The 257,170-nt window shown below is 48.5% G+C and overlaps 2 protein-coding genes and 1 pseudogene across 2 annotated transcripts; 1 reads left to right on the top strand and 2 right to left on the bottom strand.

The window, feature by feature from the left end:
• Positions 1–38,718: 38,718 nt before the first annotated feature.
• LOC138671508 (serine-aspartate repeat-containing protein I-like) lies at positions 38,719–41,320 on the bottom strand. The gene is made up of 2 exons (XM_069759684.1): positions 41,293–41,320; positions 38,719–40,970 (listed from the first exon to the last, which is right to left on the bottom strand). The coding sequence occupies exons 1-2, from the start codon at positions 41,318–41,320 to the stop codon at positions 38,719–38,721; spliced, it is 2,280 nt and encodes a 759-aa protein (XP_069615785.1).
• Positions 41,321–90,709: 49,389 nt separating this feature from the next.
• On the bottom strand, positions 90,710–225,972 carry CD2 (CD2 molecule). The gene is made up of 5 exons (XM_069760014.1): positions 225,898–225,972; positions 152,995–153,303; positions 149,811–150,044; positions 134,275–134,391; positions 90,710–91,413 (listed from the first exon to the last, which is right to left on the bottom strand). Exons 1-5 carry the CDS (start codon positions 225,962–225,964, stop codon positions 91,049–91,051), a joined length of 1,092 nt encoding a protein of 363 aa, XP_069616115.1. The 5' UTR covers positions 225,965–225,972; the 3' UTR covers positions 90,710–91,048.
• LOC138671385 (serine/arginine-rich splicing factor 9 pseudogene) lies at positions 163,506–166,323 on the top strand (annotated as a pseudogene).
• Positions 225,973–257,170: the final 31,198 nt, after the last annotated feature.

Below are 257,170 nucleotides of genomic sequence, written 5' to 3'. Positions count from 1 at the left end.
ATCTAATCCTATCCTGTGTGATACTGACTGCTGAGTCATGTATCTAATCCTCTCCTGTGTGATACTGTCTGCTGAGCCGTGTATCTAATCCTATCCTGTGTGATACTGACTGCTGAGTCATGTATCTAATCCTCTCCTGTGTGATACTGACTGCTGAGCCGTGTATCTAATCCTCTCCTGTGTGATGTGATACTAACTGCTGAGCTGTGTATCTAATCCTCTCCTGTGTGATACTGACTGCTGAGCCGTGTATCTAATCCTATCCTGTGTGATACTGACTGCTGAGCCGTGTATCTAATCCTATCCTGTGTGATACTGACTGCTGAGCTGTGTATCTAATCCTCTCCTGTGTGATACTGACTGCTGAGCTGTGTATCTAATCCTCTCCTGTGTGATACTGACTGCTGAGCTGTGTATCTAATCCTCTCCTGTGTGATACTGACTGCTGAGCCGTGTATCTAATCCTATCCTGTGTGATACTGACTGCTGAGCCGTGTATCTAATCCTCTCCTGTGTGATACTGACTGCTGAACCGTGTATCTAATCCTATCCTGTGTGATACTGACTGCTGAGCTGTGTATCTAATCCTCTCCTGTGTGATACTGACTGCTGAGCTGTGTATCTAATCCTCTCCTGTGTGATACTGACTGCTGAGCTGTGTATCTAATCCTCTCCTGTGTGATACTGTCTGCTGAGCCGTGTATCTAATCCTCTCCTGTGTGATTCTGTCTGCTGAGCCGTGTATCTAATCCTCTCCTGTGTGATACTGACTGCTGAGCCGTGTATCTAATCCTCTCCTGTGTGATACTGACTGCTGAGCCGTGTATCTAATCCTCTCCTGTGTGATACTGACTGCTGAGCCGTGTATCTAATCCTCTCCTGTGTGATACTGTCTGCTGAGCCGTGTATCTAATCCTCTCCTGTGTGATACTGTCTGCTGAGCCGTGTATCTAATCCTCTCCTGTGTGATACTGACTGCTGAGCTGTGTATCTAATCCTCTCCTGTGTGATACTGTCTGCTGAGCCGTGTATCTAATCCTCTCCTGTGTGATACTGACTGCTGAGCCGTGTATCTAATCCTCTCCTGTGTGATACTGACTGCTGAGCTGTGTATCTAATCCTCTCCTGTGTGATACTGTCTGCTGAGCCGTGTATCTAATCCTCTCCTGTGTGATACTGTCTGCTGAGCCGTGTATCTAATCCTCTCCTGTGTGATACTGTCTGCTGAGCCGTGTATCTAATCCTCTCCTGTGTGATACTGTCTGCTGAGCCGTGTATCTAATCCTATCCTGTGTGATACTGTCTGCTGAGCCGTGTATCTAATCCTCTCCTTTGTGATACTGACTGCTGAGCCGTGTATCTAATCCTCTCCTGTGTGATACTGTCTGCTGAGCCGTGTATCTAATCCTCTCCTGTGTGATACTGTCTGCTGAGCCGTGTATCTAATCCTATCCTGTGTGATACTGACTGCTGAGTCATGTATCTAATCCTCTCCTGTGTGATACTGACTGCTGGGCCGTGTATCTAATCCTCTCCTGTGTGATACTGACTGCTGAGTCATGTATCTAATCCTCTCCTGTGTGATACTGTCTGCTGAGCCGTGTATCTAATCCTATCCTGTGTGATACTGACTGCTGAGTCATGTATCTAATCCTCTCCTGTGTGATACTGTCTGCTGAGCCGTGTATCTAATCCTATCCTGTGTGATACTGACTGCTGAGCCGTGTATCTAATCCTCTCCTGTGTGATGTGATACTAACTGCTGAGCTGTGTATCTAATCCTCTCCTGTGTGATACTGACTGCTGAGCTGTGTATCTAATCCTCTCCTGTGTGATACTGTCTGCTGAGCCGTGTATCTAATCCTCTCCTGTGTGATTCTGTCTGCTGAGCCGTGTATCTAATCCTCTCCTGTGTGATACTGACTGCTGAGCCGTGTATCTAATCCTCTCCTGTGTGATACTGACTGCTGAGCCGTGTATCTAATCCTCTCCTGTGTGATACTGACTGCTGAGCCGTGTATCTAATCCTCTCCTGTGTGATACTGTCTGCTGAGCCGTGTATCTAATCCTCTCCTGTGTGATACTGTCTGCTGAGCCGTGTATCTAATCCTCTCCTGTGTGATACTGACTGCTGAGCTGTGTATCTAATCCTCTCCTGTGTGATACTGTCTGCTGAGCCGTGTATCTAATCCTCTCCTGTGTGATACTGACTGCTGAGCCGTGTATCTAATCCTCTCCTGTGTGATACTGACTGCTGAGCTGTGTATCTAATCCTCTCCTGTGTGATACTGTCTGCTGAGCCGTGTATCTAATCCTCTCCTGTGTGATACTGTCTGCTGAGCCGTGTATCTAATCCTCTCCTGTGTGATACTGTCTGCTGAGCCGTGTATCTAATCCTCTCCTGTGTGATACTGACTGCTGAGCTGTGTATCTAATCCTCTCCTGTGTGATACTGTCTGCTGAGCCGTGTATCTAATCCTCTCCTGTGTGATACTGACTGCTGAGCCGTGTATCTAATCCTCTCCTGTGTGATACTGACTGCTGAGCCGTGTATCTAATCCTATCCTGTGTGATACTGACTGCTGAGCCGTGTATCTAATCCTCTCCTGTGTGATACTGACTGCTGAGCCGTGTATCTAATCCTCTCCTGTGTGATACTGACTGCTGAGCCGTGTATCTAATCCTATCCTGTGTGATACTGACTGCTGAGCTGTGTATCTAATCCTCTCCTGTGTGATACTGTCTGCTGAGCCGTGTATCTAATCCTATCCTGTGTGATACTGACTGCTGAGCCGTGTATCTAATCCTATCCTGTGTGATACTGTCTGCTGAGCCGTGTATCTAATCCTATCCTGTGTGATACTGTCTGCTGAGCTGTGTATCTAATCCTATCCTGTGTGATACTGTCTGCTGAGCCGTGTATCTAATCCTATCCTGTGTGATACTGACTGCTGAGCCGTGTATCTAATCCTATCCTGTGTGATACTGTCTGCTGAGCTGTGTATCTAATCCTCTCCTGTGTGATACTGTCTGCTGAGCTGTGTATCTAATCCTATCCTGTGTGATACTGTCTGCTGAGGCTGAGCCGTGTATCTAATCCCATCCTGTGTGATACTGACTGCTGAGCCGTGTATCTAATCCTATCCTGTGTGATACTGTCTGCTGAGCTGTGTATCTAATCCTCTCCTGTGTGATACTGACTGCTGAGCCGTGTATCTAATCCTCTCCTGTGTGATACTGTCTGCTGAGCTGTGTATCTAATCCCATCCTGTGTGATACTGACTGCTGAGCCGTGTATCTAATCCTATCCTGTGTGATACTGTCTGCTGAGCCGTGTATCTAATCCTCTCCTGTGTGATACTGTCTGCTGAGCCGTGTATCTAATCCTGTCCTGTGTGATACTGACTGCTGAGCTGTATCTAATCCTCTCCTGTGTGATACTGACTGCTGAGCCGTGTATCTAATCCTATCCTGTGTGATACTGTCTGCTGAGCTGTGTATCTAATCCTCTCCTGTGTGATACTGACTGCTGAGCCGTGTATCTAATCCTCTCCTGTGTGATACTGTCTGCTGAGCTGTGTATCTAATCCTCTCCTGTGTGATACTGTCTGCTGAGCTGTGTATCTAATCCTCTCCTGTGTGATACTGACTGCTGAGCTGTGTATCTAATCCTCTCCTGTGTGATACTGTCTGCTGAGCCGTGTATCTAATCCTATCCTGTGTGATACTGACTGCTGAGCCGTGTATCTAATCCCCTCCTGTGTGATACTGACTGCTGAGCAGTGTATCTAATCCTACCCTGTGTAATACTGACTGCTGAGCAGTGTATCTAATCCTACCCTGTGTAATACTGACTGCTGAGCCGTGTATCTAATCCTATCCTGTGTGATACTGTCTGCTGAGCTGTGTATCTAATCCTCTCCTGTGTGATACTGACTGCTGAGCCGTGTATCTAATCCTCTCCTGTGTGATACTGTCTGCTGAGCTGTGTATCTAATCCTCTCCTGTGTGATACTGTCTGCTGAGCTGTGTATCTAATCCTCTCCTGTGTGATACTGACTGCTGAGCTGTGTATCTAATCCTCTCCTGTGTGATACTGTCTGCTGAGCCGTGTATCTAATCCTACCCTGTGTAATACTGACTGCTGAGCCGTGTATCTAATCCTCTCCTGTGTGATACTGTCTGCTGAGCTGTGTATCTAATCCTCTCCTGTGTGATACTGTCTGCTGAGCTGTGTATCTAATCCTATCCTGTGTAATACTGTCTGCTGAGCCGTGTATCTAATCCTCTCCTGTGTGATACTGTCTGCTGAGCTGTGTATCTAATCCTATCCTGTGTAATACTGTCTGCTGAGCCGTGTATCTAATCCTCTCCTGTGTGATACTGTCTGCTGAGCCGCGTATCTAATCCTATCCTGTGTGATACTGTCTGCTGAGCCGCGTATCTAATCCTATCCTGTGTGATACTGTCTGCTGAGCTGTGTATCTAATCCTCTCCTGTGTGATACTGTCTGCTGAGCTGTGTATCTAATCCTCTCCTGTGTGATACTGACTGCTGAGCTGTGTATCTAATCCTCTCCTGTGTGATACTGTCTGCTGAGCCATGTATCTAATCCTATCCTGTGTGATACTGTCTGCTGAGCTGTGTATCTAATCCTCTCCTGTGTGATACTGACTGCTGAGCTGTGTATCTAATCCTATCCTGTGTGATACTGACTGCTGAGCCGTGTATCTAATCCTCTCCTGTGTGATACTGACTGCTGAGCCGTGTATCTAATCCTCTCCTGTGTGATACTGTCTGCTGAGCCGTGTATCTAATCCTATCCTGTGTGATACTGACTGCTGAGCTGTGTATCTAATCCTATCCTGTGTGATACTGACTGCTGAGCCGTGTATCTAATCCTATCCTGTGTGATACTGACTGCTGAGCTGTGTATCTAATCCTCTCCTGTGTGATACTGTCTGCTGAGCTGTGTATCTAATCCTCTCCTGTGTGATACTGACTGCTGAGCTGTGTATCTAATCCTATCCTGTGTAATACTGACTGCTGAGCTGTGTATCTAATCCTCTCCTGTGTGATACCGTCTGCTGAGCCGTGTATCTAATCCTCTCCTGTGTGATACTGTCTGCTGAGCCGTGTATCTAATCCTATCCTGTGTGATACTGACTGCTGAGCTGTGTATCTAATCCTATCCTGTGTGATACTGACTGCTGAGCTGTGTATCTAATCCTCTCCTGTGTGATACCGTCTGCTGAGCCGTGTATCTAATCCTCTCCTGTGTGATACTGACTGCTGAGCCGTGTATCTAATCCTCTCCTGTGTGATACTGTCTGCTGAGCTGTGTATCTAATCCTATCCTGTGTGATACTGACTGCTGAGCTGTGTATCTAATCCTCTCCTGTGTGATACTGACTGCTGAGCTGTGTATCTAATCCTATCCTGTGTGATACTGTCTGCTGAACCGTGTATCTAATCCTCTCCTGTGTGATACTGTCTGCTGAGCCATGTATCTAATCCTATCCTGTGTGATACTGTCTGCTGAGCTGTGTATCTAATCCTCTCCTGTGTGATACTGACTGCTGAGCTGTGTATCTAATCCTATCCTGTGTGATACTGACTGCTGAGCCGTGTATCTAATCCTCTCCTGTGTGATACTGACTGCTGAGCCGTGTATCTAATCCTCTCCTGTGTGATACTGTCTGCTGAGCCGTGTATCTAATCCTATCCTGTGTGATACTGACTGCTGAGCTGTGTATCTAATCCTATCCTGTGTGATACTGACTGCTGAGCCGTGTATCTAATCCTATCCTGTGTGATACTGACTGCTGAGCTGTGTATCTAATCCTCTCCTGTGTGATACTGTCTGCTGAGCTGTGTATCTAATCCTCTCCTGTGTGATACTGACTGCTGAGCTGTGTATCTAATCCTATCCTGTGTAATACTGACTGCTGAGCTGTGTATCTAATCCTCTCCTGTGTGATACCGTCTGCTGAGCCGTGTATCTAATCCTCTCCTGTGTGATACTGTCTGCTGAGCCGTGTATCTAATCCTATCCTGTGTGATACTGACTGCTGAGCTGTGTATCTAATCCTATCCTGTGTGATACTGACTGCTGAGCTGTGTATCTAATCCTCTCCTGTGTGATACCGTCTGCTGAGCCGTGTATCTAATCCTCTCCTGTGTGATACTGACTGCTGAGCCGTGTATCTAATCCTCTCCTGTGTGATACTGTCTGCTGAGCTGTGTATCTAATCCTCTCCTGTGTGATACTGACTGCTGAGCCGTGTATCTAATCCTCTCCTGTGTGATACTGTCTGCTGAGCCGTGTATCTAATCCTATCCTGTGTGATACTGACTGCTGAGCTGTGTATCTAATCCTCTCCTGTGTGATACTGACTGCTGAGCCGTGTATCTAATCCTCTCCTGTGTGATACTGACTGCTGAGCTGTGTATCTAATCCTCTCCTGTGTGATACTGACTGCTGAGCCGTGTATCTAATCCTCTCCTGTGTGATACTGACTGCTGAGCCGTGTATCTAATCCTCTCCTGTGTGATACTGACTGCTGAGCCGTGTATCTAATCCTCTCCTGTGTGATACTGACTGCTGAGCTGTGTATCTAATCCTCTCCTGTGTGATACTGACTGCTGAGCCGTGTATCTAATCCTATCCTGTGTGATACTGACTGCTGAGCCGTGTATCTAATCCTATCCTGTGTGATACTGACTGCTGAGCTGTGTATCTAATCCTATCCTGTGTGATACTGACTGCTGAGCCGTGTATCTAATCCTCTCCTGTGTGATACTGACTGCTGAGCTGTGTATCTAATCCTCTCCTGTGTGATACTGACTGCTGAGCCGTGTATCTAATCCTCTCCTGTGTGATACTGACTGCTGAGCCGTGTATCTAATCCTCTCCTGTGTGATACTGTCTGCTGAGCTGTGTATCTAATCCTCTCCTGTGTGATACTGACTGCTGAGCCGTGTATCTAATCCTCTCCTGTGTGATACTGTCTGCTGAGCCGTGTATCTAATCCTATCCTGTGTGATACTGACTGCTGAGCTGTGTATCTAATCCTCTCCTGTGTGATACTGACTGCTGAGCCGTGTATCTAATCCTCTCCTGTGTGATACTGACTGCTGAGCTGTGTATCTAATCCTATCCTGTGTGATACTGACTGCTGAGCCGTGTATCTAATCCTATCCTGTGTGATACTGACTGCTGAGCTGTGTATCTAATCCTATCCTGTGTGATACTGTCTGCTGAGCCGTGTATCTAATCCTCTCCTGTGTGATACCGTCTGCTGAGCCGTGTATCTAATCCTCTCCTGTGTGATACTGTCTGCTGAGCTGTGTATCTAATCTTCTCCTGTGTGATACTGACTGCTGAGCCGTGTATCTAATCCTCTCCTGTGTGATACTGTCTGCTGAGCCATGTATCTAATCCTATCCTGTGTGATACTGTCTGCTGAACCGTGTATCTAATCCTCTCCTGTGTGATACTGTCTGCTGAGCCATGTATCTAATCCTATCCTGTGTGATACTGACTGCTGAGCCGTGTATCTAATCCTCTCCTGTGTGATACTGACTGCTGAGCTGTGTATCTAATCCTATCCTGTGTAATACTGTCTGCTGAGCCGTGTATCTAATCCTCTCCTGTGTGATACTGTCTGCTGAGCCGTGTATCTAATCCTCTCCTGTGTGATACTGACTGCTGAGCCGTGTATCTAATCCTCTCCTGTGTGATACTGACTGCTGAGCCGTGTATCTAATCCTATCCTGTGTGATACTGTCTGCTGAGCTGTGTATCTAATCCTCTCCTGTATGATACTGTCTGCTGAGCCGTGTATCTAATCCTATCCTGTGTGATACTGACTGCTGAGCCGTGTATCTAATCCTATCCTGTGTGATACTGTCTGCTGAGCCGTGTATCTAATCCTCTCCTGTGTGATACTGACTGCTGAGCCGTGTATCTAATCCTCTCCTGTGTGATACTGACTGCTGAGCTGTGTATCTAATCCTATCCTGTGTGATACTGTCTGCTGAGCCGTGTATCTAATCCTCTCCTGTGTGATACTGTCTGCTGAGCCGTGTATCTAATCCTATCCTGTGTGATACTGTCTGCTGAGCTGTGTATCTAATCCTCTCCTGTGTGATACTGACTGCTGAGCCGTGTATCTAATCCTCTCCTGTGTGATACTGTCTGCTGAGCCGTGTATCTAATCCTATCCTGTGTGATACTGACTGCTGAGCCGTGTATCTAATCCTATCCTGTGTGATACTGTCTGCTGAGCCGTGTATCTAATCCTCTCCTGTGTGATACTGTCTGCTGAGCCGTGTATCTAATCCTATCCTGTGTGATACTGTCTGCTGAGCTGTGTATCTAATCCTCTCCTGTGTGATACTGACTGCTGAGCCGTGTATCTAATCCTCTCCTGTGTGATACTGTCTGCTGAGCTGTGTATCTAATCCTATCCTGTGTGATACTGTCTGCTGAGCCGTGTATCTAATCCTCTCCTGTGTGATACTGTCTGCTGAGCCGTGTATCTAATCCTATCCTGTGTGATACTGTCTGCTGAGCCATGTATCTAATCCTATCCTGTGTGATACTGTCTGCTGAACCGTGTATCTAATCCTCTCCTGTGTGATACTGTCTGCTGAGCCATGTATCTAATCCTATCCTGTGTGATACTGACTGCTGAGCCGTGTATCTAATCCTCTCCTGTGTGATACTGACTGCTGAGCTGTGTATCTAATCCTATCCTGTGTAATACTGTCTGCTGAGCCGTGTATCTAATCCTCTCCTGTGTGATACTGTCTGCTGAGCCGTGTATCTAATCCTCTCCTGTGTGATACTGACTGCTGAGCCGTGTATCTAATCCTCTCCTGTGTGATACTGACTGCTGAGCCGTGTATCTAATCCTATCCTGTGTAATACTGTCTGCTGAGCTGTGTATCTAATCCTCTCCTGTATGATACTGTCTGCTGAGCCGTGTATCTAATCCTATCCTGTGTGATACTGACTGCTGAGCCGTGTATCTAATCCTATCCTGTGTGATACTGTCTGCTGAGCCGTGTATCTAATCCTCTCCTGTGTGATACTGACTGCTGAGCCGTGTATCTAATCCTCTCCTGTGTGATACTGACTGCTGAGCTGTGTATCTAATCCTATCCTGTGTGATACTGTCTGCTGAGCCGTGTATCTAATCCTCTCCTGTGTGATACTGTCTGCTGAGCCGTGTATCTAATCCTATCCTGTGTGATACTGTTTGCTGAGCTGTGTATCTAATCCTCTCCTGTGTGATACTGACTGCTGAGCCGTGTATCTAATCCTCTCCTGTGTGATACTGTCTGCTGAGCCGTGTATCTAATCCTATCCTGTGTGATACTGACTGCTGAGCCGTGTATCTAATCCTCTCCTGTGTGATACTGTCTGCTGAGCCGTGTATCTAATCCTCTCCTGTGTGATACTGTCTGCTGAGCCGTGTATCTAATCCTATCCTGTGTGATACTGTCTGCTGAGCTGTGTATCTAATCCTCTCCTGTGTGATACTGACTGCTGAGCCGTGTATCTAATCCTCTCCTGTGTGATACTGTCTGCTGAGCTGTGTATCTAATCCTATCCTGTGTGATACTGTCTGCTGAGCCGTGTATCTAATCCTCTCCTGTGTGATACTGTCTGCTGAGCCGTGTATCTAATCCTATCCTGTGTGATACTGTCTGCTGAGCCGTGTATCTAATCCTCTCCTGTGTGATACTGACTGCTGAGCCGTGTATCTAATCCTCTCCTGTGTGATACTGTCTGCTGAGCCGTGTATCTAATCCTCTCCTGTGTGATACTGACTGCTGAGCTGTGTATCTAATCCTCTCCTGTGTGATACTGTCTGCTGAGCCGTGTATCTAATCCTCTCCTGTGTGATACTGTCTGCTGAGCCGTGTATCTAATCCTCTCCTGTGTGATACTGTCTGCTGAGCCGTGTATCTAATCCTATCCTGTGTGATACTGACTGCTGAGCCGTGTATCTAATCCTCTCCTGTGTGATACTGTCTGCTGAGCCGTGTATCTAATCCTCTCCTGTGTGATACTGTCTGCTGAGCCGTGTATCTAATCCTATCCTGTGTGATACTGACTGCTGAGCCGTGTATCTAATCCTCTCCTGTGTGATACTGACTGCTGAGCCGTGTATCTAATCCTATCCTGTGTGATACTGACTGCTGAGCCGTGTATCTAATCCTATCCTGTGTGATACTGTCTGCTGAGCTGTGTATCTAATCCTATCCTGTGTGATACTGTCTGCTGAGCCGTGTATCTAATCCTATCCTGTGTGACACTGTCTGCTGAGCCGTGTATCTAATCCTCTCCTGTGTGATACTGACTGCTGAGCCGTGTATCTAATCCTATCCTGTGTGATACTGACTGCTGAGCCGTGTATCTAATCCTATCCTGTGTGATACTGTCTGCTGAGCTGTGTATCTAATCCTATCCTGTGTGATACTGACTGCTGAGCCGTGTATCTAATCCTATCCTGTGTGATACTGACTGCTGAGCCGTGTATCTAATCCTATCCTGTGTGATACTGACTGCTGAGCCGTGTATCTAATCCTATCCTGTGTGATACTGACTGCTGAGCCGTGTATCTAATCCTCTCCTGTGTGATACTGACTGCTGAGCCGTGTATCTAATCCTCTCCTGTGTGATACTGACTGCTGAGCCGTGTATCTAATCCTCTCCTGTGTGATACTGTCTGCTGAGCCGTGTATCTAATCCTCTCCTGTGTGATACTGTCTGCTGAGCCGTGTATCTAATCCTATCCTGTGTGATACTGTCTGCTGAGCCGTGTATCTAATCCTATCCTGTGTGATACTGACTGCTGAGCCGTGTATCTAATCCTATCCTGTGTGATACTGACTGCTGAGCCGTGTATCTAATCCTCTCCTGTGTGATACTGACTGCTGAGCCGTGTATCTAATCCTCTCCTGTGTGATACTGACTGCTGAGCCGTGTATCTAATCCTATCCTGTGTGATACTGTCTGCTGAGCCGTGTATCTAATCCTATCCTGTGTGATACTGACTGCTGAGCCGTGTATCTTATCCTCTCCTGTGTGATACTGACTGCTGAGCCGTGTATCTAATCCTATCCTGTGTGATACTGACTGCTGAGCCGTGTATCTAATCCTATCCTGTGTGATACTGACTGCTGAGCCGTGTATCTAATCCTATCCTGTGTGATACTGACTGCTGAGCCGTGTATCTAATCCTATCCTGTGTGATACTGTCTGCTGAGCCGTGTATCTAATCCTATCCTGTGTGATACTGACTGCTGAGCCGTGTATCTAATCCTCTCCTGTGTGATACTGACTGCTGAGCCGTGTATCTAATCCTATCCTGTGTGATACTGACTGCTGAGCCGTGTATCTAATCCTATCCTGTGTGATACTGACTGCTGAGCCGTGTATCTAATCCTCTCCTGTGTGATACTGACTGCTGAGCCGTGTATCTAATCCTCTCCTGTGTGATACTGACTGCTGAGCCGTGTGTCTAATCCTATCCTGTGTGATACTGACTGCTGAGCCGTGTATCTAAGCCTATCCTGTGTGATACTGATTGCTGAGCCGTGTATCTAATTGTCAGGAATCCCCTGACCGCTGCCACCAATTTGTCACAATTCACACCGTGACCGTCACCCCTACGTCACGGATCAGGGTGACTTTAGGCCAACAGACGGCTATCACATGTGCAGGGGGGCTTATCTTAGTTATCCCTCCACTGCTACAATGTGATGAAACAACACACACAAGGCTATTGACCTCTTAGTTTACAGCAGGGGCTTATTCTAGGTATCCCACTGCTTTTCTATGTACCACGAACTGCAGGGATTTATGTATATCCCACTTACAGTTCCACTTAACACTTGCAGCTCTCTGGCGCCCCCCTTACTCTCAGGTCAGATTAGGTACTGCACCCTGGGTAAGTAGTCGCCAGAAAGGCTGCCTGCTATGTACTGGCTATTGGGCACGCTGCAGCGACGCGATAACTACTCCCACTCAGGCAGGAACAATAATTAGCAACGCCGCAGTCGCTACAGCATCCCTCAACAGTCTGCACACTCTCGCTGCCACCAGCTTCGATTAAACGGGTCCGAAGCTAACCCAACACAACAGTAGCGTATTTCCCTTCAGAAGACTTAGGGTACGGTTTAGAACAGGAGAACGAACTAATATTAAATATTATATTCCATAAAAATTAGGCAGTGCTTTATCAAAAATATTTTATAAAGATGTTACAAATGAGACAATTGCAAATATGTACACGGGTAATTATAACATAAAGGGAATAAAGAAGAAAAGATAACACTCACATGTTCAAAGCATGGCAGGCACCCAGGCTAGGGCAGTTTTCCATACGTCCCAGCTCATGGGATGTACTCAGCTCTTCCAGGGTAAAAAAGGACAAGGACAAGGCTGGGGATGTGTGCAGACAGTTATAGCCAAGCCTGTAACATCCTAGAAAGGGGTTGGATCACCTCGTCCCTCCTACCTCTTCAGTTAACTCATTTTATTCTAATCTATATCTAATTTCGATAACTCCGCTACAAAACATGTTATAGTCCTAACAAACCCATCATTCATCTCGGATTAACGTGAGCATTCTAATGAGATCAAATATGTCCTATCTGGGATACATATTTACAGAGAAAACCCTACTTCTTTACCAGACGGAGTTAGAAGCCCGAGTTTCAAGGGATGGGTAGATACACCGAGTGGGAATACGAATATATATTTTCGTGTTCGTAACGTAAACATTGTGCATAATATTGTACAAAAACCAAACAAAGAATCTTTCATGAATTTTGGAGCCATTTTTCCAGTTCCAGCTGGAGGAAGATTCTAACCTGGTCGTAAATACCTTTCGGCCATAAAACTCCCCCCAGTACATTGGCAAAGCAGCTCTTGGCTGAGTGAAAGGGAAGGAATTTGAAGCTACAAACTGTTGCAGCATCACTCCAAGAAGGGGGGCTTAGCCCACGCAGGCTAGCAAGAGAACTACTTATGATATTTCATACCATATCGTGACACTAATCCTCTCCTGTGTGATACTGTCTGCTGAGCCGTGTATCTAATCCTCTCCTGGGTGATACTGACTGCTGAGCCGTGTATCTAATCCTCTCCTGTGTGATACTGACTGCTGAGCCGTGTATCTAATCCTCCCCTGTATGATATTGTTTGCTGAGCCGTGTATCTAATCCTCTCCTGGGTGATACTGTCTGCTGAGCCGTGTATCTAATCCTCTCCTGTGTGATACTGACTGCTGAGCCGTGTATCTAATCCTATCCTGTGTGATACTGTCTGCTGAGCCGTGTATCTAATCCTCTCCTGTGTGATACTGACTGCTGAGCCGTGTATCTAATCCTCCCCTGTATGATACTGTTTGCTGAGCCGTGTATCTAATCCTCTCCTGTGTAATACTGTCTGCTGAGCCGTGTATCTAATCCTCTCCTGTGTGATACTGACTGCTGAGCTGTGTATCTAATCCTCTCCTGTGTGATACTGACTACTGAGCCGTGTATCTAATCCTATCCTGTGTGATACTGACTGCTGAGCTGTGTATCTAATCCTATCCTGTGTGATACTGAGGACTGAGCCACTATCTGTATATGTTCATGTATGATCTGATCATCAGCCAGTATCTGTATATGTCCACAGTGGCGTATCCAGAGGAGGGAGGCGGGGCATGTGCTGCTCAGAGCCGGCTCAGAGAAAGTGCTGCGCGTTGAGTCCCAAGTGTCAGCGGCGTAACTACCGCGGTCGCAGCTGCAACCGGGCCCGGAGTGCCTAGGAGCCCGCCCAGTCCAGCAGAGACTGGGCGGACCCGTAAGCACTCTGAGGTACAAAATGGGCCGACGGCTCTTTAAATCTTGTGTACAGGCCCTGGTGCACGTGCACTCTCTCAGTGCGTGCGCGATCACGGGTGGGACTGCACTTGTCCCGCAGCAGAGCCCCTCCACCGCAGAGAGCCGCACACCACAACTATGGCTGCCGCTGCTCTGTGCGCACAGGACCTCTGATGAGGTCACAGAATGGGAGGAGTCAGAAGTCACGTGATCAAGGGCCTCCTTGTAGTGCAGGACTCTGCTGGTTGTCATGGTGCTGGACAAGGGTAAGCTTTTGTGTGGATGTAGCAGAACCGTGTATGTATGAGGTGTACAGAGACAGAGCGGAGCCGTGTGTGTACGAGGTGTACAGAGCGGAGCCGTGTGTGTGTATGAGGTGTACAGAGCAGAGCCATGTATGTATGAGGTGTACGGAGCGGAGTCGTGTGTGTGTATGAACCGGAGCCGCCTGTGTACGAGGTGTATGGAGCAGAGCCACGTGTGTACAAGCTGTACGGAGCAGAGCCGCGTGTGAACGAGGTGTACGGAGCAGAGCCGCGTGTGTACGGTGTGTTCGGAGCGGAGCCATGTGTGCAGGAGTAACTAGGTGTGGCCATTATACTGTACGCAAAATATGTGTGTGTGTGTTTGTGCGTGCATGAGTAGCGCTGCGGGTGAATATGCAGAGACGTAAATAGTTTTGTTTGTGTGTACGGGGAGGAGAGGCGAGGGCAATGATGGGGCTGACTGGGAGAGGGCAATAATTGGGATGAGGGGGAGGAGGAAATGATGGATGTGGTGGAATAGGCAATGATGGGGGTGGGGGAGGAAATGATGGGGTAGGGGGAGGCAATGATGGAGGTGGAAATTGGAATGGGCAATGATGGTGGTGGGGGGAGAATGCAATGATGGTGGGGAGGAGGAAATCATGGAGGTGGTGGAAAGGGCAATCATGAGGGGGGAAGAAATGATGGAGGTGGTAGAATGGACAAGGATGGTGGTGGTGGAAAGCACACTGATGATATTGGAGGGGGAGAAAATGATGGAGGTGGTGGAATGGCCAAGTATGGTGATGGCGGCAGAAAGATGATGATGGTGGGGGAAGAGAAAATGATGGATGTGGTGGAAAAGGCAAAGGAGGAAATGATTGAGGTGGTGGAATGGGAAATTATGGGGTGGGGGGGAGAAAGCAATGATAGTGGTGGTGGAGAAGGCAAAGATGGAGGTGGTGAAGCGAGCAATGATGGGGTGGGTTAGAGGAAAATAATGGGCATGTATGAGGAAACAGTACAGGAGAATGGGGGGCATATCTCAGGAAACAGTATGGGGGATGGGTGCAGACAGTATGAGGAGCGAACGGGGGAATGTGTGTGGACACAGTATGAGTAGCGATGTGAAAAATGTATGTGTATAGAGTACGGGGAGTGAGGGTGATGGGATATGTGCAATGGGGAGTCAGGTAAGCAGGCAGTATAGAAAGTGAGGGGGTAAATATATGAGGAGACAGTATGGTGAACAGGAGGGATGTGAGAGGAGACAGTATGAGGAGGGAGGGGAATAGTGTGAGGAGACAGTATGGGGGGAGAAAAGTGAGTGGGCATAGAATAGAAACTGATTAGTGGGTTCGTAGCATGGGGGACAGTATAAGGGCACAGACAGGAGGGGACAGTATACCAAGGAGGGGGACTGTGATGAGAGAGTACAGTATAAATACTGGGCCCTATAGGGGGCACACAGTATGAGAGGACAGTGTGAAGAGGGGCCGGTATGGAAAGGAGAGGTCAGTGTGAAGAGCATGTACCATAAGAGGGACAGTGTGAGGGTCATATTTTGTGCAGACAATATAGTGAGGGGCAATTTTTTATTCAGGAGCATTATAAGGACACTTATATCTTTAAAGGGAACCTGTCACCCCGTTTTTTTCAATATGAGCTAAAAATAGCGTTAAATAGGGCCTGAGCTGTGCGTTACAATAGTGCCTTTATTGTCCCCTGAATCCCCACCTTTGCTGCCAAAATACCTTAGTAAAGTCGCCGTTTTCGCCTGTCAATCACGCTGGTCGGGCGTTGTAAAATCACTGTGTCTCCCCCCACTCCACGGCGTGTCTGACGTAACTCCATCTGTGAATCGCACAGATCTCGCTCTTTTTTTGCTGCTGCGCAGTGCATTCGGCTCTTGCGCCTGCGCAGTATGCTTTGCCCAACTGCGGGCAAAGCCGAAAACCATTAGTGAGCATGCGCCGGCACACTATGTCCTGGAACACAGCAAAATACTTCCGGGACATAGTTTGCCGGCGCAAGCGCACTAATGGTTTTCGGCTTTACCCGCAGTTGGGCAAAGCATACTGCGCATGCGCAAGAGCCGAATGCACTTCGCCGCAGCAAAAAAAGAGCGCGATCTGTGCGATTCACAGATGGAGTTACGTCAGACACGCCGAGGAGTGGGGGGAGAAACAGTGATTTCACAACGCCCATTTGACCAGACCAGCGTGATTGACAGGCGAAAACGGAGACTTTACTAAGGTATTTTGGCAGCAAAGGTGGGGATTCAGGGGACAATAAAGGCACTATTGTAACGCACAGCTCAGGCCCTATTTAATGCTATTTTTAGCTCATATTGAAAAAACGGGGTGACAGGTTCCCTTTAAGGGCATCATGTGGAGATTTTCTGCAAAAGAGCGGAGAAGATGGAAGTCTGCAGAGACGAGCTGTGGATAAAAAAACTTATCATGGGATCTGGACAAGATGAAGAAAAGAAGGAGAACGGCTCCAGAGGCGACGTCATCTATAAGGCCGCCGTCACACATGCGAGTTTTACGGACGTAAGAGCGCAGAATCTACGTCCGTAAAACTCACAAAAAATACGGCACAATAAAGTCGCCAGAGACGGACTACACCTCAACAAACCTGGGAAACACACATTCGCCAGAAGACTCGCTATACTCACCAGGAGGGCGTTAAACTAGAAGAAGAGGGGACGGGAAGAAAAACATTAGACTCGTACAAAGACGACCCAGGAAAACATACTCAGAAGGGAGGTAAGAACATTTCTAAAACAATCCACAGTGAGGAGATTGGAACAAAACAAAATCCTCTAAACTGCATGCTCGCAAACGCCAGAAGCCTGACAAACAAGATGGAAGAACTAGAAGCAGAAATATCTACAGGTAACTTTGACATAGTGGGAATAACCGAGACATGGTTAGATGAAAGCTATGACTGGGCAGTTAACTTACAGGGTTACAGTCTGTTTAGAAAGGATCGTAAAAATCGGAGAGGAGGAGGGGTTTGTCTCTATGTAAAGTCTTGTCTAAAGTCCACTTTAAGGGAGGATATTAGCGAAGGGAATGAGGATGTCGAGTCCATATGGGTTGAAATTCATGGAGGGAAAAATGGTAACAAAATTCTCATTGGGGTCTGTTACAAACCCCCAAATATAACAGAAAGCATGGAAAGTCTACTTCTAAAGCAGATAGATGAAGCTGCAACCCATAATGAGGTCCTGGTTATGGGGGACTTTAACTACCCGGATATTAACTGGGAAACAGAAACCTGTGAAACCCATAAAGGCAACAGGTTTCTGCTAATAACCAAGAAAAATTATCTTTCACAATTGGTGCAGAATCCAACCAGAGGAGCAGCACTTTTAGACCTAATACTATCTAATAGACCTGACAGAATAACAAATCTGCAGGTGGTCGGGCATCTAGGAAATAGCGACCACAATATTGTACAGTTTCACCTGTCTTTCACTAGGGGGACTTGTCAGGGAGTCACAAAAACACTGAACTTTAGGAAGGCAAAGTTTGACCAGCTTAGAGATGCCCTTAATCTGGTAGACTGGGACAATATCCTCAGAAATGAGAATACAGATAATAAATGGGAAATGTTTAAGAACATCCTAAATAGGCAGTGTAAGCGGTTTATACCTTGTGGGAATAAAAGGACTAGAAATAGGAAAAACCCAATGTGGCTAAACAAAGAAGTAAGACAGGCAATTAACAGTAAAAAGAAAGCATTTGCACTACTAAAGCAGGATGGCACCATTGAAGCTCTAAAAAACTATAGGGAGAAAAATACTTTATCTAAAAAACTAATTAAAGCTGCCAAAAAGGAAACAGAGAAGCACATTGCTAAGGAGAGTAAAACTAATCCCAAACTGTTCTTCAACTATATCAATAGTAAAAGAATAAAAACTGAAAATGTAGGCCCCTTAAAAAATAGTGAGGAAAGAATGGTTGTAGATGACGAGGAAAAAGCTAACATATTAAACACCTTCTTCTCCACGGTATTCACGGTGGAAAATGAAATGCTAGGTGAAATCCCAAGAAACAATGAAAACCCTATATTAAGGGTCACCAATCTAACCCAAGAAGAGGTGCGAAACCGGCTAAATAAGATTAAAATAGATAAATCTCCGGGTCCGGATGGCATACACCCACGAGTACTAAGAGAACTAAGTAATGTAATAGATAAACCATTATTTCTTATTTTTAGGGACTCTATAGCGACAGGGTCTGTTCCGCAGGACTGGCGCATAGCAAATGTGGTGCCAATATTCAAAAAGGGCTCTAAAAGTGAACCTGGAAATTATAGGCCAGTAAGTCTAACCTCTATTGTTGGTAAAATATTTGAAGGGTTTCTGAGGGATGTTATTCTGGATTATCTCAATGAGAATAACTGTTTAACTCCATATCAGCATGGGTTTATGAGAAATCGCTCCTGTCAAACCAATCTAATCAGTTTTTATGAAGAGGTAAGCTATAGGCTGGACCACGGTGAGTCATTGGACGTGGTATATCTCGATTTTTCCAAAGCGTTTGATACCGTGCCGCACAAGAGGTTGGTACACAAAATGAGAATGCTTGGTCTGGGGGAAAATGTGTGTAAATGGGTTAGTAACTGGCTTAGTGATAGAAAGCAGAGGGTGGTTATAAATGGTATAGTCTCTAACTGGGTCGCTGTGACCAGTGGGGTACCGCAGGGGTCAGTATTGGGACCTGTTCTCTTCAACATATTCATTAATGATCTGGTAGAAGGTTTACACAGTAAAATATCGATATTTGCAGATGATACAAAACTATGTAAAGCAGTTAATACAAGAGAAGATAGTATTCTGCTACAGATGGATCTGGATAAGTTGGAAACTTGGGCTGAAAGGTGGCAGATGAGGTTTAACAATGATAAATGTAAGGTTATACACATGGGAAGAGGGAATCAATATCACCATTACACACTGAACGGGAAACCACTGGGTAAATCTGACAGGGAGAAGGACTTGGGGATCCTAGTTAATGATAAACTTACCTGGAGCAGCCAGTGCCAGGCAGCAGCTGCCAAGGCAAACAGGCTCATGGGGTGCATTAAAAGAGGTCTGGATACACATGATGAGAGCATTATACTGCCTCTGTACAAATCCCTAGTTAGACCGCACATGGAGTACTGTGTCCAGTTTTGGGCACCGGTGCTCAGGAAGGATATAATGGAACTAGAGAGAGTACAAAGGAGGGCAACAAAATTAATAAAGGGGATGGGAGAACTACAATACCCAGATAGATTAGCGAAATTAGGATTATTTAGTCTAGAAAAAAGACGACTGAGGGGCGATCTAATAACCATGTATAAGTATATAAGGGGACAATACAAATATCTCGCTGAGGATCTGTTTATACCAAGGAAGGTGACGGGCACAAGGGGGCATTCTTTGCGTCTGGAGGAGAGAAGGTTTTTCCACCAACATAGAAGAGGATTCTTTACTGTTAGGGCAGTGAGAATCTGGAATTGCTTGCCTGAGGAGGTGGTGATGGCGAACTCAGTCGAGGGGTTCAAGAGAGGCCTGGATGTCTTCCTGGAGCAGAACAATATTGTATCATACAATTATTAGGTTCTGTAAAAGGACGTAGATCTGGGGATTTATTATGACGGAATATAGGCTGAACTGGATGGACAAATGTCTTTTTTCGGCCTTACTAACTATGTTACTATGTTACTAATTATTCTCTATGCCCCTGCTCCTATTTGCCGTATTTTACTGATCAGTATTATACGGCTTTCTACGGCCGTACAAAATCGCAGCATGCTGCGTTTGTCACCGTACTGCGCAAGAAATACGCCAATGAAAGTCTATGGAAGCGTGAAAAATACGGATTACACACGGACAAGCAGTGCGACTTGCGAGAAATACGCAGCCGGTAATTCAGTGCGGTGTACAGTAAAATCACACTGACAGCTTACAGTAGAATAGGTAGAATAAATGTGTACACATAGAATAGGTATATATATATATATATATATGTCATTAGACACATATATGTATATATATTAATATTTATTCCAGCGCTAGACAGCTTGAAAGCCGGTAATTCAATTACCGGCTTTTTCCTTCTCCTTCCTAAAACCCGACATGATTTGAGACATGGTTTACATACAGTAAACCATGTGTTCTCTCCATTTTTTTTGCAGATTCCACACTACTAATGTCAGTAGTGTGTATCTGCAAAATTTGGCCGTTCTAGCTCTTAAAATAAAGGGTTAAATGGCGGAAAAAATTGGCGTGGGCTCCCGCGCAATTTTCTCCGCCAGAGTAGTAAAGCCAGTGACTGAGGGCAGATATTAATAGCCTGGAGAGGGTCCACGGTTATTGGCCCCCCCCCCCGGCTAAAAATACCTGCCCCCAGCCACCCCAGAAAAGGCGCATCTGGAAGATGCGCCTATTCTGGCATTTGGCCACTCTCTTCCCATTCCCGTGTAGCGGTGGGATATGGGGTAATGAAGGGTTAATGCCACCTTGCTATTGTAAGGTGACATTAAGCCTAATTAATAATGGAGAGGCGTCAATTATGACACCTATCCATTATTAATCCAATACTAGTAAAGGGTTAAATAAAACACAAACACATTTTTTAAAATTATTTTAATGAAATAAAAACAATGGTTGTTGCAGTATTTTATTCAACGCCCAATCCAGTCACTGAAGACCCTCGTTCTGTGAGTAAAAAAACATAATAAACCAACAATATACTTACCCTCCGCAGATCTGTAACGTCCAACGATGTAAATCCTTCTGAAGGGGTTAAAACATTTTGCAGCAAGGAGCTGTGCTAATGCACGCTGCTCCTCGCTGCAAAACCCCAGGGAATGAGGCTAAAAATAGATCAATGATCTATATTTAGCTTCATTTGCGGTGAGGCGCCCTCTGCTGGCTGTTCATAGATCGTGGGAAATTACCTAGAAAGCTCCCTGGCTTTATATCGAGCTCCCTGGCTTTCTAGGTAATTTCCCACGATCTATGAACAGCCAGCAGAGGGCGCCTCACCGCAAATGAAGCTAAATATAGATCATTGATCTATTTTTAGCCTCATTCCCTGGGGTTTTGCAGCGAGGAGCAGCCTGCATTAGCAAAGCTCCTTGCTGCAAAATGTTTTAACCCCTTCAGAAGGATTTACATCGTTGGACGTTACAGATCTGCGGAGGGTAAGTATATTGTTGGTTTATTATGTTTTTTTACTCACAGAACGAGGGTCTTCAGTGACTGGATTGGGCGTTGAATAAAATACTGCAACAACCATTGTTTTTATTTCATTAAAATAATTTTAAAAAATGTGTTTGTGTTTTATTTAACCCTTTACTAGTATTGGATTAATAATGGATAGGTGTCATAATTGACGCCTCTCCATTATTAATTAGGCTTAATGTCACCTTACAATAGCAAGGTGGCATTAACCCTTCATTACCCCATATCCCACCGCTACACGGGAATGGGAAGAGAGTGGCCAAGTGCCAGAATAGGCGCATCTTCCAGATGTGCCTTTTCTGGGGTGGCTGGGGGCAGATATTTTTAGCCAGGGGGGGGGGCCAATAACCATGGACCCTCTCCAGGCTATTAATATCTGCCCTCAGTCACTGGCTTTACTACTCTGGCGGAGAAAATTGCGCGGGAGCCCACGCCAATTTTTTCCGCCATTTAACCCTTTATTTTAAGAGCTAGAACGGCCAAATTTTGCAGATACACACTACTGACATTAGTAGTGTGGAATCTGCAAAAAAAATGGAGAGAAGACATGGTTTACTGTATGTAAACCATGTCTCAAATCATGTCGGGTTTTAGGAAGGAGAAGGAAAAAGCCGGTAATTGAATTACCGGCTTTCAAGCTGTCTAGCGCTGGAATAAATATTAATATATATACATATATGTGTCTAATGACATATATATATATATATATATATATATATATATATATACCTATTCTATGTGTACACATTTATTCTACCTATTCTACTGTAAGCTGTCAGTGTGATTTTACTGTACACCGCACTGAATTACCGACTTTTCTCTCTAATATATGTGTCTACTGACACATATATATATATATATATATATATATATATATATATATATATATAGACAGTATATATATATTTTCTTTTCTTTTTGGGACACATGGATCACTTCTATAGCGGTATGTTGGTTTTGCTAGCCTGCGAGAAAACCACGCAGTACGGATGCCATACGGATTACATACGGAGGATGCCATGCGCAAAAAACGCTGACACACCCTGCCTACGGAGGAGCTACGGACCACTTTTTTCGGGACTTTTCAGCGTATTACGGCCGTAATATACGGACCGTATTGTTTTACGCTGTGTGTGACGCAGGCCTAAGGTACCTGGATGTAAATGTTATTTGTGATACTGACTAACTCTCATGTTTTCATTTATGCTAGGAGCATTAAAGGGAATGTCCAGGTTTGTGATGAGTCTGCAGTCATTCTTTGTTACTGCAGACTTCTGAGTTCTCGCAGTGCGCCCTGCACGCTGTCAGGATTCTCTCGTGCCGGCGATTTACATACATGTGGTCACGTGCTGACTAGACATGTGTGGCCTCACTCAATGAAAATGATCTGAGCGAGGCCGGGCACGTCTAGGCGGAATATGGTCAGAAGTATACAAATCGCATACTTGTGCTGACATTACCGTCCAGCGGCAAGGGACAATCCTAAAAGTGTGCAGTGCATGCGTTGTGAGAATTCAGAAGCTGCGATGTCAGGATTCAGCTCTGCAGGTTCCAGTAGTCGTCACATGGACACGTCACTCATATGTGACTTTCATACGTATGGTCCTGTGACATCGAGCTTCTCTTCTGCTTCTTTACTGAATATTGAGAGCGTTAGGGAGAGCGGCTCGTGGGTACATGACTAAGTGTGAAAGTCCCATATGTCCTGGGGGGGGGGAAAGGGCGGGGGGCTTCGCCAAAATGAATTCTTGGCCCGGGTGCCAGAAACCCTAGATGCACCTCTGGTTGTATCTCATGGACGGAAATATGAGGGCCACAAACAAGCGACGTGGTCAGGTCGGGTGCACAGATGGTGAGTGTCAGTTTTTTATTTTATCGGGGTCCATCATTTACTTCCAGAAGGGGTTGTCCTAGTAGTGGAAACCCCTTTTAAAGTTTATGGCTTCTTAAGTTTGATTCTTGTATGCTCTTATCACAAATGTTAAGCCCGGTCAGGATAAACAGGGCAACCAGCCTCCCCACCGAGAGAGGAAGTGCCACCACACTCCATCACCAGTATCAACATGTATCTCCGCACTGTGCCATTAAAGTGTTCAACTTTCTACAAGCAAACCCTGGACAGAGAGATTTCCACCTAACCAACCACGATCCAGGCTCCTTAATTACCATGTTTCCAAACGTCTGTCCTTTGAAATGCTTCCTTTCTGGCTGATGGAGACGGACAGTTTCCAAAATCTAATGGCAGCTGCAATCCCGCAGTGTGTGGTTCACAGCCACTATTACATCTCCAGGAAGGCCATCTCTGCCCTGCACACACATGTGAAGAACCAAATCAGGAGTGGACAGCGCAACCTCATCAGTGGCAAGGTCCACATAACCACCGATACATGGACCAGTAAGCAAGGCCAGGGGAGGAACATCTCCCTAACTGCCCACTGGTTCAATGTAATGGTGGCTGTACCAGAGGCAGCAGGCCTTCCAGCAGATGTGCTACCACCTCCAAGGATTGCTGGACATTCATTTGACCATGTAGATGCTTCCTCCAGCACCCCATCATCTGCTCTTAGAGGCAACTGCTCCACAAACTTGTCCTCAGCTCTCGGGAAACAAGCAGTTCTGAAGTCAATCTGCCTGGGGGACAGACCCCACACTGCACAGGAGCTTTGGACTGGGATATAGGAGCAGACAGATGATTGGTTGTTGGGGCTGCACCTTAAGATCGGCATGGTGGTGTGTGATAACAGCCGACATCTGGTAGCAACTCTAGGCCTAGGCGGGCTCGCACACACTATTTCTGGCCTATGTTCTGAATTTAGTTGTGCAGAGTTTCCTGAAACATTTTCTTGATATGTCCGATCTGCTGCTCAAAGTACGTGCAGTGTATGCCGACTATCAGCGTTCCCATCCAGCTGCTGCTCGCCTGTCTGTGTTGCAGCATCAGTACTCTCTTTCCGCTCACCGCCTCATGCAACTTACCAACAAGGTGGAACCCCACCCTGCATGTGCTGGAGAGGGTGTGCGGGCAGCAGCAGGCAATGGTCAACTTTCAGATGCAGCACGCATAGTCGCTCGGCACAGCATCCCCACTTCACCACCAATGACTGGACTTTGCTGCGGGACGTGTATGCGTGTTATGCTGCGTTGCTGTCATGGGTTACCGCGACAGTGTGGAGCCAGAAGACCGCAGCTTCTGATTGCTCCGGCGCTGAGAAGAAGCACTTCTCCTTGATTTTAAATGTGTTTAACCCCTGTTCTGCCATAAGAAATAATAGGCCATGTTGGAAATCCCTGTGCTCACAGCTGTGTTCAGTTAGCCACTCCTTTCCCCTTTATAATCTGGGCTCTTTTACAAATCCTTGTCAGAGCTAGCATTTGCTGCATGGCAAGCATAGGGAGAGGAGTACATATGAGAAGGAGAGTTGAAGGAGTTGTCTGTGACTGTTTGGTTTGTACGTGTGGTATTTACTTATCGTTTTCTATTTTGGTTTAATCCCCTACCTCCACGCCCCGGTGCATTCCTCTGTTATATGTGAGTGAATATTTTGTATGCTTGGAGTTTGCTGTTAATCCTTATCTGTGTTGCCTTGTTTGTCGTGTTGGTGTACTGCGGTGAACAGCAGCGCCCCTCTTCCCTGGGTGGGGGAAGACATCAGACGGAGGGCTGACTCAGGAGATAAGGCAAGGGTGGAGGCCCCGGCATTTTTACCTTCAGAAGTAGGGCGAGTGAGGGCGTTCACTAGTGTTAGGGACAAGGAAGGAGCCCCTGGTCCCCGGTCAGCAGACAGCTGTGTCGTGACATTTGCTCTGACCGTAACCATTTTTTCTGATCCATTATAGATCCAATCTCAACTCTGACAGGACAGTTGCAGCAGCTCAGTCTGGAAGTGGTGGATTTATGCACGGTGGTTTTGCAGCACCCTGTTACATCTGGTGTGGGACTCTCATCTCCCTAGGAAACCATAGTAGAGCCCAAGGTTGCATTGCCTGATAGGTTCTCTGGGGGGCATGACAAGTTTGCTTTGTTCCGGTAGGCCTGTAAACTACTTCAGATTATGTAAAGTTTCTTCAGGTACAGAGGAGAAACGTGTGGGGAGGTAGTAATCTCGCTCCTTCAGGAGGACTCCCAAGCATGGGCATTTTCTCTCCCGTCTGACTCTGTCACTTCAGATTTTTTCTGGCACTGGGCCTTATATATGATGACCCCGATCACGTCTCCTTAGCTGAGTTCACACTGCGCCAACTTCAGCAAGGAGACCGGCCGGCGGAGGAATATTGCTCTGAGTTCCGGACGTGGGCCATGGACACCAAGTGGAATGACCCCACACTCCATAGTCTGTACTGTGAGGGGCTTACAGTAAGGGTGAAGGATGCTTTAGTGACTCCCTTGAGTCAGCCATGTCTCTGGTGATCCGGGTTGATCACCGTTTTCACGATTCACTCCGTGACCGTCACCCCTACGTCACGGATCGGGGTGACTTTAGGCCAACAGACGGCTATCACATGTGCAGGGGGGCTTATCTTAGTTATCCCTCCACTGCTAACAATGTGATGAAAAAACACAAGGCTATTGACCTCTTAGTTTACAGCAGGGGCTTATTCCAGGTATCTCACTGCTCTTCAATATACGACGAACTGCAGGGATTTATCATTTATGTATATCCCGCTTACAGTTCCACTTAACACTTGCAGCTCTCTGGCGCCCCCCTTACTCTCAGGTCAGATGAGGTACTGCACCCTGGGTAATTAGTCGCCAGACAGGCTGCCTGCTATGTACTGGCTATTGGGCACGCTGCAGCGACGCGATAAACTACTCCCACTCAGGCAGGAACAATAATTATCAACGCCGCAGTCGCTACAACATCACCCAAAAGTCTGCACACGGTATCGCTGCCACCAGCTTTGATTAAACGGGTCCGAAGCTAACCCAACACAACAGTAGCGTAATTCCCTTCAGGAGACTTAGGGTACGGTTTAGAGCATGGAAAAAGAATCTAGTATATTAATTATTATACTCCATAAAGTTTAGGCAGTGTTTTATCAAAATGTTTTACAAGGATGTTACAAATGAGACAATTGCAAATATGTACAAGGTAATTATAACATAAAGGGATTACAGGAGAAAAGATAACACTCACATGTTCTCTGAGCATTGCAGTCACCCAGGCTAGTGGAGTTTCCGTACGTCCCAGTTCATGGGACGTGCTCAGGGCTCTCCAGGAAAAAGACAAGAAGACCTGCCAGAGATTTAAAAACCTGCAGCCTGTGACATCACAGAAAAGCTGGCTTATCCAGACCCTCCTCTCTCTACATTCTGAGTATTTTAACCTTACATCTGTCTACTTCCTATAACTTCGCTACAAAACATGTAATAGTCATAACAAACCCAGCATTCATCTCGGATTAACGTGGGCATTCTACATAGTAACATAGTAACATAGTTAGTAAGGCCGAAAAAAGACATTTGTCCATCCAGTTCAGCCTATATTCCATCATAATAAATCCCCAGATCTACGTCCTTCTACAGAACCTAATAATTGTATGATACAATATTGTTCTGCTCCAGGAAGACATCCAGGCCTCTCTTGAACCCCTCGACTGAGTTCGCCATCACCACCTCCTCAGGCAAGCAATTCCAGATTCTCACTGCCCTAACAGTAAAGAATCCTCTTCTATGTTGGTGGAAAAACCTTCTCTCCTCCAGACGCAAAGAATGCCCCCTTGTGCCCGTCACCTTCCTTGGTATAAACAGATCCTCAGCGAGATATTTGTATTGTCCCCTTATATACTTATACATGGTTATTAGATCGCCCCTCAGTCGTCTTTTTTCTAGACTAAATAATCCTAATTTCGCTAATCTATCTGGGTATTGTAGTTCTCCCATCCCCTTTATTAATTTTGTTGCCCTCCTTTGTACTCTCTCTAGTTCCATTATATCCTTCCTGAGCACCGGTGCCCAAAACTGGACACAGTACTCCATGTGCGGTCTAACTAGGGATTTGTACAGAGGCAGTATAATGCTCTCATCATGTGTATCCAGACCTCTTTTAATGCACCCCATGATCCTGTTTGCCTTGGCAGCTGCTGCCTGGCACTGGCTGCTCCAGGTAAGTTTATCATTAACTAGGATCCCCAAGTCCTTCTCCCTGTCAGATTTACCCAGTGGTTTCCCGTTCAGTGTGTAATGGTGATATTGATTCCCTCTTCCCATGTGTATAACCTTACATTTATCATTGTTAAACCTCATCTGCCACCTTTCAGCCCAAGTTTCCAACTTATCCAGATCCATCTGTAGCAGAATACTATCTTCTCTTGTATTAACTGCTTTACATAGTTTTGTATCATCTGCAAATATCGATATTTTACTGTGTAAACCTTCTACCAGATCATTAATGAATATGTTGAAGAGAACAGGTCCCAATACTGACCCCTGCGGTACCCCACTGGTCACAGCGACCCAGTTAGAGACTATACCATTTATAACCACCCTCTGCTTTCTATCACTAAGCCAGTTACTAACCCATTTACACACATTTTCCCCCAGACCAAGCATTCTCATTTTGTGTACCAACCTCTTGTGCGGCACGGTATCAAACGCTTTGGAAAAATCGAGATATACCACGTCCAATGACTCACCGTGGTCCAGTCTATAGCTTACCTCTTCATAAAAACTGATTAGATTGGTTTGACAGGAGCGATTTCTCATAAACCCATGCTGATATGGAGTTAAACAGTTATTCTCATTGAGATAATCCAGAATAACATCCCTCAGAAACCCTTCAAATATTTTACCAACAATAGAGGTTAGACTTACTGGCCTATAATTTCCAGGTTCACTATTAGAGCCCTTTTTGAATATTGGCACCACATTTGCTATGCGCCAGTCCTGCGGAACAGACCCTGTCGCTATAGAATCACTAAAAATAAGAAATAATGGTTTATCTATTACATTACTTAGTTCTCTTAGTACTCGTGGGTGTATGCCATCCGGACCCGGAGATTTATCTATTTTAATCTTATTTAGCCGGTTTCGCACCTCTTCTTGGGTTAGATTGGTGACCCTTAATATAGGGTTTTCATTGTTTCTTGGGATTTCACCTAGCATTTCATTTTCCACCGTGAATACCGTGGAGAAGAAGGTGTTTAATATGTTAGCTTTTTCCTCGTCATCTACAACCATTCTTTCCTCACTATTTTTTAAGGGGCCTACATTTTCAGTTTTTATTCTTTTACTATTGATATAGTTGAAGAACAGTTTGGGATTAGTTTTACTCTCCTTAGCAATGTGCTTCTCTGTTTCCTTTTTGGCAGCTTTAATTAGTTTTTTAGATAAAGTATTTTTCTCCCTATAGTTTTTTAGAGCTTCAATGGTGCCATCCTGCTTTAGTAGTGCAAATGCTTTCTTTTTACTGTTAATTGCCTGTCTTACTTCTTTGTTTAGCCACATTGGGTTTTTCCTATTTCTAGTCCTTTTATTCCCACAAGGTATAAACCGCTTACACTGCCTATTTAGGATGTTCTTAAACATTTCCCATTTATTATCTGTATTCTCATTTCTGAGGATATTGTCCCAGTCTACCAGATTAAGGGCATCTCTAAGCTGTTCAAACTTTGCCTTCCTAAAGTTCAATGTTTTTGTGACTCCCTGACAAGTCCCCCTAGTGAAAGACAGGTGAAACTGTACAATATTGTGGTCGCTATTTCCTAAATGCCCAACCACCTGCAGATTTGTTATTCTGTCAGGTCTATTAGATAGTATTAGGTCTAAAAGTGCTGCTCCTCTGGTTGGATTCTGCACCAATTGTGAAAGATAATTTTTCTTGGTTATTAGCAGAAACCTGTTGCCTTTATGGGTTTCACAGGTTTCTGTTTCCCAGTTAATATCCGGGTAGTTAAAGTCCCCCATAACCAGGACCTCATTATGGGTTGCAGCTTCATCTATCTGCTTTAGAAGTAGACTTTCCATGCTTTCTGTTATATTTGGGGGTTTGTAACAGACCCCAATGAGAATTTTGTTACCATTTTTCCCTCCATGAATTTCAACCCATATGGACTCGACATCCTCATTCCCTTCGCTAATATCCTCCCTTAAAGTGGACTTTAGACAAGACTTTACATAGAGACAAACCCCTCCTCCTCTCCGATTTTTACGATCCTTTCTAAACAGACTGTAACCCTTTAAGTTAACTGCCCAGTCATAGCTTTCATCTAACCATGTCTCGGTTATTCCCACTATGTCAAAGTTACCTGTAGATATTTCTGCTTCTAGTTCTTCCATCTTGTTTGTCAGGCTTCTGGCGTTTGCGAGCATGCAGTTCAGAGGATTTTGTTTTGTTCCAATCTCCTCACTGTGGATTGTTTTAGAAATGTTCTTACCTCCCTTCTGAGTATGTTTTCCTGGGTCGTCTTTGTTCGAGTCTAATGTTTTTCTTCCCGTCCCCTCTTCTTCTAGTTTAACGCCCTCCTGATGAGTGTAGCGAGTCTTCTGGCGAATGTGTGTTTCCCAGGTTTGTTGAGGTGTAGTCCGTCTCTGGCGAGGAGTCCATCATAACAGTAATTCACACCGTGGTCCAGGAATCCAAATCCTTGTTGTCTGCACCATCGTCTTAGCCAGTTGTTTGCATCAAGGATCCTGTTCCATCTCTTGGTGCCATGCCCGTCTACTGGAAGGATAGAAGAAAAAACTACCTGTGCATCCAGTTCCTTTACTTTCTTCCCCAACTCTTCAAAGTCCTTGCAGATTGTCGGTAGGTCCTTCCTTGCCGTGTCATTGGTGCCAACATGTATCAGAAGAAATGGGTGGACGTCCTTGGAGCTGAAGAGCTTTGGTATCCTATCGGTCACATCCTTGATCATCGCACCTGGAAGGCAGCATACTTCTCTTGCAGTTATGTCCGGTCTGCAGATGGCTGCTTCTGTGCCTCTCAGTAGTGAGTCTCCCACCACCACCACTCTTCGTTGCTTCTTGGCTGTACTTTTTGCTGTCACTTGTTGCTGTGTGCCCTTTTCTTTTTTGCTTGCTGGTATTGCTTCATTCTTAGGTGTGCCATCTTCATCCTCTACAAAGATTTGATATCGGTTCTTCAGTTGTGTGGTTGGTGATTTCTCCATGGTCTTCTTGCTTCTTTTGGTCACATGCTTCCACTCATCTGCTTTTGGAGGTTCTCTGACACTTTTTGCACCTTCTGTGACCAGTAGAGATGCTTCTGTTCTGTCTAGAAAGTCTTCATTCTCTTTGATGAGTTTCAAAGTTGCTATTCTTTCTTCCAGACCCCGCACCTTTTCTTCTAAAAGGGCCACTAGTCTACACTTCTGACAGGTGAAATTGGATTCTTCTTCTGTTCGATCTGTGAACATGTAGCACATGCTGCAGCTCACCATGTAGGTTGTCACATCTGCCATGTTGCTCCTAGATCCTGCTGACTTGCTGTGTGTTTTCCTTCTTGTGTAATCTACTCAGCCAAGCTCTCTTGCAATAATGTCCTACAGGCAAAAATTTGCGCGCCTTACGGCGCGCGGTTTGGTGATGCTTTCGAAGCAGCTGGTCCCGGCTGTACCCAACGATCTTCTAGCTTAGGGAGACTTCGCTTCTCCCAGAAGGCACCTGGAATATGCAAATTAGCCTCCTGAAGCTTGAATCCCTGGTTTGGTGATGCTTTCGAAGCAGCTGGTCCCGGCTGTACCCAACGATCTTCTAGCTTAGGGAGACTTCGCTTCTCCCAGAAGGCACCTGGAATATGCAAATTAGCCTCCTGAAGCTTGAATCCCTGGTTTGGTGATGCTTTCGAAGCAGCTGGTCCCGGCTGTACCCAACGATCTTCTAGCTTAGGGAGACTTCGCTTCTCCCAGAAGGCACCTGGAATATGCAAATTAGCCTCCTGAAGCTTGAATCCCTGGTTTGGTGATGCTTTCGAAGCAGCTGGTCCCGGCTGTACCCAACGATCTTCTAGCTTAGGGAGACTTCGCTTCTCCCAGAAGGCACCTGGAATATGCAAATTAGCCTCCTGAAGCTTGAATCCCTGGTTTGGTGATGCTTTCGAAGCAGCTGGTCCCGGCTGTACCCAACGATCTTCTAGCTTAGGGAGACTTCGCTTCTCCCAGAAGGCACCTGGAATATGCAAATTAGCCTCCTGAAGCTTGAATCCCTGGTTTGGTGATGCTTTCGAAGCAGCTGGTCCCGGCTGTACCCAACGATCTTCTAGCTTAGGGAGACTTCGCTTCTCCCAGAAGGCACCTGGAATATGCAAATTAGCCTCCTGAAGCTTGAATCCCTGGTTTGGTGATGCTTTCGAAGCAGCTGGTCCCGGCTGTACCCAACGATCTTCTAGCTTAGGGAGACTTCGCTTCTCCCAGAAGGCACCTGGAATATGCAAATTAGCCTCCTGAAGCTTGAATCCCTGGTTTGGTGATGCTTTCGAAGCAGCTGGTCCCGGCTGTACCCAACGATCTTCTAGCTTAGGGAGACTTCGCTTCTCCCAGAAGTGAATGAGATCAATGAGATCAAATATGTCCTATCTGTGATACATATTTACAGAGAAATCCCTACTTCTTTACCAGATGGAGTTAGAAGCCCGTGTTTAGAGTGATGTGTAGATCCACCGAAGGAGATTAAGAATATATATTTTCATATTTCTAGCTTAAATCGTTTGCCTAATACCTTACAATAACAGAACAAAGATTCTCATGGATTTCTGGAAACTTCTAGACACTTCTAAACAGTTCTCTGCTAGAGGAAGATTTGAGCCTAGTCGTAAATACCTTTCGGCAATAAAACTCCCCCCAGTACATTGGCAAGGCAGCTCTTGGCTGAGTGAAAGGGAAGGGGGGGCTTTTTAGCCCACAGCCTGCTAGCAAGAGAAACTACTTATATGATATTTCATACCATATCGTGACACCTCCCCCTTTTGGTGTGCGCTAGGGAGGTAGAACCCCACGGTATGCCTCCATGCGCACCATCTGCATTCCCATGCTCTTTGCCCGTTTTGTGTTCAATGGTGAAGTCAAACTGCTGAAGGGCAAGGCTCCAGCGTAGCAACCTGCCGTTGGTTCCACCCATGGCATTTAGCCAGCGCAGAGGGTCGTGGTCGGTCACCACAGTGAAGGGGCGACCGTACAAGTAGGGCTGCAAGCGCTGCGGGGCCCAGACTATGGCCAGGCACTCTTTCTCGATGGTGGAGTAGGCCACTTCCCTCGGCAAAAGTTTCCAGCTCAGGTATAACACGGGGTGCTCTTGGTTCTCCGAGTCAACCTGGCTGAGCACAGCACCAAGGCCAAACTCGCTGGCGTCGGTCTGCACCAAGAACGGTCAACTGCTGTCGACTGCTTTCAACACAGGGGCGTTGCACAGTGCGGTTTTCAACGCCTGGAAGGCCCCCTCACAGCCATCTGTCCAGTTGACAATGTGGGGTAGCTTCTTCCTGGTGAGGTCCGTCAAAGGTTTTGCCAGGCTACTATAGTGCTGTACGAAGCGCCTATAGTACCCTGCAGTGCCCAGGAAGGACATCATCTGTTTCTTGGTCACGGGAGTGGGCCAGTTCACGATCGCGCCCACTTTCTCCGGCTCCGGCTTCAGGGTGTTCCCGCCTACCCGGTGCCCCAGGTAGTGAACCTCCCTCATGCCCATCTGGCACTTTCCCGGCTTGATAGTCAGTCCTGCTTGGTGAATTCGCCTGAGCACCTCCTCGAGATGCTGCAGGTGTTTCTCCCAGGAGGAACTGAAGATGGCAATGTCATCCAAGTACGCCACGGCGTACTTCTCCAGTCCCTGAAGTAGGAGGTTGACCATCCGCTGGAAAGTGGCAGGGGCATTCTTCATGCCAAAGGGCATGACCGTGGACTCGTACAGTCCGAAGGGCGTGATAAAGACGGACTTCTCCTGTGCCTCGGGGCTCAGGGGAATCTGCCAGTATCCTCTACTCAGATCCATTATTGTTAGGTAATCTGCGCCAGCTAACTTATCCAGCAGCTCCTCGATGCGTGGCATTGGGTGCGCGTGAGAGGCTGTGATGGCATTGAGCCCCCTGTAGTCCACACAGAACCGGGTGGTCCGGTCCTTCTTTGGCACGAGAACTACAGGTGATGCCCACGCGCCCTTTGACCGTCGAATCACCCCCAGCTGTAACATCTCATCGATCTCTTGGTGCATAATCTGCTGCACCTGGTCAGAGATTCGATAGGGTGTTCGGCCTAGTGGGGCGTGATTCCCGGTGTCCACCTCGTGGACTGCTAACTCAGTCCTCCCAGGTAGGTTGGAGAACACGACCCGGAAGGGTTCCAGTGTGGTTTGCAACTGCAACCGCTGGGGTTCAGTTAACAAGGCGCTTACCTCCACGACCTCGATGGACCCATTGGCCTTGGCTTGGGCCAGCATGTCCAGGAGGGTGTCTTCCTCCCCGTCTTCGGGCAAGCTGCAGACCGGTAGGACGAAAGGTTCACGTTCGTGATGAGCCTTCATCATGTTGACGTGAAAGGCCTTTCGCCTACCCCGAGCGTGGTCAAGTGTAACCACGTAGGTGACTGGGTTGAGCTGTTGGTGGACGACATACGGGCCCTCCCAGGCTGCCTGAAGCTTATCCTTTGGTACGGGGACCAGCACCTACACCTTTTGACCCACGTGGTAGGTCCGCTCTCGGGCGTTCTGGTCGTACCAGTGCTTCTGGTCAGCCTGAGCCTGCGTCATGTTGTCATGCACCAACTGCTTCAAGGTCTGCATCTTGTCACGGAAGCGTATGACATACTCCACTATGGACACTTCAGAAGGGTTCGGCTCCTCTTCCCAGGATTCTCTTACCAACCCAAGGGGTCCCCAGACTCGCCTGCCATACAGGAGCTCGAAGGGGGAGAACCCCGTCGGGGCCTGTGGAACCTCTTGGTAAGCGAACAGCAGGTGTGGGAGGTATCGCTCCCAGTCGCGCCCTTGAGTCTCAACCAGCATGTGTAGCATCTGTTTGAGGGTACCATTGAAGCGTTCACACAAGTCATTGGTCTGTGGGTGATACGCACTCGATACCAGGTGCTTCACCTGCATTCTCTTACAGAGAGCCTCCATTAGGCGAGACATAAATTGGGTCCCTTGATCAGTAAGCATTTCCCTGGGAAATCCTACACGTGAAAAGATGGCCAACAAGGCATCCGCCACCTTATCTGACCAAGTTGACGACAGAGCTACTGCCTCGGGGTACCGGGTAGCGTAGTCTACCACAGTAAGGATATATCGCTTTCCAGAGCTGTTGGGGACGGCCAGCGGGCCCACAATGTCCACCGCAATCCTCTGGAAAGGCTCCTCTATCACTGGCAACGGGATCAGGGGAACCTTAAGAGCAGGCCCCGCCTTCCCCACTCTTTGACAGGTGACACAGGAACGGCAGTAGTTTGACACATCTGTCCCCATCTTAGGCCAATAGAAGTGTTGAGACAGCCGGGCCTTAGTTTTGCTGATACCCAAGTGTCCAGCTAGCGGGATCTCATGGGCAATCCGCAACAACTCACCCCGGAATTGCTGCGGGACGACCAGCTGTCTTTCCCTCAACCACTCCTTTTGTGATTCTCCGGGTACTGCCTCCCGGTACAACCTTCCTCGTTCCCAGAACACCTTCTCCTTATCAGTCTCGGAGAAGAGCGTCCCGGCAAGTTGTCTCAAACTCTCTAGCCTCGCATCTGTGTGCAGAGCGGCCTGAAACTCCTGGCTAGGGGAAGCCAAAAGCAACGTCAGGGTCCCTTCCCCATGGGAACCCTCTTGATGACTGAGGAGGGTCCGGAAGGCCGACAGCTATCCGCGTTCCGGGCACTCTGACTGCGGGTGACAGCAGCTACGTAGGCTGTCTCCCCGGGGGTTTCTACAGACCCATCAGCCGGCGCTGCTATGGGCTCTACCTCCCCATCAACCACGCGATAAACTACTCCCACTCAGGCAGGAACAATAATTATCAACGCCGCAGTCGCTACAACATCTCCCAAAAGTCTGCACACAGTATCTCTGCCACCAGCTTTGATTAAACGGGTCCGAAGCTATCCCAACACAACAGTAGCGTAATTCCCTTCAGGAGACTTAGGGTACGGTTTAGAGCATGGAGAAAGAATCTAGTATATTAATTATTATACACCATAAAGTTTAGGCAGTGTTTTATCAAAATATTTTACAAGGATGTTACAAATGAGACAATTGCAAATATGTACAAGGTAATTATAACATAAAGGGATTACAGGAGAAAAGATAACACTCACATGTTCTCAGAGCATTGCAGGCACCCAGGCTAGTGGAGTTTCCATATGTCCCAGTTCATGGGACGTGCTCATGGCTCTCCAGGAAAAAGACAAGAAGACCTGCTGGGAGCCTGCCAGAGATTTAAAAACCTGCAGCCTGTGACATCACAGAAAGGCTGGCTTATCCAGACCCTCCTCTCTCTACAAATGTAAGGTTAAAATGGGTAGTACACATTCTGAGTATTTTAACCTTACATTTGTCTACTTCCTATAACTTCGCTACAAAACATGTCATAGTCATAACAAACCCAGCATTCATCTCGGATTAACGTGGGCATTCTAATGAGATCAAATATGTCCTATCTGTGATAGGGTGCGTCTCCTGGTTAATGGCGTCCATGTGGAGCGCCCTGTCAGGGCAAGGGATTACTCGGTACCGGGTCCTGTGGTTCACAGGGGGATGTCACGGTGGCTGACCAGGTCCGTGGCCCTGGGACGTCCGTATAAAAAGGAAAGGTATTTAAAGGGATAGAGTTTATGTTCGTGACGCCACCTGTGGTATTCGGTCAGGGTGACCGATGCTGCTTTAAGGGGTCCACTGGGGTGATTTTATCGTAGCTAGATGGTATACCTTCCCACAGGTGAAGTAAGTCCCGAGGGCTCCTGGTGTGTAGATGGAAGATGGTGAGAGGCGCAGTGAAGAACGAGGACAGGGTTGCAGGCTCTTTACCTTTACTGAAGACTTCAGCATCCACAGTCCAGAGCACCAGACTACAGAGTAGGCAGAGTAGTCCGGGCAGTCCAGAGACAAGCAAGTTCCACTGGGGAACTCTTAGCAAATGAACTTTTGAGGAGTGGCATCATTTTTTGGAGGGAGCGGTTCACCCAATTATGGTAATCACGGATCATAAGAATCTGGTATATTTGGAATCGGTGAAACGTATAACACCTCAACAGGCAAGGTGGGCTTTGTTCTTTACCAGGTTTAACTTTTTTGTCACTTATAGGCCGGCGAGCAACAACATTAAGGCGGATGCCTTATCCCGTTGCTTTCCTGGGGGAGGAGATAAGTGTGAACCGGTATCTATTCTTCAAAAAGGGGTGGTTATAGCGTCTATATGCTCTGATCTGGAAAGAGATTGTTGACACTCAGGGGGCCACTTGGTAAACTATTTCTTCCTGTTAATCTCTGTCTTATAGTCCTTAGCGAACATCACGATTCAGTGTTGGCAGGACACCCTTGTAATAAAGCCACCGCTGGTCTACTTACTCTGCGTTTTTGGTTGCCAAGTGCTCATCGGGATGTCCAGGAGTATGTAGCCGTGTGCAATGTCTGTGCACGTTCTAAAGGTACCGTCACACTAACGACGATGCAGCGATACCGATAACGATGCCGATCGCTGCAGCGTCCAGGGACACTGATGGTATCTGTATCATGTGAAGGCTCCTGGTTCCTTGACACAGTCTACCTTAACTCCTGTTCATTGGGAATTTCCTTGCAGCAAGCTGTGGTGGATCGCTATCAGATTTCCATCCGACACCTCCAGAGTCTTTTGATGGTGTCCTCCCTCAAGGAAAAGGCCCTATCTGAAGTTTTCAAGATGTTTCTGAGCAGGTGGAACTTCGGGTAGGAATGCTGTACATGAAGATCGCTTTTTATGTGATGTCTGGTCTATTGCATTCACTTTTCTTGTGTCTTTCATGGCTACACACTCATAAGCCCATCCTAGACTGGAGATCCGGTGAGGTGTCTAGTTGGGGACAAGTCTTGTCACAATAAGTGTCTGGCCTCTGTATCCCCAGTCTGGCCACTAGTGATGTCATTTTCTCCCTCGGGTCTGTCATTCACTTGTTTGTTGTGTGCAGGTGTTTTCGATGAGAAGGAAGCTGACACATTTCTTCCACATGAATCGTACGAAGGATCCATTGACCTCCATCTGGGTTCCTCACCACTTCGAGGATGTGTCTTCGGTGACACCAGTTTGAAGACTGACCTTGAGAGGTTATCTTCAATTCTCAGGTGGATGTCTGATGAGAACATCAATGCGGTTGTGCTTTCAAGGACTTTCCAATGCACCGACTAGGAGGAAAAACCCCAACTTTGTTTTAAATTCTTCTAAGATAGGGCCTTAGGGAAACACTTCAGTCTGCTTTCAGTATGTCTTGGTGGTTAGAAGCATCCTTGCCTGCAAGAAGGTGAGAGGTGAAACAGTTTTTCCAGTGAACTGGAGAGATTGTGGGAGTGCAAGGAAAATAGTCATGCCTGACTTCTTCTGCAGAGATTCCTTATGGGCTTGAAGAAGAGGGAGCATTAGAGGGTGTACTGTAATCCAAATGACAGCGTCCCTGCGTGGTCTCTCTCCCTCTTCACGGCATAAACCCAGACATATTCACCACCCCGGCCATGCGGCAGTGTCCACATTCCCTCAGCATTGCACACTGTGCAGGTCTCCCAGCAACAAGCCTAGTATGCGCGAGTAGACTCCCTAATTCTTAAAGGGGCATTGCACAATTTGGAAATGCCCTCAGCCAATAGCTGGAAAGCATCAAGTATATAAGGCACGCTCCCCAGCAGGGAGGTGCTTGAGCTACGCTTCCCCTTTGGTTAGTTAGTGCAACTCGACAGTTGCCAGGTCCCTGTCCATGTTCTTGTTAACATATTGTTTAATACAGAACCTGTTTTTCATGATAATGTCATAAATGTCATATTGTGAGTTTAGTTTCAGAAGGTTACATGGCTTTGCCAGGCACGCTGCAGGCCATTCCGACCCCCATCTTCTCATTCTGCCTGCTGCTATGTGTGTAATTCAAAACCCTCACTAGAATCACTGACGTTTTATGGCTTTAGCTGCAGATACCAGACTCTGAAAAATACTCATTCCCTCCTCCCATCCAATACCAGCCAAAACTGGTATAGGAACCATGCGCTTCTTTGTTCTATTAACAAGATATAGAGGGGCAACAATCGGGGCAAGAGTTATAAGAATTATATATTCCAGATGTCCATCAATAGATCTATCACTCACTGAAAGCGCTAGCAGCTAAACACAAAGAGGGCAAAGTGCAGATTTCTCAGTAAGCGGTTCACATAATTACTCCGTGTTCACACTTAAAAGAACACCCCTGACGTGGGGAACATCATGAGCATGGTGTCGTACTTATGCGAGGTTCACACAGCAAGTTATGCATAAAAATAGTTGACATAGCTTTAAGTAAGGGGGAGGTGTCTCCTACATTGGTGTCCTCCACGTCTCCTACATTGGTGTCCTCCACGTCTCCTACATTGGTGTCCTCCGTGTCTCTTAAATCGGTATCCTCCGCATCTCCCGCATCAGTGTCGTCCGCATTTTCCGCATCGGTGTCCTCCACCACGTCTCCTACATCGGTGTCCTCCACCACATCTCCTACATCGGTGTCCTCCATGTCTCCTACATCGGTGTTTTCCGTGTCTCCTACATCGGTGTCCTCCGCGTCTCCCGCATCGGTGTCCTCCACCACATCTCCTACATCGGTGTCCTTCATGTCTCCTACATTGGTGTCCTCCGTGTCTCTTGCATCGGTGTCCTCCGCGTCTCCTACATCGGTGTCCTCCATGTCTCCTACATCGGTGTCCTCCACGTCTCCTCCATCGGTGTCCTCCACGTCTCCTACATCGGTGTCCTCCACGTCTCCTACATCGGTGTCCTCCACGTCTCCTGCATCGGTGTCCTCCACGTCTCCTGCATCGGTGTCCTCCACGTCTCCTGCATCGGTGTCCTCCGTGTCTCTTAAATCGGTATCCTCCGCATCTCCCGCATCAGTGTCGTCCGCATCTTCCGCATCGGTGTCCTCCACCACGTCTCCTACATTGGTGTCCTCCGTGTCTCCTGCATCGGTGTTCTCCATGTCTCCTACATCGGTGTCCTCCGTGTCTCCTACATCGGTGTCCTCCGCGTCTCCCGCATCGGTGTCTTCCACCACATCTCCTACATCGGTGTCCTCCATGTCTCCTACATCAGTGTCCTCCGTGTCTCCTACATCGGTGTCCTCCACCACATCTCCTACATCGGTGTCCTCCATGTCTCCTACATCGGTGTCCTCCGTGTCTCCTACATCGGTGTCCTCCGCATCTCCCGCATCGGTGTCCTCCACCACATCTCCTACATCGGTGTCCTCCATGTCTCCTACATCAGTGTCCTCCGTGTCTCCTACATCGGTGTCCTCCACCACATCTCCTACATCGGTGTCCTTCATGTCTCCTACATCGGTGTCCTCCGTGTCTTTTGCATCGGTGTCCTCCGCGTCTCCTACATCGGTGTCCTCCATGTCTCCTACATCGGTGTCCTCCACGTCTCCTACATCGGTGTCCTCCACGTCTCCTGCATCGGTGTCCTCCACGTCTTCTGCATCGGTGTCCTCCACGTCTCCTGCATCGGTGTATTCCACGTCTCCTGCATCGGTGTCCTCCACGTCTCCTACATCGGTGTCCTCCGTGTCTCCTGCATTGGTATCCTCCACGTCTCCTACATCGGTGTCCTCCGCGTCTCCCACATCGGTGTCCTCCACGTCTCCCACATCGGTGTCCTCCACGTCTCCTGCATCGGTGTCCTCCACGTCTCCTGCATCGGTGTCCTCCGCGTCTCCTACATCGGTGTCCTCCGCGTCTCCCACATCGGTGTCCTCCGCGTTTTCCGCATCGGTGTCCTCCACCACGTCTCCTACATTGGTGTCCTCTACATCTCCTACATCGGTGTCCTCCGCGTTTCCCGCATCGGTATCCTCCACGTCTCCTACATCGGTGTCCTCCGCGTCTCCCGCATCGGTGTCCTCCGTGTCTCCCGCATCGGTGTCCTCCGCGTCTCCCGCATCGGTGTCCTCCACGTCTCCTACATCGGTGTCCTCCGCGTCTCCCGCATCAGTGTCCTCCATGTCTCCTGCATCGGTGTCCTCCGTGTCTCCTGCATCGGTGTCCTCCACGTCTCCTACATCGGTGTCCTCCGCGTCTCCTGCATCGGTGTCCTCCGTGTCTCCTGCATCAGTGTCCTTCGCGTCTCCTACATCGGTGTCCTCGGCGTCTTGTGCATCGGTGTCCTCCACGTCTCCTGCATCGGTGTTGTCCACATCTTGTGCATCGGTGTCCTCCACGTCTCCTACATCGGTGTCCTCCGCGTCTCCCACATCAGTGTCCTTCGCGTCTCCTACATCGGTGTCCTCGGCGTCTTGTGCATCGGTGTCCTCCACGTCTCCCACATCGGTGTTGTCCACATCTTGTGCATCGGTGTCCTCCGTGTCTCCTACATCGGTGTCCTCCACGTCTCCTACATCGGTGTCCTCCGTGTCTCCTACATCGGTGTCCCCCGCATCGGTGTCCTCCACGTGTCCCTCATAGGTGCAGATCACGGCCGTTCCCCCTCCATGGACCCCACGGAGGTGATGCACATTCTCTACTTTTGTGCAGTCGTGTTTAGTGGATGTACGATGAGTTCGCTGTCAGCCCTCATGGATCCATATGGCGGTGACGGCTGGTGAAGTAGGACTACTACCCCCCTCCTCCGCTGCTGTGACATTATACACCTCCCCAGTGTGCTCCTGTATAAATCCCATTATCTCCCTGTATGGTATCTGTGAGTAATGGTGGTCCAGGGACTCGTAATCCCCCCATTACCAGATAATTGTGTCTGCTAATAGCAGCGAGATCTCAGCACCGACACCGCCTCCTAATACCGCCATTACCAGCGCCCACCGTGCACTGCGCCGTCATCACCAACCATCACCCCAACATCACTAGCATCAGCACTCCCATCATCTCCCGAAGGATGAGATCCAGCACACACTGCAGATGCAGGGGCCACAGCAGGATGAGATACGTCACATGGGACAGGATTAGATACGTCACACGGGAGGGGATTAGATACATCACACAGGACGAGATGAGATACATCACAAAGGAGGGGATGAGCTACATCACAAAGGATGAGATGAGATACGACACACAGGAGTGGATGAGATACATCAGACAGGAGGGGATGAGATACATCACACAGGAGGGGATTAGATACATCACACAGGACGAGATGAGATACATCACAAAGGAGGGGATGAGATACATCACAAAGGAGGGGGATGAGCTACAGCACACAGGAGGGGGATGAGATACATCACACAGGAGGGGATGAGCTACATCACACAGGAGGGGGATGAGCTACATCACAAAGGAGGGGATGAGATACATCACACAGGAGGGGATGAGCTACATCACACAGGATGAGATGAGATACGACACACAGGAGTGGATGAGATACATCAGACAGGAGGGGATGAGATACATCACACAGGAGGGGATTAGATACATCACACAGGATGAGATGAGATACATCACAAAGGAGGGGATTAGATACATCACACAGGACGAGATGAGATACATCACAAAGGAGGGGATTAGATACATCACACAGGACGAGATGAGATACATCACAAAGGAGGGGATGAGATACATCACACAGGAGGGGGATGAGATATATCACATGGGACGGGATGAGATAAGACACACAGGACGGGATGAGATAAGACACACAGGAGGGGATGAGATACATCACAGGAGGGGATGAGATATATCACATGGGACGGGATGAGATACGACACACAGGAGTGGATTAGATACATCAGATGGGATGGGATGAGATGCATCACACGAGATGGGATGTGATACATCACACAGGACGAGATGAGAAACATCACATACTGTAGGTGGTTGAGATCCATCAGATGGGAGGGGATGAGATGCATCACATGGGACGGGATGCGATACATCACAAAGGAGGGAATGAGAAACATCACACAGGTGGGGATGAGATGCATCACATGGGACAGGATGAGATACATCACATACAGTAGGAGGGGATGAGATACATCTCACAGTATCACACAGGACAGGATGAGATACATCACACAGGATTGAATGAGATACATCACACGGTGGGATGAGATACGTCACACAGGACGGGATGAGATACATCACAGTATCACAGGACAGGACGAGATACATCATACAGAGTGGGATGAGATACATCACACAGGACGGGATGGGATACATGACACAGGATGGGATGAGATACATCACACAGGACAAGATAAGATGCATCACACAGGAGGGGATGTGATACGTCACACTGGACAGGATGAAATACGTCAGGCCGTATCACACAGGATAGGATGATGAGATACGTCAGACAGTATCACATAGGACAGGATTAGATGCATCAGATATGCTTGTGTCACGTCTGTCACGTGTGAACATGTCCCTCGTTATTTGCAGATCTTGTGTCTGGTAATTAGTAAATATTCTTGTGTCTGTAAACGTTCAGTGTTTTCTATCACTTGATGTTTCTGGTGTTTTCCGGCTGGCCGGCGTTGGTTTATCTCACATAGTGGATCACCTGCTCTGGTCTTGTTAGTTAATTTTTAACGAGGTAAATTGGGCCACAATGTGAGCAGGGGCTTCCTATATAGTCAGATCTGACGTAGGGAGATCACATTTGCAATATCATCGCAGTGTATGCAGCTAAACATGGCCGCTGTGCAGGGCAGGAGACAGGTGATGGTGGAAGATACTCGCACACACGCTTCTTGTTCAGTTGTGCTGCATTATTTATTTTCTATATCTGTTTGCCTCCTCTATGTCCTCACTGCTTTCTTCCTCCTTTTACACCTTGTGCGCACTCTCTCCACATCAGTCCCTCTCTCTTCCCATTTCCTATGATCAGAGCTCAGTCTCTACTAACTACCATCTCTGCTCTCTGACCACAACTTTCTTTCCTTCTCTGTAAGTAACTGACTCCTCAGTCAGGACATCTTCACTTACAGGACACACAGAGATCTACATACCATCTACAGTACATCCAGCAGCTTATGGACAATCTACAGCCATCCTCGGCCCTAATCTCCCGCATCTCCCATCTAGGCTCTGCATTGTCACATATAGTACATTACAGAGTGCCCTGGATGAAGCGCACATACTACACGTAGACAGACCCAATAGAGACGATCGATAGCGACCCTGACTAACACTGCAGAGACGCGTTCTCCAAGGGTGCTCTAAGTGTTGAGTGTTCGTGGAGAAAATCACTTTCAGCAGAAGACTTCATCAACTATAATTTAATGCTCAAAACCTATAATGCTACTTTACCACCCTCATTACATCACTAGCCAACAATCCAAAATCATTGACACTTGTCACTCCCTCCTCAGTCCTAAAGTGCCAGCCAAATCAGCAACCTCAGTGCTGACAATCTGCCACTTATTTCCAAGAAAAAAATCACCCACATCTATGCGGACATTGTCGCCCAATCCCCTCAGAGCCTGGATCCCTTTCCTTCCGGCACCTCAAGGTCACTTTCCACATTCAATCCTGTCACAGAAGAAGAAGTAACCAGGCTCATTGCTTCTTCTCCTACAATCTACACCAATGACCCTATTCCCTCACATCTCCTGCAGTCTCTCTCCCCATCTGTCACCACCTATCTAGCTGGGTTGTGGTAAAGATAGAAGACAAGTGAGTAATGTGGAAGGAATCTGTGTGTGGAAATGCTCTGTGTGTTGAAAGAAACATTCATAAAGTTGTGTACTGCTGTAATGGTAATGCCGGCGTTCCAGCATGGTTGCTTTCCTTCCTTGCAGCAGGGACACAAATGTACTGCCCTGGCCGCATGGCGGTGTCCCCGTTCCCTGATGTAGCTTCCTTGTTCCCTGGGCAGTGAACACCACGCAGGTCTCCAGCTTAAATGGACAGTGTGTGCAATTTGGAAATGCCCTCAGCCAATAGCTGGGAGGCATCAGGTATATAAGGCATGCTCCCCAGTAGGGAGGTGCCTGAGCTATGCTTCCCCCTAGTCAATTGCCAGGTCCCTGTCCGTGCTCTTGTTAACCATATTGTTTAATAAAGAACCTGTTCATGTTACACGTGTTACCAGAAATCACATTGGCAGTACCTGAAGCTGATGACACTCTGGCAGTACCTGAGCCTAAAGCCGCTCCGGCAGTACCGGAGCCTGAAGCCGCTCCGGCGTGACCTGACCTTAAAGCCACTCTGACATTAATTGAGCCTGAAGCAGCTCTGGTGGGACCTGAGCATGAAGCCTGTTGTGAATTCTGCTTTTGAGCTCCCTCTGGTGGTGGTAGTAGATGGTAATACAGTTGTTCCTGGGCTGCAGTCTTGGACAGGTGTATCTGCTAATTGCAGTTCTGACTGGGGTATTTAGGCTTGCTGGACTCATTAGTCCTTGCCAGTTGTCAATGTGTTTTGGGATATGATGGATCTCTGTCTGGCTTCTCCTACTTGGCTGCCATTTCAGCAAAGATAAGTGTATGTTTCTTTTTCTGTGGCACACAGGCTGTGTGCTTGTTTTTGATTGTATTCCTGCTCTGAATGTAGGATTCGCTGGAGTTGCAGATTTACGCTCCTACGTCTTTAGTTAGATGTAGGAAGTTTTTGTATTTTCTGCTGTGGATGTTTTTGAAGGGTTTTAATACTGACCGCACAGAACTCTGTCCTATCCTGTCCTATTTAGCTAGAGTGGCCTCTTGTGCTAAATCCTGTTTTTCTGCCTGTGTGTGTTTTTCCTCTCCTACTCACAGCCAATATTTGTGGGGGGCTGTCTATCCTTTGGGGTTCTGCTCTGATGCAAGATAGTATTCCTATTTCCATCTTTAGGGGTATTTAGTCCTCCGGCTGTGACGAGGTGTCTAGGATTGGTTAGGTACACTCCACGGCTACTTCTAGTTGCGGTATTAGATCAGGATTTGCGGTCAGTATAGTGACCACCTACTCCAGTGAAAGTTTTCATGCTGCTCCAAGTTCACCAGATCATAACAGTACAACTGGCCCATAAGGAGTTAAATGCCTCTCAGAAGAAGGGAGGAAAGGTGTTGAGCCATTTTTTTTCTTCAGTCTGCTTTCTGTTGTCTTCCCTCTTAATCTCTGGGTGACTGAGGAGCGTTGTGCTAGCATGAATGTTCAGGAATTAGCTTCTCATGTAGACCAGCTTGCTGCTAGGGTACAGGGTATTTCTGATTATATTGTTCAGACTCCTGTTTTAGAACCGAAGATTCCTACTCCTGATTTGTTTTTTGGTGACAGGTCCAAATTTTTGAGTTTTAAAAACAACTGTAAACTGTTTTTTCCTCTGAGACCTCGATCCTCCGGTGATTCCATTCAGCAGGTAAAAATAGTAATCTCCCTGCTGTGTGGCGACCCGCAGGATTGGGCGTTTTCCCTGTAATCTGGGAATCCGGCTTTACTCCTTTTTTCAGGCTTTGGGATTATTATATGATGAGCCTAATTCTGTGGATCAAGCTGAGAAGACCTTGTTGGCTCTGTCTCAGGGTCAAGAGGCGGCAGAATTGTATTGTCAGAAATTCAGATAATGGTCTGTGTTGACTAAATGGAATAATGATGCTTTGGCGGCAATTTTCAGAAGGGGTCTTTCTGAATCCGTTAAAGATGTTATGGTGGGGTTTCCCACGCCTTCTGGTCTGAGTGATTCTATGTCTCTGGCCATTCAGATTGACCGGCGCTTGCGGGAGCGCAGAGCTGTGCGCGCTGTGGCGTTGTCCTCAGAGCAGATTCCTGAGCCGATGCAGTGTGATAGAATTCTGTCTAGAACGGAACGACAAGGATACAGACGTCAGAATAGGTTGTGTTATTATTGTGGTGATGCTTCTCATGTAATTTCAGTCTGCTCTAAGCGGACAAAGAGGATCGCCAGTTAATTTACCATCAGTACTGTACAACCTAAATTTCTGTTATCTGTGTCCTTGATCTGCTCATTGTCATTATTTTCTGTCATGGCGTTTGTGGATTCAGGCGCCGCCTTGAACTTAATGGACTTTGAGTTTGCCAGGCGTTGTGGTTTTCCCTTGCAGGCTTTGCAGAACCCTATTCCTTTAAGGGGCATTGATGCTACACCCTTGGCTAAAAATAAGCCCCAGTTTTGGACACAGGTGACCATGCGCATGGCGCCAGCCCATCAGGAAGATTGTCGATTTCTGGTGTTGCATAATTTGCATGATGCTATCGTGCTGGGTTTTCCGTGGTTGCAGGTACATAATCCTGTGTTGGATTGGAAGTCCATGTCTGTGACTAGTTGGGGTTGTCAGGGGGTTCATAATGATGTTCCTTTGATGTCAATCTCCTCTTCTTCCTCTTCTGAAATTCCAGAGTTTTTGTCTGATTTTCAGGATGTATTCGATGAGCCCAAGTCCAGTTCCCTTCCACCGCACAGGGACTGTGATTGTGCGATTGACTTGATTCCAGGCTGTAAGTTTCCTAAGGGTCGACTTTTCAACCTGTCTGTGCCTAAACATACCGCCATGCGGACTTATGTTAAGGAGTCTTTGGAGAAAGGGCATATTCGGCCATCTTCTTCACCGTTGGGAGCGGGATTCTTTTTTGTTGCTAAAAAAGATGGTTCCTTGAGACCCTGTATTGATCATCGTCTCTTGAATAAAATCACGGTCAAGTTTCAATACCCTTTGCCTTTGCTTACCGATTTGTTTGCTAGGGAGCTAGTTGGTTACGAAGATTGACCTTCGAGGGGCATATAATCTTGTTTGTATTAAACAGGGTGATGAATGGAAAACTGCGTTTAATACGCCCGAAGGCCATTTTTAATACCTTTTGATGCCATTCGGGCTCACTAATTGTGCTGCTCAGTTTATTATGATAGACTTTCAGCCATACATGGACATTATGTAGTGCTAATAAGCCTGGTTCTATCATTTGTTATACTTTGCTGCCATCTACTGGCCGTTTGCTATATCACTGTAATATTTGTTATGGAATTTTCCCACAACACCTTTCTGTCTTTAGCTCCTCCTATCTTTTTCCTTCTCTTCCTGTTTTGTACTCCGTGCCATCTTGGATCCCACATGTGCTGCAGAGCTGGAGAAAGGATTCTCTTGTTACCTCTAACCTGAAGCTTCTATTATCTCTGTCTGGTGATTCTGTAACAGCTCTAACCTACAGCCCTCACTCTCACCAAGGTACTGTAAATAAACCTGTTGAATGTATCACTGCATCATCCTTCCGGATCACCACGCGCGGCTGATAGAGACTGGTGGCACAGTTAGTGAGTAACGCTACCTGCCATTGTTTATATAGCGATTTGTGATCACATCCCTCAGACACATCTCATCCACGTATATCGGTGGCAGAATAGTAACGAGACCTAAGTCTACAGTGTCTGTGTGCATATGCATTGTCTGCTAGCAAGTCTTAACCGTCCGCCATCTTATCTAAAACATGTCCACAAAGGGCACCGTGGACCCATCTGCAAGTGAAGCACATCAGGTTCCCGACACCATAGATGCTGCAGGAGCAGAGTCCACACTTACTGCAGAGCAGGACGTACGACCCAAACGTGTAACCAAGCCGACACAAAAGGCCAGAGAGAACTTTGAGACTACTAGAGACGAGTTCCATGATAACCTAGAACATTTATGGGGCAGAGTTGATCACTATTTAGCAGCTCTTCCACGCTATCACAGTGACGCTGCAGGTTTAACCGCCACATTGAAGAGTTTATCTGCCGCCTATGATCGCTACCAGAGACTGTCTGCAAAGTACATCACATTCCTGAGTAACTGTGACATAGAAGATGCCCCAGCAGAAGTAACTGAAAGGGAAACTCTTCTCCAAGAAAAGACCTCATTAGTGCGAGATGCCCAGGATAAAGCAGAACTCCGCATTGCTCACCTCCAAGAGGTTAGGTCACATCGCACAACATCGACCAAAATCACAGCTCGGTCTTCCAGATCATCTCACTCCAGGAAGTCAACATTGTCCGACAAGCTACTGGAGATCCGTGCAGCTGCAGAGGAAGCTAGGGTAAAAAGCTCCTTTGCTAAAAGGGAGGCTGAAGTGGAAATGGAAGCTCAAAGAAACAAAGTGGAAGCTCAAAGAAATGAGATGGAAGCTCAAAGGAAATTAAAAATACTCCAAGCAGAAAGGGAAGAAGCAACAGCCCTTGCTAAACTGAAGGTCCTTGAACAAGCACTGGGACAAGATGATAATCCGGACTGTCTTATTCCAGAAGAAATGGAAGACGCAGCTGATCGAACTTCAGACTACGTGCTAAGACATGTAACATCTGCACCAGCACCACCTCCAGTTTCTAACACGGATGCGCCCGCAAGTCAAGAAATGTCGCCACCTACTGCCGACAAGGTAACTTCCAGCACTGACTCACAATTTAGGCCACAGCCAGCAGAACCTATAGAGACTAAACCACAGTTTAACCCTTATGCCGCATCATTTCGTCCTGATTTGTCGCAGTCATATAAGCCAGAGAACTTACATTCCCTACGGATACCACAAGTTCATCCTGCAACAATGACCGGGAGATCGGACATGTCTGACTTCGCCAGATACATGATTCGCCGGGAGTTAATAAACATTAGTCTCTCAAAGTTTGATGATCGTGCTGAGAATTATAGAGCCTGGAAATCCACCTTTCAAGCAGTGATCCAAGACCTTAATCTCACCGGCAAGGAACAACTGGATTTGCTTGTTAACTGGTTAGGCCCTGAATCAGCAGAGCGCATAAAGACAATAAGGGCAGTTCATGTGGACTATTCAGATGCAGGTCTTATTGCAGCCTGGGAGAGACTGGAACAAACCTACGGCAGCTCAGAAGCCATAGAATGTGCCTTATTTAAAAGACTGCAAACCTTCCCAAAGATAACTAACAAGGACAATAGAAAACTTCAAGATCTGAGCGACCTGCTAAAGGAAATAGAATTGGCAAAATTAGACCCACGTCTTTCAGGACTGAGCTACCTAGATACTGCTCATTGCGTTAATCCAATAGTGTCCAAGTTGCCACACGGCATGCAGGATAAATGGGCAGACCACGGCTCACGGTATAAAAGGCAGTATAATGTGTCCTTTCCCCCCTTTTCATATTTTTCCAGGTTCATCAGTGACCAAGCTCGGAAGAAGAATGATCCCAGCTTTGACTTCACTGAGCCTACTCCACCAGCATCATCATCATCTACAAGGTATGATAACATTGCCAAACGTAGAGATTCAAGGAACAAAGTATCTGTGAGAAAGACTGACGTTCCACTTACTACACCTGCCTTCACTAAGACAAATAATGTTGCTCCTAAAGTCATGGACAGTAACCGTATGTGCCCTATCCACAAAAGGCCTCACCCACTTAAAGAATGCCGTGGATTCAGAGCAAGGACTTTGCAGGAGCGTAAAGATACCCTCAAGGAGCTTGGGATATGTTATAAGTGTTGCACCTCCTCAGACCACCTCGCTAAGGAGTGTAAGGCCGCCATTAAGTGCACTGAATGCAGCAGTGATAAACACGTCACAGCCATGCATCCCACGCCAGCTCCATACAACTCACAACCTTCTGCAGCATCTAACCCTGCTCAAAAGCATGGCGGGGAGCCACAGGTCCCTGACACAACTGCAACCGCTGTTTCCTCCTCATGTACTGAGGTATGTGGAGAAGGGACTGATCCTAAATGCTGTGCCAAGGTATGTCTGATTAAGGTCTATCCAGAAGGACAACCCGACAAGGCCTCCAAAATGTATGCCATAATAGATGAGCAAAGTAACCGATCTCTAGCAAGGCCCAAATTCTTTGAGATCTTCAACATAAAGGGACAAATGACTCCATACACCCTCAACACCTGCTCTGGTCGTATTGAGACTTCTGGCAGGAGAGCCTCTGGGTACATAGTCTCTTCAATCAAGGGAAACGTGCATATACCTTTGCCAACCCTAATTGAATGTGACCAGATACCTGATAACAGGGAGGAGATTCCCACTCCGGAAGCCGCACTTTATCATCGCCACTTGAGGCACCTGACTAATGAAATTCCTCCTCTGGACATGAATGCTGATATTCTAATCCTACTCGGAAGGGACATTCTGAAGGTCCACAAGGTACACCAACAATGCAACGGCCCAGATGATGCTCCATACGCCCAAAGACTCGACCTAGGCTGGGTAATCGTGGGCGATGTATGTCTGGATAGGAGTCACAAGGCATCCGAAGTCAACGCCTGTAAAACGTATGTGCTCCAAAATGGTCGCGCAAATCACTTTAAGCCATGCCTTCATCACTACGAAGTGAAAGAGAGGTTCTCTGATTCCGTCCAGGAGCCTGACATCATTCCCACTCCCTACGGTGATGACTTGGGGAGAACAGTGTTTCACACAACAAAAGATGACAACAAAGTTGCCTTATCCATAGAAGACAAGGAGTTTCTTAAAATCATGGACAGTGGATTCTTCAAAAATGAATCTGACCGCTGGGTTGCTCCCTTACCCTTCAAGGCTTCAAGGACCAGGCTTCCTAACAACAGAGAACAGGCCTTATCTAGATTCATCTCACTGCAGAGAACATTAAGGAACAAGCCTGAAATGAAGGAACATTTCATAGCTTTTATGGACAAGATATTTCGCAATGATCACGCAGAGCCAGCTCCACCATTGCAAGCTGATGAAGAATGCTGGTATCTACCTTCCTTTGGAGTGTATCATCCAAGAAAGCCGAAACAAATCAGGGTGGTGTTCGATTCAAGCGCCAAACATGACGGCGTATCTCTGAATGACGTTCTCCTCACTGGTCCGAACCTGACTAATAACCAGGTGGGAGTGCTCATGAGATTCAGAAAGGAACCGGTCGCCATTACCGCCGACATCGAACAAATGTTCCATTGTTTCATCGTGCAACAAGATCACAGAAATTATCTCCGTTTTCTATGGCACCGAGACAACGACACCAACAAGGAAATGATCGAATACCGCATGAAGGTGCACGTTTTCGGAAACAGTCCTTCTCCTGCAGTCGCCACCTACGGCCTACGTAGGACCGCCTCTGATGGTGCAGCAGAGTTCGGGAAGGATGCTCAACAGTTCGTTGAAAAGGACTTCTACGTGGACGACGGTCTTAAATCCCTTCCTACAGTGGAGGAAGCCATAGATCTGCTCCAACGGACACAAGGTATGCTTTCTAAAGCTCATTTAAGATTGCATAAAATTGCCTCCAATAGTGCTGTTGTCATGAAGGCCTTTCACCCTAATGATCATGCCGCAGAATTTAGGGACTTGAACCTAGGCTCAGACAATCCACCAGTACAGAGAAGTCTAGGCCTGAGGTGGAACTTGCTAAATGACTCCTTCAGCTTTCAGGTTAGTGGTGCAGAAAAACCATTTACTAAGCGTGGGGTTCTGTCAGTGGTGAACAGTCTATATGATCCACTTGGGTTTGTCGCACCCCTGACTATACAAAGCAAGCTCCTGCTGAGACAACTCTCAGAGTACATTAAGGACTGGGATATACCACTCCCTGCAGACAAACAACTAAAGTGGAAGTCATGGAGAGAATCTCTTTGCGCCTTGGATAAGATCCACATACCACGTTGTTACACTCCAGCATCCCTAACTACAAGTCAAAGGAAGGAGATTCATGTATTCGCTGATGCCTCCACTGAAGCTATTGCCGCTGTCGCTTACTTGAAGGTTGTAGACTCTAACAATGAAGCCCATGTTGGATTTCTGTTTGGAAAGGCTAAACTGGCTCCTAAACCCGAGCACACCATACCCAGACTCGAGCTCTGTGGGGCTGTACTAGCCATAGAGATTGCAGACTTCATACAGAGCGAACTAGCTATTCACGTGGATGACATAAGATTCTACACAGACAGTAAGGTAGTTCTGGGCTACATATACAACCAGACGAAACGCTTCTACGTCTATGTCAGTAACGGAGTGGAAAGGATCAGGAAATCCTCCAAACCCCAGCAATGGCAGCACGTCCCATCCCATCTTAACCCTGCAGACCTTGCTACTAGACCAGTGTCTATTGGTGCCTTCGCAAGCTCTTCTTGGTTGACAGGACCGGAGTTCCTTCATGAACAGTGCAAAGAGACTGCCGCTGAAGACAGCTTCAGCCTTGAGGATCCAGATGTCGACCCAGAGATCCGTCCTGATGTCAGCACCTTCATCACCAAACTCAAGGAGGAGGTTGGCTTGGACTGTCGGCGTTTTGATCGCTTCTCAAGATGGACAAGGCTGGTTCGTGCCATTGCAAGATTAGTACACATTGTACAATGCTATCGCAATAAGGACAGTAACACTGATTGTCACGGTTGGCATATCTGCCATAAGCCTCTCTCTGCAGAAGACATTGCTCTGAGTGAACTCATTGTGATACGCAATGTGCAGCAGAATGTTTTTCACAAGGAACTGGAATGTATACGTAAAAAACAAGACGTTCCTAAAAACAGCCCCATTGTCAACTTAAACCCAGTAATAGACGAAAGGTGTTTATTGAGAGTTGGTGGTCGTGTAAACAAAGCTAAATTGGATGAGGCAGAAAAGAATCCTCTAATTATTCCTGGTCATCACCATATCACCACTCTACTTATACAACATTACCATGAAAAAATCAAACATCAAGGCAGACACTTCACTGAAGGTGCCTTAAGAGCTGCAGGCCTCTGGATTGTGGGAGCAAAGAGACCGATTTCCCATTTAATTCATCATTGTGTTCAGTGTCGTAAGACAAGAGGAAAACTGCAACAACAACAGATGTCTGATTTGCCTGCTGATAGGACAAGCACAGAGCCCCCATTTACCTATGTTGGCTTGGACGTTTTTGGCCTATGGGAAGTCGCTGCACGTCGGACCAGAGGCGGGCATGCGGAAAGTAAACGTTGGGCAGTGTTGTTCACGTGCATGAGTGTACGAGCAATAGACATAGAAGTGATAGAGTCCATGGACTCCTCCAGTTTCATTAATGCCTTAAGACGATTCTTCTCCATCAGAGGACCAGTAAAACAACTAAGATCTGATTGTGGAACAAACTTTGTAGGTGCCTGTCGAGAACTACAACTGAATTCAACACCAGTCCAGAACTTCTTGACAACCAATGGCTGTTCCTGGGTCTTCAATCCTCCTCATGCTTCCCATATGGGCGGATCATGGGAAAGAATGATAGGCATTACTCGTCGGATACTGGAATCTATGCTGATGGACTCAAATCTTTCAAGACTCACTCACGAGACCTTGACCACTTTCTTAGCAGAAGTCTCTGCTATAGTAAACTCAAGACCTCTTGTACCCATATCTACGGATCTAGAATCTCCTACAATTCTCACTCCGGCAACTCTCCTCACCCAGAAACTTGGAACTGTTCCTAACCCGCCTGAAGACTCTGTGTCCGGTAACAAATATCAGAGACGGTGGAAATATGTGCAACATCTGGCTAATTGTTTCTGGAATAGATGGAAGAAGGAGTACCTGACACTTCTCCAAAAACGAAGAAAATGGCAACACGTAAAGCCAAATTTACAAGTAGGAGATATTATCCTCATGAAAGACCAGAAGGAGGAAAGAAGCACATGACCTATGGGACTTATCTCTAAAACCTTTCCAAGTGACGATGGCAAGGTACGCAAGGTAGAAGTGACAGTTACTAAGCAAGGTGACCCCAAAACTTTCATTAGGGCTATATCAGAGATTATCTTACTCATACCGGTTGAGGATTGATTATCCATCCAATCAGTAGGAACTCTTTCAAGGAACTTCAACCTTTGGATTACAAATGGGTTGGAGACAGTTTGGCCTAGCGCGGCTTCTCCAATCCGAAGATGGGTTATCCTTTGGATTACTTCAAGAAATCGTTCTAGACTTGTTATTCAATATGTTATTGTTGCATTGCATGCGTTGTTTTTATCTTACAGGTTGAGGTATCCCTCCATGCACTTCTGGTGAACACTCCCAATTCGAGACTTATGGTATAGTGAAATCCAAGGATTTCAGACGGGGAGTGTGCTGCTCAGTTTATTATGATAGACTTTCAGCCATACATGGACATTATGTAGTGCTAATAAGCCTGGTTCTATCATTTGTTATACTTTGCTGCCATCTACTGGCCGTTTGCTATATCACTGTAATATTTGTTATGGAATTTTCCCACAACACCTTTCTGTCTTTAGCTCCTCCTATCTTTTTCCTTCTCTTCCTGTTTTTGTACTCCGTGCCATCTTGGATCCCACATGTGCTGCAGAGCTGGAGAAAGGATTCTCTTGTTACCTCTAACCTGAAGCTTCTATTATCTCTATCTGGTGATTCTGTAACAGCTCTAACCTACAGTCCTCACTCTCACCAAGGTACTGTAAATAAACCTGTTGAATGTATCACTGCATCATCCTTCCGGATCACCACGCGCGGCTGATAGAGACTGGTGGCACAGTTAGTGAGTAACGCTACCTGCCATTGTTTATATAGCGATTTGTGATCACATCCCTCAGACACATCTCATCCACGTATATCGGTGGCAGAATACTAATGCTTCATCTGTTTTTCAGTCCTTCATGCATGATATCTTCCGGACTTATATTGATAAGTTCTTGATTGTATATTTGGACGATATTTTGATTTTTTCCGATGATTGGGAGTCTCATGTGGAACAGGTCAGGATGGTATTTCAGATCCTTCGTGACAATGCCCTGTTTGTGAAAGGGTCTAAGTGTCTCTTTGGAGTGCAGAAGGTCTCTTTTTTGGGCTTTATTTTTTCTCCCTCATCTATAGAGATGGATCCGGTTAAGGTTCAGGCTATTCATGATTGGATTCAGCCCACATCTGTGAAGAGCCTTCAGAAATTTTGGGGTTTTGCAAATTTTTATCGCCGTTTCATTGCTAATTTTTCCAGCGTGGTTAAACCCTTGACCGATTTGACGAAGAAAGGCGCGGATGTGGCAAATTGGTCCCCTGCGGCTGTCTCTGCCTTTCAGGAGCTTAAACGTCGATTTACTTCTGCTCCGGTGTTGCGCCAACCGGATGTTTCTCTTCCGTTTCAGGTTGAGGTTGACGCTTCTGAGATTGGGGCAGGGGTCTTTTTGTTTCAGAGGGATCCTGTTGGTTCCTTAATGAAACCGTGTGCCTTCTTTTCCCATAAGTTTTCGCCTGCTGAACGCAATTATGATGTCGGCAATCGGGAGTTGTTGGCTATGAAGTGGGCGTTTGAGGAGTGGCGACATTGGCTTGAGGGAGCTAAGCACCGTATTGTGGTCTTGACCGATCATAAGAATTTGATTTACCTCGAGTCTGCCAAACGGCTGAATCCTAGACAGGCTCGATGGTCTTTGTTTTTTTCCCGTTTTGATTTTGTAGTCTCGTACCTTCCGGGTTCTAAGAACATTAAGGCTGATGCCCTCTCTAGGAGTTTTTTGCCTGATTCTCCTGAGGTCTTGGAACCGGTCGGTATTTTGAAAGAAGGGGTGGTCCTTTCTGCCATTTCCCCTGATTTGCGATGGGTTCTTCAGGAATTTCAAGCTGATAAACCTGACCGCTGTCCTGTGGGGAAACTGTTTGTTCCTGACAGATGGACCAGCAGAGTGATTTCTGAGGTTCACTGTTCTGTGTTGGCTGGTCATCCTGGCATTTTTGGTACCAGAGATTTGGTTGGTAGGTCCTTTTGGTGGCCTTCTTTGTCGCGTGATGTGCATTCTTTTGTGCAGTTCTGTGGGACTTGTGCGCGGGCCAAGCCTTGTTGTTCCCGTGCTAGTGGGTTGCTTTTGCCATTGCCGGTCCCTGAGAGGCCCTGGACGCATATTTCTATGGATTTTATTTCCGATCTTCCGGTTTCCCAGAGGATGTCGGTTATCTGGGTTGTTTGTGACCGGTTCTCTAAGATGGTTCATTTGGTGCCTTTGCCTAAATTGCCTTCCTCTTCAGATTTGGTTCCGTTGTTTTTTCAGAATGTGGTCCGTTTGCATGGTATTCCGGAGAATATTGTGTCCGACAGAGGTACCCAATTTGTTTCTAGGTTTTGGCGGGCCTTTTGTGCTAGGCTGGGCATTGATTTGTGGGGGGCTGTCTATTCTTTGGGGTTCTGCTCTGAGGCAAGATAGTATTCCTATTTCCATCTATAGGGGTATTTAGTCCTCCGGCTGTGACGAGGTGTCTAGGTGTGTTAGGTACACTCCACGGCTACTTCTAGTTGCGGTATTAAGATCAGTATAGTGACCACCTACTCCAGCGAAAGTTTTCATGCTGCTCCTAGGTCACCGGATCTTAACAGAAGTCGCTCTGACGGTATCTAGCCTGGAGCCGCTCCGGCGTGACCTGACCCTAAAGCCACTCTGATGTTACCTGAACCTGAAGTCACATTGGCGGTACCTGAGCCTGAAGCAGCTCTGGTGGGACCTGAGCATGAAGCCGCTTTGACGGTATCTAGCCTGAAGCCGCTCCGGCAGGACCTGAGCCTAAAGCCACTCCAATGTTACCTAAACCTGAAGCCACATTGGCGATACCTGAGCCTGAAGCCACTCCGGCGGTATCTGAGCATGAAGCCGAATTGGCGGTACCTGAGTCTGAAGTTGCGATAGTGGTACCTGAGCCTGAAGCTGCTCCGGCGGTACATGAGCCTTAAGCCGTGTTGGCGGTATCTGAGCGCCACATTGGCAGTACCTGAGCCTGAAACCGCATTAGCAGTACCTGAGCCTGAAGTTGTGTTAGTGGTACCTGAGCCTGAAGCTGCTCCTTCGGTACCTGAGCCTGAAACAGTACTGGCGGTACCTGAGCCTGAACCTGCTCCGGCAGTGCCTGAGTCTGAGGCCACTGTGGCAGTAGCTGAGCCTGAAGCAGTGTTGGTGGTACGTGAACCTAAAACCGCACCGGTGGTATCTGAACCTGCGACAGTGTCTCTTCTGTTAAGTGACTCAGAATCTGTGCAGTCTGAACAGGTGTCCTTTCATTGACTCCAAGTCCATGACTACTATCCTGGCTATCGCCCCTCACCAAATTACACACTGTCACACAGAGTCTGTATATCGCCGCCATATCTCCAGATAACAGTACTCCATAAAGCCTGTACCGTACTGTCACACCACCATTATATAATGCTGTCCACAAAACATTATCCATGTCCATACAATGGGATAAAATCTCATCTATGTCTCATGCATCCGTGTCATCCGCATCCCCTGCATTGGTGTCATCTGAGTCTTTTGCATTGGTGTCGTTCGCATCTCCTGCATCGGTGTCATCCGCATCTTGTGCATCGGTGTTGTCCGCGTCTCCCGCATTGATGTCGTGGGATGGAGATCCCGCCATTCCCCCTACATGGACCCCGCGGAGGTGACGCACTTTCTGCACTTTTGTGCAGTCATGTTTAGTGGATGTACGATGAGTTCGCTGTTCAGCTCTCATGGATCCACACGGCGGCAGTGGCAGCTGGTGAAGTCGGACTACTACCCCCCTCCTCTACTGCTCTGACATTATACACCTCCCCAGGTGGCTCCTGTATAAATCCCATTATCTCCCTGTATGGTGTCTGTGAGTAATGGTGGTCCGGGGACTCATAATCCCCCCATTACCAGGTAATTGTGTCTGCTAATAGCAATGCCACTGCCTCCTAATACTGCCATTACCAGTATCACACAGGACGGGATGAGATACATCAGACAGTATCACACAGGACGGGATGAGATACATCAGACAGTATCACACAGGATGGATTAGATACGTCAGGCAGTATCACACAGGATGGGATTAGATGCATCAGATATGCTTGTGTCACGTCTGTCACGTGTGATCATGTCCCTCGTTATTTGCAGATCTTGTGTCTGGTAATTAGTAAATCTTCTTGTGTCTGTAAACGTTCAGTGTTTTCTATCACTTGATGTTTCTGGTGTTTTCCGGCTGGCCGGCGTTGGTTTATCTCACATAGTGGATCACCTGCTCTGGTCTCGTTAGTTAATTAATTGTTTAACAAGGTAAATTGGGCCACAATGTGAGCAGAGTTTTCCTATATATTCAGATCTGACGTAGGGAGATCACATGTGCAATATCATCGCAGTGTATGCAGCTAAACATGGCAGCCGTGCAGGGCAGGAGACAGGTGATGATGGAAGATACTCGCACACACGCTTCTTGTTCAGTTGTGCTGCATTTTTTATTTTCTATATCTGTTTGCCTCCTCTATGTCCTCACTGCTTTCTTCCTCCTTTTACACCTTGTGCGCACTCTCTCCACCTCAGTCCCTCTCTCTTCCCATTTCCTATGATCAGAGCTCAATCTCTACTAACTACCATCTCTGCTCTCTGACCACAACTTTCTTTCCTTCTCTGTAAGTAACTGACTCCCCGGTCAGGACACCTTCACTTACAGGACACACAGAGATCTACATACCATCTACAGTACATCCAGCAGCTTATGGACAACCTACAGCCATCCTCGGCCCTAATCTCCCGCATCTCCCATCTAGGCTCTGCATTGTCACATATAGTACATTACAGAGTGCCCTGGATGAAGCGCACATACTACACGTAGACAGACCCAATAGAGACGATCGATAGCGACCCTGACTAACACTGCAGAGACGCGTTCTCCAAGGGTGCTCTAAGTGTTGAGTGTTCGTGGAGAAAATCACTTTCAGCAGAAGACTTCATCCACTATAATTTAATGCTCAAAACCTATAACGCTACTTTACCACCCTCATTACATCACTAGCCAACAATCCAAAATCATTGACACTTGTCACTCACTCCTCAGTCCTAATGTGTCCTCCCATTTCCCATGTTCAGCTCTCAGTCTCTACTCACATTTCTGAAACAATCCAAACCATCCCCTATCACCACACAGCTCGCAAAGTGATTCCATAAATCATTGAACCATCTTGTCACGATCCATTTTTTGCATCAGCTGACTGTTGATGATAGAGCAATCTTTAGTTACCAAGCCTGAGGAAGGAGCTCTCTGGGTGCAATGGTGCTTCTGCTGGTTTCATTATCCTGGTACCTTTATTCTGCTGTGTGGTGCTTAGCAGCAGAGAAAGCTAAGTGTTTATTTCCTCGTCCCTTTCATGTTTGTCACTGTCACGATAATGTGAATATGCCATGTTTGAGTACCTACCTAACTTTACAAGACACATGCAAGGAGGGCAACAAAATTAATAAAGGGGATGGGAGATCTACAATACCCAGATAGATTAGCGAAATTAGGATTATTTAGTCTAGAAAAAAGACGACTGAGGGGCGATCTAATAACCATGTATAAGTATATAAGGGGACAATACAAATATCTCGCTGAGGATCTGTTTATACCAAGGAAGGTGACGGGCACAAGGGGGCATTCTTTGCGTCTGGAGGAGAGAAGGTTTTTCCACCAACATAGAAGAGGATTCTTTACTGTTAGGGCAGTGAGAATTTGGAATTGCTTGCCTGAGGAGGTGGTGATGGCGAACTCAGTCGAGGGGTTCAAGAGAGGCCTGGATGTCTTCCTGGAGCAGAACAATATTGTATCATACAATTATTAGGTTCTGTAGAAGGACGTAGATCTGGGGATTTATTATGATGGAATATAGGCTGAACTGGATGGACAAATGTCTTTTTTCAGCCTTACTAACTATGTTACTATGTATATGTTACTATGCTGCAGGCCATTCTGACCCCCTCTCTTCTTTCTCTGCCTGCGGCTTGTGTGTGTGTGCATCCAAAAACCCTCATTTTCCCCTCCCAAAATAATTTTTATGGTCCTTGTAGCTGCAGCAGACTATTCTCCCATCTAGTACCAGCTGAAACTGGTACAGTCCCTCTCAAAAAGGCATGGATTTCTATTGTTCGATTAAAGTTATATATTGTGGCACCGCTTTGGGCTAGAAATATATGAATTACATATTCCGGATGTCCATCGGTAGACCGATCACCTACTGTAAGCGCGAGCAGCTAGGTGCAACGAGAGCAAAGTGCAGATTTCTCCTTAATCAGTTCATGTAATCGCTTTGTATTTACACTGAAAAGAATGCCCCTGACGTGGGGAACATCATGAGCATCGTGTCGTACTTATGTGAGGTTCACTGCTGTGAATTCTGCTTTTGGGCTCCCTCAGGTGGTTGTAGGTGGTAATGCAGTTGTCCCTGGGCGGCAGTCCTGGACAGGTGTATCTGCTGATTGCAGTTCTGACTGGGGTATTTAGGTTTGCAGGGCTCATTAGTCCTTGCCAGTTGTCAATGTTTCTTGGGAAGTGTTCGATCTCTGTCTGGCTTCTCCTACTTGGCTGCCAATTCAGCAAAGATAAGTGTTTGTTTCTTTTTCCATGGCACTCAGGCTGTGTGCTTGTTTTTTGATTGTATTCCTGCTCTGAGTGTATTAGTCTCTGGAGTTGCAGATATACGTTCCACGTCTTTAGTTAGATGGAGGAATTTTTTGTATAATCTGCTGTGGATATTTTTGGAAGGGTTTTAATACTGACCGCACAGAACTCTGTCCTATCCTTTCCTATTTTAGCTAGAGTGGCCTCTTGTGCTAAATCCTGTTTTTCTGCCTGTGTGTGTCTTTCCTCTCCTACTCACAGCCAATATTTGTGGGGGCTGCCTATCCTTTGGGGTTCTGCTCTGATGCAAGATAGTATTCCTATTTCCATCTTTAGGGGTATTTAGTCCTCCGGCTGTGAACGAGGTGTCTAGGTTGTTAGGTACATCCCACGGCTACTTCTAGTTGCGGTGTTAAGATCAGGATTTGCGGTCAGTATAGTTACCACTTACTCCAGTGAAAGTTTTCATGCTGCTCCAAGGTCACCGGATCATACCAGTACAACTGGCCAATAATGAGTTAAATGCATCTCAGAAGAAGGGAGGAAAGGTGTTGAGCCACTTTTTTTTCTTCAGTCTGCTTTATATTCTCTTCCGTCTTTATCTCTGGGTGACTGAGGAGCCTTGTGCTAGCATGAATGTTCAGGAAATAGCTTCTCGTGTAGACCAGCTTGCTGCTAGGGTACAGGGTATTTCTGATTATATTATTCAGACTCCTGTTTTAGAACCGAAGATTCCTACTCCTGATTTGTTTTTTTGTGACAGGTCCAAATTTTTGAGTTTTAAAAACAGCTGTAAACTGTTTTTTGCTTTGAGACCTCAATCCTCCGGTGATTCCATTCAGTGGGTTAAAATCGTCATCTCCCTGCTGCGTGGCGATCCGCAGGATTGGGCGTTTTCCCTGGAATCTGGGAATCCGGCATTGCTTAATGTAGACTCCTTTTTTCAGGCTTTAGGATTATTATATGATGAACCTAATTCTGTGGATCAAGCTGAGAAGACCTTGTTGGCCCTGTCTCAGGGTCAAGAGGCGGCAGAATTGTATTGTCAGAAATTCAGAAAATGGTCTGTGTTGACTAAATGGAATAATGATGCTTTAGCGGCTATTTTCAGAAGGGGTCTTTCTGAATCCGTTAAAGATGTTATGGTGGGGTTTCCCACGCCTTCCGGTCTGAGTGATTCTATGTCTCTGGCCATTCAGATTGACCGATGCTTGCGGGAACGCAGAACTGTGCGCGCTGTGGCGTTGTCCTCAGAGCAGATTCCTGAGCCGATGCAGTGTGATAGAATTCTGTCTAGAACGGAACGACAAGGATTCAGACATCAGAATGGGTTGTGTTATTATTGTGGCGACGCTTCTCATGTCATTTCAGTCTGCCCTAAGCGGACAAAGAGGATCGCTAGTTCATTTACCATCAGTATTGTACAACCTAAATTTCTGTTATCTGTGTCCTTGATCTGCTCATTGTCATCATTTTCTGTCATGGCGTTTGTGGATTGAGGCGCCGCCTTGAACTTAATGGACTTTGAGTTTGCCAGGCGTTGTGTTATGATGCGGTGGTTTAGGAGCAACATGGAACGAGCTCTGAAGGAAGTGGTATCTGTACTGACCGCAGTCCCTAAGCTCAACACAACACTAGAAGTAGCCGTGGGATGCTCCTAACTCTTCCTAGGCACCTCGTCACAGCCTAAGAGCTAACTACCCCTAAAGATAGAAGCAGGAAAACTATCTTGCCTCAGAGAAAATCTCAAAAGGATAGATTAGCCCCCCACAAATAATGACTGTGAGTGGAGAGGGAAAAGACATACACAGAATGAAACCAGGATGAGCACAGGAGGCCAGTCTAGCTAGATAGATAGGACAGGATGGAATACTGTGCGGTCAGTATAAAACACTACAAAAATCCACGCAGAGTTTACAAAAATCTCCACACCTGACTAAAAGTGTGGAGGGTAAATCTGCTTCCCAGAGCTTCCAGCAAGACAGAATTAATTCATACTGATAAGCTGGACAAACATAGAAAGCACAGAACGGATAAGTCCACAATCTGTGGACAGAAAATAGCAAGCAAGAACTTAGCTTTGCTGAACTGGTCAGGATAACAGGGAAATCCAAAGAGATGTGAATCCAACCAGGAACCATTTACAAGTGGCACTGGCTGAAGGAAAAGCCAGGCATAACTAGCCGAGCAGAAAAGACGATCAGTGGAAGCAGCTGCTGACTGCTAAATCCAAGGAGCAGCCATACCACTTGAAACCACCAGAGGGAGTCCAAGAGCAGAACTCACAAAAGTGTCACTTACAACCACCGGAGGGAGCCCAAGAGCGGAATTCACAACAGCGTTGTGGTTTTCCCTTGCAGGCTTTGCAGAACCCTATTCCTTTAAGGGGCATTGATGCTACACCCTTGGCTAAAAATAAGCCCCAGTTTTGGACACAGGTGACCATGCGCATGGCACCAGCCCATCAGGAAGATTGTCGATTTCTGGTGTTGCATAATTTGCATGATGCTATCGTGCTGGGTTTTCCGTGGTTGCAGGTACATAATCCTGTGTTGGATTGGAAGTCCATGTCTGTGACTAGTTGGGGTTGTCAGGGGGTTCATAATGATGTTCCTTTGATGTCAATCTCCTCTTCTTCCTCTTCTGAATTTCAGAGTTTTTGTCTGATTTTCAGGATGTATTCGATGAGCCCAAGTCCAGTTTCCTTCCACCGCACAGGGACTGCGATTGTGCTATTGACTTGATTCCAGGCTGTAAGTTTCCTAAGGGTCAACTTTTCAACCTTTCTGTGCCTGAACATACTGCCATGCGGAGCTATATTAAGGAGTCTTTGGAGAAAGAGCATATTCGGCCATCTTCTTCACCGTTGGGAGCGGGGTTCTTTTTTGTTGCTAAAAAAGATGTTTTTTTGAGACCCTGTATTGATTATCGCCTCTTGAATAAAATCACGGTCAAGTTTCAATACCCTTTGCCTTTGCTTACCGATTTGTTTGCGAGGATTAAGGGAGCTAGTTGGTTTACCAAGATTGACATTCGGGGGGCATATAATCTTGTTCGTATTAAGCAGGGTGATGAATGGAAAACTGCGTTTAACACGCCTGAAGGCCATTTTGAATACCTTGTGATGCCATTCGGGCTCACTAATGCTCCATCTGTTTTTCAGTCCTTCATGCATGATATCTTCCGGACTTATCTTGATAAATTCTTGATTGTATATTTGGACGATATTTTGATTTTTTCCGATGATTGGGAGTCTCATGTGGAACAGGTCAGGATGGTATTTCAGATCCTTCGTGACAATGCCCTGTTTGTGAAAGGGTCTAAGTGTCTCTTTGGGGTGCAGAAGGTTTCTGTTTTGGGCTTTATTTTTTCTCCCTCGTCTATAGAGATGGATCTGGTTAAGGTTCAGGCCATCATGATTGGATTCAGCCCACATCCGTGAAGAGCCTTCAGAAATTTTTGGGTTTTGCAAATTTTTATCGCCGTTTCATTGCTAATTTTTCCAGCGTGGTTAAACCCTTGACCGATTTGACGAAGAAATGCGCTGATGTGGCGAATTGGTCCTCTGCGGCTGTCTCTGCCTTTCAGGAGCTTAAATGTCGATTTACTTCTGCTCCGGTGTTGCGCCAACCGGATGTTTCTCTTCCGTTTCAGGTTGAGGTTGACGCTTCTGAGATTGGAGCAGGGGCTGTTTTGTCTCAGAGGGATCCTGTTGGTTCCTAATGAAACCGTGTGCCTTATTTTCCCGTAAGTTTTCGCCTGCTGAACGCAATTATGATGTCGGCAATTGGGAGTTGTTGGCTATGAAGTGGGCATTTGAGGAGTGGCGACATTGGCTTGAGGGAGCTAAGCACCGTATTGTGGTCTTGACCGATCATAAGAATTTGATTTACCTCGAGTCTGCCAAATGGCTGAATCCTAGACAGGCTCGATGGTCCTTGTTTTTTTCCCGTTTTGATTTCGTGGTCTCGTACCTTCCGGGTTCTAAGAACATTAAGGCTGATGCCCTCTCTAGGAGTTTTTTGCCTGATTCTCCTGAGGTCTTAGAACCGGTCGGTATTCTGAAAGAAGGGGTGGTCCTTTCTGCCATTTTCCCTGATTTACGACGGGTTCTTCAGGAATTTCAGGCTGACAAACCTGACCGCTGTCCTGTGGGGAAACTGTTTGTTCCTGACAGATGGACTAGTAGATTGATTTCTGAGGTTCATTGTTCCGTGGTGGCTGGTCATTTGGGCATTTTTGGTACCAGAGACTTGGTTGGTAGGTCCTTTTGGTGGCCTTCTTTGTCACGTGATGTGTGTTCTTTTGTGCAGTCTTGTGGGACTTGTGCGTGGGCCAAGCCTTGTTGTTCCCATGCTAGTGGGTTGCTTTTGCCATTGCCGGTCCCTGAGAGGCCCTGGACGCATATTTCTATGGATTTTATTTCCGATCTTCCTGTTTCCCAGAGGATGTCGGTTATTTGGGTTGTTTGTGACCTGTTCTCTAATATGGTTCATTTGGTGCCTTTGCCTAAATTGCCTTCCTCTTCGGATTTGGTTCCGTTGTTTTTTCAGCATGTGGTCCGCTTGCATGGTATTCTGGAGAATATTGTGTCCGATAGAGGTTCCCAGTTTGTTTCTAGGTTTTGGCGGGCCTTTTGTGCTAGGCTGGGCATTGATTTGTCTTTTTCTTCTGCGTTTCATCCTCAGACAAATGGTCAGACCGAGCGAACTAATCAGACTTTGGAGACTTATTTGAGATGCTTTGTGTCTGCTGATCAGGATGATTGGGTGGCTTTCTTGCCATTGGCCGAGTTTGCCCTTAATAATCGGGCTAGTTCGGCTACTTTGGTTTCGCGTTTCTTTTGTAATTTTGGTTTTCATCCTCGTTTTTCTTCTGGGCAGGTTGAGCCTTCTGACTGTCCTGGTGTGGATTCTGTGGTTGACAGGTTGCAGCAGATTTGGGCTCATGTGGTGGACAATTTGGTGTTGTCTCAGGAGGAGGCTCAACGTTTTGCTAACCGTCGTCAGTGTGTTGGTTGCCGGCTTCGGGTTGGGGATCTGGTCTGGTTGTCTTCCCGTCATGTTCCTATGAAGGTTTCTTCTCCTAAGTTTAAGCCTCGGTTTATGGGTCCTTATAGGATTTATGAGATTATTAATCCGGTGTCTTTTCGACTGGCGCTTCCGGCCTCTTTTGCGATCCATAATGTCTTCCATAGATCTTTATTGTGGAAATATGTGGAGCCCGTTGTTCCCTCTGTTGATCCTCCGGCCCCTGTGTTGGTTGATGGGGAGTTGGAATATGTTGTTGAGAAGATTTTGGATTCCCGTTTTTCGAGGCGGAAGCTTCAGTACCTTGTCAAATGGAAGGGTTATGGCCAGGACGATAATTCTTGGGTTTTTGCCTCTGATGTCCATGCCGCTGATTTGGTTCGTGCCTTTCATCTGGCTCATCCTGATCAGCCTGGGAGCTCTGGTGAGGGTTCGGTGACCCCTCCTCAAGGGGGGGTACTGTTGTGAATTCTGCTTTTGGGCTCCCTCCGGTGGTTGTAGGTGGTAATGCAGTTTTCCCTGGGCGGCAGTCCTGGACAGGTGTATCTGCTGATTGCAGTTCTGACTGGGGTATTTAGGTCTGCAGGACTCATTAGTCCTTTCCAGTTGTCAATGTTTCTTGGGAAGTGTTGGATCTCTGTCTGGCTTCTCCTGCTTAGCTGCCAATTCAGCAAAGATAAGTGTTTGTTTCTTTTTCCATGGCACACAAGCTATGTGCTTGTTTTTTGATTGTATTCCTGCTCTGAGTGTATTAGTCTCTGGAGTTGCAGATATACGTTCCACGTCTTTAGTTAGATGGAGGAATTTTTTGTGTAATCTGCTGTGGATATTTTTGGAAGGGTTTTAATACTGACTGCACAGAACTCTGTCCTATCCTTTCCTATTTTAGCTAGAGTGGCCTCTTGTGCTAAATCCTGTTTTTCTGCCTGTGTGTGTCTTTCCTCTCCTACTCACAGCCAATATTTGTGGGGGGCTGCCTATCCTTTGGGGTTCTGCTCTGAGGCAAGATAGTCTTCCTATTTCCATCTTTAGGGGTATTTAGTCCTCCGGCTGTGACGAGGTGTCTAGGTTGTTAGGTACATCCCACGGCTACTTCTAGTTGCGGTGTTAAGATCAGGATTTGCGGTCAGTATAGTTACCACTTACTCCAGTGAAAGTTTTCATGCTGCTCCAAGGTCACTGGATCATAACAGTTCACACAGCAATTTATGTGTAAAAAATAGTTTTCATATTGTAAGAAAAGGGGAGGTTTCAGCCCCTAAGTGATGTCACCACAGGGGGAGTGCCTGGGCTTTAGGCAGGGAATATCTGTTTAAAGCAGGATTCTTGCAGTGTCATGTTCTGGGGGATTCAGCTAGGACAGGCTGTGCCATCTGACCTGAAACTAAGTGGGGAAGGTCCCCTCCCCCAGCCAGCACACAGCATGCCATTGAATGATATGAAAGAATCATAAGTCAATTTTGACCATTAATCCCTTTTTATTTGTAATCGTAATATACACATAATTCGTCTTCTTTAGAATATCTTTTAATATTTTTGTATATACTGCCTAACTTTATGGAGTAAAATATATAATTTTACTAGCTTGTTTCTTAATGCTCTATATGAACTGTCACTTCCTCAGATGAATTATGCTACTGATTTGGTTGGCTCCAGACCCCTTAACTTTTGGTTAAAATCGGAGCTGGTGGCAGCGACTTTGTTCTGTGCGATTGGGAATCTTTGCAGCGATGGCGGCATTGATAATTATTGTTCCTGCCTGTGTGGGAGTAGTTATATTGCCCTCGCTGCAGCGTGCCCAATAGCCAGTACATAGCAGGCAGCCTTTCTGGTGACTAATTACCCTAGGAGCAGTACCTAATCTGTCCTGAGGGTAAGGGGGGCGCCAGAGAGCTGAAAGTTCCAAACCAGAACCAGAAGGAACCAGGGGCACCCAAACAACCCCGGTTCAAGACAAATTGGTGTGATCAGTGGGGACGATAAAGATATCCTCCCCAGGATCCCTGACATATTGTTAGGATCCGTGACATATTGTTGGCAGCATGGTGTGAACCGTGACAATTACTTCCCCTGTGTGGTAATATCTGCAGAGGTGATGCTAGTACTCCTCGACGGAGAGTGCACTAGCCAGGGCAGAGTTAGGTGACAGTTAGGGATGAGGTTTCCTGATGGTGGTGGGGGAAGGACCCACTTAGGGCATTAGGAGAGTGCAGGGACATGCTTAGGCTTGAGCTCAGGGGTGTCTCTTCCTTCATTTCCTTATTGTTAGGGCCTTCCTCCCCCATTTTCCATCCTGTTGTGAATTTGTTGTGCCGTCCGTTTACTGACCTCCATTGGGTCGCAATACGTATCGTGACACACGTCTCTCCTAATCCCAGCCCTCCTTCGACTATTGTATCTAACTCTCTTCCTGCTGGACATAGAAACCCTGCTAATCTTGTCACCATTCAGTTCAGTCTTCTCCTATCTGTAATTTTACCCTCTACACAGTGGGTAATAAACTCATCCACATCCACCATTTCTTTCTTTCTAAATCCCTTGACCTTCTGACGCTCACTGAAACCTGGTTCCAGCAGACTGACACCACCGCTGCTCTCATATGGAAGGACAACAATTATCCCATTACGCCAGACCTGAGAATAGACAAGGTGGAGGTGTTGGTGAGTCGCCCGCCAGGGCCATGGGGTACCCGGTACCGGGTTCGGTATTCACAGGGGATGTCACGGTGGCGACCCGATCCGTGGCCCTGGGCGCCCATGTAAAGGGAAATTGAATAAAGTTTATGTTCGCGAAGCCACCTGTGGTATTCGGTCAGTGGGGACTGACACTGCTTTGGGTCCTCTGGGGTGATGTTATGGCAGCTAGATGGTACAACTTCCCACAGGTGAAGTATATCCCCAGGGCTCCCGGTGTGTAGATGGAAGATGATGAATGGCGCAGTAAAGAACAAGGACACAGGTTTGCAGTCTCTTTGCCTGGTTTACTGAAGACTTCAGGCAACTGCAGTCCAGGGCACCAGATCACAGGTACAGGCAGGGTCCAGCCGGCTTGGAAGCGAATCCTGAGTTCCCCTTTACCAGATGGAGATGAAAGCCTTCCTCTAGAGCGGTAGTATTGTAGTCCCTTACTGCCTATGGCTTCTGATAGGGTCCTCACGGTTCCTCTCTGTCCCCCTTATAGGATAGGACACAAACCCGTATGACAGGTGACTCGAGCCTTTTTATAGGGTCTCTATCATGACCCGGACTCTGTCAATGTGCCTGCTGGGTATTAGGGCAGACAGGTAATTTGCAGTTCAGCTGTGCTGCTGGTCCCAGCTGTAAGTCTTAGAGTCCCTTACAACCTCGGTGTTCTGGCTACCGGTGATCTGCACTTCAGAGGGAGATAGTTCATTCGCGGCTATCTTCCCCTGATGTCACTCTCCTGTGCTTCGCTCTCCTGCATGCTCACTGAACGATGTTCTTTCCTTCTGTATGTCTCTTTCTCCAGGGGATGTAGTACTCTGGCTAGACAGCTGCTTCAGTCCTTCCGACACTATGTCTGACTGCTTCCTCCTCTGTCCTCTGACAGAATCTGACTAACTTAAATTATTTATAAATAAATAAATAATAATAATAAATAATAACTTCCCTCCAAACTACAATATATCTGCATATGCAGGGGAGTCACCTAGAAATAGGATCAAAAGCTCCTCCTTGTGGCCTGGAGTGGGAACATGTTGTGTGTATGGTGATTACCTGATAAAAGATATCCTTCATCGCTTCCAAACGTAACCCCCCCCCCCCCTCCAAGAACGGTGTGGATTCTCTTTTCTTCTATCACGGGTTGAGTAGTTCCTGGATTTTCTTCTTTGTTCCTCAGCTTGTCAGGGCATACCTTGAGATGATCTCTGGATACTGCAGTTGAAGTTTCTCCTCCATGTTTACTTATAAGGCATACCTTCGTGTTGTCGAAGTTTGAAGGTAGGATAGTATAGTGTTCTGCTTTCCACTGGTCGTCAAGTTTGTGCATTTTCCTTTTACGTTTTAGCACTTGTTCACCTGGTGACAAGGGAATTGCAGGGGCACGTTGGTTATAGTCTCTCTCTTGTTTTTGTCTCAGTATCCCAATCCGTATCAGGTGGGGTATTTTCTGGGGTTAGGACTCCCTTGACTAGATCAACTGGTAGTTTACTAGATCTTCCTCTCATCAGGTATGCTGGATTGCAGTTGGTGGATTTCACTGGAATGTGGTTGTACAAATCTACCAAGTCTGGTAACTTTTCTGGCCTTAAGTTTCTTTCATGTAAAGGCAAGGTCTTCAGTAAGTCAATCACTACTTGGTTCATCTTTTCACACATACCATTGGTTTGTGGGTGGTACGGTGTTGTTCTGATCTTTTTGCATCGGTACAGGTTGCAGAATTCTTGAAACACTTCCGCTTCGAAGACTGGGCCTTGATCAGTGAGTACCTTCTCAGGATATCCATGTGGTCTACAGAAGTGCTGTTGGATGGCTTTGGCTGCCGTCTTTGCTGTCTGGTCCTTGACAGGTACTACTACCAGGAATCTGGAGTAATGGTCCACAATAGTCAAAGCATAGACATAGCCTGACCGGCTTGGAGTTAGCTTCACAAGGTCTAAGGCCACCAGATCAAGTGGCTGTTTGGTGACTATGGGCTGTAGGGGAGCCCTCTGGCTGTCACGGTCCTTTCTGCGCAGGTTGCATGGGCCACACTCTGCACCACTTTTCATTGGCTTTTCTCATGCCAATCCAGTTGAACCTTCCACAAAGTTAGGATCTCTAACTTCTTCCATCTGAAGTGTCCCGCTCCGTCGTGGTATGCTTCCAGAACTGTGTTGTGCTGAGAGACTGTTAATTGTGAACTGCCGCCATTATAGTGCCACAAGGAGTGCGAGGGAAGTAGGGACATACCTTCGTGGGCGGAGCCAGCCGAAAGGAGTGCGAAGAAGGAAATTGGTGCCACACTGCCAGAGAAACGCCGAAAAGTGAGGACGCCGTGCAGCAGGGTCGGGAGTGAAGACGCCATGCAGAGGCCCTGGATGGAGGGCTGGGAGAAGCACCCAACCACATGCAAAGGAACTGCTGCAGACCGCTGACGAGAGAACCGCTACAAACTCCGGAGGAGAGACGCCGGCCCCTATAAGGTTAGCAAGGGGGAGAATGTTGTGAATTCTGTGGCCAAGCTCCCTCCTGTGGTCGTGAGTGGTACTTCGGCTGGTTCTGTCTATGAGCTTCCTTTGGTGGATGAGAGTGGTACTGCGGCTTCTGAGTTTCCTTCCTCAGGTGATGAGGTTAAGTCGTTAGGTGCTGCTCTATTTAACTCCACCTAGTGCTTTGATCCTGGCCTCCAGTCAATGTTCTAGTATTGGTCTTGCTTTCTCCTGGATCGTTCCTGTGGCCTGTCTATCCTGCATAAGCTAAGTTTTGCTTGTGTTATTTTTGTTTGCTATTTTTTCTGTCCAGCTTGCTATATTGGTTTTTCTTGCTTGCTGGAAGCTCTGGGACGCAGAGGGAGCACCTCCATACCATTAGTCGGTGCGGAGGGTCTTTTTGCCCCTCTGCGTGGTTGTTTGTAGGGTTTTGTGTTGACCGCAAAGCAATCTTTCCTATCTTCGGTCTGTTCAGTAAGTTGGGCCTCACTTTGCTAAATCTATTTCATCTCTGCGTTTGTATTTTCATCTCAACTCACAGTCATTATATGTGGGGGGCTGCCTTTTCCTTTGGGGTATTTCTCTGAGGCAAGCTAGGCTTATTTTTCTTTCTTAGGGCTAGCTAGTTTCTCAGGCTGTGCTCGAGGCGCATAGGACTGGTCAGGAGCGCTCCACGGCTACCTCTAGTGTGGTTGGATAGGATTAGGGATTGCGGTCAGCAGAGTTCCCACGTCTCAGAGCTCGTCCTATGTTTTTGGTAATTGTCAGGTCACTTTGTGTGCTCAGAACTTCAAGGTCCATTGTGGTTCTGAATTACCAGTTCATAACAGGAGAAGCTATGTCAGACCAGGGGGGAGAAATGGTGGCGGACGCGTCAGCTGACAAATGCACTCACAAATGCTACTGATGAGAGCAACCACCCACTCGCCCAAACCTTAGAGGGGTTGGCTGCCTAGTAGCAAAAATGCACACAGGTAAGGCTTGCATAAGACTATTCACACAGATAAATGTGATGCACAGTGTCTGGACAACCTATTGCCCACGCCCATAGTATTAGCAGCACTATAGATATACATGCAACACACAAGGAACAACATAAGGGGCCCTGCTGCACCCTGCAAAAAGATGATAAAAAGTGCAAAAAAGATGAAAAATTAAATATTTTTTTCTATGTTAGCTGTTTTTGATATTAGAGTAGGACTCGCAAGTTTATGAGGACCCTTGACGTTGGGTTGCGGGCTTATCCATTTTGGCCAAAATTGTAACTAATACCTCATCTAATGTATTATATATTATTTAATTTTTCATCTTTTTTGCATACTATGGGCGTGAGCAATAGGTTGTCCAGACACTGTGCATCACATTTATCGGTGTGAATAGTGTCATATGCAAGCCTTACCTGTGTGCATTTTTGCTACTAGGCAGCCAACCCCTCTAAGGTTTGGGCGAGTGGGTGGTTGCTCTCATCAGTAGCTTGCACCTGTGCTGCTTTAGCATTTAATATCAGGGGCCTGCTGCACCCTGCGAGTGCATTTGTCATCTGACAAGTTTTGGTGAGTCTGCTCTTCATGTTGTTTATGTTTGCTGAATACCTTCTGTCACGATATGGTATGAAATATCATATAAGTAGTTTCTCTTGCTAGCAGGCTGTGGGCTAAAAATCCCCCTTCCCTTTCGCTCAGCCAAGAGCTGCCTTGCCAATGTACTGGGGGGAGTTTTATTGAAGAAAGGAATTTACGATCGCTTTGGAAGGCTCCAACTCTTCTCTAGCTATAACTGGATTAGAAATTTCCAGAATGCATGGAAGTTCTTTGTTTTGTTTTTGTAAGATATTATGCAAACCATTTACGTTAAGAACACAAAAATATATATTCTTAATCTCCCTTGGTGGATGTGGTGCATGGACTGGGGACCCACTTTGACCAGTGGACCCAAGGACTGTCAGTGACCACCTTTGCACAGCTGCGAGACCTGATGATCAAAGACCAGTTCTTTCATCTTTGCCCAGCTGAGGTGCGACAGTTCGTGATGGACAGAGAACCCAAAGACGTGACGAAAGCCGCGCAGATTGCCGATGCCTATGAGGCCAACCGTAGATCGGAAGTGCGGAAGCCAGTCACCACCAGCTGGAGAGGGGGTAAGCCTGCAACCAACGCCAGTACCCCTGCCAGCCAACACACCAAAGGTCCTGCCCCCGTGGCCAACAACAACACCAGACCTACCACCGACCCTCGCCTGTGTTTCCACTGCAATCAGCCTGGTCATATCAGTACCTACTGTCCAGCCAAGCCGAAGAACCCCCAAGCCAAGGCCCCAGGGCCTAATGCAGCAGTTCTTTTGGTGGGTGGTGTGGTTGGGAGGGTGTGTGACAACGTACAGCACGTCACGGTGGGATGCCATGTTGCTACAGGCCTCAAGGACACGGGGCTGAACAAACCCAGCATTTATCTCGGATTAACGTGGGCATTCTAATGAGATCAAATATGTCCTATCTGGGATACATATTTACAGAGAAATCCCTACTTCTTTACCAGATGGAGTTAGAAGCCCGTGTTTAGAGGGATGGGCAGATCCACCGAGGGAGATTGAGAATGTATATTTTCGTGTTCTTTAACGTAAACGGTTTGCGTAATATCTTACAAAAACAAAACAAAGAACTTCCATGTATTCTGGAAATTTCTAATCCAGTTATAGCTAGAGAAGAGTTGGAGCCTTCCAAATCGATCGTAAATTCCTTTCTTCAATAAAACTCCCCCCAGTACATTGGCAAGGCAGCTCTTGGCTGAACGAAAGGGAAGGGGGCTTTTTAGCCCACAGCCTGCTAGCAAGAGAAACTACTTATATGATATTTCATACCATATCGTGACACCCTCTCATACTGACCACCCGGTAAGCGCCACGTTTCTGGTGTGATGGGGTAGAATCTGTGCCCATGTGTAACTTCTGGCACCAATCCTCTAACTGTTCTGCAGAGCCATTGTCCTCCGCCTGGTCTGACGGGACCAAGGGTTCTGTCGCCTGTATTACATTATTATCAACAGTTAACAGTTTGGCAAATGTGACATATTTGGTTAGGTGGACCTCTTTCTCTCCACAGTTAAGGACACGTACTGGCACCCTCCCCTTACGGACTTCAACCACCCCCCTGGCTGCCAGGAGGGTGGGCCTACTATCTGAATACACAGGTTCTACCAGGGCTTGGTAGTCTTTACCTCTGAGGCCTATTGCTGCCCGACACCATATTAGCATTTCACTCCTGGGGGGTATTGCGATGGGGATTGAATCACTCACTGTGGCACGGCCAATTTCTCCACCAGACAGTTCTACCTGCTGTCTCTGCACCAGAGCTCTGATTTCTTTCTGAAAAACACGTTCACTGGAACCAGCAGTTTCGGCCACCTGTTGTAACAAGACAATAACCTCTGCAAGATAATTTTCTATGACATTAGTACCAATGGTCATCATGGGGTTACGTTCACGTCGGTCAATATCAACAATCACCATTCCTCCATTCCTTGGGCCTTCAATTCTAGCCGCCCCACCTTAATGCTGACCTCTTTGTACCCCACATGTGGCAACGGCTGACCGTTACTGGCTACTATTGTCAAATCATCATCTGGGCCACGAGTAATGTCTGTGTCAGCCCAGTACCGTTTATATAGAATGTAAGGCATAGTTGTCACCTGAGAACCGGTGTCCAACAAAGCGTTCATTGGGATGCAGTCGATCACAATGGGGAGGACAGGTCGTCCTCCGACGAATTTGGCTCTCCAGTTGTGTGGGCCTGGTCGTCCTATTCCTGGGGGTTGGCCCTCTGTCCCAGGGGTCACTCATTTAAATGACAATACCTTGCAAGGTGTCCGGCCCGGTTGCAGCGGCAGCAGATGGGCCGTCCATCCTGGTGATAGCGGACGTCGTCTCTCCCTCTGGTCGGCGGGATCCTCTGCTGTCATCACCTGGGGACGTCCTCCGGTCTGGAAGTCAGCTTGATCTCCTTCGGAGATTCCTGCAGCGACTGCACGGTCTTAGCTAGTGCAGCTATGCTTTTAGTCAGTTCCTGGTCCTGGAGCGCAGTCCTGCTGAGGGATCATCATTCAGGATTACGGGTCGGGGTGATTTTAGGCCAACAGACGGCTATCACATGTGCAGGGGGGATTATCTTAGTTATCCCTCCACTCCGCAATGTGATGAAAAAACACACACAAGGCTATTGACCTCTTAGTTTACAGCAGGGGCTTATTCTAGGTATCCCACTGCTCTGCAATATACCACGAACTGCAGGGATTTATGTTTATCCCGCTTACAGTTCCACTTGAAACTTGCAGCTCTCTGGCATCCCCCTTAATCTCAAGTCAGATTAGGTACTGCACCTAGGGTAATTAGTCATCAGAAAGGCTGCCTGCTATGTACTGGCTATTGGGCACGCTGCAGCGACGCGATAAACTACTCCCACTCGGGCAGGAACAATAATTATCAACGCCGCAGTCACTACAACGACACGCAAAGGCACTGTACAAATGTATGCTGCCACCAGCTTCGATTAAACGGGTCCGAAGCTAACCCAAAACAGTAGCGTAATTCCCTTCAGGAGACTAGGGGTACGTTTTAGAGCAGGAAGAACGAAAACTAGTGATTTATATATTTTACTCCGTTAAAATTAAGGCAGTGTTTATAAAAAGATGTTACAATATGAGACAATTGAAATATGTACAAGGTAAATTATAAAATAAACAGGGATTAAAAAAGAAAAGGTACAACTCACATGTTCTCAGTTCATCTCAGGCAAAACCATGCTGGTGGGTGGAGCTCCCCAAATGTCCCAGTGCATGAGGACTCAGGTTAGGAACAGCTCTTCAAGTCAGACTCACATAGGCTCCAGCAGACAGACAGACTTATAGCTCAACCTGATGACATCACAGAAAGGGCTGGTTTTTCCAGACCCTCCTACCTCTTCAGTTTAATTTAATTTAACCTAAATTTGTCTAATGCCTGTAACTCCGCTACAGAACATGTCATAGTCATAACAAACCCAGCATTCATCTCATATTAACATTGGCATTCTAATGAGATCAAATATGTCCTATTTGTTATGCATAATTACAGAGAAATCCATACTTGTTTACCTGATGGAGTTAGAAGCTCATGTTTACAGCGGTTGACAGATCCGCAGATGGACGTAAAGAACATGTATTTTTCCTTTTTCTAGCCTAAATCGTTAGCCCAATATCTTACAAGAATGGAACAAAGGACTTCTTGCATTTACAGAAGGGAATCAGACCGGTTTTAGCTAGTACAACTTTCCACTGCAGCTATGCCAGTCGTAAAGACCTTTCTTCAATAAAACTTCCCCACATACATTGACAAGGCAAGCTAAACACAGAGTGAAGGGGGGTCAACGCCCACCCTATATGTGCTGGCAGAGAAACTAAACTTATATGATATTTCATACAATATCTTGACAGTCGGCATAACTGGGACCTGATGGCAGGGTTCCACCCCCTGGTGGTACATGAGGGCTGGATGCCTAGGGGGCACTGTGCAGCTGGGCTGAGGTTTGAGCAGCACCCGGATGGCACTGTCCTTAAATTGAGCAAAGTCCAGGTCAGGGTTTTGCAGGGTGAGGATGCGCAGCTGTGTCCTGTGGGTGCTGGCCAGGAGACCCTCAATGAACTGTTCCTTTAAGAGCTTGCCTCCATCCTGCACGCTGTTAGGGTCAACCTGTCTGACGGCCCGCAGTGCCTCTTGGAGATTAAGGGCATAGTCCCGTATGCTATCCTTTCCTCTCTGCTTGTGTAAGGAGGTTGTTTTCCCTGCTCCTTACCTGGAACCACTTAGCCAGACAGCTGGGTTGTTGGGGGGGGAGACTTTCTGCCCTGGACAGATGGGACCATGTGACTGCTGGGGGCAGAGAGGAAGAGAGAGGGGTGTGGTCAGAAAAGAGCGGGAGAGCAAAGCACGTGAGACAGAGGGAACAGCATGCCAGAGAGAGAGCAGGCTGCAGCGCCTCACTCCCTGAAAGAGAGTGCTCCCCGTGAGGGCACTGAGGCTGAGGTTCCAGCTGTAGTGAAGGCTGGATATGAGAGTGTGGACTTGGAAGCCTCCGTAATCAGAGAAGATGTATCCCCTGACAGTGACCTGAGCGCGCAGCCCCAGTGACCGCAGTCCTGCACGCTGTTAGGGTCAACCTGTCTGACGGCCCGCAGTGCCTCTTGGAGATTAAGGGCATAGTCCCGTATGCTATCCTTTCCTCTCTGCTTGTGTAAGGAGGTTGTTTTCCCTGCTCCTTACCTGGAACCACTTAGCCAGACAGCTGGGTTGTTGGGGGGGGGAGACTTTCTGCCCTGGACAGATGGGACCATGTGACTGCTGGGGGCAGAGAGGAAGAGAGAGGGGTGTGGTCAGAAAAGAGCGGGAGAGCAAAGCACGTGAGACAGAGGGAACAGCATGCCAGAGAGAGAGCAGGCTGCAGCGCCTCACTCCCTGAAAGAGAGTGCTCCCCGTGAGGGCACTGAGGCTGAGGTTCCAGCTGTAGTGAAGGCTGGATATGAGAGTGTGGACTTGGAAGCCTCCGTAATCAGAGAAGATGTATCCCCTGACAGTGACCTGAGCGCGCAGCCCCAGTGACCGCAGTCACAAGCCAGGACCCCTGAGTGTGACAAGTAAACTGCTCAGTGTGTGTGTAGCATTGCTACTGCAGAAAGACTGCCAGCCTGATATACAGAGACTCCCAGCAGAGTGGCTGTGTTACTTCCTGCTTCCAGCTTCACTGGGAGAAAAGACTGCAAAGACTTAACCCCGGAGTCTCCAGTTCCCATGAGACAGAGGAGAGGCTTCAGGATCTCAAGCGCTGCTGGTGACTGTACCCAAGTTGGAATAAGGACCCTCCAGTCAGGACCTCCCTGGACTGATAAGACACAAGAACATTCGTTAACCCTTTCGATTCCACTTAACTGTTTACTGTTTGCTTTATCTCTATTAACCCCCTGTTTACTCCCTGCGAGGAGAATCTTACTCCTAAGTATTCAAGAATCACCCGGCACTCAAAAATTGTGAAAAGTTACAAATACAGTTTATTATTATCCAGACATAGAACCAGTATGTTGAACGTTTTCGGTCCCAGATGGACCTTCTTCAGAACAGTTCAATTTATCTGGAATGGAAGGATAATGCGTATGGCCAGTAGGGGGATCCCTCTGACAATGTACTGGCTATCACCACACTAAATGCAATGTGTACATCTGGGGTGTGTAGTGCACAGCGGCGCTACAGAGATCCGGAGGTCAGCACGTGGTGAAGCAGCAGCACTGGTGGCGTGCTAGGTCGTCGAGTGGAAGCGTGCTGTCCCCTCAGATCGCTGCTATGTAGCAGGGCCGATCGTGCTGTGCCTGCTTCTAGCCTCTCATGGAGGCTATTGAAGCATGGCAAAAGTTAAAAAAAAAAGTTTAAAAAAATGTGAAAAAAATAAAAAAAACATAAAAGTTTAAATCACCCCCCCTTTCGCCCCAATCAAAATAAATCAATAAAAAAAATATCAAATCTACGCATATTTGGTATCGCCGCGCTCAGAATCGCCCGATCTATCAATTAAAAAAAAGTATTAACCTGATCGCTAAACAGCGTAGCGGGAAAAAAATTCGAAACGCCAGAATTACGGTTTTTTGGTCGCCGCGACATTGCATTAAAATGCAATTACGGGCGATCAAAAGAACGTATCTGCATCGAAATGCTATCATTAAAAACGTCATCTCGGCACGCAAAAAATAAGCCCTCAACCGACCCCAGATGATGAAAAATGGAGACACTACGAGTATCGGAAAATGGCGCAATTTTTTTTTTTTTTTTTTTTTTAGCAAAGTTTGGAATTTTTTTTCACCACTTAGATAAAAAATAACCTAGTCATGTTTGGTGTCTATGAACTCGTAATGACCTGGAGAATCATAATGGCAGGTCAGTTTTAGCATTTAGTGAACCTAGCAAAAAAGCCAAACAAAAAACCAATGTGGGATTGCACTTTTTTTGCAATTTCACCGCACTTGGAATTTTTTTCCCGTTTTCTAGTACACGACATGCTGAAACCAATGATGTCGTTCAAAAGTACAACTCGTCCCGCAAAAAATAAGCCCTTACATGGCCAAATTGACAGAAAAATAAAAAAGTTATGGCTCTGGGAAGGAGGGGAGTGAAAAACGAACACGGAAAAACGAAAAATCCCCCGGTCATGAAGGGGTTAAGCATCCTATTATTAGAATGCAATCCACAATTTTTGTGCACATGTTGCATTTTTATCAGCGGCGGAATCGCATTCCAGAAAAAAAAGCAGCATGTTCATTCCTTGTGCGGAATCGCGGGGATTCCACACACATAGGAATGCATTGATCCGCTTACTTCCCGCATGTGGCTATGCCCACCATGTGGGAAGTAAGCGGATTGGAGCGCCCCCAAGGGCTATGGGGAACTCGGTACCGGGCCCTTCTGTAGTCAATGGGGATGTCACGGTGGCTGACCCGGTCCGTGGCCCTAGGGGAACGTCCGTTGTGACTTGTGGGGGAAAGGTCTTTAAAGGGATAATGTTCGTGACGCCACCTGTGGTATTCGGTCAGGGTGACCGACAATGCTTAGGGGTCCGCTGGGGTGATGTTATGGCAGCTAGATGGTATACCTTCCCACAGGTGAAGTGTGTCCCCAGGGCTTCCCAGAAGTGTAGATGGTGATGGTGGATGGTGAGAGGCGCAGTGAAGAATGAGGACACAAGGTTGCAGTCTCTTTACCTTTACTGAAGGCTTCAGCATCCACAGTCCAGGGCACCAGATCACAGGGCAGGCAGAGTCCGGCCGGTCCGAAGACAAATCCAGAGTCCCCTTATCCAGGTGGAAATCAGCAGCCTTCTTCTAGCGCCTGAGTGTTGTAGTTCCTCCCTGCTGAGCTTCTCGGTGAGGTCCTCACAACTATTGTAGATGCAATGTCTCTTCCTATCTGTCCCCCTGATGGATAGGATAGGACAAACCCGTATGACTGATGGCCTGAGGCTTTTTATAGGGATCCTAGAGACACCCCGACCCCCCACAAGTTGCCACCCTGCCTCCTGGGTATATGGTCGGGCAGCCAACGTGGAATCAACTGTCCTGCCAGTCTCTAAAGTAACGGCATAGAGCTCTTTACTCCCTCGGTATTCTGGCTACCGGTACTGCGCTTCAGATGGAAGCAGTCTGCTCCTGGCTGGTCTCCCTCTAATATTCCTCTCCTGTGCTCTGCTTTCCTGAACACTCTCTGCAATATGTTCGCTTTAGTGTTTTCTTTCAGGAGCTGCAGCACTTCAGGCTCCAGGACTCCGTCCTCTCCCTCTGTCTTCCTGACAGGAACTGCACTCTGAACCCCTTTTCCCTCCAGATCAGAATGTTATATAGGGGATTTCACCTTAAACAGGCTTAGAGCTCCCCCTTCTGGTCTGGAGTGTGAACATGTTGCATGCATTGTGTTACCTGATGAGAAGATCTCCTTTATTGCCTTCAGACGTAATATCACTCCCCCTGGTGGAAGAATAATATTACTGCAACAAACCGGGACTCTGGGGCGCTGCACACCCCACCCCCCATTAAATCCAGTACTCCCAGACTGAGAAAAATAAAACAACAATACATCAGCAAAAGACATGCAAAATTTTTGAAATGCTATAAAACAAGTTAATTTAACTATGCTTCCCTTTATGGGAGGTGAGAACACTTGAACGTAGCAAACAACAACATATTTATACAAAAGTACATCTGCTATTGTCTTTAGTCAGATGAAGTGAAGAAAGGCTCCACCCACATCAGTCACGTGGGCAGAACCAGGGTGCACCTTGGAGGTGCCAAACTATTTACAAATAAAGTCTTTGGATAAGCATTGTCCATTATCGCAATGTCCATTTTTAAACCTGTAACAAAGCTAAGCAAACAATTAAAACATATAACAGCAATTATTAACAATTTTAATCCCTGTAACGAGCTGGGGTTTGACTCTTGGTGCTACGTGTAGACCTGCGTAGTTCCTGATCTACTGTGTCTGTTGTGGCGTACCCACTAGAGCATGTACTATGTGTAGGTATACTAGGTAAGTGTCTGCGTGGTCTTAGATTCACCATGGGTCTAACAGTTTCACCAATAGCAGAGGGTGGAGTCTCTGGTTCCACTGCAGGGGTGACAATTGCTGCTTGAACCTGTTGGTGCTGAGTCTCTTCAGGCTCTGGATGGTTCGGAGTCGCATTTTGTTCTGGTGTTCCCCGCTGAGGAAAAGTCACAACAGGTATTACTATGGCCTGATTTATTTGAGTCCAAGACTGGGGAAAATCTCCAAGAACAGTGTGTATCATCTTCTCTTCCATGGGTGGAGATGTTCCTGGATTCGCTCCTCTGTTCCTCAATTTATCAGGGCATTTCTTGAGAAGGTCTCTAGATACTGCCGTCGAAGTTTCTCCTTCATCTTTGCTGATGAGACACACTTTTGTATTGTCAAAGTTAGATGTCAAGATGGTATATGCTTCTGCTTCCCACTGATCGTCAAGTTTGTTTGTTCTTCTTTTGCGCTTTAACACTTGTTCACCTGGTGACAAGGGAGTTGCAGGAGCACGTTGGTTGTAGTTGGTTGTGGTCTCTCTCTTGTTTTTGTCTGACTTGAGATAGACTTCTCTCTACACACTCTTGTACTTGACGGTACTTTTGATGTCTTTCTGTATCCCATTCTGCATCAGGTGATGGATTTTCTGGGGTTAGGACTCCCATGTCCAGAACAACAGGTAGTTTGCTGGATCTTCCCCTCATCAGGTATGCTGGAGTACAGTTGGTGGAATTCACTGGAATGTGGTTGTACAGATCTACCAAATCTGGCAATTTTTCAGGCCATAGGTTCCTTTCTTCCACAGGCAAGGTCTTCAGTAAGTCGATTACCACTTGGTTCATCTTTTCGCACATTCCGTTGGTTTGTGGATGATACGGTGTTGTTCTGATCTTTTTGCATCCGTATAAGTAGCAGAACTCTTGGAATACCTCTGCTTCAAAGGCTGGACCTTGATCAGTAAGGACTTTCTCTGGGTATCTGTGTGGTCTGCAAAAGTACCATTGAAAGGCCCTGGCTGCTTTTCTCGCCGTCAGATCCTTGACAGGTACGACGACCAGGAATCTGGAGTAATGGTCCACGATGGTTAGAGCATAGACATAGCCTGACCGGCTTGGTGTTAGCTTCACGTGGTCCAAGGCCACCAGTTCCCGTGGCTGTTTGGTAACTATGGGCTGCAAGGGAGCCCTCTGGCTGTCACGGTCCTTCCTGCATAGGCTACATGGGCCACACTCTCGGCGCCACTTTTCGATGGTTTTCTTCATGCCAACCCAATAGAACTTTCCACGAAGTAGACTCTCCAACTTCCTCCATCCGAAGTGTCCTGCTCCATCGTGGTACGCCTCCAGGACCATTGCCGTATCTTGTCTTGGGACTACTATCTGCCATACCAACTCATGGGTGCGTGGGTCGATGCTTCTTCGGCACAGCTTACCATCGTGGATAAAGAGTTTGCCTCTCTCCTTCCACAGTTGTTGCATCTCTTGTGGATCATCTGGGCCAGGGTGTGAACCTGCCTGCATCAGGAGCTCTTTCACCCGACGGACTGCGGGGTCACTGTCCACGGGTTCAACGTGGCGTCTTGCTTGTTCTTACGCCTGTCCCTCACATGATGGGAATACTGAGTGGCCTTGGGGCGATGGAAAGCTGGCAACTCTATTTCTTCGAGTGTTTCTGAGTCTTCTCCCATTTCTGGCAAGTTGGGCATCCTGGACAATGCATCGGCATTCGCATTCTTGTGCCCCGCCCGGTACTTGATGTTGAAATCATAATTGGACAACCGGGCCATCCAATGCTGCTCTAAGGCACCGAGTTTTGCTGTGTCCAAGTGTATCAATGGATTGTTGTCCGTGAAGACAGTGAATTTTGCTGAGGCCAGATAGTGCTTGAACCTCTCCGTCACTGCCCAGACGACGGCGAGGAACTCCAGCTTAAAGGAACTGTAGTTGTCAGGGTTCCTTTCGGTGGGACGAAGTTTACTGCTGGCGTAAGCAATTACCCTCTCTTTGCCTTTCTGGACCTGGGACAACATGGCTCCTAATCCCATGTTGCTGGCATCCGTGTACAGCACAAACGGTTGGTCATATTCAGGGTAAGCCAGTATCTCTTCTCCCATCAGAGCCGACTTCAAACAAGCGAAGTATCTCTCCAGTCCATCGTTCCAGTCAAATGGGGTATTCTTACCCCTGGTTTTCTTGGATTGGCCCACTAACAGGTCTTGTAATGGCGCGGCTTTCTTGGTGAAGTCTTTAATAAATCTCCTGTAGTAGCCTACCAACCCGAGGAACTGCTGGACTTCATGGAGGTTGCTGGGCTTCAGCCAGTCTCTGATCACAGTGACCTTGTCGGGGTCTGGGGCCACTCCTTCAGCACTCACCACATGGCCCAGGTACTGCACTTTGGGTTTGAGCAGATGGCATTTGGATGGTTTTACCTTTAGGCCAAAGTTGGACAGGGCTTCAAACACCTCGGCCAGGTGCTCCAGATGGTCCTCATAAGTCTTGGAGAAGACAATGACATCGTCCAGATACAGCAATACCGTTTCAAAGTTCTTGTGTCCAAGACAGCACTCCATCATCCTCTGGCACGTTCCTGGGGCATTGCACAGTCCGAACGGCATGTAGTTGAACTCGCAGAGACCCATCGGCGTCGTGAAGGCCGTCTTTTCCTTGTCCGCCTCTGCCACGGGAACCTGCCAGTACCCACTGGTGAGGTCTAAAGTAGAGAAGTAGTTAGCAGATTTTAAAGCAGCCAAGGACTCCTCTATCCTAGGCAGGGGGTATGCGTCCTTATGTGTAATGCGGTTTAATTGCCTATAATCCACACACATCCTCATGGTGCCATCTTTCTTCCTGACGAGGACCAATGGAGCTGCCCAGGGGCTACAACTGTCTCTAATTACCCCAGCCTCCTTCATCTCTCGTAACATGTCCTTGGCACACTGATAATGAGCTGGGGGTACAGGACGGTATCTCTCTTTAATGGGTGGATGATTTCCCGTGGGGATATGATGTTGAATCCCTTTTACCTGCCCAAAATCTAGGGGGTGTTTGCTGAATACCCGGTCATACTCATGAACCACACGGTAAGCCCCTTGTTTTTGGTGCGATGGGGTAGAGTAAGTGCCCACGTGTAATTTTTGACACCAATCTTCCATCTGTCCTGCAGAGCCATTGTCCTCCGCCTGGTTGGACGGGACCAAGGGTTCTGTTGCCTGGATCACATTATTATCAACAGCAAACAGTTTGGCAAGTGTGGCATATCTCGTTAGGTGGACGTCTTCCTCTCCACAGTTAAGGACATGCACTGGTAGCCTCCCTTGGTGGACCTCAAACACCCCTCTGGCTGTCAGGATTGTGGGCCTGCTATCTGAATACACAGGTTCTACTAGGGCCTGATAGTCTTTACCTCTGAGGCCTATTGCTGCCCGACACCATATTAACATTTCACTCCTGGGGGGTATTGCGATGGGGATTGAATCACTCACTGTGACCCGGCCAATTTCTCCACCAGTCAGTTCTACCTGCTGTCTCTGTACCAGAGCTCTGATTTCTTTCGGCAGGACACATTGTTCACTGTGACCAGCGGTCTCTGCCACCTGTCGCAATAAGACAATAACCTCGGACAGACAATTTTCTATGACATTTGTACCAATGGTCATCATGGGGTTACATTCACGTCGGTCAATATCAAAAATCACAATTCCTTGGGCCTTCAATTTTAATGGTGACCTCTTTGTACCCCACCTGTGGCAATGGCTGGCTGTTACTGGCGACTATGGTGAAATCATCATCACGGCCACGAGTAATGTCGGTGTCCTCACAATAACGTTTATAAAGAATGTAAAGCATAGTTGTCACCTGAGAACCGGTGTCCAACAGAGCGTTCATGGGGATACCGTCGATCACAATGGGGAGAACAGGTCGTTCTCCAATGTACTTGGCTCTCCAGTTTTGCGGGCCTGGACATACTACTCCTGGGGGTCGGCCCTCTGCCCCAGGGGTTGCTCGTTTAAATGACAGTACCTTGCAATGTGACCTGCCTGATTGCAGTGGCGGCAGATGGGTCGTCCGTCCTGATGATAGCGATCGTCGTCTGTTCCTCTGGTCGGCGGGATCCTCCTCTGTCGTCGCCTGGGGACGTCCTCCGGTCTAGAAGCCAGCTGGATCTTCTCCTTAGGGGCCTCCTGTAAGGACTGCACGGTCCGGGCTAAGGCAGCAACGCTCTTGGTCAGCTCCTGCATCTGCAGGCGTAGTCCTACAGGGGAATCGTCCTCCAGGATCTGGGCATCGACCTTAGCAGAAACTTGAGGATCTGGCGCCACCTCCTGGTGGTACGTGAGGGCTTGATGCCTAGGAAGTACTGCACGGCTGGGCTGTCGCTCCTGTAGCACTTGGATGGCCTTGTCTTTAAATTGCACAAAGGTCAGGTCAAGATTCTGCATGGCCAGGAGGTGCAGTTGGGCCCTTTGGTGATTGCACAGGAGCCCATCGATGAACCGCTCCTTTAAGAGTTTATCTTCATCTTGCATGCTGTTAGGATCAGCCTGCTTGATTGCCCGCAGTGCCTCCTGGAGGTTAAGAGCATAGTCCCGTAAGCTATCCTGCGCTCTCTGCTTGCACCCATAGAACGTCAATTTAATTTCAGTAGCGGTGTGGGTGTCAAAGGTGGTTTTAAGCTTTGCAAAGACCTGTTGCACGGTCCCTTTATCCGCAGCGGGACAGGACTTCACCTCTCTCAGAGCTGCTCCAAACAATTGGCCCGTTACCATGTGAACCTTCTGGGGCTCTGTCAGGGGATAGAACTCGAGCAGGCTGCAGATCCCTCTTTTAAAGTCAGTTAATGTATGTGATTCTCCAGAGTATCGCGGGAGCCAGGCCGCTGCAGGTATGTACGGCATGGAGAAGGGCATTATGGTCGTAGTAGCCGTGGCGGTGTCCAGCTGGCTGATGGAAGCGGCAAGCTCTGCGTGACCCGGCGCCTATTGCGGTGCCTGGGGGCGCTCCTAGGTCTGTGGCTGCGGCCGCCGCTACTTCCCCTCCCGAGTCGGACATGGCCGTTCCTCCCCTCTGCTAACCTGATGGAAGTCAGGGGCTCCTCTCCGGAATCGGCACTTTGCAGCGTCTCTTCTTGTGGCTCTGCTGCGCGGCGTCTCCACTTCCGGCTTTTCAGGGAGCAGCACGGCACCAGTCTTCCTGCTTCGCACTCTTTTCGGCTGGCTCCGCCCAAGAAGGTATCGCTCCCCCTCCTCGCGCTCCACGCTGCGCGGCAATGGCGGATATTGGCGGGGAACGGCAACACACTTTCCTTTAGTAAAGCACAGTTCAAATACAGTTCTGGCACAGTTCTTAGGCGCACATGACTCGATTTTCAGGATTAAGTAGATCCTGTTCGTGACGCCAAAGTTGGAGCGCCCCCCCCCCCGTGTAGGGCAGTGCGGTACTCGGTATCGGGCCCTTCTGTTCTCAGTGGGGATGTCATGGTGGCTGACCCGGTCCGTGGCCCTAGGGGACGTCCGTTGAAAATGAGGGAAAGGTCTTTAAAGGGATAATGTTCGTGACACCACCTGTGGTGTTCGGTCAGGGTGACCGACGCTGCTTAGGGGTCCGCTGGGGTGATATTATGGTAGCCAGAAGGTATACCTTCCCACAGGTGAAGTATGTCCCCAGGGCTTCCCAGTGTGTAGATGGTGGTATAGTGAATGATGTAACATAGTAACATAGTAACATAGTTAGTAAGGCCGAAAAAAGCCATTTGTCCATCCAGTTCAGCCTATATTCCATCATAATAAATCCCCAGATCCACGTCCTTCTACAGAACCTAATAATTGTATGATACAATATTGTTCTGCTCCAGGAAGACATCCAGGCCTCTCTTGAACCCCTCGACTGAGTTCGCCATCACCACCTCCTCAGGCAAGCAATTCCAGATTCTCACTGCCCTAACAGTAAAGAATCCTCTTCTATGTTGGTGGAAAAACCTTCTCTCCTCCAGACGCAAAGAATGCCCCCTTGTGCCCGTCACCTTCCTTGGTATAAACAGATCCTCAGCGAGATATTTGTATTGTCCCCTTATATACTTATACATGGTTATTAGATCCATCTGTAGCAGAATACTATCTTCTCTTGTATTAACTGCTTTACATAGTTTTGTATCATCTGCAAATATCGATATTTTACTGTGTAAACCTTCTACCAGATCATTAATGAATATGTTGAAGAGAACAGGTCCCAACAGGGCCGGCGTCAGCACCCGACACAGCGGGCAAATGCCGGGGCCCTGGGGAGAGAGGGGGGCCCACTCACGCTGTCATAGATACAGCTGGGAGAGCAGAGCAGGAGATAACATGCTCTCTCAGCCTATAAAGTCACTGCCGGCTGCGTTCTCTTAACCCCTATGTGCCAGCTCTGACACAAGCATCTTCTCACTCAGTGAGTGCAGCCAGGCAGGCACACATAGGGGTTAAGAGAAGGCAGCCAGCGTGACATTGTTTGTGGGGGGAGAGAGCATGTTCTCTGCTCTGATCTCCGCCCCTGGCTGGATGCCGTGCTGCTGAAGTTATGAGGCAGATTCAGGAGGAGCTCCTACCAGTGCCTGAGTGAGTGGCACTGCTATATACTATGTGGGCTGTGCTGCTATATACTACGTGGGCTGCTATATGCTACGTGGGCTGCTATATACTACATGGGCAGTGTTATATACTACATGGCTGTGTTTATATGCGATCATGAATCAGGGTATGTGTTAAAGGGGGGCCCACTGAGACTTTCGCCCGGGGCCCTCAAAAACCTGGAGCCGGCCCTGGGTCCCAATACCGACCCCTGCGGTCCCCACTGGTCACAGCGACCCAGTTAGAGACTATACCATTTATAACCACCCTCTGCTTTCTATCACTAAGCCAGTTACTAACCCATTTACACACATTTTCCCCCAGACCAAGCATTCTCATTTTGTGTACCAACCTCTTGTGCGGCACGGTATCAAACACTTTGGAAAAATCGAGATATACCACGTCCAATGACTCACCGTGGTCCAGTCTATAGCTTACCTCTTCATAAAAACTGATTAGATTGGTTTGACAGGAGCGATTTCTCATAAACCCATGCTGATATGGAGTTAAACAGTTATTCTCATTGAGATAATCCAGAATAACATCCCTCAGAAACCCTTCAAATATTTTACCAACAATAGAGGTTAGACTTACTGGCCTATAATTTCCAGGTTCCAGGTTCACTGTAAGGCCGGTTTCACACGTCCAGATAATTCCAGTACCGTATAAAATCGGTGCTGGAATTATCCGTGTCCGTGTGCTCACGTGGCACATCAGTGTGCCTACTGGGTACCACACGCACCGTGCAGGAGACAGCGCTAAAGTTTAAAGTATGTGACTGCATACAGGAGAAGATGCGGCCAGACCAGGAAGCAGCGACAGCCAACAAGGGAGGCGGGTGAGTATTTTCAGAACAGCGGGGGGGGGCGCACAGGGGGTGGGACGGCGGGGGGGGGAGATAGATCTTTATTTTAAACACTATTATTCATATTTTCTATGCAGCAAACGCTGCTGCAGGGAAGATATGAATCGCGGATTCAGCACCAGTGGGGGGGACAGCGCTTACTGTAGCGCTGTCTCCTGCATGGCACACGGACTGCACACGGACAATATCCATGTGCGGTACGTGTTTTACACGGACCCATTGACTTTAATGGGTCCGTGTAATACGTGCGCTCCCACGAACACTGACATGTCTCCGTGTTTGGCACACGGAGACACAGTCCGCAAAAAAACACTGACATCTGCACAGATGCATTGATTTTTATGTGTCTACATGAGTCAGTGTCTCCGGTACATGAGGAAACTGTCACCTCACGTACCGGAGACACTGACGTGTGAAACAGGCCTAAGGCGCAGTGAATAACGAGGACACAAGGTTGCAGTCTCTTTACCTTTACTGAAGGCTTCAGCATCTACATTCCAGAGCACAAATCACAGGGAAGGCAGAGTCCGGCCGGTCTGAAGGCAAATCCAGAGTATCCTTATCCAGGTGGAAATCAGTAGCCTTCCCCTAGCACCTGAGTGTTGTAGTTCCTCCCTGCTGAGCAACTCGGTGAGGTCCTCACAACTATCGTCGGTGTTAAGTCTCTTTCTCTCTGTCCCCCTGACGGATAGGACAAACCCATATAACTGATGGCCTGAGGCTTTTTACAGGGACCCTAGAGACGCCCCGACCCCCACAAGTTGCCAGCATGCCTCCTGGGTATATGGTTGGGCAGCCAACGTGGAATCAACTGTCCTGCCAGTCTCTGAAGTAAAGCATAGAGATCCTTACTTCCTCGGTATGCTGGCTACCGGATTCCTGCGCTTCAGAAGGAAGCAGCCTGCTTCTAGCTGGTCTCCCTCTGATATTCCTCTCCTGTGCTCTGCTTTCTTGCACATTCTTTGCAATATGTTCGCTTAGTGTCTTCCTTCAGGAGCTGCAGCACTTCAGGCTCCAGGACTCCGTCCTGTCCCTCTGTCCTCCTGACAGGAACTCTACTCTCAACCCCTTTTCCTTCCAGATCAGGATCTTATAAAGGGGGGGTTCACCTTAAACAGGCTTAGAGCTCCCCCTTCTGGTCTGGAGTGTGAACATGTTGCATGCATTGTGTTACCTGGTCAGAAGATCTCCTTTATTGCCTTCAGACGTAAGACCACTCCCCCTGGTGGAAGAACAACATTACTGCAACGACCAGGACTCTGGGGCGCTGCATATGGTGATCATTTGTTCTCTCTGATATTAATTAGGAGAATATTCTTTATTTCCATTAGAAATTAAATACTTGGCACACTGACGCAGATATGCACTTACAGGGGTTTCCTGTTGGAAAAAGTAATCACCTATCTACAGGATAAGTGATAATGTATTGATTGGTGAGGGTCTGACTACTTGGACCCATTCAGCAAAATGTGGAACTTTTTATCCCCATTAGACTGGAGCGGTATGTCTGACTTGACCACTGATCCATTCATTCCCTCAGTGGCTGCACTTGTTTTTTTCTAGAAGCCCCAAAGAGAATGAATAGAGCTGTGGTCAGACATCCTACGGTGCAGTTTCTAATGGTCGGATCTAAGCGATCACCTCTCCTGTGGAGCCCATGGATCGGTGATCACCAAAGAACGCCATTAGTGTAAACTACCGTAATTATACATCCCAGTTATGGGGGCGCACGGTAGATGTGCAGCAGCCGCCGATGCTCCACTATAATGACAGATATTTGCATACAGCTGTAGGGTGGGCCCCTAGAGTCCATTCCCCTGGTGGGCAGCAGACACCCCAGTCCGACCCCGTGCACGATTCCCACAGTAGGACCTTGACACGGCTTGTCAATCCCGCCAAGTGGGTGAAGCCAGAGATTATATCACTTGGCAGTCCACAGCCGGACTCCTAAAATAGAAGGAATTATTCTGGTCTAGACTTGCAAAGTAAGTACCCCAGCCTCATCCGGGCCAGGCTCATCCGGGCCAGGCTCATCCGGGCCAGACTCGTCCGGGCCAGGCTCGTCCGGGCCAGGCTCGTCCGGGCCAGGCTCGTCTGGGCCAGGCTCGTCCGGGCCAGGCTCATCCGGGCCAGGCTCATCCGGGCCAGGCTATCCATTCCGTGATGTATACAGATTGCATTGTTGGATCTGGTGACAGATCATTAATATCATGGTGGTGCGGCCCCTTCAGCCTCTGAGCCCCGGGCGCAGCCTCGGTATGCACAGCACAGATCTGAGGATAAATAGTATAGCGGATGTTTAATAGTACAATATAGCGCACGGTATAATATACAGCGGGAATATACAGAGCCCCCGTAATAACTGCTGCACACAGCACACACGTTACTGCAGCCCGTCGGTGCCACCAGTATCCAAAGCCGAGATGTAGATCCCTCGCTGACCACTAGATGGAGATGAAGGGAATATGGGACATGTGGGGTCTGACCTCTCATGGCGGCCATGGTGAACATCCTCCTACTTTCTGATACACCTGACATGGAGCAGATGCAATGTTTTTAGATGGACGGGGGCAGCGTCCTCGGGTGGGGGCCGACGTGCTGGTCATCCTCTCTTCTGGAATCCCTAAAGGCGGCTCTTGCGGCTTTGCCGTGGGGGCTTGGACTTGGTGCGAGGCTGTGGTCTGGGGGCTTGCTTGCCGGGATGGTTTCCCGGTAGGGCGGGCCTGCTCTGTGTAGGGGCCGGTGGGTCGCATGTTGTCACAGTCTGTCCTGGGGCCGGTGGTGGTGGCAGCCGTTGGCTCCTGGTCCGCTTCCCTTTCCTGCCCCCTGGGGTCGGCTCCCCCGGTCTCTGCGGGGTCGGTGGCTTCTGAATGAGGCCATGGTCTGTGCCGTCACCCTGGATGCACAACGGTCCGGTCTGGCCCACAGGGGGCAGTAGTTGGCGCTGCACCGCATTGGCTTGGGGTCTATTTGTTTCCACGTCTTCCTCTGTAAAGAATAAAACTGCAGTCACGAGATCGGAGCAGCAGAAAGACCCAGTTATTACATCCGCACACAGGTGCAGTGGCCACCAGAGGGCGCACTGCCTGCATGTCGGCAGCTTACTTTGTGACTGCTGGAAAATAATCGCTGTACATGTAAAAGGGAAGAGTGGAATATATATAGTGAGATATGATGTGTGCACGTCGTCTGTGATGTCAGGGCTGTGCAAAAGTCTCAGGCGGGGTGGAGTAAAGACTGCAGTCAGAAGCTTAGAAATACCCCAGATACTGATGACGGAGGGGACGGGCGATCACCAGATACTGAAGACGGAGGAGACGGGCGGTCACCAGATACTGATGATGGAGGAGACGGGCGGTCACCAGATACTGATGATGGAGGAGACGGGCAGTCACCAGATACTGATGATGGAGGAGACGGGCGGTCACCAGATACTGATGATGGAGGGGACGGGCGGTCACCAGATACTGAAGACGGAGGGGACGGGCAGTCACCAGATACTGAAGATGGAGGGGACGGGCGGTCACCAGATACTGATGATGGAGGAGACGGGCGGTCACCAGATACTGATGATGGAGGAGACGGGCGGTCACCAGATACTGATGATGGAGGGGACGGGCGGTCACCAGATACTGATGATGGAGGGGACGGGCGGTCACCAGATACTGATGATGGAGGGGACGGGCGGTCACCAGATACTGAAGACGGAGGGGACGGGCGGTCACCAGATACTGATGATGGAGGGGACGGGCGGTCACCAGATACTGATGATGGAGGGGACGGGCGGTCACCAGATACTGAAGACGGAGGTGACGGGCGGTCACCAGATACTGATGATGGAGGAGACGGGCGGTCACCAGATACTGATGATGGAGGGGACGGACGGTCACCAGATACTGATGATGGAGGAGACGGGCAGTCACCAGATACTGATGATGGAGGAGACGGGCAGTCACCAGATACTGATGATGGAGGAGACGGGCGGTCACCAGATACTGATGATGGAGGGGACGGACGGTCACCAGATACTGATGATGGAGGAGACGGGCGGTCACCAGATACTGATGATGGAGGAGACGGGAGGTCACCAGATACTGAAGACGGAGGGGACGGGCGGTCAACAGATACTGATGATGGAGGAGACGGGCGGTCACCAGATACTGATGATGGAGGGGACGGGCGGTCACCAGATACTGATGATGGAGGGGACGGACGGTCACCAGATACTGATGATGGAGGAGACGGGCGGTCACCAGATACTGATGATGGAGGAGACGGACGGTCACCAGATACTGATGATGGAGGAGACGGGCGGTCACCAGATACTGATGGAGGAGACGGGCGGTCACCAGATACTGATGATGGAGGAGACGGGCGGTCACCAGATACTGATGATGGAGGAGACGGGCGGTCACCAGATACTGATGATGGAGGAGACGGGCGGTCACCAGATACTGATGATGGAGGAGACGGGCGGTCACCAGATACTGATAATGGAGGAGACGGGCGGTCACCAGATACTGATGATGGAGGTGACGGACGGTCACCAGATACTGATGATGGAGGTGACAGACGGTCACCAGATACTGATGATGGAGGGGATGGGCGGTCACCAGATACTGATGATGGAGGGGATGGGCGGTCACCAGATACTGATGATGGAGACGGGCGGTCACCAGATACTGATGATGGAGGGGACGGGCGGTCACCAGATACTGAAGACGGAGGCGACGGGCAATCACCAGATACTGAAGACGGAGGCGACGGGCGGTCACCAGATACTGAAGACGGAGGCGACGGGCAGTCACCAGATACTGAAGACGGAGGGGACGGGCGGTCACCAGATGCTGATGATGGAGGAGACGGGCGGTCACCAGATACTGATGATGGAGGTGACAGGCGGTCACCAGATACTGATGATGAAGGAGGGGACGGGCGGTCACCAGATACTGATGATGTAGGTGACGGGCAGTCTCCAGATACTGATGATGGAGGGGACGGGCGTTCACCAGATACTGATGATGGAGGAGACGGGCGGTCACCAGATACTGATGATGGAGGGGACGGGAGGTCACCAGATACTGATGATGGAGGGGACGAGCGGTCACCAGATACTGATGATGGAGGAGACGGGCGGTCACCAGATACTGATGATGGAGGAGACGGACAGTCACCAGATACTGATGATGGAGGCGACGGGCGGTCACCAGATACTGATGATGTAGGTGACGGGCAGTCTCCAGATACTGATGATGGAGGAGACGGGCAGTCACCAGATACTGATGATGGAGGAGATGGGCGGTCACCAGATACTGATGATGGAGGTGACGGGCGGTCACCAGATACTGATGATGGAGGGGACGGGCGGTCACCAGATACTGATGATGGAGGAGACGGGCGGTCACCAGATACTGATGATGGAGGAGACGGGCGGTCACCAGATACTGATGATGGAGGAGACGGGCGGTCACCAGATACTGATGATGGAGGGGACGGGCGGTCACCAGATACTGATGATGGAGGAGACGGGCGGTCACCAGATACTGATGATGGAGGAGACGGGCGGTCACCAGATACTGATGATGGAGGTGACGGGCAGTGACCAGATACTGATGATAGAGGGGACGGGCGGTCACCAGATACTGATGATGGAGGTGACGGGCAGTGACCAGATACTGATGATAGAGGGGACGGGCGGTCACCAGATACTGATGATAGAGGTGACGGGCGGTCACCAGATACTGATGATAGAGGTGACGGGCGGTCACCAGATACTGATGATAGAGGTGACGGGCGGTCACCAGATACTGATGATAGAGGTGACGGGCGGTCACCAGATACTGATGATAGAGGGGACGGTGTTGTGAATTCTGTGGCTGAATTCACTCCTGTGGTCACAAGTGGTACTGCAGCTTCTGAGCTTCCTCCCTCAGGTGTTCTGGTGAGCTCGTTGGCTGCTTTGTTATTTAACTCCGCCTGATTCTGTCTTCCTTGCTCCTTGTCAATGTTCCAGTGTTGGATCTGAGCTTCTGGATCTTTCCTGTGGCCTGCTGCTCTGCTTAGATAAGTGCTGCTTTGTTTTTGTTGCCATTTTTTCTGTCCAGCTTGTCTATTCGTTTTGCTGGAAGCTCTGAGACGCAAAGGGTGTACCGCCGTGCCGTTAGTTCGGCACGGTAGGTCTTTTTGCCCCCTTTGCGTGGTTTTTGCTTTAGGGTTTTTTGTAGGGTTAGGGTTTTTGAGACCCTGCATTGAGTAGTGTCGATGCGTTTTTTTGGATTACTTTACGATGAGCCTAGTTCAGTGGATCAGGCTGAGAAAAATTTGCTGGCTTTGTGCCAGGGTCAGGATGAGATAGAGGTATATTGTCAGAAATTTAGGAAGTGGTCAGTACTCACTCTGTGGAATGAATCTGCGCTGGCAGCTTTGTTCAGAAAGGGTCTCTCTGAGGCTCTTAAGGATGTCATGGTGGGTTTTCCTATGCCTGCTGGTTTGAATGAGTCTATGTCTTTGGCCATTCACATCGGTCGACGCTTGCGCGAGCGTAAATCTGTGCACCATTTGGCGGTATTATCTAAGAATAAACCTGAGCCTATGCAGTGCGATAGGACTATGACCAGAGTTGAACGGCAAGAACACAGACGTCTGAATGGGCTATGTTTCTACTGTGGTGATTCCACTCATGCTATTTCTGATTGTCCTAAGCGCACTAAGCGGTCCGCTAGGTCTGCCGTCATTGGTACTGTACAGTCCAAATTCCTTCTGTCCATTACCTTAATATGCTCTTTGTCATCGTATTCTGTCATGGCGTTTGTGGATTCAGGAGCTGCCCTGAATCTGATGGATTTGGATTATGCTAAACGTTGTGGGTTTTTCTTGGAGCCTTTGCGGTGTCCTATTCCGTTGAGAGGAATTGATGCTACACCTTTGGCCAAGAATAAACCTCAGTACTGGGCCCAGCTGACCATGTGCATGGCTCCTGCACATCAGGAAGTTATTCGCTTTCTAGTGCTACATAATCTGCATGATGTGGTCGTGTTGGGGTTGCCATGGCTACAAACCCATAATCCAGTATTGGATTGGAACTCTATGTCGGTGTCCAGCTGGGGTTGTCAGGGGGTACATGGTGATGTTCCATTTTTGTCTATTTCGTCATCCACCCCTTCTGAGGTCCCAGAGTTCTTGTCTGATTATCAGGATGTATTTGAAGAGCCCAAGTCCGATGCCCTACCTCCGCATAGGGATTGTGATTGTGCTATCAATTTGATTCCTGGTAGTAAATTCCCTAAAGGTCGATTATTTAATTTATCCGTGCCCGAACACGCCGCTATGCGCAGTTATGTGAAGGAATCCCTGGAGAAGGGACATATTCGTCCATCGTCATCACCACTGGGAGCAGGGTTCTTTTTTGTAGCCAAGAAGGATGGTTCGCTGAGACCGTGTATTGATTACCGCCTTCTTAATAAGATCACTGTTAAGTTTCAGTATCCCTTGCCATTGTTATCTGACTTGTTTGCTCGGATTAAGGGGGCTAGTTGGTTCACTAAGATAGATCTTCGTGGTGCGTATAATCTGGTGAGAATCAGGCAAGGAGATGAATGGAAAACTGCATTCAATACGCCCGAGGGTCATTTTGAGTATCTAGTGATGCCGTTCGGACTTGCCAATGCTCCATCAGTGTTTCAGTCTTTAATGCATGACATCTTCCGTGAGTATCTGGATAAATTCCTGATTGTTTACTTGGATGACATTTTGATCTTCTCAGATGATTGGGAGTCTCATGTGAAGCAGGTCAGAATGGTTTTTCAGGTCCTGCGTGCTAATTCTTTGTTTGTGAAGGGATCAAAGTGTCTCTTCGGTGTGCAGAAAGTTTCATTTTTGGGGTTCATCTTTTCCCCTTCTACTATCGAGATGGATCCGGTTAAGGTCCAAGCCATCCAGGATTGGACTCAGCCGACATCTCTGAAAAGTCTGCAAAAATTCCTGGGCTTTGCTAATTTTTATCGTCGCTTCATTTGTAATTTTTCTAGCATTGCCAAACCATTGACCGATTTGACCAAGAAGGGTGCTGATTTGGTTAATTGGTCTTCTGCTGCTGTGGAAGCTTTTCAGGAGTTGAAGCATCGTTTTTGTTCTGCCCCTGTGTTGTGTCAACCAGATGTTTCTCTTCCGTTCCAGGTCGAGGTTGATGCTTCTGAGATTGGAGCAGGGGCGGTTTTGTCACAGAGAGGTTCTGGTTGCTCAGTGTTGAAACCATGCGCTTTCTTTTCCAGGAAGTTTTCGGCTGCTGAACGTAATTATGATGTGGGCAACCGAGAGTTGCTGGCCATGAAGTGGGCATTTGAGGAATGGCGTCATTGGCTTGAAGGAGCTAAGCATCGCGTGGTGGTATTGACTGATCATAAGAACCTTACTTATCTCGAGTCTGCCAAGCGCTTGAATCCTAGACAGGCCCGTTGGTCGTTATTTTTTGCCCGCTTCGATTTTGTGATTTCGTACCTTCCGGGCTCTAAAAATGTGAAGGCGGATGCTCTGTCTAGGAGTTTTGTGCCCGACTCTCCGGGTTCATCTGAGCCGGCGAGTATCCTCAAGGAAGGAGTCATTGTGTCTGCCATCTCCCCTGATTTGCGGTGAGTGTTGCAAAAATTTCAGGCGAATAAACCTGATCGTTGTCCGGCGGAGAAACTGTTCGTCCCTGATAGGTGGACTAGTAAAGTTATCTCGGAACTTCATTGTTCGGTGTTGGCTGGTCATCCTGGAATCTTTGGTACCAGAGAGTTAGTGGCTAGATCCTTCTGGTGGCCATCTCTGTCACGGGATGTACGTGCTTTTGTGCAGTCCTGTGGGATTTGTGCTAGGGCTAAGCCCTGCTGTTCACGTGCCAGTGGGTTGCTTTTGCCCTTGCCGGTCCCAAAGAGGCCTTGGACACATATTTCGATGGATTTCATTTCTGACCTTCCCGTTTCTCAAAAGATGTCAGTCATTTGGGTGGTCTGTGATCGCTTTTCTAAAATGGTCCATCTGGTGCCCTTGGTTAAATTGCCTTCCTCTTCTGATTTGGTGCCTTTGTTCTTCCAGCATGTGGTTCGTTTGCATGGCATTCCTGAGAATATTGTTTCTGACAGAGGTTCCCAGTTTGTTTCAAGGTTTTGGCGAGCCTTTTGTGGTAGGATGGGCATTGACCTATCTTTTTCCTCGGCTTTCCATCCTCAGACTAATGGCCATACCGAACGAACCAATCAGACCTTGGAAACATATCTGAGATGTTTTGTTTCTGCAGACCAGGATGATTGGGTGTCCTTTTTGCCGTTGGCTGAGTTCGCCCTTAATAATCGGGCCAGCTCGGCTATCTTGGTCTCTCCATTTTTCTGCAATTCTAGGTTCCATCCTCGTTTCTCTTCAGGACAGGTTGAGTCTTCGGACTGTCCTGGTGTGGATTCTGTGGTGGACAGGTTGCAGCAGATCTGGACTCAGGTAGTGGACAATTTGACCTTGTCCCAGGAGAAGGCTCAACTTTTCGCTAATCGCAGACGCCGTGTGGGTCCCCGACTTCGTGTTGGGGATCTGGTTTGGTTATCTTCTCGTCATATTCCTATGAAGGTTTCCTCTCCTAAATTTAAACCTCGTTTTATTGGTCCGTATAGGATTTCTGAGATTCTCAATCCTGTGTCTTTTCGTTTGACCCTCCCAGACTCCTTTTCCATACATAATGTATTCCATAGGTCGTTGTTGCGGAGATACGTGGCACCTATGGTTCCATCTGTTGAGCCTCCTGCCCCGGTTTTGGTGGAGGGGGAATTGGAGTATATTGTGGAGAAAATTTTGGATTCTCGTGTTTCTAGACGGAAACTCCAGTATCTGGTTAAATGGAAGGGTTATGCTCAGGAAGATAATTCCTGGGTTTTTGCCTCTGATGTCCATGCTCCAGATCTTGTTCGTGCCTTTCATGTGGCTCATCCTGGTCGGCCTGGGGGCTCTGGTGAGGGTTCGGTGACCCCTCCTCAAGGGGGGGGTACTGTTGTGAATTCTGTGGCTGAATTCACTCCTGTGGTCACAAGTGGTACTGCAGCTTCTGAGCTTCCTCCCTCAGGTGTTCTGGTGAGCTCGTTGGCTGCTTTGTTATTTAACTCCGCCTGATTCTGTCTTCCTTGCTCCTTGTCAATGTACCAGTGTTGGATCTGAGCTTCTGGATTTTTCCTGTGGCCTGCAGCTCTGCTTAGATAAGTGCTGCTTTGTTTTTGTTGCTACTTTTTCTGTCCAGCTTGTCCATTCGTTTTGCTGGTAGCTCTGAGACGCAAAGGGTGTACCGCCGTGCCGTTAGTTCGGCATGGTGGGTCTTTTTGCCCCCTTTGCGTGGTTTTTTGCTTTAGGGTTTTTTGTAGACTGCAAAGTTCTCTTTGCTATCCTCGCTCTATCTAGAATATCGGGCCCCACTTTGCTGAATCTATTTCATCCCTACGTTTGTCTTTTCATCTTGCTAACAGTCATTATATGTGGGGGGCTGCCTATTCCTTTGGGGTATGTCTCTGAGGCAAGCCAGGCTTGTATTTCTATCTTCAGGCTAGTCAGTTCCTCAGGTTGTGCTGAGTTGCATAGGTAGTGATAGGCGCAATCCACAGCTGCCTTTAGTTGTGTTTAGGATAGGTTCAGGTATTGCAGTCTACAGAGATTCCACGTCTCAGAGCTCGTTCTATTGTTTTTGGGTTATTGTCAGATCACTGTGTGTGCTCTGATTGCTGGCACACTGTGTCTCTGGATTGCCTTCATAACATGACGGGCGATCACCAGATACTGATGATGGAGGAGACGGGCAGTCACCAGATACTGATGATGGAGGAGACGGGCGATCACCAGATACTGATGATGGAGGAGACGGGCAGTCACCAGATACTGATGATGGAGGGGACGGGCGGTCACCAGATACTGATGATGGAGGTGACGGGCGGTCACCAGATACTGATGATGGAGGAGACGGACGGTCACCAGATACTGATGATGGAGGAGACGGGCGGTCACCAGATACTGATGATGGAGGAGACGGGCGGTCACCAGATACTGATGATGGAGACGACGAGCGGTCACCAGATACTGATGATGGAGGTGACGGGCGGTCACCAGATACTGATGATGGAGGTGACGGGCGGTCACCAGATACTGATGATGGAGGAGACGGGCGGTCACCAGATACTGATGATGGAGGAGACGGGCGGTCACCAGATAATGATGATGGAGGAGACGGACGGTCACCAGATACTGATGATGGAGGAGACGGGCGGTCACCAGATACTGATGATGGAGGAGACGGGCGGTCACCAGATACTGATGATGGAGGAGACGGGCGATCACCAGATACTTATGATGGAGGAGACGGGCAGTCACCAGATACTGATGATGGAGGAGACGGGCGATCACCAGATACTGATGATGGAGGAGACGGGCAGTCACCAGATACTGATGATGGAGGGGACGGGCGGTCACCAGATACTGATGATGTAGGTGACGGGCAGTCTCCAGATACTGATGATGGAGGAGACGGGCAGTCACCAGATACTGATGATGGAGGAGATGGGCGGTCACCAGATACTGATGATGGAGGTGACGGGCGGTCACCAGATACTGATGATGGAGGGGACGGGCGGTCACCAGATACTGATGATGGAGGAGACGGGCGGTCACCAGATACTGATGATGGAGGAGACGGGCGGTCACCAGATACTGATGATGGAGGAGACGGGCGGTCACCAGATACTGATGATGGAGGGGACGGGCGGTCACCAGATACTGATGATGGAGGAGACGGGTGGTCACCAGATACTGATGATGGAGGAGACGGGCGGTCACCAGATACTGATGATGGAGGTGACGGGCAGTGACCAGATACTGATGATAGAGGGGACGGGCGGTCACCAGATACTGATGATGGAGGTGACGGGCAGTGACCAGATACTGATGATAGAGGGGACGGGCGGTCACCAGATACTGATGATAGAGGTGACGGGCGGTCACCAGATACTGATGATAGAGGTGACGGGCGGTCACCAGATACTGATGATAGAGGTGACGGGCGGTCACCAGATACTGATGATAGAGGTGACGGGCGGTCACCAGATACTGATGATAGAGGGGACGGTGTTGTGAATTCTGTGGCTGAATTCACTCCTGTGGTCACAAGTGGTACTGCAGCTTCTGAGCTTCCTCCCTCAGGTGTTCTGGTGAGCTCGTTGGCTGCTTTGTTATTTAACTCCGCCTGATTCTGTCTTCCTTGCTCCTTGTCAATGTTCCAGTGTTGGATCTGAGCTTCTGGATCTTTCCTGTGGCCTGCTGCTCTGCTTAGATAAGTGCTGCTTTGTTTTTGTTGCCATTTTTTCTGTCCAGCTTGTCTATTCGTTTTGCTGGAAGCTCTGAGACGCAAAGGGTGTACCGCCGTGCCGTTAGTTCGGCACGGTAGGTCTTTTTGCCCCCTTTGCGTGGTTTTTGCTTTAGGGTTTTTTGTAGGGTTAGGGTTTTTGAGACCCTGCATTGAGTAGTGTCGATGCGTTTTTTTGGATTACTTTACGATGAGCCTAGTTCAGTGGATCAGGCTGAGAAAAATTTGCTGGCTTTGTGCCAGGGTCAGGATGAGATAGAGGTATATTGTCAGAAATTTAGGAAGTGGTCAGTACTCACTCTGTGGAATGAATCTGCGCTGGCAGCTTTGTTCAGAAAGGGTCTCTCTGAGGCTCTTAAGGATGTCATGGTGGGTTTTCCTATGCCTGCTGGTTTGAATGAGTCTATGTCTTTGGCCATTCAGATCGGTCGACGCTTGCGCGAGCGTAAATCTGTGCACCATTTGGCGGTATTATCTAAGAATAAACCTGAGCCTATGCAGTGCGATAGGACTATGACCAGAGTTGAACGGCAAGAACACAGACGTCTGAATGGGCTATGTTTCTACTGTGGTGATTCCACTCATGCTATTTCTGATTGTCCTAAGCGCACTAAGCGGTCCGCTAGGTCTGCCGTCATTGGTACTGTACAGTCCAAATTCCTTCTGTCCATTACCTTAATATGCTCTTTGTCATCGTATTCTGTCATGGCGTTTGTGGATTCAGGCGCTGCCCTGAATTTGATGGACTTGGATTATGCTAAACGTTGTGGGTTTTTCTTGGAGCCCTTGCAGTGTCCTATTCCATTGAGAGGAATTGATGCTACACCTTTGGCCAAGAATAAACCTCAGTACTGGGCCCAGCTGACCATGTGCATGGCTCCTGCACATCAGAAAGTTATTCGCTTTCTAGTGCTACATAATCTGCATGATGTGGTCGTGTTGGGGTTGCCATGGCTACAAACCCATAATCCAGTATTGGATTGGAACTCTATGTCGGTGTCCAGCTGGGGTTGTCAGGGGGTACATGGTGATGTTCCATTTTTGTCTATTTCGTCATCCACCCCTTCTGAGGTCCCAGAGTTCTTGTCTGATTATCAGGATGTATTTGAAGAGCCCAAGTCCGATGCCCTACCTCCGCATAGGGATTGTGATTGTGCTATCAATTTGATTCCTGGTAGTAAATTCCCTAAAGGTCGATTATTTAATTTATCCGTGCCCGAACACGCCGCTATGCGCAGTTATGTGAAGGAATCCCTGGAGAAGGGACATATTCGTCCATCGTCATCACCACTGGGAGCAGGGTTCTTTTTTGTAGCCAAGAAGGATGGTTCGCTGAGACCGTGTATTGATTACCGCCTTCTTAATAAGATCACTGTTAAGTTTCAGTATCCCTTGCCATTGTTATCTGACTTGTTTGCTCGGATTAAGGGGGCTAGTTGGTTCACTAAGATAGATCTTCGTGGTGCGTATAATCTGGTGAGAATCAGGCAAGGAGATGAATGGAAAACTGCATTCAATACGCCCGAGGGTCATTTTGAGTATCTAGTGATGCCGTTCGGACTTGCCAATGCTCCATCAGTGTTTCAGTCTTTAATGCATGACATCTTCCGTGAGTATCTGGATAAATTCCTGATTGTTTACTTGGATGACATTTTGATCTTCTCAGATGATTGGGAGTCTCATGTGAAGCAGGTCAGAATGGTTTTTCAGGTCCTGCGTGCTAATTCTTTGTTTGTGAAGGGATCAAAGTGTCTCTTCGGTGTGCAGAAAGTTTCATTTTTGGGGTTCATCTTTTCCCCTTCTACTATCGAGATGGATCCGGTTAAGGTCCAAGCCATCCAGGATTGGACTCAGCCGACATCTCTGAAAAGTCTGCAAAAATTCCTGGGCTTTGCTAATTTTTATCGTCGCTTCATTTGTAATTTTTCTAGCATTGCCAAACCATTGACCGATTTGACCAAGAAGGGTGCTGATTTGGTTAATTGGTCTTCTGCTGCTGTGGAAGCTTTTCAGGAGTTGAAGCATCGTTTTTGTTCTGCCCCTGTGTTGTGTCAACCAGATGTTTCTCTTCCGTTCCAGGTCGAGGTTGATGCTTCTGAGATTGGAGCAGGGGCGGTTTTGTCACAGAGAGGTTCTGGTTGCTCAGTGTTGAAACCATGCGCTTTCTTTTCCAGGAAGTTTTCGGCTGCTGAACGTAATTATGATGTGGGCAACCGAGAGTTGCTGGCCATGAAGTGGGCATTTGAGGAATGGCGTCATTGGCTTGAAGGAGCTAAGCATCGCGTGGTGGTATTGACTGATCATAAGAACCTTACTTATCTCGAGTCTGCCAAGCGCTTGAATCCTAGACAGGCCCGTTGGTCGTTATTTTTTGCCCGCTTCGATTTTGTGATTTCGTACCTTCCGGGCTCTAAAAATGTGAAGGCGGATGCTCTGTCTAGGAGTTTTGTGCCCGACTCTCCGGGTTCATCTGAGCCGGCGAGTATCCTCAAGGAAGGAGTCATTGTGTCTGCCATCTCCCCTGATTTGCGGTGAGTGTTGCAAAAATTTCAGGCGAATAAACCTGATCGTTGTCCGGCGGAGAAACTGTTCGTCCCTGATAGGTGGACTAGTAAAGTTATCTCGGAACTTCATTGTTCGGTGTTGGCTGGTCATCCTGGAATCTTTGGTACCAGAGAGTTAGTGGCTAGATCCTTCTGGTGGCCATCTCTGTCACGGGATGTACGTGCTTTTGTGCAGTCCTGTGGGATTTGTGCTAGGGCTAAGCCCTGCTGTTCACGTGCCAGTGGGTTGCTTTTGCCCTTGCCGGTCCCAAAGAGGCCTTGGACACATATTTCGATGGATTTCATTTCTGACCTTCCCGTTTCTCAAAAGATGTCAGTCATTTGGGTGGTCTGTGATCGCTTTTCTAAAATGGTCCATCTGGTGCCCTTGGTTAAATTGCCTTCCTCTTCTGATTTGGTGCCTTTGTTCTTCCAGCATGTGGTTCGTTTGCATGGCATTCCTGAGAATATTGTTTCTGACAGAGGTTCCCAGTTTGTTTCAAGGTTTTGGCGAGCCTTTTGTGGTAGGATGGGCATTGACCTATCTTTTTCCTCGGCTTTCCATCCTCAGACTAATGGCCATACCGAACGAACCAATCAGACCTTGGAAACATATCTGAGATGTTTTGTTTCTGCAGACCAGGATGATTGGGTGTCCTTTTTGCCGTTGGCTGAGTTCGCCCTTAATAATCGGGCCAGCTCGGCTATCTTGGTCTCTCCATTTTTCTGCAATTCTAGGTTCCATCCTCGTTTCTCTTCAGGACAGGTTGAGTCTTCGGACTGTCCTGGTGTGGATTCTGTGGTGGACAGGTTGCAGCAGATCTGGACTCAGGTAGTGGACAATTTGACCTTGTCCCAGGAGAAGGCTCAACTTTTCGCTAATCGCAGACGCCGTGTGGGTCCCCGACTTCGTGTTGGGGATCTGGTTTGGTTATCTTCTCGTCATATTCCTATGAAGGTTTCCTCTCCTAAATTTAAACCTCGTTTTATTGGTCCGTATAGGATTTCTGAGATTCTCAATCCTGTGTCTTTTCGTTTGACCCTCCCAGACTCCTTTTCCATACATAATGTATTCCATAGGTCGTTGTTGCGGAGATACGTGGCACCTATGGTTCCATCTGTTGAGCCTCCTGCCCCGGTTTTGGTGGAGGGGGAATTGGAGTATATTGTGGAGAAAATTTTGGATTCTCGTGTTTCTAGACGGAAACTCCAGTATCTGGTTAAATGGAAGGGTTATGCTCAGGAAGATAATTCCTGGGTTTTTGCCTCTGATGTCCATGCTCCAGATCTTGTTCGTGCCTTTCATGTGGCTCATCATGGTCGGCCTGGGGGCTCTGGTGAGGGTTCGGTGACCCCTCCTCAAGGGGGGGGTACTGTTGTGAATTCTGTGGCTGAATTCACTCCTGTGGTCACAAGTGGTACTGCAGCTTCTGAGCTTCCTCCCTCAGGTGTTCTGGTGAGCTCGTTGGCTGCTTTGTTATTTAACTCCGCCTGATTCTGTCTTCCTTGCTCCTTGTCAATGTACCAGTGTTGGATCTGAGCTTCTGGATCTTTCCTGTGGCCTGCAGCTCTGCTTAGATAAGTGCTGCTTTGTTTTTGTTGCTACTTTTTCTGTCCAGCTTGTCCATTCGTTTTGCTGGTAGCTCTGAGACGCAAAGGGTGTACCGCCGTGCCGTTAGTTCGGCATGGTGGGTCTTTTTGCCCCCTTTGCGTGGTTTTTTGCTTTAGGGTTTTTTGTAGACTGCAAAGTTCTCTTTGCTATCCTCGCTCTATCTAGAATATCGGGCCCCACTTTGCTGAATCTATTTCATCCCTACGTTTGTCTTTTCATCTTGCTAACAGTCATTATATGTGGGGGGCTGCCTATTCCTTTGGGGTATGTCTCTGAGGCAAGCCAGGCTTGTATTTCTATCTTCAGGCTAGTCAGTTCCTCAGGTTGTGCTGAGTTGCATAGGTAGTGATAGGCGCAATCCACAGCTGCCTTTAGTTGTGTTTAGGATAGGTTCAGGTATTGCAGTCTACAGAGATTCCACGTCTCAGAGCTCGTTCTATTGTTTTTGGGTTATTGTCAGATCACTGTGTGTGCTCTGATTGCTGGCACACTGTGTCTCTGGATTGCCTTCATAACATGACGGGCGATCACCAGATACTGATGATGGAGGAGACGGGCAGTCACCAGATACTGATGATGGAGGAGACGGGCGATCACCAGATACTGATGATGGAGGAGACGGGCAGTCACCAGATACTGATGATGGAGGGGACGGGCGGTCACCAGATACTGATGATGGAGGTGACGGGCGGTCACCAGATACTGATGATGGAGGAGACGGACGGTCACCAGATACTGATGATGGAGGAGACGGGCGGTCACCAGATACTGATGATGGAGGAGACGGGCGGTCACCAGATACTGATGATGGAGACGACGAGCGGTCACCAGATACTGATGATGGAGGTGACGGGCGGTCACCAGATACTGATGATGGAGGTGACGGGCGGTCACCAGATACTGATGATGGAGGAGACGGGCGGTCACCAGATACTGATGATGGAGGAGACGGGCGGTCACCAGATAATGATGATGGAGGAGACGGACGGTCACCAGATACTGATGATGGAGGAGACGGGCGGTCACCAGATACTGATGATGGAGGAGACGGGCGGTCACCAGATACTGATGATGGAGGAGACGGGCGATCACCAGATACTTATGATGGAGGAGACGGGCAGTCACCAGATACTGATGATGGAGGAGACGGGCGATCACCAGATACTGATGATGGAGGAGACGGGCAGTCACCAGATACTGATGATGGAGGGGACGGGCGGTCACCAGATACTGATGATGTAGGTGACGGGCAGTCTCCAGATACTGATGATGGAGGAGACGGGCAGTCACCAGATACTGATGATGGAGGAGATGGGCGGTCACCAGATACTGATGATGGAGGTGACGGGCGGTCACCAGATACTGATGATGGAGGGGACGGGCGGTCACCAGATACTGATGATGGAGGAGACGGGCGGTCACCAGATACTGATGATGGAGGAGACGGGCGGTCACCAGATACTGATGATGGAGGAGACGGGCGGTCACCAGATACTGATGATGGAGGGGACGGGCGGTCACCAGATACTGATGATGGAGGAGACGGGTGGTCACCAGATACTGATGATGGAGGAGACGGGCGGTCACCAGATACTGATGATGGAGGTGACGGGCAGTGACCAGATACTGATGATAGAGGGGACGGGCGGTCACCAGATACTGATGATGGAGGTGACGGGCAGTGACCAGATACTGATGATAGAGGGGACGGGCGGTCACCAGATACTGATGATAGAGGTGACGGGCGGTCACCAGATACTGATGATAGAGGTGACGGGCGGTCACCAGATACTGATGATAGAGGTGACGGGCGGTCACCAGATACTGATGATAGAGGTGACGGGCGGTCACCAGATACTGATGATAGAGGGGACGGTGTTGTGAATTCTGTGGCTGAATTCACTCCTGTGGTCACAAGTGGTACTGCAGCTTCTGAGCTTCCTCCCTCAGGTGTTCTGGTGAGCTCGTTGGCTGCTTTGTTATTTAACTCCGCCTGATTCTGTCTTCCTTGCTCCTTGTCAATGTTCCAGTGTTGGATCTGAGCTTCTGGATCTTTCCTGTGGCCTGCTGCTCTGCTTAGATAAGTGCTGCTTTGTTTTTGTTGCCATTTTTTCTGTCCAGCTTGTCTATTCGTTTTGCTGGAAGCTCTGAGACGCAAAGGGTGTACCGCCGTGCCGTTAGTTCGGCACGGTAGGTCTTTTTGCCCCCTTTGCGTGGTTTTTGCTTTAGGGTTTTTTGTAGGGTTAGGGTTTTTGAGACCCTGCATTGAGTAGTGTCGATGCGTTTTTTTGGATTACTTTACGATGAGCCTAGTTCAGTGGATCAGGCTGAGAAAAATTTGCTGGCTTTGTGCCAGGGTCAGGATGAGATAGAGGTATATTGTCAGAAATTTAGGAAGTGGTCAGTACTCACTCTGTGGAATGAATCTGCGCTGGCAGCTTTGTTCAGAAAGGGTCTCTCTGAGGCTCTTAAGGATGTCATGGTGGGTTTTCCTATGCCTGCTGGTTTGAATGAGTCTATGTCTTTGGCCATTCAGATCGGTCGACGCTTGCGCGAGCGTAAATCTGTGCACCATTTGGCGGTATTATCTAAGAATAAACCTGAGCCTATGCAGTGCGATAGGACTATGACCAGAGTTGAACGGCAAGAACACAGACGTCTGAATGGGCTATGTTTCTACTGTGGTGATTCCACTCATGCTATTTCTGATTGTCCTAAGCGCACTAAGCGGTCCGCTAGGTCTGCCGTCATTGGTACTGTACAGTCCAAATTCCTTCTGTCCATTACCTTAATATGCTCTTTGTCATCGTATTCTGTCATGGCGTTTGTGGATTCAGGCGCTGCCCTGAATTTGATGGACTTGGATTATGCTAAACGTTGTGGGTTTTTCTTGGAGCCCTTGCAGTGTCCTATTCCATTGAGAGGAATTGATGCTACACCTTTGGCCAAGAATAAACCTCAGTACTGGGCCCAGCTGACCATGTGCATGGCTCCTGCACATCAGAAAGTTATTCGCTTTCTAGTGCTACATAATCTGCATGATGTGGTCGTGTTGGGGTTGCCATGGCTACAAACCCATAATCCAGTATTGGATTGGAACTCTATGTCGGTGTCCAGCTGGGGTTGTCAGGGGGTACATGGTGATGTTCCATTTTTGTCTATTTCGTCATCCACCCCTTCTGAGGTCCCAGAGTTCTTGTCTGATTATCAGGATGTATTTGAAGAGCCCAAGTCCGATGCCCTACCTCCGCATAGGGATTGTGATTGTGCTATCAATTTGATTCCTGGTAGTAAATTCCCTAAAGGTCGATTATTTAATTTATCCGTGCCCGAACACGCCGCTATGCGCAGTTATGTGAAGGAATCCCTGGAGAAGGGACATATTCGTCCATCGTCATCACCACTGGGAGCAGGGTTCTTTTTTGTAGCCAAGAAGGATGGTTCGCTGAGACCGTGTATTGATTACCGCCTTCTTAATAAGATCACTGTTAAGTTTCAGTATCCCTTGCCATTGTTATCTGACTTGTTTGCTCGGATTAAGGGGGCTAGTTGGTTCACTAAGATAGATCTTCGTGGTGCGTATAATCTGGTGAGAATCAGGCAAGGAGATGAATGGAAAACTGCATTCAATACGCCCGAGGGTCATTTTGAGTATCTAGTGATGCCGTTCGGACTTGCCAATGCTCCATCAGTGTTTCAGTCTTTAATGCATGACATCTTCCGTGAGTATCTGGATAAATTCCTGATTGTTTACTTGGATGACATTTTGATCTTCTCAGATGATTGGGAGTCTCATGTGAAGCAGGTCAGAATGGTTTTTCAGGTCCTGCGTGCTAATTCTTTGTTTGTGAAGGGATCAAAGTGTCTCTTCGGTGTGCAGAAAGTTTCATTTTTGGGGTTCATCTTTTCCCCTTCTACTATCGAGATGGATCCGGTTAAGGTCCAAGCCATCCAGGATTGGACTCAGCCGACATCTCTGAAAAGTCTGCAAAAATTCCTGGGCTTTGCTAATTTTTATCGTCGCTTCATTTGTAATTTTTCTAGCATTGCCAAACCATTGACCGATTTGACCAAGAAGGGTGCTGATTTGGTTAATTGGTCTTCTGCTGCTGTGGAAGCTTTTCAGGAGTTGAAGCATCGTTTTTGTTCTGCCCCTGTGTTGTGTCAACCAGATGTTTCTCTTCCGTTCCAGGTCGAGGTTGATGCTTCTGAGATTGGAGCAGGGGCGGTTTTGTCACAGAGAGGTTCTGGTTGCTCAGTGTTGAAACCATGCGCTTTCTTTTCCAGGAAGTTTTCGGCTGCTGAACGTAATTATGATGTGGGCAACCGAGAGTTGCTGGCCATGAAGTGGGCATTTGAGGAATGGCGTCATTGGCTTGAAGGAGCTAAGCATCGCGTGGTGGTATTGACTGATCATAAGAACCTTACTTATCTCGAGTCTGCCAAGCGCTTGAATCCTAGACAGGCCCGTTGGTCGTTATTTTTTGCCCGCTTCGATTTTGTGATTTCGTACCTTCCGGGCTCTAAAAATGTGAAGGCGGATGCTCTGTCTAGGAGTTTTGTGCCCGACTCTCCGGGTTCATCTGAGCCGGCGAGTATCCTCAAGGAAGGAGTCATTGTGTCTGCCATCTCCCCTGATTTGCGGTGAGTGTTGCAAAAATTTCAGGCGAATAAACCTGATCGTTGTCCGGCGGAGAAACTGTTCGTCCCTGATAGGTGGACTAGTAAAGTTATCTCGGAACTTCATTGTTCGGTGTTGGCTGGTCATCCTGGAATCTTTGGTACCAGAGAGTTAGTGGCTAGATCCTTCTGGTGGCCATCTCTGTCACGGGATGTACGTGCTTTTGTGCAGTCCTGTGGGATTTGTGCTAGGGCTAAGCCCTGCTGTTCACGTGCCAGTGGGTTGCTTTTGCCCTTGCCGGTCCCAAAGAGGCCTTGGACACATATTTCGATGGATTTCATTTCTGACCTTCCCGTTTCTCAAAAGATGTCAGTCATTTGGGTGGTCTGTGATCGCTTTTCTAAAATGGTCCATCTGGTGCCCTTGGTTAAATTGCCTTCCTCTTCTGATTTGGTGCCTTTGTTCTTCCAGCATGTGGTTCGTTTGCATGGCATTCCTGAGAATATTGTTTCTGACAGAGGTTCCCAGTTTGTTTCAAGGTTTTGGCGAGCCTTTTGTGGTAGGATGGGCATTGACCTATCTTTTTCCTCGGCTTTCCATCCTCAGACTAATGGCCATACCGAACGAACCAATCAGACCTTGGAAACATATCTGAGATGTTTTGTTTCTGCAGACCAGGATGATTGGGTGTCCTTTTTGCCGTTGGCTGAGTTCGCCCTTAATAATCGGGCCAGCTCGGCTATCTTGGTCTCTCCATTTTTCTGCAATTCTAGGTTCCATCCTCGTTTCTCTTCAGGACAGGTTGAGTCTTCGGACTGTCCTGGTGTGGATTCTGTGGTGGACAGGTTGCAGCAGATCTGGACTCAGGTAGTGGACAATTTGACCTTGTCCCAGGAGAAGGCTCAACTTTTCGCTAATCGCAGACGCCGTGTGGGTCCCCGACTTCGTGTTGGGGATCTGGTTTGGTTATCTTCTCGTCATATTCCTATGAAGGTTTCCTCTCCTAAATTTAAACCTCGTTTTATTGGTCCGTATAGGATTTCTGAGATTCTCAATCCTGTGTCTTTTCGTTTGACCCTCCCAGACTCCTTTTCCATACATAATGTATTCCATAGGTCGTTGTTGCGGAGATACGTGGCACCTATGGTTCCATCTGTTGAGCCTCCTGCCCCGGTTTTGGTGGAGGGGGAATTGGAGTATATTGTGGAGAAAATTTTGGATTCTCGTGTTTCTAGACGGAAACTCCAGTATCTGGTTAAATGGAAGGGTTATGCTCAGGAAGATAATTCCTGGGTTTTTGCCTCTGATGTCCATGCTCCAGATCTTGTTCGTGCCTTTCATGTGGCTCATCCTGGTCGGCCTGGGGGCTCTGGTGAGGGTTCGGTGACCCCTCCTCAAGGGGGGGGTACTGTTGTGAATTCTGTGGCTGAATTCACTCCTGTGGTCACAAGTGGTACTGCAGCTTCTGAGCTTCCTCCCTCAGGTGTTCTGGTGAGCTCGTTGGCTGCTTTGTTATTTAACTCCGCCTGATTCTGTCTTCCTTGCTCCTTGTCAATGTACCAGTGTTGGATCTGAGCTTCTGGATTTTTCCTGTGGCCTGCAGCTCTGCTTAGATAAGTGCTGCTTTGTTTTTGTTGCTACTTTTTCTGTCCAGCTTGTCCATTCGTTTTGCTGGTAGCTCTGAGACGCAAAGGGTGTACCGCCGTGCCGTTAGTTCGGCATGGTGGGTCTTTTTGCCCCCTTTGCGTGGTTTTTTGCTTTAGGGTTTTTTGTAGACTGCAAAGTTCTCTTTGCTATCCTCGCTCTATCTAGAATATCGGGCCCCACTTTGCTGAATCTATTTCATCCCTACGTTTGTCTTTTCATCTTGCTAACAGTCATTATATGTGGGGGGCTGCCTATTCCTTTGGGGTATGTCTCTGAGGCAAGCCAGGCTTGTATTTCTATCTTCAGGCTAGTCAGTTCCTCAGGTTGTGCTGAGTTGCATAGGTAGTGATAGGCGCAATCCACAGCTGCCTTTAGTTGTGTTTAGGATAGGTTCAGGTATTGCAGTCTACAGAGATTCCACGTCTCAGAGCTCGTTCTATTGTTTTTGGGTTATTGTCAGATCACTGTATGTGCTCTGATTGCTGGCACACTGTGTCTCTGGATTGCCTTCATAACATGACGGGCGATCACCAGATACTGATGATGGAGGAGACGGGCAGTCACCAGATACTGATGATGGAGGAGACGGGCGATCACCAGATACTGATGATGGAGGAGACGGGCAGTCACCAGATACTGATGATGGAGGGGACGGGCGGTCACCAGATACTGATGATGGAGGTGACGGGCGGTCACCAGATACTGATGATGGAGGAGACGGACGGTCACCAGATACTGATGATGGAGGAGACGGGCGGTCACCAGATACTGATGATGGAGGAGACGGGCGGTCACCAGATACTGATGATGGAGACGACGAGCGGTCACCAGATACTGATGATGGAGGTGACGGGCGGTCACCAGATACTGATGATGGAGGTGACGGGCGGTCACCAGATACTGATGATGGAGGAGACGGGCGGTCACCAGATACTGATGATGGAGGAGACGGGCGGTCACCAGATAATGATGATGGAGGAGACGGACGGTCACCAGATACTGATGATGGAGGAGACGGGCGGTCACCAGATACTGATGATGGAGGAGACGGGCGGTCACCAGATACTGATGATGGAGGAGACGGGCGATCACCAGATACTTATGATGGAGGAGACGGGCAGTCACCAGATACTGATGATGGAGGAGACGGGCGATCACCAGATACTGATGATGGAGGAGACGGGCAGTCACCAGATACTGATGATGGAGGGGACGGGCGGTCACCAGATACTGATGATGGAGGTGACGGGCGGTCACCAGATACTGATGATGGAGGAGACGGACGGTCACCAGATACTGATGATGGAGGAGACGGGCGGTCACCAGATACTGATGATGGAGGAGACGGGCGGTCACCAGATACTGATGATGGAGGAGACGGGCGGTCACCAGATACTGATGATGGAGGTGACGGGCGGTCACCAGATACTGATGATGGAGGAGACGGGCGATCACCAGATACTGATGATGGAGGAGACGGGCAGTCACCAGATACTGATGATGGAGGAGACGGGCGATCACCAGATACTGATGATGGAGGAGACGGGCAGTCACCAGATACTGATGATGGAGGAGACGGGCGGTCACCAGATACTGATGATGGAGGTGACGGGCGGTCACCAGATACTGATGATGGAGGAGACGGGCGATCACCAGATACTGATGATGGAGGGGACGGGCGGTCACCAGATACTGATGATGGAGGTGACGGGCGGTCACCAGATACTGATGATGGAGGACACGGACGGTCACCAGATACTGATGATGGAGGAGACGGGCGGTCACCAGATACTGATGATGGAGGAGACGGGCGGTCACCAGATACTGATGATGGAGGAGACGGGCGGTCACCAGATACTGATGATGGAGGAGACGGGCGGTCACCAGATACTGATGATGGAGGGGACAGGCGGTCACCAGATACTGATGATGGAGGTGACGGGCGGTCACCAGATACTGATGATGGAGGAGACGGGCGGTCACCAGATACTGATGATGGAGGGGACGGGCGGTCACCAGATACTGAAAAAGGAGGGGACGGGTGGTCACCAGATACTGATGATGGAGGAGACGGGCGGTCACCAGATACTGATGATGGAGGGGACGGGCGGTCACCAGATACTGATGATGGAGGAGACGGGCGGTCTCCAGATACTGATGATGGAGGAGACGGGCGGTCACCAGATACTGATGATGGAGGAGACGGGCAGTCACCAGATACTGATGATGGAGGAGACGGGCGGTCACCAGATACTGATGATGGAGGAGACGGGCGGTCACCAGATACTGATGATGGAGGAGACGGGCGGTCACCAGATACTGATGATGGAGGAGACGGGCAGTCACCAGAAACTGATGATGGAGGTGACGGGCGGTCACCAGATACTGATGATGCAGGAGACGGGCGGTCACCAGATACTGATAATGGAGGAGACGGGCGGTCACCAGATACTGATGATGGAGGAGACGGGCGGTCACCAGATACTGATGATGGAGGAGACGGGCGGTCACCAGATACTGATGATGGAGGAGACAGGCGGTCACCAGATACTGATGATGGAGGAGACGGGCGGTCTCCAGATACTGATGATGGAGGAGACGGGCGGTCACCAGATACTGATGATGGAGGAGACGGGCGGTCTCCAGATACTGATGATGGAGGGGACGGGTGGTCACCAGATACTGATGATGGAGGGGACGGGCGGTCACCAGATACTGATGATGGAGGAGACGGGCGGTCTCCAGATACTGATGATGGAGGAGACAGGCGGTCACCAGATACTGATGATGGAGGAGACGGGCAGTCACCAGATACTGATGATGGAGGAGACGGGCGGTCACCAGATACTGATGATGGAGGAGACGGGCGGTCACCAGATACTGATGACGGAGGTGACAGGCGGTCACTAGATACTGATGATGGAGGAGACGGGCGGTCACCAGATACTGATGATGGAGGAGACGGGCGGTCACCAGATACTGATGATGGAGGAGACGGGCGGTCACCAGATACTGATGATGGAGGGGACAGGCGGTCACCAGATACTGATGATGGAGGTGACGGGCGGTCACCAGATACTGATGATGGAGGAGACAGGCGGTCACCAGATACTGAAAACGGAGGGGACGGGTGGTCACCAGATACTGATGATGGAGGAGACGGACGGTCACCAGATACTGATGATGGAGGAGACGGGCGGTCACCAGATACTGATGATGGAGGAGACGGGCGGTCACCAGATACTGATGATGGAGGAGACGGGCGGTCACCAGATACTGATGATGGAGGAGACGGGCGGTCACCAGATACTGATGATGGAGGGGACAGGCGGTCACCAGATACTGATGATGGAGGTGACGGGCGGTCACCAGATACTGATGATGGAGGAGACGGGCAGTCACCAGATACTGATGATGGAGGGGACGGGCGGTCACCAGATACTGAAAACGGAGGGGACGGGTGGTCACCAGCTACTGATGATGGAGGAGACGGGCGGTCACCAGATACTGATGATGGAGGGGACGGGCGGTCACCAGATACTGATGATGGAGGAGACGGGCGGTCTCCAGATACTGATGATGGAGGAGACGGGCGGTCACCAGATACTGATGATGGAGGAGACGGGCAGTCACCAGATACTGATGATGGAGGAGACAGGCGGTCACTAGATACTGATGATGGAGGAGATGGGCAGTCACCAGATACTGATGATGGAGGAGACGGGCGGTCACTAGATACTGATGATGGAGGAGATGGGCAGTCACCAGATACTGATGATGGAGGAGACGGGCGGTCACCAGATACTGATGATGGAGGAGACGGGCAGTCACCAGATACTGATGATGGAGGTGACAGGCGGTCACTAGATACTGATGATGGAGGAGATGGGCAGTCACCAGATACTGATGATGGAGGAGACGGGCGGTCACCAGATACTGATGATGGAGGAGACGGGCGGTCACCAGATACTGATGATGGAGGGGACAGGCGGTCACCAGATACTGATGATGGAGGTGACGGGCGGTCACCAGATACTGATGATGGAGGAGACGGGCAGTCACCAGATACTGATGATGGAGGTGACAGGCGGTCACTAGATACTGATGATGGAGGAGATGGGCAGTCACCAGATACTGATGATGGAGGAGACGGGCGGTCACCAGATACTGATGATGGAGGAGACGGGCGGTCACCAGATACTGATGATGGAGGGGACAGGCGGTCACCAGATACTGATGATGGAGGAGACAGGCGGTCACCAGATACTGAAAACGGAGGGGACGGGTGGTCACCAGATACTGATGATGGAGGAGACGGACGGTCACCAGATACTGATGATGGAGGAGACGGGCGGTCACCAGATACTGATGATGGAGGAGACGGGCGGTCACCAGATACTGATGATGGAGGAGACGGGCGGTCACCAGATACTGATGATGGAGGAGACGGGCGGTCACCAGATACTGATGATGGAGGGGACAGGCGGTCACCAGATACTGATGATGGAGGTGACGGGCGGTCACCAGATACTGATGATGGAGGAGACGGGCAGTCACCAGATACTGATGATGGAGGGGACGGGCGGTCACCAGATACTGAAAACGGAGGGGACGGGTGGTCACCAGCTACTGATGATGGAGGAGACGGGCGGTCACCAGATACTGATGATGGAGGGGACGGGCGGTCACCAGATACTGATGATGGAGGAGACGGGCGGTCTCCAGATACTGATGATGGAGGAGACGGGCGGTCACCAGATACTGATGATGGAGGAGACGGGCAGTCACCAGATACTGATGATGGAGGAGACAGGCGGTCACCAGATACTGATGATGGAGGAGGCGGGCGGTCACCAGATACTGATGGAGGAGACGGGCCGTCACCAGATACTGATGATGGAGGAGACGGGCGGTCACCAGATACTGATGATGGAGGAGACGGGCAGTCACCAGATACTGATGATGGAGGGGACGGGCGGTCACCAGATACTGAAAACGGAGGGGACGGGTGGTCACCAGATACTGATGATGGAGGAGACGGGCGGTCACCAGATACTGATGATGGAGGGGACGGGCGGTCACCAGATACTGATGATGGAGGAGACGGGCGGTCTCCAGATACTGATGATGGAGGAGACGGGCGGTCACCAGATACTGATGATGGAGGAGACGGGCAGTCACCAGATACTGATGATGGAGGAGACGGGCGGTCACCAGATACTGATGATGGAGGAGACGGGCGGTCACCAGATACTGATGATGGAGGAGACGGGCGGTCACCAGATACTGATGATGGAGGAGACGGGCAGTCACCAGATACTGATGATGGAGGTGACGGGCGGTCACCAGATACTGATGATGGAGGAGACGGGCGGTCACCAGATACTGATGATGGAGGAGACGGGCGGTCACCAGATACTGATGATGGAGGAGACGGGCGGTCACCAGATACTGATGATGGAGGAGACGGGCAGTCTCCAGATACTGATGATGGAGGAGACGGGCGGTCACCAGATACTGATGATGGAGGGGACGGGTGGTCACCAGATACTGATGATGGAGGGGACGGGCGGTCACCAGATACTGATGATGGAGGGGACGGGTGGTCACCAGATACTGATGATGGAGGGGACGGGCTGTCTCCAGATACTGATGATGGAGGAGACAGGCGGTCACCAGATACTGATGATGGAGGGGACGGGTGGTCACCAGATACTGATGATGGAGGCGACGGGCGGTCACCAGATACTGATGATGGAGGGGACGGGTGGTCACCAGATACTGATGATGGAGGGGACGGGCGGTCACCAGATACTGATGGAGGAGACGGGCAGTCACCAGATATTGATGATAGAGGTGACAGGCGGTCACCAGATACTGATGACGGAGGTGACAGGCGGTCACTAGATACTGATGATGGAGGAGACGGGCGGTCACCAGATACTGATGATGGAGGAGACGGGCGGTCACCAGATACTGATGATGGAGGTGACGGGCGGTCACCAGATACTGATGATGGAGGTGACGGGCGGTCACCAAATACTGATGATGGAGGTGACGGGCGGTCACCAGATACTGATGATGGAGGAGAGGGGCGGTCACCAGATACTGATGATGGAGGTGACGGGCGATCACCAGATACTGATGATGGAGATGACGGGCGGTCACCAGATACTGATGATGGAGGAGACGGGTGTTCACCAGATACTGATGATGGAGGTGACGGGCGGTCACCAGATACTGATGATGGAGGAGACGGGCGGTCACCAGATACTGATGTTGGAGGCGATGGGCGGTCACCAGATACTGATGATGGAGGAGACGGGTGTTCACCAGATACTGATGATGGAGGTGACGGGCGGTCACCAGATACTGATGATGGAGGAGAGGGGCGGTCACCAGATACTGATGTTGGAGGCGATGGGCGGTCACCAGATACTGATGATGGAGGAGACGGGTGTTCACCAGATACTGATGTTGGAGGCGATGGGCGGTCACCAGATACTGATGATGGAGGAGATGGGCGGTCACCAGATACTGATGATGGAGGTGACGGGCGGTCACCAGATACTGATGATGGAGGAGAGGGGCGGTCACCAGATACTGATGTTGGAGGCGATGGGCGGTCACCAGATACTGATGATGGAGGAGACGGGTGTTCACCAGATACTGATGATGGAGGTGACGAGCGGTCACCAGATACTGATGATGGAGGTGACGGGCGGTCACCAGATACTGATGATGGAGGAGAGGGGCAGTCACCAGATACTGATGATGGATGCGATGGGCGGTCACCAGATACTGATGATGGAGGCGATGGGCGGTCACCAGATACTGATGATGGAGGTGACGGGCGGTCACCAGATACTGATGATGGAGGAGAGGGGCAGTCACCAGATACTGATGATGGATGCGATGGGCGGTCACCAGATACTGATGATGGAGATGACGGGCGGTCACCAGATACTGATGATGGAGGAGACGGGTGTTCACCAGATACTGATGATGGAGGTGACGGGCGGTCACCAGATACTGATGATGGAGGAGACGGGCGGTCACCAGATACTGATGATGGAGGCGATGGGCGGTCACCAGATACTGATGATGGAGGAGACGGGTGTTCACCAGATACTGATGATGGAGGTGACGAGCGGTCACCAGATACTGATGATGGAGGTGACGGGCGGTCACCAGATACTGATGATGGAGGAGACGGGCGGTCACCAGATACTGATGATGGAGGAGACGGGCGGTCACCAGATACTGATGATGGAGGAGACGGGCGGTCACCAGATACTGATGATGGAGGCGACGGGCAGTCACCAGATACTGATGATGGAGGAGACGGGCGGTCACCAGATACTGATGATGGAGGAGACGGGCGGTCACCAGATACTGATGATGGAGGAGACGGGCGGTCACCAGATACTGATGATGGAGGAGACGGGCGGTCACCAGATACTGATGATGGAGGAGACGGGCGGTCACCAGATACTGATGATGGAGGAGACGGGCGGTCACCAGATACTGATGATGGAGGTGACGGGCGGTCACCAGATACTGATGATGGAGGAGATGGGCGGTCACCAGATACTGATGATGGAGGTGACGGGCGTTCACCAGATACTGATGATGGAGGAGACGGGCGGTCACCAGATACTGATGATGGAGGAGATGGGCGGTCACCAGATACTGATGATGGAGGTGACGGGCGTTCACCAGATACTGATGATGGAGGTGACGGGCGTTCACCAGATACTGATGATAGAGGTGATGGGCGGTCACCAGATACTGATGATGGAGGAGACGGGCGGTCACCAGATACTGATGATGGAGGAGACGGGCGGTCACCAGATACTGATGATGGAGGAGACGGGCGGTCACCAGATACTGATGATGGAGGAGACGGGCGGTCACCAGATACTGATGATGGAGGTGACGGGCGATCACCAGATACTGATGATGGAGGAGACGGGCGGTCACCAGATACTGATGATGGAGGTGACGGGCGGTCACCAGATACTGATGATGGAGGAGATGGGCGGTCACCAGATACTGATGATGGAGGTGACGGGCGTTCACCAGATACTGATGATGGAGGAGACGGGCGGTCACCAGATACTGATGATGGAGGAGATGGGCGGTCACCAGATACTGATGATGGAGGTGACGGGCGTTCACCAGATACTGATGATGGAGGTGACGGGCGTTCACCAGATACTGATGATAGAGGTGATGGGCGGTCACCAGATACTGATGATGGAGGAGACGGGCGGTCACCAGATACTGATGATGGAGGAGACGGGCGGTCACCAGATACTGATGATGGAGGAGACGGGCGGTCACCAGATACTGATGATGGAGGAGACGGGCGGTCACCAGATACTGATGATGGAGGTGATGGGTGATCACCAGATACTGATGATGGAGGAGAGGGGCGGTCACCAGATACTGATGATGGAGGAGACGGGCAGTCACCAGATACTGATGATGGAGGTGACGGGCGGTCACCAGATACTGATGATGGAGGTGACGGGCGTTCACCAGATACTGATGATAGAGGTGATGGGCGGTCACCAGATACTGATGATGGAGACGGGCGGTCACCAGATACTGATGATGGAGGAGACGGGCGGTCACCAGATACTGATGATGGAGGAGAGGGGCGGTCACCAGATACTGATGATGGAGGAGACGGGCAGTCACCAGATACTGATGATGGAGGTGACGGGCGGTCACCAGATACTGATGATGGAGGTGACGGGCGGTCACCAGATACTGATGATGGAGGAGAGGGGCGGTCACCAGATACTGATGATGGAGGTGACGGGCGATCACCAGATACTGATGATGGAGATGACGGGCGGTCACCAGATACTGATGATGGAGGAGACGGGTGTTCACCAGATACTGATGATGGAGGTGACGGGCGGTCACCAGATACTGATGATGGAGGAGACGGGCGGTCACCAGATACTGATGTTGGAGGCGATGGGCGGTCACCAGATACTGATGATGGAGGAGACGGGTGTTCACCAGATACTGATGATGGAGGTGACGGGCGGTCACCAGATACTGATGATGGAGGAGAGGGGCGGTCACCAGATACTGATGTTGGAGGCGATGGGCGGTCACCAGATACTGATGATGGAGGAGACGGGTGTTCACCAGATACTGATGTTGGAGGCGATGGGCGGTCACCAGATACTGATGATGGAGGAGATGGGCGGTCACCAGATACTGATGATGGAGGTGACGGGCGGTCACCAGATACTGATGATGGAGGAGAGGGGCGGTCACCAGATACTGATGTTGGAGGCGATGGGCGGTCACCAGATACTGATGATGGAGGAGACGGGTGTTCACCAGATACTGATGATGGAGGTGACGAGCGGTCACCAGATACTGATGATGGAGGTGACGGGCGGTCACCAGATACTGATGATGGAGGAGAGGGGCAGTCACCAGATACTGATGATGGATGCGATGGGCGGTCACCAGATACTGATGATGGAGGCGATGGGCGGTCACCAGATACTGATGATGGAGGTGACGGGCGGTCACCAGATACTGATGATGGAGGAGAGGGGCAGTCACCAGATACTGATGATGGAGGGGACGGGCGGTCACCAGATACTGATGATGGAGATGACGGGCGGTCACCAGATACTGATGATGGAGGAGACGGGTGTTCACCAGATACTGATGATGGAGGTGACGGGCGGTCACCAGATACTGATGATGGAGGAGACGGGCGGTCACCAGATACTGATGATGGAGGCGATGGGCGGTCACCAGATACTGATGATGGAGGAGACGGGTGTTCACCAGATACTGATGATGGAGGTGACGAGCGGTCACCAGATACTGATGATGGAGGTGACGGGCGGTCACCAGATACTGATGATGGAGGAGACGGGCGGTCACCAGATACTGATGATGGAGGAGACGGGCGGTCACCAGATACTGATGATGGAGGAGACGGGCGGTCACCAGATACTGATGATGGAGGCGACGGGCAGTCACCAGATACTGATGATGGAGGAGACGGGCGGTCACCAGATACTGATGATGGAGGAGACGGGCGGTCACCAGATACTGATGATGGAGGAGACGGGCGGTCACCAGATACTGATGATGGAGGAGACGGGCGGTCACCAGATACTGATGATGGAGGAGACGGGCGGTCACCAGATACTGATGATGGAGGAGACGGGCGGTCACCAGATACTGATGATGGAGGTGACGGGCGGTCACCAGATACTGATGATGGAGGAGATGGGCGGTCACCAGATACTGATGATGGAGGTGACGGGCGTTCACCAGATACTGATGATGGAGGAGACGGGCGGTCACCAGATACTGATGATGGAGGAGATGGGCGGTCACCAGATACTGATGATGGAGGTGACGGGCGTTCACCAGATACTGATGATGGAGGTGACGGGCGTTCACCAGATACTGATGATAGAGGTGATGGGCGGTCACCAGATACTGATGATGGAGGAGACGGGCGGTCACCAGATACTGATGATGGAGGAGACGGGCGGTCACCAGATACTGATGATGGAGGAGACGGGCGGTCACCAGATACTGATGATGGAGGAGACGGGCGGTCACCAGATACTGATGATGGAGGAGACGGGTGTTCACCAGATACTGATGATGGAGGAGACGAGCGGTCACCAGATACTGATGATGGAGGTGACGGGCGGTCACCAGATACTGATGATGGAGGAGACGGGCGGTCACCAGATACTGATGATGGAGGAGACGGGCGGTCACCAGATACTGATGATGGAGGAGACGGGCGGTCACCAGATACTGATGATGGAGGCGACGGGCAGTCACCAGATACTGATGATGGAGGAGACGGGCGGTCACCAGATACTGATGATGGAGGAGACGGGCGGTCACCAGATACTGATGATGGAGGAGACGGGCGGTCACCAGATACTGATGATGGAGGTGACGGGCGATCACCAGATACTGATGATGGAGGAGACGGGCGGTCACCAGATACTGATGATGGAGGTGACGGGCGGTCACCAGATACTGATGATGGAGGAGATGGGCGGTCACCAGATACTGATGATGGAGGTGACGGGCGTTCACCAGATACTGATGATGGAGGAGACGGGCGGTCACCAGATACTGATGATGGAGGAGATGGGCGGTCACCAGATACTGATGATGGAGGTGACGGGCGTTCACCAGATACTGATGATGGAGGTGACGGGCGTTCACCAGATACTGATGATAGAGGTGATGGGCGGTCACCAGATACTGATGATGGAGGAGACGGGCGGTCACCAGATACTGATGATGGAGGAGACGGGCGGTCACCAGATACTGATGATGGAGGAGACGGGCGGTCACCAGATACTGATGATGGAGGAGACGGGCGGTCACCAGATACTGATGATGGAGGTGATGGGTGATCACCAGATACTGATGATGGAGGAGAGGGGCGGTCACCAGATACTGATGATGGAGGAGACGGGCAGTCACCAGATACTGATGATGGAGGAGACGGGCGGTCACCAGATACTGATGATGGAGGAGAGGGGCGGTCACCAGATACTGATGATGGAGGTGACGGACGGTCACCAGATACTGATGATGGAGGAGACGGGCAGTCACCAGATACTGATGATGGAGGTGACGGGCGGTCACCAGATACTGATGATGGAGCAGACGGGCGGTCACCAGATAATGATGATGGAGGAGACGGGCGGTCACCAGATACTGATGATGGAGGTGACGGGCGTTCACCAGATACTGATGATAGAGGTGACGGGCGGTCACCAGATACTGATGATGGAGACGGGCGGTCACCAGATACTGATGATGGAGGGGACGGGCGGTCACCAGATACTGATGATGGAGGAGACGGGCGGTCACCAGATACTGATGATGGAGGAGAGGGGCGGTCACCAGATACTGATGATGGAGGTGACGGACGGTCACCAGATACTGATGATGGAGGAGACGGGCAGTCACCAGATACTGATGATGGAGGTGACGGGCGGTCACCAGATACTGATGATGGAGGAGACGGGCGGTCACCAGATACTGATGATGGAGGAGAGGGGCGGTCACCAGATACTGATGATGGAGGTGACGGACGGTCACCAGATACTGATGATGGAGGAGACGGGCGGTCACCAGATACTGATGATGGAGGAGATGGGCGGTCACCAGATACTGATGATGGAGGGGACGGGCGGTCACCAGATACTGATGATGGAGGAGACGGGTGGTCACCAGATCATGATGATGGAGGAGACGGGCAGTCACCAGATACTGATGATGGAGGAGACGGGTGGTCACCAGATACTGATGATGGAGATGGGCGGTCACCAGATACTGATGATGGAGGAGAGGGGCGGTCACCAGATACTGATGATGGAGGCGATGGGCGGTCACCAGATACTGATGATGGAGACGGGCGGTCACCAGATACTGATGATGGAGGGGATGGGCAGTCACCAGATACTGATGATGGAGGAGACGGGCGGTCACCAGATACTGATGATGGAGGAGAGGGGCGGTCACCAGATACTGATGATGGAGGAGACGGGCAGTCACCAGATACTGATGATGGAGGTGACGGGCGGTCACCAGATACTGATGATGGAGGAGACGGGCGGTCACCAGATAATGATGATGGAGGAGACGGGTGGTCACCAGATACTGATGATGGAGGGGACGGGCGGTCACCAGATACTGATGATGGAGGAGATGGGCGGTCACCAGATACTGATGATGGAGGGGACGGGCGGTCACCAGATACTGATGATGGAGGAGATGGGCGGTCACCAGATACTGATGATGGAGGGGACGGGCGGTCACCAGATACTGATGATGGAGGAGACAGGCGGTCACCAGATACTGATGATGGAGGAGACGGGCGGTCACCAGATACTGATGATGGAGGAGACGGGTGGTCACCAGATACTGATGATGGAGGAGATGGGCAGTCACCAGATACTGATGATGGAGGTGACGGGCGGTCACCAGATACTGATGATGGAGGAGACGGGCGGTCACCAGATAATGATGATGGAGGAGACGGGCAGTCACCAGATACTGATGATGGAGGGGACGGGCGGTCACCAGATACTGATGATGGAGATGGGCGGTCACCAGATACTGATGATGGAGGGGACGGGCGGTCACCAGATACTGATGATGGAGGGGACGGGCGGTCACCAGATACTGATGATGGAGGAGACGGGTGGTCACCAGATCCTGATGATGGAGGAGACAGGCGGTCACCAGATACTGATGATGGAGGAGATGGGCGGTCACCAGATACTGATGATGGAGGAGACGGGTGGTCACCAGATACTGATGATGGAGGAGACGGGCAGTCACCAGATACTGATGATGGAGGTGACGGGCGGTCACCAGATACTGATGATGTAGGAGACGGGCGGTCACCAGATAATGATGATGGAGGAGACGGGTGGTCACCAGATACTGATGATGGAGATGGGCGGTCACCAGATACTGATGATGGAGGGGACGGGCGGTCACCAGATACTGATGATGGAGGGGACGGGCGGTCACCAGATAATGATGATGGAGGAGACGGGCGGTCACCAGATAATGATGATGGAGGAGACGGGCGGTCACCAGATACTGATGATGGAGGTGACGGGCGGTCACCAGATACTGATGATGGAGGCGACGGGCGGTCACCAGATACTGATGATGGAGGGGACGGGCGGTCACCAGATACTGATGATGTAGGTGACGGGCGGTCACCAGATACTGATGATGGAGGAGACGGGCGGTCACCAGATACTGATGAAGGAGGTGACGAGTGGTCACCAGATACTGATGATGGAGGAGACGGGCGGTCACCAGATACTGATGATGAAGGAGACGGGCGGTCAGCAGATACTGATGATGGAGGTGACGGGCGGTCACCAGATACTGATGATGGAGGAGACGGGCGGTCACCAGATACTGATGATGGAGGTGACGGGCGGTCACCAGATACTGATGATGGAGGAGACGGGCGGTCACCAGATACTGATGATGGAGGTGACGGGCGGTCACCAGATACTGATGATGGAGGAGACGGGCGGTCACCAGATACTGATGAAGGAGGTGACGAGTGGTCACCAGATACTGATGATGGAGGAGACGGGCAGTCACCAGATACTGATGATGAAGGAGACGGGCGGTCAGCAGATACTGATGATGGAGGTGACGGGCGGTCACCAGATACTGATGATGGAGGAGATGGGCGGTCACCAGATACTGATGATGGAGGTGACGGGCGGTCACCAGATACTGATGATGGAGGAGACGGGCGGTCACCAGATACTGATGATGGAGGAGACGGACGGTCACCAGATACTGATGATGGAGGAGACGGGCGGTCACCAGATACTGATGATGGAGGTGACGGGCGATCACCAGATACTGATGATGGAGGAGACGGGCGGTCACCAGATACTGATGATGGAGGAGACGGGCGGTCACCAGATACTGATGATGGAGGAGACGGGCGGTCACCAGATACTGATGATGGAGGAGACGGGCGATCACCAGATACTGATGATGGAGGAGACGGGCGGTCACCAGATACTGATGATGGAGGGGATGGGCGGTCACCAGATACTGATGATGGAGGTGACGGGCGGTCACCAGATACTGATGATGGAGGTGACGGGCGGTCACCAGATACTGATGATGAAGGTGATGGGCAGTCACCAGATACTGATGATGGAGGTGATGGGTGGTCACCAGATACTGATGATGGAGGAGACGGGCAGTCACCAGATACTGATGATGGAGGTGAAGGGCGGTCACCAGATACTGATGATGGAGGAGGCGGGCGGTCACCAGATACTGATGATGGAGGAGACGGGCGGTCACCAGATACTGATGATGGAGGAGACGGGCGGTCACCAGATACTGATGATGGAGGTGACGGGCGGTCACCAGATACTGATGATGGAGGGGATGGGCGGTCACCAGATACTGATGATGGAGGAGACGGGCGGTCACCAGATACTGATGATGGAGGTGACGGGCGGTCACCAGATACTGATGATGTAAGTGACGGGCGGTCACCAGATACTGATGATGGAGGAGACGGGCGGTCACCAGATACTGATGATGGAGGTGACGGGCAATCACCAGATACTGATGATGGAGGAGACGAGAGGTCACCAGATACTGATGATGGAGGAGACGGGCGGTCACCAGATACTGATGAGGGAGGTGACGGGCGGTCAATGATGGAGGAGACGGGCGGTCACCAGATACTGATGATGGAGGTGACGGGCGGTCACCAGATACTGATGATGGAGGAGACGGGCGGTCACCAGATACTGATGATGGAGGTGACGGGCGGTCACCAGATACTGATGATGGAGGAGATGGGAGGTCACCAGATACTGATGATGGAGGAGACGGGCGGTCACCAGATACTGATGATGGAGGTGACGGGCGGTCACCAGATACTGATGATGGAGGAGATGGGAGGTCACCAGATACTGATGATGGAGGAGATGGGCGGTCACCAGATACTGATGATGGAGGAGACGGGCGGTCACCAGATACTGATGATGGAGGAGACGGGCGGTCTCCAGATACTGATGATGGAGGAGACGGGTGGTCACCAGGTAATGATGATGGAGGAGACGGGCGGTCACCAGATACTGATGATGGAGGGGACGGGCAGTCACCAGATACTGATGATGGAGTAGACGGGCAGTCACCAGATACTGATGATGGAGGGGACGGGCGGTCACCAGATACTGATGATGGAGGTGACGGGCGGTCACCAGATACTGATGATGGAGGGGACGGGCGGTCACCAGATAATGATGATGGAGGAGACGGTGGTCACCAGATACTGATGATGGTGGGGACGGGCGGTCACCAGATACTGATGATGGAGGGGACGGGCGGTCACCAGATAATGATGATGGAGGAGATGGGTGGTCACCAGATACTGATGATGGAGGGGACGGGCAATCACCAGATACTGATGATGGAGGAGACGGGCAGTCACCAGATACTGATGATGGAGGGGACGGGCAGTCACCAGATACTGATGATGGAGTAGACGGGCAGTCACCAGATACTGATGATGGAGGGGACGGGCAGTCACCAGATACTGATGATGGAGTAGACGGGCGTTCACCAGATACTTATGATGGAGGGGACGGGCAGTCACCAGATACTGATGATGGAGTAGACGGGCGTTCACCAGATACTGATGATGGAGGAGATGGGCGGTCACCAGATACTGATGATGGAGGTGACGGGCGGTCACCAGATACTGATGATGGAGGAGACGGGCGGTCACCAGATACTGATGATGGAGGGGACGGGCGGTCACCAGATACTGATGATGGAGGGGACGGGCAGTCACCAGATACTGATGATGGAGTAGACGGGCGTTCACCAGATACTGATGATGGAGGAGACGGGCGGTCACCAGATACTGATGATGGAGGTGACGGGTGTTCACCAGATACTGATGATGGAGTAGACGGGCAATCACCAGATACTGATGATGGAGGAGACAGGCGGTCACCAGATACTGATGATGGAGGGGATGGGCGGTCACCAGATACTGATGATGGAGGAGACGGGCGGTCACCAGATACTGATGATGGAGGGGATGGGCAGTCACCAGATACTGATGATGGAGTAGACGGGCAGTCACCAGATACTGATGATGGAGGGGACGGGCGGTCACCAGATACTGATGATGGAGGGGACGGGCGGTCACCAGATACTGATGATGGAGGAGACGGGCGGTCACCAGATACTGATGATGGAGGTGACGGTGGTCACCAGATACTGATGATGGAGGGGATGGGCGGTCACCAGATACTGATGATGGAGGAGACGGTGGTCACCAGATACTGATGATGGAGGGGATGGGCGGTCACCAGATACTGATGATGGAGGAGACGGGCGGTCACCAGATACTGATGATGGAGGGGACGGGCAGTCACCAGATACTGATGATGGAGGAGACGGGCGGTCACCAGATACTGATGATGGAGGGGACGGGCAGTCACCAGATACTGATGATGGAGGGGACGGGCAGTCACCAGATACTGATGATGGAGTAGACGGGCAGTCACCAGATACTGATGATGGAGGGGACGGGCGGTCACCAGATACTGATGATGGAGGGGACGGGCGGTCACCAGATAATGATGATGGAGGAGACGGTGGTCACCAGATACTGATGATGGAGGGGACGGGCGGTCACCAGATACTGATGATGGAGGGGACGGGTGGTCACCAGATAATGATGATGGAGGGGACGGGCGGTCACCAGATACTGATGATGGAGGGGATGGACGGTCACCAGATACTGATGATGGAGGAGACGAGCGGTCACCAGATACTGATGATGGAGGGGACGGGCGGTCACCAGATACTGATGATGGAGGGGACGGGTGGTCACCAGATACTGATGATGGAGGGGACGGGCGGTCACCAGATACTGATGATGGAGGGGACGGGCAGTCACCAGATACTGATGATGGAGGGGACGGGCGGTCACCAGATACTGATGATGGAGGAGAAAGGCAGTCACCAGATAATGATGGAGGAGACGGGCGGTCACCAGATACTGATGATGGAGGGGACGGGCGGTCACCAGATACTGATGATGGAGGGGACGGGCGGTCACCAGGTACTGATGATGGAGGGGACGGGTGGTCACCAGATAATGATGATGGAGGAGACGGGTGGTCACCAGATAATGATGGTGGAGGAGATGGGTGGTCACCAGATAATGATGATGGAGGAGACGGGTGGTCACCAGATACTGATGATGGAGGGGACGGGCGGTCACCAGATACTGATGATGGAGGAGATGGGTGGTCACCAGATAATGATGATGGAGGAGACGTGTGGTCACCAGATACTGATGATGGAGGTGACGGGCGGTCACCAGATACTGATGATGGAGGAGACGGGTGGTCACCAGATACTGATGATGGAGGGGACGGGCGGTCACCAGATACTGATGATGGAGGGGACGGGTGGTCACCAGATAATGATGATGGAGGAGACGTGTGGTCACCAGATACTGATGATGGAGGGGACGGGCGGTCACCAGATAATGATGATGGAGGAGACGGGTGGTCACCAGATACTGATGATGGAGGGGACGGGCGGTCACCAGATACTGATGATGGAGGGGACGGGTGGTCACCAGATAATGATGATGGAGGAGACGGGTGGTCACCAGATAATGATGGTGGAGGAGATGGGCGTTCACCAGATACTGATGATGGAGGTGACGGGCGGTCACCAGATACTGATGATGGAGGAGACGGGCGGTCACCAGATACTGATGATGGAGGAGACGGGCGGTCACCAGATACTGATGATGGAGGAAATGGGCGATCACCAGATACTGATGATGGAGGGGACGGGTGGTCACCAGATAATGATGATGGAGGAGACGGGCGGTCACTAGATACTGATGATGGAGGAGACGGGTGGTCACCAGATAATGATGATGGAGGAGACGGGTGGTCACCAGATAATGATGGTGGAGGAGATGGGCGTTCACCAGATACTGATGATGGAGGAGACGGGCAGTCACCAGATACTGATGATGGAGGAGACGGATGGTCACCAGATAATGATGGTGGAAGAGATGGGCGGTCACCAGATACTGATGATGGAGGGGACGGGTGGTCACCAGATAATGATGATGGAGGAGACGGGTGGTCACCAGATACTGATGATGGAGGTGACGGGCAGTCACCAGATACTGATGATGGAGGAGACGGATGGTCACCAGATAATGATGGTGGAAGAGATGGGCGGTCACCAGATACTGATGATGGAGGGGACGGGCGGTCACCAGATAATGATGATGGAGGAGACGGGCGGTCACCAGATACTGATGATGGAGGGGACGGGCGGTCACCAGATAATGATGATAGAGGTGACGGGTGTCACCAGATAATGATGATGGAGGAGATGGGCGGTCACCAGATACTGATGATGGAGGGGACGGGCGGTCACCAGATAATGATGATGGAGGAGACGGGCGGTCACCAGATACTGATGATGGAGGGGACGGGCGGTCACCAGATAATGATGATAGAGGTGACGGGCGGTCACCAGATACTGATGATGGAGGTGACGGGTGTCACCAGATAATGATGATGGAGGAGATGGGCGTTCACCAGATACTGATGATGGAGGTGACGGGCGGTCACCAGATACTGATGATGGAGGAGACGGGAAGTCACCAGATACTGATGATGGAGGAGACGGGAGGTCACCAGATAATGATGGTGGAGGAGACAGGCGGTCACCAGATACTGATGATGGAGGAGACGGGAGGTCACCAGATACTGATGATGGAGGAGACTGGTGGTCACCAGATAATGATGGTGGAGGAGATGGGCGGTCACCAGATACTGATGAGGGAGGTGACGAGCGGTCACCAGATACTGATGATGGAGGTGATCCACGGTCACCAGATACTGATGATGGAGGTGACGAGCGGTCACCAGATACTGATGATGGAGGCGACGGGCGGTCACCAGATACTGATGATGGAGGAGACGGGCGGTCACCAGATACTGATGATGGAGGCGACGGGCGGTCACCAGATACTGATGATGGAGGAGACGGATGGTCACCAGATAATGATGGTGGAGGGGATGGGCGTTCACCAGATACTGATGATCGAGGAGACGGGTGGTCACCAGATACTGATGATGGAGGAGACGGGTGGTCACCAGATAATGATGATGGAGGAGATGGGCGTTCACCAGATACTGATGATGGAGGTGACGGGCGGTCACCAGATACTGATGATGGAGGAGACGGGCGGTCACCAGATACTGATGATGGAGGTGACGGGTGGTCACCAGATACTGATGATGGAGGTGACGGGTGGTCACCAGATACTGATGATGGAGGAGACGGGTGGTCACCAGATAATGATGATGGAGGAGATGGGCGGTCACCAGATAATGATGATGGAGGAGACGGGTGGTCACCAGATACTGATGATGGAGGAGACGGGTGGTCACCAGATAATGATGATGGAGGAGATGGGCGTTCACCAGATACTGATGATGGAGGTGACGGGTGGTCACCAGATACTGATGATGGAGGTGACGGGTGTCACCAGATAATGATGATGGAGGAGATGGGCGTTCACCAGATACTGATGATGGAGGTGACGGGCGGTCACCAGATACTGATGATGGAGGTGACGGGTGGTCACCAGATACTGATGATGGAGGTGACGGGTGTCACCAGATAATGATGATGGAGGAGATGGGCGTTCACCAGATACTGATGATGGAGGTGACGGGCGGTCACCAGATACTGATGATGGAGGAGACGGGAGGTCACCAGATACTGATGATGGAGGTGACGGGCGGTCACCAGATACTGATGATGGAGGAGACGGGAGGTCACCAGATACTGATGATGGAGGTGACGGGCGGTCACCAGATAATGATGATGGAGGAGACGGGCAGTCACCAGATACTGATGATGGAGGGGACGGACGGTCACCAGATACTGATGATGGAGGTGACAGGCGGTCACCAGATACTGATGGTGGAGGTGATGGGCAGTCACTAGTGATGAGCGAGTGTACTTGTTGCTCTACAAATATTTTTTAGTGCTCGGAGATTTAGTTTTCCTCCCACAGCGGATGATCTGCGGCTACTACCCAGCCTGAGTACATGTGGGGGTTGCCTGGTTGGTAGGGAATCCTGTACTCAGGCTGGCTAGCAGCCGCAGATCATCCAGCTGTGGTGAGGAGAACTAAATCTCTGAGCAGTCACAAATACTCGGAGGTCACCTGAGCGTTCTGGGGAAAACCTGAGCAAGAGTATATTCGCTCATCACTAGCGGTCACCAGATACTGATGGGATTCACAGTTCTCTTTTTTGTTCACTTTGTATCTTGTTAAATGATACAAAAAATAATGAACCCTTCTACGTTTGACTCTTGTGACTGCAGCATTTATTCCTCGCCTGTCTAGGACTTTTAGGCCGTGCTGTGTATGACGTGACGTGTGTATTGTGTGCTGTATACGGCTCTGGCATAAATGAAGAGACCACCGCACAATGTTCAGTTTGTCTGATTTTTCTCTTTATATTTTTGAGTAAAATGTAAATTGTTCTTTTATTCTATAAACTTCTGACAATAGGTCTCCGAAGTTCCAAGCAATACATTTTGTATTTTTTTCTGAAAAGGAGAAATGGTCAAAATTTATAAAAAAAAAAAAAAACGCAGAGCTTTCAGACCTCAAATAATTCAAAGAAAACAAGTTCATAATCATTTAGAAACAACAATACTAATGTTTTATCTCAGGAAGAGTTCAGAAATCAATATTGTGTGGAATAACCATGATTGTTAATCCCGGCTTTCCTGCGTCTTGGCAGCTTTCCACCAGTCTCTCACACGGCTCGTGGGTGACCTTCTGCCGACCCTGGTACAATAATGTCAGCCGTTCTTCTGTGTTTGATGGCTTGTGACTATCCATCACCCTCCTGATTACATTCCAGAGGATTTCAGTGGGTTCAGGTCTGGAGATTGGGCGGCCATGACAGGGATGTGATGTGGTGGTCCTTCATCCACTCCTTGATTGACCTAGCTGTGTGGCATGGCGCATTGTCCTACTGGAAAAACCAGTCCTCAGAGTTGGGGAACTTTGCCTGAGAAGAAGGAATCAACTGTTTTTCCAGGATAACCTTGTATGGGGCTTGATTCATACGTCCTTCGCAAAGATTAACCTGCCCAATTCCAGCCTTGCTGAAGCCTCCCCAGATCATCAGCGATCCTCCACCAGATTTCACAGTGGGTGCCAGACATTGTGGCTTGTACGTCTCTCCAGGTCTCTGTCTAACCATTAGACGACCAGGTGTTGGGCAAAGCTCAAAATTAGACTCATCAGAGAATATTACCTTACTCCAGTCCTCTATGGTCCAATCCTTATGGTCTTGGGCAATCTTCAGCTTGGCTCTCCTTTGCTTCTCATTGATGAAAGGCTTTTTCTAGCTTGAGTCCTGCCTCTAGGAGCCTGTTATGAACTGTTCTTGCCGTGCACTTCACCCCAGCTGCCATTTGCCATTCCGTTTGTAGGTCACTGGATGTCATCTTGTGGTTGCTGAGTGACATTTGAATAAGATGACGGTCATCCCGGTCAGTGGAGAGTCGTTTTCACCCTCTGCCGGTCTGTAGCTTTGTTGTCCCCAATCTCTGCTGCTTGACCTTGTTGTAATGGACTGCCGTCTTAGAAGTTTTATGGATGAAGATAACATGACGCTCACTGTGTCCCTCTGCTAGTAAAGCTAGAATTGAGCCCTTCCTTCCTCACTCAAGACTTTTCTTTTCATCTCCTTTGGCATGGATAAAAGTTATTTTTTTCATTCCTATTACTTTTGGGATATTCCTAGCACTTGTTTTGCCATCTAGCTTGTCCTATTGCAGGAGGATTGTGACACCACAGCAGGGATTTTATACTTTCCTTCGTTAGGGCAGCACGGTGGCTCAGTGGTTAGCACAGCAGCCTTGCAGCACTGGAGTCCTGGGTTTAAATCCCAAAAAGGACAACATCTTCAATGAGTTTGTATGTTCTCTCCGTGTTTGCGTGGGTTTCCTCTGGGTTCTCCAGTTTCCTCCCACACTCCAAAGACATACTGATAGGGAATTTAGATTGTGAGCCCCATCGGGGACAGTGATGATAATGTGTGCAAGCTGTAAAGCGCTGCGGAATATGTTAGCGCTATATAAAAATTATTATTTATTAAATAAGATTTGGTCCAGGTGATCACCTAATCAGAAGCACATGAAGTAGAATGAGGCGTCCTCTGGTTGGAGTTCACCTGACACTGGAATGGAATGGCTGCCACACATGGAGAGAGGCGGATTTTATGCAACTGTGCAGGGGGCTCTTCACTTTTGCCAGAGCTGTGTATGATGTGATGTGTATGATGTGATGTGTATGATGTGATGTGTATGATATGATGTGTATGATGTGTATGATGTGATGTATATGATGTGATGTTGCTCTCACCGGTTTGGCTGCGACTTCTCCAAGGCTTATACTTTACAGAGTAAACAACCAGAGCGATGAAGATGATGAGAGCAGCACCTCCGCCTGCGACACTCACAATCAGATAAAGATCCCACACTGGAGAGAGAAAGATCAGGCAGAGCAGATCAGGCAGAGCGGCTGAGATGTGACTAGGTGCAGGGCTCAGAGCTCAGCCTGGCCATACACATTACATATACAAACAGTTCCAGCTATGAGCAGTCTACAAGGAGGGCAGTCAGGAGTCCTGAGACACATCAGATGGTTGACTCTTCCCTCAAAGTTCAGGAGGTCCTTAAAAGGGGTTTCCACTACTTGGACAATTCCCTTTATTAAATGAAATGGATCAAGTGAAAATAAAATCAGCTAATGCTCACCTCCGGACATTAATGCCTCCTAGTGGTGAATGTATAAATCTGTATGTAGTGAGCTCCCCCTAGTGGTGTCTGTATAAATCTGTAAGTAGTGAGCTCCCTCTAGTGGTGACTGTATAAATCTGTATGTACTGAGCTCCTCCTAGTGGTGGATGTATAAATCTGTATGTAGTGAGCTCCTCCTAGTGGTGGCTGTATAAATCTGTAAGTAGTGAGCTCCCCCTAGTGGTGAATGTATAAATCTGTATGTAGTGAGCTCCCTCTAGTGGTGACTGTATAAATCTGTATGTAGTGAGCTCCCTGTTGTGATTTCTGTGGCAGAGCTCCCTCCTGTGGTCACAAGTGGTACTTCGGCTGATTCTCTCTATGAGCTTCCGTTGGTGGAGGAGAGTGGTACTGCGGCTTCTGAGTTTCCTTCCTCAGGTGATGTGGTGAAGTCGTTAGGTGCTGCTCTATTTAACTCCACCTAGTGCTTTGATCCTGGCCTCCAGTCAATGTTCTAGTATTGGACTTGCTTCCTCCTGGATCGTTCCTGTGGCCTGCTGCTCTGCATAGCTAAGTTTCGCTTGTGTTATTTTTGTTTGCTGTTTTTTCTGTCCAGCTTGCTTATTTGGTTTTTCTTGCTTGCTGGAAGCTCTGGGACGCAGAAGGTGTACCTCCGTGCCGTTAGTCGGTACGGAGGGTCTTTTTGCCCCCTTTGCGTGGTTGTTTGTAGGGTTTTGTGTTGACCGCAAAGTTACCTTTCCTATCCTCGCTCTGTTCAGAAAGTCGGGCCTCACTTTGCTAAATCTATTTCATCTCTACGTTTGTCTTTTCATCTTAACTCACAGTCATTATATGTGGGGGGCTGCCTTTTCCTTTGGGGTATTTCTCTGAGGCAAGGTAGGCTTTTTTTCTATCTTCAGGCTAGCTAGTTTCTCAGGCTGTGCAGAGTTGCATAGGGAGCGTTAGGCGCAATCCACGGCTGCCTTTAGTGTGGTTGGAGAGGATTAGGGATTGCGGTCAGCAGAGTTTCCACGTCTCAGAGCTCGTTCTATGTTTTTGGGTTATTGTCAGGTCACTGTATGTGCTCTGACTTCTATGTCCATTGTGGTACTGAATTGCCTTATCATAACAGTACTGGAGGCCAAAAGTACTAATGATTCTCAATAGAGGGAAAAAAGAAGTTCTGAGACCATTTTTTTTTCTCTGCACTGTGTTTTGCCTTTTTTTTCCCCTAGACATTTGGGTGGTTCAGGACACAGGTGTAGCGATGGACATTAAAGGTCTGTCTTCATGTGTGGATCAGCTCACGGCAAGAGTACAAAATATTCAAGACTTTGTGGTTCAGAATTCTATGTTAGAACCAAGAATTCCTATTCCTGATTTGTTTTTTGGAGATAGAACTAAATTTCTGAGTTTCAAAAATAATTGTAAACTATTTCTGGCTTTGAAACCTCGCTCCTCTGGTGACCCAGTTCAACAAGTTAGGATCATTATTTCTTTTTTACGTGGCGACCCTCAGGACTGGGCATTTTCTCTTGCGCCAGGAGATCCTGCATTATGTAATATTGATGCGTTTTTCCTGGCGCTCGGATTGCTGTACGATGAACCTAATTCGGTGGATCAGGCAGAGAAAAATTTGCTGGCTCTGTGTCAGGGTCAGGATGAGATAGAGGTATATTGTCAGAAATTTAGAAAGTGGTCTGTACTCACTCAATGGAATGAAGGTGCGCTCGCAGCTATTTTCAGAAAGGGTCTCTCTGAAGCCCTTAAGGATGTCATGGTGGGATTTCATATGCCTGCTGGTCTGAATGAGTCTATGTCTTTGGCCATTCAGATCGGTCGACGCTTGCGTGAGCGTAAATCTGTGCACCATTTGGCGGTATTATCTGAGCATAAACCTGAGCCTACGCAGTGCGATAGGATTTTGACCAGAGTTGAACGGCAAGAACACAGACGTCGGAATGGGCTGTGTTTCTACTGTGGTGATTCCACTCATGCTATCTCCGATTGTCCTAAGCGCACTAAGCGGTTCGCTAGGTCTGCCACCATTGGTACGGTACAGTCAAAATTTCTTTTGTCCGTTACTTTGATCTGCTCTTTGTCTTCCTATTCTGTCATGGCATTTGTGGACTCAGGCGCTGCTCTGAATTTGATGGACTTGGAGTATGCTAGGCGTTGTGGGTTTTTCTTGGAGCCCTTGCAGTGTCCTATTCCATTGAGAGGAATTGATGCTACGCCTTTGGCCAAGAATAAGCCTCAGTACTGGACCCAGCTGACCATGTGCATGGCTCCTGCACATCAGGAGGTTATTCGCTTTCTGGTGTTGCATAATCTGCATGATGTGGTCGTGTTAGGGTTGCCATGGCTACAGGTCCATAATCCAGTATTAGATTGGAAATCCATGTCTGTGTCCAGCTGGGGTTGTCAGGGGGTACATGGTGTTGTCCCATTTCTGACTATTTCGTCATCCACTCCTTCTGAGGTCCCAGAGTTCTTGTCTGATTACCGGGATGTATTTGATGAGCCCAAGTCCGATACCCTACCTCCGCATAGGGATTGTGATTGTGCTATCGATTTGATTCCTGGTAGTAAATTCCCAAAAGGGCGACTGTTTAATTTATCTGTACCTGAGCATGCTGCTATGCGAAGTTATGTGAAGGAGTCTTTGGAGAAGGGGCATATTCGCCCGTCATCGTCGCCATTAGGAGCAGGGTTCTTTTTTGTGGCCAAGAAGGATGGTTCGCTGAGACCGTGTATAGATTACCGCCTTCTAAATAAGATCACGGTTAAATTTCAGTACCCCTTGCCGCTGCTATCTGATTTGTTTGCTCGGATTAAGGGGGCTAGTTGGTTCACCAAGATAGATCTTCGTGGTGCGTATAATCTTGTGCGTATTAAGCGAGGCGATGAATGGAAAACTGCATTTAATACGCCCGAGGGTCATTTTGAGTACCTAGTAATGCCATTCGGACTTGCCAATGCTCCATCAGTGTTTCAGTCCTTTATGCATGACATCTTCCGTGAGTACCTGGATAAATTCCTGATTGTATACTTGGATAATATTTTGGTCTTCTCGGATGATTGGGAGTCTCATGTGAAGCAGGTCAGAACGGTGTTTCAGGTCCTGCGTGCTAATTCTTTGTTTGTGAAGGGATCAAAGTGTCTCTTTGGTGTTCAGAAGGTTTCATTTTTGGGGTTCATTTTTTCCCCTTCTACTATCGAGATGGACCCTGTTAAGGTCCAGGCCATCCATGATTGGACTCAGCCGACATCTCTGAAAAGTCTGCAAAAGTTCCTGGGCTTTGCTAATTTTTATCGTCGCTTCATCTGCAATTTTTCTAGTATTGCTAAACCATTGACCGATTTGACCAAGAAGGGTGCTGATGTGGTCAATTGGTCTTCTGCTGCTGTGGAAGCTTTTCAAGAGTTGAAGCGTCGTTTTTCTTCTGCCCCTGTGTTGTGTCAACCAGATATTTCACTTCCATTCCAGGTCGAGGTTGATGCTTCTGAGATTGGAGCGGGGGCTGTTTTGTCGCAGAGAAGTTCTGATTGCTCGGTGATGAAACCATGCGCCTTCTTTTCCAGGAAGTTTTCGCCTGCTGAGCGAAATTATGATGTTGGCAATCGAGAGTTGCTGGCCATGAAGTGGGCATTCGAGGAGTGGCATCATTGGCTTGAAGGAGCTAAGCATCGCGTGGTGGTATTGACTGATCATAAGAACTTGACTTATCTCGAGTCTGCTAAACGGTTGAATCCTAGACAGGCTCGTTGGTCGCTGTTTTTTGCCCGTTTTGACTTTGTGATTTCATACCTTCCGGGCTCTAAAAATGTGAAGGCAGATGCCCTGTCTAGGAGTTTTGTGCCCGACTCTCCGGGTTTATCTGAGCCGGCGGGTATCCTCAAAGAGGGAGTAATTGTGTCTGCCATCTCCCCTGATTTGCGGCGGGTGCTGCAAAAATTTCAGGCTAATAAACCTGATCGTTGCCCAGCGGAGAAACTGTTCGTCCCTGATAGGTGGACTAGTAAAGTTATCTCTGAACTTCATTGTTCGGTGTTGGCTGGTCATCCTGGAATCTTTGGTACCAGAGAGTTGGTGGCTAGATCCTTTTGGTGGCCATCTCTGTCGCGGGATGTGCGTACTTTTGTGCAGTCCTGTGGGATTTGTGCTCGGGCTAAGCCGTGCTGTTCTCGTGCCAGTGGGTTGCTTTTGCCCTTGCCGGTCCCGAAGAGGCCTTGGACACATATCTCTATGGATTTTATTTCAGATCTTCCCGTCTCTCAAAAAATGTCAGTCATTTGGGTGGTTTGTGATCACTTCTCAAAGATGGTCCATTTGGTACCCTTGTCTAAATTACCTTCCTCCTCTGATTTGGTGCCTTTGTTCTTCCAGCATGTGGTTCGTTTACATGGCATTCCAGAGAATATCGTTTCTGACAGAGGTTCCCAGTTTGTTTCGAGGTTTTGGTGAGCCTTTTGTGGTAGGATGGGCATTGACTTGTCTTTTTCCTCGGCTTTCCATCCTCAGACTAATGGCCAGACTGAACGAACCAATCAGACCTTGGAAACATATCTGAGATGCTTTGTTTCTGCTGATCAGGATGATTGGGTGTCCTTTTTGCCTTTGGCTGAGTTCGCCCTTAATAATCGGGCCAGCTCGGCTACCTTGGTTTCGCCGTTTTTCTGCAACTCTGGGTTCCATCCTCGTTTCTCTTCAGGGCAGGTTGAGTCTTCGGACTGTCCTGGTGTGGATACTGTGGTGGACAGGTTGCAGCAGATTTGGACTCATGTAGTGGACAATTTGACTTTGTCCCAGGAGAAGGCTCCACGTTTCGCTAATCGCAGACGCTGTGTGGGTCCCCGACTTCGTGTTGGGGATTTGGTTTGGTTGTCTTCTCGTCATATTCCTATGAAGGTTTCCTCTCCTAAGTTTAAACCTCGTTTCATTGGTCCGTATAGGATTTCTGAGGTTCTTAATCCTGTGTCTTTTCGTTTGACCCTTCCAGATTCTTTTTCCATCCATAACGTATTCCATAGGTCATTGTTGCGGAGATACGTGGCACCTATGGTTCCATCTGTTGATCCTCCTGCCCCGGTTTTGGTGGAGGGGGAGTTGGAGTATATTGTGGACAAGATTTTGGATTCTCGTGTTTCAAGACGGAAACTCCAGTATCTGGTTAAGTGGAAGGGTTATGCTCAGGAAGATAATTCCTGGGTCTTTGCCTCTGATGTCCATGCTGCCGATCTGGTTCGTGCCTTTCATATGGCTCATCCTGGTCGTCCTGGGGGCTCTGGTGAGGGTTCGGTGACCCCTCCTCAAGGGGGGGTACAGTTGTGAATTCTGTGGCAGAGCTCCCTCCTGTGGTCACAAGTGGTACTTCGGCTGATTCTCTCTATGAGCTTCCGTTGGTGGAGGAGAGTGGTACTGCGGCTTCTGAGTTTCCTTCCTCAGGTGATGTGGTGAAGTCGTTAGGTGCTGCTCTATTTAACTCCACCTAGTGCTTTGATCCTGGCCTCCAGTCAATGTTCTAGTATTGGACTTGCTTCCTCCTGGATCGTTCCTGTGGCCTGCTGCTCTGCATAGCTAAGTTTCGCTTGTGTTATTTTTGTTTGCTGTTTTTTCTGTCCAGCTTGCTTATTTGGTTTTTCTTGCTTGCTGGAAGCTCTGGGACGCAGAAGGTGTACCTCCATGCCGTTAGTCGGTACGGAGGGTCTTTTTGCCCCCTTTGCGTGGTTGTTTGTAGGGTTTTGTGTTGACCGCAAAGTTACCTTTCCTATCCTCGCTCTGTTCAGAAAGTCGGGCCTCACTTTGCTAAATCTATTTCATCTCTACGTTTGTCTTTTCATCTTAACTCACAGTCATTATATGTGGGGGGCTGCCTTTTCCTTTGGGGTATTTCTCTGAGGCAAGGTAGGCTTTTTTTCTATCTTCAGGCTAGCTAGTTTCTCAGGCTGTGCCGAGTTGCATAGGGAGCGTTAGGCGCAATCCACGGCTGCTTCTAGTGTGGTTGGAGAGGATTAGGGATTGCGGTCAGCAGAGTTCCCACGTCTTAGAGCTCGTTCTATGTTTTTGGGTTATTGCCAGGTCACTGTATGTGCTCTGACTTCTATGTCCATTGTGGTACTGAATTACCTAATCATAACAGCTCCCTCTATTGGTGTCTGTATAAATCTGTATGTAGTGAGCTCCACCTAGTGGTGGCTGTATAAATCTGTAAGTAGTGAGCTCCCTCTAGTGGTGTCTGTATAAATCTGTATGTAGTGAGCTCCCCCTAGTGGACTGGTGACTGTATGAATCTGTATGTAGTGAGCTCCCCCTAGTGGTGGCTGTATAAATCTGTATGTAGTGAGCTCCCTCTAGTGGTGGCTGTATAAATCTGTATGTAGTGAGCTCCCTCTAGTGGTGGCTGTATAAATCTGTATGTAGTGAGCTCCCCCTAGTGGTGACTGTATAAATCTGTATGTACTGGGCTCCTCCTAGTGGTGACTGTATAAATCTGTATGTACTGGGCTCCCTCTAGTGGTGGTTGTATAAATCTGCATGTAGTGAGCTCCCCCTAGTGGTGGCTGTATAAATCTGTATGTAGTGAGCTCCCCCTAGTGGTGACTGTATAAATCTGTATGTACTGGGCTCCCTCTAGTGGTGGATGTATAAATCTGTATTAATCCCATAATCCAGTTTAGTCGGCAATTAAATAGCACGTCCGTCATAGATGCTTACATAAGTTACCTAGTAAGGTATGAAGTGACACATAAAGTTGTGAATAAAATTTTTTTTTCTTTATTGAAACAATATATTTAAAAGATAAAAATAACATTAAAAGACAGGAAGATGGAGAAAATGGGACCTCCAGAGAAGTCAAAATGATGACAGAATTTTCTAAAGCTTTTTTTCTCCTCATACAATATGTCTGCACACAGGGAGTGTTTCCATAGGAGAGTTATATGAGCTTGTTAGTATCGGCGGACATAGAAACATGTCTCTGTAATACCCTTTGCAGTCCTATATCAAAAAGGGGAAAATGACTCCCTGACGAAGGACTCGCTCCGAAACGCGCGTCGGGGTGCGTGTATGCTGGATCCACTCTTCCCTTAAAGGTATACCATCACATACTTAAAACCCAATATGCTTTGCAAACCCACCTGATTTTCTAATTGCACTAGTTCACTTTCATAGAGTGCTGGTCTTTATTTAGTGAATTTCTGCCCTTTACACTTTATTCATTGACATCACTTGGCACTTTGTTGTGACAGTAAATACTGTCCTTACGTGTGATTCTATTATTATTATTTTTATTATTTGTTTGCGGTTTTTGCACAGTTATAATAGCATATGGGTTTATAGTTATTAACCTTTTTTAGGGATTTTAAATTAATTGTTATATATATTAATTGATTTTTTTCATATATTTATCCGGCATACATGCGTAATGATTTTATTACTTCTTATTTATTGTGGAATGTTGTTGCCACAATTAATTAATAAAATTTTGTAATATTTCACTTATTTTGCTTACCTGATTCTTTGTTGGTCCATTGTTCCTGCACCGTGGTGTCCTTTGTACACGTGTCGGAGTGGTCTCCACTTTTTCTCTTTCTTCCTGGGCATCATTGTAACATTTGGATAATCTATCATTATTGGTGCTTTGGTTGTTGTTTCTCTGCTTACATAAGTTACCTAATAAGGGAACGGCCTTCACTATTGTCTCATGCTTTGTACTTCATCGCCACCTAGTGACGGCTTTTAACATTTCCCAGCATTGACTTTTTTCTGCTTTACATGAACATTTACCATCTTTTTATTAGGTCACTGTTGATTTAATTAGGATTATGACATAAGCCGTTTTCTATGATATATATTTCCTGGTGGGAGGGGATTGTTACATTCTGTAGATTACATTTTCCCCTTTTGGATATAGGACTGCAAAGGGTATTACAGAGACCTGTTACTATGTCCGCCCATACTAGCGAGCCCATATAACTCTCCTATGGAAACACTCCCTGTGTGCAGACATATTGTATGAGGAGAAAAAAAGCTTTACAAAATTCTGTCATCATTTTTTGTGCCACATTCTGACTTCTCTGGAGGTCCCATTTTCTCCATCTTCCTGTCTTTTAATGTTATTTTTATCTTTTAAATTTATTGTTTCAATAAAGAAAAATAATTTCTATTCACTACTTTATGTGTCACTTCATACCTGATTGCATAAATCTGTATGTAGTAAGTTCCCCATGGGGCTCATTATACTGTAAGGGGCAATATATGGGGCCCATTATACTGTATGGAGCATTATATGGGGCTCATTATACTGTATGGAGCATTATATGGGGCTCATTATACTGTATGGAGCATTATATGGGGCCCATTATACTGTATGGGGCAATATATGGGGCCCATTATACTGTATGTGGCAATATATGGGGCTCATTATACTATACTAGATTGTGGCCCGATTCTAACGCATCGGGTATTCTAGAATATGCATGTCCCTGTAGTATATGGACAATGATGATTCCAGAATTCGCGGCAGACTGTGCCCGTCGCTGATTGGTCGAGGCAACCTTTGACATCATCGTCGCCATGGCAACCATTATGACATCATCGTCGCTGTGCCCGTTGCTGATTGGTCGAGGTCTGGCGGCCTCGACCAATCAGATGCGGGATAATATATGAGGCTCATTATTCTGTATGGAGCAATATATGGGGCTCATTATTCTGTATGGAGCAATATACGGGGCTCATTATACTGTATGGGGCAATATATAAGGCTCATTATACTGTATGGAGCAATATATGGGGCTCATTATTCTGTATGGGGCAATATATGGGGCTCATTATTCTGTATGGGGCAATATATGAGGCTCATTATTCTGTATGGAGCAATATACAGGGCTCATTATTCTGTATGGAGCAATATATGGGGCTCATTATTCTGTATGGAGCAATATATGGGGCTCATTATTCTGTATGGAGCAATATATGGGGCTCATTATTCTGTATGGAGCAATATATGGGGCTCATTATTCTGTATGGGGCAATATATGGGGCTCATTATTCTGTATGGGGCAATATATGGGGCTCATTATTCTGTGTGGAGCAATATATGGGGCTCATTATTCTGTATAGAGCAATATATGGAGATCATTATTCTGTATAGAGCAATATATGGGGCTCATTATTCTCTATGGAGCAATATATGGGGTTCATTATTCTCTATGGGGCAATATATGGGGCTCATTATTCTGTATGGAGCAATATATGGGGCTCATTATTCTGTATGGAGCAATATATGGAGATCATTATTCTGTTTGGAGCAATATATGAGGCTCATTATTCTCTATGGAGCAATATATGGGGTTCATTATTCTGTATGGAGCAATATACAGGGCTCATTATACTGTATGGAGCATTATATGGGGCTCATTATTCTGTATGGAGCATTATATGGGGCTCATTATTCTGTATGGAGCAATATACAGGGCTCATTATTCTGTATGGAGCAATATATGGGGCTCATTATACTGTATGGAGCAATATACAGGGCTCATTATTCTGTATGGAGCATTATATGGGGCTCATTATTCTGTATGGAGCATTATATGGGGCTCATTATTCTGTGTGGAGCAATATACAGGGCTCATTATTCTGTATGGAGCAATATATGGGGCTCATTATTCTGTATGGAGTAATTTATATATAAATAAATATATAAATAATTTATATATATGGGGCTCATTATACTGTATGGAGCAATATATGGGGCTCATTATACTGTATGGAGCAATATACAGGGCTCATTATTCTGTATGGAGCATTATATGGGGCTCATTATTCTGTATGGAGCAATATACAGGGCTCATTATTCTGTATGGGGCATTATATGGGGCTCATTATTCTCTATGGAGCAATATATGGGGCTCATTATTCTCTATGGAGCATTATATGGGGCTCATTATTCTGTATGGAGCATTATATGGGGCTCATTATTCTCTATGGAGCATTATATGGGGCCATTATGGAGGATTATGTGGTGCCCATAATACTGTGTGTATTCACCGGTTTCTGAGCTATTGTAGAACTTACACTAGATATCACTCATGTAATGTAAGAAGTGAAATCTTCGGGATTGTACTGTTCCTATATTTCTGTGCATCATGAATGGTGGTATGTGTGAAGGGGGCTCACTGGGACTCTTTCGCCCAGGGCCCACGATAACCTGGAGCCGGCCCTGGCTGCTGTCATGCTCCGTACATGGGGTAAGCCACACAGCGAATCTTAAGAACTATACTACATTTCTAATTTTAGACATTTACTAATATTATAATTATTACACCTGGTACATATTGGGGTGGGATCTTGGAGATGGGAATACCCCTTTAAGGCCCGTCACATTTAAAGCTGTAGTCAGGATTTTCTGACTTTCTGCAGTTGCTTTTCTATAGAGAGAAACATTGCAGAGAAGAGCTGAAGGAATTGTGATGGGAAGATGTAAATGAAGAGGTGTGACTGCAGCTCTGGTGGTGACTGGAGGATAACATGTCATGTAACAGCAGAATAGTGAGTGCAGCTCTGGAGGTGACAGGAGTGTCCAGGATCTGAATCTTTGTCAGGACTTTCTTAATCCCATGAATCCCAGATATCACAGGCTGGGAAGGTCACGAGTACCACTCGCTGTGATCTGTGGAGCGCCCAGCTCTCTGCTGCCCCCTATTGTCCGGACAATTACATGATTGGCCGACGATCAACGGAGAAGGCTGCAGCCTGTTCATACCACTAGGCCGGCTCTCAGAAAATTACCCGTGAGCGTACGGCGTCTACACCTCCGGATCCTACACATGGAGTATGTACACACCCGGTACGGTCACAGCCAACTCTCCGATAACCCCAGACTACGCGCTGCCACCACTAAGCTGTTTCGGTTGAATGGACACCGCTTACCGTAGATTATGGCTTCGAGGCGTGGTTCACAGAACAAAAGGAACAGAACTAATACATTTTATATTTAATCCAAAGGAAGGCATACAAAAGATCTTACAAGGGGGAGAAAACAACACAGCATAAACAGTTACATAAAATAAAAGGGATTATCAGCAGAACTTACTACCCCGATCGCAGAGAAGATTCAGTTTAGCTGAAGGAGAGCGCCTCAATTTGGCCGTCAATAACAGGATCCCTATATACATGACATGTACCTCTCTGTACGAACACTGATGATAATTGTGACTGATCTTTTATCAGACGTTGAATTCCACCCACTCACCCCTCTACAATGACCTCACAAGGGCCCGGTGTAGGCCGGACTCAGCCCTTCATGATTTTAGGAAATCCCAATTTATGTAAAATCGGATGGATAGAAATTCCGATATTCCATATTTTCTGTCTGCTCTCTCATTGTACTGCAGAGACCACAGCTCTGTGTACAGGGGTCCGATCTTCCTTCATCCCCTTCAGACCCTAATAAGCCTTTTCCTGTCTCTCTGTGTGGACAATAGACTTCCTCTGCAGTCACCTGGACATAAAGGGGAATCTTCACATGTTAATCAATCTGCTTCACACAGCGTGTCACCTCCATTTTACACAAAGACAGGTGTGATTGCTGGATCACTGCTCCTCAGGACAAATGGTGGATGAAAGAAAAAAAGGGGGATATGAGGGACCTCAAGGATGTTTAATATTGTCTATGACATGGAGGATAAGCTCTGCAGGTGACTTGAAGATAAGATATTATATAACAGCAAAATAGTCAGTGCAGCTCTGGAGGTGACTGGAGGATAAAACATAATGTAACAGCAGAATAGTGAGTGCAGCTGTGGAGGTGACTGGAGGATAAAACATAATGAAAAAGCAGAATAGTGAGTGCAGCTCTGGAGGTGACTGGAGGATAAGCCATATAACAGCAGACACAAAAGAGCACAGTGAGGTCAAAAATACTCTGTTGTAAAAAAAAATCACAGTAATAAGCAAGTGCTAGTCAGAAGATGGAAAAAAACAGGGTATTTAGTTGATACGTTTTTTTGCAAGAAAATGTATACTAAGCTGCTCCACCAATCGTCAAGGTATACCCATATAGAGCAGTCCTATCTAATGTATAGATAGACCTGACAGAATAACAAATCTGCAGGTGGTTGGGCATTTAGGAAATAGCGACCACAATATTGTACAGTTTCACCTGTCTTTCACTAGGGGGACTTGTCAGGGAGTCACAAAAACACTGAACTTTAGGAAGGCAAAGTTTGACCAGCTTAGAGATGCCCTTAATCTGGTAGACTGGGACAATATCCTCAGAAATGAGAATACAGATAATAAATGGGAAATGTTTAAGAACATCCTAAATAGGCACTATAAGCGGTTTATACCTTGTGGGAATAAAAGGACTAGAAATAGGAAAAACCCAATGTGGCTAAACAAAGAAGTAAGACAGGCAATTAACAGTAAAAAGAAAGCATTTGCACTACTAAAGCAGGATGGCACCATTGAAGCTCTAAAAAACTATAGGGAGAAAAATACTTTATCTAAAAAACTAATTAAAGCTGCCAAAAAGGAAACAGAGAAGCACATTGCTAAGGAGAGTAAAACTAATCCCAAACTGTTCTTCAACTATATCAATAGTAAAAGAATAAAAACTGAAAATGTAGGCCCCTTAAAAAATAGTGAGGACAGAATGGTTGTAGATGACGAGGAAAAAGCTAACATATTAAACACCTTCTTCTCCACGGTATTCACGGTGGAAAATGAAATGCTAGGTGAAATCCCAAGAAACAATGAAAACCCTATATTAAGGGTCACCAATCTAACCCAAGAAGAGGTGCGAAACCGGCTAAATAAGATTAAAATAGATAAATCTCCGGGTCCGGATGGCATACACCCACGAGTACTAAGAGAACTAAGTAATGTAATAGATAAACCATTATTTCTTATTTTTAGGGACTCTATAGCGACAGGGTCTGTTCCGCAGGACTGGCGCATAGCAAATGTGGTGCCAATATTCAAAAAGGGCTCTAAAAGTGAACCTGGAAATTATAGGCCAGTAAGTCTAACCTCTATTGTTGGTAAAATATTTGAAGGGTTTCTGAGGGATGTTATTCTGGATTATCTCAATGAGAATAACTGTTTAACTCCATATCAGCATGGGTTTATGAGAAATCGCTCCTGTCAAACCAATCTAATCAGTTTTTATGAAGAGGTAAGCTATAGGCTGGACCACGGTGAGTCATTGGACGTGGTATATCTCGATTTTTCCAAAGCGTTTGATACCGTGCCGCACAAGAGGTTGGTACACAAAATGAGAATGCTTGGTCTGGGGGAAAATGTGTGTAAATGGGTTAGTAACTGGCTTAGTGATAGAAAGCAGAGGGTGGTTATAAATGGTATAGTCTCTAACTGCGTCGCTGTGACCAGTGGGGTACCGCAGGGGTCAGTATTGGGACCTGTTCTCTTCAACATATTCATTAATGATCTGGTAGAAGGTTTACACAGTAAAATATCGATATTTGCAGATGATACAAAACTATGTAAAGCAGTTAATACAAGAGAAGATAGTATTCTGCTACAGATGGATCTGGATAAGTTGGAAACTTGGGCTGAAAGGTGGCAGATGAGGTTTAACAATGATAAATGTAAGGTTATACACATGGGAAGAAGGAATCAATATCACCATTACACACTGAACGGGAAACCACTGGGTAAATCTGACAGGGAGAAGGACTTGGGGATCCTAGTTAATGATAAACTTACCTGGAGCAGCCAGTGCCAGGCAGCAGCTGCCAAGGCAAACAGGATCATGGGGTGCATTAAAAGAGGTCTGGATACACATGATGAGAGCATTATACTGCCTCTGTACAAATCCCTAGTTAGACCGCACATGGAGTACTGTGTCCAGTTTTGGGCACCGGTGCTCAGGAAGGATATAATGGAACTAGAGAGAGTACAAAGGAGGGCAACAAAATTAATAAAGGGGATGGGAGAACTACAATACCCAGATAGATTAGCGAAATTAGGATTATTTAGTCTAGAAAAAAGACGACTGAGGGGCGATCTAATAACCATGTATAAGTATATAAGGGGACAATACAAATATCTCGCTGAGGATCTGTTTATACCAAGGAAGGTGACGGGCACAAGGGGGCATTCTTTGCGTCTGGAGGAGAGAAGGTTTTTCCACCAACATAGAAGAGGATTCTTTACTGTTAGGGCAGTGAGAATCTGGAATTGCTTGCCTGAGGAGGTGGTGATGGCGAACTCAGTCGAGGGGTTCAAGAGAGGCCTGGATGTCTTCCTGGAGCAGAACAATATTGTATCATACAATTATTAGGTTCTGTAGAAGGACGTAGATCTGGGGATTTATTATGATGGAATATAGGCTGAACTGGATGGACAAATGTCTTTTTTCGGCCTTACTAACTATGTTACTATGTTACTATGTTACTATGTATATAATCCCTATCTGATGTATTTAAAACCTGATCATCTGTATAGTACCTGTATAAGCAGGGTTCAGAGAGGGAATATCTGACTGTAGAGTCCACCACTCTTTATGGGTCATTTGCATCAAAGCTGTTCCATCCAGCATGTCCACATGGATATTCCTTCTCTGAACCCTGCTTATACAGGTACTATACAGATGATCAGGTTTTAAATACATCAGATAGGGATTATATACATTAGGTAGGACTGCTCTATATGGGTATACTTTGACGATTGGTGGAGCAGCTTAGTATACATTTTCTTACAAATAAACATATCAACGAAATAACCTGTTTTTTCCATCTTTTGACTAGCACTTGCTTATTACTGTGACTATTTTTTTACAACAGAGTATTTTTGACCTCACTGTGCTCTTTTGTGTCTTCAAGTTTCTTGGTGTTCTGTGAACAGGTTCCTACAGACTTGTTCAATGTGCAAGTAGCCCATGTGTTTCTGATTATATAACAGCAGAATAGTGAGTGCAGCTCTGGAGGTGACAGGAGGATAAGACACGATGTAACAGCAGAATAGTGAGTGCAGCTCTGAAGGTAACAGGAGGATAAGACACGATGTAACAGCAGAATAGTGACTGCAGCTCTGGAGGTGACTGGAGGATAAGACACAATGTTGTTACATATTGAGTGCAGCTCTGGTGGTGACTAATGAGTGGAGGGTTCTTTGCTGTGTCACATCAGTACCTGTGCAGTGGACGGTCACGGTCTTCTCAATGTGGCAGGCGAGGTTACTGACAACGCACCGTATGGGGTCATTCAGCTCCTTGATGTTTCTTGCTATAGACTTTTCTTCTGTGGTTTGTGATATTTTGCCCCAGGAAAGGGTCAGATTTGTTGTGTTCCTCGCAGTTGTGGCGCAGTAGACGCTGACACCTGCACTGGTGCAGTTATAGGTGAGGACCGGCGTCTGCAGCATCTCTACAAGAGAAGAGCGCGACGTCAAGTGTGACCGCTGAGTTAGCCCCGCCTATAATACCCCCCAATAACCCCACCCTCATCACACCCACCACGCTGCACCCCAGAATACCCACGCCCACAGCCCACCACCATGCTGTACCCCACAATAACCCCATCCTCAACACACCCACCGCCCTGCACCCCAGAATACCCACGCCCACAGCCCACCACCATGCTGTACCCCACAATAACCCCATCCTCAACACACCCACCGCGCTGCACCCCAGAATACCCACGCCCACAGCCCACCACCATGCTGTACCCCACAATAACCCCATCCTCAACACACCCACCGACCTGCACCCCAGAATACCCACGCCCACAGCCCACCACCATGCTGTACCCCACAATAACCCCACCTCAACACACCCACCGTGGTGCACCCCAGAATACCCACGCCCACAGCCCACCACCATGCTGTCCCCCACAATAACCCCATCCTCAACACACCCACCGCCCTGCACCCCAGAATACCCACGCCCACAGCTCACCACCATGCTGTACCCCACAATAACCCCATCCTCAACACACCCACCGCCCTGCACCCCAGAATACCCACGCCCACAGCCCACCACCATGCTGTACCCCACAATAACCCCATCCTCAACACACCCACCGCACTGCACCCCAGAATACCCACGCCCACAGCCCACCACCATGCTGTACCCCACAATAACCCCATCCTCAACACACCCACCGCACTGCACCCCAGAATACCCACGCCTACAGCCCACCACCATGCTGTACCCCACAATAACCCCATCCTCAACACACCCACCGCACTGCACCCCAGAATACCCACGCCCACAGCCCACCACCATGCTGTACCCCACAATAACCCCATCCTCAACACACCCACCGCACTGCACCCCAGAATACCCACGCCCACAGCCCACCACCATGCTGTACCCCACAATAACACCATCCTCCACACACCCACCGCACTGCACCCCAGAATACCCACGCCCACAGCCCACCACCATGCTGTACCCCACAATAACCCCATCCTCAACACACCCACCGCCCTGCACCCCAGAATACCCACGCCCACAGCCCACCACCATGCTGTACCCCACAATAACCCCATCCTCAACACACCCACCGCACTGCACCCCAGAATACCCACGCCCACAGCCCACCACCATGCTGTACCCCACAATAACCCCATCCTCAACACACCCACCGCCCTGCACCCCAGAATACCCATGCCCACAGCCCACCACCATGCTGTACCCCACAATAACCCCATCCTCAACACACCCACCGACCTGCACCCCAGAATACCCACGCCCACAGCCCACCACCATGCTGTACCCCACAATAACCCCACCTCAACACACCCACCGTGGTGCACCCCAGAATACCCACGCCCACAGCCCACCACCATGCTGTACCCCACAATAACCCCATCCTCAACACACCCACCGTGCTGCACCCCAGAATAACCACGCACACAGCCCACCACCATGCTGTACCCCACAATAACCCCATCCTCAACACACCCACCACCCTGCACCCCAGAATACCCACGCCCACAGCTCACCACCATGCTGTACCCCACAATAACCCCATCCTCAACACACCCACCGCCCTGCACCCCAGAATACCCACGCGCACAGCCCACCACCATGCTGTACCCCACAATAACCCCATCCTCAACACACCCACCGCACTGCACCCCAGAATACCCACGCCCACAGCCCACCACCATGCTGTACCCCACAATAACCCCATCCTCAACACACCCACCGCACTGCACCCCAGAATACCCACGCCCACAGCCCACCACCATGCTGTACCCCACAATAACCCCATCCTCAACACACCCACCGCACTGCACCCCAGAATACCCACGCCCACAGCCCACCACCATGCTGTACCCCACCATAACCCCATCCTCAACACACCCACCGCCCTGCACCCCAGAATACCCACGCCCACAGCCCACCACCATGCTGTACCCCACAATAACCCCATCCTCAACACACCCACCGCACTGCACCCCAGAATACCCACGCCCACAGCCCACCACCATGCTGTCCCCCACAATAACCCCATCCTCAACACACCCACCGCACTGCACCCCAGAATACCCACGCCCACAGCCCACCACCATGCTGTACCCCACAATAACCCCATCCTCAACAGACCCACCGCACTGCACCCCAGAATACCCACGCCCACAGCCCACCACCATGCTGTACCCCACAATAACCCCATCCTCAACACACCCACCGCCCTGCACCCCAGAATACACACGCCCACAGCCCACCACCATGCTGTACCCCACAATAACCCCATCCTCAACACACCCACCGACCTGCACCCCAGAATACCCACGCCCACAGCCCACCACCATGCTGTACCCCACAATAACCCCACCTCAACACACCCACCGTGGTGCACCCCAGAATACCCACACCCACAGCCCACCACCATGCTGTACCCCACAATAACCCCATCCTCAACACACCCACCGTGCTGCACCCCAGAATAACCACGCACACAGCCCACCACCATGCTGTACCCCACAATAACCCCATCCTCAACACACCCACCACCCTGCACCCCAGAATACCCACGCCCACAGCTCACCACCATGCTGTACCCCACAATAACCCCATCCTCAACACACCCACCGCCCTGCACCCCAGAATACCCACGCCCACAGCCCACCACCATGCTGCACCCCAGAACAGCTCTGTCCACAACACACCCACCGCGCAACCTTCCAGAATAACTCCTTCCACAACACCCACTGCACAGCACCCCAAGATAACTCCACCCACACTACACACATCACGCAGCACCCCAAGATAACTCCACCCACACTACACACATCACACAGCACCCCAAGATAACTCCACCCACACTACACACAGCACGCATCATCCATTATATTGTGTCTCACCTTCCACAATTCTGGTCAATCTCTCGTTGCACTTAAGGCGCCCCACGCTGTCATAGACTTTCACTCTGTAGTTTTTGGCGGTGTCCTTTGGTTTCTGGAGGGTCAGGCTCCCGTTCGGGTGCATCGTGCACAGGGTGGCGTTACAGTAGGTGGAGTACGATGGTGTTTTTTTCCATTTTCCAAGGCGGCCGACTTCATCCTCCCATTCTATGGAGTCGGAGTCTGACATCTCAGGACAGTTTGGAACATCGAGTCTCAGGGGGAGACCTTGGACCGTATAGATCTCTGCTCCTCTTATCTCCAGTATCCCTGAGGGAATCATGGGCACAATGAGATGGGGGGCAATCACAATCAGGAGGCCACCAAAACCAATCCCACTTATTAATCAGGAGGCCACCCTAGGACAAACCCCACTCATTAATCAGGAGGCCACCCCAGGACAACCCCCCACTCACTAATTAGAGGGCAGCCTCAGATCAACCCCCAACTCCCTAATCAGAAGGATACTCCAGATCAACCCCCGACTCACTAATTAGGAGGCAACCAAAATCAATCCCAGTCACTAATCAGGAGGCCTTCCCAGATCAACCCCAACTCATTTATCAGGCGACCACCCCAAGACAACCTCCCACTCATAAGTCAGGAGGAGCTCCAGATCAACCTCCAACTCACTAATCAGGAGGCCGCCCCAGGACACCCCTCCACTCAATAGTCATGAGGCTATATCAGGACAGCACCCCTCACTAATCAGGAGGCCACCAAAACCAATTCCACTCACTAATCATGGGGATGCCCTAGATCAACCCCAACTCACTAATCAGGAGGCCATATCAGGACAACACCCCTCACTCACTAATCAGGACTCCACCCAAGACAATTGCCACAAATTTATCAGGGGGCCACCAAATTAAATCCCACTCATTAATCATGAGCTACCCCAGAACATAGAACAGCCCCCATTAACTAATCAGGGGGTCACCCCAGAAAAAAACCCTCAACTTACTGGGAACCATCCCAGTAGAACCCCCCACTCACTAATCAGGGGGCTACATCAGAATAGCCTGCACCCACTAAGGCTTCTTTCACACTTCAGTTGCTTGGCGTCAGTCTGCTCCGACATAGTGACGGATCGACGGCTCCGTCACAATTGTTGAGAAAACGGTTCTAACAAATCCGATTTTTTGACGGATCCGTTACTTGGGGGTTGTCAGGGAAAAGTATCTACTTTTTGGAGCATGCGCAATTGGAAAAGCGGATTGGCCACTTATGGGCGACGGATCATTTCGGCGGATCCGTCGCCCATAGGTGGCCATTCTATGGAATGGCGGACGTGACGGATCCGTTGTGAACCGCCATTTCGGCGTAGACAAAAAACTTTATAATGTCCATCAATGTCTAAATGACATCCGCCAAATCTCGACGGATCCGTCACATGGCGGGTGGAACGGACGACCATCCGCCACAATCCGTCACTAATGTATGTCTATGGGAAAATAGCGGATCCGCCAAAATAAAATGACGGATCCTGTTATGATCTGGTAGCCTAGGAGAAGCATGAGACGGACTCTGGAGAAGGTGGTCCCTGTACTGACCGCAAACCCTGAACCTAGCAGCGCAACTAAAAGTAGCCGTGGGGGGTACCTAACTCTCCCTAGACCCCTCGGCACAGCCTCAGAACTAACTTCCCCTAAAGACAGAAACAGGAAACCTATCTTGCCTCAGAGAAAATCCCCAAAGGATAGATAGCCCCCCACAAATATTGACTGTGAGAGGAGAGGGAAATAACATACGCAGATATGAAATCAGATTTTAGCACAGGAGGCCATACTAGCTAAAAAGAAAGGATAGAACAGAGTATTATGCGGTCAGTATAAAAACACTAGAAAATATCCACCACAGAAAATACTAATTACCACATCTGACTAAAGACATGGGGGGTATATCTGCATCTCCAGGGAAATATCTAGGCTGCAAAAAATCCTTCACAGACTAAGCTGGACAAGACAAAAACATGAAAATGCACTGAACTATAAGGTCCACAACATGTGGACAGCAAAAACAAAGCCAGGACTTATCTTTGTAGAAAAGCACAGCAAACTGGAGAGACCAGCAGAGAAGTGAATCCTCCAAAAACAATGGACAACTGGCAGGGACTAAAGAGTCCTGCAAAGCTATATACCCCAGTCAGTTTTGCAATTAGTAGATACACCTGTCCAATCCTGCAGTCCAGGCACAACTGCATTACCCTCTACAACCACCGGAGGGAGCCCAAAAGCTGAATTCACAACAGGATCCGCTATTTGAGGAAAATGGCGGTTTCAGACTGACGCCAAAAGACTGAAGTGTGAAAGAGACCTAATCAAAAGGCCACCCAAGGACAACCCCCCACTCATTAATCAGGAGGCCACCATAGCAAATGTCCTTCACTAATTAGGTTACGACCTCACTCATTAATGGGGGGCCACCAAAATAAATCTTGCTCACTAAGCAGAGACAACCCCCACTCACTAATCAAAGGGCCACCCAAGAACAACCCCCCACTCACTAATCAGGAGGCCACCAAAACCAATTCCACTCACTAATTATGGGGCTACCCTAGATCAACCCCAACTCACTAATCAGGAGGCCACCCAGGACAACCCCCACACATTTATCGGGGGGCCACCAAAATAAATCCCACTCACTAATCATGAGCCAACCCAGAACACAGAACAGCCCCCATTAACTAATGAGGGGGTCACCGCAGAACAACCCTCCAATTATTAATCAGGGAACCATTCCAGTAGAGCCCCCCACTCACTAATCAATGGACCACCCAAAGACAATCCCCCACTCACTAATCAGGAGGCCACCAAAACAAATGTCACTCACTAATTAGGTTATGACCCCACTCATTAATAAGGGGGCCACCAATATGAATCCCACTCACTAATCACCGGGCCACCCAAAGACAACCCCTCACTTTCTAATCAAGGCGCCACCCCAGAAAAACCCCCCACTCATTAATCAGGGGCTCACCACAAAACAAGCCATGCTTACAAATCAAGGGGCTCCCCAGTACACCCCCCAATGCACTAATCAAGGGGCCACCCCAAAGCACCCCCACCATTCACTAATCAGAGGGGGCACCCCTAAATAACACCTGCCCTTCACACAGAGCTGCTTACCCAGTGTGCACCAGACCCCTTATCCTGTCAATATTCCATAATGGCATGGGTGGGTTCATGGCTATGTTAAACCTCACAAATACTCAAAACTTAGAGATTGGAGATTATGAAAAGGATTTGGCAAGTTGTTTCTCCAAAGCAATCAATGTGAACACACACGATGTTAAACTGAGTTTTTGGAGCAGGAACTTGCTAAATTTACCTCATAATCTCAAATAGCTACATTTTGAGGATTTTTAAGATTTAACATAGCCATGAAGCATGTTATGGATTGCTGAGTGTGTACAAGATCAGAACCGCCATCAGCACATGAGTGCAGCATCAGAACCACCATCAGTACATGAGTGCAGCATCAAAACCACCATCAGTACATGAATGCAGCACCAGAACCATCATCAGTACATGAGTGCAGCATCAGAACCACCATCAGTACACAAATGCAGCGCCACAACCATCATCAGTAAATGAATGCAGTGCCAGAACCACCATCAGGACATGAATGCAATGCCAGAACCACCATCAGGACACAATTGCAGGGCCAGAACCATCATCAGGACATGAATGCAGTGCCAGAACCATTATCAGGAAATGAATGCAGCGCCAGAACCATCATCAGGACATGAATGCAGTGCCAGAACCACCATCAGGACATGAATGCAATGCCAGAACCACCATCAGGACACAATTGCAGCGCCAGAACCATCATCAGGACATGAATGCAGTGCCAGAACCACCATCAGGACACGAATGCAGTGCCAGAACCACCATCAGGACATGAATGCAGTGCCAGAACCACCATCAGGACACAATTGCAGCGCCAGAACCATCATCATGACATGAATGCAGTGCCAGAACTATCATCAGGACACAGATGCAGCGCCAGAACCATCATCAGGACACGAATGCAGTGCCAGAACCATCATCAGGACATGAATGCAGCGCCAGAACCACCATCAGAACACGAATGCAGCGCCAGAACCATCATCAGGACATGAATGCAGTGCCAGAACCACCATCAGAACACGAATGCAGCACCAGAACCATCATCAGGACATGAATGCAGTGCCAGAACCACCATCAGAACACGAATGCAGCGCCAGAACCATCATCAGGACACAAATGCAGTGCCAGAACCACCATCAGGACACAATTGCAGCGCCAGAACCATCATCAGGACATGAATGCAGTGCCAGAACCACCGTCAGAACACGAATGCAGCGCCAGAACCACCATCAGGACACAAATGCAGCGCCAGAACCACCATCAGGACACAAATGCAGTGCCAGAACCACCATCAGGACTCGAATGCAGCACCAGAACCATCATCAGGACATGAATGCAGTGCCAGAACCACCATCAGGACACGAATGCAGCGCCAGAACCACCATCACGACATGAATGCAGTGCCAGAACCATCATCAGGACATGAATGCAGCGCCAGAACCACCATCAGGACACGAATGCAGCGCCAGAACTATCATCAGGACACGAATGCAGTGTCAGAACCATCATCAGGACATGAATGCAGCGCCAGAACCACCATCGGGACACGAATGCAGTGCCAGAACCACCATCAGGACACGAATGCAGCACCAGAACCATCATCAGGACACGAATGCAGTGCCAGAACCATCATCAGGACACGAATGCAGCACCAGAACCACCATCAGGACACAAATGCAGCGCCAGAACTATCATCAGGACACGAATGCAGTGCCAGAACTATCATCAGGACACGAATGCAGTGCCAGAACCATCATCAGGACACGAATGCAGCACCAGAACCACCATCAGGACACAATTGCAGCGCCAGAACCATCATCATGACATGAATGCAGTGCCAGAACTATTATCAGGACACAGATGCAGCGCCAGAACCATCATCAGGACACGAATGCAGTGCCAGAACCATCATCAGGACATGAATGCAGCGCCAGAACCACCATCAGAACACGAATGCAGCGCCAGAACCATCATCAGGACATGAATGCAGTGCCAGAACCACCATCAGAACACGAATGCAGCACCAGAACCATCATCAGGACATGAATGCAGTGCCAGAACCACCATCAGAACACGAATGCAGCGCCAGAACCATCATCAGGACACAAATGCAGTGCTAGAACCACCATCAGGACACAATTGCAGCGCCAGAACCATCATCAGGACATGAATGCAGTGCCAGAACCACCGTCAGAACACGAATGCAGCGCCAGAACCACCATCAGGACACAAATGCAGCGCCAGAACCACCATCAGGACACAAATGCAGTGCCAGAACCACCATCAGGACTCGAATGCAGCACCAGAACCATCATCAGGACATGAATGCAGTGCCAGAACCATCATCAGGACACGAATGCAGCGCCAGAACCACCATCACGACATGAATGCAGTGCCAGAACCATCATCAGGACATGAATGCAGCGCCAGAACCACCATCAGGACACGAATGCAGCGCCAGAACTATCATCAGGACACGAATGCAGTGTCAGAACCATCATCAGGACATGAATGCAGCGCCAGAACCACCATCGGGACACGAATGCAGTGCCAGAACCACCATCAGGACACGAATGCAGCACCAGAACCATCATCAGGACACGAATGCAGTGCCAGAACCATCATCAGGACACGAATGCAGCACCAGAACCACCATCAGGACACAAATGCAGCGCCAGAACTATCATCAGGACACGAATGCAGCGCCAGAACCACCATCAGGACACGAATGCAGCGTCAGAACCACCATCGGGACACGAATGCAGCGCCAGAACCACCATCAGGACACGAATGCAGCACCAGAACCATCATCAGGACATGAATGCAGCGCCAGAACCACCATCAGGACACGAATGCAGCGCCAGAACCACCATCAGGACACGAATGCAGCGCCAGAACCACCATCGGGACACAAATGCAGTGCCAGAACCACCATCAGGACACGAATGCAGCACCAGAACCATCATCAGGATATGAATGCAGCGCCAGAACCATCATCAGGACACGAATGCAGCACCAGAACCATCAGGACACGAATGCAGCGCCAGAACTATCATCAGGACACAAATGCAGCACCAGAACCATCATCAGGACATGAATACAGAACCAGAACCACCATCAGGATATGAATGTAGCACCAGAACCATCATCAGTGCATGAATCATCAGTTGCAGAATCCAACCAGAGGAGCAGCACTTTTAGACCTAATGCTATCTAATAGACCTGACAGAATAACAAATCTGCAGGTGGTTGGGCATTTAGGAAATAGCGACCACAATATTGTACAGTTTCACCTGTCTTTCACTAGGGGGACTTGTCAGGGAGTCACAAAAACATTGAACTTTAGGAAGGCAAAGTTTGAACAGCTTAGAGATGCCCTTAATCTGGTAGACTGGGACAATATCCTCAGAACTAATAATACAGATAATAAATGGGAAATGTTTAAGAACATCCTAAATAGGCAGTGTAAGCGGTTTATACCTTGTGGGAATAAAAGGACTAGAAATAGGAAAAACCCAATGTGGCTAAACAAAGAAGTAAGACAGGCAATTAACAGTAAAAAGAAAGCATTTGCACTACTAAAGCAGGATGGCACCATTGAAGCTCTAAAAAACTATAGGGAGAAAAATACTTTATCTAAAAAACTAATTAAAGCTGCCAAAAAGGAAACAGAGAAACACATTGCTAAGGAGAGTAAAACTAATCCCAAACTGTTCTTCAACTATATCAATAGTAAAAGAATAAAAACTGAAAATGTAGGCCCCTTAAAAAATAGTGAGGAAAGAATGGTTGTAGATGACGAGGAAAAAGCTAACATATTAAACACCTTCTTCTCCACGGTATTCACGGTGGAAAATGAAATGCTAGGTGAAATCCCAAGAAACAATGAAAACCCTATATTAAGGGTCACCAATCTAACCCAAGAAGAGGTGCGAAACCGGCTAAATAAGATTAAAATAGATAAATCTCCGGGTCCGGATGGCATACACCCACGAGTACTAAGAGAACTAAGTAATGTAATAGATAAACCATTATTTCTTATTTTTAGGGACTCTATAGCGACAGGGTCTGTTCCGCAGGACTGGCGCATAGCAAATGTGGTGCCAATATTCAAAAAGGGCTCTAAAAGTGAACCTGGAAATTATAGGCCAGTAAGTCTAACCTCTATTGTTGGTAAAATATTTGAACGGTTTCTGAGGGATGTTATTCTGGATTATCTCAATGAGAATAACTGTTTAACTCCATATCAGCATGGGTTTATGAGAAATCGCTCCTGTCAAACCAATCTAATCAGTTTTTATGAAGAGGTAAGCTATAGACTGGACCACGGTGAGTCATTGGACGTGGTATATCTCGATTTTTCCAAAGCGTTTGATACCGTGCCGCACAAGAGGTTGGTACACAAAATGAGAATGCTTGGTCTGGGGGAAAATGTGTGTAAATGGGTTAGTAACTGGCTTAGTGATAGAAAGCAGAGGGTGGTTATAAATGGTATAGTCTCTAACTGGGTCGCTGTGACCAGTGGGGTACCGCAGGGGTCAGTATTGGGACCTGTTCTCTTCAACATATTCATTAATGATCTGGTAGAAGGTTTACACAGTAAAATATCGATATTTGCAGATGATACAAAACTATGTAAAGCAGTTAATACAAGAGAAGATAGTATTCTGCTACAGATGGATCTGGATAAGTTGGAAACTTGGGCTGAAAGGTGGCAGATGAGGTTTAACAATGATAAATGTAAGGTTATACACATGGGAAGAAGGAATCAATATCACCATTACACACTGAACGGGAAACCACTGGGTAAATCTGACAGGGAGAAGGACTTGGGGATCCTAGTTAATGATAAACTTACCTGGAGCAGCCAGTGCCAGGCAGCAGCTGCCAAGGCAAACAGGATCATGGGGTGCATTAAAAGAGGTCTGGATACACATGATGAGAGCATTATACTGCCTCTGTACAAATCCCTAGTTAGACCGCACATGGAGTACTGTGTCCAGTTTTGGGCACCGGTGCTCAGGAAGGATATAATGGAACTAGAGAGAGTACAAAGGAGGGCAACAAAATTAATAAAGGGGATGGGAGAACTACAATACCCAGATAGATTAGCGAAATTAGGATTATTTAGTCTAGAAAAAAGACGACTGAGGGGCGATCTAATAACCATGTATAAGTATATAAGGGGACAATACAAATATCTCGCTGAGGATCTGTTTATACCAAGGAAGGTGACGGGCACAAGGGGGCATTCTTTGCGTCTGGAGGAGAGAAGGTTTTTCCACCAACATAGAAGAGGATTCTTTACTGTTAGGGCAGTGAGAATCTGGAATTGCTTGCCTGAGGAGGTGGTGATGGCGAACTCAGTCGAGGGGTTCAAGAGAGGCCTGGATGTCTTCCTGGAGCAGAACAATATTGTATCATACAATTATTAGGTTCTGTAGAAGGACGTAGATCTGGGTATTTATTATGATGGAATATAGGCTGAACTGGATGGACAAATGTCTTTTTTCGGCCTTACTAACTATGTTACTATGTTACTATGTTACTATGAATACAGCACCAGAACCATCATCAGGACATGAATACAGAACCAGAACCACTATCGGCACACATATGCAGTATGAAGCTAAGTACAGCGATCAGTTGCAATGCCAAGTCAGCCCCATATTCAGAAAAAAAACAAGACAGAAACATAATGATTAAATACTCTGCTGTAATAAATAAATAGCACATAGTACATGAAAATAATATACGGTACTTAGTTAACGTTTTTTTTTATTTAAAAAAATGCGAAAGTCATCCTGCCTCATCATGGCCACCATAACTGGGACAGTCCTAGCACTAATATTAAAAACCTTACTGATTGCCAAGTGACATTCATACGGATAAGGGATGAGACGGACTGAGCCCAACTAGTGGACACACAGCAGAGGGAGACCACATCAATGATGCCGAGCTCGAGAGAAAGGTGCGCATGCAGCATGTAAGCGCACGTTCACACCGGCCGCTAAACAAAAAAAAACAGAAGCGTAATGATCAAGTACCCTGCAGTAAATAAATAATCAGCATATAGTGCATATACCATTGTACTGCACGAACCTACAACTCAGAGTGTCCTTAGCAATGGTAAGGAATTCCTGGGAGTTGTGGTTACCAGCCATCATCAGACTGCGGACCATACAGGAACCACAGTACTGATAACACGCAGTCAGCGTCACAACTAAATGGTTACATCTAGGCACCGTATATACCATATCTCTCATTCTCATCCCTTTTATCATCATGAAGCACCGGCGCAATGATGAGATTTCAAGTCCTGTGCTCGTCTCTCCAGACTTCCCTGTTTTCCATCCTCACCAGCACTTCCCGACATGGTGGCCTCAAAAATAAGCGTGACTATACTGCCCCATAAATAAAAATATTACTGATGGTAAGCCCCTGAATAATTGCCCCTCGTTGTGCTTCTTCCACAAAATATCCCCCACACTGCCCCTCTGTGTAATATCCACCCACTGTCCCTCTCCATATTATCCTCCTACACACTACCCCTCTCTATAGTATCTCCTTACACTGACCCCCCTCTATAATGTCCCCGCACACTGCCCCTGGCTACAGTATCCGCTTACACTGCCCCTCTCCATAATATCCCCACCCGCACTGCCCCTCTGTGTAATATCCACCCACTGTCCCCCTTCATATTATCCTCATACACACTACCCCTCTCTATGGTATCTCCTCACGCTGACCCCCTCCATAATGTCCCCCCACACTGCCCCTCACTATAGTATCCCTGTACACTGCCCCTCCCCATATCATCCTCCACACAGCCCCTCTCCAAAATATTCCTCCACACTGCCCCTCTCCATATCCCCCCCCCCCCACACTGCCTTTCTTCATAAAGTCCCCTGCACTCCACTGCCCCTCGCTATACTACAGTTGAGAAAATAAGTATTTGATTCATTGACGATTTTGCAAGTTTTCCCCCCTACACAGAATGGAGGGTCTGCAATTTTTATTGTAGGTACACCGCACCTGTGAGAGACAGAATCTAAAAATAAAATCCAGACTAAATTGCATTTTATTTAATGAAATATGTATTTACTCACTGACCAGCCAGCAAGAATCCTGGCTCTCACAGACCTATTAGTTTTTCTTTAAGAAGACCTTGTGACTACACAGCAGGGGCCAGGGGACAAGAGGACGTGCTGACCCCCTGTATCTCCACAGCTCTCCTACTCTGCACTCATCACCTGTCTTAATTTCTCCTGTTTGAATTCATTCCTTGTATAAAAGACACCTGTCCACACCCTCAATCAATCACACTCCAACCTCTCCACCATGGCCAAGAACAAACAGCTGTCTAAGAACACCAGGGACAAAATGGTAGACCTGCAGAAGGCTGGGATGGGCTACAGGACAATAGACAAGCGGTTTAGTGAGCCGGCAAACAACTGTTGGCACAATTATTAGAAAATGGAAGAAACATAAGATGAATCATAGAATCATTGAAAGGTAGAGTTGGAAGGGACCTCCTGGGTCATCTGGTCCAACCCCCGGCTCAAAGCAGGATTCACTAAATCATCCCAGAAGCCTCTGCTTGAAGACTTCCATTGAAGGAGAACTCACCACCTCTCGTGGCCGCCTGTTCCACTCATTGATCACCCTCACTGTCTAATCTGTGTCTCCTCCCTTTCAGTTTCATCCCATTGCTTCTAGTCTTTCCTTGTGCAAATGAGAATAAAGATGATCCTTCTACACTGACAGCCCTTCAGATATTTGTAGATGGCTATTAAGTCTCCTCTCAGTCTTCTTTTTTGCGGCTAAACATTCCCAAAATCCTGTAACTGTTCCTCATAGGACATGGTTTGCAGACCGGTCACCATTCTGGTCGTTCGCCTCTAAACTTGCTCCAGTTTGTTGATGTCTTTTTTTAAAATGTGGTACCCAAAACTGGACCCAGTTATTCCAGATGAAGTCTGACCAAAAAAGGAGTCGAGGGGGATAATGACTTCGCATGATCTAGACTGTATGCTTCTGTTAATACATCCCAGAATTGTATTTGCCTTTTTTGCTGCTGCATCACACTGTTGACTCATGTTCAGTCTGTGATCTATTAGTATACCCAAGTCTTTTTCACACGCGCTGTTGCTTAGCCCTATTCTTCCCATTCTGTATATGCTTTTTCATTTTTATTACCCAGATGTAGTACTTTGCATTTTTCCGTTAAAAATCATTCTGTTAGTTGCTGCCCACTGCTCCAGTTTATTTATATCTTTTTGAATCCTCTCTCCTCTAGTATTAGCTATCCCTCCAAGCTTTGTGTCATCAGCAAATTTAATCAGTTTACCCTCAATTCCTTCATCTAAATCATTGATAAAGATGTTGAACAATACAGGGCCCTCTTCTTCGGTCTGGGGCTCCATACAAGATCTCGCCTCGTGGGGTAAGAATAATTCTCAAAGAGGTCTGGAATCAGCTCAAAACTACACAGGAGGACATGGTCAATGATCTGTAGAGAGCTAGGATCACTGTCTCAAACATTACCATTAGTGTGACGACACAGCATTTCTCCTTAATTATTCCAGATGTATTCAGTAGGTCCAGGGACATGAGCTATTGTTCATATGAGTCTCAACATAGATTGAATTGATGTTTGTAAATTGCTGAATGTCTGCTGTTTACCTATTGAATCAGTCCTTGCAGCTGATTGTACTACTATCCTTCGGGGACAGGAATGCAGGGTCATTGAACAATCAATGTTTGCTGATATGTTGATTACCCATTATACCAGTCCACGCAGCTTGTTGACCTGCAAACATTAAAGAATAAACTATGCGGATTGAACATTGAGAGTTAACCTTATCCCACCTTCTCCCTGACCTGTAGATGATGTCCTGAAAAACAGATGTGGGTATAACAAAGGGACCTATTATCCATTTGCAGGGAAATTTTGCAGAAAGTACATAATTGGGATCAGTGATGAGCAGTGGATCAAATCTGTATTCCTCTGGTTGGAGACATTTGGAGCACCCAGTTTGGGACAATCAGGTCACATGGCTATACACTCCAATGAACTCTGAGCTTCCTAAGCTTGTCACTGGTGGAAGTAATTAGCCCTGGAAGCCCCAAAGTTTCAGCTGCTCTAATCCCAGCGAGCCAGCGGAAGGGTGAGACTTGGTGCAGATTGCAATCTTGTGTATTTGCTGGAACTGTACTATGTTATTGTCTGTTGGTGGTTCAATAAATTATTGCCATACTCTATTTTCCTCACCTTGTGTTGTCTGAGTGGTATTCTGCCTACGGGAAAGGAGAGCGTGTGTTTAGTGGGATGAGTTCTGATCCATGTGGTCTTTTTAAAGACAGCTGGGCTAGCTGACAAGGGCACCAACTATATGGCAGATTGACCACCCTACACCACCTAGCCTCCATCGCCACATCCAACTGGACAAGGTCAGTGATATCCAGGCCCAAGGACCTCAGAACACTGGGTCTTCCATCACCCTAGCCAGTCCAGATATTGTCCCACTAGAACACCATTAACGCCAAGATCAGCGCTCGAGGAATGTATGCATTTATGTGGACAATTTACAAGATGATGTATTGGAAAAGGAACTGGAAGAGTTGTTCAATCGGTAGGGGCTGATCAGTATCATCGAGCTGAAGAATCACAGGTGGAGGCGATGCCACGCAATCCACCTTAATCATCTTCCAGGCTCCATGAGATGCAGAGGACGCAGTGTTTGGATGCAATGGATACAAGTTTGATTCTCGTCAATTATGTGTGGAGTTTCACAGGTCTAATGAGACATCAGGGAGAGGTCCCCACCGGAGAAACGGACCCTTGTCCTGGCGAACTGAGTACAGAGTTCTCATCTCAGAGATTCCACAATCAGGAAGTTGGCAGGATTTGAAAGATCATATGAGAGAAGCTTGAGATTTTTGCTATAATGATGTGCACAAGGATGGAATAGGGATTGTGGAGTTTATTCGCAAGGAAGACATGGAAAATGCTTGGAGGAAACTGGATGATACAAAGTTTTGTTCTTATGAAGGTGAGATCTCTTACATTTGTGTATGTGCTCAAAGAACTGCTGATGGACTGTCCCCTGAAAAGTGGAGAAGGATGATCGAAAGCCTATTACATCTGGCTGAATAAGAAGGAGTAGGAATGTGACGACACAGCATTTATTCTTAAGTATGACAGATGTATATTTTCAGTAGGCCCAGGGACACGAGCTATTGTTCATGTGAGTCTGAACATTGACTCTTGTTGTAGATTGAATTGATGTTTGCTAATTGTTGAATGGCTGTCCTTGCAGCTTTATGTCCCACTGTCATTGGGGGACAGGGATGCAGGGTTAGCTGATATGTTGATTACTCATTGTACCAGTCCAAGCAGCTTGTTCACCTACAAATATTGAAGAATAATCTGTGCAGATTGATTGAATACTCGAACAATGAAAGTTAACCTCCTCTCACCTTCCGCCTGACCTGTGGATGATGGTCTGAAGGACACATGTGGATATTAAAAAGGGACCTATATCCTTCTACAGGGAAACTTTACTGAAAAGCAGCCAGGCATCATGGATACATCCTGAGGAATACAGAATTGATCCACTGCCCATCACTGAGCCCATGGAGACGTTTGGAGCACCCAGGTTGGGACAATCAGGTCATCGGGCCACATACCTCAATGAACTGTCAGCTACCTAAGCTTTTCGTTGCCTTCTCTGTGTGGGTGCCCGCCAAAAGTGGGGTGTCACTGGTGGGGGTAGTTGGCCCTGGAAGCCCCAAAGTGACAGCTGCTCTAATCCTGGCGAGACAGCGGAAGTGTGAGACTGTAATTTACACCATTTTGTGTATTTGCTTGGACTGTTCTATATGTCATTGTCTGTTGGTGGTTGAATAAAGTATCGTTGCACTGTTTTGCCCTCACCCTGTGTTTGTCTGAGTAGTATTCTGCCCATGGGAAAGGAGCGTGGGTGTTTAGTGGGATGAGCCCTGGTCCATGCAGTATTTCTAAAGACAGCCGGGTCAGTGGACGAAAGCACCCACTGCCTCTCACCTCCACAGTTAGTAACACACTACGCAGTCATGGATTAACTCCTTCATAACTGGAGATCTTTTTGTTTTTGCATCTTCGTTTCTTGCTCCTCTTCTTTCCAAAGCCATAACTTTTTTATTTTTGTGTCAATAAGGCCATGTGAGGGCTTGTTTTTTGTACTTTTGAGCAACACCATTGGTTTTACCATGTCGTGTACGGGAAAACCAGAAAAATTCCAAGTGTGGTGAAATTGCAAAACAAGTGCAATTCCACAAAAGTTTTTTATTTTGCTTTTTTACTGTGTTCACTAAAGGCTAATACTGACTTGCCATTATGATTCACCAGGTCATTACGAGTTCATAGACATCAAACATCTCTAGGTTATTTATTATCTAAGTGGTGAAAAAAAATTCCAAAGTATGTAAAGAAAAAAAAAATTGCGCCATATTCCGATACCTGTAGCGTCTCCATTTTTCGTGATCTTGGGTTGGGTGAGGGCTTACTTTTTGAGCCCCGAGCTGATGGTTTTAATGATATCATGTTGGTGCAGATATAATCTTTTGATTGCCCATTATTGAATTTTAAGGCAATGTTGCAGCGACCAAAAAAAGTAATTCTGGCACTTTTACTTTTTTTCTCATTACGCGATCGGGTTAATTTTTTTTTATATTCATAGATCGGGTGATTCTGAACGCAGCGATACCAAATATCTGTATGTTTGATTTTTTTTATTTTATTTTGAATGGGGCGAAAGGAGGAATATTTATTTATTTATTTAATATTTTTAAAAACTTTTTTTTTTCTTTCACTTTTTGCATGCTTTAATAGTCTCTATGGGAGCCTAGAAGCTGCCATAACCAGATCGCCTCTGCTACATACAGAAGATGATCAGATCGCCTGTATGTAGCAGAATTGCTGACTTGCTATGAGTGTCGACCACCGGGTGGCGCTCATAGCAATTCAGCAGTGACAACCATAGAGGTCTTCTGGAGACTCATCGGTGATCGGAGATCATGTGACAGGGGTCACCAATGGGCGGGATTTCCGTCGCTTTCCGGAAGCGCATGTTAAATGCCGCTGTCAGACTTTGACAGCGGCATTTAACGGGTTAACAGCCACGGGTGGATCGTGATTGCACCGGTGGCTGTTCGAGGCACATGTTGGCTGTTCAGAACAGCTGATTTGTGCTGGAAAAGATGTGAGATCACCATCGGAGCCCACATCAAAGGGAGGGTGTCCGACATCAACGTATTATTACACCCAAAGTCAGAAAGGGGTTAATATAATAAAATATAAAAGCCCATTTGGAGTTCACCAATGACCATCTGGATGATCAAGAGGAAGCACGAGAGATGGTCATGTGGTCAGAGGACGCCATAATGAGTGTTACTATACCACTTCTATGTTTGTTGGAAAAAACAATTCAGGCCACAATGGATGAGGTGGTGGCACAGGAGGAACATGGACTATTCACATCGTTTCAAGCCTGTCGTCTACACATGGCTTGAACAGTGGGTTCCTGTCCCAACAGCAGCCAGGTACACAACTGTCCAGTCATGGGACACTTTTCGAAGACGATGATGAGGAGTAATCGTGTTCACAGGCATGAGTGGAGAATTGCTGGGGTGATACAGAGGACCCGGACCAGACACCTCCCACAGATGTCACTGTCACTGGGCAGCCTTGCTCACATGAGCCAATACATGCTGCTGTGCCGGCGAAACGACCGCCGAGATGCCCGGATTATTACCAGTGCTGATTACTGGGTGGTGACCCTGCTGGATCCACGCTACAAGGACAATGTACGATCGTTACTTCCATCACTGGAGTGGCATCGCAAAATGTGTGAAAACAAGCAGACGCTGGAAGAGGCACTACTGACCACGTTCCCATTTAACAACAGGGGCTCATTGAAAGATCAATTCAGAGGAAGAAGAAGTTGTCAACACTGCTGGGACACCGCCACCACCTTGGAAAGCAGGGTTAGCATGGACAAAATGTGGAAAACGTCCTCAGCAGGCCACAACATCCAGCACCACTATCTGAAACGGTCCGTATTAGCCGGAGGCAGCGTTACAGCGTCATGGTGGAAGAGTACCTGTCCACACGCCTCCACATAATGAGTATGAAGCATTTCATCTCTGGGTCTCCAAATTCGACACATGCCTGAGCTTGCCCTTTATGCCGTGAGGTGCTGGCCTGGCCTGAGGCACGGGTACTGTCGGAACGTATATTTAGCACGGCAGGGGGATGTCATCACAGACCGGTGCAGCCAATGTGGGGAAGCTAAGATTCCTTAAAATGAAGCAGGCCTGGATCCCACAGGACATGTCCGTAACTTTGGCTGACTAGACAACTATACCAGCCGCATGCAGCCATTGCTCTGTTTGCAGTTCATTTCATTTTTAGGTCTTCCCAAATAAAAAAAACAAACAATAAAAAAACAAAACTAAAAGCAAAAAAACTGTGATGGATATATCCTCTCCCGCCTCTTCTACCTACACAGCCATGTCCACCTACACCTCCTTCACCTGCTTCACCTCCTCCACTTGGACCTCCGCCTCCTGTTTCTAGATTGTTATTTTTTTTACATTTATTCTATGTTCTTTTTAAGTAATTCCCCTAAACGCACCCAGTGTTGGATACCTTCTCCCCGTCCGCTTCCACCTACACTGCCATGTCCAACTCCACTTGGACCTCCACCTCCTGGATCAAGATTATTTTTTTTTCTGTTATGTAAAGTCATTTCCCTATCCACATTTGTTTGCAGGTAATTGTCCGGCTCTTACCACCATTTTGCTTCTTTTTGCAGCCCCCCTACCACAGTGGCTTCTATTGGCTTTGAGCTGCTCTTATTATGCTGGGAAGCGATAAAAAACCGTGCATTTCCCAGCCTATTAATATCAGCTCACAGCTGTCTGCTTTGCCTTTCCTTGTTGTTAAAAATGGGGGGGGGGGAGTGTTATGATGCGGTGGTTTAGGAGCAACATGGAACGAGCTCTGAAGGAAGTGGTAACTGTACTGACCGCAGTCCCTAAGCTCAACACCACACTAGAAGTAGCCGTGGGATGCTCCTGTCACTCCCTAGACATCTCGACACAGCCTAAGAGCTAACTACCCCTAAAGATAGAAGCAGGAAAACTATCTTGCCTCAGAGAAAATCCCCAAAGGATAGATTAGCCCCCCACAAATAATGACTGTGAGTGGAGAGGGAAAAGAAATACACAGACTGAAACCAGGATGAGCACAGGAGGCCAGTCTAGCTAGATAGATAGGACAGGACGGAATACTGTGCGGTCAGTATAAAACACTACAAAAATACACACACAGATTTTACTAAAAACTCCACACCTAAAATTTTGATCGATGGAATGGCCGGAAAAGATGTACCTCTAGACCCGCGAACATTCTTACTTGGAATAAAACCACAGGGAGTGTCCAAGAGATTTTTTAGACTGATAACATTACTGGGCATGGCGGCCAAAATACACATAGCATCAAAATGGAGGACCCCGTCGTTATCAATGCCACAAGTCAAGATCAAAATGAACACTATTATGATATATGAGCGCATCCAGGCTACGAGAACTGATAGTTGGAACACCTTTTTCCAGGTTTGGTCCCCATGGCTGGATTTGAACCCTGGAGATCAGCTGACACTTGCCCTTACGCTTTCTCCATGAAGTTTGGGCTGGAGGCCAGTAATAATCAACTGGCAATATATATAAGTGTCTGGGTTTTGCTTTCTTCTTCTTATCTATATGCTTCCCCTATACTACAAGTCGTGATACTAAATCTGATCTCCGTCAGGTGTCGACCTATAGCAGTCTATTGTGATGAAAAAAATTCTGTTAAGTGGGCTTTTATGATTCACACCCTAGTCTGTTTTTCCCTATTGTTCCTGTCTTGTCTTTGTCTTGTCACATATATTTGTATGCAAGGATCCTTTACTTTGAATTTACCATATTTATAATGTTATAAGAGTGATCCCTTGACATGTTGTCAAAACTCCCATGTTGGGAGACTTTTGTATTACTCTTTAAATAAAAATTATTGAAACAAAAAAAAAAACTCCACACCTGACTAAAGGTGTGGAGAGCAAATCTGTTTCCCAGAGCTTCCAGCTAACAGAAATAATCCATACTGATAAGCTGGACAAACATAGAAAGCACAATCTGTGGACAGAAAAGCGCAAGCAAGAACTTAGCCTAGCTGAACTGGTCAGGATAACAGGGAACTCCAAAGAGATGTGAATCCAACCAGAAACCATTTACAAGTGGCACTGGCTGAAGGAAAAGCCAGGCCTAAATAGCTGAGCAGAAACGACGATCAGGTGGAAGCAGCTGAAGACAGCTAACTCCAAGGAGCAGCCATACCACTAGAAACCACAAGAGGGAGCCCAAGAGCAGAACTCACAAAAGTGCCACTTACAACCACCGGAGGGAGCCCAAGAACGTAATTCACAACAGGGGAGACCCTGGGAAAAAATTAGATGGGATCCCCCTATTTTTTATAACCAGCTGTGATGACACAGCATTTCCTCTTAATTATGTCAGACGTAAATTCTGTAGGCCCAGAATCATAGACTATTGTCTGAATTATTGACTCTTCTTGTAGGTCAAATTGATATTTGTAAATTGATGAATGGTTGTTATTTACCTCTTATATCAGCTCTTATGCAGCACCCCAGAGACCTGGTCGTTGCAGTATGGCACTCTGCCGCTAAGGGGAGTGATGGTACGTCTGATGGCACTAAGGAGTTCTCCTGACCAGGTATCACCAGAACACATTACACTTCACACTCCGGCCACTAGGGGGAGAAAAAGGCTTTATTTATTGGGCCACTCCTCACATTGGTAAAACTAGGGGCTGGGGAGGAAGTTAGTCAGAAGCTGACTGGGTTGGAACCAGGCAACATCCCGTGGCAGGGGGTGTTGCAGGGAGAAGACACAGGGGGTCCCGGTCAGGCGTGGGAACCTGGCAGGTGCGTAGCGAACAGAACAGAACGTAACGGAACCGCGCCTGCACACCCTGTAGCGGTATCCAGGAGAGAGACACAAAGGGAAGGATATTGTGGAACAGTGTAAACGAGATCAAGCACAAAGGAGAGCCAGTAAGAGTCGTGCCGAGAGAGAAAGGCAACATCTTACTGAGGCGCGTAGTCGGTGGCCGGAACACCGCAGGAGTAACTGACTTCAGGCCTTACTTCAAACTCCGCCGGACAGTCAATTATAGGTTGGCTGTCTACCTTACTACACCTACGAAGACATAGGGGGCAACGCGTGGAGAGGGGCATCTCTAGGGTCCCGGAAGAGCTCCGAGCCTTCCCATCAAACGGGTGGTGTCCTAGCCATAACATACCTGGGGGACGTTAGAAACTAGAAACATCTGGAACCAAAGAACGAGAGAGAGAGCTGTAGAGAACGAACGAACGAGAACAGCAGTTGTGAGGACTATTCCGAATGCTCAGCAGGGTAGGACTACAACACACAAGCGCTAGTGGTGGGCAACGATTTCCATCTGCGAAGGAAACTCTGGATGTGCCCATCGGACCGGCTGGTCTCTGATAGCCCTGTTAAACGTGCTCTGGATTGAGGATCCTGAAGTCTTCAGTAAAGAGGTAAAGAGACTGCAACCCTGTGTCCTCGTTATTGCCTGCACCTCACACCATCACCATCCACCTTACTGGGAAGCCCTGGGGACATACTTCACCTGTGGGAAGTTATACTATCCAGCTGCCATTCCATCACCCCAGCGGACCCCACAGCAGTGTCGGTCACCCTGACCGAACACCACAGGTGGCGTCACGAACCCCTGACAGACTGTTCCACCATATTCATTGGACGCCCCTTAGCAGGGTCGCGGACCGGGTCTAGCCACTGTGACAGCCTCAGAACCGAACCAGAGAGGCCCGGTACCGAGAACCCGTGGCCCTGTGTCTGGGGGCGCTCTACTTACAGTTTATTGTACTGTTATCTTTTCAAAACAGGGACGCAAGGTCATGATATTTGCTAATATGTTGATTACACATTGTACCGGGCAATGCCGTTTGTTGACTTGCTAACATCGAACTATAAATAATTAAACAATGCGGGTGATCCTCATCACCCCTTCCCCTTGACCTGTGAATGATAGCTTGAAGTACAGTTGTGAACTATATAAGGAGACTTTGCCTCTGTTCCAAGTGACTCTACAGGATGTCAGCTTAGGGGACCACAGCCCCAGCTGGAAGAACACCGATCTTCTCCACTGATCATTGCTGAATCCTCAGAAACGTCTTGAAGGATTCAAGTTGTGACAATCAGGTCATCTGGCCACATATCTCACTCCTCTTGATTAGCTTCCTAAGCTTGTCGTTACCTCCTCTCTGTGGGTGTTCACTAAAAGCGGGGTCCAACTGATGAGGGTAGTCTGCTCTGGAAGCGGCTCTAATTCCGGTGAGTGAGTAAAAGAATGAGACTCTGTAATTTGTACCGTCTTGGGTATTTTCTGGAACTGTTCTATGTGTTAACAATTGAAGAAAAATGAATGAACAGTACCAGGGGAACGCACACTCCAGGATGCTGGATCCACGTGGAAACCGGCGTGCCGCTCCACGAAATCACTGATTGGTGCTCAGCATATAAATTGCAATAAGTAGAATATTTATAATAAGAAGAGATGTGGCACTCACCCCTTTGATGTGAAGATGTGGTTTTTATTGGGCGAGTAGAAGATTTCAAAGAACAAAGTCCATGGGGACGGCAGGCATACAGAGGGGCCATCGGACTAGAGCACCCGCTGACCCCCAATGTATCCACACCAGCCTAGGGAAATCAGACAGCTGTGAGCTGGTCTTATTATTCTGGTAAAGGGCAAATATCCATGGACTTTCCCAGCCTATTAATATCAGCTCCCAACTGTCTGCTTTGCCTTATGTGGTTATTAGAAATAGTGGCTACTCCAGGTCATTTCTTTAGGGTCCCCACATTTTTAATAACCAGCAAAGGCAAAGCAGACAGCTGGGGGCTGATATTAATAGGGTCAGAAGCTCCATGGATATTGGCCATTCCCAGCTTAACAAGACCAGCTCACAGCTCTCTGCTTTCCCTTGGCTGGTTATTAGAAAGAATGAATGGGCCCTGTATCGTGAGATTTTGAGAGCAAACCTCCAGCAAGGGCATTGAAGATGAAACGTGGATGGGTCTTTCAGCATGATAATGATCCCAAGCACATCACCAGGGCAGGGAAGGAGTGGCTTCATAAGAAGCATATAAAGGTCCTGGAGTGCTCTAGAGGAGATCTGCATGGAGGAGTGGGCCAACATACCACCAACAGTGTGTGCGACCTTGTGAAGACTTACAGAAAACGTGTGACCTCTGTCATTGCCAACAAAGGATATATAACAAAATATTGAAATGAACTTTTGTTAAAGGGCGTCTGTCACCCCAAAATCGTATATGAGCTGCGGCCACCGGCATCAGGGGCTTATCTACAGCATTCTGTAATGCATTCTGTAAGGCTGTAGATAAGCCCCCGATGTATCCTGAAAGATGAGAAATAAAGCTTAGATTATACTCCCCCAGGGGCAGTCCCGCTGCGGTCCGGGTCCGATGGGCGTCGTGGTCCTGTCCGGGGCCTCCTATCTTCATGCAATGACGTCCTCTTCTTGTCTTCCTGCGGCGGTTCCGGCGTACTTTGTCTGCCCTGTTGAGGGCAGAGCAAAGTACTGCAGTGCGCAGGAGTCAGGAAAGGTCAGAGAGGCCCAACACCTGCGCACTGCAGTACTTTGCTCTGCCCTCAACAGGACAGATCAGTACGCCATCACCGGAGGCACAGCAAGAAGACAAGAAGAGGACGTCATCGTAAGAAGAGAGGAGGCCCCGGACCGTGACGCCCATCGGATCGTACCGGACCGGGACCGCCCCTGGGTGAGTATAATCTAACCTTTATTTCTCATCATTCAGGACACATCGGGGGCTTATCTATAGCATTCCAGAATGCTGGAGAGAAGCCCCTGATGCCAGTGGCTGCAGCTCATATACGATTTTGGGGGTGACAGATTCCCTGTAATGACCAAATACTTATTTTCCACAATAATTTGCAAAATAAATCTTCCCCAATCAGACAAGGTGATTTTCTGGATTTGTCTTCTCACTTTGACTCTCATAGTTGTGTTCTACCTATGATGTCAATTACAGGCCTCATCTTTTTAAGTGGGAGAACTTGCACAATTGGTGACTGACAAAATACTTTTTTTCAACACTGTATGTGGATGTGGCTTTCATCTAATAAAATCAGAATTTGAATATTTATCATTGTCAGTCTCGGAAGACACAGTTCGCCTTGGTTATGTACCATTTCCCTAAAAGAAGAAATTCCCACCTCTACAATCTGCGCCATTTCCGTAGCATCAGGTTTAGTAGGTTTTTTTGTTCCACTTTTCATTTAATGTGATTGCATATGCTGTATTGCTTTGTTCCTATTTTATAACATCTTTGTATGCTTTTGTAAACATTACCTAATTTTCAGATTAAATATATAAAACTTCCTCTTGGTCTGTAAACTGCACCCCTGAAGCTGTCTATGGCTTCATATAAGGGTCTCACAGATGTTATGTCTCTCTCTGTCCCCCATATAAGATAGGACAAACCCGTATGACTGGTGGCTTGAAGCTGTTTATAGGGACTCTAGCACGCCCCGGCCTCTAAGGGGTGCCACCGTGCCTCCTGGGTATAGGTGCGGACAGGTAACCTGCAATTAGCTGTCCTGACGGTCTCTGGAGCAAAGCATAAAGGTCCTTACTCCCTCGGTGTTCCGGTTAACAGGATTCTGCGCCTCAGAAGGAGGCAGCCTGTGTAGGGCTGGTCCCCTTATGGTATCCTCTCCTTTGCTCTGACTTCCTTCACGCTCGTTGCAATACAGTTCTGCCTTCTGAATGTCTCGTTCTGGGAGCTGCAGCTCTGAGGGCATGCACAGCTCCTTTAACCTTCCATCCTCCTCAGACTCAGGTCTGGAACTTGCTAACAGAACTCCTGTCTGGAGCTCTGCCAGGAACTGACTAACTTTCCCTACAGACTACCAGTTATATATATACGAGGAGTGACCTAATAAATAGGAGCAGAAACTCCCCCTGGTGGTCTGGAGTGTGAAATGTGTTGCATGTTTGTGATACCTGGGTGCAGTTATCCTTCTTTGCCTCCAAACGTAGCATCACTCTCCTCGAGAGGAAAGCAATACCACTGTGACGACCAGGACCCTGGGGCGCCGCAGTACCCCACCTGCAGAAGACCTTATTGCAACTCGGTGCAGATCATCGTGAGGGACGACTGAAGCTCATTGAGCAATTCCAAGACCGAGAGACTGCAGCATGAGAGTGACAAGCTGAGAGGGAGCACCAGCTAGATTTAGCCTGGCTCCAATGGTTGTCGTCCCCACCCAGTACCACAAATCCCGCAAGCCTGCTACAGCCAAGCCCTGTGCTGAAGACTAATCTGTGTTGGACCTGGATGCGAACCTTGACAATTTCCTTGCAGTCTTTGAGATACTCTAGAAACAGTACCTGCACAATGGGTGAGGTATCTAACTCCAAGACTGATAGGTGCAGCCCTAATGGTATTTGTAACTCTACCTAGATAGTAGGGGGAAGCCATCAAAATGGCCCTAATTAAAGGAATTACCTCACTCCCAAGATGTACTGGTGGACATTCTGAAAAATGCAGCTTAGCCCTCAGGAGACCTACACTGCCCTGTCTGACCACACCACCAGAGGTTTGCCACGTAGCAGTGAACCAGCGGCATGTCTGCCACCATTGTGAAGGCCAACAAAAACCTTTTTCCTGGTGAAGCAGTATCTGAATGTCTGGCCACCAGACGTGCAACAGTTCGTTCTGGACCGGGAACCTAAGGACACAGCTCAAACAGCTAACATAGCAGACTCCTATGTGGCCAATCAAGAGCTATTGCCCCTGCCAATGGTCAACCACTCATCCTGCCACCTCTGCCGAAGGCTCAGCAGTGGGGTCTGCTACATCTGCCTGAAGTAATCATGTCCCTGATTCCCGCAGGTGTTTTGCCTGCAACCAGTCTGGACATATTAGTACCGCCTGCCCAGAGAGGCAGAAGTGGAAACTCGCGTCCAAGATCCTTGGGCCTAATGCATCTGTTCTTTTTGTGGATGGGGTGGTTGTGAGGGTCTGTGACAACTTGCAGCCAGTTACTGTCTGTGATATGGTCACTGTGGGGCCCAAGGACACCGATGCAGAAGGAACCCTCATCTGTCCTGAATTAGTGTCCCCTGAAGATCTGATACCTGGAAGACCCTGATTGTCACTGGGATTGGCGGTGTTCACCGACCTCTGCTGATGGCCCTGGTTTTATCAGACTGGGATGCCAGGAGGGGACTGAGGGATGTGAGGGTGTCTGAAAACCTCCCCACAATTGTATATTAGGGACAGACATGGGACGTTTGGTCGTTCAATACGTCCCTGACAACCCTCCCTGATCCGGCACATCATGCGATTCAGATGTTGATAATGGGGATGTCAATGTTATGTATGAAGATGTGTGTTGTGGATTCTGTTTTTGGGCTCCCTCTGGTGGTTACAGATGGTACTGGGTGACTTGTGTTCTCTGCGGTCTCTGGTGTCCACCTGTTCTATCAGGATATGGGAGTTTCCTATTTAACCTGGCTTTCTTGTCATTTCCTCGCCGGCTATCAATGTAATCAGTGTGTCTTGTTACCTCTGCTTCCCGCTTCTGTATTCTTCAGGACAAGCTAAGTTTTTGATTTTCCTGTTCCACGTTTTGCTTAATTTTTGTCTTAGTCCAGCTTGCAGATATGTGATTCCTTTTTGCTGGTTGCTCTAGTGGGCTGATATTACTCCTCATGTTCCATGAGTTGGAACATGAGTTCAAGTAATTTCAGGATGTTTTTTTGTAGGGTTTTTCGCTGACCGTGCAGTTCACTTTTGTATCCTCTGCTATCTAGCTTTAGCGGGCCTCATTTTGCTGAATCTGTTTTCATAACTACGTATGTGCTTTCCTCTCATTTCACCGTCATTACATGTGGGGGGCTGCTATTTCTGTGGGGTGTTTCTCTGGAGGCAAGAGAGGTCTGTGTTTCTTCTAATAGGGGAAGTTAGTTCTTCGGCTGGTGCGAGACGTCTAGAATCATCGTAGGCACGTTCCCCGGCTACAGCTAGTTGTGTGTTGAGGTTCAGGATCGCGGTCAGCTCAGTTTCCATCACCCTAGAGCTTGTTTGGTTTTTTGTGCTTGTCCTTTTGTGATCCCCTGCCATTGGGATCATGACAGTATAGCCGGCCAAAAAGTGGTAATCGTATTGGCTGAAGTAGGAGGAAAAGTAGTCTGAGGAAGTTTTTTTTTTTTTTTTTTTCCCTCAGAGTTTGCTGCAAAGCCTTAATTGCAGCCTGGCTGCGTCTTACCTCCTCTTAATCCCTGAATGGCTCTGACCTCAGCTGTTTATCATGGACGTCCAGAGTTTGGCTTCCAGCCTGAATAATCTTGCTGCTAAGGTTCAAAATATACAAGATTTTGTTGTACATGCTCCTATGTCTGAACCTAGAATTCCTATCCCAGAGTTTTTTTCTGGAGATAGATCTAGTTTTCTGAATTTTAGGAACAATTGCAAGTTGTTTCTTTCTTTGAAATCTCGCTCTTCTGGAGACCCTGCTCAGCAAGTCAAGATTGTTATATCTTTCCTGCGGGGTGACCCTCAGAATTGGGCATTTGCATTGGCACCAGGGGATCCTGCGTTGCTCAATGTGGATGCGTTTTTTCTGGCATTGGGTTTGCTCTATGAGGAACCTAACCTAGAGATTCAGGCTGAAAAAGCTTTATTGGCTCTCTCTCAGGGGCAAGATGAAGCAGAAATATATTGTCAGAAATTTCAGAAATGGTCGGTGCTTACTCAGTGAAATGAGTGCGCCCTGGCTGCAAGATTCAGAGATGGCCTTTCTGAGGCCATTAAAGATGTCATGGTGGGGTTCCCTGCGCCTACAGGTCTGAATGAGTCTATGACTATGGCTATTCAGATTGATCGGCGTTTACGGGAGCGCAAACCTGTGCACCATTTGGCGGTGTCTTCAGAACAGGCACCTGAGACAATGCAATGTGATAGAATTCAGTCCAGAAGTGAACGGCAAAACTATAGGCGGAAAAATGGGTTGTGTTTTTATTGTGGTGATTCAGCTCATGTTATATCAGCATGCTCTAAACGCACAAAAAAGGTTGATAAGTCTGTTGCCATTAGTACTTTACAGTCTAAGTTCATTCTGTCTGTGACTCTGATTTGTTCATTATCAGCCATTTCCGTCGATGCCTATGTGGATTCAGGCGCTGCCCTGAGTCTTATGGATTGGTCATTTGCCAACCGCTGTGGGTTTAGTCTGGAGCCTCTGGAAGTCCCTATTCCTTTGAAAGGAATTGACTCTACACCTTTGGCTATGAATAAACCTCAGTACTGGACACAAGTGACCATGCGTATGACTTCCGTTCATCAGGAGGTGATTCGCTTCCTGGTACTGTATAATTTACATGATGTCTTAGTGCTTGGTCTGCCATGGTTACAAACTCATAACCCAGTCTTGGACTGGAAAACTATGTCTGTGTTAAGCTGGGGATGTCAGGGGGTTCATGATGATGCACCTCCGATTTCTATCGCTTCATCTACTCCTTCTGAGGTTCCGGTATTTTTGTCTGATTATCGGGATGTTTTTGAGGAGCCTAAGCTCAATTCGCTTCCTCCTCACAGGGATTGCGATTGTGCTATAGATTTGATTCCTGGCAGTAAATGTCCTAAAGGTCGTTTGTTCAATCTGTCAGTGCGAGAGCATACTGCTATGCGGGATTATGTTAAGGAGTCCTTGGAAAAGGGACATATCCGTCCATCTTCGTCCCCTTTGGGAGCAGGTTTTTTTTTTGTGGCCAAAAAAGATGGTTCCTTGAGGCCTTGTATAGATTACCGTCTTTTGAATAAGATTACAGTTAAATATCAGTATCCTTTGCCATTGTTGACTGATTTGTTTGCTCGCATTAAGGGGGCTAAATGGTTCACTAAGATTGATCTTCGGGGTGCGTATAATCTTGTGCGGATAAAGCAGGGTGATGAGTGGAAAACCGCATTTAATACGCCTGAGGGCCATTTTGAGTATTTGGTGATGCCTTTTGGACTTTCTAATGCTCCTTCTGTCTTCCAGTCCTTTATGCACGATATTTTCCGTGAATATCTGGATAAATTTATGATTGTGTATTTGGATGATGTTTTGGTTTTTTCGGATGACTGGGAGTCCCATGTTCAGCAGGTCAGGAAGGTGTTTCAGGTCCTGCGGGCCAATTCTTTGTTTGTAAAAGCTTCAAAGTGTCTCTTTGGAGTCCAGAAGATTTCTTTTTTGGGGTATATTTTTTCCCCTTCTACTATTGAGATGGATCCCGTCAAGGTTCAGGCTATTTGTGACTGGACGCAGCCTACATCTCTTAAGAGTCTTCAGAAGTTCTTGGGCTTTGCTAATTTTTATCGTCGTTTCATAACTAATTTTTCTAGTGTTGTTAAGCCTTTGACGGATTTGACTAAGAAGGGTGCTGATGTTGCTGATTGGTCTCCTGCGGCTGTAGAGGCCTTTCAGGAACTTATGCGCCGGTTTTCTTCTGCTCCTGTGTTGCGTCAGCCAGATGTTTCGCTTCCTTTTCAGGTTGAGGTTGATGCTTCCGAGATTGGAGCGGGGGCGGTTTTGTCACAGAGAAGCTCCGATTGCTCAGTGATGAAGCCATGTGCGTTCTTTTCTAGAAAGTTTTCGCCCACTGAGCGGAATTATGATGTTGGTAATCGGGAGCTTTTGGCCATGAAGTGGGCATTTGAGGAGTGGCGTCATTGGCTTGAGGGTGCTAGACATCGTGTGGTGGTCTTGACTGATCACAAAAATCTGATTTACCTTGAGTCTGCCAAGCGTCTGAATCCTAGACAGGCTCGTTGGTCACTGTTTTTCTCCCGTTTCGATTTTGTGGTTTCATACCTGCCAGGTTCAAAGAATGTGAAGGCGGATGCTCTTTCTAGGAGTTTTGTGCCTGACTCCCCTGGAAATTCTGAGCCCACTGGTATCCTTAGGGATGGGGTGATTTTGTCGGCTGTCTCCCCAGACTTGCGACGTGCTTTGCAGGAGTTTCAGGCGGATAAACCTGATCGTTGTCCGCCTGAAAGACTGTTTGTTCCGGATAATTGGACCAGTAGAGTCATCTCCGAGGTCCATTCTTCTGCGTTGGCAGGTCATCCAGGAATATTTGGTACTAGAGACTTGGTGGCCAGGTCTTTTTGGTGGCCTTCCTTGTCGAGGGATGTGCGTTCTTTTGTGCAGTCTTGTGAAGTTTGCGCTCGGGCTAAGCCTTGCTGTTCTCGGGCCAGTGGATTGTTGTCACCTTTGCCTATTCCGAAGAGGCCTTGGACGCACATTTCCATGGACTTTATTTCGGATCTCCCTGTCTCTCAAAAAATGTCCGTCATCTGGGTTGTGTGTGACCGCTTTTCTAAGATGGTTCATCTGGTACCCTTGCCTAAGTTGCCTTCCTCCTCTGAGTTGGTCCCTCTGTTTTTTCAGAACGTGGTTCGTTTGCATGGGATTCCGGAGAACATCGTTTCTGACAGGGGATCCCAGTTTGTGTCTAGATTTTGGCGGACGTTCTGTGCTAAGATGGGCATTGATTTGTCCTTTTCGTCTGCATTCCATCCTCAGACGAATGGCCAGACGGAACGAACTAATCAGACCTTGGAAACTTATTTAAGGTGTTTTGTTTCTGCTGATCAAGATGACTGGGTTACCTTTTTGCCGCTTGCCGAATTTGCCCTTAATAATTGGGCTAGTTCTGCTACCTTGGTTTCTCCTTTCTTTTGTAATTCGGGGTTTCATCCTCGTTTTTCCTCTGGTCAGGTGGATCCTTCTGATTGTCCTGGAGTGGACATGGTGGTGGATAGGTTGCATCAGATTTGGAGTCATGTGGTGGACAATTTGAAGTTGTCCCAGGAGAGGGCTCAGCAGTTTGCTAATCGCCGTCGCCGCGTGGGTCCTCGACTTCGTGTTGGGGACTTGGTGTGGTTGTCTTCTCGTTTTGTTCCTATGAAGGTCTCTTCTCCTAAGTTCAAGCCTCGGTTCATCGGTCCCTATAGGATCTTGGAAATTCTTAACCCTGTGTCGTTTCGTTTGGATCTCCCGGCATCGTTTGCTATTCATAATGTGTTCCATCGGTCGTTGTTGCGGAAGTATGAGGTACCTGTTGTTCCTTCGCTTGAGCCTCCTGCTCCGGTGCTGGTGGAGGGAGAATTGGAGTATGTTGTGGAGAAGATCTTGGATTCTCGTGTTTCCAGACGGAAACTCCAATATTTGGTCAAGTGGAAGGGTTATGGTCAGGAGGATAATTCTTGGGTGGTTGCCTCTGATGTTCATGCTGCTGATTTGGTCCGTGCATTTCATAGGGCTCATCCTGGTCGCCCTGGTGGTTCTCGTGAGGGTTCGGTGACCCCTCCTCAAGGGGGGGGTACTGTTGTGGATTCTGTTTTTGGGCTCCCTCTGGTGGTTACAGATGGTACTGGGTGACTTGTGTTCTCTGCGGTCTCTGGTGTCCACCTGTTCTATCAGGATATGGGAGTTTCCTATTTAACCTGGCTTTCTTGTCATTTTCTCGCCGGCTATCAATGTAATCAGTGTGTCTTGTTACCTCTGCTTCCCGCTTCTGTATTCTTCAGGACAAGCTAAGTTTTTGATTTTCCAGTTCCACGTTTTGCTTAATTTTTGTCTTAGTCCAGCTTGCAGATATGTGATTCCTTTTTGCTGGTTGCTCTAGTGGGCTGATATTACTCCTCATGTTCCATGAGTTGGAACATGAGTTCAAGTAATTTCAGGATGTTTTTTTGTAGGGTTTTTTGCTGACCGCGCAGTTCACTTTTGTATCCTCTGCTATCTAGCTTTAGCGGGCCTCATTTTGCTGAATCTGTTTTCATAACTACGTATGTGCTTTCCTCTCATTTCACCGTCATTACATGTGGGGGGCTGCTATTTCTGTGGGGTGTTTCTCTGGAGGCAAGAGAGGTCTGTGTTTCTTCTAATAGGGAAACTTAGTTCTTCGGCTGGTGCGAGACGTCTAGAATCATCGTAGGCACGTTCCCCGGCTACAGCTAGTTGTGTGTTGAGGTTCAGGATCGCGGTCAGCTCAGTTTCCATCACCCTAGAGCTTGTTTGGTTTTTTGTGCTTGTCCTTTTGTGATCCCCTGCCATTGGGATCATGACAGATGTGTCTCATTGTACAGGAAAACTCAGCCATGTCCTGCTGTGGGCTGATGCTGCTGAGGGTCCCATCAACGGAGTGAGAATGCTTGCTAAGGGCAATGGGGACAGGCACATGGACCGCGATCACGTGCAGCTGACCAGTGCCACAGTGGACTGTGACATGGTCTGTGCTCCTGAGGCTCTAGGGGAGGATGGGGAGATTAGACATTTTCCACAGGCCATAAATCTGTCGCCTCCCAAAATAATCTGAAAGCTGTGCCTGGATTTCGTATCTGCGATTGTCAAAGATCACAGCCTGGGAGGTCTCGCAGATCCACCCACTGTTATATTTGGAGTGAACAGCTCTCTACTGCTCCCCTATCGTCTGGACAATTATGCAATTGACCGATGATCAACAGTGGAGGCCGCAGCTGTTTTCCCCCTAATAGGCCGGTTATCGGGAAACTAACAGTGAGCGAATGGTATATACACCTCCTATTTTAATGTATGGAATATATGTATATACCCCTGATACAGTCACTGCAAACTCCACGATAACCTCAGACTACTCGCTGCCACCACCAGTTGTGTTTTATACAGGTCCTGGTAGTGTATGGCTTCAAGGTGTGGTTTACAGAACAAAGGAACAGAACTATTAAATTTAATATTATAATTTTACAAAGGAGACAAAACAATACAGCAAATACAATTATAGAAAATAAAAATGGATTAGCAAACAATTTACTAGGCTGATCACAGAGATGATTCAGGTAGAAAAGGAGAGTGCTTCGATTGAAAATCGTCCAGCGGACGGGAGTCATGCATACGCGCTGTGTAAAGGTACCGTCACACTAGACGATATCGCTAGCGATCCGTGACGTTGCAGCGTCCTCGCTAGCGATATCGTCCAGTGTGACAGGCAGCAGCGATCAGGCCCCTGCTGTGCTGTCGTTGGTCAGGGAAGAAAGTCCAGAACTTTATTTGGTCGCTGGATCTCCCCGTAGACATCGCTGAATCGGCGTGTGTGACACCGATTCAGCGATGTCTTCACTGGTAACCAGGATAAACATCGGGTAACTAAGCGCAGGGCCGCGCTTAGTAACCCGATGTTTACCCTGGTTACCATCCTAAAAGTAAAAAAAACAAACACTACATACTTACCTTCCGCTGTCTGTCCTCCAGCGCTGTGCTCTGCTCTCCTCCTGCACTGGCTGTGAGCGTCGGTCAGCCGGAAAGCAGAGCGGTGACATCACCGCTCTGCTTTCCGGCCGCTGTGCTCACACAGACAGTACAGGAGGAGTGCAGAGCACAGCGCTGGAGGACAGACGGCTGTAGGTAAGTATGTAGTGTTTGTTTTTTTTACTTTTAGGATGGTAACCAGGGTAAACATCGGGTTACTAAGCGCGGCCCTGCGCTTAGTTACCCGATGTTTACCCTGGTTACCGGCATCGTCGTCGCTAAGTGTGACGGTACCTTAACTCTCTACAGCAGACCTGGGCAAGATGCGGCCCGCGGGCCGCATCCGGCCCGCCTGATGATTTTTAACGGCCCGCCAGCTAGCTGTCAGTTCTGACAGCCGCCGCCGGCACCGCTCGGCCAGCCGCCAGATGCTTATGAGGGCTGGCGGCTGGAGTGAAGGCCCCGAGCTCATCCACACGCTGCGCATTGCAGCGCATACAGTTCCTCCATACGGGAGTCCTCCAGGGTCAGGATGTGATTGACACAGCATCAGGAGCCATTGGCTCCTGGCTGTGTCAATCATTCTTGTGACCGGAGGCAGCATTATGCCACCGGTCACAAGAGGCTGCGCTCCGCATCGGCCCTGTACGTCACGTGCGTACGTCACCTGCGTACATCACCTGCGTACGTCACCTGCGTACGTCACTCCAGCGCCGTGCGGGATGCTGCGGTGAAGAAAGTTGCTGGCTGATGGTCTCCGTCCTTCGGGTGAGTATCAGCGGTGGTCTCAGCAGTGGCGTATCCAGGGGGCCCCGGGCGCAGCCGACAGTGCAGCACTATATGGGGGCCATAACATTTGTGCAGCACTATATGGGGGCCATACTGTTTGTGCTGCTGTATATGGGGCCCATACTGTTTGTGCAGCACTATATGGGGCCCATACTGTTTGTGCAGCACTATATGGGGCCCATACTGTTTGTGCAGCACTATATGGGGCCCATACTGTTTGTGCAGCACTATATGGGGCCCATACTGTTTGTGCTGCTGTATATGGGGCCCATACTGTTTGTGCAGCACTATATGGGGCCCATACTGTTTGTGCTGCAGTATATGGGGCCATAATGTTTGTGCTGCAGTATATGGGGCCATAACATTTGTGCAGCACTATATGGGGGCCATACTGTTTGTGCTGCTGTATATGGGGCCCATACTGTTTGTGCAGCACTATATGGGGCCCATACTGTTTGTGCTGCAGTATATGGGGCCATAATGTTTGTGCTGCAGTATATGGGGCCATAATGTTTGTGCTGCAGTATATGGGGCCATAATGTTTGTGCTGCAGTATATGGGGCCCATACTGTTTGTGCTGCAGTATATGGGGCCATAATGTTTGTGCTGCAGTATATGGGGCCATAATGTTTGTGCTGCAAAATATGGGGCCCATACTGTTTGTGCTGCAGTATATGGGGCCATAATGTTTGTGCAGCACTATATGGCGCAAGTGTCTGTATGGGGCATTGCCCATCATATGTATCATGGAGCCCGCCAGCTGTAATGCCCCATGCAGATGGCCTTGTTATATATATGTATACTACAGTATTGGGTAAAAATGAGTTAATTATATTAGTCCGGCCCTCTAAAACCATCCAAATTTCTCATGCGGCCCCATGGCAAAATTAATTGCCCACCCCTGCTCTACAGGAACACAGATCATGATTCGTCTTTATCTTTTATCAGCACCTGAATTGCACCCACACACCTCCATAATGACCTCTCGTGGGTTGTGGGATGTCTTCAGCCCCTCAGGATTTTATGAAATTCTCAACTTTATGCCATAACTTCACTTCAGACGCTTGCAGAGGTTCGAGATTGTCGCCATATTTTTCATTGGGATTTTACCTTTCCCCAGAGACCAAACATGGCATAGCTGGTGTCAGTTATAATAATTGTTTGTTCACACCAGGGATGCTTTGGCTTCAAAGGCAACTTGAATGGTTAACTATTCATATGCTAATTAGCTTCCTCACCCCTGACTATATGTAATTCCCTACTCTCTCATGTCCATTGTACAAGTCTTTTCAAAAAGAGACTGAGAGAGTCAGCTTTTGCCCCTACTGCAAATCTGTGGGAGAGGAAGAGGAGGGAAAGTGCATGAATTCCCCCTCCCACTAATAGCTTCAGTGATTTTAATATTTTATATGACAGCGATCCATCCATCAGATAACGCACTTTAATTACCTGTTCACAGCCATGGGTCCAAGCTGCATAAGGGTCATATATTGTGCTTTAGAGTGTTAGCTTTTGTTCTCTTCAATTCATTATGAAGCCATGCTTCCATGCTCAACATAAAGGAGACAGAAGGTGTGGTTGGAGATGTGGCAGAAGATGTGGCTGGAGATGTGGCAGAAGATGTGGCAGGAGGTGTCTCATGAGGTGTGACAGGAGGTGTGGCACGAGGTGTGACAGAAGGTGTGGCAGGAGGTGTAGCACGAGGTGTGACAGGAGGTGTGGCACGAGGTGTGACAGGAGGTGTGACAGGAGGTGTGACATGAGGTGTGACAGAAGGTATGGCAGGAGGTGTGACAGGAGGTGTGGCACGAGGTGTGACAGAAGGTGTGGCAGGAGGTGTAGCACGAGGTGTGACAGGAGGTGTGGCACGAGGTGTGACAGGAGGTGTGACAGGAGGTGTGGCATGAGGTGTGACAGAAGGTGTGGCAGGAGAAGTGGCACGAGGTGTGACAGGAGGTGTGGCACGAGGTGTGACAGAAGGTGTGGCAGGAGGTGTAGCACGAGGTGTGACAGGAGGTGTGGCACGAGGTGTGACAGGATGTGTGGCAGGAGGTGTAGCACGAGGTGTGACAGGAGGTGTGACAGGAGAAGTGGCACGAGGTGTGGCAGGAGGTGTGGCACGAGGTGTAACAGGAGGTGTGGCAGGAGGTGTGACACGAGATGTGACAGGAGGTGTGGTGCGAGGTGTGACAGGAGGTGTGGCAAAAGGTGTGACAGAAGGTGTGGCAGGAGGTGTGGCACAAGGTGTGGCAGGAGGTGTGACAGGAGAAGTGGCACGAGGTGTGACAGAAGGTATAACAGGAGGTGTGGCACGAGGTGTAACAGGAGGTGTGACACGAGATGTGACAGGAGGTGTGGTGCGAGGTGTGACAGGTGTGGCAGGAGGTGTGGCACAAGGTGTGACAGGAGGTGTGACAGGAGAAGTGGCACGAGGTGTAACAGGAGGTGTGACACGAGATGTGACACGAGGTGTGGCAAGAGGTGTGACAGAAGGTGTGGCAGGAGGTGTGGCACAAGGTGTGACAGGAGGTGTGACAGGAGAAGTGGCACGAGGTGTGACAGAAGGTGTGGCAGGAGGTGTGGCACGAGGTATAACAGGAGGTGTGGCACGAGGTGTAACAGGAGGTGTGGCAGGAGGTATGACACGAGATGTGACAGGAAGTGTGACAGGAGGTGTGGTGCGAGGTGTGACAGGAGGTGTGGCAGGTGTGGCATGAGGTGTGGCACGAGGTGTAACAGGAGGTGTGGCAGGAGGTATGACACGAGATGTGACAGGAAGTGTGACAGGAGGTGTGGTGCGAGGTGTGACAGGAGGTGTGGCAGGTGTGGCATGAGGTGTGAAACGAAGTGTGGCACGAGGTGTGGCACGAGGTGTGACACGGTAGATGTGACACGAGATGTGGCAGGAGGTGTGATGCAGCGCCCCAGGGTCCTGGTCGTTGCAGTAATGTCATTCTCCTCTAGGGGGAGTGATGTTACGTCTGAAGGCAATAAAGAAGATCACTTTACCAGGTATCACAAACCACACAACACACTTCACACTCCAGTCCACCAGGGGGAGCTATGCTCCTATTTAGTAGGGCACTCTTCACAATTAGGTAAAACTGGTGGTCTGAATAGGAAGTTAGGCAGAAGCGAACTGGGTTTCACCCAGGCAGCACAAGTCTGGCGGAAGCTGGCTGGGCTGGACTCAGTGAGCAGAAATCTGAGCTCCGCTCAGGTAGTGAGTCCCTGACAGGGGTGGGATCCTGTCAGAGGCCTAGACAGAAGGCCACGGAGCTGCGCCTGCTCCACGTGTGGCAGCATCCTAAGAAAGAGACATTGAAGGAGGATTGCATTGTAGAGGGTGAGAAACGAAGTCATAGCACAAGGAGAGGAATCCAGAAGGAGTTCTGCCCTGCAACAGGCTGCCTCCTTCTGAGGCGCAGAAGCTGGTAGCCGGAACACTGAGGGAGTCATAGTCTCCAAGCCTGGCTCCAGAGACCAGTAGGACAGCTAATTCCATATTAGTTGCCCGACCTTTTACCCAGGAGGCACGGTGGCAACTGTGGTGGCTGGGGCGTGCTAGAGTCCCTGTAAAAAGCCTCAGGCCACCAGTCATATGGGTTTGTCTTATCCGTAAGGGGGACAGAGAGAAACATAACACCTACAACAGTTGTGAGGACCTTACCGAGAAGCTCAGCAGGAAGGGACTACAACACTCAGTCGCTAGAGGAAAGCTACTGATTTCCACCTGAATAAGGGGACTCTGGATTTGCCTTCAGACCAGCCGGACTCTGCCTGCCCTGTGACCTGGTGCTCTGGACTGTGGATCCTGAAGCCTTCAGTAAAAAGGTAAAGAGACTGCAACCTTGTGTCCTCGTTATTCACTGTGCTTCACACCATCCATCATCTATACACTTGAAGCCCTGGGGACATACCGTACTTCACCTGTGGGAAGGTGTACCATCTAGCTGTCATAACATCACCCCAGCGGACCCCTAAGCAGCGTCACCCTGACCGAATACCACAGGTGGTGTCATGAACATTATCCCTTTAAAGACCTATTCCTACCTTTTATCAACGGACCTCCCGAGGGCCACGGACCGGGTCAGCCACCATGACATCCCCCTTGAGAACCGAAGGGCCCGGTACCGAGTTCCCCTTGCCCTACCGGGGCGATCCAATTTTGGCATCACGAGCAGGATCTACTTAAGCCTGAAAATCGGGTCATGTGCGCCTAAGAACTGTGCCAGAATTGTATTTGAACTGTTTGTGCTGAAAGACTGTGTATTGCCATTTGCCGCCAAAATTCCCGCCAAAACTGCCGCCATTACAGCGCCACAAAGAGCGCAGAAGAAGACGAAGGGCGTGTCATTGTGGGCGTGAACGAACTGAAAGCGCGAAAGATAATGGCCGCCCAGTCCAAATACCTCTGTATCTTGAGGTCGTGTTTGTTAGCAGCTGATATCCGCCTCCTCATCCTCAATGGCAGGCGGAGACAAAGAACAAGAAACCGCCCACGGAGAAGAGAGCGGGAAAAGGGCAACGAAGGAGCCAGCCACGTGAGAGACGCCATTGCCAGCCGCCCGGAACCAGAACGTGGGGTCGGAGCAGAGGACTCCCCCAGCCACCTGGAGAGGCGCCGCAACCAGGCCTCCACTGCTGATGCTGACTTCCTGCAGGCCGGGATGGAAGAACTGATCGACCAGCTCCTGCAGCTGTGGGCAACCACCAAGGCCGCATACCGGAAAGCGCCTGCGGAGGACCCTCCGGCGCCGCCACCAACACCGCATCCTACACCGTGCCAGGAACCGTTGCCAGCACTGCCGCAGACTCCGCCGCCTGCGGGGCCAGCCAACATCGAGGACACCATCGCGGCAGGTAAGAATGCTGACCCTACCCCGGTGACAGAAGACTCACTGATAGGCCCTGTAGCAGAGCCACCTCCTCGCGGTACCCACCGCCTGCAGCTTCTCGAACCTTGGGACCAGGCCACGGGGATGGAGCAGTTCATGCAGGCCCCAATCGCGCCTACCACCCTGCCGAGTGAGGTATACGCAGAGCGGACTGTGTACCGCTGGGTGAATCCCGGATCAGACTTTATGGGGTTCCCCGGGGGAGACAAACAGAAAGGAGAGACTGTGGAAGTTTTGAGTTGGGAGGACTATCAGGCCCAGCTTGCTCGCAAGAGGGAGGAAACTGAGGAAAGACACCAGGCCCAACGTAGAGCATTTGACAAAAGAGACTTGCACGTTAAAGCCCAGGCCCACAAGGACCGCACTACTAACCAGGCTCCGCGTGAGCAGGGCACAGTCGTAGCCTTTAAACTCCAAGGAGGATGGGGCTTTATTAAGAACCGAAGGGCCCGGTTCCAAGTATCCCCTAGCCCTTGGGGGCGCTCCATGTGACAGGAGATGTGACAGGAGGTGTGGCAGAAGGTGTGGTACGAAGTGTGACAGAAGGTGTGTCACGAGGTGTGGCAGGATGTGTGCCACGAGATGTGGCAGGATGTGTGCCATGAGGTGTGGCACGAGATGTTCCAGGAGGTGTGACATGAGGTGTGCCAGGAGATGTGACACAAGGTGTGGCAGAAGGTGTGACAGGAGGTGTGGCAGGAGGTTTTGCAGGAGGTGTCTCAGGAGGAGTGACATGAAGTGTGGCAGGAGGTGTGACATGAGATATGTCATGAGGTGTGGTACGAGGTGTGGCAGGAGGTGTGTCATGGGTGTGACAGCAGGTGTGGCACGAGGTGTTACAGGAGGTGTGACAGGAGGTGTGGCAGGAGGTGTGACAAGTGGTGTGACGACATGTGGCAGGAGGTGTCATTTGCTGTGAGATATGTAATATCCTCCTGTGGGTCACAGAGAGGGACCGTGGATGAGGTGCACTCCTGAATGGCGCATTCCTAGTGGAAATAAGTCAGAGATCTGCCCGGAGGCTGCAGCCCCACACAAATGTAAATACAGAGGTGCAGCCACTTCCCATCATTCATACATCCTGACTCCATTTCTGGATCACTCACTTGGGTGCATGGTCTCAGGGTTGATCGACCAGTGACGTGGATTCAGTATTTTACATTGTACCTGTGTCTGTGTCTGGATTGTACACAATGTATATTCCACTAAAGGCAGCAAAACCACAAAGGGACAAATATGGATGCGAGTAAAGAAACGTGTTACACAACCCAGAATATGTGCTGCTCCTCATGGGCCCCCCTGTTATACTGATGACTTCATTACAACTCTCAAGGCTGGCTCCAATGATCAGGTCGCACCATCAGGATATTATTTGTGGCCTCATTGGCCGTTGGGAAGTTTTCTTGCTCCTACAGGTGTTTTGCAGGGGCAGTATAGGTGCACGGATCCATACAGGGCTGAGCCTATTCTACAGCTGTCCTAAACCGGAATATGGCAGGTAAGACTCAACTAAGAGGAACCACAGTTCAGTTCATCATTACTGTAAGACATGAAGGTCAGTCAGTCTGGAAAATTGCTAGAAACCTGATGGTATTCTTGTGTGCTCCATGAATCACTCTGATTAAAACTGGCTCTTCTGAAGACCCAGGAAAAAAAATGAAGAATGCCCTTTGCTGCAGAGGATAAGTTCATCAAAGTCACCAGCCTCAGAAAACATAAACTGACAGCAGCTAAGATAACCAGGGGAGGTGTGATGGTGGTAAGTGCATAAAACACGGAGGGGAAGGATGATAGTAGGAGAACGTGAAGCACGGAGGGAGAGGTGTGATGCTGAGAAGTGCGTGAAGCATGGATGGGAGATGTGATGGTGGGGCATGCATGAAGCACAGAAAGTAAGTGTAATGGTTGTGGAGCATGAAGCCTGGAGGGGAGGTGTGATGGTGGGGTTGCATGAAGCCCCCAGGGGGAGGTATGATGGTGGGTATGCGTGAAACACCGAGGGTAAGGTGTGATGGTGGGGGTGCACGAAACACCAAGGAGGAGGTGGGATGTTGGGGGGGTGAAGCATGGAGGAAGAGGTGTGATGGTGAGGCTGTATGAAGTACAGAAGGGGAGGTGTTATGGAGGGAGGTGCGTGACACATGGAGGGAGAGGTGTGATGATCATTACCATCATCATCACCAACATCACAATCATCATCATTATCATCACCAAAACTACTGTTATCATCAACACCATCATCATCAACACTATACTCATCATCCTCGTCATCATCAGCACAGGAAGAGTTCTCATTGACTGTTTCCAACCTCAGAAGCTGCAGTGTCGCCCACATCAGGCTTCAAACCACAAGAGTTGAACACACAGGATCTGACAATGGCAGCGCCAATCGATAGCATACACAATGCTCTGCACATACAGTATCCAGCGCAGAGCCTCCTCCATACACAGTGTACATCGCAGAACCTCCTCTATGCACATTATAAGGTGCAGAGCCTCATCTATACACAGTGTATAACACTGAGCCTTTCCCACACACAGTGGACGGCACAGAGTCTCCCCTATACAGCATGTACAGTGCAGAGCCTCATCTATACACAGTGTCATAGATGTAATTGTAAAATCTATAAGCCATTTTAGAGTTGATCGTGAATATTCAAGCAAAGATATGACCTCCAGATGACCCCAGTGCAAGGGGACCCCTAATGTGAACAGGTAATTAAAGAGGATTATCTGATGGATGGCCAGTGGAGATAACTTATCACCTTTAACCTCAGTGTGACCAATATGGCAAGCAGGCTACTTTAAGCTACTTTAAGCTCTATTGCAAATTATGAATATTGGGTTTTTATGATTGTAATAGATATGACAGACATGAGAGACGTATTTTCAAAGTCGTGATGAAGTGGCAAACTCAACGCATTGTCTTACATCAGTGGACGGCTGCCATAACAATTTTAATTTACCGTATTTTTTGGACTATAAGGCGCACCGGACTATAAGACGCACCCAGGTTTTAGAGGTGGAAAATAGGGAAAAAAGTATTTGAAGCAAAAATGGTGGTAAAATATTTAATAATATAAACATACTATTATATGTGGTGTTATGATATATAATAGTATGTTATTATGTTGGAAGCTGCGGGTAGAAGATGGTGCTGTGGGACCAGTATGGTGTCTGTAAAGTACTGTATGAAGATGCTGGAGGGTGAGTATAAGAATGGGGGCACAGGGCTTATATTTAAAGCACCACTCCAGCACTGAAAAATAACACTGGAGTGCTGCTTTGAGATCCCATTGGGAGAACTATAACTCCCAGCATGTCCTGCAGAACCTATGGCATGCTGGGAGTTATAGTTCACCACAGAAGTGGCAGAGTGCTTTATTGTGTGTCGTAGTGACTAACCTTTTAATTGTGGCAGCCAGCCACACTGTGGTGAGGTAAAATGCTGGAGCATCCCATCCCATGACACCACAGAGCGCTCCTTCTTGTTGCCTCTTCACAGCACAAGAGTAAGCTTGCAGATTGTAGTGTGGTGTCTGCACAACCTGTGATGACATCAGAAGAGGGAGGGCTCTGTGCTACCATGTGATGCTCCAGCCCACCCTCTTCATGACATCACACAAGTCCTTGTGCTGGAGCACTCAGCATCCATTGAGCACAGCCCCGGCAGGTAGGTATGCAGTGATCTTGTCCCCTCTGGGCCCTGCTGCTGCCCCCTCCACCAGACACACAGATCTCCCCAGCTGCTGCAGGAATCCAGCGCTGGGGAAACCATGTGTGTCCCTGTGAAGGAGTATTCATTTGCTGCTCCCGACTCACTGCTCAGCTGACAGGTGGGCGGGAAAGCAGCTAATGAATATTCACTGCACTTTAATGATCGGGACCATGTGGTTTCCTGGAGCCCAGCAGGGACATTTTTCTGCCTCCTGCCTCCCAGTGCAATCCCACTCACTGTTGCCCCCTCCCCACGTTACATCCCTACCATAAGACGCACCCACACTTTCCTCTCAAATTTGGAGGAAAAAAAGTGCGTCTTATGGTCAGAAAAATACGGTAATATCTATCAGATGGATGATAATATCCATTCCATATTTACTTCCTATAGAAAGATAAAATTGTGTTAGGCAACTTAACACTTATATCTCCCACCTGGGACCTCCAGGGTCAAAGATATTGTGAAAGTTGGGGATCCCATAATTTTCTAAAACACCTAGCCACATCCCATGACCAACCCTGTTATGAGTCACCAAAGAGGAGTTATGTGAGTGTGGCACCCCAGAGTTCAGGTACCACAGTAGTGCTGCCTTCCTCTCGGGGATGGTAGTGCTATACCTGGAAACAAGAGGAATTCCTTTGGCAGGTAAATCCCACACACAACACCTTCTGAATCCAGACCAGGAGAGGGAGCTCAGAACCCTGTTTTAGGGCAGCTTCCCTATGTCCATCCTGGTCTGGAGGAGGAGTCAACCAGTCTGAGAGAGACAGTGGACAGAGAGAGTTGGTCCCAGGAGACCAGTGAGAGCAGACGTCTGGATCAGACAGGAAAGGAGCAGAGGAGAGATTTAGGGCTCAAGGAGGCTGCTATTGGGCCTCTGGGGAGCCGGAGTGAGGAAACCGGGTACTGGTAGCCCGAGGCTGAGGGGAACTGCAAGCCCCTCAGCAGAACCGGAAGGCATAGAACTATACGTATACTTCCTGCATTGAGCCTGTGGTACAGCAGCATTCTGGAGCCTGGAGTCACTGTGCAGAGACGGAATGGCTCAAGCTGCCTATCATACAGGCATTGTCCCAGGACAGAAAGAGGACCAGGACCTTGTTAGGACACTTCAGGCAGCAAGGGACCCAACCTGACTTGCCAAAGGGATTTCACTTGTTTCTGGGCTGCCTGGACTCCTTATGTACCTGTGCCTGGTACCCTGGACAGAGGCCTGCTACATCTTCAGTAAACCAGGTAAAAACTTTATACCTTGTGTCCTCTATTTATTCCTCGGCATACAACATCTCTGCAGCACACCTTGGGAACTCTGGAGACCCCGCTTCACCTATGGGAAGCGTCACCATCACTGCTGCATCAACATCCCCCAGAGGACCCCTTTAAAGCAGCGTCGGTCCCCCTATTGACCGAACACCACAGGTGGCTTCACAACAATAGACTTTCACCATATCCCTTAAAAGACCTTTCTCTTAATTGAGTCCCAGGGCCACGGACCGGGTTGCAGCCATCGTGTCATCCCCTTTAAGAGCGACCGGACCTGATACTGAGTACCCCACTGCCCTGCCAGGGCGACTCATGAGCGTGACTTGTGTTAATAAAAGCAAAGGTTGAATTTTAAGCCTCAGCTGGACAGATATAACGCCCTCACCTCTATATCCCTGAGGAATAATGACAAATTATACTCAGCCAAACCTTTAAGTTCTGTCACCTTTCCTGATAAGTTTGTTAGAGGAGGACATTTATGGTAAATCTACATGACAACGGGTATCGTGACTCCTGTGAGCTCTAATGTAAAACCCTTTACCTTACCTTATGACACCCCCGGGATAACGGCCACCTCCCCCTTTTCCTGCAGCAAAAGAATACCCCCTATTAAAACACACGACAATTAGGTTGGATTAATTGGCCACAGCAGCCGTTTATTAACATTTAACATACAACAATATAATAACAATAAACCCCGGAAGTGGATGATCCTCGAAGCCCGAAACATGTATTAAACATTTTCCAGCCAACCGTCCCACCTATTTTGGCCTTATATCCGCCTTACCCCCAGCCGCTATGCACCAGCTCGGAGGCAAACTCCACCCGCCAGGCCAAAACCGCACACCAGTTTGTGGGTCCCCTAATAATCCCCTCCACGGGATTATCTATACCCCTTTTACCATTTCAAATCACCCCGGGGAGTCCAGGACCTATTGAGATCCCCCCCCCCCCCCCCATCAATCCACCATTTTCCACTTCCACCAACTTCGAGGACCACCACCCCCTGCCACAAACATAAATGTACTAACCCCTTAGCCATTTATGTCCCTCCACACCTTCAAAGCTGTTTCGATGCCCTCTTGGATCGCCAAACACCACATATCGGTACCAACTGCATTCAAATGCACCCCATCCAACCTCCAATAACCTCCAGTGCCGGACTCCAGATTTATGTGCCGCACCACTACCGCTCCGTTCCTTGCCATGAACCGCAAAACAGCTTTGTTCACCTTGATCCTCGCCTTGTTCACCCCTTCTGGTGACCTAGCACCCCGCCAAACCTTCCGCGGGACGATGTCCGACCAAACCACCAAGTCCTTTGGAAACATTGCCCACAACCTCAACATGTCGAACTTAATGTCTTTTATAAGTTCCCTGCACGGCCTCTTCCCCAAGTCATTACCCCTCAGGTGAATAACTAAAATTTTTGGGACCTGATCTCAACGCACGAAACGATGAAACTCGGGCAAAAATTGACTCCAAGTCATCCCCCTTTTTCCGATCCATCTCAGCGTTGCTACGTTCCGCGAAAAACCCAACTGCCGGCCATCTGGACGAACCGCTGCCTTCTCCGCCGCCCAGAACACGAACGAGTGTCCCATTATCCACACCAGTCTTTTTTCGTGTTCTGTAAGAGAATAAACATTAACCCCGATCAATTCGAGAAAATCCCACCGAATACGTGACCCCGCGAAATTAGACCAGATCCGGGCGAACATAAGACCGGAATCTTTCTGATTCCCACCGCCCAATTCTTTTAACCACTTCATCCCCCAATCCTCTCCTGGCTGCTTCCGTTGCAGCCCCTATCCGAAATGAATGGCCGCTGTACTTTGCTGGCGAAATTCCCCCCGTCTCCAAACACTTCCGAAACACTGAAACAAATTGGAAGCGCGACAAGAAAGAACCATCTGCATGAACCAACAGTGGGTCGGATAATACACCCCCTCTTCTCATCAACTTATCCACGCAGGTTACCGGGCACAATGGACAATTTGGAACTTGAAATAACACTAATTTGCAACCTTTGCCGGTTACGTCCGTTTTTGACGACCTAATAAACACCACCACCTTGTCAGACGTAACATCCACGTCTTCTCTCCGTAAACCCCCTCCCTTACATCTTGAAGGGCTAACCAACTCCCCCAGGCGAAATGCCCCAAAAAACGCCAACGAAAAAGCCGCTTGAAATAAAATTACCTCCCAATCCGAAAAACAAACCACTCGTAATTGCCTTCCGATTGTTAACAGCACCTCAAAGGAGACCGGTCGTCTGCCGTCGAATGACTTCTGCCCTTTTTTCAAGCCCTTTACCACTTGCATCACCATAAATGATTTCGTCTCATCCTGTAAACCTCTAGCCTTAAAACCAAATGCTAAACCAGCTAGAAACTTACTCATTTTGGACACCGACCAACCCGATTCCCACACATGCCCTACTAGCAACAACAGCCTGCTCTCGTCATCCATACCGGACCCGTAAGACACCTTCCAATTTTCCCATGTCCTCTAGGCCTGCTCATACTGCAGCCAAGACCTTTCTGACAGCGATCTAGCAAATAGATCCCTCACGGCCCTAAAGGCAGGTTTCACAGCTCCGCTGGACATTCCCGGCACGCTGAGTCCAAGTAAGGCATCGGCCCCTGAGACTGATGCCACTGTGAATGGAAAAGGACATCATCAGCATTAGTAGGCCCAGTTGCCTTACAATCCGCTATAATCCACAAATTAAGCTTTAGGCCCAAGAAAACCAGGTGCTGCAGTACCCTAACGACTTCTGGAGACGCCGCAGATAACGTATTGATGGCTTCCACGATACTCGCATGCTCGCAAGAAAACCAGATCTTTTTATTCTTCACTGTCTCGCCCCACACTGACAATGCCACAACTTGAGGAAATAACTGTAGTAGGACCCGGTTTTGTAACAAACCTCGTTCACGCCAATTGAGTGGCCAATTGAAACCACGCTTTTCAATCACGTTAATGAAAAAACCTAGATCTACCGCATTTTCAACTGTCTGAATCCAAATGGATTTGCCATTGTATTCCTCTAAGAAAAGAGCCCACACCTTCAAATCCTGTTTCAACTCCTTAGTCAATCTGATGCTAATATAGCAAACGCCTGCAACCAATTAGAAAATGAACGAGGGATCAGACGGTACCTCCTCCTCTCCTCGTCATCTTTTTTGGAATCGTCTCTTATTAACCTATCCAGATTAAATCTTTCCAGATCTTTTCCTTCACCTCCTCCCTCAAATGTGACCCCAGCGGTCCCTCAAAACAAACGTATACTTTGCTCCTAGCGGAATCATCCAGACGCACCGTGTCCTCATTTTCCTTATCTTTGCTAGCCCCTTCACTATGGCCTCCCGCGTCGGCTGACCCCGTCCCCCTTCCTGCTTCACTGCCGCCCCACCCTGACGCAGCTGAGACCGCTGTACCCTGGCCCCCACACTGCGACACTACCTCAGACCTTGTTAACCCCCCTATCCCCGCTGGCCCTTCCGCGATTCCTAACCACGCCGCTGCAGGTGACCCCCCCCCCCTTGAGGGCCCCCGTACCATATTCTAGCCAAATCTCTAAGGCCATGTAATATTAGGCCCATCCCCCCGCTAGCCCCCCCCATAAATGACTCCCATTCCCTACTCTCACTGGGAGCTACGGAGGGGTTAAAATTATTAAATTGCTGGCTCTCACCTGGCTGCCTGGGCGCTGTGAACCCAGCAGCCGAAGGTCCTGGGTCCTGACGAAGGCATGCTGGTCCCATGCTGGCTCCGTCTGCTGGTGGCTCCGCAGCTCCCGGGTCAACCTGCCTCACCGGTTGCCCACCGCCAGAAGCAGGCGAACCGGCAAGAATTGCAGGGCCCCTCGGAGCTGCCGCCGTGATCTGCAGGGCGCCGCCATCTTGGGGAGGTCCCCACAGGGCACCGCCATCTTGGGGAAGTCCCAGGTGCTGGTGCACAGGCGCCGGGCTCCATGATCCGGCGCCATCTTGCCGGAGTCTTCTGCCATGTAGTGCTGCACTTCCTGCAGCGGCGCCATCTTGGATGATGTCCCGGGCGAGCGGCGACGCTGCAGCACTGCCGACCGGGGCAGATCGCTGCCCGCTGCTCACCGGAGCCGCCCCCACCGCTCCCTGGGCTGAGGATCCTCGGTGCACCGCTCCATCCGGCATGCTAGGAGACAGGCCGGCCGGCTGCCGGCCGCTGGGACGTCGCCACACAGGGGCCCGCCCCCTGGCTCCTCGCGCTCCTCCACGCCGAGCGGGGCCCGCAGGGACGCTGACACCCGCCGCTCCTGGTCCCGGATCCCGTCGCCTCTGTGCCGCGGGGGGGAGGGGAACCCGGCCCCTGTTGTAGGTCCTGCCTGTTTGATGGATTCCTCCCAGCCTGCGGGCGGGGAGTAGGGGGAACGCGTCCACTGGCCCTGGCTGGAGGGTCCCTGGAGGGGCTCCGTATGCGGCGCCGGACCCAGGAGGTAGCCTCAGGACTAAGGCGCGCCGGAGGACAGGACCTCCGCGGCCGGAGTCCTGCTGGAGGGGTGATGGAGGCTCCGGCTACCGACCCCTGAAGCAGGCTGTTCACTGAAGCCTGCAGCCAATCTGTCCCTTGGGCGGCTGCTTCCACCCGGAGCTGCTGTAGCAAGGCCTCGACATCCATCACTTGGGTACTAAGGAGCTTCTCTTCTCTGGCTGGTGAGTACCCAAATGGATGCCCCCCTCACGTGGCCACCCCCTTTTATAAAGTCCCCCCCCCTGCCCTGTCTCCGACCCCTCCTTCCTTTTCAAATTAAAAAAACTCAGTCCCTCCCCTCAGCTCCTGTTAACCCTATAACCCCCCAACCTTCCTATGAGCTCCCTATTGTCCCACGTCACCCTGTCATGGTGGCCTCCCCCAAGGGCCAGAGGCCCAGTACGGCCTTTCTGGATATGACAAGAGTCCGATCCCATTACAAACTATTTTGGCATGGGAGTATTGTCTGGAGCCAATGATTGAGATCTACAGATCTCCTCAATATGATCCAGGGAAATTGGAGGACACAACAATGCCCTTAGCTTAAATGGGACCTGTTCAGAGTCCATGGACTTAGATGGACAGAGGCTTCGGGAAAGAGCATCGGCTTTACCAACCTTAGTCCCCGATCTAAAAGTTACCACAGAATCAAACCTAGAAAAGAACAGAGCCCATCTCACTTGTCTAGAAATCGGTCTTTTGGCAGATTCATGATAAGTCAGATTTTGGTGGTCCTTGATAACTGGGTCTTTATGTTTGGCTCCTTCTAGTAGGTGGTGCCTGTCCTGGAAGACTCACTCAACTGTCAACAATTCATAATTACTGACGACATAATTATTCTCCGTTAAAGAAAATGTTTGTGACAAGTAAACGCATTGGACAAAGTTGAGTGAGTGTCAGAGTTCCTCGCTCGACCAACATCTACCTCAGAGGCGTCGGCCTCCACTATAAAGGACACTCTAGGTCAGGCTGAATCAGCATCAGGTCAGATGAGAACCGTTCACTCAGTTCCCAGCGCGGACGACCTGGGCTGCCAGTTATCATATCTGCTCCTTTTTGGTTGGTCAGTGATTTGGCGATCTTGGAATTTTTGTTTATGTGGATTGTGGGATGGACTGTGCGGTGAGTCTTTGGCTCTGACACGACCCCTCCGATGCTCCTGTTGTCTTGATCAACCTCTTGGTTTAAATTTTACACCAAGGCGAGATCTCAATCTGTGCTACCAAGAACACTCAATTTGCGCATGCGCAGCCACCGGTGGCATTTTCCTGAAGATCACAGGCGGCTAGAGTGGCGCCAGTGCAACGATTAAACCTGCAGGGCGATAAAGCTAGCAGGAGCAGTGGAGGAGAAGAGCTGTAGACTCGCCCCACAGTCCTGCTCTGATGTACGAAGCAGCCATGATTATGAGAAAACTTCCAACCCTGATTACACAAAATCCTACAAAACAGATTTCTTCACCACAGGTATCATTGTAATTAGTATTACAGCGCCAATATGGCCATGTGTGTGCTTTACTTAGCAAAATCCTGCTGACAGGTTTCCCAACGTGGACATTAGAGGGGTCAATGCGAAAACCTTTAGTGGACAGTTTACTTCTTCAACCAGAAAAAAACATTTTTTCAAGTTTAGTGAATCGAGAATTATCTCTGAGTCTCTGGAACATAGAAACGTACATGTCTGATGTGTCACAAAATATCGTGTGAAGAGACCGAGACGCCATCCACAGATGACCACATATTCACCACTGATATCTCTGAATATGTCACTAACAAAACTCTAAAAAACAGCTGACGCATTACAGAAAGGCATCGCAAGACCCTCACAGTGACCCTCAGGGGTGATACATGGCATCACACTCATCTCCTATTATACGGGTCATCCACGCCCCAGGGATCGACGTCGGCTCCCAACAGCTGATCCGGGATGAGCGGCCGAGGACACTGATCCTCTACGGTAATTTGGTTCCGCTCCAGATACTCATTACAAGGTCTGAGACCACCATTTTTTTTTACTAACAAATAAGACCCCTGCCCCCTGTGGTGATGTGGACGTCTGATGAAGCTCCTGCAGACTGTCTGCTATAGAATCTTTCATGGTCGGACGTTCTGGACCAGTTATGGTAGATTATATATTTTATCCTTCGGAAGGCGGGAGTTTGGTACCAGATCTATGGGACAATAATAATCTGTGTGGAGGAAATGTATCAGATTCTGACACAGAAAATACTTCTGTACAATTCTGAATATCTCGGGTAATCACTGGGTTTATAGATGTTCACAGATGAGGACATAGGTCTCTCCTGACTCCCCAGGCTCCAGTGCACAATATCACCCAGTAAATGGCCGGGTTATGTCTACGCAACCAAGGCCCAAGACCACGGCCGCCGACAAGGGATCAGGGACAAAGAACAACACACATTCATGGTGTAAAGCTCCAACAAACAGAGACCCTTCCTTATTGATAACGTGACCGCACCCCAGAGGAGAAGGGCATCATCAATGGTGGTGACTTGACGGTAGAACATCATGTTAGTAAGAGGAAGCCCAGATTTTTTGTCACTTTGGCATCAACAAAATTTGCTGCAGGACTGCAATCAATAACGGCCTGAAGCTGAGGTGATTTCTACAGACGAGATAAACAGGTAATAATAACTTTGCAGAATCGTAGGGAAATACCTGTGCTCTTATGTGGGCATCCCCGGACCTCCTAAGTGCTGGCGAGTTTCTGGCAGTGTTTGTCTTGGGTAGGCAGCATCCGTGGTCCAGGCTTTCCACAGTTGCTACTGTAGCACCCCCAAGAGCTAGGGGTACTCGGTACCGGGTCTTTCGGTTCACAGGGGGATGTCACGGTGGCTGACCCGGCCCGTGGCCCTGGGACGTCCATATAAAAGGGGAAGGTCTTGCCTCAGAGAAATACCCCAAAGGAAAAGGCAGCCCCCCACATATAATGACTGTGAGTAAGATGAAAAGACAAACGTAGGGATGAAATAGATTCAGCAAAGTGAGGCCCGATATTCTAGACAGAACGAGGATAGGAAAGATAACTTTGCTGTCTACACAAAACCCTAAAGAAAACCACGCAAAGGGGGCAAAAAGACCCTCCGTACCGAGCTAACGGCACGGAGGTACACCCTTTGCGTCCCAGAGCTTCCAGCAAAACAAATAGACAAGCTGCACAGAAAATATAGCAACAAATAGCAAAGAAGAACTTAGCTATGCAGAGCAGCAGGCCACAGGAATGATCCAGAGAAACACAAATCCAACACTGGAACATAGACAGGAAGCATGGATCAAAGCATCAGGTGGAGTTAAGTAGAGAAGCAGCTAACGACCTCACCAGATCACCTGAGGGAGGAAACTCAGAAGCTGCAGTACCACTTTTCTCCACAAACGGAAGCTCCCAGAGAGAATCAGCCGAAGTACCACCTGTGACCACAGGAGGGAGCTCTGCCACAGAATTCACAACAGTACCCCCCCCTTGAGGAGTGGTCACTGAACCCTCACCAGAGCCCCCAGGCCGACCAGGATGAGCCACATGAAAGGCACGAACAAGATCGGGAGCATGGACATCAGAGGCAAAAACCCAGGAATTATCTTCCTGAGCATAACCCTTCCATTTAACCAGATACTGGAGTTTCCGTCTTGAAACACGAGAATCCAAAATCTTCTCCACAATATACTCCAATTCCCCCTCCACCAAAACCGGGGCAGGAGGCTCAACAGATGGGACCATAGGTGCCACGTATCTCCGCAACAATGACCTATGGAATACGTTATGTATGGAAAAAGAATCTGGAAGGGTCAGACGAAAAGACACAGGATTAAGAACCTCAGAAATCCTATACGGACCAATAAAACGAGGTTTAAACTTAGGAGAGGAAACCTTCATAGGAATATGACGAAAAGATAACCAAACCAGATCCCCAACACGAAGTCGGGGACCCACACGGCGTCTGCGATTAGCGAAAAGTTGAGCCTTCTCCTGGGACAAGGTCAAATTGTCCACTACCTGAGTCCAAATCTGCTGCAACCTGTCCACCACAGTATCCACACCAGGACAGTCCGAAGACTCAACCTGTCCAGAAGAGAAACGAGGATGGAACCCAGAATTGCAGAAAAACGGTGAAACCAAGGTAGCCGAGCTGGCCCGATTATTAAGGGCGAACTCAGCCAAAGGCAAAAAGGACACCCAATCATCCTGATCAGCAGAAACAAAACATCTCAGATATGTTTCCAAGGTCTGATTGGTTCGTTCGGTCTGGCCATTAGTCTGAGGATGGAAAGCCGAGGAAAAAGACAAGTCAATGCCCATCCTACCACAAAAGGCTCGCCAAAACATACATAGTAACATAGTAACATAGTTAGTAAGGCCGAAAAAAGACATTTGTCCATCCAGTTCAGCCTATATTCCATCATAATAAATCCCCAGATCTACGTCCTTCTACAGAACCTAATTGTATGATACAATATTGTTCTGCTCCAGGAAGACATCCAGGCCTCTCTTGAACCCCTCGACTGAGTTCGCCATCACCACCTCCTCAGGCAAGCAATTCCAGATTCTCACTGCCCTAACAGTAAAGAATCCTCTTCTATGTTGGTGGAAAAACCTTCTCTCCTCCAGACGCAAAGAATGCCCCCTTGTGCCCGTCACCTTCCTTGGTATAAACAGATCCTCAGCGAGATATTTGTATTGTCCCCTTATATACTTATACATGGTTATTAGATCGCCCCTCAGTCGTCTTTTTTCTAGACTAAATAATCCTAATTTCGCTAATCTATCTGGGTATTGTAGTTCTCCCATCCCCTTTATTAATTTTGTTGCCCTCCTTTGTACTCTCTCTAGTTCCATTATATCCTTCCTGAGCACCGGTGCCCAAAACTGGACACAGTACTCCATGTGCGGTCTAACTAGGGATTTGTACAGAGGCAGTATAATGCTCTCATCATGTGTATCCAGACCTCTTTTAATGCACCCCATGATCCTGTTTGCCTTGGCAGCTGCTGCCTGGCACTGGCTGCTCCAGGTAAGTTTATCATTAACTAGGATCCCCAAGTCCTTCTCCCTGTCAGATTTACCCAGTGGTTTCCCATTCAGTGTGTAATGGTGACATTGATTCCTTCTTCCCATGTGTATAACCTTACATTTATCATTGTTAAACCTCATCTGCCACCTTTCAGCCCAAGTTTCCAACTTATCCAGATCCATCTGTAGCAGAATACTATCTTCTCTTGTATTAACTGCTTTACATAGTTTTGTATCATCTGCAAATATCGATATTTTACTGTGTAAACCTTCTACCAGATCATTAATGAATATGTTGAAGAGAACAGGTCCCAATACCGACCCCTGCGGTCCCCCACTGGTCACAGCGACCCAGTTAGAGACTATACCATTTATAACCACCCTCTGCTTTCTATCACTAAGCCAGTTACTAACCCATTTACACACATTTTCCCCCAGACCAAGCATTCTCATTTTGTGTACCAACCTCTTGTGCGGCACCTCGAAACAAACTGGGAACCTCTGTCAGAAACAATATTCTCTGGAATGCCATGCAAACGAACCACATGCTGGAAGAATAAAGGCACCAAATCAGAAGAGGAAGGCAATTTAGACAAGGGTACCAGATGGACCATCTTAGAAAAGCGATCACAGACCACCCAAATGACTGACATCCTTTGAGAAACGGGAAGGTCAGAAATAAAATCCATAGAGATATGTGTCCAAGGCCTCTTCGGGACCGGCAAGGGCAAAAGCAACCCACTGGCACGAGAACAGCACGGCTTAGCCCGAGCACAAATCCCACAGGACTGCACAAAAGTACGCACATCCCGCGACAGAGAGGGCCACCAAAAGGATCTAGCCACTAACTCTCTGGTACCAAAGATTCCAGGATGACCAGCCAACACCGAACAATGAAGTTCAGAGATAACTCTATTCGTCCACCTATCAGGGACAAACAGTTTCTCCGCTGGGCAACGATCAGGTTTATTAGCCTGAAATTTTTGCAGCACCCGCCGCAAATCAGGGGAGATGGCAGACAAAATTACTCCTTCCTTGAGGATACCCGCCGGCTCAGACAAACCCGGAGAGTCGGGCACAAAACTCCTAGATAGAGCATCCGCCTTCACATTTTTAGAGCCCGGAAGGTACGAAATCACAAAGTCAAAACGGGCAAAAAACAACGACCAACGAGCCTGTCTAGGATTCAAGCGCTTGGCAGACTCGAGATAAGTCAAGTTCTTATGATCAGTCAATACCACCACGCGATGCTTAGCTCCTTCAAGCCAATGACGCCACTCCTCGAATGCCCACTTCATGGCCAGCAACTCTCGGTTGCCCACATCATAATTTCGCTCAGCAGGCGAAAACTTCCTGGAAAAGAAAGCGCATGGTTTCATCACTGAGCAACCAGAACCTCTCTGTGACAAAACAGCCCCTGCTCCAATCTCAGAAGCATCAACCTCGACCTGGAACGGAAGAGAAACATCTGGTTGACACAACACAGGGGCAGAAGAAAAACGACGCTTCAACTCCTGAAAAGCTTCCACAGCAGCAGAAGACCAATTGACCAAATCAGCACCCTTCTTGGTCAAATCGGTCAATGGTTTGGCAACACTAGAAAAATTGCAGATGAAGCGATGATAAAAATTAGCAAAGCCCAGGAACTTTTGCAGACTTTTCAGAGATGTCGGCTGAGTCCAATCATGGATGGCCTGGACCTTAACCGGATCCATCTCGATAGTAGAAGGGGAAAAGATGAACCCCAAAAATGAAACCTTCTGCACACCAAAGAGACACTTTGATCCCTTCACAAACAAAGAATTAGCACGCAGGACCTGAAAAACCGTTCTGACCTGCTTCACATGAGACTCCCAATCATCCGAGAAGATCAAAATGTCATCCAAGTAAACAATCAGGAATTTATCCAGGTACTCACGGAAGATGTCATGCATAAAGGATTGAAACACTGATGGAGCATTGGCAAGTCCGAACGGCATCACTAGATACTCAAAATGACCCTCGGGCGTATTAAATGCAGTTTTCCATTCATCGCCTTGCCTGATTCTCACCAGATTATACGCACCACGAAGATCTATCTTAGTGAACCAACTAGCCCCCTTAATCCGAGCAAACAAATCAGATAACAATGGCAAGGGGTACTGAAATTTAACAGTGATCTTATTAAGAAGGCGGTAATCTATACACGGTCTCAGCGAACCATCCTTCTTGGCCACAAAAAAGAACCCTGCTCCCAATGGCGACGACGACGGGCGAATATGACCCTTCTCCAGGGATTCCTTCACATAACTGCGCATAGCGGTGTGCTCAGGTACGGATAAATTAAACAGTCGACCTTTTGGGAATTTACTACCAGGAATCAAATTGATAGCACAATCACAATCCCTATGCGGAGGCAGGGCATCGGACTTGGGCTCATCAAATACATCCCGGTAATCAGACAAGAACTCTGGAACCTCAGAAGGGGTGGATGACGAAATTGACAGAAATGGAACATCACCATGTACCCCCTGACAACCCCAGCTGGACACCAACATGGAATTCCAATCCAATTCTGGATTATGGGCTTGTAGCCATGGCAACCCCAACACGACCACATCATGCAGATTATGCAACACCAGAAAGCGAATAACCTCCTGATGTGCAGGAGCCATGCACATGGTCAGCTGGGTCCAGTATTGAGGCTTATTCTTGGCCAAAGGCGTAGCATCAATTCCTCTCAATGGAATAGGACACTGCAAGGGCTCCAATAAAAACCCACAACGTTTAGCATAATCCAAGTCCATCAAATTCAGGGCAGCGCCTGAATCCACAAACGCCATGACAGAATACGATGACAAAGAACAGATCAAGGTAACGGACAGAAGAAATTTTGACTGTACAGTACCAATGGTAGCAGACCTAGCGAACCGCTTAGTGCGCTTAGGACAATCAGAGATAGCATGAGTGGAATCACCACAGTAGAAACACAGCCCATTCAGACGTCTGTGTTCTTGCCGTTCAACTCTGGTCATAGTCCTATCGCACTGCATAGGCTCAGGTTTAATCTCAGGTAATCCCGCCAAATGGTGCACAGATTTACGCTCACGCAAGCGTCGACCGATCTGAATGGCCAAAGACATAGACTCATTCAAACCAGCGGGCATAGGAAATCCCACCATGACATCCTTAAGGGCTTCAGAGAGACCCTTTCTGAACATAGCTGCCAGCGCAGATTCATTCCATTGAGTGAGTACGGACCACTTTCTAAATTTCTGACAATATACCTCTATCTCATCCTGACCCTGACACAGAGCCAGCAAATTTTTTTCTGCCTGATCCACTGAATTAGGCTCATCGTACAGCAATCCGAGCGCCAGGAAAAACGCATCGATATCACTCAATGCAGGATCTCCTGACGCAAGAGAAAATGCCCAGTCCTGAGGGTCGCCACGCAAAAAAGAAATGACGATCCTAACCTGTTGCGCTGGGTCACCAGAGGAGCGAGGTTTCAAAGCCAGAAACAGTTTACAATTATTCTTGAAACTCAGAAATTTAGTTCTATCTCCAAAAAACAAATCTGGAATAGGAATTCTCGGTTCTAACAAAGAATTCTGAACCACAAAATTTTGTATATCTTGAACTCTTGCCGTGAGCTGATCTACACATGAAGACAGACCTTTAATGTCCATTGCTACACCTGTGTCCTGAACCACCCAAATGTCTAGGGGAAAAAAAAGGCAAAACACAGTGCAAAGGAAAAAAAATGGTCTCAGAACTTCTTTTTTCCCTCTATTGAGAATCATTAGCACTTTTGGCTTCCTGTACTGTTATGCTAGGCAATTCAGTAACACAATGTACATAGCGATCAGAGCACATACAGTGATCTGACAATAACCCAAAATAATAGAACGAGCTCTGAGACGTGGGAACTCTGCAGACCGCAATTCCTGATCCTTTCCAAACACAACTAGAGGCAGCTGTGGATTGCGCCTAACGCTCCCTATGCAACTCGGCACAGCCTGAGAAACTAACTAGCCTGAAGATAGAAAAATAAGCCTACCTTGCCTCAGAGAAATACCCCAAAGGAAAAGGCAGCCCCCCACATATAATGACTGTGAGTAAGATGAAAAGACAAACGTAGGGATGAAATAGATTCAGCAAAGTGAGGCCCGATATTCTAGACAGAACGAGGATAGGAAAGATAACTTTGCTGTCTACACAAAACCCTAAAGAAAACCACGCAAAGGGGGCAAAAAGACCCTCCGTACCGAACTAACGGCACAGAGGTACACCCTTTGCGTCCCAGAGCTTCCAGCAAAACAAATAGACAAGCTGGACAGAAAAAATAGCAACAAATAGCAAAGAAGCACTTAGCTATGCAGAGCAGCAGGCCACAGGAATGATCCAGAGAAACACAAGTCCAACACTGGAACATAGACAGGAAGCATGGATCAAAGCATCAGGTGGAGTTAAGTAGAGAAGCTGCTAACGACCTCACCAGATCACCTGAGGGAGGAAACTCAGAAGCTGCAGTACCACTTTTCTCCACAAACGGAAGCTCCCAGAGAGAATCAGCCGAAGTACCACTTGTGACCACAGGAGTGAACTCTGCCACAGAATTCACAACACACCGGTTCAGGACACTGGTCTCTTCGGGACCTCACAACTCACTAGTAGTGTACACCTACCTGACTAATGATTCCACTTGTTGCTTGGCCACTCCTTACGAGAGAGGGGGTCTTTCTACAAGATGTTGGTAGGAATTGGCCAATGATCGTATCTTCCTTTAAGATGTTCCAGTATTTGGATGCAATGCCCTTTAACCCCTTCCTGACCTCCTCCGCTGTACTAATACGGCGCATGTCGTGTCCCCCCCTTTGATGCGGGCTCCGGCGGTGAGCCCGCATCAAAGCCGGGACATGTCAGCTGTTTTGAATAGCTGACATGTGACCGCAATAGAGGCGGGTGAAATCGCGATTCACCCGCCGCTATTAACCTGTTAAATGCCGCTGTCAAACGCTGACAGTGGCATTTAACCGGCGCTTCCGGCCACACGGCCAGAAATGACCTCATCGCCGACCCCCGTCATATGATCGGGGGTCAGCGATGCATCAGGATTGTAACCATAGAGGTCCTTGAGACCTCTATGGTTACTGATACAGGCCTGCTGTGAGCGCCACCCTGTGGTCGGCGCTCATAGCAAGCCTGCAATTCAGCTACATAGCAGCGATCTGATGATCGCTCCCATGTAGCAGAGGCGATCGCGTTGTACCAGCTTCTAGTCTCCCATGGAGGCTATTGAAGTATGGCAAAAGTTAAAAAAAAGTTTTAAAAAATCTGAAAAAAATAAAAAAAATCCAATCAAAATAAAACAATAAAAATAAAATCAAACCTACACATATTTGGTATCGCTGCGTTCAGAATCGCCCGGTCTATCAATAAAAAAAATTAACCTGATGGCTAAACAGCGTAGTGAGAAAAAAATTAGAAATGCCAGAATTACAATTTTTTGGTCGCCGCGACATTGCATTAAAATGCAATAACAGGCGATCAAAAGAACGTATCTGCACAAAGTGGTATCATTAAAAACGTCAGCTTGGTACGCAAAAAATAAGCCCTCACCCGAACCGAGATCAAGAAAAATGGAGACGCTACAGGTATCGGAAAATGGCGCTTTTTTTTTAACGAAGTTTGGAAATTTTTTTGACCACTTAGATAAAACGTAACCTAGACATGTTTGGTGTTTATGAACTCGTAACGACCTGGAGAATCATAATATCAGGTCAGTTTTTTTAGCATTTAATGAACCTAGCAAAAAAGCCAAACAAAAAAACAAGTGTGGGATTGCACTTTTTTTTTTCAATTTCACCGCACTTGGAATTTTTTTCCTGTTTTCTAGTACAAGACATGGTAAAACCAATGATGTCGTTCAAAAGTACAACTCATCCCGCAAAAAATAAGCCCTCACATGGCAAAAATTGACGGAAAAATAAAAAAGTTATGGCTCTGGGAAGGAGGGGAGTGAAAAACGAGAACGCAAAAACGGAAAAGGGCAAGGTCATGAAGGGGTTAATTTGCCACAGTCGTTGTGGTAGTCAGTAATGATAGGAACTAGACCAGTTTGGTGGTGAAGATCCAGAGGTGATAGTGGCTTCTTATTTGTGTGCGCCATAGTCCTAGGCAGAGCCCGTGCCTCCCGGAGTGTGGCCTCCACTGAATCTGTCCTTTGGATATGAACGGCTCTTTGATACATTTCGCCTCCTCGATGTAATCGGTTTGTGCCGTTCCTCCGGAGACGGTAAATTGGCCTTTAGGGACATTAAGTAACCATGATGGTAAGTGGCAGCTTGTTATGGCTATGAAGAATCCACATCTTTTCAAAAAACATTTTTATGATTAGATTGATGTGATTCACACCCACTGCTAAATCCATGAAGTGCAGGACATAATTATATTGGTTTCATCTCTTAAGAAGAAATTAAAGATCATTTCAGGAACCTTCCCATATAAAAAAAGAAGCCATGGCACAACCTAGGCCAGCGGGTAATTGCCCACCTGATCTATAGATGATTCTTCCCACTTCCCCACATATAAATTAGCCTAGCTGGGAGCGAATCGAGTGCCCATGGCGGTCCCTCATGTTTGAAGATAGAAGGGGCCATTACCGTATACACCAAAAAAATTGTGGGTTCAGAAGAATTGGAGGTGTCAATGACGAACTTAATCTGGGTATTTCTGTGTTTGCCATTTTTTGTAAAACATGATCTGCCGCATTGCACCCTTTCTCATGGTCAATAACTGTCTACAAGGATGTAGTTGGCAACAAGGGTTGGTATTAAGTCTTATTTGCCAGGGGGATCTGCTGTGAATTCCGCTCTTGGGCTCCCTCCGGTGGTTGTAAGTGGCACTTTTGTGAGTTCTGCTCTTGGGCTCCCTCTTGTGGTTTCTAGTGGTATGGCTGTTCCTTGGAGTCAGCTGTCATCAGCTGCCTCCACTTATCGTCTCTTCTGCTCGGCTATTTAAGTCTGGCTCTATCTTCAGCCAGTGCCACTTGTAAATGGTTCCTGGTTGGATTCACATCTCTTTGGAGTTCCCTGTTATCCTGACCAGTTCAGCTAAGCTAAGTTTTTGCTTGCTCTTTTCTGTCCATAGATTGTGGACTTATTCGTTCTGTGCTTTCTATGTTTGTCCAGCTTATCAGTATGAATTAATTCTGTCTTGCTGGAAGCTCTGGGAAGCAGATTTACCCTCCACACCTTTAGTCAGGTGTGGAGATTTTTTGTAAACTCTGCGTGGATTTTTGTAGTGTTTAATACTGACCGCACAGTATTCCATCCTGTCCTATCTATCAAGCTAGACTGGCCTCCTGTGCTCATCCTGGTTTCATTCTGTGTATGTCTTTTCCCTCTCCACTCACAGTCATTATTTGTAGGGGGCAAATCTATCCTTTGGGGATTTTCTCTGAGGCAAGATAGTTTTCCTGCTTCTATCTTTAGGGGTAGTTAGCTCTTAGGCTGTGACGAGATGCCTAGGGAGAGTTAGGAGCATTCCACGGCTACTTCTAGTGTTGTGTTGAGCTTAGGGACTGCGGTCAGTACAGTTACCACTTCCTTCAGAGCTCGTTCCATGTTACTCCTAAACCACCGCATCATAACAGGGATCAAATACTTATTTCTCACTGCAACATGCAAATAAATGTATATCATTTATACAATGTGATTTTCTGGATTTTCTTTTTGATATTCTGTCTCTCAATGTTAAAATTAACCGACCATTAAAATTATAGACTGTTCATGACTGTCAGTGGGCAAACTTACAAAATCAGCATGGGATAAAATACTTATTTCCCACACTGTATACAAGAAACATGCAAATATTACCAGACAAAGCAGAGACATTTACAGACAAAAGAGCTGCATCTCCAGAAAATACAAATATATCAACTTTAGTTTGAGAAAAGCCCAAATAAAGAACAGAAAACCACCATCTCCTAACCATGCAGATGAATCCAACTCTGACAATGAGTGCTAGCCTGGACCCAGATCATATAGGAGATGGGAGGGGTGTTACGGAACCACTCAGCGCCCAGAATATGTTGTGCAGTTATATGTATGCATAATAGGTTCCATGTGAGATGCATGTCCCTAATGCATCAGCCCACAGGCTGCGCCCCTGGGCAGAGGGGACACGATATTCCCCTTTTGTCCTTCCCCACCTTTGTAATTCCCACAGTAAATATCGGCTGGCACCGGCCACCTGCAGCTATTGTAATGTATGTCTGGCCTGCCGCTTTTCTATTGGCCCGCCCTCTGTATCTGTGTTATATATTCTTTGTCCTGTGAGTAAAGTGTTGTCAGACTGGAAATACGTGGAGAAGCAGTGATCTTTTATATGCGCCCATGTCATCATGTCATCAAGAAATTCCAGCCAGTGTCCTTCATTCCGACTCCAGCCAAAGCAGAGTGGACCTCCTGAAACACGGGGTGGTACTGAAAGAGGTACCCCAGCTTGGTAGACCCCGTTACACTGGTGGCAGCAGTGAGATATGATACCCCTTCTACAGAAGGAAAGGAATGAATGGAAATCAACTACCAGAAGTTGAAGAGGACTACATTAAAAGATCTGGGTCAGATACTGATGATGGAGAGGATGGGCGGTCACCAGGTACTGATGATGGAGGAGACGGGCGGTCACCAGATACTGATGATGGGGGGGACGGGCGGTCACCAGATACTGATGATGGAGGAGACGGGCGGTCACCAGATACTGATGATGGAGGAGACAGGCGGTCACCAGATACTGATGGTGGAGGTGACGGGCGGTCACCAGATACTGATGATGGAGGAGACGGGCGGTCACCAGATACTGATGATGGAGGTGACAGGCGGTCACCAGATACTGATGATGGGGGGGACGGGCGGTCACCAAATACTGATGATGGAGGAGACGGGCGGTCACCAGATACTGATGATGGAGGAGACAGGCGGTCACCAGATACTGATGATGGAGGAGACGGGCAGTCACCAGATACTGATGATGGAGGAGACGGGCGGTCACCAGATACTGATGATGGAGGAGACGGGCGGTCACCAGATACTGATGATGGAGGAGACGGGCGGTCACCAGATACTGATGATGGAGGAGATGGGCGGTCACCAGATACTGATGATGGAGACGAGCGGTCACCAGATACTGATGATGGAGGGGACGGGCGGTCACCAGATACTGATGATGGAGGTGACGGGCGGTCACCAGATACTGATGATGGAGGAGACGGGCGGTCACCAGATACTGATGATGGAGACGAGCGGTCACCAGATACTGATGATGGAGGGGACAGGCGGTCACCAGATACTGATGATGGAGGTGATGGGCGGTCACCAGATACTGATGATGGAGGTGACAGGCGGTCACCAGATACTGATGATGGAGGAGACGGGCGGTCACCAGATACTGATGATGGAGGAGACAGGCGGTCACCAGATACTGATGATGGAGGAGACAGGCGGTCACCAGATACTGATGATGGAGGGGGCGGGCGGTCACCAGATACTGATGATGGAGGAGACGGGCGGTCACCAGATACTGATGATGGAGGAGATGGGCGGTCACCAGATACTGATGATGGAGGGGGCGGGCGGTCACCAGATACTGATGATGGAGGAGATGGGCGGTCACCAGATACTGATGATGGAGGAGATGGGCGGTCACCAGATACTGATGATGGAGGAGACAGGCGGTCACCAGATACTGATGATGGAAGTGACGGGCGGTCACCAGATACTGATGATGGAGGAGACGGGCGGTCACCAGATACTGATGATGGAGGTGACGAGCGGTCACCAGATACTGATGATGGAGGAGACAGGCGGTCACCAGATACTGATGATGGAGGGGACGGGCGGTCACCAGATACTGATGATGGAGGAGACGGGCGGTCACCAGATACTGATGATGGAGGTGACGGGCGGTCACCAGGTACTGATGATGGAGGAGACGGGCGGTCACCAGATACTGATGATGGAGGAGACGAGCGGTCACCAGATACTGATGATGGAGGAGACGAGCGGTCACCAGATACTGATGATGGAGGAGACGGACGGTCACCAGATACTGATGATGGAGGTGACGAGCGGTCACCAGATACTGATGATGGAGGAGACGGGCGGTCACCAGATACTGATGATGGAGGGGACGGGCGGTCACCAGATACTGATGATGGAGGAGACGGGCGGTCACCAGATACTGATGATGGAGGTGACGGGCGGTCACCAGGTACTGATGATGGAGGAGACGGGCGGTCACCAGATACTGATGATGGAGGGGACGGGCAGTCACCAGATACTGATGATCGAGGAGATGGGCGGTCACCAGATACTGATGATGGAGGGGACGGGCGGTCACCAGATACTGATGATTGAGGAGACAGGCGGTCACCAGATACTGATGATGGAGGAGATGGGCGGTCACCAGATACTGATGATGGAGGAGATGGGCGGTCACCAGATACTGATGATGGAGGAGACAGGCGGTCACCAGATACTGATGATGGAAGTGACGGGCGGTCACCAGATACTGATGATGGAGGAGACAGGCGGTCACCAGATACTGATGATGGAGGAGACGGGCGGTCACCAGATACTGATGATGGAGGTGACGAGCGGTCACCAGATACTGATGATGGAGGAGACAGGCGGTCACCAGATACTGATGATGGAGGGGACGGGCGGTCACCAGATACTGATGATGGAGGAGACGGGCGGTCACCAGATACTGATGATGGAGGTGACGGGCGGTCACCAGGTACTGATGATGGAGGAGACGGGCGGTCACCAGATACTGATGATGGAGGAGACGAGCGGTCACCAGATACTGATGATGGAGGAGACGAGCGGTCACCAGATACTGATGATGGAGGAGACGGACGGTCACCAGATACTGATGATGGAGGTGACGAGCGGTCACCAGATACTGATGATGGAGGAGACGGGCGGTCACCAGATACTGATGATGGAGGGGACGGGCGGTCACCAGATACTGATGATGGAGGAGACGGGCGGTCACCAGATACTGATGATGGAGGTGACGGGCGGTCACCAGGTACTGATGATGGAGGAGACGGGCGGTCACCAGATACTGATGATGGAGGGGACGGGCAGTCACCAGATACTGATGATCGAGGAGATGGGCGGTCACCAGATACTGATGATGGAGGGGACGGGCGGTCACCAGATACTGATGATGGAGGAGACGGGCGGTCACCAGATACTGATGATGGAGGAGACGGGCGGTCACCAGATACTGATGATGGAGGAGACGGGCGGTCACCAGATACTGATGATGGAGGAGACGGGCGGTCACCAGATACTGATGATGGAGGAGACGGGCGGTCACCAGATACTGATGATGGAGGAGACGGGCAGTCACCAGATACTGATGATGGAGGAGACGGGCGGTCACCAGATACTGATGATGGAGGAGACGGGCGGTCACCAGATACTGATGATGGAGGAGACGGGCGGTCACCAGATACTGATGATGGAGGAGATGGGCGGTCACCAGATACTGATGATGGAGGTGACGGGCGGTCACCAGATACTGATGATGGAGGAGACGGGCGGTCACCAGATACTGATGATGGAGGTGAAGGGCGGTCACCAGATACTGATGATGGAGGGGACGGGCAGTCACCAGATACTGATGATGGAGGAGACGGGCGGTCACCAGATACTGATGATGGAGGAGACGGGCGGTCACCAGATACTGATGATGGAGGAGATGGGCGGTCACCAGATACTGATGATGGAGGTGACGGGCGGTCACCAGATACTGATGATGGAGGAGACGGGCGGTCACCAGATACTGATGATGGAGGAGACGGGCGGTCACCAGATACTGATGATGGAGGAGACGGGCGGTCACCAGATACTGATGATGGAGGAGACGGGCGGTCACCAGATACTGATGATGGAGGTGACAGGCGGTCACCAGATACTGATGATGGAGGTGAAGGGCAGTTACCAGATACTGATGATGGAGGTGACGGGCGGTCACCAGATACTGATGATGGAGGTGACAGGCGGTCACCAGATACTGATGATGGAGGTGAAGGGCGGTCACCAGACACTGATGATGGAGGAGACGGGCGGTCACCAAATACTGATGATGGAGGGGATGGGCGGTCACCAGATACTGATGATGGAGGAGACGGGCAGATACCAGATACTGATGATCGAGGAGATGGGCGGTCACCAGATACTTATGATAGAGGTGATGGGCGGTCACCAGATACTGATGATGGAGGAGACGGGCGGTCACCAGATACTAATGATGGAGTTGATGGGCGGTCACCAGATACTGATGATGGAGGTGACGGGCGGTCACCAGATACTGATGATGGAGGAGACGGGCGGTCTCCATATACTGATGATGGAGGTGAAGGGCGGTCACCAGATACTGATGATCGAGGAGATGGGCGGTCACCAGATACTGATGACGGAGGTGACAGGCGGTCACTACTGATGATGGAGGTGACAGGCGGTCACCAGATACTGATGATGGAGGTGAAGGGCGGTCACCAGATAGTGATGATGGAGGAGACGGGCGGTCACCACATACTAATGATGGAGGGGACGGGCGGTCACCAGATACTGATGATGGAGGAGACGGGCAGTTACCAGATACTGATGATGGAGGTGACGGGCGGTCACCAGATACTGATGATGGAGGTGACGGGCGGTCACCAGATACTGATGATGGAGGAGACGGGCGGTCACCAGATACTGATGATGGAGGTGACGGGCGGTCACCAGATACTGATGATGGAGGGGACGGGCGGTCACCAGATACTGATGATGGAGGTGAAGGGCGGTCACCAGATACTGATGATGGAGGAGACGGGCGGTCACCAAATACTGATGATGGAGGGGATGGGCGGTCACCAGATACTGATGATGGAGGAGACGGGCGGTCACCAGATACTGATGATGGAGGAGACGGGCAGTCACCAGATACTGATGATGGAGGTGACGGGCGGTCACCAGATACTGATGATGGAGGAGACAGGCGGTCACCAGATACTGATGATGGAGGAGACGGGCGGTCACCAGACACTGATGATGGAGGAGACAGGCGGTCACCAAATACTGATGATGGAGGAGACGGGAGGTCACCAGATACTGATGATGGAGGAGACGGGAGGTCACCAGATACTGATGATGGAGGAGAGGGGCAGTCACCAGATACTGATGATGGAGGGGACGGGCGGTCACCAGATACTGATGATGGAGGAGACGGGAGGTCACCAGATACTGATGATGGAGGAGACGGGAGGTCACCAGATACTGATGATGGAGGAGAGGGGCAGTCACCAGATACTGATGATGGAGGGGACGGGCGGTCACCAGATACTGATGATGGAGGGGACGGGCGGTCACCAGATACTGATGATGGAGGAGACGGGCGGTCACCAGATACTGATGATGGAGGAGACGGGCAGTCACCAGATACTGATGATGGAGGAGACGGGTGGTCACCAGATACTGATGATGGAGGGGATGGGCGGTCACCAGATACTGATGATGGAGGAGACGGGCGGTCACCAGATACTGATGATGGAGGAGACGGGTGGTCACCAGATACTGATGATGGAGGGGATGGGCGGTCACCAGATACTGATGATGGAGGAGACGGGCAGTCACCAGATACTGATGATGGAGGAGACGGGTGGTCACCAGATACTGATGATGGAGGGGATGGGCGGTCACCAGATACTGATGATGGAGGAGACGGGCAGTCACCAGATACTGATGATGGAGGAGATGGGCGGTCACCAGATACTGATGATGGAGGAGACGGGTGGTCACCAGATACTGATGATGGAGGAGACGGGCAGTCACCAGATACTGATGATGGAGGAGACGGGTGGTCACCAGATACTGATGATGGAGGAGACGGGCGGTCACCAGATACTGATGATGGAGGAGACGGGCGGTCACCAAATACTGATGATGGAGGGGATGGGCGGTCACCAGATACTGATGATGGAGGAGATGGGCAGTCACCAGATACTGATGATGGAGGAGATGGGCGGTCACCAGATACTGATGATGGAGGAGACGGGCAGTCACCAGATACTGATGATGGAGGAGATGGGCGGTCACCAGATACTGATGATGGAGGAGACGGGTGGTCACCAGATACTGATGATGGAGGAGACGGGCAGTCACCAGATACTGATGATGGAGGAGACGGGTGGTCACCAGATACTGATGATGGAGGAGACGGGCGGTCACCAAATACTGATGATGGAGGGGATGGGCGGTCACCAAATACTGATGATGGAGGTGACGGGCGGTCACCAGATACTGATGATGGAGGAGACGGGCGGTCACCAGATACTGATGGTGGAGGAGACAGGCGGTCACCAGATACTGATGATGGAGGAGACGGGCGGTCACCAGACACTGATGATGGAGGAGACAGGCGGTCACCAAATACTGATGATGGAGGAGACGGGTGGTCACCAGATACTGATGATGGAGGTGACGGGCGGTCACCAGATACTGATGATGGAGGGGACGGACGGTCACCAGATACTGATGATGGAGGGGATGGGCGGTCACCAGATACTGATGATGGAGGAGATGGGCAGTCACCAGATACTGATGATGGAGGAGATGGGCGGTCACCAGATACTGATGATGGAGGAGACAGGCGGTCACCAAATACTGATGATGGAGGAGACGGGTGGTCACCAGATACTGATGATGGAGGTGACGGGCGGTCACCAGATACTGATGATGGAGGAGACGGGCGGTCACCAAATACTGATGATGGAGGGGATGGGCGGTCACGAGATACTGATGATGGAGGAGATGGGCAGTCACCAGATACTGATGATGGAGGAGATGGGCGGTCACCAGATACTGATGATGGAGGAGACGGGCAGTCACCAGATACTGATGATGGAGGAGATGGGCGGTCACCAGATACTGATGATGGAGGAGACGGGTGGTCACCAGATACTGATGATGGAGGAGACGGGCAGTCACCAGATACTGATGATGGAGGAGACGGGTGGTCACCAGATACTGATGATGGAGGAGACGGGCGGTCACCAAATACTGATGATGGAGGGGATGGGCGGTCACCAAATACTGATGATGGAGGTGACGGGCGGTCACCAGATACTGATGATGGAGGAGACGGGCGGTCACCAGATACTGATGATGGAGGAGACGGGCGGTCACCAGACACTGATGATGGAGGAGACAGGCGGTCACCAAATACTGATGATGGAGGAGACGGGTGGTCACCAGATACTGATGATGGAGGTGACGGGCGGTCACCAGATACTGATGATGGAGGGGACGGACGGTCACCAGATACTGATGATGGAGGAGACGGGCAGTCACCAGATACTGATGATGGAGGGGACGGGAGGTCACCAGATACTGATGATGGAGGGGACGGGAGGTCACCAGATACTGATGATGGAGGTGACGGGCGGTCACCAGATACTGATGATGGAGGAGACGGGCGGTCACCAGATACTGATGATGGAGGAGACAGGCGGTCACCAGATACTGATGATGGAGGAGACGGGAGGTCACCAGATACTGATGATGGAGGTGACAGGCGGTCACCAGATACTGATGATGGAGGAGACGGGCGGTCACCAGATACTGATGATGGAGGTGACAGGCGGTCACCAGATACTGATGATGGAGGTGACGGGCGGTCACCAGATACTGATGATGGAGGGGACGGACGGTCACCAGATACTGATGATGGAGGAGACGGGCAGTCACCAGATACTGATGATGGAGGGGACGGGCGGTCACCAGATACTGATGATGGAGGGGACGGGCGGTCACCAGATACTGATGATGGAGGAGACGGGCAGTCACCAGATACTGATGATGGAGGTGACAGGCGGTCACCAGATACTGATGATGGAGGAGACGGGCGGTCACCAGATACTGATGATGGAGGGGACGGACGGTCACCAGATACTGATGATGGAGGAGACGGGCAGTCACCAGATACTGATGATGGAGGGGACGGGCGGTCACCAGATACTGATGATGGAGGGGACGGGCGGTCACCAGATACTGATGATGGAGGAGACGGGCGGTCACCAGATACTGATGATGGAGGAGACGGGCGGTCACCAGATACTGATGATGGAGGAGACGGGCGGTCACCAGATACTGATGATGGAGGAGACAGGCGGTCACCAGATACTGATGATGGAGGAGACGGGCGGTCACCAGATACTGATGATGGAGGAGACGGGCGGTCACCAGATACTGATGATGGAGGAGACAGGCGGTCACCAGATACTGATGATGGAGGAGACGGGCGGTCACCAGATACTGATGATGGAGGTGACGGACGGTCACCAGATACTGATGATGGAGGTGACGGGCGGTCACCAGATACTGATGATGGAGGTGACGGGCGGTCACCAGATACTGATGATGGAGGTGACGGGCGGTCACCAGATACTGATGATGGAGGAGACGGGTGGTCACCAGATACTGATGATGGAGGGGACGGGCGGTCACCAGATACTGATGATGGAGGAGACAGGCGGTCACCAGATACTGATGATGGAGGAGACGGGCGGTCACCAGATACTGATGATGGAGGAGACGGGCGGTCACCAGATACTGAAGATGGAGGTGGCGGGCGGTCACCAGATACTGATGATGGAGGTGACGGGCGGTCACCAGATACTGATGATGGAGGTGACGGGCGGTCACCAGATACTGAAGATGGAGGGGGCGGGCGGTCACCAGATACTGATGATGGAGGTGACGGGCGGTCACCAGATACTGATGATGGAGGTGACGGGCGGTCACCAGATACTGAAGATGGAGGGGGCGGGCGGTCACCAGATACTGATGATGGAGGAGACGAGCGGTCACCAGATACTGATGATGGAGGAGACGGGCGGTCACCAGATACTGATGATGGAGGAGACGGGCGGTCACCAGATACTGATGATGGAGGTGACGGGTGGTCACCAGATACTGATGATGGAGGTGACGGACGGTCACCAGATACTGATGATGGAGGGGACGGGCGGTCACCAGATACTGATGATGGAGGAGACGGGCGGTCACCAGATACTGATGATGGAGGGGACGGGCGGTCACCAGATACTGATGATGGAGGAGACGGGCGGTCACCAGATACTGATGATGGAGGAGATGGGGGTCACCAGATACTGATGATGGAGGAGATGGGCGGTCACCAGATACTGATGATGGAGGAGACGGGCGGTCACCAGATACTGATGATGGAGGAGACGGGCGGTCACCAGATACTGATGATGGAGGGGACGGGCGGTCACCAGATACTGATGATGGAGGGGACGGACGGTCACCAGATACTGATGATGGAGGAGACGGACGGTCACCAGATACTGATGATGGAGGTGACGGGCGGTCACCAGATACTGATGATGGAGGAGACGGGAGGTCACCAGATACTGATGATGGAGGAGACGGACGGTCACCAGATACTGATGATGGAGGAGACGGGCGATCACCAGATACTGATGATGGAGGTGATGGGCAGTCACCAGATACTGATGATGGAGGAGACGGACGGTCACCAGATACTGATGATGGAGGAGACGGGCGATCACCAGATACTGATGATGGAGGGGACGGGCGGTCACCAGATACTGATGATGGAGGGGACGGGCAGTCACCAGATACTGATGATGGAGGAGACGGGCGGTCACCAGATACTGATGATGGAGGAGACGGGCGGTCACCAGATACTGATGATGAAGGAGACGGGCGGTCACCAGATACTGATGATGGAGGAGACGGGCGGTCACCAGATACTGATGATGGAGGAGACGGGCGGTCACCAGATACTGATGATGGAGGAGACGGGCGGTCACCAGATACTGATGATGGAGGTGACGGGCGGTCACCAGATACTGATGATGGAGGAGACGGGCGGTCACCAGATACTGATGATGGAGGGGATGGACGGTCACCAGATACTGATGATGGAGGAGACGGGCGGTCACCAGATACTGATGATGGAGGTGACAGGCGGTCACCAGATACTGATGATGGAGGAGACGGGCGGTCACCAGATACTGATGATGGAGGGGACGGACGGTCACCAGATACTGATGATGGAGGAGACGGGCGGTCACCAGATACTGATGATGGAGGAGACGGACGGTCACCAGATACTGATGATGGAGGGGATGGACGGTCACCAGATACTGATGATGGAGGAGACGGGCGGTCACCAGATACTGATGATGGAGGGGATGGACGGTCACCAGATACTGATGATGGAGGTGACGGGCGGTCACCGGATACTGATGATGGAGGTGACGGACGGTCACCAGATACTGATGATGGAGGGGATGGACGGTCACCAGATACTGATGATGGAGGTGACGGGCGGTCACCAGATACTGATGATGGAGGGGACGGACGGTCACCAGATACTGATGATGGAGGAGACGGGCGGTCACCAGATACTGATGATGGAGGTGACGGGCGGTCACCAGATACTGATGATGGAGGGGACGGACGGTCACCAGATACTGATGATGGAGGAGACGGGCGGTCACCAGATACTGATGATGGAGGTGACGGGCGGTCACCAGATACTGATGATGGAGGAGACGGGCGGTCACCAGATACTGATTATGGAGGTGACGGGCGGTCACCAGATACTGATGATGGAGGGGATGGACGGTCACCAGATACTGGTGATGGAGGAGACGGGCGGTCACCAGATACTGATGATGGAGGGGATGGACGGTCACCAGATACTGATGATGGAGGAGACGGGCGGTCACCAGATACTGATGATGGAGGTGACGGGCGGTCACCAGATACTGATGATGGAGGGGACGGGCGGTCACCAGATACTGATGATGGAGGTGACGGGCGGTCACCAGATACTGATGATGGAGGGGACGGGCGGTCACCAGATACTGATGATGGAGGGGACGGACGGTCACCAGATACTGATGATGGAGGAGATGGGCGGTCACCAGATACTGATGATGGAGGTGATGGGCTGTCACCAGATACTGATGATGGAGGAGACGGGTGGTCACCAGATACTGATGATGGAGGGGACGGACGGTCACCAGATACTGATGATGGAGGGGATGGACGGTCACCAGATACTGATGATGGAGGAGACGGGCGGTCACCAGATACTGATGATGGAGGGGATGGACGGTCACCAGATACTGATGATGGAGGAGACGGGCGGTCACCAGATACTGATGATGGAGGTGACGGGCGGTCACCAGATACTGATGATGGAGGGGACGGACGGTCACCAGATACTGATGATGGAGGAGATGGGCGGTCACCAGATACTGATGATGGAGGAGACAGGCGGTCACCAGATACTGATGATGGAGGTGACGGGCGGTCACCAGATACTGATGATGGAGGGGACGGACGGTCACCAGATACTGATGATGGAGGTGACAGGCGGTCACCGGATACTGATGATGGAGGTGACAGGCGGTCACCAGATACTGATGATGGAGGAGACGGGTGGTCACCGGATACTGATGATGGAGGTGACAGGCGGTCACCAGATACTGATGATGGAGGTGACGGGCGGTCACCAGATACTGATGATGGAGGGGACGGACGGTCACCAGATACTGATGATGGAGGTGATGGGCGGTCACCAGATACTGATGATGGAGGAGACGGGTGGTCACCAGATACTGATGATGGAGGAGACGGACGGTCACCAGATACTGATGATGGAGGAGACGGACGGTCACCAGATACTGATGATGGAGGAGACGGGTGGTCACCAGATACTGATGATGGAGGAGACGGACGGTCACCAGATACTGATGATGGAGGGGATGGACGGTCACCAGATACTGATGATGGAGGAGACGGGCAGTCACCAGATACTGATGATGGAGGAGACGGACGGTCACCAGATGCTGATGATGGAGGAGACGGACGGTCACCAGATACTGATGATGGAGGAGACGGGTGGTCACCAGATACTGATGATGGAGGAGACGGGCGGTCACCAGATACTGATGATGGAGGGGATGGACGGTCACCAGATACTGATGATGGAGGAGACGGGCGGTCACCAGATACTGATGATGGAGGGGATGGACGGTCACCAGATACTGATGATGGAGGAGACGGGTGGTCACCAGATACTGATGATGGAGGAGACGGGCGGTCACCAGATACTGATGATGGAGGGGATGGACGGTCACCAGATACTGATGATGGAGGTGACGGGCGGTCACCAGATACTGATGATGGAGGAGACGGACGGTCACCAGATACTGATGATGGAGGAGACGGGTGGTCACCAGATACTGATGATGGAGGAGACGGGCGGTCACCAGATACTGATGATGGAGGGGATGGACGGTCACCAGATACTGATGATGGAGGTGACGGGCGGTCACCAGATACTGATGATGGAGGGGATGGACGGTCACCAGATACTGATGATGGAGGAGACGGGCGGTCACCAGATACTGATGATGGAGGGGACGGACGGTCACCAGATACTGATGGGATATTTCTTTTTTCTTCAGTCACTTTGCATTTTGGTAACTGTTAGACATTTACAATGAATATGCCTTCTACGTCTGAAACTTTTGACTCTGCAGAATTTTCCACATCTGCCTAAAACTTTTGCACAGCACTGTATCTCTGATAATCCTCCTCTATTATATCAGTATTTATCGCTGATGACCCGTCTTTATTATATCACAATGATGAGGGTCATGTCACCCTGTATCCCACATAGCCCCTCTCTGCCCCATTACTAGGGGTCCTCTACTCCTTTCTTATCTTGGTTCTTCTGGACATCACTGGACCTCAGCATTCCTCTTACACACAGACTATTCTCGCTTCCTCGTCCTAAGCCTGTTCCTTATTTTATCAGCACCGATTAGTTTCTCTCATTGTTTATATGTTTCTCACCCTGTAAAGATCCTGGCAGTCCCCGGCCCGTGAAGAGTCTGCGGACACATGAGTCTTGATGGAAGATGGGAAAAATTACCTGATAAAAGCAGGATGCAGCGGAGTCCAGACCACGGGAAGCGTCGCTGTGCACCTTGTGAATCCATGACCTTCTGCTAGTGACAGACCTAAAATGAGTGAACTACGACGATGGCTGGAAAGGAAGAGGAGGAGAATTCTGCGCTGAATTTGAGGTTGTCACTGCATGTTCTGTGAATGTTGTACGAGGCAGGAAGACAATGGTGTCAGGTCTCGTCTTCACTGCCCACACATACCTGAGATCTCAAGTCTGGTCCTCAGAGCCTCCCAGTCGTGGCATACACAGGTTGTCAGGTCAAGTCATCAAAGCCTGGGATCTTATGACCAGTAATCAGTGTCCTCAGTGATAACATGCACCCAGGGCCTCAGGTCCATTAATCAGTGTCCTCAGCTATTACATGCACCCAGGGCCTCAGGTCCAGTAATCAGTGTCCTCAGTGATTACATGCACCAAGGGTCTCAGGTCTAGTTATGACACACAGGCAGAAATTGAAGGATGGGCAGACATCTTGTCTGTAGCGTTGACGTCCCTGCACGCTGCTCCTCTCCGCCAGCAGGGACGTCGATTCACCTATCACTGTGGCCCCCTCTTCCTCCTTCCACTCCAGTTGTGCGTGTGCTTCCTCTATCTTAAAGGGTCCTCGTGTGCAATCCTAAAGTGTCCCCAGCCAATGGCACAGAGACACTAATTATTTAAGGCACCTCCACCTGTTTTGAGATGCCTGCTAGTTCTCAGGTTCCTGTCTGTTAATTCTGGCTAATTCTGCTAGTGTCTCTCCGTCCATAACCTCCGTGCTAGTACGCTCTTTGTCAGTCTGTATTTCAGTCGGACCCGCTGTCACGGTTCACAACGTGCTGCCAATAATTTGTCACTAATCCCAAAAATATGTCAGGGATTCCGGGAGGATACCCTTATTGTCTCCACTAGTGATGAGCGAATATACTCGTTACTCGAGATTTCTCGAGCATGCTCGGGGGTCCTCCGAGTATTTTTTAGTGCTCGGAGATTTAGCTTTTCTTGCCGCAGCTGAATGATTTACATCTGTTAGCCAGCATAAGTACATGTGGGGGTTGCCTAGTTGCTAGCACTAAAACATACTTGGAGGACCCCCGAGTGTGCTCGAGAAATCTCGAGTAACGAGTATATTCACTCATCACTACTCCCCACCACTCACACCAATTTGTCACAAGCCGGGGTTGTTTGGTTGCCCCTGGTTCCTTCTGAAGGGGTTTATCTATATCCTGCTTCCCAGTTCCGGTTTGGAACTTGCAGCTCTCTGGCGCCCCCCTTACCCTCAGGTCAGTCATGGTACTGCACCTAGAGTAATTAGTTGTCAGAAAGGCTGCCTGCTATCTACTGGCTATTGGGCATGCTGCAGCGAGGATGATGTAACTACTCCCACTCAGGGGGGAACTATAATTAATAATTCCGCCGTCGCTGCAAAGCTTCCCAAATGCACAGAAAAAAGTATGCTGCCACCAGCTCCGATTTTCACAAGGATGGATTAATGGGTCCAGAGCCAACCCAAATCAGTAGCGTAATTCACTTCAGAGGAAGTGACAGTTCATTTATGGAGCATGAAGAGACAAGCTAGTAGATTATATATTTTACTCCATAAAAAGGTAGGGCAGTGTTTACAAGGTATAAAAAGACATTATAAAGGAGACAATTTGTATGTACATTGCAATTACGAAAAAAAAGAGGATTAACAGAAGAAAAACACTTACAGTTCCTTATATCATTTCAGCTCATCATGGCTGCCGTGTGCTGTGGGGGATGGTGAGTATATATCCAGATGCATCACCCCTGGCTTACAGCTAGCAGGACCCCGGACAAAAGATGCTGCTGGAATCCTGTTTCACTAATATATCACAGCCCAAAACCCAGGCACTCCCCTGTGGTGACATCACTTAGAAGCTGAAACCTCCTCCTTACTTACAGCTATGGTAATTATTTTTATGCATAATTTGTTATGTGAACCTCGCATAAGGACACCATGCTCATGAGGTTCCCCACGTCAGGGGCGTTATTTTAAGTGGAAATACGGAGCAATCACCAGAACCACTTACTGAGAAATTTGCACTTTGCACTCGTTACGTATAGCTGCTAGCGCTTTCAGTGGGTGATAGATCTACCGATGGACATCCAGAATATATAATTATTATCTGTCTAGCCCAAATCAGTGCCGCAATATATAACTTTAATAGAACAAAGAAGCTCAGGACTGCTACACAAGTTCTAGCTGATACTAGATGGGAGGGGGATAAGTATTTTAGAGAAATTGGAATTTGCAGCTAGCCATAAAACATCTTCAGTGATTCTAGTAATGGTTTTAGATTACACACATACAAGCAGCAGTCAGAGAGAGAGAAGATGGAGGGTAGGAATAGCCCACAGCGTGCGTCTTGTAAAGTGAGGTAGATACTCAAACTTGGCATATTCACATTATCATTACAGCTCCCCTTTTGGACTGTGCAACAGAGGCAGAACCTCTTGGTACTCATCTATGCGCACCTCGACAAGTTCACTCTGGCTGGTCAACCTATCTGCATTGCCATGCTCACTGCCCGTTTTGTGCTCAATGGTAAAGTCATACTGCTGGAGGGTAAGGCTCCAGCGTAGCAACCTTCCATTGGTTCCACACATGGCTTGTAGCCAGCGCAGAGGGTTGTGGTCCATCACCAAAGTGAAGGGGGGACTGTATTAGTAGGGCTGCAAGCGTTGCAGGGCTCAGACTATAGCCAGGCACTCCTTCTCGTCGGTGGAGTCAGACAATAGCCAGGCACTCCTTCTCGTTGGTGGAGTAGGCCACTTCCCTCGGCAGAAGCTTCCGGCTCAGGTACAACACAGGGTGCTCGTTGTTCCCCGAGTTGACCTGGCTGAACACAGCACTGAGGCCAAACTCGCAGGCATCGGTCTGCACCAAGAACGGTTGACTGCTGTCAACTGCTTTCAACACAGTGGCATTGCACAGTGCTGTTTTAAATGCCTGGAAGGCCCCCTCACAGCCGTCAGTCCAGTCGACTATGTGGGATAGCTTCTTCCTGGTGAGGTCCGTCAATGGTTTTGCCAGGCTACTATAGCGCTGTACGAAGCACCTATAGTAGGACATCACCTGTTTCTTGGTCCTGGGGGTGGGCCAGGACACGATTGTGTCCACTTTCTCAGGCTCTGGCTTTATGGAGCCTCCGCCTACCTGGTGCCCCAGGTAGTGGACCTCACTCTTTCCCAACTGGCACTTTCCCGGCTTGATGGTCAGACCGGCTCGGTGAATTCGCCTGAGCACTGTTATGATTAGGTGGCCTTGGAGCAGCATGAAAACCTTCACTGGAGTAAGTGGTAACTATACTGACCGCAAACCCTGATCTTATCACCGCAACTAGAAGTAGCCGTGGGGTGTGCCTAACAAAACCTAGCCACCTCGACACAGCCGGAGGACTAAATACCCCTAAAGATGGAAAAAGGAAAACTATCTTGCCTCAGAGTAGACCCCCAAAGGATAGGCAGCCCCCCACAAATAATGACTGTGAGTTGGAGAGGAAAAGACACACGCAGGCAGAAAACAGGCTTAGCAAAGGAGGCCAATTCTAGCTAAATAGAAAAGGACAGGACAGGATACTAAGCGGTCAGCATAAAAATACTACAAAAATATCCACAGCAGAAAATACAAAACTCCACCATCTAACTGAAGATGTGGAGAGTATATCTGCAACTCCAGAGAATACAACCAGACTGAGAAAAACAACTGACACAGTCTAAGCTGGACAAATAGAAACAAAAGAACAGCACTGAAAATAAGCACACAGCACATGTGCTTCAGAAAAAGAAACAGACACTTATCTTTGCTGAACTGGCAGTTAAGCAGGAGAGGCCAGGCAGAGATCCAATACTTCCAAAGAAACATTGACAACTGGCAAGGGCTAAAGGATCCTGCACACCTAAATATCCCAGTCAGAATTGTAATCATCCGATACACCTGGCCAGGACTGCGAGTCAGAGACAACTGCATTCCCACCAACAACCACTGGAGGGAACCCAAGAGCAGAATTCACAACAGAGCACCTCCTCAAGATGCTGCAGGTGTTCACCCAAGGAGGAACTGAAGATGGCAATGTCATCCAGGTACGCCACCGCATACTCCTCCAGTCCCTGAAGCAGGTGGTTGACCATCCGCTGGAAAGTGGCAGGGGCATTCTTCATGCCCAAGGGCATGACTGTGGACTTGTACAGTCCAAAAGGTGTGATAAAGGCAGACTTCTCCTGCACCTCGGGGCTCAGGGGAATCTGCCAATATCCTCAACTCAGATACATAATGGTCAGATATTCTGCGCCAGCTAACCGCTCAAGCAGCTTCTCGATGCGCGGCATTCGGTGCGCATCAGAGGCTGTGATGGCGTTCAGCCCCCTGTAGTCCATGCAGAACTGGGTGGTCCGATCCTTTTTTGGCACGAGAACTACAGGTGAGGCCACGCGCTCTTTGACCGTTGAATCACCCCAGCTGTAACATCTCATCGATCTTCTGGCGCATAACCTGCTGCACCTCGTCGCAGATCCAATAGGGTGTTCACCATAGTGGGACATGATTCCCGGTGTCCACCTCATAGACCGCTAACATCGTCCTTCCAGGTCGGTTGGAGAGCGCAACGCAGAAGGGTTCCAGTGTGGTCTGCAACTGAGACCGCTGGGGTTTGGTTAACAAGGCGCTTACCTCCACATCCTCGATGGACCCACCGGCCTTGGCTTGGGCCAGCATGTCCACAAGGGGGTCTTCCTAGTTCCTCCCCATCTTCGGGCAGGCTGCAGACTGGAAGGACCTAAGGTTCACGTTCGTGATGAGCTTTCATCATGTTGATGTGAAAGGCCTTTCGCCTGCCCCGAGTGTGGTCAAGCGTGACCACGTAGGTGACCGGGTTGAGCTGTTGGTGGATGACGTACGGGCCTTCCCAGGCTGCTTAAAGCTTATGCTTTGGTACAGGGACCAGCACCCACACCTTTGACCCATGTGGTAGGTCTGCTCCCAGGCATTCTGGTCCTACCAGTGCTTCTGATCAGCCTGAGCCTGCGTCATGTTGTCATGCACCAACCTCATCAAGGTCTGCATTTTGTCATGGAAGCGCATGACATACTCCATATGGACACTTCAGAAGGGTTCGGCTCCTCTTCCAAGGATTCGCTTACCAACCCAAGGGGTCCCCTGACTCGCCTGCCATACAGGAGCTCGAAAGGGGAGAACCCCGTGCAGGTGTGGGAGGTACCGCTCCTAATCGCATACTTGGGTCTCAACCAGCATGCGTAGCATCTGTTTGAGGGTACCATTGAAGCGTTCACACAGGCCATTGCTCTGTGGGTGATACGCACTCAACACCAGGTGCTTCACCTGCATTCTCTTACAGAGAGCCTCCATTAGGCGAGACATAAATTGGGTCCCTTGATCAGTAAGCATCTCCCTGGGAAATCCTACCCGTGAAAAGATAGCCAACAGTGCATCTGCCACCTTATCTGCCCTAGTTGAGGACAGAGCCACTGCCTCTGGATACCGGGTAGCATAGTCTACCACAGTAAGGATGTATTGCTTTCCAGAGCTGCTGGGGATGGCCAGCAGGCCCACAATGTCCACCGCGATCCTCTGGAAAGGCTCCTCTATCACTAGCAAAGGGATTAGTTGAGCCTTAAGGGCAGACAACGCCTTCCCCACTCATTGGAAGGTGATATAAGAGCAGCAGTAGTTTGTCACATCTGTCCCCATCTTGGGCCAATAGAAATGTTGAGACAGCCTGGCCTTGGTTTTGCTGATCCCCAAGTGTCCAGCGAGCGGGATCTCATGGGCAATCCACAACAACTCACTCCTGAATGGGTGCAGGACGACCAGCTCTCTTTCCCTCAACCACTCCTTTTGCGATTTTCCGGGTACTGTCTCCTGGTACAACCTCCCTCGTTCCCAGAACACCCTCTCCTTATCAGTCACGGAGGTGGGCGTCTCGGCGAGGTGTCTCAAATTCTCTAGGCTTGTATCTGAGTACAGAGCTGCCTGGAACACCTGGCTAAGGGCAGCCAGAAGCGATATCAGGGTCCCTTCCCCACGGGAACCCTCTTGGACCTGCTCTGTGTCCATATCTGGTTCAATCACACCTGTGACTGAGGAGGGTCCCGAAGGCAGAATGTTATCTGCGTTTCGGGCATTCTGACTGCGGGTGACAGCAGCTACGTAGGCTGTCTCCCCGGGGATTTCCACAGACCCATCAGCCCGCGCTGGTATGGGTACTACCTCTCCATCCACCCCCAACATTCCAGGAGCAGTGCTACTTATGGGGCAGTTACCTTCCTCTGTGGCACTGATCAGTTGTACGGCATTACCTTCCTCACGGTTCCCATGCATCTCCCAATTTCCCTGTTAGGGGTTCCTCAGCCGTCCCACCCCTCAGAGTGACGCTGGTGAGCACTCCTGCAACTGTGAACACATCATTCCTAGGAAACAAATGGTTATCAGGTAAAACATGCATATTTTCATAATTCGCATAATCAGTATTACCCTCTGCATTTTCAGAAAAATCATTATCAAGTATTGACAATGGTATTACCGGTATTATTATTAACCTGTAAAGCATTGTCAGGTAACACATGCAATTTCCCATTGCTATCATCAGCATTCGATTGGGGAAGGGAGTCAGGTACATAATATGCAACCATCCTCCCCAAATCAGTCCCCAATAAAACATCAGTGGGCAAGTTATCGGACAGCCCCAGTACCTTCACCCACTCCCGACACCCCAATCTATATACACCCGGGCCATTGGCAGGGGGCAGTGGATGCCCCCAATCCCGGTGACAGTCAGGGTTTTCTCCGGAATGTTCTCTTCAGGGGCCGCTAGTTCGGGTTGGATGAGAGTTCGTTCAGCCCCGGTGTCCTTGAGGCCTGTAGTGACATGGCCCACCACGGTGACATTCTGCACGTTGTCACACACCCTCTCAACCACCCCACCCACCAAAAGAACTGTGGCATTAGGCCCTGGGGCCTTGGCTGAGGGGTTCTTCTGCTTCTTTGGACAGTTGGTGCTGAGATGACCAGTCCGTTTGCAGGAAAAACACTGGCGAGGGTCGGTGGTAGGTCTGATGCTGTTGGCAATAGGGACAGGGCCTCTGGTGTGCTGGCTGGCAGGGGCACTGGTGTTGGGTGCAGGCTTACCCCTCTGTAGCTGGCAGTGGCTGGCTTCCGCTCTTCCGATCTACGGTTGGCCTAATAGGCATCGGCAATCTGCACTGCTTTAGTCATGTCTTTGGGCTTTCTGTCGCACCTCAGCTGGGCACAGATGTAGAAATTGATCTTTGAACATCAGGTCTCCCAGCTGCTCAAAGGTGGTCACTGACAGTCCTTGGATCCACTGGTTAAAGTGGGTCCTGAGTCCATGCACCACATCGCCGTAGCTGTCGTGTGGGCCACGTTGGAGGTTTCGGAACTTTCTACGGTAAACCTCAGGTGTAAGCTTGTACTTGGTTATCAGCGCCTGCTTGATGGCCTCATAGTCACCATCTTTTTCTTGAGGGAGAGCAGCAAATGCCTCCAGAGCTTTGCCTCTTAGCCCTGGGGTCAGGTATCGGGCCCATTGGTCCCCAGGCAGACGGTACTGTCTGCAGGCTTTCTAAAAGGCCTGCAGAAAAGTCACAGGAAAGTGCTCTGGCCGGGGTTTAGGGGTCTGAGCGCTTTTGGGCTTGCTGCTGGACTAGGACGACCCCTGCACTTGGAGTCGGGCTAACTGCTACTGGTACTCCCGCTCCGCTTGCCACTTGGCTCTCCCCTGGTATTGCTGGATCAGCTGTAGACGTCCATCACGGTCATCGGTGGGGAGTTGTTTCAAGGCCGCCTGCAGGTGGGGGTCCAATCCACCCTGGTTGCTAGAAGGGTCGGCATTCAGTGATTGGAACTCTGTTGCAGCACCATTTTCGCTCGTGCTGCCTTCTGCGGCCCCTGGGCTTGGTCTGCTTCAAATGGCACCAGTTCCATGACCATTTGAGCCATGATTTTGCCCGTGGCGTCAATCTGTATCAACCAGCAAAGCGCAATAAGAGTGTCCTTGTCATGCTGCTTATACCAGCCTTCTCCTTTTGCGGCCATCATTGCCAAATAAAAGATAGGCTAGAAAAACAAAGAGAAGAGGAGGTGGTAAATGCAAGTACACATGGTATCGTCTCAGGACTAGTAAACACTGAGCGTGTTCTCCAAAACTTTTTTGCGCAGAGTCCTCTCCAGAAATAGGCCAGTTTAGTGAGAGGAATGATTGCTAAAACCCGATCACTATTGCTCTATTACCCCACCGCTCTGCCACCAATATGTCACGGTTCACACTGTGCTGCCAACAATTTGTCACAGATCCCAACAATATGTCAGGGATCCCCGGGGAGGATACCTTTATCGTCCTCACCACTCACACCAATTTGTCACGAACAGGGGTTGCTTGGTTGTCCCTGGTTCCTTCCAGAGGTGGATTTATCTATATGCCGCTTCCCAGTTGCACTTTGGAACTTGCAGCTCTCTGGCACCCCCCTTCCCCTTAGGTCAGTCAGGGTACTGCACCAAGGGTAATTAGTTGCCAGAAAGGCTGCCTGTTATGTACTGGCTATTGGGCACGCTGCAGCGAGGGCGATGTATATACTCCCAATGAGGCGGGAACAATAATTAACAATGCCGCCGTTGCTGCAAAGCTTTCCAAACGCAAAGAAAAAAGTAAGCTGACACCAGCTCCAATTATCATAAGGATTAATGGGTCTGGAGCCAACCCAAAGCATTAGTGCAATTCACTTCAGAGGAAGCAACAGTTTGTTTATAGAGCATGAAGAGACAAGCTAGTAGACTATATATTTTACTCCATAAAAAGGTAGGCAGTGTTTACAAGGTATAAAAAGATATTATAAAGGAGACAATTCGTATGTACATTGCAATTACAAATAAAACAGAAGAAAAACACTTATAGTTCCTTATATCATTTCAGCTCATCATGGCTGCCGTGTGCTGTGGGGGATGGTGAGTATATATCCAGATGCATCACCCCTGGCTTACAGCTAGCAGGACCCCGGACAAAAGATGCTGCTGGAATCCTGTTTCACTAATATATTACAGCCCAAAATCCAGGCACTCCCCTGTGGTGACATCACTTAGAAGCTGAAACCTCCTCCTTACTTACAGCTATGGTAACTATTTTTATGCATAATTTGCTATGTGAACCTCGCATTAATTACGACACCATGCTCATGAGGTTCCCCATGTCAGGGGCGTTCTTTTAAGTGTAAATACGGAGCAATTACCTGAACTGCTTACTGAGAAATCCGCACTTTGCACTATTTCGTTTAGCTGCTAGCGCTTTCATTGGGTGATAAGTCTACCGATGGACATCTGGAATATATAATTCTTATCTGTCTAGCCTAAATCGGTGCCGCGATATATAACTTTAATAGAACAAAGAAGCTCAGGGCTGCTACACCAGTTCTAGTTGGTACTAGATGGGAGGGGGATGAGTAGGTTAGGAAGATTGGAATTTGCAGCTAGCCATAAAACCTCTTCAGTGATTCTAGTAAGGGTTTTAGATTACACACATACAAGCAGCAGTCAGAGAGAGAGAAGAGGTGGGGTCGGAATCGCCCATTCACATTATCATATTCACATTATCGTGACACCTGCTGACCCCTGCCTTTGCTAATCTGTCTATCTGCCTGACCCACCTGCACCTACTGTGCCAATAGGTATATTATCCTGACCCACCTGCACCAGTCGTGTCAATCTGTATATCAGCTGATCCCGCCTACATCTGCTATGCCAGTCTGTAGTTCAGCCGGACCCGCTTTCACCTGCTTTGTCAGTCTGCATTTCAGCCAGACCCGCCTGCATCTGCCGTGCCAATCTGTATATAAGCTGGACTCGCCTGCATCTGCCCTGCAGTTTTTATATCAGCCGGACCTGCCTGAACCTGCCAGTGCCCATCTGTATACTAGTTGTACCCATCTGCATCTGCGGTTCCTGTGTTCATGCCATGCTTGCTTATATCGGCTGTACTCTTCTACCAAGCCGTTACAGCTACCAGCTACCTGTCCCTTGAGGGTTAGCTGCCGTGTGATCGGGGACTGTCCTGGAGTAGCACGTGTGGCCATCGGGAGCCAAGCCTAATCCTACCATCAGGGGCTGTAGTGAAGATTCAGATGCTCACCTAGTCACACTCCTCCAGACTTTCCTTGGACTATGACACAGTGGTTCTACCAGTCCAGTGACAGTTTACAGTGGCCATGGAATCCACTAGCTCTCAGGCTTTCTCTATCTCACACCTGTACTAGAAGGTCCCCACCAGAAAGACCAGCAGGATAAAATCATTTCCTACCTGTGGACAGTAACCACCCATCTAGATACGCTGACAACTCTGGCCGCATCTGCACCTACCCAAGCTGCGACCACCTCAGCCGTGACCCAACAGACTGACAACTATGTACCTATTTCCGGACCCCATCTGTCAGTTCCTCCATGTTATGGTGCTGTGTTGTGAATTCTGTTGTCGAACTCCCTCCTGTGGTCGTGAATGGTACTTCGGCGAATTCTGTCTATGGGCTCCCTCTGGTGGCTGTGAGTGAAGCTGCTGCTTCTGAGGTTCCTTACACAGGTGACGTGGTTTATCCTTTGGTTGGCTGCTCTATTTAACTCCACTCAGATGGTTACTCCATGCCAGCTGTCAATGTTCCTGCATTGGTTCAGTTCGCTCTTGGATCTTTCTGGTGACCTGTCTTCTCCAGCAGAAGCTAAGTTCCTGATAGTTATTACTTGTTCATTGTTTCCTTGTCCAGCTGGTTATCATGATTTTGTCTTGCTAGCTGGAAGCTCTGGCTGGGATGCAGAGTGGCACCTCCGCACCGTGAGTCGGTGCGGAGGTCTTTTTTGCACACTCTGCGTGGTCTTTTGTAGTTTTTTGTGCTGACCGCAAAGATACCTTTCCTATCCTCTGTCTGTTTAGTAAGTCTGGCCTCCCTTTGCTGAAACCTGTTTCATTTCTGCGTTTGTGACTTTCATCTTTACTCACAGTCAATATATGTGGGGGGCTGCCTTTTCCTTTGGGGAATTTCTCTGAGGCAAGGTAGGCTTTATTTTCTATCTCTAGGGCTAGCTAGCTCTTAGGCTGTGAAGAGGCGTCTAGGGAGTGTCAGGAACGCTCCACGGCTATTTCTAGTTGTGTGATAGGATTAGGGCTTGCGGTCAGCAGAGCTCCCACATCCCAGAACTCGTCCTGTGTGAGTTTAACTATCAGGTCGTGCCGGGTGCTCCTAACCACCAGGTCCATAACAGTACAGCTGGCCCAAAGTATTAATGCATCTCAATAGAGGGATAAGAGAAGTTCTGAGACCATTTTTTTTCCTTTGCAGTGTGTTTTGTCTTTCTTTTCCCCTAAACCTTTGGGTGGTTCAGGACACAGGTGTAGATATGGACATTCAAGGTCTGTCCTCTTGTGTGGATCATCTCACTGCAAGGGTACAAAACATTCAAGATTTTGTGGTTCAGAATCCGATGTTAGAGCCTAGAATTCCTATTCCTGATTTATTTTCTGGGGATAGATCTAAGTTCTTGAATTTCAAAAATAATTGTAAACTGTTTCTAGCTTTGAAACCCCGCTCCTCTGGTGACCCTGTTCAACAAGTAAAAATCATTATTTCTTTGTTGCGTGGTGACCCTCAAGACTGGGCATTTTCCCTTGCGCCAGGAGATCCTGCATTGCGTGATGTTGATGCGTTTTTTCTGGCGCTTGGATTGCTTTATGATGAACCAAATTCAGTGGATCAGGCAGAGAAAATCTTGCTGGCTTTGTGTCAGGGTCAGGATGAAGTGGAGGTCTACTGTCAGAAGTTTAGAAAGTGGTCTGTGCTTACTCAGTGGAATGAGTGTGCCCTGGCGGCAATTTTCAGAAAGGGTCTTTCTGAAGCCCTTAAGGATGTCATGGTGGGATTTCCCACGCCTGCTGGTCTGAATGAGTCTATGTCTTTGGCCATTTAGATCGATCGACGCTTGCGTGAGCGCAAAGCTGTGCACCATCTGGCGGTATTCTCTGAGCATAGGCCAGAGCCTATGCAGTGTGATAGGACTTTAACCAGAGCTGAACGGCAAGAACACAGACGTCGGAATGGGCTGTGTTTTTATGGTGGTGATTCCACTCATGCTATCTCCGATTGTCCTAAGCGCACTAAGCGGTTCGCTAGGTCTGCCACCATTGGTACGGTACAGTCTAAATTTCTTTTGTCCGTTACTCTGATTTGCTCTCTGTCGTCCTATTCTGTTATGGCATTTGTGGATTCAGGCGCTGCCCTGAATTTGATGGACTTGGAGTTTGCCAGGCGGTGTGGTTTTTTCTTGGAGCCCTTGCAGTATCCTATTCCATTGAGAGGAATTGATGCTACGCCTTTGGCCAAGAATAAGCCTCAGTACTGGACTCAAATGACCATGTGCATGGCTCCTGCACATCAGGAGGATATTAGCTTTTTGGTGTTGCATAATCTGCATGATGTGGTCGTTTTGGGGTTGCCATGGCTACAGGTCCATAATCCAGTGTTGGATTGGAAATCTATGTCTGTGTCCAGCTGGGGTTGTCAGGGGGTACTCCTTCTGAAGTCCCTGAGTTTTTATCAGATTACCGGGATGTATTTGAAGAGCCCAAATCCGGTGCCCTACCTCCTCATAGGGATTGCGATTGTGCTATTAATTTGATTCCTGGTAGTAAGTTTCCTAAGGGCCGTCTGTTTAATTTATCTGTGCCAGAGCACGCCGCTATGCGGAGTTATATAAAGGAATCCTTGGAGAAAGGTCATATTCGCCCGTCGTCGTCACCATTGGGAGCAGGGTTCTTTTTTGTGGCCAAGAAGGATGGCTCTTTGAGACCTTGTATTGATTACCGCCTTCTTAATAAGATCACAGTCAAATTTCAGTATCCTTTGCCGCTGCTGTCTGATTTGTTTGCTCGGATTAAGGGGGCTAGTTGGTTCACCAAGATAGATGTTCGTGGTGCGTATAATCTTGTGCGAATTAAACAGGGCGATGAATGGAAAACAGCATTTAATAAGCCAGAGGGCCATTTTGAGTACCTGGTTATGCCATTCGGGCTTTCTAATGCTCCATCTGTGTTTCAGTCCTTTATGCATTACATCTTCTGAGAGTACCTGGATAGATTCATGATTGTATATTTGGATGACATTTTGGTCTTTTCGGATGATTGGGAGTCTCATGTGAAGCAGGTCAGAATGGTGTTCCAGGTCCTTCGTGCGAATTCCTTGTTTGTGAAGGGGTCAAAGTGTCTCTTTGGAGTTCAGAAGGTTTAATTTTTGGGTTTCATTTTTTCCCCTTCTACTATCGAGATGGACCCTGTTAAAGTTCAGGCCATTTACGATTGGACTCAGCCGACATCTGTGAAGAGCCTGCAGAAGTTCCTGGGCTTTGCTAATTTTTACCGTCGCTTCATCGCTAATTTTTCTAGTATTGCTAAACCATTGACTGATTTGACCAAGAAAGGTGCTGATGTGGTCAATTGGTCCTCTGCGGCTGTAGAGGCTTTTCAGGAGTTCAAGCGTCGTTTTTCTTCTGCCCCTGTGTTGTGCCAGCCAGATGTTTCGCTCCCGTTTCAGGTTGAGGTTGATGCTTCTGAGATTGGAGCAGGGGCTGTTTTGTCGCAAAGAAGTTCTGATGGCTCGGTGATGAAACCCTGTGCCTTCTTTTCTAGAAAATTCTCGCCTGCTGAGCGCAATTATGATGTTGGCAATCGAGAGTTGTTGGCCATGAAGTGGGCATTCAAGGAGTGGCGACATTGGCTTGAAGGAGCTAAACATCGCGTGGTGGTCTTGACGGATCACAAGAATTTGACTTATCTCGAGTCTGCCAAACGGTTGAATCCTAGACAGGCTCGATGGTCGCTCTTTTTCTCCCGTTTTGATTTTGTGGTTTCATACCTTCCGGGATCTAAGAATGTGAAGGCTGATGCCCTGTCAAGGAGTTTTGTGCCTGACTCTCTGGGTGTTCCGGAGCCGGCGGGTATTCTTAAAGAGGGGGTAATTTTGTCTGCCATCTCCCCTGATTTGCGGCGCATGCTGCAGAAGTTTCAGGCTGATAGACCTGACCGTTGTCCTACGGAGAAACTGTTTGTCCCTGATAGATGGACTAGTAGAGTTATCTCTGAGGTTCATTGTTCAGTGTTGGCTTGTCATCCTGGAATCTTTGGTACCAGAGATTTGGTGGCTATATCCTTTTGGTGGCCTTCTTTGTCACGGGATGTGCGTTCTTTTGTGCAGTCCTGTGGGACTTGTGCTCGGGCTAAGCCCTGCTGATCTTGTGCCAGTGGGTTGCTTTGCCCTTGCCGGTCCCGAAGAGGCCCTGGACGCATATTTCTATTGATTTTATTTCTGATCTCCCTATTTCTCAAAGGATGTCGGTCATTTGGGTGGTTTGTGATCGCTTCTCTAAGATGGTCCATTGGGTACCCTTGTCTAAATTGCCTTCCTCCTCTGATTTGGTGCCATTGTTTTTCCAGCATGTGGTTCGTTTGCATGGCATTCCAGACAACATCGTCTCGGACAGAGGTTCCCAGTTTGTTTCGAGGTTTTGGCGGTCCTTTTGTGCTAAGATGGGCATTGATTTGTCTTTTTCTTCGGCTTTCCATCCTCAGACTAATGGCCAAACCGAACAAACTAATCAGACTTTGGAAACATATCTGAGATGCTTTGTTTCTGCTGATCAGGATGATTGGGTGTCCTTCTTGCCTTTGGCTGAGTTCGCCCTTAATAATCGGGCCAGCTCGGCTACTTTAGTTTCTCCTTATTTCTGTAATTCTGGTTTCCATCCTCGTTTCTCTTCAGGGCAGTTTGAGCCTTCGGACTGTCCTGGGGTGGATACGGTGGTGGACAGGTTGCAGCAGATTTGGATTCATGTGGTGGACAATTTGACATTGTCCCAGGAGAAGGCTCAACGTTTCGCTAACCGCCGGCGCTGTGTTGGTCCCCGACTTCGTGTTGGGGATTTGGTTTGGTTGTCATCTCGTCATGTTCCTATGAAGGTTTCCTCTCCTAAGTTTAAGCCTCGTTTCATTGGTCCGTATAAGATTTCTGAAGTTCTGAATCCTGTGTCATTTCGTTTGGACCTTCCAGCTTCTTTTGCCATCCATGTGTTCCATAGGTCGTTTTTGCGGAGATACGTGGCGCCTATGGTTCCCTCCGTTGATCCTCCTGCCCTGGTGTTGGTTGAGGGGGAGTTGGAGTATGTGGTAGAGAAGATTTTGGATTCTCGTGTTTCGAGACGGAAACTCCAGTACCTGGTCAAGTGGAAGGGTTATGGTCAGTAAGATAATTCCTGGGTTTTTGCCTCTGATGTTCATGCTGCCGATCTTGTTCGTGCCTTTCATTTGGCTCATCCTGATCGGCCTGGGGGCTCTGGTGAGGGTTCGGTGACCCCTCCTCAAGGGGGGGTACTGTTGTGAATTCTGTTGTCGAACTCCCTCCTGTGGTCGTGAATGGTACTTCGGCGAATTCTGTCTATGGGCTCCCTCTGGTGGCTGTGAGTGAAGCTGCTGCTTCTGAGGTTTCTTACACAGGTGACGTGGTTTATCCTTTGGTTGGCTGCTCTATTTAACTCCACTCAGAGCGTTACTCCATGCCAGCTGTTAATGTTCCTGCATTGGTTCAGTTCGCTCTTGGATCTTTCTGGTGACCTGTCTTCTCCAGCAGAAGCTAAGTTCCTGATAGTTATTACTTGTTCATTGTTTCCTTGTCCAGCTGGTTATCATGATTTTGTCTTGCTAGCTGGAAGCTCTGGCTGGGATGCAGAGTGGCACCTTCGCACCGTGAGTCGGTGCGGAGGTCTTTTTTGCACACTCTGCGTGGTCTTTTGTAGTTTTTTGTGCTGACCGCAAAGATACCTTTCCTATCCTCTGTCTGTTTAGTAAGTCTGGCCTCCCTTTGCTGAAACCTGTTTCATTTCTGCGTTTGTGACTTTCATCTTTACTCACAGTCAATATATGTGGGGGGCTGCCTTTTCCTTTGGGGAATTTCTCTGAGGCAAGGTGGGCTTTATTTTCTATCTCTAGGGCTAGCTAGCTCTGAGGCTGTGAAGAGGCGTCTAGGGAGAGTCAGGAACGCTCCACGGCTATTTATAGTTGTTGTGATAGGATTAGGGCCTGCGGTCAGCAGAGCTCCCACATCCCAGAACTCGTCCTGTGTGAGTTTAACTATCAGGTCGTGCCGGGTGCTCCTAACCACCAGGTCATAACAGTGGTGACCCTGCTCTATGACGGGAGTTTATTAATCAGTGCATACTACACTTCGTCTCAGATAGGGCCCAAGTGGCTTTCATGATGTCCCATCACATCAATCTGTATTTCAGCCGGACCCACTTTCACGTATTGTGCCAGTCTGTCTATCAGCTGGACCCACCTAGCCGGATCAAGATAGATTAGGTGAAAGAATGCGGGGAGTCTTTGCACATGTCTGTGGTTTTATGAGATTCTGGCTGAATATTCAACATTTTGGGGCGTTTTCGGACAGAAACAGAATCTGGGCAATAAAACCAGACGTCCTTGACATTTTCTGGGAATTATTGACCACTATTATGTAAGATATCCGGGAAATGAGACTCAGATGATAACCTTGTGCAATACTTTGTTTTTCTGCTATTTTTCTGATATTTAACAAAATGAAGATTAACCATTTCTTTAATAGCACCTACCAGTGCCAATCTGTATCCAAGCCGTACCCATCTGCATCTGCGGTTCCTGAATCTGCGGTTTCTGTATTCCTGTCGTGCTTGCTTGTATCAGCTGTACAATTCTACTGGGCTGTTCCCGCTTCCTGTTCCCTGGGGGTCAGCTGCCATGTGTATGAGGTCTGTCCTGGAGTAGCATCTTGTGTCCACCCTAAGCCAACGCTGACCCCACCATAAGGGGCTCTAGTGAAGAATCAGATGCTTATCTACTTACACCTCTCCATGCTCTCCTCAGCACATGGCACAGTGGTTCCACCACTACTGTTACCTTGTCTTTGAATATAGAAATAAAGAAGTGGAGGACAACAATAGACGATCCACTATATTAATCGGCGTAGTTAAATCGGCTAATGATGATCTGATACTGGCTGATTCAATGATTGACAAATATACAGGATTTATTGGTGACGGTTAACAAACAGCTTAGGGTACCGTCTCACAGTGGCACTTTGGTCTCTACGACGGCATGATCCGTGACGTTCCAGCGATATCCTTACGATCTCGCTGTGTCTGACACGCTACTGCGATCAGGGACCCCGCTGAGAATCGTACATCGTAGCAGATCGTTTGAAATTTTCTTTCGTCGTCTAGTGTCCCGCTGTGGCGGCATGATCGCATGGTGTAACAAAGGTGTGCACGATATTGTATACGATGTGCGCATAGTAACCAACAACTTCTACATCGCAAATACGTCATGAAATTATCGCTCCAGCATCGTGCATTGCGAAGTGTGACCGCAGTCTACGACGCTGGAGCGATAATGGAGCGATGCTGGAGCGTCACGGATCGTGCCGTCGTAGCGACCAAAGTGCCACTGTGAGACAGTACCTTTAGACGATCAGAAGGTGACATGGAGAGATGTTTATGCCGAGTTGTAAATTTACCAACAAGGTCAAAAGTCATTCACTTTATATAGTGCAGAGATCAGACCTTGCCCTTGTGCGGCCAACTATAGTCAGTCAGTTTAGATACTAATTATTCATGATCTGCTTATTTTACTAAGAGATGAATCTTGCACATATAAACTCTATAGCTTCCTGCTTGTGGTTAGTGAACTACAGTTGGCTCATAAAGAACAACGACATGTGGGTAAAAGAAGGTTATCTGACTGCAGGTAGAAACAATGCTAACAACGAACTGTGGAAGTGAATACAAAATAATCCAAAAACAGATATAGAAATTAATACAGCTGTGTCTAAAGCAGCAGCAGATAGAATTCATTGGCACTGCAATGGGGGTCAACACCTGGTCTGTCTGAGAAGACTTCCTTTAGTCTACCAACTTCAAGCAATTCTCTTAATGTTTTGTATAAGTCTGACAATTATTGTAGAACTAATTCTAGAAGCAACATACAGGTGACATTCATAGCTGTGATAACAGGACAACAAAGTCATTAGGAACAGCGATGGGGTCTAAATTATACCCAACAGCACAAAATGACCTCAGATGTCCTCCCAATAAAGTACACAAATCTCCATGGCCTGTAGATTAGAGTATTCAAATGCCAACGTCTCACATTGAGGGAGACACAAATAACTAAAAGACAATACAACAGTATATGGATACGATCTGAGCAATGCTTAAATTAAGGTATATCTACTCAGGTTTAAGAGTTAAACTGGTAAAATAACTGTATAATACATTGTAGTAGAATAGCTTCTGGATAAGTAGTATATCTAAGCAATGGTAAACCTACTTGTGTGGTAATTTCACATCAAACCTTAAGCCACATTAAGTGTGCTTAAAATCCCTATGTTCAGAGCACTGTAAAGCAAACTGTGTCTCACTGATCTTAATTTACTGTGCGCCATGCTTCTATAGTTGGTGGTGGTGTCCTGTAAGGACAACATCTTACTTACTAATAATCCTCTTTTAGTCAGTGGCATCTCTATGTAACCCATTAACAGATTTTGACTGGCCCACTGGGGAAGCGGTGAATTCACTGGTGGCCCCACCATAAGGACAGCACTGGCAAGATATGGAAGGCACTTTCCCCTCCTAATGTAGCACAGCTTTGCACCACTCAGCTAATCTGCATTCATGGTGGCAGACTCACTTCTTTTTTCTGGAAAGGTGTCATTCTGACCTCAATTCCAAGCAACAGCACATCTGGTGAACAAGGGAGGAACAAGGGTGCGTCTGTGGATGCAGATTAGTTGAGCAGTGCAAAACTCACCTCGCCTCTATTGCACAGGTGTCAATCTGACCAGCTCACATCGGACCGTCCGAGAAGTGGTCGAAGCGAGCAGGTGAGCCACCATAGCAGCAGCGATGTCTGCTTGGCTGAGCTTGCTGTGGCAGTCTTCACACTTACTCCTCTCTGGCTCCTCAGGGTTAGAGCTTGATGGGGCTGTGTTATGATTGGTGCTGTGTTATTGCCAAGCATATAGCTGCAGCCCGGACCTCCTCCCTCTTCTGCTGCTAATATTATCATCAAGACTCCTTCATGGAGATCAGGAGACTGGGAGGAGAAACAGTTTTAACATATTTAATATTATTTTATGTGAACATTATATTTGTAATAGAAGATCAATAGTCATTAATTTAGGGAGAAGGGGACTTGGCTACATACTGCATGCTGTATGTGGGGGAGGGGAACTTGGCTACATATGCTATGTGTGAAGGAGAAGGGACATGGCTATATGTGCATTATGTGGGGGAGGGGAACTTGGTTATATACTATATAATATATGTGGGGGAGGGGGACTTGGTTATATGTGTCACATGTGAAGGAGGGGGGACTAGGCTATATGTGGGGGAGGGGGACTAGGCTATATATGTTATATGTGACGGAGGAGGGACTAGGTTATATGTGTAGGAGGGGGACTTGGCTGTATATGTTATATGTGAGGGAGGAGGGACGAGGGTATATGTGGGGGAGGGGGACTAGGCTATATATTATATGTGAGGAAGGGGGACTTGGCTATATATGTTACATGTGAGGGAGGAGGGACTAGGGTATATGTGGAGGACTTGGCGGAGGAGACAGTAGCAATATACGAAAACGTGGGGCATGAATAAGATCCTGCGTGATCGAAACGCGTTGCCTACATTCATGTAACCACCGGTGTCCTTAGTAACCTGTAAGGATGTCCTTTTAAATGAAGATGGACTAATAAAGATTTTCACCATTTTTTGAGCTGGAGTTTCCACGTTTTCGTATATTGCTGCTTGGCGTCTCGGTCTGGACGCATCTCCGTGCTCAATCATCTATGGTCTGGTTGGTGAGCTGGCTACGGCTTTGTGCCGTTTTTTTCTCTTTATTATATAGGAGGAGACAGTGTGAGGAAGGGGGACTTGGCTATATATGTTACATGTGAGGGAGAAGGGACTATGGTATATGTGGGGGAGGGGGTACTAGGCTATATGTGTGGGGGGAAGGGGACTAGGCTATATATGCTATATACAGTATGAGGAAGGGGGACTTGGCTATATATGTTATATATGAGGGAGGAGGGACTAGGGTATATGTGGGGGAGGGGGGACTAGGCTATATGTGGGGGAGGGGGACTTGGCCATATTTGTTATATGTGAGGGATGGGGACTTGGCTATATATGTTATATGTTAGGGAGTTGGGACTAGGATATATATGAGGGAGGATGACTAGGCTAAATATGTGGGAGGGATGCTTAGCTATATGTGCAATATGTGGGGAGGGAAGACTTGGGTAATATGCTTTATGTGGGGAGGAGAACTTGGTTATATGTGCCATATGTGAAGGAGGGAGGACTAGGATAAATGTGAGGGAGGGGGACTTGGCTATATGTGCTATATTTGGGGGGGAGACTTGGCTATATGTGCTATATGTGAGGGAAGGGGGACTTGGCTAATATGCTATATGTGGGGGAGCAGGACTTGTTTATATGTGCCCCATGTGAGGGAAGGGGACTAGGCTAAATGTGAGGAAGGGGACATGGCTATATGTAGGGGAGGGGAACTTGGCTATATATGTTATTTATGGGGAGAAGATCTTGGCTATATGTGCTTCATTTGGGGGAGGATGTTGTGAATTCTGTGGCAGAGCTCCCTCCTGTGGTCACAAGTGGTACTTCGGCTGATTCTCTCTGTGAGCTTCCGTTGATGGAGGGAAGTGGTACTGCGGCTTCTGAGTTTCCTCCCTCAGGTGATCTGGTGAGGTCGTTAGGTGCTTCTCTACTTAACTCCACCTAATGCTTTGATCCTGGCTTCCTGTCAATGTTCCAGTGTTGGACTTGCTTTTCCCTGGATCATTCCTGTGGCCTGCTGCTCTGCATAGCTAAGTTCTTCTTTGCTATTTGTTTGCTATTTTTTCTGTCCAGCTTGTCTATTTGTTTTGCTGGAAGCTCTGGGACGCAAAGGGTGTACCTCCGTGCCGTTAGTTTGGTACGGAGGGTCTTTTTGCCCCCTTTGCGTGGTTTTCTTTAGGGTTTTGTGTAGACCGCAAAGTTATCTTTCCTATCCTCGCTCTGTTAAGAAAGTCGGGCCTCACTTTGCTGAATCTATTTCATCCCTACGTTTGTCTTTTCATCTTACTCACAGTCATTATATGTGGGGGACTGCCTTTTCCTTTGGGGTATTTCTCTGAGGCAAGGTAGGCTTATTTTCTATCTTCAGGCTAGTTAGTTTCTCAGGCTGTGCCGAGTTGCATAGGCAGAGTTAGGCGCAATCCACGGCTGCCTCTAGTGTTGTTTGGAGAGGATTAGGGATTGCGGTCTGTAGAGTTCCCACGTCTCAGAGCTCGTTCTATGATTTTGGGTTATTGTCAGATCACTGTATGTGCTCTGACCGCTATGTCCATTGTGGTACTGAATTGCCTTTCATAACAGTACAGGAAGCCAAAAGTACTAATGATTCTCAATAGAGGGAAAAAAGAAGTTCTGAGAACATTTTTTTTTCTTTGCACTGTGTTTTGCCTTTTTTTCCCCCTAGACATTTGGGTGGTTCAGGACACAGGTGTGGACATGGACATTCAGGGTCTGTGCTCTTCAATGGATAATCTCGTTATAAATGTACAAAAGATTCAAGATTTGGTGGTTCAGAAGCCTATGTTTGAACCAAGAATTCCTATTCCTGATTTGTTTTATGGTGATAGAGTCAAGTTTGTGAATTTCAAAAATAATTGCAAACTGTTTCTGGCCTTGAAACCTCACTCCTCTGGTGACCCAGCTCAACAAGTGAGAATTATTATTTCTTTTTTACGTGGCGACCCTCAGGACTGGGCATTTTCTCTTGCGTCAGGAGATCCTGCATTAAGTAATATTGATGCGTTTTTCCTGGCGCTCGGATTGCTGTACGATGAGCCTAATTCAGTGGATCAGGCAGAGAAAAATTTGCTGGCTTTGTGTCAGGGTCAGGATGAGATAGAGGTATATTGTCAGAAATTTAGAAAGTGGTCCGTACTTACTCAGTGGAATGAATGTGCGCTCGCAGTGATTTTCAGAAAGGGTCTCTCTGAAGCCCTTAAGGATGTCATGGTGGGATTTCCTATGCCTGCTGGTCTGAATGAATCTATGTCTTTGGCCATTCAGATCGGTCGACGCTTGGGTGAGCGTAAATCTGTGCACCATTTGGCGGTATTACCTGAGATTAAACCTAAGCCTATGCAGTGCGATAGGACTTTGACCAGAGTTGAACGGCAAGAACACAGACGTCTGAATGGTCTGTGTTTCTACTGTGGTGATTCCACTCATGCTATCTCTGATTGTCCTAAGCGCACTAAGCGGTTCGCTAGGTCTGCCACCATTGGTACGGTACAGTCAAAATTTCTTCTGTCCGTTACCTTGATCTGCTCTTTGTCATCGTATTCTGTCATGGCATTTGTGGATTCAGGCGCTGCTCTGAATTTGATGGACTTGGAGTATGCTAAGTGTTGTGGGTTTCTCTTAGAGCCCTTGCAGTGTCCTATTCCATTGAGAGGAATTGATGCTACGCCTTTGGCCAAGAATAAGCCTCAGTACTGGACCCAGCTGACCATGTGCATGGCTCCTGCACATCAGGAGGTTATTCGCTTTCTGGTGTTGCATAATCTGCATGATGTGGTCGTGTTGGGGTTGCCATGGCTACAAGTCCATAATCCAGTATTGGATTGGAAATCCATGTCGGTGTCCAGCTGGGGTTGTCAGGGGGTACATGGTGATGTTCCATTTCTGTCAATTTCGTCATCCACCCCTTCTGAGGTTCCAGAGTTCTTGTCTGATTACCGGGATGTATTTGATGAGCCCAAGTCCGATGCCCTACCTCCGCATAGGGATTGTGATTGTGCTATCAATTTGATTCCTGGTAGTAAATTCCCAAAAGGTCGACTGTTTTATTTATCCGTACCTGAGCACGCCGCTATGCGCAGTTATGTGAAGGAATCCCTGGAGAAGGGGCATATTCGCCCGTCATCGTCGCCATTAGGAGCAGGGTTCTTTTTTGTAGCCAAGAAGGATGGTTCGCTGAGACCGTGTATTGATTACCGCCTTCTTAATAAGATCACTGTTAAATTTCAGTACCCCTTGCCATTGTTATCTGATCTGTTTGCTCGGATTAAGGGGGCTAGTTGGTTCACCAAGATAGATCTTCGTGGTGTGTATAATCTGGTGAGAATCAGGCAAGGCGATGAATGGAAAACGGCATTTAATACGCCCGAGGGTCATTTTGAGTATCTAGTGATGCCGTTCGGACTTGCCAATGCTCCATCAGTGTTTCAGTCCTTTATGCATGACATCTTCCGAGAGTACCTGGATAAATTCCTGATTGTGTACTTGGATGACATTTTGATCTTCTCGGATGATTGGGAGTCTCATGTGAAGCAGGTCAGAACGGTTTTTCAGATCCTGCGTGCTAATTCTTTGTTTGTGAAGGGATCAAAGTGTCTCTTTGGTGTGCAGAAGGTTTCATTTTTGGGGTTCATCTTTTCCCCTTCTACTATCGAGATGGATCCTGTTCAGGTCCAAGCCATCCATGATTGGACTCAGCCGACATCTCTGAAAAGTCTGCAAAAGTTCCTGGGCTTTGCTAATTTTTATCGTCGCTTCATCTGCAATTTTTCTAGTATTGCTAAACCATTGACCGATTTGACCAAGAAGGGTGCTGATGTGGTCAATTGGTCTTCTGCTGCTGTGGAAGCCTTTCAAGAGTTGAAGCGTCGTTTTTCTTCTGCCCCTGTGTTGTGTCAACCAGATGTTTCTCTTCCGTTCCAGGTCGAGGTTGATGCTTCTGAGATTGGAGCAGGGGCTGTTTTGTCGCAGAGAGGTTCTGATTGCTCAGTGATGAAACCATGCGCTTTTTTTTCCACGAAGTTTTCGCCTGCTGAGCGAAATTATGATGTGGGCAACCGAGAGTTGCTGGCCATGAAGTGGGCATTCGAGGAGTGGCGTCATTGGCTTGAAGGAGCTAAGCATCGCGTGGTGGTCTTGACTGATCATAAGAACTTGACTTATCTCGAGTCTGCCAAGCGGTTGAATCCTAGACAGGCTCGTTGGTCGCTGTTTTTTGCCCGTTTTGACTTTGTGATTTCGTACCTTCCGGGCTCTAAAAATGTGAAGGCGGATGCTCTGTCTAGGAGTTTTGTGCCCGACTCTCCGGGTTTGTCTGAGCCGGCGGGTATCCTCAAGGAGGGAGTAATTGTGTCTGCCATCTCCCCTGATTTGCGGCGGGTGCTGCAAAAATTTCAGGCTAATAAACCTGATTGTTGTCCAGCGGAGAAACTGTTTGTCCCTGATAGGTGGACGAGTAACGTTATCTCTGAGGTTCATTGTTCGGTGTTGGCTGGTCATCCTGGAATCTTTGGTACCAGAGAGTTAGTGGCTAGATCCTTTTGGTGGCCATCTCTGTCGCGGGATGTGCGTACTTTTGTGCAGTCCTGTGGGATTTGTGCTCGGGCTAAGCCCTGCTGTTCTCGTGCCAGTGGGTTGCTTTTGCCCTTGCCGGTCCCGAAGAGACCTTGGACACATATCTCTATGGATTTTATTTCAGATCTTCCCGTTTCTCAAAAGATGTCAGTCATTTGGGTGGTCTGTGATCGCTTTTCTAAGATGGTCCATCTGGTGCCCTTGTCTAAATTGCCTTCCTCCTCTGATTTGGTGCCATTGTTCTTCCAGCATGTGGTTCGTTTACATGGTATTCCAGAGAATATCGTTTCTGACAGAGGTTCCCAGTTTGTTTCGAGGTTTTGGCGAGCCTTTTGTGGTAGGATGGGCATTGACTTGTCTTTTTCCTCGGCTTTCCATCCTCAGACTAATGGCCAGACCGAACGAACCAATCAGACCTTGGAAACATATCTGAGATGTTTTGTTTCTGCTGATCAGGATGACTGGGTGTCCTTTTTGCCTTTGGCTGAGTTCGCCCTCAATAATCGGGCCAGCTCGGCTACCTTGGTTTCTCCATTTTTTTGCAATTCTGGGTTCCATCCTCGTTTCTCTTCAGGGCAGGTTGAGTCTTCGGACTGTCCTGGTGTGGATACTGTGGTGGACAGGTTGCAGCAGATTTGGACTCAGGTAGTGGACAATTTGACCTTGTCCCAGGAGAGGGCTCAACGTTTTGCTAATCGCAGACGCTGTGTGAGTCCCCGACTTCGTGTTGGGGATCTGGTTTGGTTATCTTCTCGTCATATCCCTATGAAGGTTTCCTCTCCCAAGTTTAAACCTCGTTTCATTGGTCCGTATAGGATTTCTGAGGTTCTTAATCCTGTGTCTTTTCGTCTGACCCTTCCAGATTCCTTTTCCATACATAATGTATTCCATAGGTCATTGTTGCGGAGATACGTGGCACCTATGGTTCCATCTGTTGAACCTCCTGCCCCGGTTTTGGTGGAGGGGGAGTTGGAGTATATTGTGGAGAAGATTTTGGATTCTCGTGTTTCAAGACGGAAACTTCAGTATCTGGTTAAGTGGAAGGGTTATGCTCAGGAAGATAATTCCTGGGTCTTTGCCTCTGATGTCCATGCTCCCGATCTTGTTCGTGCCTTTCATGTGGCTCATCCTGGTTGGCCTGGGGGCTCTGGTGAGGGTTCGGTGACCCCTCCTCAAGGGGGGGGGGTACTGTTGTGAATTCTGTGGCTGAATTCACTCCTGTGGTCACAAGTGGTACTTCGGCTGATTCTCTCTGTGAGCTTCTGTTGGTGGAGGAAAGTGGTATTGCGGCTTCTGAGTTTCCTACCTCAGGTGATGTGGTGAGGTCGTTAGGTGCTGCTCTACTTAACTCCACCTAATGCTTTGATCCTGGCTTCGTGTCAATGTTCCAGTGTTGGACTTGTTTTTCCCTGGATCATTCCTGTGGCCTGCTGCTCTGCATAGCTAAGTTCTTCTTTGCTATTTGTTTGCTATTTTTTCTGTCCAGCTTGTCTATTTGTTTTGCTGGAAGCTCTGGGACGCAAAGGGTGTACCTCCGTGCCATTAGTTTGGTACGGAGGGTCTTTTTGCCCCCTTTGCGTGGTTTTCTTTAGGGTTTTAGGTTTAATCTGGTAGACTGGGACAATATCCTCAGAAATAAGAATACAGATAATAAATGGGAAATGTTTAAGAACATCCTAAATAGGCAGTGTAAGCTGTTTATACCTTGTGGGAATAAAAGGACTAGAAATAGGAAAAACCCAATGTGGCTAAACAAAGAAGTAAGACAGGCAATTAACAGTAAAAAGAAAGCATTTGCACTACTAAAGCAGGATGGCACCATTGAAGCTCTAAAAAACTATAGGGAGAAAAATACTTTATCTAAAAAACTAATTAAAGCTGCCAAAAAGGAAACAGAGAAGCACATTGCTAAGGAGAGTAAAACTAATCCCAAACTGTTCTTCAACTATATCAATAGTAAAAGAATAAAAACTGAAAATGTAGGCCCCTTAAAAAATAGTGAGGAAAGAATGGTTGTAGATGACGAGGAAAAAGCTAACATATTAAACACCTTCTTCTCCACGGTATTCACGGTGGAAAATGAAATGCTAGGTGAAATCCCAAGAAACAATGAAAACCCTATATTAAGGGTCACCAATCTAACCCAAGAAGAGGTGCGGAACCGGCAAAATAAGATTAAAATAGATAAATCTCCGGGTCCGGATGGCATACACCCACGAGTACTACGAGAACTAAGTAATGTAATAGATAAACCATTATTTCTTATTTTTAGGGACTCTATAGCGACAGGGTCTGTTCCGCAGGACTGGCGCATAGCAAATGTGGTGCCAATATTCAAAAAGGGCTCTAAAAGTGAACCTGGAAATTATAGGCCAGTAAGTCTAACCTCTATTGTTGGTAAAATATTTGAAGGGTTTCTGAGGGATGTTATTCTGGATTATCTCAATGAGAATAACTGTTTAACTCCATATCAGCATGGGTTTATGAGAAATCGCTCCTGTCAAACCAATCTAATCAGTTTTTATGAAGAGGTAAGCTATAGGCTGGACCACGGTGAGTCATTGGACGTGGTATATCTCGATTTTTCCAAAGCGTTTGATACCGTGCCGCACAAGAGGTTGGTACACAAAATGAGAATGCTTGGTCTGGGGGAAAATGTGTGTAAATGGGTTAGTAACTGGCTTAGTGATAGAAAGCAGAGGGTGGTTATAAATGGTATAGTCTCTAACTGGGTCGCTGTGACCAGTGGGGTACCGCAGGGGTCAGTATTGGGACCTGTTCTCTTCAACATATTCATTAATGACCTGGTAGAAGGTTTACACAGTAAAATATCGATATTTGCAGATGATACAAAACTATGTAAAGCAGTTAATACAAGAGAAGATAGTATTCTGCTACAGATGGATCTGGATAAGTTGGAAACTTGGGCTGAAAGGTGGCAGATGAGGTTTAACAATGATAAATGTAAGGTTATACACATGGGAAGAAGGAATCAATATCACCATTACACATTGAATGGGAAACCACTGGGTAAATCTGACAGGGAGAAGGACTTGGGGATCCTAGTTAATGATAAACTTACCTGGAGCAGCCAGTGCCAGGCAGCAGCTGCCAAGGCAAACAGGATCATGGGGTGCATTAAAAGAGGTCTGGATACACATGATGAGAGCATTATACTGCCTCTGTACAAATCTCTAGTTAGACCGCACATGGAGTACTGTGTCCAGTTTTGGTCACCGGTGCTCAGGAAGGATATAATGGAACTAGAGAGAGTACAAAGGAGGGCAACAAAATTAATAAAGGGGATGGGAGAACTACAATACCCAGATAGATTAGCGAAATTAGGATTATTTAGTCTAGAAAAAAGATGACTGAGGGGCGATCTAATAACCATGTATAAGTATATAAGGGGACAATACAAATATCTCGCTGAGGATCTGTTTATACCAAGGAAGGTGACGGGCACAAGGGGGCATTCTTTGCGTCTGGAGGAGAGAAGGTTTTTCCACCAACATAGAAGAGGATTCTTTACTGTTAGGGCAGTGAGAATCTGGAATTGCTTGCCTGAGGAGGTGGTGATGGCGAACTCAGTCGAGGGGTTCAAGAGAGGCCTGGATGTCTTCCTGGAGCAGAACAATATTGTATCATAGAATTAGGTTCTGTAGAAGGACGTAGATCTGGGGATTTATTATGATGGAATATAGGCTGAACTGGATGGACAAATGTCTTTTTTCGGCCTTACTAACTATGTTACTATGTTACTATGTTTTGTGTAGACCGCAAAGTTATCTTTCCTATCCTCGCTCTGTTAAGAAAGTCGGGCCTCACTTTGCTGAATCTATTTCATCCCTACGTTTGTCTTTTCATCTTACTCACAGTCATTATATGTGGGGGGCTGCCTTTTCCTTTGGGGTATTTCTCTGAGGCAAGGTAGGCTTATTCTCTATCTTCAGGCTAGTTAGTTTCTCAGGCTGTGCCGAGTTGCATAGGCAGAGTTAGGCGCAATCCACGGCTGCCTCTAGTGTTGTTTGGAGAGGATTAGGGATTGCGGTCTGCAGAGTTCCCACGTCTCAGAGCTCGTTCTATGATTTTGGGTTATTGTCAGATCACTGTATGTGCTCTGACCGCTATGTCCATTGTGGTACTGAATTGCCTATCATAACAGGAGGAGGACTTGGCTACATGTGAGGGAGGGGGACTCGGCTTTATGTGCTATGTGTGGGGGATGAGGACTTGGCTATATGTGTTATATGTGGGCATACCTTGTTGCATAGTTTGGTTGCAGAAGAAACTTGTAAGAGTAGAATATATGGGGTAATTTAACTTTTAGCTACACAGAACATGAGGTACATGCATCAGCTTCTTAATACAGCATAACAGGAAGTTTGAAGGATCTTTTACCAGAGAGAAAGTGAAACCAAAGTACAACAAGTATATGCAATACATTCAACTAAGCATATAACAGTAACAACATCGTCATCTACTGTCAGGAAAGTGTAAACTCCTCCTGCACACAAATAAGTCTGTATCTGTTGCATCTACGCCTCCCTAAAGCAAATTATTTAGGGCAAAAGAGGATCCATTCCAAATAGATTTTTTTTAAAAATAACAACATTTTTATTTCCAATAATATTTAAAATATTAAAAATTCAAGCAGGATTAACAAAAAGTAACAAGTTCAAGTCAATATATCAGATGTTAATGCTCCAAGTGGATTTTAAGCTCATAAACATAGTAAAAACTATATCCTTCTGTAGTCCATTTCAATATATAAAGACCCAACAGTAATCCCTGTAAAGTGCATGTGCCAAGCAGTAACGAGATTTATAGTGCTGGAACAATATGTTAAAGTAAAGAGAATGCATTCTTTGCTAGGACAGAAGTAAAAGTAAAGTACTTACATAAAGCTGAATGTGTGTGTGTGTGCGTGCGTGCGTGTGTGTGTGCATGCGTGTGTGTGTCCGGGATTAGCATCTGCACCGTCGCAGCTACAGCCACAAAATTTTGCACAGTCACACGTCTGGACCCCGAGAGCGTCATAGGCTATGTTGTGAAGTGAAATTTTAATCCCGCGCTTTCCAATTCACCAAACAATTTTTCCCCTATCTACATAATGTGGAAAGAGTGAAAGGAAAAGTGTTGGAGGCAAATTGACAGCTGCCAGATGTGAACAAGGGGGACTAAAAGAATGAGAGCAATGGCGCCAAAGAGTATATACCGTACAGTTGCTAAGGTGGGGCCCCGACATGGGATACTCACCACACATGGGGATATGAACACACACACACAAAATGCGCCACACACTACCACGTGCTTGAGCACATATACCACCCTCAGCACACACTTCACCACACATACACCAACCTCGCTACATTAAAGTCGAAACACAAAAGTCACCGCTCAAAACTTGCCATGCGCAAAATTCACCACATGCAAAACTAGGCTCACGCAAAACTCGCCACACGTGCAAAACTCACCTCATGGAAAACTCGCCACACGCAAAACTTGCACACGTGGAAAAATTGCCACATGCACAAAAGTTGCAACACATGCAAAAGTTGCCTCACACAAAACTTGCACATACTCAAAACGCACCACACATAAAACTCGCCACGCGCAAAACTCGCCATGCGCAAAACTTGCTGCACACAACTTGCTACACTAACCTGTCACATGCAACTCGACACACAAAAAGTTGCTACACGCATGTCACCACACAAAACTCATCTCACAAAAGTCGCCACATGCAACTCAACACACAAGTCTGGTATTATCCTTCAAAAATAAAAAACCTGATTAATAAGCAGACAAACTACAAGAGCAACAAATGTACCATATAGGAAATACAGCAGCTGTCAGTCACATGACCTGTCTATTATGTGTATGTGTGAGCTAATATATACTGCCAGGGGGAAGGCTTCCTGTTGGCAGGGGATTTACCAGGCTGCCAATTTAGCTTACAAATACTGAGGTAAAAATACTGACCAAATAACGTGTGAATGCGGTCTAATACAGGAGGAAATGACACACAGGTATATACTATATACAGGAGGAGATGACACACAGGTATATACTATATACAGGAGGAGATGACATACAGGTGCATACTATATACAGGAGGAAATGACACACAGGTATCTATATATATAATTGTCTAAGGGTTTTTCCGTCTGTCTGTCTTTCTGTCTGTCTGTCTTTCTGTCTGTCTGTCTGTCTGTCTGTCCTGGAAATCCCGCCTCTCTGATTGGTCGAGGCCGCCAGGCCTCGACCAATCAGCGACGGGCACAGCATCGACGTAGAAATCCCGCGTCTCTGATTGGTTGAGGCCGCAAGGCCTCGACCAATCAGCAACGGGCACAGCGACGATGATGTCATAAAGGACGTAGAAATCCCACGTTTCTGATTCAGCGACGGGCACAGTATCGACGTAGATGTCATAATGGTTGCCATGGCAACGATGATGTCATAAAGGTTGCCTCGACCAATCAGCGAAGGGCACAGTCTGCCGCGAATTCTGGAATCATCATTGTCCATATACTACGGGGACATTCATATTCTAGAATACCCGATGCGTTAGAATCGGGCCACAATCTAGTATACTATATACAGGAGGAGATGACACACAGATATATACTATATACAGGAGAGATGACACACAGGTATATACTATATACAGGAGGAGATGACATGCAGGTATATACT

The sequence above is a fragment of the Ranitomeya imitator genome, chromosome 3 (genome assembly GCF_032444005.1).
Source record: "Ranitomeya imitator isolate aRanImi1 chromosome 3, aRanImi1.pri, whole genome shotgun sequence".
In the NCBI taxonomy this organism is placed as follows: Eukaryota; Metazoa; Chordata; class Amphibia; order Anura; family Dendrobatidae; genus Ranitomeya; species Ranitomeya imitator.
Note: the sequence above shows the minus strand (reverse complement) of the source record. Positions and strands in the feature narration are given on the sequence as shown.

What these genes read in the sequence shown, in the direction of transcription:
- LOC138671508 (XM_069759684.1), bottom strand. Translation starts at nt 41,320, where the DNA reads ATGACGGCGCAGTGCACGGTGGGCGCTG. An exon ending in GCAGTGCACGGTGGGCGCTG is followed by an intron (nt 40,971 to 41,292) that starts GTAATGGCGGTA and finishes GGGTCCATGGAG; the next exon opens with GGGGAACGGCCGTGATCTGC.
- CD2 (XM_069760014.1), bottom strand. Translation starts at nt 225,964, where the DNA reads ATGGATTCACAAGGTGCACAGCGACGCTTCCCGTGGTCTGGACTCCGC. An exon ending in CTGCATCCTGCTTTTATCAG is followed by an intron (nt 153,304 to 225,897) that starts GTAATTTTTCCC and finishes TGATTCCCTCAG; the next exon opens with GGATACTGGAGATAAGAGGA. An exon ending in CGTGACCGTCCACTGCACAG is followed by an intron (nt 134,392 to 149,810) that starts GTACTGATGTGA and finishes TTCTCTCTCCAG; the next exon opens with TGTGGGATCTTTATCTGATT.